The 288,358-nt window shown below is 38.8% G+C and overlaps 2 protein-coding genes and 1 long non-coding RNA gene across 5 annotated transcripts; 2 read left to right on the top strand and 1 right to left on the bottom strand.

Moving 5' to 3' along the window:
- The first annotated feature begins 96,226 nt into the window (after positions 1-96,226).
- Positions 96,227-96,895, top strand: LOC100856040 (coiled-coil domain-containing protein 25-like). Its single transcript, XM_038586625.1, has one exon. It carries the CDS (start codon positions 96,232-96,234, stop codon positions 96,856-96,858), a length of 627 nt encoding a protein of 208 aa, XP_038442553.1. The 5' UTR covers positions 96,227-96,231; the 3' UTR covers positions 96,859-96,895.
- A 33,889-nt stretch (positions 96,896-130,784) lies between these two features.
- LOC102157130 lies at positions 130,785-221,185 on the bottom strand. Its single transcript, XR_005386484.1, has 3 exons — positions 220,804-221,185; positions 205,781-205,940; positions 130,785-130,880 (listed from the first exon to the last, which is right to left on the bottom strand). It is a non-coding gene; the product is annotated as an uncharacterized LOC102157130 (long non-coding RNA).
- SLITRK4 (SLIT and NTRK like family member 4) lies at positions 220,355-233,023 on the top strand. Of its 3 annotated transcripts, none has more exons than XM_038588469.1 (2): positions 220,355-220,736; positions 225,058-233,023. In XM_038588469.1, exon 2 carries the CDS (start codon positions 225,108-225,110, stop codon positions 227,622-227,624), a length of 2,517 nt encoding a protein of 838 aa, XP_038444397.1. In that variant the 5' UTR covers positions 220,355-220,736; positions 225,058-225,107; the 3' UTR covers positions 227,625-233,023. The 3 variants fall into 3 exon arrangements, with proteins under 3 accessions (XP_038444397.1, XP_038444396.1, XP_038444398.1); XM_038588468.1 differs by lacking the exon at positions 220,355-220,736 and adding an exon at positions 221,410-221,535; XM_038588470.1 differs by lacking the exon at positions 220,355-220,736 and adding an exon at positions 221,684-222,115.
- Positions 233,024-288,358: the final 55,335 nt, after the last annotated feature.

Below are 288,358 nucleotides of genomic sequence, written 5' to 3'. Positions count from 1 at the left end.
ATATAACCCCTGCCACCATATACTCACAGTCTTCCCCACTACCAACATCATGTACCATGATGGTACATTTGTCATAATCAAAAATCTATACTGACACATCATCATTACCCAAAGTTGATATTCATATTAGAATTCACTATTGTTGATGTACATTCTATGGTTTTGGTAAATGTATAATGACATAAATACATCATTATAGTTTCATACAGAATAGTTTTACTGCTCTGAAAATTATATGTGCTCCTCCAAATCATACCTCCTTGCCCCAATACCCCAGGCAATGACAGATCCTTTTATTGTCTACAAAGTTTTGTCTTGTCCAGAATCTCATAGTTAGGATCATACAGTATGTAGTCTTTGCAGATTGGCTTCTTTCACTTACTAATATATCTTTAGTTTTCCTCCCTATTTTCTCAATGCTTGGTAGCCCATTTCCTTTAGCACTGAATGATGTTCCCTTGTCTGGATGTACCACAGTTTATTTATCCATTTACCTACTGAAGGATATCTTGGTTGCTTCCAAGTTTTGACAGTTATGAGTAAAGCTGCTGTAAGCATTCATGTGCAGGTTTTTGTGTGGACAGAAGTTTTCAACTCCTTTGAGTAAATACTGAGGAGTGTAATTGCTGGAACATATGGTAAGAATATGTTTAGTTTTGCAAGAAGGCGCCAAACACTCTTCCAAAGTGGCTATACCATTTTGCATTTCCACCAGCAATGATGAGAATTTCTGTTGTTCCACATTCTCACCAACACTCGGTGTCAGTATTTTGGATTTTGGCCATTTTAGTAGGTGTAGAATGAAATCTTATTGTTGTTTTAATTTGCATTCCCTGATGGTATATGATGTGGAGCATCTTTTCATATGCTTATTTGCCATCTGTATGTCTTTTTTGATGAAGTGCCTTTTAAGATCTTTGACTCATTTTTTAAATTGGGTTTTTAATTTTCTTATTGTTGAAGTTTAAGAGTTCTTTGTATATTTTGGATAACAGTCCTTTATCAGATGTGTCTTAAGCAAATATGTTCTCTTAGTTTGTGACTTGTCTTCTCATTCTCTTGATGTTGCACTTTGCAGAGCAGGAATATTTAATTTTGATGAGTCTAGCTTGTCAATTATTTATTTTATAGATATTCTTTTGGTGTTGTATTTAGGAAGCCATCATCATATCCAGATTATCCTAGGTTTCCTCCTATGTTATCTTCCAAGAGTTTTGTATTTTTGTATTTCACATTTAGATCTATGATTCATTATGAGTTAATTTTTGTGAAGAATGTAAGATCTGTCTAGATTCTTTCTTTTTTTTTGCATGTTGATGTCCAGTTGTTCCAGCACCATTTGTTGAAAAGACTGTCTTTGCTTCATTGCATTGCCTTTGTTCCTTTGACAAAGGTTAATTGACTTTATTTATATGGGTCTATTTCTGAACTCTCTGTTCTGTTCCATTGATGTATTTGTCTATTTCACCAATTCCACACTGTATTATTGTAGCTTTACAGTAAGTCTTGAAGTTGGGTAGTGTCAGTCCTCTTTTTCAATATTGTTAGAACATTCTACTTCTTTTTCTTTTCCATATATATTTTAATTTATTTTGTCAATATCCAGAAAATAAGTTGCTGGGAGTTTGATTAGGATTGCACTGAATCTATAGATCAAGCTGTTAAGAACTGACATTTTGATGGTATTGTCTCTAATAAATTTTTGAAGTATTTTACTTCTTATCATGTATTAAATGATTTTCAGAAGCATAATGGATCATTAAGATGAAATTCCATTTCTTTTTTTGTTTTTTTTTAAGATTTTATTTTTTTATCAGAGGCACAGAGAGAGAGAGGCAGAGACATAGGCAGAGGGAGAAGTGGGATCCCGGACTCAATCCCAGGACCCCGGGATCACGACCTGGGCCTATGGTAGACGCTCAACCACTGAGATACCCAGGTGCTCACATTTCTTTGTTTCTATATTGTTTTATCAGAAATCCAAAGTAGATTTCTTTCTGCTTATTCAATGTGAAACAAGAACATAACGATGCAGATCCCATGCTTATCAACAAACAGAATCTGCAATGTATTCTCTTTCATGGCCCCACTCTCTTTCCATATGAATAGTGTTGCCATATAATCTCAAGGTTATATTAAACTATAAAGTCTATGGTCTCATGTGAAAGCAGCAAATCAGCAGAATAATGAATCTCAAAACACCAGAGTAAGAACATTTGCATGAAAGTCACGATAGAGCATGTCTTTACTTGATAAAATACTTAGCTACGATAATCAGACCTAAAATTTACACCTGGAAAACCCTACACTTGGATGTTGGTAGAATGCCTTTGGCATATTTATGGCTAGATGACAGATGGATGTGCATAAGAGCCCAATTTTCAGTGAATGTTCTTCTAGTATGTCTCATTGGAATTGAGTTGAAACATGTACTGATTTCCACCATTTCTCTTTATCTTACTGAACCAAAGAAGCACGTGCAACCCAAAGGCCCCCATCATGTGAAGAAACTAGGATTCTTCCTCTTTCTATCCCATTCATTAGAAATTTACAGGTGATTATTCTCCCCTTCCAGAAGCAACAATTAGTTATCACTCCCCTCAATCTCCTGCTGTATCTTAAGTATGAGTGATTGTATCTCACTCTGTGGGGAATAACCAGAGATCTGAGAGGAAGAGTCCATAGTACTTTGGACCACCTTCCAAAACCATATCCATGAATATTGCCTTTCGATCATAACAGAGTGTCTGAAATCTGACTTGCATTGAACTGGAAACAAGTGGAAAAATGGACAAAATATATGAAACATTTGTTTTCAGATATTGAAAAAGATGCACATCATGACAGTGATACCTGAGGGAAGGAAAACAAAGGAGGTGAAACTTTTGATCACCCAGGCTTCCTGCCCGGGAACACCTGCACTATTGTGCAGCAATGGGAGATCAATGCATAACATAGAGGTTGTGTTGAATTGAGGCAGATATTAGAGTTAAAAGAGGCCAATGCAGCTAAAATATGAGGGTAGAATCTTGGAAAGAGGGGTCTATATAGACTAAGAGCTCCAGAAGTCTGCACTAGATCTCCATGAGTATATTGCTGAATATGGAATTTCACATACATGTGGCAAAACTTCCCAAGTTTAGGCAAATTAATACTGGGATGCTGAAGGTGAACAATTATAAAAGTTCACACGGGACTGGAATCCATTCGAGTTTTGACCAGCCAGGGTGGAGAGACTTTCCTGGACACCTGCCACTTTTTAGTAGAAATCTCAGAAGAATTACTCTTCAATAGCAGGGATATGGTAGGCTTAGGGTAAAGGCAACTATAGAAGTTGTTCTAAAAGGCATAAAAACAATCCTCAAAGGGACCTCGCCCAGATTTTTACCCAAGGGAAATGAAAACGTGTTTATACAAAGACGTGCACAGATTTTATAGCAGTTTTTTGAAAATTCCTATATTTTGAAAACTACTGATTTCCACAGCACATAAATGTTTTAATATGTTGATACAATTAATACCACTATGCAAAGGAAATGAACTACTGATGCACACACACATAAGCATAGATGGATCTCAGAAACATTATGGTGAGCTTAAGAAGCCAGATACAAAGAGCACTTACTGCATAATATCATTTATATGGAGTTTAAATAGAGGAAAATTCAATTTGGTTGATAAATATTAAATCAATAATTGCCTATGGGAGGGATCGATACTGACTAAGGCAAAGCATCTTTCTTCCAGGCTTTCAGATTTCCTTTATATGGGGATGTATGCTATATTAGTTGAATGAGTCTTAACTCAGTGCTGTGGGTCTTGAAGTAAATAGAAAATTTTCTGGAGTGATAGAAATGTTAGATATCTTGATTGTGGGGCTGATGATGGAAGTGTATGCACCTGTCAAAGCTGAGTTAACAGCATAGTTAAAATAGGTTCATTTTATTATGTGTAAATATATTATGCCCAATAAAATTGCTGTAAAATGTAAAAAATATATATAGAGAGATGGCTGTTCAGGTTTCTGATTGTTACAAACCCTGGATACCTCAGTCACAGCACAGGCAGGGGGAGAAGGGCAAAGCATCTTCCTTGCAGGCTTTCAGATCTCCTTTATACAGGGATGTTTAAGTTATATTAGTTGAGTGAGTCTTAACTCAGTGCTGTGGGTCTTGAAGTAAACAGAAAATTCTCTTAAATTAGGACAATAGACAATAGACTCTTTTTTAATGGGGTTTTTAAAAAGTTATCATGTGTATTTTAAGAAAAGGTGTAGTGGTGCACTATTAGGTAAATGCCATCTTAGTCCAAAGTGTGAGGTGCAAGGATATTCATCTCCATTGCCTTTCTACTAGGAAGAGTTTCTCTCAGTTCTTATGTTTTCCTCTCATATTGACTCCTATATATTTATCCATTTCTTTTTTATTTTTTGCAATCAGCATGTATTACCCTACATAATTTCTCCTCTACTCATCATCCTCTCTCTACTCGCTATCCCCTCTACCACCTAATAAATCCTATACTAAAGAGTGCCCCCAAGTAAAAAATCTACTTTGGCTGATAAGGTCCATCAAATCAACTACAGATTTTCTACAATGAAAACAAACCTATGAGGGGTCCATTAGTTGGATGATAAAATTAGAAATAACTGATAGTTTGCTGATGGATAATGCAGTGGAAAAATCCTGGGCTTTAGAGTCTTGGCTTTCCTATTGGTAAAAAGAGAATTATCTCCATGGTCTCATATAATTTTATGAGAGTTATATGAGCCTAAATGTGTGATATGCCCATAAATATGTGGTATACCTTCAAATAATCAAATATTCTGTGCCTTGCAAATTATGTATGTAGTATATATGTATATATGTACAGAATATATATTCATATATATTTGTGTGTGAATATTTAAAATGTTTTATATGTGATGAATCCACACATATATAGGTATTGTAAATACGCATACAGTAGCATTAGAAAATAAACAAAATAATGGCTTTATCATATATCTCATTAAACTTCAAGGTTATACATAGAAAATTCCCATAGAGCTATAATTTTTTTGTTCTACTGAAATGTTTGTAATTTGTCATTTTATTTCATAGGCGTGTGCATATCAAGATCACAGAATTTGCAATACATTAATGAAGGTGTTAGGTTACCCTGTACAAGCCTCTTGACATCTTAGCACATAATCGATATTGATGCAACCTTGCTAAGAAGTATAACCTAACAAGGAACATTGGATTCTTGTACCATTTCCAATTTGGATAAGACACGAATATTTGACAGTAATTTTTATAATCAGCTGCAAGACTTTTGTTCCGGTTTAGTTAAGCTGAATATCTGGCCTAATCAGTGGATATTCTAGTTAAAAACATCAGTATTACATAGACATTTGCTGCCATATCAGCTTAAGAGTCTTGTTTTTTTTGATATCACAGTATGCATGTTGATGATATGTGTAGATTCTATAACCCCAAAAAATAGAAGCCTCATATAAATAAAGCACAAAAAAGAGGCAGCGAATATTTCTTTTTAAAATTATAACTAAACAACAGTTATTGCTTTTGTTAGCTCTGACACAACTTATTCATTAGAGAGCAACAAGTGTGCACATCTGTATATTTGCATACTAAAAATAGTTGTTCAAGAAACAAAAGGTTGCTTAGAATACATAACCTCTTACTCGTTTAAATTATATGTTTCCGAGTGTAGTATTATGATCTTGTTTTCAGCTACATGTATGTGACTACCTAATTACAAAGCAGACATTTTAAACATAGTGTTTATTTCAAAGCATTGTATCTCAGAATAAAAATGCATTAGAAGCAGTGATCAGGAAGGAGAGGCTGACATGTTCAGAGTATTAGACACAGACATCAAGATCTTCACCCTCCATTCTCAAGAAGTTTCATTGTGACCAGGCACCATGCAGGATGGATTAAATGCAGTTGTTTAGCTATGAAAATACTGACCGCATGATCAATCCATGAAGAATCATGTCAAGTATTTTTATTTTACCTGAGATTCATTATCACTGAAAATGTTGAGGGTGGGCAGAGAATGGGACCAGGGGAAAGCTGTTGCATTGTTAAAATCTGTATTTATTATCTTTTGGTTAGCTTTGTCAAGTAGGGGATAAGGTTTAGTGGTGGTGCTTGCTGCTGGGGAGAAGGAAAGGTAACTAGGGGGGAGGGATTTTAGTGGGGCTGAGCCTCGGGATAGGACTAGACACTGAGAATCATGGCCAAACTATCCAGTGTATAAAGTCCAAAGGGATGAGATCATTTTGAGCTGGTTTTTAGCAAATGTGGTTTCAGTCCTTTCCCAGCAATATCCCAGCGAGTGTTTGAGGAATGGAGAAGAGGATGGGGAACATGGGAGGGGCATGCAAAATCCAGCCCTCAAGGAAGAGGATAACAGGAACTAAGTTAAATATCAGGCACCAGGGTTTAGAGGTGTCCAGTGGTAAGTGTAGGACTTGGCAAATAAACTGGAGGAAAACCCTAACCATCACAGAAAGTGCACTGATAGGGTGGTTCATACAGGTATACAAGCACCTATTAAGTTGAGAGCAAACATGTAGCTCTAGGCCCCACTCCGTGGTTTGTGGTGGCTCTCTTTTTAGTCCTTCCCTCAGCAAGATTGGCTCAGGGATTGTGCCGGTGGAGAGATCAGTGCCTCCAACTGTAAGGGGTTGGAGGAGACAGGTCAAGACAAAAGAGAACATGTCTCATAATATATGTCTGTGCAAACAGTGGCACATCTACTCTGAGAATAGATAATGACATCTCTCAGTTCTTGTCATCTTGCATTTAGCTCCAAAGGATGTGGAAGGAAGAATTCAAATGGAGCGTTACGTGGTATTTTGGGTTAGCTAATAAACACAACAAATGTGACCTAAGGATAATTTTTAATGTAGAAACAGGTATCAGCATTTAGTTGACATTTAAGTACCAATGGCACTTAATCTGTGCAATGTTTGAGATGTCCTCGCATTTAAGATAAGTACTTTCGAATAAAGATGATGGGAGCAATTCCACACACATATTAATATAAGCCATGACAAATCCACATGTAAAGACAGCTTTACATGCCACAGCAAATAATCTCTGGCATAATCAATTAGATGGTGTTTAGTTACCTGTAATTTTATTTATTTTTAAGAGTTGAATATATTGCTATAATTCTTCTGAGGCCACGGTATGAACACATTGGATTCCTAATTAGTCATCACATTGGTTAGTGAAATTTGACAGAACAAAACCTGGAATCTGAATCCCTTTTTAAACAGTTTATGCAAATTTACTCTTTATTCTCAAGCTATTTGCAATCACAATTGAATTTTTAAGTGGAGTAATAATTTTATTTAATAAAGTACGCATGCTTCTAGCATCTATCCCTGCTCTTTCACTTATTTATTCTATAACAAAATGATAGTGTCATCACAGCATACATTTTTAGTTCTTCTTAAACCCCTATTGCTAGAAAACATGTTGGTCCCCAAGGTTCAGCTTTGGTGCTGCAGACAGAACTTTTTCCCTTATAGATGACATTTGACAACAGTTGGCTGAAACCTTCTCTCCATGCCACAGTTACAGAAGCTAAATGGGCCTTCTGCCTCTTTTTCCAGTTGAATTTAAAGGAAAAGCAAAAGGTATTTTCCCACACACACTGTCAGGCCTGTGATTCTAGTCTACTCTGGCCTATTCTAGTCCTATTCTCTAATCCCCCTCTTTCTTTCTAGATCACATCATTTGATTTCAGTCAAATACAGTGAAATCAATGCAATCTCTAGCCATAACTTTAAGTGAAAAGTATTGCCTTCGCATGTTTGCAAATTGTGAGCAACAGAGAAATAACTGAAGAAGTAGCTTTGCTTTAGAACAGTGTCTTTGTTTTAAACAATGTTGGTTTTCTTTTTCTATAAGTAAGGATGCTAAAAGATGGTGACAGAGATGAGAAGTGGAAAGTCACAGGCAGGAAAATGTTACAGTCCAAGGGAAACTTAATCTGAATTATTAGGAAGGAAGAGTTAGCATTTGCTGGAGAAGATGAGTAATGTAGCTCTTGGTGAGATGGATGGATATGCAAAAAGAAGGTAGGGCCAAGTGCTCAGAATGAGTGATATTTTGCACTGGGTAGAGATCCAGGTCAGAATTTACTAAGTGATATTGGTTAAGAGTATGAGGACACAAAAACAAATTACAGACTAAAGCCATAGGGAAAGCAAACCTTTGAGGTCCCTGAGTAAGTGGACAGTGTCTCCTCTTCAGTAAGTTTCCAACAGTCTTGACTTGTAGTCTGGGAGAACTAGGATGAATTAGCATTGACTGATTCTTTAAAACTGCTTTGAGGGACCCCTGGGTGGCGCAGCGGTTTGGCGCCTGCCTTTGGCCCAGGGCGCGATCCTGGAGACCCAGGATCGAATCCCACATCGGGGTCCCGGTGCATGGAGCCTGCTTCTCCCTCTGCCTGTGTCTCTGCCTCTCTCTCTCTCTCTCTCTGTGACTATCATAAATAAATAAAAAAAAAATTAAAAAAAAAAACTGAAAAAAAAAATAAATAAAAAAAAATAAAAAAAAAAAATAAAAAATAAAAAAAAAACTGCTTTGAAAAAAATAAAATAAATAAAATAAAACTGCTTTGAATGAAGAATCTAAATAGGTTGTGATGGTGGAGGCTCATCTGACTCAAGGGTGAAAGTGGTTTTGCCTAGTAAAAGCTGCATCTACCCTGAAGTTGAATGCCACGATCCTTAAGAACCACTCAACTGTAGCAGTCACCATCAGTATAGAAAATCAAAGGGTTCTGTTGTCCAGAGGTTTAATTTGATAAAAACAATTTATAGAGGTGAAATAAGCCACTGGACAGAGCTCATTTTCTATTCTGGTTGCATTAAAATATATTGAATGTTCTCCTATAATGAATTAATAAAAGAATACAAATAAGGGCTACAGAATCAAATAAAGTGTATCTGCTTCCCACATCTACATTCAGGCCAAAAATCAATCAACAAAATGAGCAAAAAGAATACATCTCCGAGGGAGTGGACACCTCTTAAGCGATTTCTGTAATGTTAGAATACTTTGATTCATGTTCAGATAGCAATTCAGGTTATAATTTTAATTCCTATCGTGGTTATGGGCGTCCCAAATTCCCCATCAACTTCAATTTTGCAGAGGGAGTAAATCAGTATGCATGACGTTTCTCTCATTTGCCTGGAATTACAGATGATGACTCCAACACCAGTGTTCTGGGCTTTATCTTGCAAATGGGACATTGACTAGAATATGAAGACCATTGTGGCCCTTGCACTCATACAATTTGCATTCTGGACACAATAAGTTCTGCTTATATAAGGATGGCCTGATCAGTTCTCAGATGCAGCATTTTTGAAAATAACCACATCAGTGCACATTTTGGAAGAGAAGTAAACAGTGTCCCAGAAGAAAGAACATAGAGATAACAAGGGTTCTAAACCAGCCTCTAACACTATCTTGCAATATGCGCTTTGGCTAAATCACTTCCTGTCTGTTGGCATAGTGTTGCAACTCTTTCATTTTTATTTTGTTTTGTTTTGGGGTTTTTAATTTCTTTTATTTATTTGAGATAGAGAGAGTGAGAGTGAGAGCATGAGCCAGGGGGCGAAGGGAGAGGGAGAAGCAGGCTCCCCACACTGGGCAGAGAGCCCCACATCGGGCTCCATCCCAGGACTCCAGGATCATGACCTGAGCCAAAGGCAGATGCTTAACTGACTGGGCCACCAGGTGCCCCACAACTGTTTCATTTGTAATGAAAGAATATTCAACTACTTCTAGATTCTCACATGGGGGTGGCAGGTAGAGCGTTGGAGAGGTAAGGAATATGCCTCCAAAAGAGTGTATCAAAAAATCCTGGATGATTTTTTTTTCTTTTTCAAACCACATGCTCCCACCCCCAATTCTACTCTCTTCAGATCTTTTGGTTATTAACAAGACCTAATATTAGTGATAATATGTTACCTATATTGCCAGTACTGAGGCCAAACTGCTTTAGAACCTCTGGACTAGATGATCTCTAAAATTTCTTCCAAGACTAGTATTTTATGGTTCTATGAAGACAATGATTGCTTACTTGTACTACTAAACATGTATATCCAAGTGTTCTCTTGCTTCATAATACTGTACTAGGAGAATTAAATAGTATTGACGATGTATGAAACAGCAAGGTGTTATACCTGGTACATAGTTCTGCCCTCCAAGAGCGGAACTTGCCTTCCTTCTATCCACAGCAATAGATAAAATTTTACTTATACATAATGTGTTCTGTGATGGGAGATATAAAAACAGGAAGAAGATGAACAATAGCTTCTCACGAGGGACCTAATAAGTTGGAAATTACTCTGTCTGGACACTGAGTTAGCTCTAAGCCCCCTTGATTCATGCCAAAATTTAATGGTTTTCACTGTACCACTGTTATTTAGGGAGGAGATATGACTATTTCACATACTGTGATATGCAGGCAAATAGCCATATTTTTGCATGTAAGCTTATACTCATTTTTGTTTAACATATATCCTTCCCCAAAATGAGTCCTACCTCGTTCATTATGCAGGAAATACCCCCCCACCATTGTTTAGGGAGTAGTTATGTATGTTTTTCACATATTAGAAGGACAAGTGATCAGATACAATTCTTTTATATTGGGTAGCTTTATTCACATGCCTTAAGCATATAGTCTACACACATTTGTTACATAGAAGCATATATGTTTGGCATACGTGAACATTGAGTTTTATAAATAGATACGTATCTGCATTGGGAGAACTTTTAAAATGCCACATATACATTTATTATACAATAGTATCTATCTAAATATAATAAATGCATGTTTATTTAGACTCAATTTATTTAGGTGCAAATCTAAAAGGACGGGACCAAGACCTAGAGAAAGAAAGGAATTAAGACTATAGAAGGAGAGCACTTGATGTACTGAGCATTGGGTATTGTATGAAATTGACGAATCACTGAATTCTATCTCTGAAAATAATAATACACTCTATGTTTACTAATTATTTTTAAATTAAAAAAAATTAAAAGAGTATATGGGAGAGCAAGAGAATGAAAGTGAAAAATACGAGGGCCCCCAAATATACCTGAAACAATTATGTATGTTTCCAAAGTTAAACTTAAATTAGGTATAATGAGAAATTATCATTGCCTTAATATAAAAAAAAATGAGCACTTCTTTAATGAAATTCAATAATAACTAGCTGTGCTTGTTTTGGTGAGCACTGTACTATGTGCTTTACTGTTCAGTCCTTATATAGTATGTATTCTGATTATTATTGTTGCATAACAAATGACCCCAAATTTAGAGTAAAACAAAAATGTTTACTATGCTCATGATTTAACTAGTCAGGAAATCAAGAAGGGCTTCACTGTCTAGTTCTTCAGGTTTCTTATGCCACTGCAGCCAGATGTCAGTGTGGACTTCAGTCATTTGAAGGTTCAACTAGATTGAACATTCAAAATGGTTTGCTCATGTGGCTGGCAATAGATGCTGGCTACTGTGTCTAGTAGATGTAGGCTGAAATCCCAGCTAGCTACCAGTTCACCACAGAAGTCACAGAGAAGTTGGACTTCTTACATGGCAGCAACCTTCCTTCAAGCAAGTGTCTCAACAGAAGTTGGTAGAAAGTTCTGTTTCAGCATCAGAAATCATATAACATGACTCAGTTGTCCTCTACTGCTCAAAACAGTCATATATCCAATCTGATTAGAGAGGACAGGTACAAAGATCTACCTACCGAGAGTAGGAATCTTCAAGTCACATTATAGAAGAGCATGAAGAATGAGAGATGTTATTGTGGCCATATTTGAAAAACATAATCTTCCACAATTGATATTGCCATGTTTTTCATGTGGGGAAAATAAGGCTCAAGATGTTTAAGAAACTAGAAAAAGATCTAACTGGAACTTGAACCCAGATCTATCTTCCTCTAAAACCTATATTCTTTCTACTGTGCTGCACTGCCTCATTGGGAATATTATTCTTAGATGATTATATATTTTTTAAAATGTGAATAAAGTAAAATTAAGCATCAAAGACAGATAATGTAATTAAGAGTTATAGCCCTGATTTCCATTCTTGTTTGTACTACTTTAATGATTTGGGTTAGTTGTTTCCTTTCCCTGGGCTTCTTTTCCACATCTGACGAGCAGAAAACTTGTGCCATGTTGTCTCCAAACTCCCTGACACTTCTTGAATCCTATGTTTCATGATGTGAAAACATTACAAAAGTGTGTGTGTGTGTGTGCGTGATAGAACAGTATTAAAAGCCTTAATAATTTTTAATAGCAAGATTACAATACCTATTTATCTCACTTCTAAAATGTCTAATTTTGGTTTTGTGATCCCTGCTTGGGATGCTCATTAACCTCTGAGGCAAGAGGCAAATGATTTAATTAGTTGTACAATTGTGTCTTTCCTCTCTGAATATTTCCTTTCATATTCAATCACATTTCCTGAAGCAAGAGGTTCCCTCAGCAAGAGAAAGGCTATGGATTTTATGGGTTTATTTGGGTTACCAACTAAAATGGAATGAAACTATCATGGGTTTGAAGAACAGTTTAAGGAATATAGTATTCTAATTCTGCAGGCATGACATAGTAATTTGTTTCTAGGCAGCAGGATATGCACTCTTGGAAAAAAATGTGTCCTCTTAGAAATAGCTTACTGAATGATTGTCTCATACAGTAATGTAAATGGTCTGGTGAATTGTCTGAAAATGTTCTAAGTCTGGCACAAACCTCTTTGAAGACCCTCTGTATGTAGACTAGAGTCTAATTCCTTCATCTAACATTATTCTAATCATTAAATTCATTGCAATTTCACAAAATCACAGAATTCAGAGTTTTCAGGGATCTTTAATATCATGGACCTCAGTTGTTTCTCAAACTTTTTTTTCTCACCAAAACCTTTATTCAAACAAAAATCAGAAGCAAAAATGTAGCTTCTGTATCTGAAGTGGGGTTGAAGCTCCAGAAGCCCTCCTTCTGTTACCTCTTCCTCTCCTTTATACTCTTTCTTCAAGTTATCTGTAAGGAGCTTTTAGAACTTTGAAGAATCTTGCCTGAAAATCACTTATCCGGTTCATTATCTGATTCATAAAAGATTTGGTAAGATTTCCCTGTGCAATTATATTGTACTAGTGTTGTGTGGTGAGAGATGTTAGCTACACTTGTCATGAGCAGAGCAAAATGTATAGAGTTGTCAAATCACTGTGTTGTAGACCTGAAACTAATGTAACATTGTGTGTCAACTCTACTCAAAAAAAAAAATTAAGTACATATCTATGTTAGACAGAGGTAAATAAAATGGACAGAATTGCTAGTCTTGAAGACCATAGTTCTTAGACTATAGGGGACCTAAACCTGTAAACAAACCATTTTAGCCCTATTGTTGATGTGCTAATTATAGTTTATCGTAGGGATACCTAATGTGATCTGGGGGCTAGTGGTCAGAAATGGCTTCCTAACATAAAAGAAAATATTGACCCCTGAAATAAAAGTAAGAGCAAGCCATAAAAAAATGGAAGTAGGAGAGGGAAATGCTTCAGTAACAAATAAAAGCATGTATAAAGCCCATGTGAGGAGGGGCATGGCATATTAGAGATTTTCTTGAGTATAAAATGTGAAAAGATCCAAAGGTAAGGGATAACCCTGTAGATATAATCAGAAGCCACATCATGATGACCCTTGTAAGTTGTTTTATAAAATCTGAAGTGTAACCAAAGGGTAATTGGGAAGGGCCACTGTAGGAGGTTAAAGGAGAATGATATAATATGAAATGTATTTCCAAAAGAGCACTCTAGCTGATGTTTAGAGACGGGATTGGAGAAGGCCAAGATAGAAAAAAGAGGGATCTGTTTTGGAGATGGATTTGGCATAATTGCTGATGGATTGGATGTCATCCAGGAAGAAAAGAGAGAAGTTAAGAAAGATCCTTAGGTTTTGGTCTGAGAAATAGGTGGATATTGATGTTATTTACTTATACATGGAAAACTGGCAGATGAGCAGTTTGGGGAGAAAACCAAGCACTTTTTATAAGTGTAAGATATATATTCAAGATCACAGTCAAAAGGAACTAAAACACAAGGTAGGCAGTTAGATATGAGAGCGAGAGCGAGAGCGAGAGGGCGAGAGAGAGAGAGAGAGATGAGAAGCAATACATATTTCTCCAGATCTTGATCATGGAAAATGGCATTTTTCTGAGAATATTTGAACAAATGCTGAAGGACTCAGCCAATTAAACTTTACCTGGATCAGTGAGAATTAGAATTGTAATCAGGTCACACAATAGAGTGGCAAAGGATATGGGACATAAGGAGCAATATTAGAAGGAGAAAGGTCTTCCTAGATAGGAGAGGAACCATAAAGGAAAACACTGATAAAATGGATGGCTCAAAAATTGTAAACTTTTATATAACAAGAAATAGTACAGACATTTCAAAAGACTATGTCTTGGAAAGTTGTAACTCTTTAATAGATGGATGACTGTTATGGTTAATATACAAATAGCTCTTACAAATATATGACGGAAACACACAGATAAACTGGGGGGAGGGTCAATAATGGGAATAAGAAATGCACAGAAGGAAAATAGTGAACATATGAAGTGATGTTTAACCTATAAAAATCCATGAAATACACTGTATTTTGCCTATCACATATGAAAAAAAAGAACAAGGTAAAAAGATGGTAAACTACGTTATTGGCAAGGATATGAGGAAATTGTGTCATTGTTGGTTGACTGTAAAATGCCATATCTTTTCAGAAGGCAACACAGCAATTACTCTGAACATTAAAAGCATACCCTAAACTCAGAAATTCTATTTTTAAGAAACCTATCACATAGAAATGCATGCACGAATATTTACAGATGCGTTTACAGGAGTTAAAATAGCTGAGTAGTGGGGAGCCCTGAGCTTACCTAGTCCCTTGAACACAGCTAGATCAACATCAAATCATTTTGAACAACTAGGAAATCAATCTGAGGATTAAGAAAATAATCTGCACAGTTGGACGGAGAGAACATGGCAGAGGCGAGGTCCAAAGCTGTGAATTGGGGGAGATAAAAGCCTAGGTGCTGTGAATGGGAGGGAACTCTTCACAGAGTGAAGTCAGGGAGAGAGGGAGATAATGGGAGAGGTAATAGCATGTAGGGTTCATACAACACGCCCTAGTGAAGGGCTCCCCTGAGTTGCACTGGGAGAGATCACTCTCCCTCCTGGAGTACATAAGAGGGAATTTTGCCTCTCCAAAGACAAAAGGCCCATTGGGAGCCATTGAGTGGCCGTTCAATAGGAGGGGAAAGAGGTGCACATAACCAAGTCGCAGCTTTTCCCTGTGCACCACAATAGACCCCAGCCACCATGTACAAGTGGTGACTGCTTTTCTGAGACAGAATGATGCCAGGAGAGCTGAAAGGCTCTCCTCTGGGGGAGGGGAGTGCCTTGCTGGGCCCTTTAAGATTTAGAATCTTGAATCCTAGCCACCAGCCAGAGATAACACACAGGAGAAATATGGCACTGAGCAGCCATCAGCCAAGCACAGAGAGGTTAAAGGCAAGGATCAAACAAAGGCCTGGGACATAGGAGATATTGCTCACTTTTTTTGGGAGGGCCCCCTGAACAGCAACAGCTGCCCTGGGATGGGACAAGAGGGTGAGGTGATGCCATCTTCCACCCTCCAGCATAGCCAGACTTCAGAGAGATACACAGTACTTCCAGTGGAGGCTGGAGTCTCTTACACCAAGCCCTACCCCCTGTACCCCAGCAGAGGCATCTTTACTAGGGCAGGTGTAACTTTTACCAGCACAACTGGCCTCTCCCTCAGAAGACCAACACAGGTCCTCTGCATGTACCAAGTCTACTAATCACAGAAGGCTCCAAAGCATCAGCTTCAGTTCTGGTGGGAATAGGACTAGGTTTTCTTTCTTTTTTTCTGTTTTCTTTTTTCCTTTTTTATATTTCTTTTCTTTTTTTCTTTCTCTTTGTTATCAGACTTATAATTTTTGTTCATTTGTTTGTTTCCTTGTCTCTTTATTGGATAAGCATTCTTTTTTTCCACTTTTTTCCTTCCTTCTTTCTTACTCTTTGGAATCAGGCTTATGGATTTTTCTTTGTAGTTTGTATGGTTTTTTTGTTTCTTTTCCTTTTCTCTTTCCTGGATCAGACTTTTTTCTTTTCCTTTCCTTTTTTTCTTCTAGGTTTATCTTAACAAACAAATCAAATACATCTAGTTAAAGGCCTAAATGTTCCCCACTGTAAGCAAGGAGGAACTCTATAGAGCACTGATCTGTGGGAAAGAGCAGCCAAAACACAACAGCAGAGAGCACAGAGATTTGCTCAAAACAGATATAAGCAATATATCTGAACAAGATTTTAGAATAACAGTCATAAGAATACTACCTGGGCTTGAAAGAAGTATAGAAGACACCAAACAAACCCTGACTACAGAAATAAAAGTCTTAAAAACTAGTCAGACTGAAATAAAAAATGCTATAACTGAGATGCAAAACTGACTGGAAATAGTCACAATGAGGATAGAAGAAGTAGGGGTCAAATAGGTGATACAGAAGGTAAAATTATGGAAAATAATGAAGCTGAAAAGAAAAGAGAAAGGAAACTATTATATCATGAATATAGACTTAGGGAACTCAGGGATTCCACAAAGCACAATAATATCCATATCATAGGAGTACCAGAAGAAGAAGAGCAAGAAAAGGAGGCAGAAGGTCTAGTCCAACAAATTATAGCTGAGAACTTCCCTAATCTGAGGGAGGAAATAGGCATTCAAGTCCAAAAGGCACAGAGAACTCTCCTCAAAGATCAACAAAAACAGGTCAACACCAAGACATAGTCTAGTGAAACTTGCAAAACACAAAGGTAAAGAGAGAAATCTGGAAGCAACTAAGGACAAAAGATTCTTATCCTACAAGGTAGACACATAAGGTCAGCAGCAGACCTGTTCACAGAAACTTGGTGGCCAGAAAAGCAATGACATGATATATTAAACATGCCAAATGACAAAAATATGCAGCCAAAAACACTTTATCCAGGAAGGCTGTCATTCAGGATAAGAGAGATAAAGAGTCACCAAGACAAACAAAAACTTAAAGTCTTTATGAACACAAAACCAGCTATACAAGAAATAATAAAAAGGACACTTTGATTGAGAAAAAGAGACCCAAACCAACAAAGACCAGAAAGGAACAGAGGTAATCTACAGAAACAATGACTTTACAGGTAATACAATGGAACTAAATCCATGCCTATCAATAATCACTCTGAATGTGCATGAACTCAGTGCTCCAATCAAAAGACACAGGGTGCCAAAATGGATAGAAAAAAACAAGACATTGACATGCAGCTTACAAAAGACTCATTTTAGATCCAAAGACATCTCCAGACTGAACGTGAGGGGTTAGAGAACCATCTTTCATGCTAATGGCCATGAAAAGAAAGCTGGAGTTGCCATATTTATATCGGCAAACTAGATTTTACACTAAGACTAATTAGAGATGAAGAAGGGCACTATATAATAATAAGGGGGTCTAGCCAACAAGAAGATCTATTAATTATAAATCTTTATTCCCTCAACTTCAGAGCAGCCAAATATATAAATCAATCAATGACAAACTTAAAGAGGGGCAGCTGGGTGGCTCAGTCATTTGGACATCTGACTCTTGATTTTGGCTCAGGTCATGCTCCTCAAGGTCACAGGCTTAGGCCCGGTGTCAGATTCTGTACTCAGCAGGTAGTCTGCTGGAGATTCTCTTGCTCTCTCTCTCTCTCTTTCTCTCTCTGCCCCTCTGCTTTCTCTCTCCATCTCTCTTTTTCTCTCTCAAATAGACAAATAAGTCTTTGAAAACCAAAAACCAACAAAAATAACAAGCTTAAAGAAACTCATTCATAATAATACATTAATAGTAGAGGACATTAGCACCCCACTCCCAGCAATGGACACATCATCTAAGCAGATCATCAGGGAAACGACAGCTTTGAATGACATGCTGGACCAGATGGACTTAACAGATATTTTCAGAACATTTCATCCTAAAGTAGCAGAAAACACATTCTTTTCAAGGGCACATGTAACATTCTCCAGAATAGAGTACATGCTGGGTCATGAATCAGGACATAACCAGTACAAAAAGACTGAGATCTTACAATACATATTTTCAAATTACAACTCAATGAAACTTGAAGTCAATGATAAGAAGAAATTTGGAAGGACCACAAATATGTGGAAGTTAAAGAACATCCCACTGAAGAATGAATGGGTCAACCAGGAAATTAAAGCAGAAATAACAAAAATACATGGAAGCCAATGAAAACGAAAACACAACAGTCCAAAGCCTTCAAGACACAGCAAAGGTGGTCAAAAGAGGGAAGTATAATAGCAATACAAACCTTCCTTAAGAAGCAAGAAAAGTCTCAAATACTCAGCCTAACCTTATACCTAAAGGAGCTGGAGAAAGAACAGCAAATAAAGCCTAAAACCAGGAGAACAAGGGAAATAATTAAGATTAGAGCAGAAATTAATGATGTAGAAATTAAAAAATAAAAACAGTAGAACAGATCAATGAAACTAGGAGCTGGTTCTTTGAAAGAATTAACAAAACTGATAACTCCCTAGCCAGACTTATCAAAAAGAAAAGAAAAAGGACTGAAATAAAATTCTGAGTGAAAGAAGAGAAACCACAACCAACACTCTAGAAATAAAAACAATCAAAAGAACATATTATGAACAACTTTGTGTCAACAACTGGGCACAGTTTGGAAGGAATGGATACATATCCTAGAAACATATAAAGTACCAAAACTGAAACAGAAAGAAATAAAAGCTATTAGAAATGACAAATACCCACCATTTGCTTCAACGTGGATGGAACTGGAGGGTATTATGCTGAGTGAAGTAAGTCAGTCAGAGAAGGACAAACATTATATGTTCTCATTCATTTGGGGAATATAAATAATAGTGAAAGGGAAAATAAGGGAAGGGAGAAGAAATGTGTGGGAAATATCAGAAAGGGAGACAGAACATAAAGACTGCTAACTCTGGGAAACGAACTAGGGGTGGTAGAAGGGGAGGAGGGCGGGGGGTGGGAGTGAATGGGTGACGGGCACTGGGTGTTATTCTGTATGTTAGTAAATTGAACACCAATAAAAAATAAATTAAAAAAAAAAGAAAGAAAGAAAAGATTTGGACAGACCCATAACCAGTAAAGAAACAGAATCAGTAATCAAAAAATCTCCCAACAAACAAGAGTCCAGGGCCAGATGCCCTCCTAGGGGAATTTTACTAAATATTTAAAGAAGAATTAATACCTATTCTTCTGACACTGTTCCACAAAAATAGAAATGAAGGGAAAACTTCCAAACTTATTCTATGAGGCCAGCATTACCTTGATTCCAAAATGAGACAAAGACCCTACTAAAAAGGATAATTACAGGCCAATATCCCTGATGAACATGGTTACAAAAATTCCCAACAGGATACTAGCTAATCGAATACAACAGTACATGAAAAGGATTATTCACCTTGATCAAGTGGGATTTATTCTTGGGCCGCAGGGATGGTTCAGTATTCACAAATCAATGTGATACACCATGTTAATAAAAGAAAGGATAAGAATCATATGATACTCTTAATAGAAGCAGGAAAAGCATTTGACAAGCTACAGCATCCTTTCTTGATAAAAACCCTTAAGAAAGTAGGGCTAGAAGGAACATGCCTCAACATGATAAAGGCCATATATGAAAGACCCAGAGCTAATATCATCCTCAATGGGGAAAACTGAGAGCTTTCCCCCTAAGGTCAGGAGCATGACAGGGATGTCCACTCTCACCACTGTTGTTCTACATAGTACTGGAAGCCCCAACCTCAGCAATCAGACAACAAAAAGAAATAAAAGGAATCTAAATCAGCAAGGAAGAAGTCAAACTTTCACTCTGCATAGACAGACAACATGATACTCTTTGTAGAAACCCCAAAAGACTCCACCAAAAAATTGCTAGAACTTATACATGAATTCAGCAAAGTCATAGGACATAAAATCAATGTACAGAAATCTGTTGCATTTCTATAGCACCAATAATGAAGCAGCAGAAAGAGAAATCAAGGAATCCGTCCCATTTACAATTGCACCAAAGACCATAAGATACCTAGGAATAAACCTAACCAAAGAGGTGAAAGACGTGTATTCTGAAAACCATAGAACACTTCAGAGAGAAATTGAAGAAGACATAAAGAAATGGAAAAGGCATTCCATGCTCATGGATTGGAAGAACAAATACTGTTGAAAGGGCTGTACTATCCAAAGCAATCTGCACATTCAATGCCATCCCCATCAAAATACCATTAGCATTTTTCACAGAGCTAGAACAAACCATTCTAAAATTTGTATGGAACCAGAAAAGACACCAAATAGCGAAAATAATGTTAAAAAAGGAAAACCAAAGTAGGATGCATCACAATTCCAAACTCCAAGCTATATTACAAAGCTGTGATCATCAAGACAGTATAGTACTGGCACAGAAGCAGACACATAGATCAATGGAACAGAGTAGAAAGCCCAGAAATAGACCCACAACTGTATGGCCAACGAATCATCAACAAAGCAGGAAAGAACATCCAATGGAATATAGATAGTCTCTTCAACAAATGGAGCTGGGAACATTGGACAGCCACATGCAGAAAAATGAAACTGTACCACTTTCTCTCACCATACACAAAAATAAATTCAAAATGGATGAAAGGCTTAAATGTAAGACATGAAACCATCACAATCCTGGATGAGAAGGCAGGCAGCAGCCTCTTTTACCTTGGCTGCAGCAACTTCTCACCAGACAGGTCTCCAGAAGCAAGGAAAACTAAAGCAAAGCTGACCTACTGGATCTTCATCAAGATAAAAAGCTTCCACAGAGCAAAGGAGCAATCAACAAAACTAAAAGGCAACCAATGGAATTGGAAGAAGCTATTTGCAAATGACATATAGGATAAAGGGCTAGTATCCAAAATCTATAATTTATCAAACTCAACAAATAATCAGTTCAACCAAATAACCAACCAAATAACAAATAATCAACCAAAAACAAATAATCTAGTTAAGAAATGGGTTAGAAGAGATGAAAAGACACTTTCCCAAAGAAGACATCCAGACGGCCAACAGACACATGAAAAGAGGCTCAATATCACTCAACATGAGAGAAATACAAATCAAAACCACCACGAGACACCTGTCAGAATGGGTAAAAATAACAATGCAAGAAAAACATGTGTTGGTGAGGATGCGGAGAAAGCAGGACCCTCTTGCACTGTCAGTGGGAATACAAACTGGTGCAGCCACTCTGGAGAACAATTTGGAGGTTCCTCAAGTAATTAAAAATAGAACTGTCCTATTATCTAGCAATGAACTACTAGGTATTTATCCAAAGCATACAAATGCTGATTCAAGGGGACACACTCACCCCAGTGTTTATAGTAGCACTACCAACCAGAGCCAAATTATGGAAAGAGCCTGAATGTCCATTGATGGATGAATGGATAAAGAAGTGGCATATGTACAAAATGGGATACTACTTGGTGATCAAAAAGAATGAAATCCTGCCATTTGCAATGACATGAATGGAACCAGAGGGCATTATGCTAAGGGAAAGGAGTCAGTCAGAGAAAGGTAAATGCCATATAATTTCACTCATATGTGGAATTTAAGAAACAAAATAGATGCACATGGGGAAGGAAAAAAAATAAAATAAGATAAAAACAGAGAGGGAGGCAAACCATAAGAGACTCTTAACTATAGAGAACAAACTGAGGGTTGCTGGAGGGGAGATGATTGGGAGAGGGGGTAAATGAGTGATGGGCATTAATTAGGGCACCTTCTGGGATGAGCACTGGGTGTTGTATGTAAGTAATGAATCACTAAATTCTACTCCTGAAACCAACAGTCCTCTATAAGTTAACCAACTTGAATATAAATCTTAAAAAATAAAAATAAAATGTATTTTAGAGGATATCCAATGCTATATTATGAAACCTTTAAAAAGTAGAGAACATTCTAGTCTCAGTCAATGAGGTATTCAATAAGTAAATTAGGAAATGCTAATACACTGGTGCAATGGAATATTATGCACCAATTGAAAGGAATGATGAGAGATATACAGGAATGACACATGTGTACAATGCATATTAAGTAAAAACAAAAAATCAAGAAGCAATGTGTATCATATGACCCCATATTTGTAGAAAAGGAAAAATTTCACAGTAAATGTTACATGTCTTCAGTAACATTTGAAATGACACAATGTGAATAATAAATTGCATTACACATGTTACATGTCATCTGACCCGCCTGTTTTGTGTCAGTCTCAGCCTATCCATGGTGATGCTATTGGCTAGGAATGCCTGGGACAGTCACCTGGGCTGTGCTTCTTGTGGTGACTTCTATAGACATTTCCCCAACAGGACCCAATGTTGTGGCTGGATTGACCCTTGTAGTTTGTATTATGATTGTAAGACATACCTCAGCAACAACCATCAGGGGGTTTTGAAAATACAAGGTTTATTACTCACAAGTCCTGTACATGACATGCCCGAGGCCACACATTGTGGTCATGGGAAGAGAGAAAGAGAAAGATCATGCTGGAATGTTCTTCCTTTATTAAGGTTGAGGGTGGAGGCCTAGGGTTTTGCAGGTTCACTCTACTGGTGAATTTTATTTTATTTTATTTTTATTTATAAATTTATTTTTTATTGGTGTTCAATTTGCCAACATATAGAATAACACCCAGTGCTCATCCCATCAAGTGCCCCCCTCAGTGCCCGTCACCCAGTCACCCCCACCCCCCACCCACCTCCCCTTCCACCACCCCTAGTTCGTTTCCCAGAGTTAGGAGTCTCTCATGGTCTGTCTCCCTTTCTGATATTCCCCACTCATTTTCTCTCCTTTCCCCTTTATTCCCTTTCACTATTTTTTATATTCCCCAAATGAATGAGAACATATAATGTTTGTCCTTCTCCGATCGACTTACTTCACTCAGCATAACACCCTCCAGTTCCATCCACGTTGAAGCAAATGGTGGGTATTTGTCGTTTTACTGGTGAATTTTAAACATGAAAGCAGGAATTGAAGTGTGGGAAGGGAAAAGCAAGGCCGTTGAACAGGTGAGTTATCTAGGCCACTCAGAGTTTTCTAAAAATGGAACTTCATGGATGGGGTGGACTGGCTCTTTATCTAGTTGTGTAGCTGGCAATGTGTTTCTTCCAGATAGATATCATTAAAATGAAGGCCTCGGCAGTCAGAAGCTTATTGTCAAGCACTTACATTACAATCAAAAACTCTAATTGTTAGCTACTTACAATACATTGTCATATGGCATAATATAGATGACTTTTTTTTAAAGATTTTATTTATTTATTCATGAGAGACACAGAGCTAGAGAGAGGCAGAGACACAGGCAGAGGGAGAAGCAGGCTCCATGCAGGGAGCCCGACGTGGGACTCGATCCCGGGTCTCCAGGATCAAGCTCCAGGCCGAAGGCAGGCTAAACCGCTGAGCCACCCAGGGATCCCCAATATAGATGACTTTTTAAGAATATAAATTTTTAGTAGTACTTATCCTTGAGGACTACAATTAGGGGGCACATTGGGGTTACTTCCTTTTATCTCTAATTTCAAATACTTATGTATTTTTTGAGAGTTTATACTCATTGTAATTTTGTCTTTTTTAAGTTTTTATTTTAATTCCAGTTAGTTAACATGCAATGTTATATTACTTTTAGGTATACAATATAGTGATTCAAAACTTCCACACTTTACACCCTGTGTTCATCAAGACAGCTACCCTCCTTAATCCCCATCACCTATTTCACCCGTTCCCCAACCCCCACTTATGTATATATTTTAAAATATTTTTAGGAGGGCAGGGGGTGGGAGTGAATGGGTGACGGGCACTGGGGGTTATTCTGTATGTTAGTAAATTGAACACCAATAAAAAATAAATTAAAAAAATATTTTTATAGACAGTATAATTCTGAAAACATAATTTTTAAAAAATCAGTTACAAATACTACAGAGGGAACAGGACAAGGGCTAACAACTGGCCTTTTTGCTTTAGCAGCATTGGTCTTCTTCATGGCACTTTCAGTTTTAAGTTAATATATTCTTAAAAACCCAAAATAATAAAAGTATAATCTGTAGTCATATAAATCACTCTCAAGAACACCTTCAGGATTTTGAAGTCAATGTAGTACCTGTATCTCTTGCAGCTGTCCATTTTGAACACCCTCTATTTAATTGGTTTTAATACCTCTCCTGTCACTTTCTTCAAAAAATTATCATTCGTGGATCCTACTACCTTCAACTTTCTTTCAGTTGAGGTATAATTAAGATAGTATCTATGGGGGCATGGGGTGACTGGGTGACGGGCACTGAGGGGGGCACTTGACGGGATGAGCACTGCGTGTTATGCTATATGTTGGCAAATCGAACTCCAATAAAAAAATATACAAAAAAAGATAGTTTGTACTGAAGAGGGAACAGGAATTATGTTTTCTGAATCCTTGCACACCTGAGAAGAGAGCTTCCCAACTCGTGTGCCACAGCATAAGGTTGCACCAAAAGCAGGTGACGTGTGCTGAGGAATTCACCCCCTTAAAGTATGAGGCGGCTGATCATAGCTTGGGGCAGACAGAGCCTCAGGTCAATAGTTTCTCGTTATGAGCAGCCATATCTACTTACCTTATTATGCCATAAAAACATCTTTTTCCATATGTGTTATGAGGTGGGAAAAGGGCAGGATAGTGGTATCACTACTTTAGAACATCATTGTGTTCTTTCCACCTGCATCACGGGTCAGTTGGGTACAAGCTTTAGGTTACATTTTTTTATTCCCCAAAATATGGTAGGAATTTCTTCATTTTCTTCTTGTATTTAGTTTTTTACTGAATAAAAAACTGTTCAGGTTGAGTTTTCTGCATTTGCCAGTAAACATTTTTCCTGCTTTGATGATTGGAAACTTTATAAATATGATATTAAAATTTACAGGTTTTGCAAAGGTATCCCAAGGTCTGAGTTTCTTTTTCATTAATTTTGCCTGAATATTTATGAGTACTTTCAATCTGCACATCTGTTTATCAGCAAGGGACTATTTTCTTTTATTTTGTTTTTCTTTACTGTTTGGGTTCCTATTGTTCTAGTCTCTTCTGAACACCTACACTTCTCTGGTCCTCCAAATTCCATTGATTTTGTGTTATTAACATTTCTTACATTTTCTTCTACTTTACTGATTGAATTTTCTTTCAGATTTTATCATTTATTACCTCCTATGCAAAGTTTTCTTTATTGAATTATTTTTACGTGTCATCATTGGCTTATTTTAGTCATGCATTCGTAAATTTTCCTTTTTCTCAGCTTGATCTCTCTGTTTTTGTCCTTATTCATGTTTCATAGATGTTCTCTTTTGCTCTTGCAAACAATCATGAAGTTTTCACCATTTGTCTGAAAAATACAATATTTTGCAGGCATTAAAATTATTTCCTGTGGTGATGCCTCCTCTGCCTTTTTTCCCTGCCATATTGTTTTAGATGTGTTTCAATATTTGAGAAAGTGCTAGTAGAATGGAAACAAACCTTGGCTAGTTCAGAATTGACAGAGCATCATCCAAAATGTATATGCTTTTCAGGTGAGCCAAAAAATTCTCATGTTATTAGAGGGGGCAATTGTGTGGCTTTAAGATAAACTTATTAAAAGATATACAAATATATGTTAAGAGGCCATTGATAAATTTTGTATGTTTTATTGAGGCACTCAGCAGTCCTAGAGAAACTATATGTCGTCCAAACTGGGACTGTTTTGACAGTGAAAGGGGCACTATATTAATACTTAGACCAGAAAAAATGGGTACCAACTGAGACAGTTGTAAGCAAAGTGAGATAAGTAGACACTCTGTGTAGTTATGCAGCAATTGGTTGCATCTTCAATATCTGTGTGAACCCAGCATGTGGGAAAAAGTAATTCTTCCCTTCTTCCAACCATCCTTTAATCACTTCCCACAAAAGATACATTTAGTGGCTCTTCCATCAAGATGGAACGTTCAGCATTTGGACTGCTCTTCTCTGTAGTCTAGCTTCTGTTTCTGTGTGCTTTTCTGATATTTTAATAGGATGTTGGAAAGGAGGTACAACAGGGATAACTTGCTTTCTGCCTTGCTCACTGACGAGCCTTAAAGGTTATATTTAGTGAATTGCACCAGTGACGTGTTTTATTTGGCTCAGAAAGCACAAAAGGTCTTCTATCCCCGTAAGGAAGTATGCCAGTTTCTCACCTAGGCATAATTTGAGGAACATACTCCGTGAAAGGGGTCAATGTTTTGTCAGGTTGAGCACCATGATTACCAGTGCCACAGCTGTTATCACTTAGGTAGGCTTTGATGAGAAACATAGGCTCTCATGCTGGGGAAAGGTAGGATAAAATGTGTAGAACAGGTGTTGGGAAAGAGACAAATCCTGGATCAGTTGGACCCCTCTGTCAAAAAGTCAAATAAAGCATATGCGAATTTGCTCTAAGTAGAGAACATATAATCTAGAGGGTGTAAAGAGCTCGTGATAGCCAGAAATTTTAGGGCCTACGTAATCCCCCAATTTAAATGTGGAAATATCATGGTTCTGTGTAGTCAGTGAATTTTAGTAGTTCGTATTAATGAGCACTTGCTGAATGCCATGTACTGTTATAGATGCATTATCTTCATTAACTCATTCATTCTTCACAATAACCCTATGAGAACAGATAGTATTATCTCACTTTACTTGTGAGGAAATCAGGGCTCCAAGAGAATACTTGTGGCAAGCGAGGCAGCTGAGATTTATACAAAGGTCCATGGTGCAGTAGCCCAAGTCCTTAACCCCTCTATGTGATATGCTGCATTTGTAGTACTAACTCACACAGATAATGATGATCCAGTCCCTTGAGATAAGTGTCTTACAAGACCTAATAGGATGCCAGGTTTTCAGTCAATCTGATGGAGTTTTACGGGTTTTTTGTTTCAAGTTTCTATTTAAATTCTAGTTAGTTAACATATAGTGTAATATTGATTTCAGGAGTAGAATTTAGTGACTCATCACTTACATATCATACCCAGTGCTCATCCCAACAAGTGCCCTCCTTAATGCCCATCACCCATCCAACCCATCCCTCCATCATCCTTCAGTTTGTTCTCTATAATTAAGAATCTCTTATGATTTCCTTCCCTCTCTTTTTTCCCTCTTCCTCTATGTTTATCTTTTTTGTTCCTTAAATTCCACACATGAGTACAATCACATGGTATTTATCTTTCTATGACTGACTTGTTTTGCTTAGCATAAAACACTCTAGCTCCATCCACATCATTACAAATAGCAAAATTTCCTTCTTTTTGATGGCCAAGTAATATTCCACTGTATATAGGTATATATGTGTGTACATATGTATATATAAATTTATATATATGTATATAAAATATATAAATATATATTATATATTGTTATATATATTTATATGTACATACGAATTTCCTTCTTTTGATAGCTGAGTAATATTCCACTGTATGTATGTGTGTATATGTATACACACGTATGTATATATACACACGCCACATATATATACATGTATGATATATATACACACATATATATACATCTTCTTTTTTTAAGATTTTATTTATTTATTCATGAGAGACATGGAGAGAGAGGCAGAGACATAGGCAGAGGGAGGAGCAGGCTCCATGCAGGGAGCCCAATGCAAGACTCGATCCTGGCACTCCAGGGTCAGCAGAAGGCAGATGCTCAACCTCTGAGCCATCCAGGTGTCCCAACCACATCTTGTTTATCCATTCAATCAGATGGAGTTTCATCACAGGATAGTGTTAATATCTGATAAGAGGGAGGGTTAGCAAAACAGCAAAAATCTGAAGGCCAGTTGTATGGATGAACGAATAAAACAGTGAAGGGAGCACTAGGGAAAACTTGTACTCAAAGGCCACACAGATCTAGCTATAGGGCTTACCAAAACATGCCATGCCTTGGATAACATGACAGATCCCAGATCCTGGATGAGTTGGGTCATGCTCATACATCTAATGTCAGTCTGGTCAAAATTAACTCAGGATCAGGCAGGATGGGTAAAGAGGTGCCCCTGATCTTGAAATTAGAAGTAATAGACTGACTCAGGGTGCCTGGGTGGCTCAGTTGGTTGAGTATCTGCCTTCAGCTCAGGTCATGATCTCGGGGTCTTCGATCAAGCCCCGAGCTGGGTTCCCTGCTCAGCAGGGAGTCTGCTTCTCCCTGTGCCCCTCACTCTGCTCATGTTTGCTCTCTCTCGCTCTCAAATAAATAAAATTTTTAAAAAAGAAGTGATAGTACTGATTCTAGCTTGCAGGAGCTGAGAAATCAACAATTTTAATATCTTCAGAGAACTTCCCTTGTTAAAGACTTCTCTAAAGTTTGAAATTGAAGACAAAAGAGAAGTCATTCATGAGTAAGAGACACACTGGGGCAATGAAAGTCTTATATTGAAACATTGTTTCAAATGTTTTGGAAGGAAAACATTAGATTTAAAATTCAGTTACATCATGTAATTATATTTAATATTGTCTATGAATAGAGATCTATTTAATGATTCCAAGTTGAGAAAATAATTTTTGACATCTGTTTCAATATTTTGGCTGTATTCCTGACAAGTAGAATTTCAAAGATAGTTCAGTGGAGGCTCACTCATCATGAGAAAGAAAGAAGCTAGAAAAGACAATGAATTGAGGTATTGAAGCATCCTTTGGGACATATGGCAAATGACTTTTTCTAAAGAAAGAAAGAAATTGAACCATTATACAAAAGAAAGGTGTATTTGAGGATCAAAATTCAAAGCGAGCATCTTCCCTGTTCTTCACATTCGGGTGAAGCCCAGGAAAGCAGGAATTCATGGATAGAGATGGGATTTCATGGTGACAAAAATGTTCAACTATGGCTAGTCATGTAGGGGAAGGCAAGCAGTAGAGTCAGCGAGGTATGTGTGCAACGAAGTAAAAGTTGGGTCAGTCATGTTTTACAGATCCATCCTAGGAAGTGCCCAGGGCCATCAAAGCCAGATTGACATTATTGCAGACATTTTCAGGTTTGTTTGTAGAAACAGTGAAGAGGAAGACATTACTCAGTGTCAAAAAAATATAGATTAGTATTTTCAAAATGACTCAGTGGGGTGGGCTGTTGTAGGGGTGGTGAAAACTTTATTTTCTGAAGTATAAGCCACAATATACAACCCCATTAAGGTATTCTCACATTTTATCCTCACAACCCTTTGTGGTAGGATACTGCCATTATCTGCATTTTAGAGATGAAGAACCTGAGGCTCAGAGAGGTAAAGTAACTTGCTTAAGCACACATACATGGTAATTTGGAATTTGGTTCTACTACAAAGGTCAGTGATAAAGATTAAATTAACATATCTAAAATGTTCAGAATGGTGCATATTACCTAAGTGTGCAAAGAATGTCTTTACTGTTGCTGTTGTTTGTTGTTATGGTTATTTTTGTTGTGAACATAAAGAGCTTAAGAGACCAAAAAAAAAAAAAAGAAAAAAAGAAAGAAATTTGGTTCTATATGATGAAAGCCTATAGTCAAAGTCTGTTGTTATGAAAAGTTACATTGACTCCTAAAGAATTCCTCATCTTTATGGGGTTCTCTGTTTAGGATGTTTTCTCTTGGCCCTGTCTTTGGGAGCAAATCCCTAGTTCTAAGGAAACTTAGTGATTAGATCAGCATTAATTTTGTAGAACAAGTAGATATGTGTAGTTAGTTAATCTGGGGTCCTTCTGGATAAGATTCTGAGGGTCAAACCAAACCCCATGGACAGGTGTACGAAGTTTATGCAATGCCTCACGTGGATTCCAGGGGTTCAGATACTAAGATGTGCAGTGTACAGCCTTCTATCTTAAGGGAAGTTCAACCCTCAAGGCAAGGCAAAGAGATCCAGGTACAGGTTATCTCAATACTTTAAAATCCACCCTCTAATAAATCCACTCTTTGCCTTTCCTATCCTCCACTCTACTGCAATGAATACCTCACCATTTGTTTTCAACCCTCCCCATCTTTATTTTTTTCCTCTCCATCTTTAAACAACGTAGCTCTCTGCAAGAAATATCCATAATTTATTAACCTCTCAGTTAATTTCTATTTATCCTTCAAGAACGAGCTCGAATGACGTATCATGAGTGGAGAACTTCTTAATTCCCAAGGCAAATGCAATGACTTTGTCTTCTGAAGACCTCCAATAGTTTGTCCAGACTTCTGCTATAATATTTTCTAGGTAGCATAGCATAGGTCACAAACCTGTAAGCCATTCCAGGTCATCATCCATTTATCCTCTTCCTAAATCAACATCTACATCATAGTAAGTATCAAATAATATTTGATGAATAAAATTTATAACACACAAGCACTTAAAATGATGTGTTATTAACCAGAAATTTTACTTATAAATAAGGCTTACTTGTGGCAAATTTGGTGATAGTATAGTCATTTAAGTTTCTAAAATGCACTCACTTTGGGGGTATGTGGGTGGCATAGTCAGTTAAAAGATGACTCGGGCAGCCCGGGTGGCTCAGTGGTTTAGCGCCACCTTCGGCCCAGGGTGTGACCTGAAGACCCGGGATCGAGTCCCACGACGGGCTCCCTGCCTGGAGCCTGCTTCTCCCTCTGCCTGTGTCTCTGCCTCTCTCTCTCTCTCTCTCTCTCTCTCTCTCATGAATAAATAAATAAATAAAATCTTTTAAAAAAAAGATGACTCTTGGTTTCAGCTCAGGTCGTGATCTCAGGGTTGTAAGACTGAGCTTCCCATCAGGCTCTGTGCTCAGCATGGAGTCTATTTAAGACTCTCTCCTTCTCCCTCTGTCTCCCCTCCTCCGTCTCTCTCTCTCTCTCTCTCTCTCTCTCTCTCAAATAAATAAATAAAATCTTTAAAGTGCACTCACTTTTGAGTAACTGTAGTGAGAGGGCAGGAATATAAATTTAGGACTGAAATGGAGATGATCGTAAGATCTTACAAAGGAGACATGGTTACATGGCACATAGAAATGTGGATTCTGGGGTGAAAGAAACCCAAGTTTAAAACCCTGCTAATAGAGCAAAGTGACAGAATCGGAAGCTGCAAGGCTTCTTTCTTCCACCAGAGATACCAAGTTAAGAACAATATACAGACTAGAATACCTTTCTGAGAACTCTAGACAACAGTTGAGAAACTACAACATCCAAGGCCACTATAAAATCAAGAAGGGATTCCAGTGAAGGAGCAGTAGGAAAAGTCATAGCACTTGGGGCATCTGCTTATACCCCTTCCTCTGTGCAGCATAGCAAAGAGCAACCAAGTAGGAAGACCCCCCATACCAGGGCTCCTCTCACAGGACAGAAACAAACAAACAAATGGATCATGTGTCCAATGCTTTGTCTTGTCTGGGGGTTTCTCAAGGGACTGATTTGTGTTTCACTTAACTTGAAGTACTGATGGGACTGGCACCAGGGTTTGGAAGCCACTGAAAACAGAGGTGAGCATCAGTTCTTCGGGCAGATGCTAGAGGATACAGGAGATAAGAAAAGGTTCAGGAAGTTCCTAAAAACTTCCAGCCAGACAGATTGGTGGTCTTTCCTTGCAGGAAGTCAGCAGGCAAAGACTGAGAGAGATGGTTGTTTTATCAACTGCCAAATTCCCAGCAAAAAATTACAAGGCGTACAACTTTAAATAGGAAAATATGGCCCAACTAAGAGACCAAAATAAAACTCCAGAAACTGACTCTAAAGAAATGCAGATCTATGAGCTGCCTGACAAAAAATTTAATGTAACTGCCATAAAGATGCTCAGTGAGGTAAAAGAGAACACAGATATACAACAAAACAAATTCAGAAAAACGATGCATAAACAAAATGAGAATATCAACCAAGAGGTAAAAACTAAAAAAAAAAAAATAATAACCACATAGAAATTCTGAAGTTGAAAAATTCAATAACTGAACTGAAAAAATCATTAGTAGGATTCAACATCAGAATTCATCAGGCAAAAGGAAGAATCACCAAACTGGAACATAGATTATTTGAAATCATCATGTCAAAGAAGCAAAGAGAAAATAGAATGAAGAAAAGTGAGGAGAGGCTAAAATAACTTATGGGATACAATCAAGTTATCAATATCTGCATTATGAAAATCTCGGAAAGAAAAGAGGAAGACAAAAAAAGGAGGATCCCTGGGTGACTCAGCGGTTAAGCATCTGCCTTCAGCCCAAAGCGTGATCCTGGAGTCCTGCGATGGAGTCCCACATTGGGCTCCCTGCACAGAGCCTGCTTCTGTCTCTGCCTGTGTCTCTGCCTCTCTCTCTGTGTCTCTCATGAATAAATAAATAAAATCTTTTAAAAACAGAGGAAAAGAAACCAGAGAGCTTATTTCAAGAAATGATGACTGAAAATTTCCCAAATATGAGGAAAAGAATTGACATACAGATTCAAGAAGTAGAAAGAACTCCAACTAGAATAAATTAAAAGACATTTGGGCTTTCCATAATTTGGCTCTTGTTGACAATGCTGCTATGAACATCAGGGTGCACGTATCCCTTTGATTTAGTATTCTTGTATTCTTTGAGTAAATATCTAGTAGTGCAATTGCTGGATCATAGGGTAGTTCTATTTTTAACTTTTTGAAGAAACTCCATACTGTTTTCCACAGTGGCTACACCAGTTTGCCCTGCCACCAACACTGCACAAGGGTTCCTCTTTCCCTGCATCCTCTCCAACACCTGTCATTTCCTGTGTTGTTAATTTTAGCCCTTCTGACAGGTGTGAGGTGATATCTCATTGTAGTTTTGATTTGTATTTCCCTGATGGTAGGTTATGTTGAACATCTTTTCATGGCTCTATTGGCCATCTGGCTGTCTTCTTTGGAAAAATGTCTATTCATGTCTTCTGCCCATTTCTTAACTGGATTATTTGTTTTTTGGGCATTGAGTTTTGTAAGTTCTTTATATATTTTGGATACTAACCCTTTATCAGATATGTCATTTGCAAATATCTTTTCCCATTTTATGGATGACCATTTATTTGTTACTGTTTCTTTTGCTGTTTATTTTATTTTGATGAATGAAGAAGATGTGATACACACACACACACACACACAGTGGAATATTACTCAACCATAAAAAGAATGAAATCTTGCCATTTGCAACATGGATGGAGCTAGAGTATTATGCTAAACAAAATAAATCAGTCAGAGAAAGACAAATACCATGTGATTTGACTCATATGTGAATTTAAGAAACAAAACAAGTGAACATGGGGGGGTGGTGGAGAAAGGAAAACCAAGAAACAGACTTAATTATACAGAAAAAATTGATGATTGCCAGAGGGGAGGTGGATAGGGAGATGGGTTAAATAGATGATGGATATTAAAGAGGGCACTTGTGATGAGCACCAGTTGTGGTATGTAAGTGTTAAATCATCAAATTCTACACCTGAAACTAATAATACACTGTATGTTAACTAACAGGAATCTATTTTAGAGAGGGAGGGGACAGAGAGAGAAAACCTTAGGCAGACTCTGCACTGAGCATGAAGTCCAACACAGAGATCAATCTCATAACCGTGAGATCATGACCTAAGCCAAAATCAAGAGTCAGTCACCCAACCGACTAAGCCATCCAGGCACCCCAAGTAACTGGAATTTAAATAAAAACTTAAGTTACAAAAAAGAATAGATTAAAAGAAAACGATACTAGGCCCATTATAATCAAGTTGTCTAAATAAAGTCAAACAAAAAGAGAAATTTGAAAGCAGCAAGAGAAATTGATTTGTCACATATGAGGAAACTTACATAAGATTTTCAGTAGAAACTTTGCACTCCAGAAAGGACATATTTAAAATCTGAAAGAAAAAAACTAACAACCAAGAATACTATATCTGGCAAAAAAAAAAAAATCTTTCAAAAATGAAGAAGATTTCCCAGATAAAAACTGAGGAAGTCCATTACCATTAGACCTACTCTGCAAGAAATGGTAAGGAGAATCCTCTATGTTGAAATGAATAGACATAGCCTAAAACCATAGAAAAACTGAAAGTTCTTCCATAAAAGTAAATTCATGAACAAATACAGTAACCTATAATATTATAGTTTTGGTGCATAGAATTTATTTTTTTAAGATTTTATTTATTCATTCATGGCAGAGAGAGAGAGAGAGAGCGAGGCAGAGGGAGAAGCAGGCTCCATGCAGGGAACCCGACGTGGGACTTGATCCCGGGTTTCCAGGATCACACCCCAGGCTGAAGGTGGCGCTAAACCGCTGACCACCGTGGCTGCCCGGTGCATAGAATTTAAATGGAAAAATTTAAAAATCATAAATCTGTGTTAAAGGGTATACAATATGTAGATGTAGTTTTTGACATTCATAACAAAGTGTTGGGAAGGTCTTCAAAAGCACTGGAGGTTTTGTACGTGATTGAAGTTAAGGTATTATTAGTTTATAAAGATTTATAAAGACTATGTTTCATTTCAGTAATTGATACAACAACCAGACAGAAAATCAACAAGGCAATGGAGGACTTGGACAGAAATATACAAACCATTCCAACCAACAACAGCAAAATATACAATCTTCTCAAGTGTACATGGAACATTCTTTAGTATAGACATATTTTAGGCCACGAAAAAAATCTTAAAAAATTCATGAATACTAAAATCATACCCTTTTTTTAAAATCATACCCTTTTTGATCACAATGGAATGAAACTAGAAATCAGTAGCACAAGGAAAAGTGAAAAATCCACAAATATGTGAATATTAAGCAATACACTCATAAACAACCAATGGGTCAAAGAAAAAATCACAAGAGACATTGGAAAATACCTTAAGACAAATGAAAATGGAAATACGACATACAAAAATTATGGGATACATCAAAAGCATCGCTACAAGGGAGGTTTAGAGCTGTAAATGCATACTTTAAAAATATCTTGGGTAAGTCGTGGGAATAAAAGGCAGAACTTAAGGACTATAATCAATGATATTGTAATAGGGCTGTATAGGGACAGGGGTAGCTACACTTGCAGTGAACACAGCATAATGTATAAACTTGTCAAATCACTACATTGTACACCTAAAACTAATGTATCATCGTGTGTCAACTATACTCAATAATAATAATAATAATAAAAAATAAATCAACATAACAAAGAAGAACAGGATGAACCCAAAACTAACTGAAGAAAAGAAATAATAAAGATTAGAGCCAAGATAAGTGAAGTAGGAAATAGACAAGCAATAGAAAAAAAAAATCAATGAAACTAAGAGCATTTTTTAAAGATAAAATTGGCAAACTCTTAGCTAGAAGAATAAGAAAAAATAAGACTCACATAACTAAAACCGGGAATGAAAGAGGGACATTGCAACTGATGCAACAATAATAAAAGAGGATTATAAAAGAACACTGTGGATAGTTGTATGCCAACAAATTGGATAACCCAGAAGAAATGTATAAATTCCAATAGCCACACAACCTAGCAAGACTGAATCATAAAGAAATAGAAAATCTGAACAGAGCAATAGGTAGAAAGGCATTTGCTAGCTGAGACTCTGCTATTGTAACCAAGAATGCTTAGAAAATCAACTGCTCCCACTTCAGAACTTTCCCAAATGTACAAAACTGATCAAAGTGGCAAGAGACCAACCAATTGTAAATTGTTTACTATGTTCAATTCGTTTCATAATAACATCCTACATTTAGAACATGTTCTGAAGAGTAGGGGACTTCTGGCTTTTAAATACATTTTATCATTCTTTCTTGAAACGTACTGGGATTTTCACATCCTGTCTGTCCCAAACATGCATTCACTGGTTAAAGACCATCCAAACCCAGTATTAATCTGGGCCATTCTTGGTGCAGACAGTAGGTAGGGGCACTAGTGAGAGTTTGACTGATTCATAAAGAAATTAGGAGAAAAAAGGTAACTCTCAGTCTTAGGTGGTGAATTTAAAAGTGCCTGAGCCCTGTCAGTGGCCACAAATCAAAAGGGCAGTGATTGATTTAGGATACTTAGAAAGTGTATATGAATTCATCATTTGGTTAGGAGTACAATCATAACTTACAGGAGTTTCTTTGGAAATGCACTTACCATTCAATTCCTAGTACTACTGATCAATTCTAAGTTTAGCTGCTCAGAATATTTCTTGTTAGGAAAGTCTTTTACCTTTTTCTCATATTCCTCAATGTAACTTTATGAGCTTAAACCTGACTCCATGGAGTTAGGTTCATTCCCCCGCCTATGACATTCTGTGCGCTATCTCCTCTCTTGTGCATGCAGCAGGTAACTCTGCTGACAACTAAATTCAACCTGTTGCCTCTGTTCAACAGTGGACAGTAAACATTTGTTGTATCTGCAGTTTATTTTCTTATCATATAGGTTACAAATTCTCAATATGATTAACCTCACTACAAGCCTAGAGATTAAACTAAAAGAAGATAGAAAATGGAGACTGTAAATAGGAAAAAATGCAAAATACAAAAAATACAAAAAAAGAAAATGCAAAAAAAGAAAATACAAAAAAAAAAGAATTCTTAAAACTAAGTACTCATGAGAAGCTGAAAGAAAACATAATGTAAAAAAAGAAAAAAAGAAAAAAAAAGAAAACATAATGTAATGATGAATGGACCTTTTTCCATGAAAAAGTTCAGGAACTTCAAGGAGAGCAATGTTATATGGAACACAGTGCTAGTCTTTACTCAGTGCTGGAACTTTCCCTGACCTCCTGGGTAGATTTAATTGTTCCTTCTTTAATACCACAACATTGCTTTGATCCCATCCTCATCCTGGGGGAACCTATGATTTTCAGTTTGGTTGCCTTTCCTACTAAATATTGAGATCCCTGATACTCTCCTGGAGCCCCAGGGCTGGGCACAGAACCTGGTATATGTTAGGTACACCATAAATATTCCATGAGAGAATGAATGAATGGCAAGAAAAAGCAACATAAGAGCTTTTTGAAATATGAGGTCATAATCCACTAAGAATTTCAGAGATAGTAGTTCATGGCCCAAAGACATAAATCAGCCATACCTTACTACTAATTCATTCTGCTTCTTTCCCTCATGTTTTTAAGTACCAATGCAGACACTGTTGCTGTCTTCTTGGAGCTTGGGTAATAATAGTAATTATAATATTATTAAGTAATACTATTAAAGTGATAATAATAATGATAGATGCTAATTGTCCAGTGCCTACTGTATGCTGAGCACCGTCCTAGAAACTTCAAATACACAAAGTGTAACCCAGACACAGCATCAACCCTCATGAAGTTTATATCACAGTTTGGAAGCCAGGCACACTGCGGATGTCCAATATAGAACTCATATTCTCCACTCTTACTCCAAGCCTGCTCCATGTATGTATAAACCATTTACTCAGAAGTCCTGGTACTCAGAACAAAATTTAAAACAAAAAAATGAAAGAAGAAAGAAAGAAAGAAAGAAAGAAAGAAAGAAAGAAAGAAAGAAAGAAAGAAAAGAAAGAAAGCAAGCAAACAGCCCCCTCCCATTATTTCAGAGTCTCCTGGATCAATTTGTTTAGTCAGAGAACAACACTGAGATAGAAGACTAGTGGGTCTGACATGTAGTTCAGCTTCCGCCTCTGGTTAGCTGTGTAATGTTAACTAAATTGATCTACCGTCTTTGTAGTTTCCTCAACTGGATAATGTGGGGATTAGTGTAGACAATATCTATAAAGGCTCAAACAGCTTAAACATCCCATAGTTCTATGAAGTGGCAGATGACAATGACCTTTGAAAGTGAGAAGATGGGGCATCTGGGTGGCTTAGTGGCTGAGCATCTGTCTTCAGCTCAGGTCATGATCCCAGGATTCTGGGATTGAGTCTCACATCAGGCTCCCCGCAGGGAGCCTGCTTCTCCCTTTGCCCATGTCTCTGCCTCTCTCTCTGTGTCTCTCATGAATTAATAAATAAAAATCTTTAAACAAAATGTTTAAAAAGTGGAGAAGACCCAGTTACTACACTCTCATTTTTTTGTGGATACAGAATTGTTCTGAAATGGCAAGAAATAGGCTGAAATTAGTACATATGGTTAGATTATAATAATGTAAATATATTCCATGAGATATATACAATTACTAACACTACAGCAGAACCTCATCTAGATTTCAGATTTTACAAAAGAGTGCCTTGGGTATGTCAGTTTCTTGATTCACAACCTCGCCTACACGGTCAAATACATGTACTAGTTTTCTTTACTGGTTGACGGGCACTGAGAGGGGGCACTTGACAGGATGACGGGTGTTCATGCTGTATGTTGTCAAATCGAACTCCAATAAAAACATACAAAAAAAAAAGTCATCTGTGATCCTGTTGTAAGTTCCCCTATAACATTCTTACTCTATCACATTGCTAATACCCTTTGCTTCACCCAAATTAATGTAGTCCTTGTTCTTGGAAGAAATCAGTGTAACACTTCTAAGCTGCTATTTATGCCATTCCCCTTGCTTATTTAGTGGGATGTTAAATGGGACTTTAAATATATCTTGTAATTTCCAAAACAGGAGAGAGTGGATGTCAAGTGCCCAAATATTGCAATAAAAGTGGATGGACATGCCCTTATAGAACATTTGAAAGCTGGATAAAACTGCTCCTGAAATTTTATACCATCACCCACTTCCATAGAATATAAGAGAAGTCAAGAGATTCAAAATATTCATATAATTAAACAATTATTTCTTTGAAGATGGTCATATGTGTAGTAGGGAGTACTATAACATTTCAGTACCCTTTACCATAACCCATCCGCAGCCATATGAAAAGGCCCAGCAGGCTCCGAATGATGCCATATGGCCAAAGTGGTATTAAGATTTGTGTGGTAACTTAGCTCACGTTCCCTAGAATTTGAGGGAACACGGAGACTGGTGCCTGATTCTTACCTGGCAAAATCTAAAAGGCTACTTCTGAGGCCTTTAGCAGAAAGAGCTCCCCTGAAAACCATTTGCACTTTCACCAAATTAAGAAAATGTTTCTGTGTCCAATGGGCCAAGTAGACACTGTGAGTAGTAGAGAGGCTAAAATAACCTTGGCAGGAGAGGCTAGAATAATCTTGATAGAAAAAGAAAAATAATCTTGATAGGAGGGCTGTTTTCATCAGCACAAATTGGGGTTGGGGGGTAGGAAGTAATAATTGCAATGGAATGAGTGATAATGGATACAATTAATTTTGATTGTACTGGACATTTAAACACTATCAAATGACATTATTCTAAATAAACAAACATGGCTGGAAAAAATATGGACTCCTCCGTGATATTAAGAGGGCAATGAAAGAAGATCTTAGGAGTTTATATGAAAAAAAAATGCAGTGATAAGCTTTGTTGTTTATATCCCCACCATGTTCAGCCCATAACATAAATGGGTTACATTTGGAAGATCCTCCTGACCCCTTTTCTATTCTGAGCTTTTCTTTCTTTTAAGAAGCTTCTCCTGACCTCAGTCTTTGGACATTTCCTCTGAACTCTTACTGTGTCCACTATGTATGCCATTCACATGACTCTGTCTATGTTTTATTATTCCTATGTTTTATTATTTACATGCTAGCATCTATACTCTGTTTCCTCAACTGAGTGGTAAGGCCAAATGAAGGGAAAGGAAACTACCATTTCTTAAGCACCTACTCTGGTGCCAGGAACTTTATCTACTTTACTTTATCTACTTTGCTCAGTAACTCCTAGCAATGGGCATTATCTCCACTTGTTACGGATAAATACATAGAAGTTCAGTGAATTCATATAGTTTGGTCATTGAATCATTTTGTACTTTTAAGTAAACCTCGTCATTTTTTCTGAATTTTCCAGGTTGACAATTTGAGTAGATTATCTTTATCCTTTTCAAGATGTATACTTTTTTTTTCTTGTAATGGCTCTAACTTCCAAAACAGTTAAGTTTTAGAGATGATGGTAATCAATCTTGCATTGCTCCAGTTTTTTTTTTAATTGAAGCATAGTTGACACAATTAGTTTCAGGTGCACAACGTAGTGATTCAACAAGTCTGTACATCATGCTACGCTCTTCACAAATTTAACTTCCATCTGTCACCATACAACACTATTACATACCTTTGGGTATTGCTCCAGTTTTTAATAAGAATGTTTTTATTTTATTTTATTTTATTTTATTTTATTTTATTTTATTTTATTTTATTTATTTATTTATTTTATTTTATTTTATTTTATTTATTTTATTTTATTTTATTTATTCAGACACACACACACACACACACAGAGAAAGAGAGAGGCAGAGACACAGGCAGAGGGAGAAGCAGGCTCCATGCAGGGAGCCCGATGTAGGACTCAATCCTGGGTCCCCAGGATCACACCCTGGGCCGAAGGCGGCGCTAAACCACTGAGCCACCAGGGCTGCCCAATAAGAGTGTTTTTATATTACAGCATTTGAGTTATAACATTTAATCCACATGTAAGTTTTAGATATATGTATTTTATCATTTTAATCTAAGAATATTTTTAGTTACCTATGATATTAGAGGGGGATAGATACTAAATTCTAAATTCCTTTTACTTATGCCTTATGGGAATCTATCAAGATGATCATATGGTTTTGGTCCTTGTCAGCTTGATGTGATGAACAGAAGTTTCATGAATAAAAAACACATACTTCTCTGAAATAAATTCTACTGGCTCTTTAACTATAGCTGTGTTTGAATTGGTAGTATTTTATTCAATACATGTATTCTGGGGTGCATAGATAGGATTAAAGCAAAAAATATACTTTTGTATTTTGTGTCAAGAACATATTATTTTTCTAAAATAAATGGAAAAGTAGCTTTTTTATGCGTTGTATAATAGCATACATTGGCGATAATTGGCTATTCGATAATTTAGAAGAAATCACCTCCTATAAAATTTCTAGAGTGGGTACCATTTTTTAATGCAGTCCTTTTCTTCTTAATTCAGTTGGTACACCTAAGTTTTCTACTTCTGAATGCATTTGTACAACTGACTTTTTTCTAAAATCATTTCAAGATTTTCACTTTTTTAGCGTAAAATTGTACATAACTACTTATAATTGTACAACTTCTATTATTTGTGGTTATGTTTCTTTTTATATCTACACATATTTTATGTACCCATTTTCTCTCCTTTTTCCCTTGGTCAGGCTTGCCAGAAGTTGCTCTCTTTATTGATATCTTCACCTATCCTATGCTTTTATGTTTTCAAATTCATTAACTTTCTATTTTACCTTTCTTAATTCATTCTTCCTGCAACGTTTGATACTTGTTTTTATTACTGCTTTTAATGCTTAGACCATGTAGCTCATTTTAAACATTTTCTGTAATAATGAAATCAATTGACACTAATTATGTTTTACTGAACACTGTGAGTATTTATGGTTTGGCCAGGAATGTTTCAGTGAATACCACTTTAGGCACTTCTTAAAGGTTTGACGTGTCCTTTTCTCCTTGTATTTACTTTTAGAATCCTCTATAACTGAAATTATGATTTCTTCTTTGACCAAAGAAATAGTTTTGTAAAGATGTTTATATCTAAATGCTTAAGGTCCAAATTTTTGGCCTTTCCTATTTCTGAATTTTAGAATTAATGAAGTTTCTATACAGCATAATAAATAACAGTTCATTAAACTGATATTTGTAGACCAAAAAATAATTTTACAGTTTGATGGCCAAATGGATAGATATATACATAAAACTTCCCATTAACTGAGTTATTTACACTCAATTCATCTATGTCATTTGTATTCATCAGTTTGACTTATCAAAGACAAAGCAAGTTGCGTAACACACTCCAAGTATGGTGGTATTTTATCAGTTTTTACTATCAATAAAAACTATTGTTTTATATTTTGAAATAATACTATTCACTACATAAATGCTTAGCATTGGCAGGTCTTCATTATTCTGTGTGACTTTTGAATATGAAATAAACATCTTATACCCATCGAATGCTTTAAGGTTTGCATTCACCTTTATCTCTAAGTAATATTAAAGTATCTGTTTTCATTATATTGTGATTTCATTATATCTTTGCCTAGATACTCGTTTGTATCCTCTCTAGGAAATCTGTGTTTTATGTGCTTCTCCTTGTATTAGTCTATATAGGCTTTTTTTTTTTTTTTAACAAACTCAAACATCTGTTTGTTAACAACAATACCTCATTTCTAACACATTCCCTTGACCAGTACTACTATTCACAAGGTCTCATTTAGATGCAAGGGAAGAGGCTGAGAAATGTCATTTTCCTATGTTGCCAGGCAGATAGCATTGCTTCTGTCATAGTCTGTCCTTCTGGCTGCCAAATATCCATTTTGCTCTCCTCCCCATAAAATTAAAAATGTTCCTCTAACTCCCTAATGAAGACAAACCAAAGACCCATCTGTGTAATGAATCCAGCTTAAATTTCAGAATCTCCAGGCTATGCCCAGTACTCTCCCTTAGGATGAGATGTGACTGTTTTCAATTTGGTGACCTATGAACTATCTGGCCACCACCACCACACATATCGAAAATACAATAGTGGAGCAAGTAAAAGGATATTGGAGGGAAAAAGGAAAGAAGGAAGGAAGTGAGCAAGCAGAGGAAGAAAGGACTTTCCATTCACAAAAAGGAATAAAGGAATACATACCCATTAGTCACTAGTACAATGTAAGGATGAAATCCTGAAAATCAGGCATTATGAAAGCCCCCTAGCCTGTGGGTGCGAGAACTCTCTTGATTAAGGCCCAGTTCTACTCCCTGAGAGGGAATCCTTGTTGATTATCACTGAGCGCTCTATCAGTTCTTCTACCCTCTATCAGTTCTTCTTTTACGTTATCTTCCTTGGTCACATCTGAAATACATGGGAATGTGTTTGGTGGCTTCACAGCTGTCTTAACTTACTACAGCTACTGAAAGACGAGACTGAAATTTCTTTCTATATTTCCAGTTATCAGAGACTTTGAGGGATTTTGATCTATTCGCTTCAAGTCAGTTCCATGTACCAGTAACCATACAAACGAGCATTGCCTACATACAATTCTCAAGTCTGATTTATTTTGCTTCCTTACTCAAAAAACATACACACACTGTCTCTCATTAATAGTAGGTATCTTAAGGCTATCTGTAAAAATAGGTGGGGAACCATCTCGTTAATTCCATCATTGTCCTGAATCACTTTATTCATCACTTTATTCATTTAATCACTTTATTCATCACTTTATTTTACTGAAATCTTATCCCCTCAACATTTTTTTTTCATTCCCAATTCCCTCCCTAGTCAGGTTGCAAGGTAACTGTATTCTGAGTTCATCTCTTTGGTATATTATCTTGCCAAATATTTGCAGGCAATACCCAGCAGCACACACTACAAAGTTTTCCAACCTTTTTCTCTAGGATTGCTGGCTACGTATGCATCTGATTATGGTTCCAAATTACGGAAGGTAGTGACTTATTAAAAGATTTACACTGCATACCATACATTGTCATCTCTCTAGCTTCTTTTATCTGTTACCTTGCTTCCTGGCACCCAAACATGTGTTTTAGGATTTTGTTACAGCCGCACTCCAAGATATCAATTTATGTGTTAGTAGCTCAGGGTCTTACAATAACAAGTGTCACATACTTCTTGCTCCTGCAAAATCCAATGCAAATGATTCTGAGTGGTTATCCTCTGGGTACTGATTCAAGAATCTAGGCTCCTTGAATTGTTTTGCACTCCAAAATGAAACTTTTTTCATATCTTTTTCTTAGAAATAATACATCTATTTTGATGCTTCCTTTGTCATCCGGTTTGATGCTTTATGTTTTTAAAAAGATTTGTATATTTATTTGAGAGAGATTCAGAGAAAGTGCACACAAGTGGGAGGGATAGAGGAAGAGAGAATCTGAAGGAGACTCTGTGTTGAGTGTGGAGCCAGTCACTGGGCTCGATCTCATGATCCTGAGATCAGGATCTGAGCTGAAACCAAGAGTTAGATGCTGAGCCGACTGCACCACCCAGGCACCCTTTGATGCTTTATATATTTTTATGGCTTGTTTGTCATTGATGTGCTTTTCTGCTTTATTAAATAAAATACCTTTCTCAGTTTATTTGGAAGGTATACATACACCCTGTTTTTATTCAAGAGGTTACCATTAATATTGAAATATATATATTTAATTATAATTATTTTAACAATGAAACCATGTCTCTCATATCTTATCTGATGAGAGATTTATTCCTTGGCAATTTCTATTTATTCCCTATGAAATTTTATATTCAGGTTATTACTTATTGTCACAGAAGTATCTTATAAAATCTATCATCTTTTAAGAGGTATTTTTAGCATAGCTTTTACATTTTATTACCAAACTTAAATTATTTAGACTTAAGTCTATATGTTTTAACAGCTTTAGTGCTCACAGCAACTCTTTTCGTATAAACAACTCATCTTGAGTTCTTTGCTTTGGTTATTTCCAGAGGAAACTAGAGCAAATCTTCAAGTTCTAGCAATTTGAGAGGAGGAGTACACTTCTGGGAATCATGTAGGTGGCATTCTTTCTGCACCCTTGGATATCTGAGAAAGTGTTGTGGCTAAGTTCCCATAAGCGCCACCTTGACTATGTATATAATTTCTCATTCACAAAATCTTTTCTCTTAGCCTTCAATAGAACTAGTTCCTCTAGTGTTTAAAAAATAAAGAAAAGAAAAAGAAAAAGCAACTGAATTTGATCATTTACCATCAACTTGTTTTTTTCTACTAAACTGATTATAAGGACAAAGAAAATCTTAGAAGTTCAAGGATTTTTCCAATACAAATAAAAATTGTGGTTACTTTTCACTATTTGCCATTTCATGGTACACAGTTTTATTAATCTTAATTGGATCTTTTTCACCTCAAGATTTTCTTCCATACTTTTTTGATCCTTAATTTCATTAACAATTTTAATATTTGCTCTTCCTTCTGGGAATCAGATTATGTATAATTCAGATTTCAACAATCTGTTCTCTGTGTCTCTTAGAGGTTATTTTATTATTTTAATGTCTTCTTTTGTTCAGGGTTCTGGTGAAATATAACAAATTTGTGTTCTACTTCAGTGATTTGATTATGCATCAATCTCGTTTACGCTTCCCTTGTGGTATATTTTTATTTGACAATTGTGAATTTTCATTTCTGGAAAATTGTTCCTAATTTCACATTTTCCCTTATGGTTGGTTATTCTTAGTTCATAAATGCCATGTACTCTAAAATCTTATTAAGAACACAAAACCTATTTTTACTTTGAATTTTTATTACTTCAAATATTCTATTTTATAAGAATTATAAAACATTACAGGAAAAGTCCTTAGACACGTTCCTATCACTATCACAGATTCTGTGTGTATTTTACCAGTCATAATTTTTACTACATACAGAGCTGTATAGCTTATAAAAGTTACATGAATGCTTTAATTTTATATTGTTGTACTTGATTTTCTCCATAGTCTGTTTATGAAATCTGTGTTGTTATATATTTTTCATCCATATTTAATTCTGTATAGTCTCCCATTGCAAGAATGTACCATAACATATTTGTCCTTTTGCTTGTTGTTGGACATTATGCCACTTGATGCTATTATAATTATTCAGTGAGCATTCTTTTATTCTTAATTTTTTCCCTTTAACCAACATCTATTAAGTACTAATATGGCCAACATCCTCCGCTACTCTATTTATGCAGGCATATCTCATCTTTTAAAAGTTTTTAATCACCCAGTGCTCATCACAAGTGCACTCCTTAATCTCCATCACCTAGTCAACCCATTACTCCACCTGCCTCCCCTCTGGTAACCATCAGTTTGTTTTCTAGAGTTCAGAGTCTGTTTTTTGGTTTCTCTCTCTCTCTCTCTCTTTTTTCCCCTTTGCTCCTTTGTTTTATTTCTTAAATTCCACATATGAGTGAAATCATATGGCATTTGTTTTTCTCTGACTGACTTGTTTCACTTGGCCTAATAGTCTCTAGTTCCACCCATGTCACTGCAAATGGCAGGATTTCATTTTTTTTATGGCTGAGTACTATTCCATTATATATATTTCCCACATCTTCTTTATCCATCAATCAGTGGGTACTTAGCTGTTTCCATAATTTGGCTATTGTAGATAATGCTACTACTATAAACATAAGGATGCATGTATCCCTTTGAATTAGTATTTTTGTATTCTTTGGGTAAACACCCAGCAGAGTGATTGTTGGATTATAGCATAGTTCTACTGGTAACTTTTTGAGAAAACTCCATACTATTATCCACAGTGGCTGCACTAGTATGCACTCCTACCAATTGGGCAAGAGGGTTCCTTTATCTCTATATCCTTGCCAAAACCTGTTGTTGCTTGTACTGCTGATTTTAGACATTCTGACTCATGCAAGGTGAAAACATTGTAGTTTTCAATGGCAATTCCCTGGTAAGTGATGATGAGCATCTTTTCATGTGGCCATTGGCCATCTGCCTTCTTAGGAAAAATGTGTATTCATGTCTTCTACACATTCCTTGAACTAGATTATTTGGGTTTGTTTGTTTTTCTTTTTTGAGTATTGAGTTTGGTAAGTTCTTTATAGATTTTGAATACTAACCCTTTATCAAATATGTCATTTGTAAATATCTCCTCCCATCCATGCATTGTCTCTTAGTTCTGTCAATTGTTTCCTTTGCTATGCAGAAGCTTTTTATTTTGATATAGTTCCAATAGTTTAGTTTTCCTGTTGTTTACCTTGCCTCAAGGGACTAGATAGAAAAAAGTTGTCGCCAGTATCAAAGAGGTTACTATCTGTGTTCTCCCCTAGGATTTTAATGGGTTTCTGTCTCACACTTGGGTCTTTCATCATTGTGAGTGTGTTATTTGTGTCTGGTGTAAGAAAGTGGTCCAGTCTCTTTCTTTTGCATGTTGCTGTCCGGTTTTCCTACCACCAGTTGTTGTAGAGACCATCTTTTCCCCATTAGATATTCTTTCCTCCCTTGTCAAAGATTGACTAAAAAATAAGATTGACTATATAACTGCAGGTTCATTTCTGTCCTTTTTATCTACATGTCTACTTTTGTGCCCATACCACACTGTTTTGATTACTATAGCTTTGTAATATAACCTGAAGTCCAGAATTGTGATACCTCCAGCTTTGCTTTTCTTTTTCAAGATTTATTTGGCTATTCAGGGTCCTTTGTGCTTCCATAAACATTTTAGAATTATTTGTTCTAGTTCTGTGACAAATGCTGTTGGTATTTTGATAGGAATGGCATTAAATGTGTAGATTGTCTTGGGTGTTACAGACGTATTAGCAATATTTGTTCTTACAATCCATAAGCATGGAAGATCTTTTCATTTCTTTGTGTCATCTTCAATTTCATCAGTGTTTTATAGTTTTCAGAGTACAGGTCTTTTACCTCTTTTATTAGGTTTATTTCTAGCTATATTATTGTTTTGGGTACAATTGTAAATGGGATTATTTTCTTATTGTTGCTTTCTGCTGCTTCATTATTGTTATCTAGAGTATGTAGAACAACAATAACATTATTGTTAGGTAGAAATGCAGCCAATTTCTGTACACTGATTTTTGTATCCTACAACATTACTGAAGTCATTTATTAGTTCTATCCATTTTTTGATGGAGTCTTTTGGGCTTTCTATATATAGAGTATCATGTCATCTGTAAATAGTGAAAGTTTTACCTCTTCCTTACCAATTTGGATGCCTTTTATTTACTTTTCTTGTCTTATATTGCTGTTGCTAGGAATTCCAGTACTATGTTAAATACAAGTGGTGAGAGTGGACATGCTTGTCTTGTTCCTGACCTTAGGAAAAAGGCTCTCGGTTTTTCTACATTAAAGATAATATTAGCTGTGGGTTTTTCATATATTGCCTCTATTATGTTGAGGTATGTTCCCTCTAAACCTACTTCACTGAAGGTTTTAATCATGAATGGAAGTTTTACTTTGCCAAATGCTTTTCCTGCATCTTTTGAAATGATCATATGGTTCTTATCCTTTCTCTTATTGATGTGATAAATCATGGTGATTGATTTGTAAATATTGAACCACCCTTTCAATTCAGGAATAAACCCTTCTTAATCCTGGTGAATGATTTTTTTAAAGATTTTATTTATTTATTCATGATAAACAGAGGGCGGGGGGACAGAGGGAGAATCAGGCTCCACACCGGGAGCCAGACGTGGGACTCGATCCCGGGACTCCAGGATCGCGCCCTGGACCAAAGGCAGGCACCAAACTGCTGAGCCACCCAGGGATCCCCGGTGAATGATTTTTTAAATGTATTGTTGGATCTGGTTTGCTAGTATTTTCTTGAGGATTTTTGTATCTATTCATCAGATATATTGGCCTGTGGTTCTCTTTTTTAGTAGAGTCTTTATCTGGTTCTAATATGAGGGTAATGCTGGCCTCACAGACTGAATTTGGCAGCTTGCCTTCCTTTTCTATTTTTTTTAATAGTTTATGAAGAATAGGTATTAACTCTTTAAATGTTTGGTAGAATTTGCCTGTGAAGTCATCTGATCTTGGACTTTCATTTCTTGGGAGGATTTTTTTTTTTCCCCACACAATACTAATCTTATTAGAAATACTCTTGATTGGACAGACTGGTGGCTCGGTGGTTTAGTGACGCCTTCAGCCCAGGGCGTGATCCTATAGACCGGGGATCGAATCCCACCTCAGGCTCCCTGCATGGAGCCTGCTTCTCCCTCTGCCTGTGTCTCTGCATCTCTCTCTGTGTGTCTCTCATGAATAAATAAATAAAATATTAAAAAAATAAAAGAAATACTCTTAATTGCAGCATTCACTTCTACAGCATGGATTTTATTCTATACTTTATTTGAAACAACATTAGTCCCAACCCTAAGAATTATTACATGCTGGGAAATCAGACAGAACAATAAAATACAGTAGTTTGTTTCTTACTTTATATGCTAGAAGGATCACTTCCACTTCTCACTGCACTAATTTTTATCCAAAATCTTATAGGTTCATTACACTTTCTAATAATTCAATACTGAACTCAAAAATGTTCAGTTCTTTATCTAATATTCCCCTCTGACTGGCATGCATAAAAGCATTTAAGATAAAAATACCCCTTTATGGCTACACCTTTGATCACCAAAAGCACATGTAGAAGCCCCCAGCATGCTACTGAAACTAGGCAGCTATGTCTTAACACAAATTAAGACACTAAATCCGTTGACATATTATATGGTATATCATTTCCTTATACTCTCTTTATGAAGAAGAATCATAGCAAGCTCCATCTGTCTATATAAAACAAATTAAAAATCACTCTTCGCATATTCATCCATGAGCCACATAGCACTATTCATTGTAACAATTCTTATTGTAATACCATGAGGTTATATAGAAGCTTCAGCTCCTGGGAGTTTTTTAATTACCAATTCAATTTCTTTGCTGGTAATCTGTCTATTCCAATTTTCTATTTCTTCCTGTTTCACTTTTGGTAGGTTATATGTTTCTAGGAATTTATCCATTTGTTTTAAGTTGTCCAGTTTGTTTTTATACAGTTTTTCATGATAACCTCTTATAATTGTTCATATTTCTGTTGTGTTGGTTGTTATTTCTCCTCTCCCATTTGTGATTTTATTATTGAATCCTTTTTCTTTTAGTCTTGATGTGTCTGGCTTGAGGTTTACCAATTTTACTGATTTTTTTCTCAAAGAATTAGTGCCTGGTTTCATTGATCTGTTATGTTGTTGTTTTTGTTGTTTTAATTTCTATATCACTTATTTTTGCTCTAATATTTACTATTTCTTTCTTTCTGCTGGCTTCTGGTTTTATTTGTTGTTCTTTTTCTAGCTCCGTTAGGTGAAAGGTTAGATTGTTTAAGATCTTTCTTGCTTCTTGAGGTAAGTGTGTATTGCTTACAAGTTCCTTCTTAGAAACACTTTTGCTGTATCTCAAAGGTTTTGGACCATTGTGTTTTCATTTCTTTTTGTTTCCATGTACTTTTTTATTTCCTGTTTTATGGTCTGGTTGAGTCATTCATTCTTTAGCAGAATGTTATTTAACTTCCATGGATTTGTGGTCTTTCCCAATTTTTTCTTGTGGTTGACTTCTAGTTTCATAGCATTTTGGTCAAAAATGATGCATGGCATGATATTTTTAAATTTGATGAGGTTTGTTTTGTGGCCTAATCTGTGATCTGTTCTGGAGAATGTTCCATGTGCACTTGAAAAGAATGTGTATTCTGCTGTTTTAGGATAGAAAATTCTGAATATATGTGTTAAATCCATTTGCTCCAGCACATCATTCAAAGCTATTGTTTCCTTCTTGATTTTCTGTTTAGATGATCTCCCCATTGATAGGAATGCAGTGTTAAAGCCCCCTACTATTATTTTATTATTTTGATTAGTTCCTTTATGTTTCTTATCAACTGTTTTATGTATTTGGGTGTTCCCATGTTGAGTGCATAAATATTTATATGTGTTATATATAAATAAATATATATATAAACATATATATATTGTTTGATTGTCCTCTTTATTATTATATCATCTTTCTGTGTCTCTTGTTACAGTCTTTCTTTTAGTCTATTTTGTCCAATATAAGTATTGCTACTCTGGCTTTCTTTTGACATCCATTTGCGTGACAGATATTTCTCTGTCCCCTCACTTTCAATCTGCAGGTGTCTTTAGGTCTAAAATGACTCGCTTGTAGTCATTAATTTTGTTTTTTATCCATTATAGGCATGGGTTTTGTTTTTTTTTATCCATTCTATCACCCTAAGTATTATTTATGATTGGAGTGTTTAGTTCATTTATATTCAAAGCAATTATTGATAAATATGTAGCTACTGCCACTTTATTATTTGTTTCGTGGTTGTTTCTGAAAATTTTCTCTGATCCTTTCTCATTTGTCTTTCATGGTTTGCTAGTATTCTTTAGTGATTTGTTTGCATTTCTCTTTATTGTTTGCATATTTATTATTGTTTTTTTTTATTTGTGGTTACTGTTAGGTTTGTACGTACCGTCTTCTGCACATGGAAGTCTATGTTAAGTTGATGGTCATTTGAGTTTGAACCTATTCTTTACTCCTCTCCTCACATTTTAGGTATATGGTGTTATATTTTACATCCTTTTATTTTGTGAGTTCCTTGACTGATTTTTTAATGGAAGTATTCATTTTTACTGCTTGGTGTTTCCTACCTTCATATTGTCAATTTTGGTCTTTCCTTTCCACTCAAAAAGTCCCCTTTAAGATTTATTGCAGGGTTGTTTTAGAGGTCATGAACTCTTTTAGTTTTTGTTCATCTGGGAAACTCTGTCTCTCCTATCCTGAATGATAGGCTTCCTGGATAAAGTATTCATGGCTGCACATTTTTCTCATTCAACACTTTGAATATATCATGCTACGCCTTTGTGGCTTGGAAAGTTTCTGCTGAAAGGTCCACTGATAGTGTTATGGGGTTTCCTTTGTATGCACCTGACTTCTTTTGTCTTGCTCCTATTAATTTTTTTCTTTATCACCATATTTTGCCATTTTAATTACTTGGCATGGATCTGCTTTTGTTGATGTTGTTGGGGTTCTCTATGCCTCCTGGGTCTGGATATCTGTTTCCTTCTGTAGATTAGGGAAGTTTTCACAAGACAGGGATGTCCACTCTCACGTTTTCAGCTATTATTTCTTTAATTAAATTATCTGCCCCCTTCCCTCTCTCTTCTTCTTCTGGGACTCCTATAATACAAATGTTACTATGTTTGATGAAGTCACTGAGTTCCCTAAGTCTAATCTCATTTTGCATAATTCTTTTTTCTCTCTTTTGCTCAGCTTGATTACTTTGCATTACTCTGTCTTCTAGGTCATTAATTCATTCCTTTGCTTCTTCTAGCCTGCTGTTTATTCCATCAAGTGTATTTCTTATTTATTGGAGCCTTTATCTGTGCTATTTTTTATCTCTATGTTAATGATCTTATTTATGTCCTCCACTCTTTTCTCAACTCCACTGAGTATCTTTATGATCATTGCTTTAAATTCTCCATCAAGCATGTTACACATGTCTGTTTTGCTAGATCTTTGGCCGTGACCTTGTCCTGCGCTTTCATTTGGGACAAATTCCTCTGTTTTCTCCTCTTATCTAAATTTCTGTGCCTGTTTCTCTGTGTTAGGGAAGTTCAGCTACATCTCCTGTTCCTGCAAGTAATATCTTTATTGAAGAAGAGGTTCTGTGGTGCCCTGCTGTATAGTGTTCCCTGTTCCCCAGGGCCAGGCACTTCAGTGTGTGTTGCTTGTGTTCTGGTCTTGTATCCTGGCCACTTTGTCCATCAGGCCAGTCATCCACAGACTCTCTCTTTACCTACTTTGGTCAGGGTTTGTTCCCTGGCCTGAATGTGGCAAGTTTTAACTAGGTGTGCTCTGGTCTGTTTGTGAAATGAAAGCTGTTGCTGCCACCACCAGAATCAAGGCCTCACAAAACTCAAGCATCAGGAGACACGATGCTAGCAGGGGTTTGTGCCAGTCTTCTGGGGAAGCGCAGATCTGGAACTGAGGCAAGTGTGACTGGGAAGGGAAGTTTCACAAGAGCACAGGGAGTGGGACTTGGCATAAGCAGGTTAGGTAGGGAGTATAGGCATTGTGCTGGTTCCCACAGGTGGCACTTTGTTCATGCTAAAGAGCAGGGGAGGGAAATGGCTCCTGCCAGTTCCTTTGTTCCCAAAGGGGTCTCTTATGAATGCTGCCTCCCTGAGGCATGCTCTGAGATGAACAACTAACCTCCCCATTTTGTGCTCCAGGTACTCTTCAGATCACTTTTTCCCTTGCTGTTTATCTGTGGGCTGTTTGCCTGCTTTCTCTCCAAAAGTAGCGCACTGCTTTCCCAGGCTCTATCCCAGCCAAACTCATTGACCTTTAAAACTCAAGGCTTTAAGCCCTGCTGATTGCCAAAACTCATGAAATTCGACCCTTCTCTGTCCAAGCCAGTTGCTATGGGGATTTATTTTCCCTGTGCACTCTGCTGTGTGCTGGGCTTTCTCTGGCTCTTCTCTGAGACTGTGGCTCCCTCCCCACTGCAGGGACCATAATCCGTTTCTCTCCCAAATCTCATCTCCTCACTTCCTACCTTCTTCAATGTGGCCTCTTCTCTACCTTTAGTTGTGGAGTTTGTTCTTCGGTCTTCAGATTGATTTCGAGGGTATTTAGGATGATTTAATAGATGAGGCAAGCCTAGAATCTGCCACCATCTTCCTCTCTGACCTCTGTAACCTGCTTTTAAGTTTCACTGATTTCTGCCCTAATTTTTATCATTTATTTTATTCTGCCTGCTTTAGGCTTTAATGACTTTTCTTTCTTTCGTTTCCTAAGGTAGAAATTTAGATTATTGATTTCAGATCTTTTGTCTTTAATACATTCATTTAATGCTGTAAGTTTCCCTCTATTCATATATCCTATAAATTTTGATAAGATGCCCTTTACTTAGATTGAAGTATTCTTAAATTTCTCTTGAAAATGCTATTTTGACCCATGTGTTATTTCCATCTCCAACTATTTTGTAATTTTTCAGCTCTAGTTCAATTGTTGATTTCTAGTTTAATTCTATGGTGGTCTGAGAGCTGGTTTTGTATCATTTTATTTTTTTTAAATTTATTAAGATGTCTTTTATGGCCCAGAATATAGTCTTAGTGAGTGTTTATGTGAGCTTGAGAAGAATGTGCATGCTGCTATTGTTGCATGAAGTTCTTTGTAAATGTCAATTAGACACTGTTGATTGATAGTGATGTTCAGGTAAATTGCATCCTTACTGATTTTCTGCCTGTCTGATCTATCAATTATCTATCAGTTTTTGCCTCACATTTTTTATTGTTTTTTTGTTACATGTATACACACCAAGGATTGTTACATTTTCTTGGAGAATGGACCCCTTTATCATTATGCAGTGCTTCTCATTATCCCTGATAATTTTCCTTGCTCTGAAATCTGCTTTACTGAAATTAATATAGTGATTCCAGCTTTCTTTTGATTAGTGAAAGCATGGTATATCATTATTCACCCCTTTACTTCATTTTATTTTATTTTATTTTATTTATTCATGATAGTCACAGAGAGAGAGAGAGGCAGAGACACAGGCAGAGGGAGAAGCAGGCTCCATGCAGGGAGCCCGACGTGAGATTTGATCCCAGGATCGCGCCCTGGGCCAAAGGCAGGCACCAAACCGCTGCGCCACCCAGGGATCCACGCCCCTTTACTTTTAATCTATATTTGTTGTTATACTTAAACTGTGTTTCTGTGGATAACATAAGTAAGGTAATGTTTTTTTTCAATCCACTATAATAATCACTGCTTTTTAATGTCTGTATTTACACCATTTCACATTAAAAGTGATTATTGATATACTTGGCATAATATTTTCTGTGTGTGTAGTTCTTTTCTACTTCTTGCCTTTTTAATATGTGCATTTAGACCAATCACATTACCAATTCACATTAATGGTGACTTTATATGTACAATATCACTTATACTTCTTTTTTAAAATTTCAAAGTTTTTTCTTTGCCTTTGGTTTCCTGCGGGTGTAGATTATTTGATATTTATTCTACTTGGTATTCCCTGAGCTTCCTGAATCTTTGGTTTGGTGTATCATTAATTTTTGAAAAAATTTGTCAAAATTTTGACCATTATTACTTAATTTTTCTGCCCTCTTATCCCTTGAGTTCTTGACCATTATTACTTAAAATAATTTTTCTGCTCTTTTCTCCCTTCCTTCTCCCTCGGGTATTTCGATTATGCATATGTTACACATTTAGAAATTATCACTACAGATCTTGGATATTTTGCTATTTTCATTGGTTTTTTTTCACTCTGTATTTCAGTTTTGAAACTTTCAACTGACAGACATTCAAGCTCATTTATTGTTTTCTTGTCCATGTCCATGGCCATTAAAAGCATTCTTTAATTTTGCTTACTTTTATAGTTTCTATCTCTCTGCTTAAATTGCCCATCTGTTCTTGTACATTAACTCTTTTTTTTGTTAGAGCCATTTCTTAACATATTAATCATATTTATTTTAAAGTTCCTGTCTGAAATTCCAACATGTGTGCCTTATCTAAGTCTGATTTTGATGCTGGCTATGTCTCCTTAAACTGTAGTTTTTTTTTCTTGGCTGTTAGCATGCCTTATAAGTTTTTTGTTGAAATCCAGACATGATGTATCAAGTAATAGGAACTGAGGTAAATATGCCTTTACTATACCTTGGCAGGGATTTGGGCTATGTTTAATGTTTGCCATAGCCACAGGTACCAGAACTTTTAGTTACCTCTAATGACCTTGTTTGACCCTCTGTTGTCTTTCAGTTTCCCCTAAGAACTCCTTCAAAAATAAAAGTCTAAGCCTTCCAGTTCTTTCAGCAATAATCCACTGTTATTATACTGCAACCCTGTTGATGTAGTGGTAAGATGTGGGAGGGGACAAGCGGCCTCTACTGTTTGATTAAATTTCAGTCTTTTTAGTAGAACTGAAAACCTGGGCCGTAGCCTTCAGAAATGTTTCTTAGCCTTTTATTTTTCTCTAGAAAGCTTAGAGGAGCCTGAAATTGGTGAATTGCCCTGACCCTAAGTTGGATAAGGCTCTAGTAAAGTCTTTTCTCCTAAAGAGTAGGTCTTTGTTAGGGAGGACACTCTGGGTACATTTCAAAGTGTTCACTTTTTTCCCTCAAACTGCCAGAAACTTGAAGGAATTTTTTTTTTTTCATCTTCATCGTGAGAACATGGCATGGGGATTCTAGCAGTGAAAGCCCATGAAAATGTCAATAATACTGGACTCCGGGAGTTTATTTCCCTCACACTAGTCCACATAAATCCTCCAGCAATTCATTAATATTACTATTTAATAGTTCCTATCACTCTGCAGCTACAGTGTCTTCTGATCCAGATGAACTCATCTCAGCAATAGCCTCTGTATTTCCCTGTCTCTCCAGATCTCAGAGTGGTTTGTCCTATGACTTCAGTTCTCTGATGAGTCAAATAATGTCATTTATCTTTGTTGTGCTCCACTTTTTCCCTATTCTAAAAATTGGATTGACAATGTCTAAGCTCTTGAAATGTCAGAGCTGAAACCAGAAGTCCTAATAGTCTTAGTATTAGTTTATATAATCCAAGTCTATGTTACCAGGTAAATAGTAGTTTATGGTTGCCATATTTTTGGCAGTGTCCATGTATATCCCTAGCAATGTCTTGGAATTAAAATGTGTTCTCTTTTAAATTAATAATGCTGCACTACCTTTCACTGGTTATGCATTGCTTAGAATGTATTTTCCTCTATCTTGTTTTAACGTTTATGTATGATTTTGATTTTAGTGTATCTCTTTTAAGAAGAATATAAATGCATTTTCCCCTCATCTGTCACATAATAGATGAACTGAAACTTTTACATTTAATGTGATCACTGATAGAACTCATTTCTGCTTTTTTGGTGGTTTATCTAGTTGTTATTTTCTTTTTCCTTTTTCTTCCTGCTTTACAGCTTTCTACTGAGTTTATCAGACTTTCTTTACTTTTGTGTTTTCTTTAGCACTGCCTTTGAATTAGCCATCCTATTTTTAAATCTGTAGTAATTACACTTAGCTTTTCTGATGTAGTTGTGGTGGTGGTTTGTTTTTGGTTTGTTTTACTATTAACTTTTAGTATGTATATTTATATTAAGAAAGTCTAAAGCTAATATATTTCTCTTCCTCCTCAAAAAACAAAGACCATAGAAATATTTAAATACAATCACTCATCTTGGTCTCATCCCACCCACACCTTTCATGATACTTTGTCTAATATTTTTTATCCCTTTAGTTCCAGCTTTTGAAGACATGCATTTTCAAAGCCCTTCATGTTTTGTGAGCTAATAGTTTGGTAGTGAATCACTATTCATGGAACTCTGATAAGGTATATAAAATCTCATAGTGGTTTGTGGGAATTTGCTATATGTCTAAGATCCCCAATACAGAGCCTTGACCTAAAGAGGACGATGGCATTAATAAGTTGATGGCTAAGCACTTTATTTCACCAATGCACAGTATAATAGGTTTTCCTGCATTCCCAGAGATTCTCTGCTGACAGGAATTTGGAATGTCTCAGGGCTTTCTGAATGTGTAATAGAGAATTCACTTGATCCTGCTTCAATTAAAGACTTCTTTGAGATCCAAGGCAAAATGCATTTAACTGGGGGTGAAAGTAAGAAAGAACACACTGCTCAAAATAAAAAAAAATAATTCAGTTTGGGGAGATTTTGATGTTCCTCTGACCTGGAAATGGAATAATATTTATTGGTCCTATTGACTAAAATTGTACTCTTGATGTGTTTTACGTACTGGGATATGCTAGCAGTTTGAACTTTCATACAAGACTTGCTTCTACTCTGAGCTCTACTGTGTATTAGCATTTTGACTTCAAGCACAATATTTAACCTTGCTTAAGCTTAGGTTCTTTTATATGCCAAAAGGTGACAATACTTGCCCTTGGAGCATTATATAATTGCTGTAGGACATAAAAAGAATGGTAAAGGATAGTATTTTCTGGATTGTAAAACATTATACAAATATAAATAATTATTAAGAAAAGGGAAACTACTGGAAAACCACATACAACTTATGTCATGGTTCTGGTGAGTCATCTTGTCAGGAGAAACAAGAGTTATTATAAAATCAGGGGATTCTGAAGATGTTCAATGTCTTCTAAACATAACCTATTCAAAGCAGAATAGTGATAAAAACCGAAAAATATTAAGGCACCAAGGATACTAGGTCATTTTTGACTGCTTTTAATTTATGTCTGACATAAAATGCTGGGGATGAAACTTGCCTCATATAGACTGCAAATCTAGACAGATGTAGTAAGATCTTAGGGAAATCTAAATTTAGAATAATTCTATTTAACATTGAAAGTGTAAGGAAGGTCTTCCCTGTAATATGGTGCCACTTAAGAAGCGAGATACAAAGAAAACTGGGTCAAAGAAAGTGATCAAACAATGTATGTGCATACAACATGCTGAACAGGACCCTGACCACTCCAATCAAAGTCACTGATTAGTTCCTTGCAGCTCTGGCACTCTGATTCAGAGATTAAATGAATTATAAGGTTTTTCACCTAACATGCATTTCTTAGACCATTTTTTCACTTTTCATAATAGGGTTAAATGCACCAAAGTTTATTATTTTTGAGGAGGGTTTAGGAATAGAAGGCACATAAATTTAGTACTGGCTATGGCCAGACAGTGAGAAAGATTATTACCGACAGTATCTCATTTAAACTTCTGGACAGTCCTATCAGATAGTCATTCTTATTCTCATTTTACACATAAGGAAGCTGAGAGTCAGCAGAGTTCAGTAACTTTACAAGGGTCATGCATTAAATTACAGAGCTGAAATTTAAACCCACGTGTGTCTGATGCAAACATTTCTTCATTGTGCAATTGAGAGACCTTGGTAGAATGAAGAAGAATTCTTCTAGGAAATTTATGTATTGTAAAAATGGAATATGAACAATCATCTATGTGGTATGAGTTCAGAGAGAATGAGTGTGATTCCAAACACCTTTATCAGCTGGACTTTCTAAGCCGAAAAAACATTCCATTAAGACCACAGGTGGCAAATAAGTTTCATTTTAAGCACCAATTCTGAGGAGTTAACAGTCACTGCCTGAATCACTGTGTTGAGAAAGATTCTGAGGAGGGTGCTTCCTGCCTCAGCAGGAGAGAGTCTTATGATCAATCAGTGATGACTGCTATGGATGTGGGAGGCAAGAGTGGTGGCATAAGTGCCAAGTTTCGCCCATTATGGAACTAGACATATGTTACCTTGATTTAAGTGAAGTTAGCTTCAGCTGTGAATAGTCCAGCTCCTTGGGAGGAGGCCTACATTCAGCCTCATCAGTTCTTGCACCTCATTCTGTGAGGAAGTTAATGCGATTATTATCCTAAGAGAAGTATTTGTTTGTCAGAAGGGAAAGGAGATTGTAGGAGTGCTGTATTCATGGGGAAGGAGAGAAGCAGTGTGGAGAACAGTGGGAAAGACCGGGCATGTAATCAAACTGTTCATTTCATGAATGTGTCCAGGGAGGCATTGTTTAAAATCACCAAAGGTTAATCACAAAGCTTTATTGAATGGCTTCGTTGTTGGTTCAGTGGTGGTATTTAGTGTTAGATAGGTACCTACAGTCTTATAAAAATAAAAATTGGAATGAATTAGAATTCATTTCCATTTGAGCAATAAAATTGCTCTGTAGTCTTTGCTAGAATCAGCAGGAATTAATCTGAATTGTGGTAGCTTGCTAGAGGAGAATTATAAAATCATGTTTACATTTTTATGAGATAAGGGAGAGATCTAAGAAATCTATTCTAGGTGGAAAGGGCAAAAAGTGAGTTCAAGCCACATTAGTTAGCCTCCATCAGTGAGCACCTTGCGGTGACAGACCAGGAGAAAAAAGGTAAGGCGATTTAGAGGGAAAGATAAGGATAGTGACTGGGGATCAGTATGAAAGCAAATATCTAAGAGCCAAACAAGGACGAGGAATTAAACTGTATCCTATTAACTGTTTTATTTACTCAAAGGCCTGACAAACCAGATACTACCGGTTTAGCCAACTTCGTCCACATGTTGCGTTAGTCAAAAAGTTGATTGGACTGGTATTTTGCTTGAGCTGATGGATATTTGGCTGAATGCTACATTTGCCTGAATTTCATACTAGCACAGTTTAGTTCACATTGTAAATCTTAATTTGTCGCCTGTCTTGATTTTCTACCACTAATAGGATCTACACATCTGAAAATTATGTTTTCAATATCATCATTCAAATAATTCATGTAAGCAAAATTAAACTTGATATGATTTCCCATGGGAAATAAGAATATGAAATGAGCTCCCTTATACTAATCTCATTTTGCCCTTAGCCACCACACAATTGAACAAGAAACATCTCTAATATCTTCACAGAATTTAATTGGCCCCAATAATAGCAACTTCATAATATTTGTAGGATGCCCCTTCAGGGTGGTAAGTCTCCTTAGAGAGGTCAATAAGTGAAGTGTGGAAGAGGGAGTAAATACATTCTCATAGATCAGTAATCAAGTCAGATATCCAAGTCAAGTAAACCTGATGCTTATTACAAGGTTTGAGGAATCAAAGAATTCTGAAATGTGCCTCATGGTATATAGCAGGGTTATAGTTTAACTCCACACAAGTCTCAGGGCAGGGGCAGGCACCTTTGAGCCCAGAGGTGACTGCAGAGTAGCGTTAACAAATGGCTTCATGAAAGAATAATGTTTATGTGACATTTTGCTATTCAAAAAAAAAACCATTTTACTATTCTGGAGACCTTTTCAAAATGTTTCATTTATGAATAATCAAAGATTTGCAAAATAATCAAAGATATGCAAAATAAAATAATTTTAATAAAAATTTTAAGGGCAAAATTTCAGCAAAGTTGCTGTAAGACACTTTCATAATGACCTAGTGGATGGATCAAGTGGTTTAAACTTTCTGTGGACAATTTGGCAGCGTACATGATCGTTTAAAAAATGTTCATAGTCTTTGACCCAATAATTCCACTTCTGGGAATTGGTCTAGAGAAAGAAACTAAAATTCAATAAAAGATTTACATATAAAGATTTTCACTGAATCATTGTATAGAAAAACAAAAATATATAGAGAAAGGACCAGATGACCAAATATCATTTAAAGAAAAAATTAACAGCATAAATATGTAGCACTTAAAATTATGTTTAAAAATATTTCTAGGGCTCCTGGGCGGCTCAGTCGGTTAAGCATCTGCCTTCAGTTCAGGTCATGATCCCAGGGTCCTGGGATCGAGTCCCACATCAGGCTCCTTGCTCAGCTTTTGCTTCTCCCTCTCCTTCTGCCTGCTGCTCCCCCTGCTTGTGCTCTCGCTCCCTCTCTGTCAAGTAAGCAATTAACAACTTAAAAAATATGTATTTCTAAAGTCCTAAGAAAATCATTATCATAGCACATTAGATCAAAATAAAGAACAGACAATTTCATATTTAGGGTGATCTCAATTGTATTAAAAAATACATCAAAAGAGACAAATGCATTAACATCAATAGCAATTATCTCAACATGGTATGCATATAGAAGACTTTCTGTTTTGTCAGAATAGTGTTCCGTATTTATGGATATCATGTAATAAGTGTGTAATATTTCAAACTAGTAATAAAAATAATCAGCAATTTGATATGTGTTATTACATTTGACTAAAAACCAGGTTTAAGGAGTATTAACATTATTCCCACTGACAGATGAGAACAGAGATGCAGAGCAATTAAATGGGTCACAGTGTCTGCAATTTGTAGAGCTAGAATTACAGTCCACTTCTGATTCCTCATCTCAGATTCCTCCTTCTATGACATTATCTTTCAGAAAGATATTGTAAGAGAGGCAGGTGCCATAACAATAGCTTATGTCTGCTAATGACCAGAGGAGTAGTTTAATAAGATGCTTGACACAGAACTGTATATGAGCTTTGCTTAGTTAAAACTTTGGTTTTCAAGTTGACTCCATATCTGATCTTCTACTATTTAAGCTGCCCCTAGTTTCTTTTTTTTTAAGATTTTATTTATTTATTCATGAGAATACACAGAGAGGAGAGAGAGAGAGAGAGAGAGGCAGAGACACAGGCACAGGGAGAAGCAGGCTCCACGCAGGGAGCCCGAGCCCGACGTGGGACTCGATCCGGGGTCTCCAGGATCACTCCCTGGGCTGTAGGCGGCGCTAAACCGCTGAGCCACCGGAGCTGCCCTGTCCCTAGTTTCTAAGTTAAAGCAAACAATCTCTCATGTCATGCCTTTCTTCTTTTTCAAATATCATAATTATCCTTGGTCACTTTCCCATATTTGGGGAAGTTTTTTTTTTTCCAAACTAAATATATCAAAATATAAAGTGAAATATTTTTCTGATTGTATTCTTTCTTTTTACCTGGGTTATGTGATTTCACTTTCGTTCCCTAAAAGTAAAAGTTTTTTGGCACATTAAATGCTTTGAAGTGCGTTTTATTTTATTTTATTTTATTTTTGAAGTGCGTTTTAAGCCATTCCTTATGATATACATTTGTTGAAAGTACTTTAAGAAAACAACCTGTGAATTATTTTGGTCCCCTGAGGAAATGGTGCCAGTGACTAAATTTGCAAGATATTAGATGTCTTTTGGTTTAGAAACTTCTGGATGCATGGTGGGGGTTATAAAGCATAAACCTTAGAACTCATTCAGTTCTAATCTTGGTCTTATTTTCCTGAAATTTATCACCTCTGAGTTAATTTTAAGGTCTGAGGTAAGCCACATCAAAAGTCCTGCCATTCACATAGATTAGACAACTGTAAGCTGTCTGCCTACCTCTAAACCAATCATTGTGACCAGAGCTAATTGTGCACTGAGCTTATTGGCCTAAGCCATCTAACTCAGCTAAGCTTCCTTCCCCTCACCAGCCCCTGTGTGCTAGTTTTCCCCCATTAAGCATGCACAAATGAAAAGGATAATCTGAACCAAGCATCTCTCTAAATTATGACCTTGGGCAGATAGATGAAGTTGCTCATGACTTGAATGAGTTAATATTCTTTTTGATGTGGAAACAAACCTAAGTCAGATTCGTCCTTCAGGTTCTGCATCAAACTGATCCAAGTTTTAGTGAATTCAATCTGGACATAAACCAAAGCAGTGACGTAGCAGACCTCATCCTTATTTTCGTGAACAAATACCTGCGCAGTATGTGAACACAATTGGTCTATACTTCAGGCTTCATGGAGAGGTTAACTGGGAAGTGCCGGAGAGGGGTGTGAGCTGGGCATGAATGTGCAGGTGTGGTTTCAAGACAGCTACTATCTGTAGACTTTAAAATTCATTCTCTCAATGCTCTCTAGTCCTTTTTCTCCATTTCAGTGTATGCACTTACCTGTCACAAAGCCTACTATTATATGTCTGCCTCTGAATTATAACATCAGGCAATTAAGATTCACAAAGTGCTGAGAGATTTATAAACAAAAGGAAAGAAAATGTGTTCTATTGAAAAGCCAGGAAGTAAGCATCTCCTCAATGAATTATCTAAAGCCTATATTCTTCTTTTATTGAGGTTAAAGTTTCCTTTATTTGTATGGGAGAAATTTATTCCTATGAATTGATATTTCAGATACTCCTGAAGACTAGTTAAAAAGGTCTGCCTATTGGAATTTCTGTATGGCCAAATGGTAGAAATGATGAAAAGAGTTTTCAGTTTGAAATAACAATGGATTTGACTCACCTGTTAAAACATTTCTATAATCAATAAAAGGAAAGCTCAAAGAATAAATTTTTAAAACTCAGTTATTTTTGACCAATGTACTTTGAGTTATGTCTTATTACATAAGGCATGGGAATTTTTATGCACAATGTCTACTGTATCCAGTGGGAATTGAGTGCATTAATTTTTCATTTCTGAAAGCCTGAGGGAGGATCTTACTGGAGGAAGGCACTAACTGCTTTATAGACGAAACCATCTACTTTCCACTTGCCCTGCACATTTGCTTTTAATGTTAAGGGAGCACCTCTCTATATCTTTCTTGTGCTCATTCCTTTTGAAAGGGTATTAGAAGAGAATGTACATTACCGTGTGTCTTGTAGACCTCTCCATTCAGCATAAGGTCAATCCCTTAGTGTATATTGACTGTGCTCTCAGGGACTGCACTTCACTGAAGTGCCCAATACTACCATTTCAACAGACATTTATTTAGTGTCATATTCTGAACCAAACTCAGTTTGCAATGAGCATTTAATACACATTGGGCCTATGGACACAAAAGGGAATCGGGAAACTCAATTTGACAGGAGAGACCGCCTTCTTAAACTCAAAATAGTATATTCTCACATAACACATAACACTACAGGTAGGTACATTTGAATGTAAAAGCTCTTAGGAAGTCTTTTCTGGAAAAGTCAGGGAAATGTTATAGGAGAGGCTGCATTTGAGCTATGGCTGTATCTTAAAAGATAGGTATGACTTTGCCAGACTGAGGAAAGTTAGGAAGGGAGAGGAAAGATGTTAAATCAGAAGATGATGTTGTACAAGGTGACCTACACAAAAAAACCTACGAGCCCTAGGTATTCTCTAGAGAGTCCTGATATCCATGTATTGCAGATGCAGTGTGTGCAGACTGGAAGGGAGATGTGACCTGCCCGGTCTTACAAAGTGGAACCAGCGGCTCTCAATTAAGTGTTCTCAGTCCACACTGCCTCTGTGCAAATAGAAAATGTCATGACATTTAGAATTTCTAGAATGCTCCATTCCCACCCTCATCACTTTTTGCTTGTCTAGATCCTTACATTTTTAATCCAGACTGGATGAACAGCCCCACACTCTGATGCATATTTAGTATTATAGAGTGGTGGGGAAAGACACAGATATGCATAGCAGGAGGTTTCTTCCCAGCCATTTCTTCAAGTGTGCACCCTTTCTTCTCAGATCCCTGCAGAGAACTAACTCCTTACAGTTACCTTGATTTAAATATCTATTCATTTAGTACATGTAGATACCTTTTAAAATTTGCAGTGTTGAGAACATAGCAGAGAAGATAGCAGACCAAACCATGGTAGCAGGAATATACCCAGATATGTATAAGTATTGTCATTTATTTTGCCATTTTAATGAAACACATTAAATCAATGATAATAAAAAATTGGGTAAGTGAAAGAAAATCTCTACTTAAAATATGTAAAATCTGGAATAGAATATGCCCCAATACATATATCTTTAATAAGTTAATCATGATGCTTAGTCCAATGATTTGGGGAGGAAGAAAGCTGGCTTTTAGTTCAATTCTGCCATTTACCAGCAGTGATAGCCTTGATAACCTCTCAAAATCTCCAATTTCTTACTACTAAACTAAAATAAATAACTGCTGGGGGCGAGTGTGAAAATCAAAGAGTAATGCAAGTGAAAATATTTTTTCAATTATGAAATGTTATCCTAATATAAGGTATTAATGTCATTAAGATTCATTTTTTAAAATGGTGTACTTAGAATTTTAAGTTCCAATTGCCTTATTGTGATCTGTATTTATTTTATTTCCACGTCTTAAATGTTGGTCTATTAAATGCTAGCATGCTTTTCAAGGTGCTCTGGCTAATATCAACAGATATATTTTAAAATATAAATATGCAAAATAGAAGGTTGCAGAAATTCATGGGCAAGCAAATAAATGCAATGTTATACAGTCCTCTTAAAAACACATTTTTGTAAACAAATGGGTAACCAAACAAAAAGCAGAATCAAACCTATAAATACAGAGAACAAAATAATGGTTGCCAGAGGGGCAGGGATGGAGTGTTGGGCAAAATGCATGAAGGGGAGTGGGACATACAGGCTTCCAGTTATGGAATGAGTAAGTCATGCGAACGAAAGGCACAACATAAGGAATACAGTCAATGATACTGTAATAGTGTTGTGTGGTGACAGAAGGTAGCTACACTCATGGTGGGCACAGCATAAGGTTGAACCGCTATGTTGTACACCTAAAACTAACATAACATTGGGTTGAGTATACTCACATAAAAAAAATATGTTTTTATGGGCTTAACTGAGCACACAATGCAACATACTTCACTTGCATTTGTTTCCTCTTGTATTCTTCCAAAAAATATATTCAGTTGTTAGAGCAAAACTACTTCTTCATAAAATAAAACGATAATAGTCCACATATGTAACTTCACAAAATGCAAAGCACTTTCACATCCACTGATCTCCAAAATAACCTTGCAGGTTGGAAAGAACCATTCAACACAAAATATCTTGGTACCGTTATGTCTCTTTTACAGATAAGACAATGATGCTCAGGAAGGTGAAGTGACTGGGTCTAGGCCCCAGGCCTCTGCTTTCCTTGTTCAGTACTCTTTGTCCAGTGCCATAAGAGTACAGCTTGACTTAATATCCAGTGTCATATCGCAATAAGGACTATGTTCCCTCCCAAATGTCTCAGCTGCCCTACTTTTCAGAATTTCGGGATTCAGCAATCCTTTATGAAGAAAGCTGACCACCAAGGACAGATAGATTCATTTGTAGGGCTATATGTAGGGCAATTTCAAATATAAGAACACATTTAGTTAAGATTTTTTTCTATTAGTTCAAACAAACATCTAAAGTAATTTTCAACAAGTGACGCTTTTCATGCAGCTTATAGTGTTTTTATTCTGTTCAGCATTATAAATATGATATCAAATGCATGTTCTTAGCAGGTATTAAAGGATTCTTGTAATGAGTCACACAAAGCTGATTAACCATCTCCTGGTGATTCATTTGTTTATGCAACTTCTTTCCTCCTTAAATCAAGTCAGTTTTTTTTTTTTTAACAACAGTCTCCTTGAGCATGCTTTTTGCTTTTAATTAAAAATAATAAGTCTTAATGGATTCTTCCCCACTCCAGAACACCACAGATTCTCATATTATAAGTATGTGAAACCTGTAATTCCCTCCCAAAAGCCTGCTACTTGTATTCAATATTTTAAGCCTTAACAGTAGACTGTTTTAAAGAGGTTCTATTCTATAAGGAGCTCCTGACTTTAGCATAATACCCTGTGAAGGCTTACTGTAATTGATACAAAAGTTTACATACAGAAAAAGAAGTGAGCAAGGTATAATCTGTAAGAGAGTGGCTTTAATGGTTTTTGTTAAATTATTATTAATTCTCTAAGTTTCAAAAGCAAATACTTCTCTCTTATTGGCCTAATACAGTTCAGCTCTCAGTTCTCCATAAATCCCTAATAGAAAGCAAAAGATCCAGTGTGAAGTGAAAAGTGATGTCTAGATTTATTACCTCCTCAAACTGTTGCCATTAAATGACTTTAAAGACAATATTCCTAAATATATATTTTTAGTTGTCAGGTGTTTGTATCAGTTTTTTAGGCTATAGCAGCAAATTACCACAAACTGGGTGACTTAAAACAGAAGAAATTATTATTAAATTATTGTCTCACAGGTCGGAGTTCTGGAGTCTAGAGGTCCAAAATCAAAATGTTGTTAGGGTCATGCTCCCTTTGAAATTTCTATGGGAAGATGCTTCTTTGCATCTTTCAACTTCTGATAGCCTCAAGTGTTCCTTGGCTTCCGGCAGCATCAGTCTAGTCTCTACTCTAGTAGAGTCACACTAGAGTCTCATTCTAGTCAAGGGCGTCTCATGGCCTTCTCCCTGTGTGTCTCAGAGTCTGTATCTCTTCTCTTCTTACAAGAACACCAGTCATATTGGATTGCATATTAGGCCTACCCTCCTCCAGTATGACTGCATTCTAACGTAAATAGTTACGTCCACAATGACCTTAGTTCCAAATAAGGTCACATTTTGAGGTACGTGGGGTTAGGACATTAACATATCTCTTTGAGAGGACACAATTCAACCCCTTAATATGGTTCAAAACTATATATACACTATATAAACTGTCTGGTGGAAGTACCTCTTTCACTCCTGTACCTTATTTTCCCAATCTCTATCCTACCTCCAAATGTAATTACTGTTTCTTATGTAGAAATAAGTAATTCATTCTAATTTCTTACAAATTGTATTATAGATAGGTAGGTAGGTATAGTACTTATGAATGGAAAAGATAGACATATTGACTCATAATACAAGAAATGCAAGTTAAAACTAATCAAGTTCCAATTTTTCAATTGTCACATTGGCTAAAATCAAAAGGCTTGATAATACACTCATTCCCAAAGATTTATGTAAACAGGCATTTTAATTTATTGCTGGGAGTACTATACATATTCAAGGGAAATAAGCAATATCTATCAAAATTTCAAATGCATATATCCTTTGACCCAACAATTCCATTTTGGGAGTTAAGCCCATAGATGTCTGTGTGTGTGTGTGTAAAATGTTATATACATGTGAATCATTTGTAAAAGCAAATATTGCTAAGAATTTAAATGAGAATCGATAGGAAAATGAATAAGTAAATTTTGCTACATCCATACAGTGGAATATGATCTTGCCTTAAAAAGAATGGGAACCAAAAGCAACACAGACTAGAAAGGAACAGGCCAATCTACAAGACCAGCAATTTTACAGGTAATAAAACTGCACTAAATGCATATCTATCAATAATTACTCTAAATGAAAATGGACTCAATGCTCTAATCAAAAGATCTATGGTATCAAAAAGGATAAAAGACAAGACCCATTGACATGCAGCTTACGAGAGACTCATTTTAGATCTGAAGATACCTCCAAATTGAAAGAGAAGGGATGGAGAACCACTTATCATGCTAATTGTCCATGAGAAGAAAGTTGGAGCAGCCATATTCAGAAATACTAGATTTTAAATTAAAGACCGTAATAAGAGAGGAAGAAGGACACTATATCATAATAAAGGGCTCTATCCAACAAGAAGAACTAACAGTTTTAAATATTTATGCCCCCAACTTGGAGGCAGCCAGATATATGAATCAATTGATAACAAGCATAAAGAAACTGATAATAATACAATAATATAGGGGACTTGTACACCCCACTCCCAGCTGGACAGATCATCTAAAGCAGAAGATCACCAGGGAAACAATGGCTTTGAATGACATGCCAGACCAGATGAACTTAACAGACATTTTCAGAACTTTTCATCCTAAAGCAGCAGAATACACATTCTTTTCAAATGCACGTGGAACATTATCCAGGATAGATTATATACTGGGTCACACATCAGTGACCTCAACAAAAAAGACTGAGAGCACACCACGCATATTTTCACACCACAATGCTATGAAACTTGAAGTCAACCACAAGAAAAAATTTAGGAAGATCACAAATGCATGGAGGTTAAAGAACATCCTACTAAAGAATGAATGGGTTAACCAAGAAATTAAAGAAGAAATAAAAAATACATGGAGGCAAATGAAAATGAAAACATGATAGTCCAAAATGTTTGGGATGCAGCAAAGGCCATCATAAAAGGGAAGTAGATAGCAATACAGGCCTTTCTCAAGAAACAAGAAAGGTCTCAAATATGCAACCTAACCTTCTAACCTAAAGGAGCTGGAGAAAAAACAGAAAATACAGCCTAAAACCAGCAGAACAAGGGAAAGAATTAAAATTAGAGCAGAAATAAATGATGTAGAAATAAAAAAAAATGGTAGAACAGATCAACAAAACTAGGAGCTGGTACTTTGAGAGAATCAATGAAATTGATAACCCGCTAACCAGACTTATCAAAAAGAAAAAGGACCGAAATAAAATTCTGAGTGAAAGAAGAGAAATAACAACCAACACTGTAGAAAAAAAAACAATTTATAAGAACATATTATGGGCAATTATATGCCAACAAACTGGGCAATTTGGAAGGAATAGATACATATTCTAGAAACATATAAAGTACCAAAACTGAAACAGAAAGAAATAGAAGATTTGGACAGACCCATAACCAGTAAAGAAATGGAATCAGTAATCAAAAAATCTCCCAACAAACAAGAGTCCAGGGCCAGATGGCCTCTTTGGGGAATACTCCAAATATTTAAAGAAGAATTAATACCTATTCTTCTGACGCTGTTCCACAAAAATAGAAATGAAGGGAAATCTTCCAAACTTATTCTATGAGGCCAGCATTACCTTGATTCCAAAATGAGACAAAGACTCCACTAAGAAAGATAGTTACAGGCCAATATCCCTGATGAACATGGTTACAAAAAATCCCAACAGGATACTAGCTAATTGAATCCAACAGTACATGAAAAGGATTATTCACCTTGATCAAGTGGGATTTATTCTTGGGCCGCAGGGATGGTTCAGTATTCACAAATCAATGTGATACACCATGTTAATAAAAGAAAGGATAAGAATCATATGATACCCTTAATAGAAGCAGGAAAAGCATTTGACAAGCTACAGCATCCTTTCTTGATAAAAACCCTTAAGAAAGTAGGGCTAGAAGGAACATACCTCAACATGATAAAGGCCATATATGAAAGACCCACAGCTAATATCATCCTCAGTGGGGAACACTGAGAGCTTTCCCCCTAAGGTCAGGAGCATGACAGGGATGTCCACTCTCACCACTGTTATTCTACATAGTACTGGAAGCCCCAACCTCAGCAATCAGACAACAAAAAGTAATAAAATGAATCTAAATCAGCAAGGAAAAAGTCAAACTTTCACTCTGTGTAAACGACATAATACTCTGTAGAAACCCCAAAAGACGCCACCAAAAAAATTGCTAGAACTGATATATGAATTCAGCAAAGTCATAGGACATAAAAATCAATGTACAGAAATCTGTTGCATTTCTATAGCACCAATAATGAAGCAGCAGAAAGAGAAATCAAGGAATCCGTCCCATTTACAATTGCACCAAAGACCATAAGATACCTAGGAATAAACCTAGCCAAAGAGGTGAAAGATGTGTATTCTGAAAACTATAGAACGCTTCAGAGAGAAATTGAGAAGACATAAAGAAATGGAAAAGACATTCCACGCTCATGGATTGGAAGAACAAATATTGCTGGAATGGCTATACCACCTGGGTGCCTGGGTGGCCCAGTTAGTTAAGCATCTGCCTTCGGCTCAGGTCATTATCCAGGGTCCTGGAATCTAGCCCTGTGTTAGGCTCCCTGCCCTGCAGGGAGTCTCTTCTCCCTCTCCCTCGGCCCTTGCCCTGGTCGTGCTCTCTTGTGTGCACTCTCTTTCTCACAAATAAATTTTTAAAAATACTTAAAATGGCTGTACTACACAATGCAATCTGCACATCAATACCATCCCTATCAAAATACCAACAGCATTTTTCACAGAGCTAGAACAAACCATTCTAACATTTGTATGGAACCAGAAAAGTCCCCAAATGGCCAAAGTAATGTTGAAAAAGAAAACCAAAGCAGGAGGCATCACAATTCCAGACTTCAAGTTGTACCACAAAGCTGTGATCATCAAGACAGTGTGGTACTGGCACAAAAGCAGACACATGGATCAATGGAACAGAATAGAGAACCCAGAAATGGACCCACAACTCTATGGCCAACGAATCGTCAACAAAGCAGGAAAGAACATCCAATAGAATACAGATAGTCTCTTCAACAAATGGAGCTGGGAACATTGGACAGCCACATGCTGAAGAATGAAACTGGACCACTTTCTCTCACCATACACAAAAATAAATTCAAAATGGATGAAAGATTCAAATGTAAGACATAAAACCATCACAATCCTAGATGAGAAGGCAGGCAGCAGCCTCTTTTACCTTGGCTGCAGCGACTTCTTACTAGACAAGTCTCCAGAAGCAAGACAAAAAAAAAAGCAAAAATGAACTATTGGGTCTTCATCAAGATAAAAAGCTTCTGCGCAGCAAAGCAAACAGTCAACAAAACTAAAAGACAACCAAAAAAAAAAAAAAAACTAAAAGACAACCAATGCTATTGGGAGAAGCTATTTGCAAATGACATATTGGATAAAGGGCTAGTATCAAGAATCTATAAAGAACTCATCAAAATCAACACCCAAAAAATAATAATCCCATTAAGACATGGGCAGACATTTCTCCAAAGAAGACAACCAAAAAAAAAAAAAAAAAAAAAAACCTAAAAGACAACCAATGCTATTGGGAGAAGCTATTTGCAAATGACACATTGGATAAAGGGCTAGTATCAAGAATCTATAAAGAACTCATCAAAATCAACACCCAAAAAATAATAATCCCATTAAGACATGGGCAGACATTTCTCCAAAGAAGACAACCAAAAAAAAAAAAAAAAAAAAAAAAAAACTAAAAGACAACCAATGCTATTGGGAGAAGCTATTTGCAAATGACATATTGGATAAAGGGCTAGTATCAAGAATCTATAAAGAACTCATCAAAATCAACACCCAAAAAAATAAATAATCCCATTAAGACATGAACAGACATTTCTCCAAAGAAGACATACACATGGCTAACAGACACACATGGAAAAATGTTCAACATCACTCATTATCAAGGAGATACAAATCAAAACCACAATGAGATACCACCTCACACTTCTCAGAATAGCTAAAATTAAAACTCAGGAAACAACAGATGTTGAAAGGGAACCCTCTTACACTGTTGGTGGGAATGCAAACAGGTACACCCACTGTGGAAAACAGTATGGAGATTCTTCAAAAAGTTAAAAATAGATCTACCCTGTGACCCAGCAATTGCACTACTAGGTATTTAGCCAAATGATACAAAGTACTGGTTCAACAGAGCACATGCACCCCAATGTTTATAATAGCACTATTAACAATAGCCAAATTATGAAAGGAGCCCAAATGTCCATCAACCGATGAATGGATAAAGAAGATGTGAGATATAGATAGATAGAGAGATGATAGATAGATAGATAGATGATAGATAGATAGATAGATAGATGATAGATTTGTGTATATAGAAATAAATATAGATTATATAACATATAGAGATTATATACACACACACAAAATGGAATATTAATCAACCATCAAAATGGAATATTAATTAGCCATCAAAATGAATGACACTTGTCATTTGCAACAATGCAGATGGAACTAGACTGTATTTTGCTAAGCAAAATAAGTCAGTTAGAGAAAGGAAAATGATTTCATTCATATGTGGAATTTAAGAAACAAAACAGTGAACATAGGGGAAAGGAAAGAAAAATAAGGTAAAAACAGAGAAGGAGGCAAACTATAAGAGACTCTTAGGTATAGAGAACAAACTGAGGATTGCTGGAAGGGAGGTGGGTGGGGGAATGGGCTAAATGGGTGATGGGTATTAAAGAGGGCACTTGTGATGAGCACTGGGTGTTATATGTAAGTGATGAGTCACTAAATTCTTTTTTTTTAATTTTTATTTATTTATGATAGTCACACACACAGAGAGAGAGAGAGAGGCAGAGACACAGGCAGAGGAAGAAGCAGGCTCCATGCACCGGGAGCCCGACGTGGGATTCGATCCCGGGTCTCCAGGATCGTGCCCTGGGCCAAAGGCAGGCGCTAAACCTGCTGCACCACCCAGGGATCCCCGAGTCACTAAATTCTACTCCTGAAACCAATACTATACTATATGTTAACTGTATTTAAAATAAATTTTTTAAAAAGAATGAGGATGCTCTCTAGACAGTTTAGTGCAGTATGTTAGGACACTAAGATTAAAACAGCTCTTCTGGGAAAAAACAAAAAAAACAAAAAAACAAAAAAACAGCTCTTCTGAGTTCCTCCCAAAGCTCTGCCATGTATTAACTGTGTAGGCTTATGTGTTTTGAGGAGCTTGTATTAAATTTATAGGTTTATTTAGGGAGAATTAATAACATGCTTTTTTTGGACGATTCCTATTCAGGACAGGGGTTATTGTCTACCCTCTTTTGCGTCCTTCAAGAGTGATTTTAAAGTGTTTTCTTTATATAAAACTTGCCCATTACTTTCCTTTTTTTTCTAAAAATAAATTTATTTTTTTATTCGTGTTCAACTTGCCAACATACAGAATAACACCCAGTGCTCATCCCGTTGCCCATTACTTTTAATACTTATCCTAAATGTCTTATCTTTTTTTGTTACTATTGTAAATGTGTGGCTTCTTTCATTATGTCATTCATTGCATTAAAACAATAATATTGGGATGCCTGAAAGGCTCGGTGGTTGAGCGCCTGCCTTCGGCCCAGGTCCTGATCCTGGAGACCCGGGATCAAGTCCCACATGGAGCCTGCTTCTGCCTCTGCCTGGGTCTCTGCCTCTCTGTGTGTCTCTCATGAATAAATAAATAAGATCTTTAAAAAATAAGACAACAATCTTGCTGGTCGTTGTGTATATATATGAAAGTTACTGATGTCTGTATATTGTACTTCACTAATTTACTGATTTATATATTTTGTTTTTGAATTGTTTCTGTCGGATTTTCTATTAATACAATCATATCATTTCCAAATAGGGATAGTTTTACCTTATCCCTTTTCATTTATAACTAATTTCTTTTACTTGTCTATTGTTTTAGTCAGTATTTCCAAAATAACATTAAATAATAATAGTAATAGTAATAGTAGATATTTGTATCGAGTTCCTTACTTTAGTGAGAATTTATCTAGTATCTCCCCATTAAACATGATGCTGCCAGGGATCCCTGGGTGGCTTAGCAGTTTGGCACCTGCCTTTGGCCCGGGGCGCGATCCTGGAGTCCCGGGATTGAGTTCCGCGTCGGGCTCCCGGCATGGAGCCTGCTTCTCCCTCTGCCTGTGTCTCTGCCTCTCTCTCTCTCTCTCTCTCTCTCTCTGTCTATCATGAATAAATAAAAAAAAAATAAAAAAAAAACCATGATGCTGCCTTTGGGGTGAGATAGATATATTCTATTATGTTAAGAACATGGTCACACACTCATATTTTATTAACTGTTTTTTTTAAAATTAAGAGCTTGTTGAAGTTTGCCATGTGTCTTCCAGCATTTTTAGAGTTAATACAAATTTTTTTCTTAGATCTATTATGATGATGAAGTATATTAGATTTCCTATTAGTACATCATCTTTGCATTCCTCAAACTACTCCCTATGTATCTGTTCTTTTAATGTCCTTTTGGATTGTTAATATTGTATTTTGATTTTTTGCATCAACTTTCCAAAATTATCTTGGTCTATTAGTTCTATTTTTTCTGTGCCAATTTTTGAAATTTTGGTATTAGTTTAAAATAATTTCATGGAAAATAAGTATCTTTTGGCTCTGTTCATTTTATATGTTGTGATCTAAAATAGTTGTTCTTTAAAAGCTACATAGAATTTGACACTGAATCTGAACTGGATATATTTTTGTGTTTTTGTTTTTGTCTAGTGGCATAATCTGATAATTTTCTCATATTTTATGGAAATTAGTCTGTTGTGATTTTGTAACAATTTTGTGGTCAGTTTTGGTAAAGTATGTTTTTCTAGAAAATTAGCCGTTCCATCCAGGTTTTCACATTTATTAGGATAAAGTTGAAAAAATAGTTTATTATAGTTTTAGTTTTATCTGTTCATATGATTATTTCCCAATTATTATTTTTATTTCATTAAAATGCATGCTTTCTCTCTTTCTCTTCTCATTAAGTTAGCTAAATATTTGCCTATTATTTTTAAATCAACTAATCATAATTCAGAATTATTATAATTTACATTTTATTTATAATCATTAGTCCTGTTATTTTTCTAATTCATTTTTGCTTTTATCTCTATTAATACTTTCTACTTTTTGCTTATTGTTCTTTTTTGTATATTTTATTGGTCATTGTTCTTTATCTAATTCAGTCAGATGCTTATTTCAATTATCTTTTATTCTTGCTTTTTTACCAACATATACATTTAATGTTATGAATTTTCCTCTGATCACTACTTGAGCTGTATCCTACAGGTTCTGATATTGTTTTCATTATAATTTATTCTATGAATTCTCAAATGTCAGTGAATATTACCTCTTACCCTAGAGTTTCTTAAAAATTATTATTGTTTTATTAAAATTTGAGATATAAGTTACCTTGTATTTTCTGTAATTAGAGAATACCATCTATCTCTAGTTTTATTTTTTGGAATTAAAGAGACTCAATTTGCAGCATTATATACTCTTAATTTTGTAAAGGATATATAATTAGGTAACTAATAATCATGTAGAGTACCTCTGTTTGCAATTTTGCCTTGGGTCTGAAATATTTAAAGAGGGGGACGGTCTGCTTCTACTCTTGCTAACATTTATCCCTATTTTGTAGTATCTTTTTTTAACATTATCATTAGATAGATACCTCCAATATAATGTAAGCTTCATGAGGGCAGAGATCATATTTGTTTTACCGAAAACTGTATTCTTAACTATTAGAAGAATTCTGGGCATAGAGTGGGAGTTTGATCAACATTTGTTAAATGAATGCATATTCCTAGAAGTAGAAGTTCTGAGTCATAGGCAGTTGGTTCTGGAGGCTAGGAATGCCTTAAAGACCAGGAAAAAGAAACCTCATTAGGTATTTCTGATATAAATCTAAGACTGTGAAATTGGCTTTTGGACATACAGTGGCAGTTATTGCTATTTGCCAGTAAAAATCTTCTCTTTCTTAAAGTCAGTGAATTTACCTGACCATATAGACATGCAGCTAAAGATTAAATTTCCCACTCTCACTCTGAATTAAGTGTGGCTATGTCATTAAGTTATCACCAAAGAAAGAGGAGTGGAAACAATTAGTGTAAGCTCTGTCTCACCTAAAAGGAAATTGCTTGCCCTGAGCTTATTCTTTTTGCTTTCCACATGAACTGAATTAGAGAGATGATTACAAGCCAGTCTTGACCTTGCAGGATAAGGTCTTCTTTTTTGTTCATATACCCTCTAAAGGTGTTTGCACATTTTTACACTGCCATCTGATTTATTTTCAAATTTGAAGTAAAAACTTTAAGTAAGAGTTTGATTTCTGGTATGTTTTAAATATTGATTTTTAAAATAGTCACATCAACTTGTAAATTTGTTCAGTGGAATCTAAATATCCAAAGCCATCCATTGTGTACTGACCCTGAAAAATACAGAGAATTTGGGGACACCTATGTTGCTGCTCCTGTTAGATCCAGTGCCCACGATCACTCTACGACCAAGACTACTAGAGCATAAGCTGACATATGACCCCTGGAATTGCATTGTCAAGCAGAACCCAGAAGCCTAGGTCATCTGGTTTGCTTAAAACTTTCTCAGAAGCACTGTAAGAAACCTAAGAAAGAAAAGAAAACATGCATTCTCTCTTTCTCTTGCCATCCAGTCTCCCATGTGGAAGCTAACTGGCAAGAAAATCGTGAGAATTAGTTTTTAAGTGTCCAACATTGTGTGATACATGGAAATCCATGGGAAATGAAGCTGAAAGCAAATAAAACTGTCTGGCACAGTCTACCCATTCATTTGCTTAGCATCCATTCTCATCTTTATTCGCATATTTGAGTTTACATTTAATGAAACTAACAAGAATGTCATGCTTCTTTCTAGTAATTTCCTCACGGAGACAAAGATGCTCTCTCATACACTCTCCCTCCCCTTAAAACAAGGACACAGGACCCCCATATCAATTACAGGAGATGCTAATTCTTCTTCTAGCTCGGTAATAATCCCACCTACATAATCAAAAACTTGAATTTTAAGATTAACCACTACCAGTATGTCTGAAATAAAATAATAAGGAAATGGATTTAAAAATATATATATATATAATTATATATCATATAACAAATAAGGAAACTCATATTTCCAGCTACTACATCTCTTGTTTCTGTAAGAGTCCTGAGGCCATAATTGATATTTAAAACTCCATTTGTCCCCTGCCTATTCTGTGTTCCCTTCACTTTTAAACCACTCCTCTGCTAGCTGGAGTTTTTAATGGGTCATTATTGCCTTTTACTAATATTTACTAGTAGATATGGAAGTACTAAGATACATTGATACTCTGAATCAGTCACTCCAGCAAGGAAGTTAACCCCTCCTATAGCTGTCAATTCAATGTCATTAGGAACCAAAAATAGGTGGTAGTCTCATCTTCCGAATCAGTGAAATCCTTGTGTCTACTACTAGAAGCATTAATTCCTTAGGGATTAAGACCTCTAAATTAACAGAACTTAGAGTTGCCAGAATAGGAAGTAAAAATTCTGTTCTTGTGTTATTAGCTGTATTAGTGAGAGGGGTCACTCCTACTTGTAACCCTCATTCATAGGTCCTTATTAACAAAATGGTTTCACTGCTCTTTCAAAAATATCCAATAAATTCTGGACACCATGTTGATTTGAAGCAAGCCATCTATTTAAACATATGTGAACAGTTATTTTTTATAAGCAAGATATATGTATCTTTACTTTTTCTCCTGAATATGATGTTATCATTCCATTTCTGTCATGAGATTTTATCCTGATCAAATATATTTTATGTTTGAAAGTCATACTCCTTTGATTTTTTTAATACCCTATGACTAAACCCAAGTTTTAAAAATCGCATGTGGCATAAGTTGTCATTACAATTCTTAGTGTACAGTTGATCAAAATAACAAAATTATAGTACAAATTTGATAAATTACAATTAAACATGAAAAGGGTATTTTAATTGGAGATACATCTCTTAATGAGATGTATCGAACATTGTTTCAAGTAATTCTTTTATCTGTAAAAGGAAAGAATCACATCAAATGAATGTCATTTTTTGAGCCCTCAATGAAATAGGGCTCAGCATCTATTTTTTTGTGCTATTGTTTGTTTGTTTGGATATGTGTTCTGAGAAAACTTGCACACCCAATTTTTTAAAGTTCTGAGTAATATGCAAATAATTTGTCAGCTGAACACTCCAACTGGTCTCTTTCAATTTTGTTTTAAGTAAAGAAGTGAAAACCATCTAATTTACAAAAGAACTAGCTATTCGGTCTCCTCATTCATTCAATTTCTCAATACTAACACCAGTATTTCAAGTTGTCTCTCTATTTAGTGCCATTTACTATGGGCCAATGAACCATAGTAAAGTAGAGATGGGAAAGAGGTATGCCTTTCTTTTGTAAAGTAGGATAGGGAATCCTGAAAGGAAAGCTGTAGGGAAAAGTGCTATGTAGGAAATTAAATTGATGCAAAGGTGATTTTCAAGTTTACCACCAAGTGAGTCATGGAAGTCAGAAGTCATGGAACACTGGGGTGCATGGATGGCACAGTCGGTCAAGCATTGGACTCTTGGTTTCGGCTGGGTCACGGTCTCAGGGTTGTGGGATTGGGCTCCACATTGGACTCTGTGCTCAGAGGAGACTCTGCTTCGGATTCTCTTACTCTCCTTTTCCCTCTGTCCCTTCCTCACTCTCTCTCTCTCTCAAATGAACAAATACATCTTTATTAAAAAAGAAGTAATGGGACATAAAGTCTCACAGAACAAATGATGTAGCTCAAATCACATGGATCATTACATTTATTTACAACGAACAGTAAGAAATAGGGACAAAGGATGGAAAGTTATCATACGTAGGAGACAATGCAAGTGGGATGGAATAATCACACTATCATAAACCAGGGACCATATAAGACCTCTCCTCCAACACATATCAGCTACTCCTGCTGATAGTATGAATAAGAAATATCAGAGATTTGGGAGGTGCCTGGCGGGCTCAGTCAGAAGAGCTTATTATGCTTGATCTCAAGGTCATGAGTTCAAGCCCCGTGTTGGGTGTGGTAATTACTTAAACAAATAAGTTTTAAAAGAAAAAAAATTAAAGAATATCAGCGATTTGATATGATTGAGGAAGAACAACTGGCAAAAGTTCCCAGGAACCATCACATGCTCTATCTGGGAGACACAATGGTGTGGGAGTGAATATGCCTGGCCACAGCTGTAGCCTGCCAATTAACTTGCTGAGCACCTGTGAATTTTGTATACATTTCTTTAGTAGAACACATATAGGGCCATGATGGAATCAAACTAAGTGTCACCAATGGGTGGCCAATTTACAGGTGGCATAGCTGTTGCCTTAGGAGTGGCATGATTATAAATTATGACTTGGTCTTTCTATTCCTTTCTATGTATAACTAGCTTTCTTTGTTCCATCGTGAAGATCTTATTTGTATCATATTTTTCACGTGTATTATATGTAACTAACTTACATGTTATTTCTATTTAACAAATATTACACATTCTATGTCTCATAAGTTAATTGCTTACCCAGTATGAGTATCTAACATGTATATAGTTTGTGCCTATGTACTATAAGCTACTATTTTACTTTCTATCCTTAATACTCCTTATGAGTTTTATTCATTATTTTGTTTGCTTCTTATTTATCCCATTAATGAAGGAGAGATTCCCACCCTAGTTATTGAGATGGCTGAACACAAGACATTTGACACTGGATAATAGCAGGTTATTAGTCACATATATTCACAGCCCAAGAAGGGAGGACACTGCGTGAACACATGGGGGTTGCATTCAGGAACAGATTAAACAAGCAGGGACTGTGGGGGTGGGCAGGCTTTGTAGTATCAAGAGGGTGAGATGCTCCATCAGAAGGATGTGATTGGCTTGTTTGGATAATTCCATGAACTGTGAGGAAACAGAAATGTGCACCTTGAAGGGTAAGCAGGTGCTATACCTGTTCCCCTCAAAGGAGTTTTGTTTGGTTAGGGAACCTTATCCACAGGAGTAGAGGGTAGTTTCAGTGGGAAATTTATTAAATCCATTCAGTAATTCAAACGTTGTCTTCAGTATTCAAAGCATTTTGGCTACTAATGTTAAACAGTTTTCCATGTATCACAGCAATAACTATGGATACACATTTTTAGGTCATCATTTCTCTAGATGTTGATTGCATTTATCTAATGTTATTTAGGAAGTTGTGACCTTGTAAAATAGAGGTTCTTTAAAAAGAAACGCATTTCTAGCTCTACTTCTAAGATATTGCTGTTTTGTTCAAAAAGTGATGAACAATGGGTTGATAAGAAAGGAAAAAATTTCTATATGTGTGTATGAAAATGTCATTATGCAAATCTAATTGCAGTTAATTTCTGAATGGCTAACTTTCTGCTACTGTGATCTTACATTTTTTAGTTGCTAACATTTTCTTTCCTTCAGGAGTTAAAAGGCTATGAAAATATATCCTTCTGAGGAGGATACAGAGTGATTAGTTTCTGTTAAGGAAGGAATGAAATATGAAAACCCCAAGTCTATCAAAAAGTTAACATATTGATAACGATTAAATTCACCTGAACAGTGTCAAGATGCACTAGTTATTTTGCCCACTTAATTCTTTCAGTGTTTGCTTAATTGCATTTTTGAAAAGAAATGGAATACAAAATGATTACTGACATGACTGTGGTCTTGATTTTATTAAAATCGTAAGTTTAAACACTTACGACCAAATAAGACCAAAGAGGGGAAAAGTCCCAAGGTGGAAAACCAAATTCTTTTTTTCACTGATATTCCTTGCATCATCAGCAAAAAGAAAGTGATGCCCACAAGTTGGCATCTTTCTTCCCTTGAAATTTAACAGTTCTCAAGTCCTTCATTCAGTCATCTGTTGATGATGACCAAATGCGAAGGAACATACTAGGAGGTGGTCCTGCCAAAGGGTCTGCCATATTTAAGACTTTGAATATATACTAACACATCTCCCTACAACTGTGGTGTATAAACAGCCTGGTTGCTCTAGTCTTCACCAACATTCAGTCTTTAAAACTGTTTTTGGCTATTTCCCCAGTATAAAAGTACAGTTTATACTGTTTCAATTTGGACTTCTATTATTAGTATGGCATATTTCACATATATTCTTTCTGACTTCTTCTATTACTTAAATACAACTGTATTCTATTTTTTTAAATTTTTATTTATTTATGATAGAGAGAGAGAGAGAGAGAGAGGCAGAGACACAGGCAGAGGGAGAAGCAGGCTCCATGCACCGGGAGCCCGACGTGGGATTCGATCCTGGGTCTCCAGGATTGTGCCCTGGGCCAAAGGCAGGCGCCAAACCGCTGCGCCACCCAGGGATCCCACAACTGTATTCTAAATTACAGCAACATTTTTATTTTAATATCCTGTAGGCCAAGTCCCATCTGATTAAGTTTTGATTGATTCTTGGCTGTGGTGAAATTTTTTTCCAGATAAACTTTAGAACCTTTTTTGTTAATTCTCAGTGGCTTTGGGGACTTTTATTGGCATTTTTATTTTTTTAAATTTTTTAAAAAGATTTATTTATTTATTTATTTATTTATTTATTTATTTATTTATTTATGATAGACATAGAGAGAGAGAGAGGCAGAGACACAAGAGGAGGGAGGGACAGGCTCCATGCCGGGAGTCCAAAGTGGGACTCCATCTCGGGACTCCAGGATCCCGCCCTGGGCCAAAGGCAGGCGCTAAACCACTGAGCCACCCAGGGATCCCCTTATTGGCATTTTTAAACATACACATTAATTAGAGAAGAATTAAGACTTTTTAAAATAGTCAGTCTTCTCATATCAAAAGCATACCTTGACTTTACATTCAAATTATCCAAATAGAGATAGTAAGTAGGCTTCACACCCAATGTGGGCCTTGAACTCACAACCCTGAGACCAAGAGTTATGTGCTCTACTGACCCAAGCAGCCAGGAGCCTTATAATTAGTATTCCTAATTACATAATTTTGGTTAATTACATTTGTTTTTAATTCTTTCTCTCATTATTTGATTTCAATTGGCTTATTTCTTTTGTTTTCTATAACTTCCCCTGAGCAGTGATGTCATGGAAATGGTGGAGTAGGGAGTAGATAATTACTCAAAGTCGTACAAAAAAAAAAAAAAAAACTCTGGTAAAAATAACTATATAGGTAAATATAAAAGCCAATATTATTGTGGTTTTGGTTTGTTTTCTTTTTTTCCCCTATTTGATCTAAAAGACAAACCATAAAAGATTAATTATGATTTTATGTTAATAGGCACACAATTTTAAAGATATATTTTGTAACGATAGCAACATAAGGAGAGGTGGAGGTATATAGGGGCAGGGGCTTTCTATACTATTGAAGCTAACTTGGTATCACTCCAGAACTGATTGTTATTAATTTACGATGTTAATTGCAATCTTCATGGTTAACACTAAGAAAATAACTGAAATTATATACAGAATAGAAAATGAAGAGAGAATGAAAATAGTAGGCTAAAAAAATATCAAATGAAAAAGAAGACAGTATTAGAAGAAATAAGAAACAAAAATATATGACGTAAGGAAACAAATAGCAAAGATGGAAAAATGGTGGGAGTATGTCCTTCTTTATCCGTAATCACTTAAATATAAAGCATGTAAGAAACAGAGACTGGTAGAAAAAATAAAAACATTGATCCTAATACAGTCTGTCTAAACAGACTCACTTTGCATCCAAAGTACAAATAATTTGAACTTGCACGGATGGAAAAACATATTCCATGCAAATAATAACCAAAGAGCGTGGGTGGCTATGCTAATAACAGATAAAATAGACTTTAAATCAAATTGTTACAAGAGACAAACAAGGTCATTATATATGTATAAAAGGATCCAGTCATCAAGAAGATATAACAGCTGTAAACATATACACACCATACAGCAAAACCCCAAAATATATTAAGCAGACATTGACAGAATTGGAAGCAGAAATAGACAGTTTTACAATAATATAGAGACTTAAATACCCCCATTTTCATTAGTAGATAGAACATCTAAACAGAATATCACTAAAGAAGTAGAGGACTTGAACAACATATAAACTTACTAGACCTTACAAAAATATATATAGAACACCCTACCCAACAACAGTAGAATACACATTCTTCTCAAGTGCACATGGAACATTCTGCATGATGGACGATATGTTAGGCCCCAAAACAAGCTTCAATGAATTTTTAAAAGATTCAAATCATATAAAGTATCTTCTGTGAGTACAATGAAATGAAACTAGAAAATAATAACAGAGGAAAACTGAAAAAAAGTAAGTTTTAAACAAGCAATGGGTCAAAGGATAAATCACAATGAAATTATAAAATACTTAGAGACAAGTGAAAACAAAACCACAACTTACTAAAAGCTACATGATGCACTGCAGGAGATGTTGAGAGGGAAATTTATACATTAAAAATTCCTAATTTGGGGTGCCTGAGTGACTCAAACCATTAAGCGTCCATCTCTTGATTGCGGTTCAGGTCATGATCTCAGGGTCATGAGATGGAGCCCTGCATTGGGCTCCCAGCTCAGCACTGAATATGCTTTTCCATCTCCCTCCCACCCACCACCCTTCCCCCACTTGCTCTCTCTCTCTCTCTCTCTCTCTCAAATAAATGTTTTAAAATAATGCCTACATTAAAAAATGAAAGATATTTCAAATTAATAACCAAATCTTACACTTTGTGTAACTAGAAAAAGAGTAAATTAAACCCAAAGCTAATAAAAAGAAGCACATAATAAAGTTTAGAGTGGAGAGAAATGAAAAAGAGAATAGAAAAACAAAAGAGAGTCTAGGACACCAAAGTTGCTTCTTTGAAAACATCAACAATTTTGACAAATCTTTAGCTAGACTGATAAGGAAAAGAGAGAGAGAGAAGAGTCAAATTAATAAAATCCAGAATGAAAGTGAAACATTACTATTAACTTCAGGGAAATAAAAAGATTATACTTTTACATAAATGGAGAATACTAATAATAATTGTACAACAAAAATTCAGATAACATAGATGAAATGGACTAATTCCTAGAAACACATAAATTACTGGTATTGACTCAAAGAGAAATAAAAAATCTAAATAGATCCATAGGTTTATAGTTTAGTTTAGTAAAGAAAATGACTTAGTAATCAAAATTCCTCAACAAAATAAGTCCAGAACTGTATTTCTTCACTGGTGAATCCTACCAAACATTTAAAGAATTATCACCCGTATTTCTCAAACTCTCCCAGATAATGGAAGAGAAGACACTTCCTGACTCCTTCTATGAGGTCAGCATTACCCGATAACAAAATACGATAAAAACTCCACGAGAAACCAAAACTGCAGACCAGTATTCCCTATGAATATAAATGCAAAAATCCTCAACATCATTATCGTCTGATAATGTTGGTTAGTGAAGATAAGGACTACACTTATTGTGTGAGCACTGAGAAATGTACAGAATTGTCGAATCATTGTATTGTACACCTGGAATTAATATAACACAATATGTTCATTACACTTCAATTTTAAAAAAAGAATAAATTAGAGATTAGCAACACAAGCATATTACCCAGTTATATGACAAAACAGATCAAGAGAAATAGCAAAAGGATTTAACATGGGTCTGGGACTGAGGGCTTGGAAAGGTAATGCAGAAGCCTGACTTTTTTATTGTTATTGTTGTTATAAGCCTTTCTAATTTAAAAAAATCAAGAAAAATTGATCAAAGATTAAAAATCTTTTAATACTTATTTTGAGAAAATACATTTTGAATATAAATAAAATTCTTGAAAAAAATCCTCAACAAAATACTAGCACACTGAATCCAACAGCATATTTAAAGGGTTATATATGCAACGAACAAGGAAAATCTACCTCAGGATTGCAAAGGTGGTTCAACACAGGAAAATTAGAATATGCAATATATCACATTAATAGAACCAAGGAAAAACTCCACATGATAAGCTCAATTGGTGCTGGGAAAGCATTTGATAAAATCCAAAATCCTGTCATGATTTAAAAAAACTCTCATAAAACTAGGAATAGAAGAGAACTTCTTCAACATGATAAAGGCCATTTATGAAAAGCCCATAGTCAGTATCTTATGCAACGGTGAAACATCGAAAGCCTGCTTTACCCGTGCTGTTCAACTTGGTGTTGGAAGTTCTAGACAGAGCAATTAGGTAATGAAAAGAAATAAAAGACATTCAAAAGGGAAAGGAAGAGGTAAAACTACCTCTATTTGCGGATAGCACGATCCTATATATGCAAAATACAAAGAATTCCTAAAAAACAAAACACATGGAGCTAATAAGTCATTTCAGCAAAGTTGCAGGATACAAGATGAACACACAAAAAAAATCACTTGTCTTCCTACACATTAGCAATGAACAACCAAAAGGGAAATTGAAAAAAAATGTACCCATTTAAAATAGCATCAAAAAGAGGGGCACTTGGGTGGCACAGTCAGTTAGGCATCCAACTCTTGGCTTCAGCTTAGGTTGTGATCTCAGAGTTGTCAGATTGAGTCCCACATGAGGCTCCGCACTAGGTGTGTAGTCTGTTTGAGATTCTCTCTCCCTCTCCCTCCGCCCCTCCTGCTGGTGCTCTCTCTCTTTTGCTCTGAAATAATCTTTATAAAGAACAATACTAATAAATAGCATCCAAAATAATAAAATACCTAGAAAAAATTAATCAAGGAGCTGAAAGATTTGTGCACTGAAAACAATACATTCCTTAAAGAAGTTAAGGAAAACCTAAATAAATGGAAAAACATTCTATGTTTATGGATTAGAAAACTTAATATTGAGGTCACAGTACTATCTGAAGCAGAGTCAATGCCATCCTTAAAAAAATTGGCTTTCATTTGTATTTCGTTGATGTTTCTGAACTTCTATTCATAAGATATATGGATCTATAATACTCTTTTTTGTGATTTTTCCTCTGAACTTAAAATCAGGGCAATACCAGTCTCAGAATGGATTGGGAATTATTCTCTTGTACTTTTTGAAAGTTTGTGAGGAACTGTTATTAATTCATATTTAAATATTTGGTAATTCACTAGTGAAACCATTTTTTCCAGCTATTTTCTTTGTATGAAGTTTTATTATTATTATTATTATTATTATTATTATTATTTCAGTCTCATGCTTGTTATAGTTTTATTCACATCTGATGGCTCTTCCTAAGTCAGTTTGGTAGTGTGTCTTTCTCAAATCTGTACATTCAATACAGGTTAACAAATATTTTACACATAGTAGTCCATAATATTCTCTTACACTCCTTTGCATTTTTGTAAAATCAGGAGCGTTGACTCTACTATGTTTCCAAGTCTAGTAATTTGATTTATCTTTCTATTTTTCATAGCCAGTGTATCTGAAAGTTCATCAGTTTTATTAATCTTTCCAAATAACAAACATTTAGTTTTGTTGATGTCCTCTACTTTCTATTTAATCTCTATTATATATATTTTTAAAGATTTTATTTATTTATTCATGAGAGACACAGAAAGAGAGAGAAAGAGGCAGAGACACAGGCAGAGGGAAAAGGAGGATCCATGCAGGGAGCCCGATGTGGGACTCGATCCTGGGACTCAGGGATCATGCCCTGGGCTGAAGGCAGACGGTTAACCACTGAACCGCCCAGGCATCCCTAATCTCTATTCTATTAATTTCCATTCTAATCTAGATTATCTTTTTTCTTCTGCTTGCTTTAGTTTTTTTTTTAATTTTTATTTAAATTCCAGCCAGTTAACATACAGTGGAACATTAGTTTCAGATGTACAATATAGTGATTCAACACATCCACACATCACCGCTGCTCATCACGACACATACACTCCTTATTCCCCATCACCTATTTCACCCATCCTCCCACCCACCTCCCCTCTGGTAGCCATCAGTTTGTTCTCTAGAGGTAAGAGTCTGTTTCTTGGTTTGCCTTTTTTCCCCTCTTTCCTCTTTTGTTTCATTTCTTAAATTCTACATATGAGTTAAATCATATGGTATTTGTCTTTCTTTGACTTCACTTGGCCTAATGCTTTGCAGCTCCATCCATGTCTTTGCAAGTGGCAAAATTTCATTCTTTTTTATGAATTAAAAATATTCCATTGTGTATATATATACATATACACACACACACATACACAAATATATATATATATATATACCATATCTTCCTTATCCATTGATCTGTTGATGGACATTTGGGCTGTTTCCATAATTTGGCTAGTGTAGATAATGCTGCAATAAACACAGGGGTGCATGTATCCCTTTGAAGTAATGTCTTTGTACTCTTTGAGTAAATACCTAGTAGTGCAATTGATGGATGTCGGGGTGGTTCTATTTATATCTTCTTGAGGACCCTCCATACTGTTTTCCAGAGTGGCTGCATCAGTTTGCATTCTCCCAACAGTGCAAGAAGGTTCCCTTTTCTCCATGTCCTCGCCAACATCTGTTGTTTCCTGAGTTGTTATTTTTGGCCATTCTGATAGGTGTGAGGTGGTATCTCATTGTAGGTTTGATTTGCATTTCCCTGATGATGAGTGATGAGCATCTTTTCATGTGTCTGTTAGCCATCTGGATGTCTTCTTTGGAAAAATGTCTATTCATTCTTCTGACCATTTTTTAATTGGATTATTCATTTTTCGGGTGTTGAGCTTTATAAGTTCTTTAGAGATTTTGGATACTAACCCTTTATCAGCTATGCCATTTGCAAATACCTTCCCCCATTCTGTAGGTTGTCTTTTAGTTTCGTTGACTGTTTCCTTCACTGTGCAGAAGCCTTTTATTTTGATGAAGTCCCAATAGGGTTTGTTTGTTTTTTTCTTTTGTTTCTCTTGCCTCCAGCAACATTTCTAGAAAGAAGTCACCGTGGCTGATGTCAAAGAAGTTACTGCCTGTGTTCTCCTCAAGAATTTTGATTATTTCCAGAAAGGGAGACAGAACATGAGAGACTCATAACTCTGGGAAACGAACTAGGTGGGGTGGAAGGGGAGGAGGGCAGGGGGTGGGGGTAACTGGGTGATGGGCACTGAGGAGGGCGCTTGATGGGATGAGCACTGGGTGTTATTCTATATGTTGGCAAATTTAACACCAATAAAAAATAAATTTATAAAGAAAAAAAGAGAAAAAAATATACTGAAATTAAAATAAAAGTAAATAAATAAATAAAAAGAATTTTGATGATTTCCTGTCTCACATTTAGGTCTTTCATCCATTTTAAATTATTTTTGTGTATGGTATACGAAAATGGTCCAGTTTCATTCTTCTGCATGTTGCTGTCCAGTTTTCCCACCACCATTTGTTGAAGAGATTTTTCCCCATTGGATATTATTTCCTGCTTTCTCAAAGATTGACTATATTGTTGTGGGTTCATTTCTGGATTTTCTACCCTATTCTGTTGATCTATTTGTCCATTTTTCTGCCAGTACCATATTTTCATTACTACAGGTTTGTAATATAACCTAAAGTCCAGAACTGTGATACCTCCAGCCTTGCTTTTCTTTTTCAACTTTGGCTATTTGAAGTCTTTTGTGGTTCCACACAAATTTTAGGTTGTTTGTTCTAGTTCGGTGAAAAATGCTACTGATGTTTTGATGGGGATTGCATTAGATGTGTAGATTGCTTAGGTAATACAGACATTTTAACAGTATTTGTTCTTCTAATTCATGGGCATGGAATGTCTTCCCATTTGGGTCATCTTCAATTTCTTTCATCAGTGTGTTATAGTCTTCAGAGTACAAGTGTTTCCCCTCTTTGGTTAGGTTTAGTCCCAGGTATCTTATTATTTCTGGTGCAATTGTAAATGCGATTGAGTCCTTAACTTCTCTTTGTGCTACATCATTAATTGATGTATAGAAATGAAACAGATTTCTATATATTGATTTTGTATTCTGTGACTTTACTGAATTCATGTATCAGTTCTAGCAATTTTTTTCAGATTCTTTCAGGTTTTCTATATATAGTATCATGTCATCTGCAAATAGTGAAAGTCTTACTTCTTTCTTGCTGATTTGGATGACTTTTATTTCTTTTTGTTGTCTTATTGCTGTGGCTAGGACTTCCAGTACTCTGTTAAATAGTAATGGTGAGAGTGGTCATCCCTGTATTGTTACTGACCATAGAGGAAAAGCTCTGTTTTTCCCCATTGAGGATGATATTACCTGTGAGGTTTTCATACATGGCCTTTATCATGTTGAAGTATGTTCTCTCTAAACCCACTTTGTTGAGTTCTTTATCTTGAATGAATGTTGTACTTTGTCAAATGCTTTTCCTGCATCTATTGAAATGATATGGCTCCTATTCTTTCTTTTATTCATGTGGTATATCACATTGACTGTGAATATTGAACACGCCTTGCAATCCAGGAATAAATCCCATTCAATCATGGTGAATGATTTTTTTAATGTATTGTTGGATTTGATTTGCTAGTATTTTATTGAAAATTTTTGCACCTTTTTTTCATCAGGGATGTTGGCCTGTAGTTCTCCTTTCTAGTGGAGTCTCTATCTGGTTTTGGTATTAGGGTAATGCTGGCCTCATAGAATGAATTTGGAAATTTTCCTTCCTTCTGTTTTTTTTTTTTTTTTTTTTAGAATGGCTTGAGAAGAAAAAAAAAGAATAGCTTGAGGAGAACCATATTAACGCTTCCTTAAATGTTTAGTAGAATTTGCCTGTGAAACCATTGGGCCCTGACTTTTGTTTGTTGGGAGATTTTTGATTACCAATTCAATTTTTTTGCTGGCTATCAGTCTGTTCACGTTTTGACAGTTTATATGTTTCTAGGAATTTATCCATTTCTTCCAGGTTGCCCAATTTGTTGGCATATAGCTTTTCATAATATTCTCTTATAATTGTATTTCTGTGATGTTGGCTCTGATTTCTCTGTTATTTTATTTATTTGGGTCCTTTCTCTTTACTTTTTGATAAGTCTAGCTAGAGGTTTACCAATTCTATTAATTTTTTTTCAAAGAGCCAGCTCCTGGTTTCCTTGATCTATTGTTGTTTAAGTTTCTATATCATTTATTTCTGCTCTAATCTTTATTATTTCCTTCCTTCTGCTGGCTTTATAGATCATTTATTTATGCTCTAATATTTATTATTTTCCTCCTTCCGCTGGATTAGGCTTCTGTTTTTCTTTTCTAGCTCCTTTAGGTGTAAGGTTAGGTTGTTTAAGATTTTTCTTGCTTCTTGAGGTAGGCCTGTATTGTTATATATTTTCCTCTTAGGACTGCTTTTGCTGCATCCCAAAGGTGTTGTACTACTGTGTTTTCATTTATATTTCTTTAAATGTATTTTTTTCTGTGCAAAGGTCATCTTTTCAGCCATTTTAAAATAAGGCTGTATTTAATTAAGAAAAGTCTAAGTAGATCATGACATGCATTCCAGGTTATTTTTTCTCAATAGGTTCCTATCTGCTTAAAGTAACTGGAAACTCCTCTCACATTTGTCAAATGGTTTTCTAAAAGGATTGTTTTTCAATGAAACTGTCAGTTTTTAAATGTTTTATCTTTTGTTGTTCTACATTGTGTCAGGAGCTGTTAATACAATGCTATTTTTAAATGTGTCAATCACACAGTTAAATACACTGGAAACACATAAACTGAGTAAAAAGCAACATGAAACTAGTAAGTGAAATCCCTATACATGTTTACAGTGTCATCAAGAATGATGCTTATGCATTTAGCCAATAATATTTATGAGAAAAGTCTCAACATTTCATTGAGCTGTGTTTTGGAATGTGAGAGAAAAATAACTGAAGGCCAACAACCATTATATCAGGAGTCTTACCAAAAGACCTTATCAATGGCTTCTATGTCTCCATAATATTTTTTATTCGACAATATTTTTCATCTTCCTTCACTGTTTCATGTTCACTGATTATTCTTTCATCATGATTGCTTGGTCTAGCTGTATAGATTCCATGTTTTCTTGATTTTCTTTTGTTTCTTAGAGTAAATCTCTTTTAGATTAAAATATTGGTTTTAATTTTTGAGAGAAACTTTTGTGTTTTTTTTAAGATTTTATTTATTTATTCATGAGAGACACGGAGAGAGAGGCAGAGACATGGGCAGAGGGAGAAGCAGGCTCCATCCAGGACTCTGGGATCACAACGTGAGCCAAAAGCAGACACACAACCGCTGAGCCACCCAGCATCCTTGAGAGGAGCTTTTGAATTTCAATACATTTCCCTGGATCTATCAATTTTCCTCCAATTATGTATACTTACAAAGAAGTATCTAGGCATGCAAAGTATTCTTTTATTCTCAATAAAGTTCTTTTAGATGGATCTTTTGGAAAACAGACTGGGTCTCTGCCAAATTCTAAAGCAAGGGGAAATGGGGGAAATCTATTCACTAAATATTTCTCCTTCTGACTCCTAGATCTAGTTCATTGACAGAAGCATGGAGAGAGTCAAAAACAAGAATATGCCCAGCAGGGAGTTTCATGTCTATGCAGAAAAACCTCCTCTCTGTTTTTTGCCAAGGATTTTCATGTCAGGAAGCAATGTTCAACTCTCAGCCCAGCCCTACTGTTACTTTCACAGAGATTGCTGCTTAGCACAGGAGCTTTTGCCAGGAATAATTGTAGGTACAACAGGTGACACTATTGGACTTCAGATTGTGTTGTTTTGGCCTCATTGTCAAGGGGAAGTCTAGGTAGTATGTTCTGACTGCCCCACAGCATGGCTTTCATCTACAGATGTGAGGTACCTAAAGTAAGTGGTATCTGGTTTCTTTCTAGACATACCGCTCTTCTATTAGAAGTGCTTCAAGAGTCAGCCCTATGTCTTTCTTTAGATTACATTTGTACTATATGGAGTAGAAATTGACATTTACCCTTCCCTCGTCTCTACCATTCATATAATTTTTCTCCATTCATATATACCTTTAGTCATTGTGTTAGTTTTCTATAACAAATTGTTGCTATAACAAATTACCAAAAACTGGGTGGCTTATTCAACACAACTTGATTCTCCTACAATTCTGAGGGCCAGAAATTTGACATGGGTTTCATGAGACCAAAATCAAGGTGTCAGCTAGGCTCTGTTCACATTGAAGTCTCTGTGGATGAATCCAATCCTTGTCTTTTCTAGCTACTAGAGGCTGTCCTTCCTGGGCTCATACCTTCATATTATATTGCATTTCCTGCCCCCTGCTTCCATCATCACATAGCTTCCTTCCTCTTCTATCTTAAAATCTCTTTCTGCCTCATTCTTCTAGGACACTTGTGGTTTCATTTAGGGCTCACTCAGATAATTCAGAGAATCTTCTATCTCAAAATCCTTAATTCAACCACATGTGCAAAGTCCTTTTTGCCATATACAGTAACATTTATGGGTTCCAGGAATGAGTATTGGATATATTTGGGGGACTTTATTCACTTTATTCATATTGCAGTCATTTGGATGGAAATTCAGAAAATGAAGTATTAGATTTTAGTGCTAAATTTACATTCTTACTTAGAAGTCTCTCATGCAAAGAAACAATTATTCTTTTAAATTATTTTGTATTTAGTATATATTTATTTAGGTTTACTATGCATCAGATACCATTTTGATCTCTTCACAAATATCAATTTATTTTTATCTCATAACAGCTCCATTTTGCACATGTGGAAAACAAGGCAAGGAAAGGGTAAGTAATTTGGTGAAAGTTATACAATTTTTTTAAGTTATACCATTTATAATTAGAGGAAATGGAATTTGAAGCCAGGCATTCTGGCTCTAGATACTGAGTTCTTAATAAACACATTCTTGATGATGATATTGCTCATTTTAATGAGGTGAAGGTGGTTTCCTTATTTAATCCAAGTTTAAAAAAATTAAAAGGTCCCTAATCAAGTAGAACCATGAACACCAACATACTTCCTTCATAAATTAGATTTCCTCATATTTTTACGCTTCTTTGGTCATTTCAGTGGGAATCTAGATGCAAGGTGACAAATACATATGTTCACATTGTGATCTTGGCTGTAAGTCTATTTAAATCTTGTTTTTGCCTCCCTTTGGCCTTGAACTACCAAAGCAACATTTTGTAGCAGAATGAAAAATAATGGAATTAGAGATATTTGATTATAAATACCGCCTCAAAGAATTTAATGAAGTATGGAGCCTTGAGTACGATGTTTCTTTTCCCTCAGCTTTAATTTCTTTATGCGTATAAAAAAGGATGACTGAATCTAACCTCTCAGGTTTGTTGAGAAATTGAAACAAAATACTATCCATCACTTACCAAGCATAGTGCTTCATAAATAGAAGGTGTTACTTAATATTACTTCTCATTCCTAGATCAGTTTTCTTTATATACACATACATGGATGTGTATGAAATTTGTCTTCCATCTTTTTATTAATATTTTAACATGGTACAATATTTCATGCCTTTTTTCTATCTCACTTCTCTTTATCTTCTCAATCTATGGCTGTCTGCCAAGCCAAGAGTCCATGCTTAGAAACCCCATAGGAGGTGTTCCTGCTGTTCTCTGAACGTAAGTCCCAAGCCCTCTTCTTACTTATGATGCTGCCAGTTAGCTGGTGAGCAGCTGATTTTACATCTGCATCTGCTGAGAGACTGCATGATAGGCAATGTCGAGGATGGATAGGAGGATTAGACAAAAACTCATAGGGAGACACCAAACTGCATGGACTCTTAATACAAAATTCCCAATGTTATGTATAATGCATTTTTCTACAATTCTTTGATGTTGTAAATGGAGAGGAGGACTCCTGCCTTTCCAGGTAAATAGATACAAAATTATTTTTTATTTCCCCTCCATACAGCTGAGTAATGCTTTTGAGGGGACATGTGTCATCAATGTGGGCTACTAACATCTTTCTTAGAAAGCTCAAATAAATTACAACTCTTATTTCAGAGTAGACATTCGGTGAGAATGGTCTATTTCCCGTCCAATGTGTTATCTGATCTACCTGCCCATAATAACAAAAGGTTTTTTAAAAAGTCATTTTTTTATGATTTTAGACATTGAGAAGAAATCATCTTTTCTTTCTTTCTTTCTTTCTTTTTGTTGTTGTTTTTAGTGTTGTCTCCAAATTTTCCAGTCTTCAAGATTTATACTTTATTACCTAAGGAAAGTATAAGCTCCATTTTGCTTGAGTTTAGCAAGTCCAATATATTTTATTTTATTTTTTAAGGTTGTATTTACTCATGAGAGACACACACAGAGAGAGAGGCAGAGACACAGGCAGAGGGAGAAACAGGCTCCATGCAGGGAGCCCAATGCGGGACTCAATCCCAGGACTCCAGGATCATGCCCTGAGCCGAAGGCAGATGCTTAACAGCTGAGCCACCCAGGGATCCCAGTCCAATATATTTTAAAGCTTCTCTTCACCCAATATTTTTGGGCCTGACAGAGTGTGAATGACTCATCTTTCCTGCACATCAGATCAGTCAGCTGCCTTGCTATGAACTTTTGCTCCATACTCTGCATTTCACCTCCTATCCCTTCTTAACTGGCTTTCCCAAAGTCTTTCTCATTGGCATGATCATGTGCCTTTTCCTGCATTTCTCTAAAGCCCAACTCTTATCATGGTGTCAAAATTGGCAATCTTCACTGAGTTGAAGTCCAAAGCAGAGAAATACTTAAAACCAGCTATTAAATATCACTGCATCTATAGTCAATGGCTCATGGTCCTCCACAAGGGATCCCTCACAGGTCTCCAGTCTGCCATTATGAAATGAATCAACTCACCTCCCACCAATGAACGGAAATATTTTTGATATCTTCACTGTCTGATCCAAGGCCCCTTCAACTCCACTAAAATGCCCATGATAAGTAGCTCTTTCTCTACTATCAGCCCTACTCTACTGTAATTTTCTTCTGAAATGTAATTTCATCTAGTGATGGCAGATTGCTATACATACTATATGTGTAAAAAATCATAATAACAATCATTTCATACTCTACTGCTATTTTCTTAACAACCTATCATGGGAATTTTTCCATGTCAAGGTTTTTAATGACTACCCCATTTCCCACTGTATTGATGTTAATAATTTATCTAATAAATATCTGTTGATAGACATTTAGATGATTTCAAACGCTTTGTTAATACAAAAGTCCTGGTGTACATATATCTTTGTTCCTTTTTTTCATTTATTTCCTTAGGATGAGATCCTGAAGTTATCTTATTATTTCTGAAAGATATACATATATTAAACTTTAATAGGTATTACTGAATTGCCCTCCATAAATGTCATAAAAATGCACGTTTACTCATACCTTCATAAAATTAAGTAGTTTGATCAACATAAAATTTTTTTGCAACCTTTAAATTACCTATGCTGATGAACCATCAGGAAGTATTTGCTATTGGGGATGATTTGAGGTCTAGCTCTTGTGCCCATTTTTATTTGTGAGAGCATGGCTCATGTTTTGATCTCTGGCCATTGATAAGATTGGAGGCAACAGAACATGCTTGCTAATAAGGATGTTGATGAAGGGGGAGCTGTCAAGGCAATTGTAGGTTTCAGGATTTTGCAACGGTGATAAGGATAGGAAGGATGGTATTTTAAAAAGAGTTATTCTGGAGGCAGAAATGCTAGATAATGAAGGGTTTTATAGGCAAAGGTAACAAATTAGAGTAGAATGCAAAATGGAATGAGCAAGCACTTATATCAGTTAGCTATTGCTAAAAAATAAACTGCTCTAAAACTTAATGTCTTAAAACTGTAATAATGTATTATTCCTCACGATTCTGTAGGTTAACTGGTCAGGTCCTTTGCTGGTTTTTTCCATAATTAATTCATGTAGAAGCATTGGGCTGTTTGATCTGATGGGCTACAAGTTCCAAGATGGTTTCACTTTACACACCTTGAAGCTTCTGAGGGCTTTTGGCTATGAAGGCTCTGTTACACAGCATGATTTGTTATCATTCAATAAGCTAGACCAGCTTCTTTACATGACACACTCAGCAGCATTCCAAGAGTTTGAAAATAGTAGCTGTAAGGGTCTCCTGAGCTGGCGAATTGAGTGCTGCTCTTCCGCCCTGGAGCTGCTGCACCGCTGCCGGGATCATGGTGTTCTACTTCACCAGCAGCAGCGTTAACTCATCAGCTTACACTATTTACATGGGAAAGGATAAATATGAAAATGAAGATCTAATAAAGCGTGGCTGGCCTGAAGATATTTGGTTTCATGTGGACAAACTCTCTTTGGCTCATGTATACCTTCGATTACATAAGAGGGAGAAGATAGAAGACATTCCAAAGGAAGTCCTGATGGACTGTGCCCACCTTGTGAAGGCGAATAGCATTCAAGGCTGCAAGATGAACAATGTTAATGTGGTATATACACCGTGGGCTAACCTGAAGAAAACAGCTGACATGGATGTGGGACAGATAGGCTTTCACAGGCAGAAGGATGTGAAAATTGTGACTGTGGAGAAGAAAGTGAATGAGATCCTGAACCGGTTGGAAAAGACCAAAATGGAGAGGTTCCCTGACCTAGCAGCAGAGAAGGAATGCAGGGACTGGGAAGAGAGGAATGAGAAAAAAGCCCAAATTCAGGAAATTAAAAGGAAAGAAAAGGAAGAGATGAAGAAGAAGCGGGAAATGGACGAATTAAGGAGCTATTCATCATTGATGAAAGTTGAGAACATGTCTTCAAATCAGGACAGCAATGACTCTGATGAATTCATGTGAATGGAGGAAAAGACCTTTGAAAGATGTGAATTGCAGGACAGTTTCGGATGGTCTGATTTCACCTGTATTCAGAGTTACAAAAAAACAACTAAAATTCTACCTTCATTCTGCACAAATACTACCAACGTTGGAGTTAAAAAAAAAAAGTGTTCCCTTTTTTGCTGACAGAAAATGATCAGATATTTATAATATATTTGGACTTGAAAACAGCATATAACTTTAGGAAAGTGAAAATATTTTTGCTGAAACATGTCTTGGTACCTCATGAAAGTTGGCTGCCCCTGTTCCTGGGATAGACTTTAGAACGAACCAGCTCTGCAAAGTATTTGTTACTGTGATCTGTCCCTGAAAACAGAGGTCTTGAAAAACTTTTCATATTTCTTAAAATAGCTTCACTTCTGTTAAGAAGAATGTATCAGTGTGTATCAGTGAGCAATATATGCGAATGTTGCCCTCAACCCTGATTTCCTGACTAGAACAAAAATGCTTATGGGTTAAAAAAAAAAAAAAAAAGAAAGAAAATAGTAGCTGTAAGTCATGGCTCCTGAACTTGTGTTACATCATTCTTACCACATTCTTGGGCACAAAGCAAGGCAGAAAGCTATTCCAGATTCAAGAGTGTAGGTAAATACATTTTACCTCTTAATAAAAGGAGTAACAAAGCCATTGAATAGGGATATACATACCAGGATGTGAAATTCGTAGCCCTTAATCTACACATACCAAATCATCTTAAGAAGGAGAATCATGGGTTTTGAATTTTTAAAAGTTTATTCTGGCTATTGTGAGGTGAATGGATTTTACTGGGACATAACATCAGGGAGAAAGATTAGTTCCAAAAGAAAGACCAATTTCTTAGAGATTTTTAATAAATAGCACTAGATATTTCTGAGTGAACACTATCAGGGACATTGTTACAAAAATAGACAAGGTGCTGTAATATAATCTGGACTGGTTATCTTTCTGGACTCAATCCATCCTAGCTAAAGAAAAATGAACAATGATAAATCTCTATTGGAAAAGGGCTTCAGAAGAAAATGTTCAGAATCATAACCTCAAAAATATAATCAATGAGTTCACACAATTTATATCTACAGTGGAGAAAGTCAAATGTGTATAGTCACTATTAAGAAAGTATTCTAATAAAAGCAAATTGTTTAAAATGCAATTTATTGTCCATTGGTTTCTCCTTAAATTTTATAAAAGTTGGATTACTACTTTGCAAAGGAACTCTGAGTTTGTACTCCTTGAAAGTCAAAAAAGATATTCCTGTGACCTAATTAAAATGTAAAACTTAAGAATTGGATGAATCAATTTACAGTCATGAAGAACTGATAATGAGAATGCTGTTTCTAAAAATGGCTCCATTAGAAAGATAAAGGGGGTTGATGTTGTATGTGATGACGTGAAATGATATGCTGTTCTACCACAAAGAAAAGGTAACAAATGAAGCAGCCAGGGAAAAGAGAAAGAATCCATTAATTCTAAATAAAGAATTACAGAGAATTGAGCTCAATAAAGATATTTGGAAAAGCAACTCAAAAAATGCTGAATCTTTTCAATTATCTAGTGCATATATTTTTAATATTAATTCCCAAAATGGATGAGGGTATAGAATGACAAACACTCTCCTACAGTGCTGGGGAAGGCATAAATTGTTATGGTCTTGAAAGATTTTGGCAAGATGTATTTCTAACCTTTAAAAGCTTATATTTTTGACTCAATAACTCCAATTATAGAAATGTCTTAAGGAAAGAGAGATTCACATGCAAAAATATTCATGGCATTTCAAAGGCAAAAAAAAATGGAACCTAAATTGCCAACAGTGGATAGTTAAATAAATAATGATGCCGTAACACAAAGAACTACCATACAGTTATTAATTATGTAAGAAACATAATCATATGGGAGAGGGTGCTTTTTACTATGGAGCAGTGAACAAGTTGAAAAATCCTATCCCCAAAACAACTAAAAGTTTGGACAAATGACTGATAACAACCTTTTAAGGGTTATGGAAATTGACCTAATGCAAACAACATATTGAGAAGAGTTTATTCACAAAAAATTCACTGCAATTCAATTAAGAACTGTAGGAGTCTATGGTGTTCTGGCCCGAGGCTGTCCCCATCCCCCATGAGCTCAGTCAGAACAGTAGTGATACCAGTATGGGGCTGGCTGTGAAACTGCAATAGCAACTTTATTGGTACTGAGGGCCTACTTGATTTATAGCACAGGATGGAAAACACATACTCAGGGACAAATAGGGAAGATCTGTAGCTTTGCTAACCAGAGGCTGTAGTCCCTGTTGGGGTGGGTATCAGATTGGAAGGCAGGCTAGAAAATTAACAGAGAAATCCTGGAAACAAGCAAATCATGGAAAAGCTCAATAAGCAGTCCACACATACTTGGTTGACTCATCCAAATACACAGGAGAGACTGAAAAAAAAAACAGGTTATTTAAATAACTCAGGCCAGCTGAGAAACTGTATGCTTGTATAAGGAAGACTTGAGGACACAAAGTCTCTACATATTCCTAGTTGACTGAGAGACTATGCAAATGTACACAAGAAAACTAAGAGAGCCCTGAGGAAAATAAAAGCTAGAAACTTGAAAACTTCCTGAACTTTAAAATAAATCTCTCAAGCCACACACAAATCTACTGGCAAAGGATGGAGGACTTACTGACTCAAGGTGTTTGATAAAAACTCTGATCAAGCGTTGCCAAACAACTAAGCCGTGTACAAATAAGAGTTACCTACAGGAAGTCGGGAAGATAAAATTCAAATTAAACAAGATGAAATGAAATCATTTTTCAAGGGATGCCTGGGTGGCTCAGTGGTTGAGGACCTGCATTCGGCCCAGGGCATGATCCTGGAGTCCTGGGATCGAGTCCCACATAGAGCTCCCTGCATGGAGCCTGCTTCTCTCTCTGCCTATGTCTCTTCCTCTCTTTGTGTGTCTCTCATGAACAAATAAATAAAGTCTCAAAAAAAGAAAGAATTTTTCAATGAAGTAAAATAAAAACAGAGTATAAATACCAGTGACCACAGAGTGCAAGGGAAAGAGATACCACAGATTAAGTCCAGGAAAGCCACTTAAATAGGAAAATGAATAAAACATCAACAACTGTTAGAAGAATAAAAACAAAAACAAAATCCAGACTTGCTAAATATATAAAATATCCACTATTTAAAGAAAAATTGTGAAACAATATGGAAATGTGAGTCATATTCAGGGGGGAAAAGGCAAACAGAAGGAGCTACCTCTCATTGGACACAGATTTTGAACTAAGCAGATAATTATTTCAAAGCATCTATTATAAGTATGTCTTTTAAAAAAATAAAGAAAACCATATCTAAAGAATGAAATAAAGGTGTGATGATAATGTCTCATCAAATAGAGAATACCAATAAAGAGACACAAAACAGGCAAAGAACCAAATAGAAATTCAAGCGTTGAAAACCACAGTAACCAAAATGAAAATTGTACTATAGTAGCTGGTATGAAAAAGAATCAGTGAACTCAAAGATCTGTTAACAGAGACGCGGTCTAAAAAATGAAAGGGAAAGGGATGGATGAAAATGAACAGTACATCAGAGAAACGTGGGACAGCATAGGTACTCCAATGTACATGTAATGGAGGAGAATAAAGAAGGAATAACACCTGAAAATATCCCCAGATTTGAAGAAAAACAAACCTAAAAAGCTTAACACACTATAAGTAGGATAAAAGGAGAAATCTATATCCTAATACAGCATTGTCAAAATGTTAAAATCGAGACAAAGAGAAAATCTTGAAAGGGTGAAGAAAAACGTGACTCATTATGTGCAAGGGAACCCCAATAAGAATCATATTTGACTTCTCACAAGAAGTTATGGAGAACAGGAAGCAGAGGAGTGTCATTCTCAAAGTGCTGGAAAAAAAAACAACAACCAAGAATCTTATAGCCAGAAAAACTACATATGAAAGCAGAGAGAGAGAGAGAGAGAGAGAGAGAGAGAATATTCCCAGATAAACAAAACCTATAAGAGTTTTGGCTAGCAGACCCTGCTTATAAAACATAAGTTCTTTAGGCTGAAAGCAAATGAACCCAGATGAAAATTTAAATTCACACACAAGAAAGAATATACTAAAAGTAATTATGTAGGGAATCATACAATTGAATAAAAATATTACAAATTTAATGATACTAATGGGTCTACAGCATATAAAAATGTACTGTATTTGACAATAATGATATGCAGGCAGTTGGTGGGAATAAATGTTCAGTAGTGTAAGGAAATGACAAGAGATGATAATGAATCCACAGGTAGAAATTAAGAGAATCAGAAATGTAAATAAGAAGAGAACCAATGTAAATAAATGCTAGATCTTTTTTCTTCTCTTGGTCCCTTTAAGACACAAAATTATATAACATTATAATTACAAAAATGTATTGTTGAGATTTAGCATATACAGATGTAATGTGTATATAGATAACAGCACCGAGTAGGGGCAGAAGGGAACAGAGCTATTTAGGAGTAATAACTTTTCTATATCACCCTGGAATTTAGTTATTGTAAGTCTGAAGTTGATTCTGATCAGATAAGTAAGCTCTAAAGAAACTTGTTGGAAAAAATACCTATCATGTAAATACCATTAATAAATAAAGATGTCCTAGAAAATATTCACATAATGCATAAAAAACAATAAATGAGGAAAAGAGAAACAAAAAGACATGAAGCATATAGAAAATAAAAAGCAAAATGACAGATATAAATGCAAAGTTACCAATAAAAATATTAAATGTGAATGGATGGATCCTTCAAATTAAAATTCAGAGATTATCAAAATGGATAAAAGTGATGCAACCATATTCTGTATATAGGAGATGCACCTAAGATTCAAAGATATAATTTTTATTAAGATTTATTTATTTGACTCTGGGAAACGAACTAGGGGTGGTGGAAGGGGAGGTGGGCGGGGGGTGAGGGTGACTGAGTGATGGGCACTGAGGGGGGCACTTGATGGGATGAGCACTGGGTGTTATTCTATATGTTGGCAAATTGAACACCAATAAAAAATAAATTTATATATAAAAAGATGTATTTATTTGAGAGAGAGAGTGCATACACAAGTGGGGAGAGGGACAGAGAGAGAATCTCAAGCAGAGTCCCCACTGAGCAGGGAGCCACACGCAGGGCCCAATCTCATGAGCCTGAGATCATGACCTGAGCCAAAATCAAGAGTCGGACACCTAACTAACTGAGCCACCCAGGTGCGACAAGATATAAGTTTTTAAAAGAAAAATTTGGGAATATATACCACACAATCTTAAGAGAGCAGGACTATCTACCAATTACTGACAAAACAAATTTCTTTAAAGTTACTAGAGGTAAAGTGGATATTTTTTTTATTTATTTTTTTATTGGTGTTCAATTTGCCAACATATAGAATAACACCCAGTGCTCATCCCATCAAGTGCCCCCCTCAGTGCCCATCACCCAGTCACCCCCACCCCCCGCCCACCTCCCCTTCCATCACCCCTAGTTCATTTCCCAGAGTTAGGTAAAGTGGGTATTTTATAATCATGAAAGGGTCAACTATTTAGAAATATGTAACGATTCATAAACAGATGCCCAAAATTTAAAAAGTAAAAACTTACAAAATTGAGGGGAGAGGTGGACAATTCAACAATAATAAAAAATGTCTTTTTTTTAAGATTTTATTTATTCATTCATGAGACACAGAGAGAGAGAGAGAGAGAGAGAGGCAGACACACAGGCAAAGGGAGAAGCAGGCTCCAAGCAGGGAGCCCGACGTGGGACTCGATCCCGGGTCTCCAGGATCACACCCTGGGCTGAAGGTGGTGCTAAACCTCTGAGCCACCCAGGGATTCCCAAAATTTCAATTCCCCACTGTCAACAACGGATGAAACAACTAAGCAGAAGATGAATAAGTAGATAAGAAACTTGAATAATGTTACAACCAACTAGACATCTATAGAAAGCTCTACCAATACATTTAAAAAGCTTGAAATTGTGCATAGTATGTTCTCTGATCACCATGGAGTAAAATTAAAAATTAAAAAGGAATTTGGGTGATTATTATATATGAAAGTTAAATAGTATACTGCTAAATTATCAATGATCGAAAAAGATATCACAAGGGAAATTAAATTAGTAAATACTTAAGAGATGAAAGTAAATGAAGATACAACATAATAAGACTTATTTGATATAGGGGCACCTGGGTGGCTCAGTCAGTTAAGCGTCTGCCTTTGGTTCGGGTCATGATCCCGGGGTCCTGGGATGGAACCCCACATCATCTCCCTGCTCAGCGAGGAGTCTGCTTCTCCCTCTCCCTCTGCCACTACCTCTTCTTGTGCTCTCTCGCTCTCTCTCTCTCTGTGTCAAACAAATAAATAAAATCTTTTTTAAAAAACTTATTGTATATAGCTAAAACAGTGCTTAGAGGGAAAGGTATAGGCATAAACACTTACATTTTAAAAAGAAATATTTAAAAAAATAACCTAACAGGTATACCTTGAAGAGTCCTGTAAAGAAGATTAAATAGAGAATAAAAGAGTAGAGAAAATCAACAAAAGCACAAGTTACTACTTAGAGAAGTTAAACAAAATTGATCAACTTTTAGCTAGACCGACCAAGCATAACGAAGAAAAAATACTCAAATATGAACTATTTTTTTTATCTCTGGGAGGTGCTATTTTATGATTTTTGTTTTTATATTTTTCTGTATTTTCTGACTTCTTATACTGATTATATATTACAACTATTATAAAAAATATCAGTGGAGGAGTTAGCCATAAATAATAAGGACAGTAGTTGTCACGGTGAATATCTGTTATTCCCTCATTGAGCAAATATGTATGAAACAGCTACTCTGGCGGAAGCCCTATGGTAGTGAGGGGAGAAAGAGAATGGAAATGTGAACAGGAATTTGACCCCTGCCCTTGAACAAACATTGTGGCCAACCCTGCACTGGGAATGTGAGAGCATCATGGGAACCCATAACTCCCAGCTCCCGTGATATCGTTCTTCCTTCCAACTACCCACCTGACTTGAAGTTCATAACGCTAAAACAAAAGGACGGGGGATAGGCAAGAGTTTTGAATGCACTCATAGAGAAGCTGGTATTTTGGATAGGTCTTCATCAAGAATAGTTCAATCCAAAAAAAAAAAAAAGAATAGTTCAATCCTGGCAGGGGAAATGGTATACAGAAGGCATGCCAGAAGCACGAGAGAACACTGAGGACTGTCCCCTTGAGTGATAGGAAGTTGACGTGCACAAGTAAATGGGGGGTGCAAGGGAAGAAGCTGAAGGGTAGGCTTGGGTCAGAGTAAGGAGGACCGTGTTGCCCCTGCTATGAATTGCAGGCTTTGTTCTGAAAGATATTAACAGACATTTGTTTGGAAAAAGGGACGTAACACAGTCTGACTTGAGCCTTAGAGATTTTCAGGGCTACCTACTACTGGAGAGAATCAGCATTATTATTCTTTTTTCCTGCTTACTTAGGAGTTTTTGTCTTAAGCCGGTAAAAACAAAACTGTGATAATAAACTCCATGTGTTGTATTTCTCTAAGAGACTTCTTGTAAATTAATACGTTAAATCCCCAAGAATGGGACTAAAGTGACATTACAAATTAGGATTACCATGTGCTACAAAGGAAGGAAATAACTTACAAATTGTTTAAGAGGCTCTAGAGAGAGAGGAAGTTGTTTAAGACAGCACAGAGTCTTGAGAAAATTATGCTATGGCCCTATTCTGTTTTTTTGGTTCTGTTGTTTAAATTTTAACCATTACTGTGTTGTCTCCTTGTATAGCTACACGGAATAAAAAAGCTAAATGGTTAATGTAAGCACTGGAGATAATACGCCTTGTAGTGTTGATTTAAAAGTGATAATAGCTCAAAGTTGTTCAAAGCTAACAATCAGAGAATGAGGTATCCCTTGGAATAGGAATAATATTAATAATAATATATGTGCTGCCAAAGCGAGCACAGTAATATTAATAATAATATTAACAGCTCTCACTTATGTGTTATCATATATCAGGCATGGTTCTTAGTTAAGGTGACCACATAAATTCTCATCTAAACAAGGATACTTTCGAGAGTGAAAGGGCGGCACTAATAACATTTACACACGTGCAGTAGGTGATATTTAAATGTCACATAGAGAAATCAAAGACAGGTCCCTGCTGTCTAGAGGCTCATAAGCCCAGTGATGTTTTTTGCTATGATCTTGAGGTTCAGTTGCTTATTGGTGCCAAAATGCCTGTGCTTTCCAAAAGACAGGTGGAACTTTTTTTTCATGGCTACTGCCCTGTGTTCTGGGCCCTTCTCCCCAGTCCCTGACATGTGGCTTTGAAGCCATTGACTTATACTAAGACACTACTGTAAACCGTCAGGGTTTAACATCAGGACTGGGCCTTCCCATAGCCAAGCAAAGCCTGTGGTTGAGCTTCTCTCTTTTGAAAGGCCTTCACCTTAAAAACGTTTCAGCAATCAGCCTGAATGGCAGTGAGAAAAATAGATTAGGCAAAAGGAAAAGTCACAGTAGTAAATCCTCTTGAGGACGGGGATTGTCTCCTTGGGTTGGAGGAGAGGTAGCCAGTGAACTGACACTTGAATCCTTTGGGATATCCTTTGCTTCATGTGTCCTCTATATCATGGGAGCTTAAAAATGGTCACCTTAATATTCTGAGCAGTATCACGCAGCTGCAGAGATTTGGCAAGGCCTACGCTGGGTGATGCAAACCTTAGAGCTATGGCGTCATACCACTTGTAGCAAATTCCCTTGCTTTCAGGAACATTGACTTCATTTTAATTTTTAGTGTAAATATTGAAAACCTGTAACTGTCTTCTAGGGGACTATGGAATTGCAAAGTCAGACCACGCCCACATCACGGAAGTGGGTGGATGTTCACCATGGTCAGGCTCCTTCAGTGGATTTAAAAAATAAAAAAATTCATTGTGATATAGTTCACTTACCAGATTCACAACTTGAAAGTGCACACCCTAGTGGTTTTAAGTATATTCACAAAGTTGTACATGACCACGAAAGTATAGCTTAATACTATCTCATTTTAGGACATCTTCTCATTTAGGACATCTTTAGGACATGATTATATATTTCCTTGATAAATAGCTTCAAGGGTCTCATGTGTGTAAAACATGTTGCTGAACATGGTTAAGAAATGTGCTATACTTGTGATTTGCTTAACTTTTTCAGAGAAACCCTCCTGACCTCTTAAGTCTGGATACCCCCAAAAGAAATCCCATTCCTCCACGAATGGTTGTTAAATACAACAGGTTCTCTTAGGTAGTGAGGACTTGAAGTTCCAGAAATTTGCCTCAAATCACTCTCTTATTTGTTCATGAAATCAGTGGTTCCAGTAATAGGCTCATGAATTTATTCATTCATGGAAAATTTATTGAGTGCCTACTATTTACCAGGCACTGTGCTAGGTGTTGAGAATATAACAGTAAACCAGACAGCCATAATTTCTACACTACTGGACCTTACAATCTCGTGAAAGAAAAAGACATTAACTCTACTAGTAAAGAATAGAATTAAAATGTCTTTCCTTTAGGAAAAGGAAATGCATAGCAAGCATCAGGGAGTTTAGAGCTGGGAGTCAGGTGAAGTTTTTAAAAAAATATCCATGTTTTTTAGAAATAATTTGGGCAGCCCGGATGGCTTAGTGGTTTAGCGCTGCCTTCAACCCAGGGTGTGGTCCTGGAGACCCAGGATCACGTCCCACGTCAGGCTCCCTGCATGGAGCCTGCTTCTCCCTCTGCCTGTGTCTCTGCCTCTCTCTCTCTCTCTCTCTCTCTCTATATATATATATATATATATATATATATATGTGTGTGTGTGTGTGTGTGTGTGTGTATCTCTCATGAATAAATAAATTAAATCTTTTTAAAAAAGAAATATTTTTAAGAGATGAGGTTTTTTAACCCCCGTGTATTTGAGGTTAAGGCTTTTTTAGAGTATTAGGCACCTATCTAGTTCTTTTTTTAAGGTTGTATTTATTTATTTTAGAGAGGGAGCATGGTGGGGGGCAGAGGAAGACAGAGAGAGAGAACCTCAAGCAGACTCCGCATTCAGTGTAGAGCCTGACTCAGAGCTCGATCTCACAATCCTGAGATCATGATAGGAGCCAAAATCAATAGTCAGATGCTTAACCGACTGAGCCACCCAGGGGCCCCAAATTTATCTGGTTCTTAAATGTGCCACATGGCTCAATTTATTTATTCCTATTCCTTAACGGGAGCTTCTGTGCTTGTTCATCCACTTAGATAACGTGTTCTGGTTCACTGGCTTCAGTTCTCTATCAGATAAGGTGCCTTTGGACAATATTTGTAAGCCTCTTTTAGCTCCAAAAGAACAGCGCTCCAAAATAAAGACCCCTCCTGAAGTGCTGCCTAAGGTGTGGTGATAGATTTAAATGAAATTCTGGGGTTTTTTTCTGCCTCAAGAACAATTTCAAAAATCATCTTCAGTGAATTTCCTAAGCAATTCAGAAGTATCCGTTTTCTTTTCTATACCCCAGGATGTCAGTTTTGCATCGAAATGAACTGAAATGCGATGCTGCAAGCATACGCCATTTGAAACCTATTCCCAGAAGGATGGTTGTGAAAAACATGCATTCGTGCACTTAGTGAAAATGGGCACAAATGACAGACATGCACACTTGTGTACATACCTGCACACATGTACCCAGACATGCAAAAAATCCCTTTCTGGGAAGGGGAACAGCTAACTTAAAATCAAAAGTTGAGGACCAACAACAAAGCTATTTGCAGAAGCAGTTTCAGGTAGCTAGAGATGCCAGAGATAAATAGGCGTATATAATTAGTGAATTCTCTATGTGTCTATGTGTGCATGGGTGGGGATATTTGTTCAGATTTATAACTTTTTAAATAGTATCCAATGCTTAGGCCAACAATTATACTGCCATGATTATATACTTTCCTTGATAAATATCTTCAAGGGTCTCATGTGTGTAAAACATGTTGCTGAACATGGTTAAGAAACGCGTTATACTTGTGATTTGCTTAACTTTTTCAGAGAAACCCCCCTGACCTCTTAAGTCTGGATAAAATCCCCCTGCTCTGTACTTTTACACTGGTCAGTGACTCCAAATTCTCCTGTCATTACATTCATCGGGCTATATTGCAATTACTTCTTCAACGTCTGTCTTTCCTGCCAGGGTGTGAGTTACCTGAAGAAATGAATGAATAAGTGCCAAGAAAATTTAAAAACTGAAACCCTAATTCTGAGGGGCTTGGCTTCTTGAAGTGGTTTATAAGATCTCCTCCTTGGAGGGCACCTGAGCGGCTCAGTCAGTGAAGCATCTGCCTTTGGCTCAGGTCATGATCTCAGGGTCCTGGGATCGAGCCCCACATCGAAATCCCTGCTCAGCAGGAAGTCTGCTTGTCCCTCTCCCTCCCTTTGCTCATGCTCTCTCTCTCAAATAAATAAATATAATCTTTAAAAAAGCTCCCCATTGTTGTAATGACACCTCTTTATTTATTCAATTTCAAAAGCCTCCATCCTACTTGCTAATTTGTTTTTGAAAAACTTCATGACACACTGTGGCATGAGTGGAGACCTGTTCGTTTTGGTGTCAATTCATTGGATGTCTCCCTTGTGCCAGCCATGCCGGGAGCACAGCACTGAGCAAGATCATGGAGTAGTATGTACTATGTAGCTGGCCAAGCTTTCTAAGAGGGAAGTACAAGGTGCCGTGGGGGCTCATAGCAGGGGCACCCAAGTGAGACTCTAATGTGTGCTCAACTAACTGAAGGTAGTTCATTATGCTTACATATACCTGTGGGCAATAATAGGAAACCAGAAATTAAAATCATTAGCCTAGCATGCTTACTAGTTAACAAATTTCTCATCTTGCCTTGCTAGCCCTCAGAAGGTCCAATGAATTAATAGAAAATTCTCCTGGCAAATTTTTAGAAATAAAAAATAATCCATGCATCTGTATCTTTGATTCTATTCCTAGAGGTAGTTTAGTGCTCTTGTGTCTTGATACTTTCAGGATAATATGAGAATAGTATCTAAAACCAAAGTCTCGCCTTTCAAATTTTTTTAATGTTCTTTCAATAGATATCTTTCCAATAAGCAATCTGTGTCTATTTCAGGAATCATGGCAAACAGCATTGGCTTAGTATTAAACTGGCTGGGGGGGGGGGGCGGGAAACAGCCATGGAAGAGCCTGGGCTCATTTTAAATATTGTCTTTTATAGAGAGCACTGTGTGTGCTTCCACACTTTCTCGCTTTCTGAACATACTGGCTGCTGGTTGAGGCAGGAAGAAGGGATAGTTTTCAAGAGATCATTAAATCGTGGTAAACATTCACAGATTTCTCCCACTCCTCTCCATTCATCTGCATCATGGTGTGCCGAAAGCTGTTTTTCATGCTTCTGGGAAGCAAGCATCATGTCTTTGGTTAATAGTTCGTGTCATCACCACCCAGGAATGAAACTTTTCAAATCAAAGAAAATTTTAAATGATGCAACGGAAATCAAGAAAAATCTAGGACTGATTTGGGGTGGAAAATCATTCATATAAATTTATAGTCTTGAAAGAAATTGCAGGGTAATTTTTTCCAATGTTAAAATTTTAAAAACTGTAATTTGGAACAAATTAAATTTTAAAGACATTAAAAACTCCTACAAATGGAAATTCGCAAACTGGAACGGTATAGAAAACTCAACTCAATGTCAAAAATATTTCTTAACATCCAGCAAATCTGTACTTTCTAAATATCTCGATTGAAATAATGAATAAATATTGGAATTCCATCTTTGAATGTCATATGCTTGATCTTCAGGTTTTCAAATATAAACTGTTTATGAAGACAGAGGAAAGTATATGCATATATTTATCCATACATATAAATATATATGTACATATGTATGTATATGTACACAAACCACAAAGTACATGTGTGCACATATGTGTATATGAAAAGAACTTGTAAATTGTAATTGCAGTGAGAATTTAGTGATGATTGGATAGGATACACTTAACGCCAGTTATATATCCTTAAGGATAGATTTCTGCATGTGATTTTGCATTTCATTGGTTGCAATCATAAATCGTAAGCATTGCAGATGCTTTGAGTTTTTATAGGGCAGGAGCTCCCAATTACCATTTCAGCATTGTGTCAGGTAATACTGCCAAAGACACAAAATCTGAGACTCTTAGGGATGTCGGCATCCTCCTATATAATATAGGATAACATCATTTTAATGGTGTAATTGAATAAAATGACATTCAACTTCAGAGCGTGAGGCAGGTAGCGCCAAGTTGCAAGGACAGGCCTAACTGTATGAAGCCAACCCAGCCACGTAAGCCACTGTACATTAATGGCAGTTCTGTTACAGAATGAGGACAGATTGCCCTTTATATCTTTTCAAATTATTTATATGTATCCGTGGCATACATGCAGTCTGGCAGCTTCTTCACCAATGTGTGTGTACATGATATGCCTTAAGTGTTTTGTATTATACGTGCTTGGCAGAGGAAAAGTATCATAATGTCTCAAAGACAACTGGGCAGGCACCGTTGCCTATCTCATAAATTTTCCTGTTACTTGGTGGTATAAAATGTGTCATTTTGTATGTCAAACTTATTCTTCCTCTTATCAAGTCAGAATACTATTGTGATGGGGAAAAAGTCACAGGCTTTTATAGTAGAAAAGGCCTGCATTCCAGTCGCTGCTTTGCCAGGACCAGCTGGGCTCAATTTCACCAACTCTGAAATAGGGACAATATTAACAGCAGAAAAAACTTGTGTCAGAAAAACATGACTCTGAAACTCACTTAATCATAAGGAAATGCATTATTTCTCATCACAAGAAGTCGTGGAGTAGGGCAGCCTCCAGGCAAGGTGTGTCAGGGTTTGGCTCCACTTCTTTGCATCCTCTCCATCCTCTTTCCTCTATTGCCTTTACTTCCCCCAGGGTCAGAGCAGTGTGTCTGCAGCATATCGAGGCATCACATGCAGACCAGTCAGTATCAGATAAAGAAATGTGTGGGAAATATCAGAAAGGGAGACAGAACATGAAGACTCCTAACTCTGGGAAACGAACTAGGGGTGGTGGAAGGGGAGTAGGGTGGGGGGTGGGGGTGACTGTGTGACGGGCACTGAGGGGGGCACTTGACGGGATGAGCACTGGGTGTTATTCTGTACGTTGGCAAATTGAACACCAATAAAAAATAAATTTATTATAAAAAAAGAAGAAGAAGAGAGACCATTTCTCCTAGTATCCCCTTTTCACGAGAGAAACTCTCACAAAAGAAGTCCCTCAGGTTTCATTGGCCAGAATTAGATCATATGTCCACTTCTGATGCCTATTGACATGGGAACCGGGACTTCCCTGGGAGCTAAGCAGACCATGGGGTTGGTTGTCTCCTACCACGTTACATGGGGGGTTGGGGGCTAGGTGTCGGAACAAACTATGAGTACTTTTTGGAAAGAAAGAAAAAGAAGAAAGAAAGAAAGAAAGAAAGAAAGAAAGAACGAAAGAGAAAGAAGAAAGAAAGAAAGAAAAAGAAAGAAAGAAAACGAAAGAAAGAAGAAGAAAGAAATAAAAAATAGAAAACGACACCTCCCCCCTCCCTCCCGGAGAAGGACGCCCTGCCCTCCTCCTGCCGCTACCTCAGGCCTCGTACTGCCTTCCCTCCCATTCCTTACCGGCCTTCTTATTCCGGACTTCCTTCTTCAGTTCAGGAAATGGAGGCTGAGTGGGTCAATGACTGGAAAGCACCTTCATAGGGTGCTCTGAGTAGTAAATGAAACCGTGTATTATGGGAAGACTATCCTTATGTGTCTGACACAAAGGAAACACTGAAAGCTACTGATATCACTGTTGTTGCTGCTGTTGTTGTTGTTGTTGCTATTATTATTAAGCTCTAGGTGAAACAATCTAATAGGAACCATGCTTGGATGGCTGGAATTCATAACTTCATTACTTACTATCTCCATGACTTGGACTCTATACGAAGGATTGGAAGACTTTTTCTCCAAAGAAAAGCAAATATTTTAAGCTCTGTGGGGAACATAGTTTTTGTTTGTTGTTGTTGTTGTTGTTGTTGTTGTTGTTTTGTCACATACTTTGCTTTACTTTATCCAACCCTTTAAACATGTCGAAACCATTCTTTGCTCTCACATGGTACTAAAAAAAAAAAAAAAAAAAAAAAAAGACCAGTAGTGGGTTTTCCAGCCCCTAACTTAAAGCAGCTACTCTCAGGGCACCTGAGTGGCTTGGTCAGTTGAGCTGATTTCAGCTCAGGTCTTGATCTCAGGGTCCTGGGATCGAGCCCCACATCGGGCTCCCTGCTCATCGGGGAGTCTCTCTATCACTTGAGGATTCTCTCTATTTCTCTCCCCTCCATCCCTTCCCCTACTTGTGTGTCTGCAAGCTCATGGGTGCACTCTCTCTCTCAAATAAATAAATCTTTAAAAAAAATAAAGCAACTATTCTTTAGCTTCTCTGTGCCCCAGTTATTCCATCTGTACCATGGGCTTACTTGTAGTGCTTCCTTTGGAGGGTTGTGCGGTGGTGAGGATTAAATAATTTATGTATACAAGTTAGAACCAGGACTGACAGATGGCACTCAATAAATATTAGTGATCGGGGTGACGGTGGTGCTCGTAGTTTTAATGCACCACGTGTGCTCATCAACCGACAAACAAATTCAGAGGTAAAGCACACCAACAACCTACAAGTGACTACATGATAAGCTAGTAACAGACTCTGTGGAGTTAAGGTATGTAACAAGTGACACAGAACTGGCTTCCAGGGAGAGGAAGCTTGGCACACGTATGCGTCAGGCAGACCTGGGTTTCAATCTACTTCTACTTCTTTGCAGTTGTGGTGACCTCGGGGAAATCATTGCCCCTCTCTGTACCTCACGTTCCTCATCTATCAAAATTAGATACAAATAAGGCCTGCCTCGGGATTGATCTGAGCACTAAATAGGATGCACATCAAGAACCTGGCACATGGCAAGCGCTCAGAAAATGGCAGTAACTATCATTTTCCACTCTCTTTTCATTTATATTAAATGCCTCTGAGGCTTTGTCTTCAAAATAGCCAGTCCACTGCACAGTGGAAAATAGCAATTTCTGGATTGTGATTTGACTATTGGTTTTGACTGCCATAGCCAATCCAGTAACTGAGAACAACCACTGTATGTAGAAAAACAAGAACTGACTGGTTAATTAAGCCTTAAATGATGATCCAATAGCCTTGCGTATATACACAGCTTGATTATGATTTCTTTCAGTTATGTACTGCCTTCCTTAATATAACTGACAGGAAAATGATTGAATTTTAATTATTCAATTTTAAACTTTATGCCCAGAGGCTACTAAGCTTCAGTTTAACTTTGAACTGAGCTGATTGGGCATTCCCACCCCAACTAGGCTAATACTCCATTTCACCTGCTTGTCTTACATGCCTGCTAATACAGATACTAATTTAGGTAAATCTTGGAGCTCCTGACAAAAGCCATCCAGATCTGGGACAAGAAGTCCCACCATAGGGACGCCGGGGTGGCTCAGCAGTTGAGCCTCTGCCAAAGCTCAGGGCGTGACCCCAGAATCCTGGGATCGAGTCCCACATTGGGCTCCCCGCAAGGAGCCTGCTTCTCCCTCTGCCTATGTCTCTGCCTCTCTCTCTGGGTCTCTCATGAATAAATAAATAAAATCTTTTTTAAAAAGTCACACCATAATGTGGGTATTATATATATATTGAAGACACGGGGGGCAAGGTAGCAGAGGGATGCTGTTTGCAAAGAAATTGAAAGGAGAAATGTATAGTTCTGAATTTCCTTCAAGTATCAAATTTGACTTTTAACGTAATATGGACTAACATTGCAAAGCTACCTACTTGTGCCGCACACAGTTGAGGGAGCTGAATCATGTAGAGGCCAAGTAACTTATCCAAACTCATGTAACTAATCATGTATCAAGGAACAAGTCAGCTGGCCCTCCCTACCAATTATCCATTCAGTTTTTGTGCTGAATCAATGACATATTAAACTGTAGTCTCTCAAATCCTCCCAAAATACTTAAGCAGTGTCCCATTTATAACTCTCTTGTTTCAGCCTGTTTAGCCCTCAAGGATAAGAATAACTAATATTTACCAAATTACTGGGATTAGCTATTTAATAAGAAAATTTGATCCCTCTATGCTCTGTAGGTTCCTAGAAGGTGAGAACCATGTCTGCCTTGTTTACTTCTATAATCCCCAGTGTCTAGAGAAATGCTTGGAACATTTTAGATATTTAATATGTATTTCTTAGATGAATGCAAATTCGAAATCCTAGAAAAAGGAACATGAGATTTAAACTTCTGACCTTGACTCCTTCACAATGAAGCATCAGATACCTGAGAGCATTGAAAGCAATTCAAGGTCTACCTCACTTAACCTTTAGGGAGTAGATTGCTGCAAATCCCAGCTGAGGAATGCTCCAGCATAGGGAGAATTGTCCTACAACGAATGGTTCACTCAGTGAACCCATGGTTCACAAATGCTCCACTCAGATCTCCCTCTTTCAGAACTGAAAGACCTATTCCTCCAACTGCTGGGAGTACTGGCTGTAGCATCACCCTCAATTGTTAGCTCTCAATGGAAATTGCCTCCGCTGAAGAGATCCACCTTGGCCAAAGTCACACCCTCTCCCTGAAGTAGCCAATACCCAGTGAATACTCACTGAAGGGGTATAAAAACCTAGTCCCCTTGCCCAAGCTCAGACAACTCTAAAGGGCCTTCCTAGCTTCAAAACACCTTATATTTCATTTACTCCTCACAATAGCCCAGAGAGGTAGTGATCACTGAGGATACCAGAATTGGCATAAAACAGGCAAATGACAATCCTGGGATGGATATGCAAGTCTTCTGATTCTGATTTTTTCCCTACAATACTGTCCTACCTAGTTTTTAGTGTCTAACGGCTATATGTCAATAAAGACCTCCCTATGTTGTTTATACCATCTGTCTTCTAAACATGTCTGAAATGCCTTACCTCCTATGATTAGGTCTTCAGCCTTCTGTTAGAAGAAATTATTCTCTATTAAAGCGCAAATATAGAGAACTATACTTTTTTTTTTCAAATCCTTGACCCAGTAATTCAATTCTTGAGAATGATTTAACTGAAGCAAACTACTAAATACGTGAGCCACGTGGTGCAGAATGTTCTGTGATAACAAAAAGAAAAAGAAAGAGAAAACAAATTCTGGAAATAATCCAAATGCCCAGCAAGAGGGGAGTAAACTTCAGTATATCAAAGTCTAGAACAGTGGTTTTCAGACCATAGATTGCAATCCACAGGGAGTGGTAAAAATATTGTAGTTGATCAAAACCAGCATTTTTTTTTAATGGAAAAGGTAAAAAAGAAAACAGAATGAAATGGAATAAAAGGAATGAAAAATATCAGAGTGCATCACCTCTTGTGAAGGTCACATGTAACCTTATTTCTATGTAAATATGTATGTGTGTATGTGCACCTATGTATGTTTACCAAGTACAATGTAGAATTTATTTCTTAGTGTGGAACATACAAAATTTTTAAGTGTACTGGCCTAGGTTATTATCCATTAATTGAAATTTATTGCAAGAAAAAAAGCACCTTATAGTATTGCTTGAGGCCTTTAAAACTCTATCACCCACCAACTTCTTCCTCTATCCAATCCTGCTTCTTGCTCTACCTTCCCTTCTACCAGTGTTGATCCCAGAGACACTTTTTTTTATTTTTTTATTTTTTTATGATAATCACACAGAGAGAGAGAGGCAGAGACACAGACAGAGGGAGAAGCAGGCTCCATGCACCGGGAGCCCGACATGGGACTCGATCCTGGGGCCTCCAGGATCGCTCCCTGGGCCAAAGGCAGGCGCTAAACCGCTGTGCCACCCAGGGATCCCGAGACACTTCTTAATAAACATTCTACATGTGCATCTCTCTATGTGCCAGCCAACTGGAGAATCCAACCTACAACAGATCCCACCATATTCTCCTTTTTCATTACATACTTTCCAGGCAGGCACTTTTCCCTGGCATTCCAAGTCCTCCCCTTCCCAGGATTTATGTAAATGTTCTAATCAAGTATGGGACACAGCACACAGTATGGGATACAGGCACAAATGGGAAGAAGAAGCTTCTACTCTTTCTTGTTAGATCCAAGCACTGTGGGGTTAATAAATTCCTTCTCCAGACACCTAAGAAATATTTTTCAAACTCCCTTTAAGTTAGGAAGAGTGAACACATTCTCCAGGAGAACTAAAGATATAGCCTTCAGTGGCCAGGAACCTCACTATCCTTTTGAAGTCTCAAGTTTTATTCCTAGAGATATTTGTGAATTTGTCATTCAGATCAATAATATGCCATGTTTTTCTTTAAAAGTAATGTCCCCACCAACTTTCTTAAATGAGTAAAATTACCTCTCCAGGAAGGTGAGCATTATTCGCCCCGTGGCTTTTCAAGCAAGAATATATCTTGAGTTAAAATGTGGCCTGTGATCAAAATTCCTGGTCAACTGGTAGAGATATACTGGGGAAATACAGCATACTCATTCTGACTAGTCAGTTTCTACACCTTCCTGCTTATTAAGTATTTTGAATATCATCCCCACCTAAAATATGTGGCTTTTAGGGCAAATGGGTTAGATCACATTTTGTCATACCAATTATTTTTCATTTTCTTCCTTTTAGAGTTTTTTTTCTCTTTCTTCTTTTGCATTTCTTCTACCCCTCCTTCTGTCTCACCTCATTCCTCCATCTCCTCACCTCTGGCCTTCCTTTCTATCTTCATTCGCCACCTGCTTTTTATTTTTTGCTCTCCGTCTACACATCTTTATGACTCTTTTAGGTTAAGTTTGAAGCAGACAGTTTAGTCATGCTGATGCAGGGCTCACATTTTGCATCTTGATTAATATTCAAACTTGGAATTAGGGATCCCTGGGTGGTGCAGTGGTTTGGCGCCTGCCTTTGGCCCAGGGCGCAATCCTGGAGACCCGGGATCGAGTCCCATGTCGGGCTCCCGGTGCATGGAGCCTGCTTCTCCCTCTGCCTGTGTCTCTGCCTCTCTCTCTCTCTGTGTGTGTGACTATCATAAATAAATAAAAATTAAAAAAAAAACTTGGAATTATGCTAAATCCTTCAAACACTGGTTTCAGGTAATCCTGCTTTATGGAATCTAAAAGGCTTGATCAATTAATCTACACAGTACTGTTTAATTCTGGTACTATGATACTTTGGTCAGATTCCTGTCCAATGGCCTAAAGCCCATCGAGCCTAGAACACTTCCCATATCCTGGTTGAGCTCAGAAAGGAGTCTAGGTGAAACATAGTCCAAATTTTGAAGAGTATCATATAAAAATCTAAGTAGCTGTTATATCCATAATAGCTATAGCAACATTATCAACAGAAACAACAATAATAATAGCTAAGGTTTTTTGAGTACCACCATAAACCTGGCAATGTGCTATGAGGTCTTCATATATTAAACCACTTAACTTTCACAACACCTCAATGAGACAGGAACTGTCATTTTCCTGTTATTCACAAATGTTGACAATGAAGCTTGGTGAGGTTATGGTTTTTTGCTGAATATCATACATCTATTAAGAGATAAAACCAAGATGTGAACCCATGTAGTCAATCAATAGATGCACCTTTTCTAGAATCTTCCAAGTTTCCCTCAGCAACATCATAGGGAACCCAATGACTATGCTGTGTGCCAGTTTCAGTACAGTGTTGATAGATTGTAGTGTTCTGTATTCTTGCACATACTCACATATACACACATGTAAACATCTATACTGCAATGTAATGCACGCAATCACAGAGACCCCCACCCCAGAGAAGTTTTCATAGTCTTGCCAGGTTGACTTGTTTGTCCTCGATACTACCAGAGTCTACACATTCCTTTAGTAAGGATTTATTCCATTATATTCAGTCATAGTTAACACCATCTATTTTCCTAACTACATGATGAATTCTTTCCAAAATGTCTACTCAGTTCACCTTGGGATCAACAGCTCTTAGCATCATGGCTGTTCCATAGGAAGAACTATAGAAATGAAGAAATAGCATAAGGGCAAAAAGAGGGGAGCTACTGACTCTTACTAGAGATGTCATGGAAAGATTTGCAGATGAGGTGGCATTCTGGTTAGGAATGCCCTGAGTATATAAGAGCAGAAAACACATTACAGGCAAAGGGAATAGACTCTTTCTAGCACCAAAGAAAATGTTGAAAACTCTGAGGGATGGAGTACAAGGTGCATGGAAGAGGATGCTGTGTGACATGGATAACAATCTAAAGAAACCTACAGTATAAATAAACAAATAATAAATAAATATATATATACTTTATATATATTTTTTACTTTAACAATACTATATATATATAATAGATTGCACCCACTTTTTTTTTACCACAGTTGAGACATGTAGCTTAAATTTTCCATAGAATAAAAGCAATATGACATATGACCACCAAGTTCTTCAAACCCCTCTTTTTACTATCAGTTCCTCTTAACAGAAATGAAATTCTTCAGATTGAGGTAATATTTTAAATCCTATTTCCTGAACAGAATTATCTGCCACATTCTGAATAGATCATTTTACTCCCTCAAAAAAGGTCTCTTATTATTTTCTTGCATTTTATCAGGGAGGCTTTTCTTCTATTACAGATTCTTACAATTCATGTGCATGGTTTGCTAATTCATGTAATGTTGAACATGTTCTTGCCAGCATGTTTCATTACATGAAGCCAATTTGCAATCATGGATACTTGAAAAATTTATGAATGCTAAAGTTTGATTCTCTTTCCTTTGCAATTGCTTGTTTTTCAAATGCTTATTTTAGGCTTTTACTCTTCCTCAAATTTACTTTAGCTATGTTTTGTCAGAAGCCTAAATGCATTCAGGGTCTAAACAAGTATGCTAAATGAGCGAAGCAGGCCAGTTATAAGACAATATAGAGAGGTGACGCCTATAGTGAAAGGAGCGATAAGCCTTATTGAATGACATTCAAAAAAGGAAGAGAAAACAAGAAAATTAAAACCCTGTTCAAGCAGAATCAAAATATATTTGCTGGCAAATTCCTAATTTTTCACAATGCTTTAATGATTATATGGAATAGAGATTTCCATAGCATGGATAGTGTCTCCGCTACAACCAGAGACTATTCTATGTTGACAAGAAGATTAAGTATAAAAAATCATGGGTATGAAACATAGGGCCAGAACAGAGCTAACAGCATGCATCTGGCTCCAGAGCTGGCTATGTATATGGTTATAGCATCCAAACCACAATATTCAGGGGGACATGATTAACTCAGTTGGGAGTGATCAGTGTTGATAGTCAATAGAGCCTAATACGATGGGTAGGACATGGCAGTAGGCATTCTGAGGTGTAATGATGCTGAATCACACCAGCATGCGTTCTAGGGGTGGGAGGGCCCATCTGGTTGAGAATTTAGGCATAAAGGAAACTAGATCCAACTCTTCAGGGAAGTTGGCTTACATGAAATTAGTAGAACATCAGGGTTTTAGGGGAGTATATTAGGGTTCTGCACAGGTTTCTGTGGATTCAGTGTACAAATTAATAAAAAAAATAAGGAACACTGTGATATGGGCTGAGCATAAAGGAAGAATGGGAGAATGGCTGTGAAGAAGTGAGTACTTACGTACCCAAGACACATCCAGGCACGTGAGGTACAAGATGACAGCACTCAGTCTACCAATTTGTAAAGCTTGACACCAGGCTGGTTCTACTACAGACTCATATAGTAGGTGGGGCTAAACTTATGGGTCAGAAGTATTAGGGAAGCAACTAAATGGGGCTGGGGCTGAAGCTGGGAAAGTTAGAGGATGACTTTGAATTTGTCCTTGCTGGTTACCGAGATAAAAACTCTATCTTTGTCCTGTTGGTGCCCACAGGATTCTATAATTCCATTTTCTTCTCTGAAATCCTTGAGCTTTTCCTATGAAAGTCTGATACAATCCCCAATACACCTTCCAACTGCTGACATGCTAGCTTGAAAGGAGAAGAAGCTGTTACAGATGATCTGTGCTAGGGTTAAGGGGGTTAATCCAACTTTAACACTGGGCTCTGAGGAATGCAGTATTCAGTGAATATGGTAAACTCAGGGGTAGTGTGAGCCAATTATGATATTGACAGTGCTTATGACATAGTGGGTGGAGCACAAGAACATGATCCCCCAGTAGATAGTCTGTATTCAAATAGAAGGGAATTCTTAGGGCTGAGTAGTGTGTCTTGTTTGCCATAGGATCCAAACTAGAACCTGGGAAGAGAAGACAGGGCCCCATTACTGGATGAGGGGTTGGCAAGGACTAAGTAGAGAACTAGGGCTGCATCCAAGTGGAGAAGGGGCTGGGGGCATGGCTCCAAAGAGGGACTAAACTAGCTATAAAGGAATGGAGCTAGATGCCCAGTGTTTATGGTGAGGTAGATATTTAGGTGCCCAGAATAGCAAGACCAGTACCAGACTCCACTCACTGATGTGACTAGGTGTGCCAGTCTGGCCTCATATTGCAATATTGGCCCATGACCTAGTGGCACAAAGCCTGTAGCTTGATGAAATGGTACCTGTAGCTGGGTAGGGCCTGGAAAGTCAAGGCTTGACACTGGTTTTGCAAAAGCAAAAGAATATTTAGCATAATTATGAAAATTGATCTGCTGCCAAATCAGCATATACCTAGATCTTACTATATTGAGAATTAGAGACGATGGCATAGACTATTGCACTTTACTATTAACCTGCACTCCCCAAAGAAAATAATCATAAATTGTAGAAGAAACAATAAAGGAACTGCGTATCACACTGTAAATTGAATGAACCTTGGCTCACTGTTATTAGGAATGATTTAATGAAAGCTGCTCTCCAGAAATGGAGCTTTGTAATCAACCGAGAGCAGAGATAGAAAAGAAATACTTTCAAATCGGTCACTTGACAGTAAGGAGGTAATGAATGAGATCACAGAGGCTGACTCAGAGAAAGCAGTAAACTGAGCCAAAGTCTCTGACTTACAAGGAACGGGGAGACATGGAAAGGGTCCCATTGCTCCCACTTCCTCCCAAGCATCAGTTTTCCCATCTGCTTAATGACAATGGTAATAGCTCAGGTCTGTGTTTCTTGAACATTTTGATTATAAAATAAATGAAGCTCAGTAGCTTTCCTACTCTCTGTGGTCAACATTTTGAGCAATCGAGCGGGGTTCTGTAAGTAGGGATGCAAGCTCCTAACAAGGCACTTTGACAATTGCCTCTGAATCTAGTCTTTCTTCGCATTGCATGGCAAAAGGTGGGTGATCCCGGTCTGTCCCAGTTGTCTCCTTTAAATGATTCAAACATGACTTTTACAATGGCACAAAGAGCCATCATGGATGCCTGTGTTCCACCTGGGTCACATCCCAGATCTATCTGCATCTGTACCACTTTCTCAGGGCTTTTCTTATTCTTCTCTCTGCCCTGTTTAGGGTCTAGGCTTCAATTTGCTGTCAATGCAGGACCCTCATATTGGAGACAGTTCAGGCCTGTTTACCTTGTCTTTGACACTGTTGAGTACACAACCCCTGGCACGTATTACTTTGGGTGCACATACCACTAATTGCTCACCACCATCCGACCTCAAACTTGCACAAGGACACCGAGCCCATCTCTAAGGACTCTGCTCAGGTTGGCCTTCCCTTAGGTTCAGCTGGAAAGGAATAAGACCACCATATTCCTCTTCAGCACTAGCAGGCTATATTCTATTTCAGGGGCTCAACGTGGTAAAAGTTGGTCTATTTTCACCTTTGGGCGAGCTTATTTTGCCTCAGATGGAAAGCTTAACAGAAAACACCACATGAGCATTTGACTCTGTTTTGAATATTAATGGTGCTATACGAAAAAAAAAAGAGAGAGAGAGAAAGAGAGATTCCATTCCTTCCACAGTGGCTGAGAAGCAATGCCATGCAGTGTTTACTAGCCAGCTGTTAGCATGCACGGGTGCAGACTGACAGCAGAATCAGCAAACAATTGGCTCAATCTTTGAAACATGTTTTTGTGCCAAGCACATGAAGTTTTAATTATAAGCACTTTGAAATATTCATGGTTATTGAATTTCCTTATTCCCATGCAGAAACAAGATAAAAAGTTCTTTTGAAATCTGATGACAGAAAACACTTGATGCTGACAACACACAGTTGTGTAATGCCTAATTAATCACTCATAGGAAATAAGCATTTTGCCCTGAGATGGTTATTATGCTCAATGCCAAAGTATAACAAACCAAAATGTGGCCTCTATCATACTTCCACATCTTTGTAAAGGATCTTATCGACATACGCAAAGGTGACTTTCGTTGACATGACATGTGTCAGCATGCTTGGTCATGAAATCTTCGGTTACCCAGCTTTGCCAACGTCCTCTTATTTCATCATTCCTATGTCCACTGAAACTTATACACTGTTCCCTGAAACTCAATGTTCAGTATTCCACTTCCCCTTGAATTCTGGCCTCAGTGAAATTCAGACATCTGTTCATTAAAGAAAAACCATACCAGGTACGTAGACTACTGAGAAAAACATGACATAGCCTCTGCCATGAAGAATTTCGCGGTTCAGAGGCCACATTAGCCATGTAAACAAACAAGAGTAACACGAAGTTAAAAATGAGAAGTGCAAAAAATGTAAAAAAAAACAAAAGGTTTAAACAGAATTGAAGTAGTATTAAAGCATGCTTCGAGAACTCAGCGATTCAGTGGCATCAGCCAGACCTTCCCCCGTCACACCTGTTCCAATCTAGTCGACTCGTCTTTTCTAACTAACCACCTCCTATAGCCCATACTTTTGTGTGGTGGCCCCAGATACTCACGCTTGCCCTTCTGCCGATGTTCACTACAGCCTCCCTGTCTCTCCACTACCAGTGTTGATCTCAAGGTTCATGCTATAGGTCGCTACTGGAGGTCTGTAGAGAAAGGAGTGGCCAACCCTATTACAAAGATTGGCCTTCCTTTTTGGGATGCAAGGATTCCTCTATGATTCCTTTTGATTCTTTCCACAATATAAACACTTGGGAAAAAATAATTCTCAATGTGTGAACCAGGGAATATCTACATTAGAGTTATTTGGGACACTTGTTAAAACCTCAGATTCTTAGGCCCCACTCTCAGAAGAATTCATCAAAAGTTCTTGGGAAGTCCAGTCACCTCCAAGAATTCTGCTATACTCTGTAGTTTACATGTTTCGAGACTACGTACCCTAGCAAACCCTCTCAGCATCACATCCTGGGCTTCCTCTCCCTTGATCCAGCCTTCAAATTCTCTTTACATTCATTCATTCATTTTGTTGATAAGACTGGCAAGATCCCTAGGTTCGTGGATCTTACCTTCTAGTGGAATTCCAGGGACACATAGGGACAAGGTCTTGAGAGTTCTCTTAACATTTTTATACAAATATAAAATACAAACAGTAAAGTGCGTAAATCTTAATGCGTAGCTTGATGAATATGTTGAACATATTTTCATATACTTACCATCTGGATATTCTTTTTTGTGAAGTTCCTATTCAGGTAGTCTGTTCATTTTTCATTGAGTTGCCTTATTAACATGGAAGTATTCTTCTGTGATTCCTGAAACTTTCAATACCACAAACCTATCCCATATACTTCGTAGTGGTTGGATTCACCTTCTACAAACCTGCCCACTTTTTTCTTCATTCCTTCCAGCTGGAATTGAGGTGTGCTTCACCTCATCTAAACTATATCACTCACACTGTGCTTGGGATTCACACTCTCCCACCTTTTCATTGTTCATGTATCTCAACCTTTCCTTCTCTACTGAACTGTTCCCATCAACAATTACATATTTTTTAGAGATTTATTTACTTGTTTGAGAGAGAGAGAAAGAAAGAGAGAGCAGAGGGAGAGGAGAGAAAGAATCCTCAAGCGGACTCCCTGCTAAGTGCAGAGCCCAACGTGGGGCTCAAACCCAGGACCCCGAGATCATGACCTGAGCCAAGATCAAGAGTTGGATGCTTAACCTACTGAGCCACCAGGTGCCCCACCAATTACATACTCTTATTTTTCACCTGTCTTTATTTTTTAAAATTTATCCCCTTGACTTCACTGCCCGAGTCATCCTTACGTACAAACTTCTCTAAAGAGTCGTCTGTACTCACTGTTTCAATACACCTTTATTTTTTTTTTAAATTTTTATTTATTTATGATAGTCACACAGAGAGAGAGAGAGGCAGAGACACAGGCAGAGGGAGAAGCAGGCTCCATGCACCGGGAGCCCGATGTGGGATTCGATCCCGGGCCTCCAGGATCGCGCCCCGGGCCAAAGGCAGGCGCTAAACCGCTGCACCACCCAGGGATCCCTCAATACACCTTTAAAGAGTGTTTCATTCACTCTTCAACCAAAATCCAGTCTGAATTCCACTCCGATCACTACAACGATTCTGCTCAAAATGAGGTTGCTAAATGAACTCTATTTCAAGAAATGCAATAGATACGTTTAGTCCTCATGCCACTGCATTTCTCAGTCACACTTTTATGATTTGATTCCCCACCCTTCCATCTTGAAAGATTCTCTCCCTTTGACTTCTCTGACATACTCTCCTGATATCCTTCCTCTGTCTTCCCCTGGAACGTATAGTTCCTCATAGATCTGCCCTATACATTCTTCACTCACATGCTTCCTGGATGATGTCATCAAATTTATGGCTTTAATTACCATAGGTATTCTGATGACTTCAAAATGTTAATGTCCAATCAAAATCTCTCTTCTGTATACCAGATTCATATAAATGACTTCCTATTTGACATCTTCCTATTGAGTTTTCACAGTCCTTAGACTCAACATGATAAAAGAGAATGTTCTTTCTGTCACCTAAAACTTGTTCTTTTTTCCTGTGCTCTTACTCACAATAAAAGATAAAATGTTCTACAGAAGCCAAAAATATGGGCCTTTTTTTGATTCCTCTCCTCACTTTATCTTTATCATGTCCCATAGATTTAGCACCTACCCTTGTATCCATGCATTAAACTAAATCTCCACTGCAACTTTCTTACCCACACAATTGTCATGTTTCTCGTGAACTACTGAAAAATCTCCAACCTTGTCTCTATTCAAGCATTCTTGCCTCCCTTGTGTCCCTTTTATGCCCGTCATGCATAATGACATTTAAATTAATTCTGACCATATATATTCCTATTTTATAAAATAACACTATTTTAGTCTATAGTCTACAAATGTGACTTTTTCACCAGAAATCTACATCTATCTGACTTATACATTGACTGAGCCAGATGGTCAGTTTCTTTTCTTACTCTTTATTTATTTAAAATTATAAAATCTTAACTCACAGTTTTAGGATATTGGAGACTGCAGCAAGTATTTCATGGCCTTTTCAGATTAATTGGGATATTAAGACAAAATGAGGAGCCCGAAATTAGGGAGACATGTCTCAATAAAAACTATTATCAGTGCGCCATCAGATTCAAAGTTGACAAGCACATTGCACTCAATAGCTGGAACATTGGATATTTCAACTTGTCAGAGAATAGGTTCCAATTCTAGTCTCCAGTTTCATTTGGCTCTCAAAAATATTCTACATGTTCTAGTAAAGCATTTAAGTATGAGTTTTAACTATGCCTAATGATATGTCATTAGTTTCTTTCTCCAATGCGTTTAGGAAGATCTTTAGATTTGGGGGAACAGTCAAATTCTTGCCAATCCTTTTGGAAACCATTTGCACTTAAGATATTTTCATAGGTTCTCCACGGTATTATACATAATGATGCTTTGTCCATGAAATCATAGGCTTAGGCTGTTCAAAATACTGTGTCTGCTGTGAAGACAAGATTTTATTTCATCTTTCCCTTAAAAAATTCATATGTGCTTATTTTTCCTCAAGGCTAATCATTCTTAACTGAATGTTCTTTTTCTTTTGCCATTTCTATACACAGCATGCAGAAAACATGTTTTCAATATCCATAGTTTCATCACTTTCACAACTTTCACTAACTTCACTTCAGGAGGTATAACTATTTTTTCTGTGATTACAGCAATTTGTAGAATGACATTCAGGTGCCAGGTCTTTATTTTCGAAATAAACTGCGACTTTCTTCACACAGAGCTGGTCCTCCTTCAGGTGGGCTCCTAATGCAGCTTCTCTAGTCTTTTTTTTTTTTAATGTTTATTTATTTATGATAGTCACAGAGAGAGAGAGAGAGAGAGGCAGAGACATAGGCAGAGGGAGAAGCAGGCTCCATGCACCGGGAGCCCGACGTGGGATTCGATCCCGGGTCTCCAGGATCGCGCCCTGGGCCAAAGGCAGGCGCCAAACCGCTGCGCCACCCAGGGATCCAGCTTCTCTAGTCTTAATCACGAGTTACAAAATAACCACGAGTTACAAAATTTTCCTTCTTCCATTGTATGTGGGCTTTGAGCAATAAACAAAACAAAATGTGATCTAGCATTTCTTCCAGAGGTACACGTGACACATATACAGGGGACTGGTTCATACCTTACACATCAGTAAAGCAAATTTTAAAGAAAAATATCTTCATGTTTGATAGATATTTACTCTTCCATTTTGGGTGTCACTGATATCATGTGATCTCCTATGTTCTCTGTCATATTTTGCCCAACCAGCCTTCTGCTTTTTCACTAGATATAACTCTTATTATTAACTTTGCAGGGTTTTTTAGCTTATAAGCTGTACCTTCTTGATTTACTTTTTAAAGTTGGTTCCTAAAGATTTGATTTTTAAAAATGATTTTATTTATTTACTTGAGACAGAGGGCATGAGAGAGCACGAGTGGAGTCGGAGGTGGTAAGGGACAGAGGGACAGGGCGAAGCAGACTCCTCACGGAGCAGGGAGCCTAATGTGGGGCTCGATCCCAGGACCCCAGGATCCTGACTTGACCAAAGGCAGATGCTTAGCCCACTGAGCCACCCAGGCGGCCCAAGGTTTGTTTTTCTGTAAATTATCACGTTCTCCCTTCAAATAACCTTACACAGTTTCCCAAAGAATGTAAGAACTTAAAGTAATATTTTTCTATTTCCCCACTTCATTCTTTGTGCTGTTGCTCTCATACCTTCTACTTATGCATGTTAAAAATCCAAGAATACAATAGCATTTTTTGTTTTAAAGTCAGCTATAAAATAAAAATTTAAAAATAGGAAAACAAAAAAATAAAATAAAATAAAATAAAATAAAATAAAATAAAAAATAAATAAAAATAGGAAAACATTTTATTTTACCCACATATTAACTATTACTAGTACTATTCAGCTCTTTAGAAAGAGATCAAATTTTCCATCTGGTGTTGTTTTCCTTCTGTCCGAAGAAAGTCTTTTTATCAATCCCTGTACTGCAAGTCTGCTGGAGATAAGTTCTCTCACCTACTGGTTGTCTGAAAAATCTATATTCTGCATTCATTTGGAAGACATTTTTGCTGGATATAAGTATTGGTTGCTAGATATTTTTTTTCTTTTAGTACTTTAAAAATGCCACTCCAATATCTGTGGCTTGCATAGATTCTGAGGAGTCCACTATACCCATTCTCATGCTCTTTAAGTGATATCTTTCTTCCCTCTGAGTTCTTTTAATATTTTTTCATGCGATCCCTCCTTTAATTAGGATGTACATTGGTATGGTTTTCTTTATTTCGTTTGGCTTTTGTTGCATTTCTTGCATCTTTAGATTATCATTAAATCTTGACAATTTTAGCCAACATATATTCAAACATTTTTTCCCTTTGGGAAACTGCAGTTACACATGTTAGATTGTGGGACGCTTTTCTACAAGTCAGTGAGGGCAGTGTTCATTTTTTGTGTTCAGTGTTTTTATTTATCTGTACTTTATTTTGGCTGATTTTTATTACTGTAACTTCTATTTCACTAAAATTTTCTTCTGAAGTACCCAATCTGCTCTTAAACATTTTCAGATATTACGGTTTCCAGCTACAGAAGTACTACTTGGAGTTTTAAAAATAGCTTTTTAATCCTTTCTTAGTTTTGTTCATGCTTTCCTTTAAGTCTTTGAGCAAATTTAAATAAGCTCTCTTATACTTCGTGTCAGTTAATTTCATCTTCTTTGCCAATTTTGGGCCAGCTACTATTGCCTCTATTTTTTCTCTAAGTTATGATTCACATTTTTTTGTTTTGTCCCATATCTAATAATTTGTCATTGATTGCTAGCCATTGTAATATTTCATTTTTAGTTATTTGGGGGTTTTCTTTCTTCTTTTAAGCATTGTTGAATTCTGTTTTGGAAAGCAGTTAACCTGCTTGTAGATAAGCATGATCCCTTTGAGTCTTATACTTAAGAATTGCTGGAATAGCTCTAGAAGGGACTTTTTTCTAGGCCTAGGTTATCCCTGCTACTAAGGTTGACCATTCTTGGTTCTCTACTACATAGTCTAGTTTTGCAAGGAAGTCTCTTCACTATAGGTGGTAGGAATTAAAATGTCTTGGGGAGTTTTGTAAGCTCTGAAATTTGTTCAGTTTGTCATCTCCCTGAAAATTGGATTTTGCTTGGCTCCTCAAAGAGTTTCACTCTAAACATGCTAAGATTAATATTCATTCAAATACCTTTCTAGCCATCTTTCTTGCATAGCTCTTTGTTCTCTGGTATCTCCCAGAGTTCTAGCCCCCTCAGTTTCCTTGAGCAATTATATCTGTCTCCTCAACTGAGCAAGGCTTCTAAGTATTTCTTGGGTTTCCCATTCCTGTGTAGTAGACTAGAAATTGCATCCAGATAGAAACTCATGGAAAAAGTAGGATTCAATTTGTCTGTTTCCTTTCTCTCTGGGCTCAAACTCCTGTGCTGGCTCTTACCTACTGTTTGCAAACAGTTATTTCATATATACTATTTATTCCCACTTCTCTAGTAAGTTATAGCAGGAACACAATTCCCATACCAGTTATGCTTTCATGAGAAATACCTGTAACTGATTTTAACAACTTTCTTCAGAGTGTTACTTACATCTCATTGCACCTCTTTTGCCATAATGAGTATGATATTGAAAGATACCCATGTATTCTTTGTGTTTCCTCTGGTTTAAGTAGCACATTTATCCATACCCTTCTGGATACATATATGTCAGATTTGGTTGGGAAAAGATTGGTTTACCAGTGACATCATTATGTCTTGTTGAAAAACAATATAAAATTGTTGATGGATTTAGGCTGTCACTTAGCAAAATTTGTAACACTGAATATAACTAGGGGAAATTTTACCACTGGTTCAATAAAATCTAATCTTTCAAATATTCCTTTTCATTATTCTTGGTTTCAATTTTCCTTTCTGCATGCTTTAGTGAAACCAGCACTTTCACAGATTTCTTTTTTTCCTACTTAAACTCACAGATACATGTTCCCTGTTCTCACTGGAGTCCTATTTTCTAGGTATGTTTATGATGCTATTCTGGATCGTACTATTTATATTACCATTTCTTTCATTGCTACATTTACACTTTAGTACACTGTTTGCAGCCACTGATCCATTTTTTTGTGAATTGGGGATATATCTTAATGGATTAATTACAATGAAAAACGCATATACTGCAGACATTAAAAATACTATTAAAGTGACGTGACAGTGTATTTCTACTTACATAAAGGCTAAAAAAAAATCTATGCTGACACATATGAGAAAACAATTACCTTTTTAGGGATGATGAGCTGGAAGGGGCACTCATGAGGTTTAAGGGATGCTGGTGGTAATGTATATCTATATATGGGTGCTAGTTATGTGGGTGTGTTTACTTAGTAAAATTTCACTGAATTGTTCAAGTATGTTTAATGTTTGTTCTTTTTATTGTGTGCATGTTACAGATTGCAAAAATGTTTTCTTAATGACATTCAAGTATGTTAACTGAGATGAACTGTGACTATTAAAGGAAGGGCCGTTAATATTAAATGATCAATGCAGTCTTATACATGTGAAATCTTTAAAAATATAATAATGAAATTTGAAAGAAAATTTCTGTGAAATTCATCTTACTTTAAAATTTTTACTTCATTTATTATTCTTTTAAAACTGCTAAACCAGGGGTGCCTGAGTGGCTCAGCTAGTTAAGCATCTGCCTTCAGCTCATGTGATGATCCAAGGGTCCTGGGATAAAGCCCCATGTCAGGCTCCCTGCTCAGTGGAGAGTCTGCTTCTCCTCCTCCCTTTTCTCCTTCCCCTGCTTGTGCTCTCTCTGTCTCTCACCCTGCTCTGTCTCTCTCTCTTTCTCTCTCTCAAATAAATAAAATCTTTTTTAAAAAAACCACTAAACCACTTATGGAATAGTTAATACATACAAGGCAACCAATGTTCCATGGACCGTACATTGAAGAATTCTGATTTAGAGAATGGGTTTCAGGTACTTTGCTTTCTGCTAATTTTGCCTAATGCAGCAATAGAATGTGGATAATCTAAAGTAATCAACCATGTTGTTTAATGAATAGGAAGAATGCTTATTTCTGAAGAGCAAATTCTGAAGAGCAAAGTATTATATTCATATTAAATTTTCTGGCAGATATGAGTTATGTGGATATAGTTTGTTTATAGTTAAACTGGGAGTTAAACAATTTAACTTTTTCTATATAACGTTTAAAATAAATATATGAATATGGTCACATTTTAAAAGGCAAATAATAAAGAAGACTTTGTGAAGAAAAGCATCCACTTTAACTGACCCTTCACACCTCCAATCCTATTTTCATCTATTAAAGTATTAAATGTATTAACCACCTAATATGTGTCAGATACTTTTCTAGGAGCAGGAGAAGCAGATATATTGTATCATTATTTCATGATTTATCATCTTTAGTATTATCTATTGACAGCCAGAGATTGAAAAAAAAATAATGATAGAGCTCACTTACCCTACCCTGGCTTCATGAAAAGAGCTTCTGGGAGTTTCAGAGTCGAAGGGGAATTTGGAGTTTGCACAATGCTGACAGGGACTTCAGTGGAAACACTGAAAAATAAAAAATTAATGAACTAGATAAGTGGCAATAGAAAATTTTCAAAACAAAATAGATAGGGAAAAGGAAATGGAAAAAACCTCCACATTGTAAGAGATCTATGACAACAAAAAGTAACCTAGCATATATGAATTTAAAGTTCTAGAATAAAATAATAACAGGGTTTGAAAAATTAAGCCCAAAATATTCCCAGATTTGATGAAAATTATAATCCCTGAGATCCAAGAAGCTCAAAGCCCAAGCAAGATCATGAAGAAAACGGACAGACATCATAATCAAACAGCTGAGAATCAGAGATCAGGGTAAAATCTTTTAAAATAAATAAGAAAAAATGTATTAGGTATAACAAAATAAAAGTCAGAAATGGTAGCAGACCTCTTGGAATCAGTCCAAAACAGAAACATTGGAGTGAGATCTTTAGAGTATTAAAAGCACAAAATCCTCTCAACCTAGAATTCTATACCCAGTACAAAATATTTTTTTCAAAACTGAAAACAAAATAAAGACTATTTCAGGGGGAAAAAAAACACTGAAACAATTCATCACCATCCGACTGTCACTACCAAACAATATGGAAGGTATTCTGTAAACGGGAGGAAAATCCTACCAGATGAAAATATGGATCCATACAACCCAATTCAAAGCACTGAAAACACTAACTTTGGGGGTAAACAACTCTTTTCCCCCTATTTTTAAGTCTCTTTAAAACATATTTGAAAGCAGGATGGCAAAATAGGAGGTCCCCCATCTAAATCCTCCCACAGCAACAATAGTTTGACAGCCATCCACAGACAAAAACATTTACCTTTGTAAGACTGTTGGGATTCAAGTAGGAGCTTGTGAAACCCTGGTGGAGCAAAAACCAAAGCAAGGCCATTTTTTTAAGATTTTATTTATTTGAGAGAGAGAGAGAGAGAGAGAGAGCACAAGCAGGGGGAGGGGCAGAGGGAGAAGCAGGCTCCTCTCTGATTAGGGAGCCCAAACTGAGGCTGGGTCCCAGGACCCTGGGATCATGAACTGAGCCCAAGGCAGATGCCTAACCGACTGAGCCACCCAGGAGCCCCTAAAGCAAGGCCATTTTGACAAGGCTGGTCCATGCTCTGGTGGCATACCAACTGTGGTCCAGCTAACAGACTCAGACACAGCTCCATTCATCCCCTTGTGAATTCAGCTACAACCCCTTTTGGTTTTGGTCCTGCCACCAGCACCACCTGTGTGGGGACCACCATGATACTGAGATTTACCTCTAGGAGTTAGACCAGGTCCCCACAATAAATATCAGAAAAAAATCCCCTTGTGCTTCTGGCAGGAGGAAGGGAAAAAAATCATTTTGAAGTATACTAGAGCATTATGTTATTTGTGTAAAGTTTTGCCCTCAGAGAAAATTAGTTAACCAAAGCCTGACCTTCTGGGGTATTATCAGAACGGTATCACCTAGGGGAAGGGAAATAACAAACTCCAATTCATTCTAATCAACCTGCCCCACCTAAGGGGGGAGGAAATTCAAATTCATGGGAAGTTCATAATCCAGAGCATTGGCTCACTAAAAGATTGAGAATTAATCATAGAAACATAGAACCCTTCCCTCCCCTACACCTCACCACCACATAACTATTGGGGAAAAATAGTAGATACACAAAGATGAGGAGGACTGAGAATTGTCCAAAATTAATTAAAGACACCAAACCACAGATCCAGGACTCTTAGAGAACAATAAGCAGAATAAATTTGTTAAGAATCTCACCTAGGTATTCATATTCAAATTATAAAAAAAAAACAAAGACAAAATCTTTAAAGAAGCCATGGAAGGGGAGCAAAACAATTTACCTATAGCAAAACAAAGATAAGAATTATATCCAACTTCTCTTCATAGACTATGCAAGCAACAAGAGAGTGAAGTACAGTATTTAAAGTGTTGGGGGTGGGGCACTTGGGTGGCTCAGTGGGTTAAGCCTTTGCCTTTAGCTCAGGTCATGATCTCAGGGTCCTGGGATCAAGCCCCACATCAAGCCCTATATCAAGCTCTGCACAGCCACCCTTGCTCAGCAGGAAGCCTGCTTTTCCCTCTCCCTCTGCCTCTGCCTGCCACTCCCCTGCTTGTGCTCGTGCTCTCTCTGTCAAATAAATAAACAAAATCTTTAAAAATAATAAAATGAAAAATAAAGTGTTGGGGGGGGAACATAACCTAGAAATCTGTACTCAAGCAAAATTATCCTTCATAATTGAAGGAAAAATAAAATGGTCAATTAATTCATCAAGAGTACAGAGTTTCCAAATACATGGAGCAAAACTTGATAGAACTGAAAGGAATAACAAACAAATCCACAATTAGAATTGGAGATTTTAAGAACCCTCTTTCAATTGATACAATGAGTAAACAGAAAATTATGAAAGAAACAGAATACTTGAACAATTCTCAATTGACCTGACCTAATTAACAATTTAGAATATCTATTCAACAATAGAAAAATATACATTCTTTTAAAAAATAATGAAACATTTATCAAGGCAGACCATGCTTGGGGCTATAAAACAAATACCAATACATTTAAGAGCATTCAAACCATGAAAAGTATGTATTCTGGCTATAATTGAATTCTGAATCAATAACAGAAAAATATCTGGAAAATCCACAATATTTGAAAAATAACATGCTTCTAAATAAGCCATGGGTCAAAGAGATCAAAAAAATCAGAAAACATTTTAAATTGAATGAAAACACAATATATGTGGGATGCTGCTAAGCATTACATACGGTGAAATTTAGAACTCTAAACATCTATATTAGGAAAGGTTTCAATTCAATGATATCAACTGTCATGTTAAGGAAGATCAAAATAAGCCCAAAATTAGCAGAACAGAAGAAATATAAGAGAAACAGTTGGTCAGTCTGAAGATAGTATATAAAATTTCAGTATTTATGCCACTTTTTCTGTAAGTTTGAAGATACATAAAAATTTTTAAAAATGGGGCACCTGGGTGGCTCAGTCAGTTAGGCCTCCAACTCTTGGTTTCTGCTCAAGTCATGATCTCAGGGTTGTGAGATTGAGCCCCGTTTCAGGCTCCATGCTCAGCAGGGAGTCTACTTGAGATCCTCTCTCTTTCTCCCTCTCCCCCTGTCCCTACTCCCACTCACACTCATACACACACACTCTTTCTCTCCCTCTAAAGAAATTGATAAAATCTTTATAAATAAATAAATAAATCCAAATAAATAAATAAATAAACAAATAAAATATAAAGACAAGGTTTTCCCATGTAAGTCAAATGGATTCCCCTTTTTTACACTGTACTTGAAACATTTCTCCATTTTCATTTGCTTTACATTTGTGAGTATGACTTTCTTGTACAGGATTTTGTTTCCTGTTGTTTCCCAGGGCCTTTAAGTATCCTTTTGTTTTTGTTATCAAAAGAATAAAGTTCTTCCATTATTCTATAATACTTTCTGTTTTTTCATTCTTACAGTTTGTTTCACATCGTTGTCTTTTTTTTTTTCCTGAAAATATCTCTTTTGTTTGTTGTTTCAAGTTTTTATTTAAACTCTATTTGGAAAAATAAAAATTAAAAATTAAAAAAAAAACTCTATTTGGTTAACATATAGTATAATATTGGTCTCAGGTATGGAATTTAGTGATTCATCATTCACATATAACACCCTGCGCTCATTCCAACATGTGCCCTCCTTAATACCCATCACCCATCTAGCCCACCGCCCCCCCCCCACCTCCCTCTATCAACCCTCAGTTTGTTCTCTATCATTAAGAGTCTCTTATGGTTTGTTTCCCTCTCTTTTTCCCCCTTCCCCTATGTTCCTCTGTTTTGTTTCTTAAATTCCACAAATGAGTGAAATCATATGGTATTTGTCCTTTGTCTGACTGATTTGTTTGGAGACATCTCTTTTAAAGCCCTCTGCAGTCTCCTTTTGCTTCAAACTGTACCAATTTTTCTTTAACCCTACTACTGCTTCTATCACTACTACTATTATACACAATGACCCATCTGCACATGTGCACACAGATACACACACACGCGTGTGTGTGCGTATACACATGCACACACAGGTTTTTCTTGTTTGCTCTTGATTTAACAGTCATAATTGCATTATGGTCTGAAAACAAGGCCTATAAAATTTAGACTTTTTGGAATCTATTAAAATGTTCTCTTAGTTCAACAACATGATTCATTTTTTAAAAAGTCCTATAAGTGTGTTAACTACATACTTCAATTCTTTAAAAAGTTTTAATTTAAAAAATAGAAGTCCCCTAGGAATGTGGGGAAAATATACATTCTTTGTTGTTAGAAAAACTGCTCTCTTCTTATTAAATCAACCTCATTTACACCTATCTGATTCTTTTATGTCATTATTGATTTTGTCCTACTTATCCTGTGTTAATGTCTTTCAATGCGATTGTGTTTTTCATCAAATTCTTGATTCTTAAAGCATTTACCTTATAGATTTTGCTGATATATTGTTCTGAGCACAATACTATTGGCTTAAAATTTTATTGCTTCTGATATTAATATTGCTTGTCCTACTTTCTGATTTGTATTTTCCTAATATGTGTTTAATTATGTCTTTATTTTTAATCTTTCTATATAATTTAATTTCGGTATTTTCTTTGTGAGCAGTACATTTAATCACAACTTTTATTTTAAGCAGGTAAATTCCACTCATTCACATTTATTATAATTACCAATATGTCTGGTCTTATTTCTAAAACTTTATTGTTTAATTTTCTATTTAATTAGTATACTTTTTTATCTTTTTCTAAATGCTTCATTTTTTCCTTTTGCATTCTTTTCCCTTTGCTACTAATTTCAAAGAGGCGCTGCATAATTCCTCTATACCCTAAATGTTGTAAAACACCTACTTGAAGAGAATATTGATGTATTAATGTACAAAAACTGAAGATGACTACATATCCACAATGCACTGAGTTGAGAACCTTTGAATATTTTTATTCTTTCCCCACTTCTTATCTTTGGTGTCATTTATTTGAAATGTGGGTTCTAAGTTACTATGTTATACAGAGCTAATTTATTTTCTCTGTCCAGAAACTGCTCTTAACATTTTCATGATAATTCACATGTACATTAGCAACAATTACTCAATTTTATCTATGTTTTATTGTCACTATTGCTCCTTGTATATTTAATCTTCTCCCAACTTTAGTTTTTTTCTGATTCATCTTTCAGTAAGCTGGAGTGGTTCCTTAAAGTTGTGTTTTGTTTTCCAAGCCCTCATATATCAAAAATGCCCTTTTTCCTTTCTCACATACGAAAAATATATGTGAGGATCAAATTGTAAAATCAAAGTCCTTTATTCTTATGAATATGTAAATAAAATTCTTCTCACATAGCCTCCACTGTTGCAGATTGGATTATCTTATAATGATCTGAGTCACTTCCTTCTTTAAGTTACCTATTATTTTTCTGTAGAAGCTTATAAGATTTTGTTTTTATCCATGAAATTTATAAGTGTCACCAGGAGCCCCCAGGGTTACTGTCGTTAATTCTGTCTAGAGGTCAAATGCATGCCCTTCCCTCTAAGGAATGCAGGTGCACCAAGATGGTCTAGCCATCAACTATAAGCAGGGATCTAGTGAAGACAAATCATCAGTATTAGGGAGGTCTAGCACTAGGCAACCAGTCTGAACCATGGGCCTAAGTTGCAGCAACTGAACTCCTGGAGGGATTGAGTGGGGACAAAGCAGAACCCTAATTCCTAACCCTAAGCCCTCTGAGACTAGTGGGAAAGGAAACAAATTGGAAATACATAAGCAGGGATATAAATAATGGATCCAGTCACTGAAACTGGTGTATAAAATAACAGTGTGACCAGGGTGAGTAGGCACTGTCACAGAGTTTCAGCATTAGAAAACAAGAAAAAGTGCCCTTTCAAGAATGTAGGTGTACCAAAAGGGTCCAGTCATCAACAGACATTAATCTTGAAGGATCAGCCTCAGAAATCAGGGTAATAGGATTCCATTCCTGCTATTCTTGAAGTTCAGACCTAATTACTAGGTTTAATTTAGAAGGTATTTTCTATGTTTTTCTTCCTTTCTCCAGAATATATGTGACTACAATTCATGTTAAGCTCTCCACACATACCTCAGTCTAAGCCTCCTCATCTCTCCATTAATAGTAGCTGAAAAAGTGATCTTTTTTTTTTAACTTATCTATTCATGAGAGACACACACAGAGAAAGAGGCAGAGATGTAGCCGGAGGGAGAAGCAGGCTCCCTGAGGGGAGCCTGATGTGGGACTTGATCTCAGAACCCTGAGATCATGCCCTGAGCTGAAGGCAGGTGCTCAACCGCTGAGCCATCCAGGTGTCCCTGAAAAAGTGATTTTCACACAACTTATCAGAGAGAAATTTAGCCTCCACCCCACAGTGTGAGTGAACAAAATAGGACTGTTCTCAGAGTGTGTGTCTATGAGACAATAAAATTAGTCCATAGAGTTAAACGAAGTCATCTTCAAGTGGCTCTACCTCCCAGGCCCTTAGGCTGCAGACTGGATATCTTCACTGCCTTGGAGGGGAAGTGACATAATCACTTCCACTTATATTTCATTAGCTAGACTTACTCACATGATCCCACCTAGCCTCAAGGGAAAGTGGGAATGCAGTTGCTCCTATGAGAGGCAACAGTAACGCATATACCAAGGCAATTGTCGCCCCCCGCCCCATGCCAATGTAAAGAAGAATCTCTGACACTAAGGCTGAAGGTCAGACATGGGACTGGTAGTGAATTCACTGAAGTTTTATGCTTCTCCAGCAAGATTTCTCTTGGCAACACCAAAATATCAGGTTGCGCTTCCATTAACACACACACACACACACACACACACACACACACACCTGCCTGACACCCCTGACATAAGAGCAGTACACTTTATCAACAATGATCATGAACATTAGTTTCTAGACTAGCACATTGGATTGTCATTTTCCAAGGCTGACATTTACAACTCTCTTAACTTAGTGATGTTAGATACTCAGAATAATGGTACTGGGGCCTTGGAAATAATCGAAATGAGTTAAGTGCAGATATTGTTAAGCACCCTTTAGAATCATTGTCTGAAGTTTGTAGCTCATAGTTTTCCTTTAATTAAACTGCCTGCTCTATTCGGGTGTTTAAATTACACTGAATATGATGTACTGTCAGATGCTCTTAAGGTTAATGTAGAATTTCCCTCACTAATTTCCGTCTTTCATTCAACGTTTCTGTTCTGCTAACACAATGAGATGCAGTAAAATGAGGTTCCTTTCTTGTTGCTTTCTTAGCAATGTGAAGAGCACAGTGCATGCAATGCATGAACAGAAAATGAATTGTAAGAAAAGTTGCTGTGAAGACATCCAGAGCCCTCATTTGTTGTAACCCTTCATGTTTTGGAAATTGAAAGAGTTTTCTTGAAAAGGTTCAAGTGCTTCTACAAACCCGAAACCTCTCATCCAAAGCTAGCTCTCATCTCTGAGTTAGCCCCTAAACGCATCAGACGAGGAGATTCACTACAGCTTTGGCCTGAGATAAACAGCAGGCACACAGCCTGCCTTTGAGGGTCCTTGGTATGCTTCAAGGCCTCAAAAACAGTGACCTAGGCAACTGGCTCAGTGGGAAAGGGTGAAATCCAGACCATACAAAATGAGGAATTAAGGGAGGAAAAAGAAGATCTTAAACCAACAAGCACTGAAGAAGCTACAGCCTTCGTGCTGAAGTGAGATACTTTGTGTTAAATTTGAGGACCCAAATGACTGAACTTGAACTTCACAGGAATAGGCATGAGAATTTTTGCTAAGCCCCTCTCTACTAATCAGTGTAACAAATATTTTATCGTTTTATCTCTTTTCCATTTCCTATTTCTTATCCTCTCTTCCTCTTCTGTGGCATTTTCCTTTCTGTGACTTTCTGGATTTGCTGCTTTGTGAGTTGGCCTCACTGGTGACCAGAGGCACCAGACATGATTTAGCCTACTTGGGAGTAATCAAACTAAAGCTGTCACTGAAATTCTTGTCTTCCTTATAATTCTGCATTACCCTTGGCACACCTAATTTGTCTGACTAAATGCTTTATGAGAAAACATTGAAGAAGTGTTCACTGAGTCTTCTAGAAGTATTCAAGTACTACACGCCCTGAAACTGGGCCCTCTTGTGGGTCCATTGTCAAATGAGAATGGAGTGTCCAAGGGAGACAGAACATGAGAGACTCCTAACTCTGGAAAATGAACAAGGGGTGGTAGAAAGGGAGGTGGGCAGGGGGTGGGGGTGACTGGGTGACAGACACTGAGGGGGGCACTTGATGGGATGAGCACTGGGTATTATGCTATATTGAACTCCAGTAAATAAATAAATAAATAAATAAATAAATAAATAAATAAATAAAATAAAAAGTAAAAAAAAAGAGAGAGAATGGAGTGTCCCCGATTTCTGAGCTGCCACCCTTGCTGGAGCAGAGACATCAGTAGACATCCCCATGTACGAGCCTGGGATTCCAAGTCTGGATTGCAGAGTTCTCCTACTCCTAGTTCTGACACTATCTCCCCGAGGGTAGCCTTGGACAGGCTCTTCCTTCTGGACCTCGGTTTTCTCGTGTGATTTAAGACAGTTGAAAATAAATTTTGGTCACTGTCAATACCTTCCAATCAGCACTGATTGGAAGTGTTTGCTTGGGTCACGGTGTTCAGAAAGATTCTAAGTGTCCAGGTTCAATATTGTCACTGCACTCTGTTGTCACTGCATTATTTCTTTTTTTATTAAGATTTTATTTATTTATGCATGAGAGACATAGAGAGAGAGGCAGAGACACAGGCAGAGGGAGAAGCAGGCTCCACGCAGGGAGCCCGACACGGGACTCAATCCCGGGTTTCCAGGATCCTATCCTGGGCCGAAAGTGGTGCTAAACCACTGAGCCACTGGGGCTGCCCTTTTTTTTTTTTTTTTTTTTGACTGCATTATTTCATAATGGCTAAGAGCAGTAGTTAAGAGTATTGGATTTGGAATCAAAATTTCCTGGACCCCCTTACTAGGTGTGTAGCCATTAGCATGATACTTAACTTCCCTAAGGTTGTGTTCCCTCACCTGTAAAATGAGAATAATATTACATGCCTTAATATCGTAAGGAATGCATTAGACAAATCATATAAAGTTGATAGCACAAAACCTTACTGTGTGAGCCCATGGTCTGTATAGAAAACTATCTGCATGGCCCTCAACTCACAAGCCCAAATAAATATATAGCAAAATATCTGCCACAGGCAGAGGACTGAGGAGTAGTGCTCTACTAGTTAACATCCCAAGACCAAATACTTTCTAAGATGTTTTCTAGCTTTCAGGTTATGTTTCTGTGGATACCAGAACAGCACAGATTGAGGTTAACCACCTTAGCGGCATGTGCAGTGGAATTTATAGTAGGCATATGTGGGATGTTGACAGCTTTCCTTGATTGGCTACTTCAATTCAGTTCAGCCAGCTTTTAGAATTCTTTTAACTAGGCATGTCTCCCTACTTAAGAAACAGTTAAACAAAGAGGAAAAAAAAAACAAAACAGGTGATCATGTTGAACTTGTGGATTAACTTTACACCAAACTGATGTATATCAGTTGACTTATTATCAACTGGTTATATCTTTTTTATCTAATAAATTTAGTATTTTTGCAGTTTGGGTGCAGATATCACTTCCAATTCCAACAACTCAAACTCTCACTCTTCTATGGATTCCGGGAAAATCGTCATTCAAACAAAAATTTTTTGAATGCCTATGTGTCAGGCCTTGTCATATCCACTAAAGATATGAAATCATATAAGCCATGGCTCTTGGAGCTAAAGCACGTAGAATCTAAAAAACAAATTCTAATGGCATGCCTGGATTTGTCCTGCTCTGATTTTATATATTTAACAATTAGCCCTTTATTCTTTATGGTCAGTATTCCAGCATTCACAAACATCCAGTTCCCCTCTCCTTTCTGAACGCAGACAACTGCATTCCCACTCTCCCTCGCTACGTGGGAGCATGTGCTTAAAGCTAACCAATGAAATATGAGTGGAAATGATTCTATCACTTCCTTCCAAAACAGAACATGAGAGACTCCTAACTCTGGGAAACGAACAAAGGGTGGTAGAAAGGGAGGTGGGCGGGGGGTGGGGGTGACTGGGTGACGGGCACTGAGAGGGGCACTTGATGGGATGAGCATTGGGTGTTATTCTATATGTTGGCAAGTTGAACACCAATAAAAAAATTTTTTTAAATAAAAAAGATTAGGAGAAAGTCTTCATGCTTTCTCTTTCCTTGACGTTGGTGCTCCAGAAGTCCCCAGTTGAAATAGCCGCATCACAAGGTAGACCATCCATTGATCTGTGAACCTACCATACCCAATCTCACTGCCTGTTTGTATGGGATATGTAGAATGAGCAAATATGAGGCCTTCTTGTGTTAAATCACTGAGATTTTTAACATTCTTACTATAGCATAATGCAGATTACACTTTTTTTAAAGAGTTTATTTTTTAAGGAACTTCTACACCCAACATCAGCTCGAACTCACAACCCTGAAGTCAAGAGTCGCATGCTGTACCGATTGAGTCAGCAAAGTGGCTCACTTTTTTATTTTAAATAAAGGCTTCCAACCACAGACAGAGCATACATTCACCCATGCATATTAACTACCTTATCTTCTTTTAACCAAATGTTTGAGGTTGAAGAATATTTAAAACATTGCTTGTGCAATATGGGGCACAGGCTAAAACATCAAGAACATTTCAGTCCTATCACATAGAACTAGGCATGTCTCCCTACTTAAGAAACAGTTAAACAAAATATGTCTCCATTCTCTATTTTTCACGCAGCAGTGCTTTTATATACTTGCTTAGCTTATTTGTTAATGCTAGTAAATTGGGTGAATTATTTTTAGTATATTTAACACTGAAGTGGGCACATATTATGTTGTGATGAATAAATCCAATACTTCAAATCCTTTCTAAAGAAAACGCTGTTTTACTGAATTTTAGAGTCGAGAAATAACCTGTGTTGATAATATAGGGCTTCGTTATCGGAAGCTGATTTGAGAATAGAACACAATGTCACAAATCCCAGAGCACAGTCAAATCAAAGGTCATTTTCTCTGTAGCATACACGTGTTATTATAAACCACCGCAATTGATTTCCAAGTATTATTAAAACAACACAACTACTCTTTCATAATTAGAAATTTTCTGAGTGCAGATGGTGCCCAACTCACAATGGTTCAACTTTGACTAGCAACATGCAGTCTGATCCCGTCTTGTGAAGCTGAGCAGTGGCAGCAAGCTGCAACTTTCAATCAGCCATGCGATCACAAGGGTCAACAACAGAGACACTTAAAACCTTCTGAACCCACACAACCCTTCTGTTTTTCATTTTCAGCACCGTATTCAATCAATTACATGAGACAGTCAACACTTTGTTACCAAATAGGCTTTGTGTTAGATAATTTTGCCCAACCATAGATAGGATCATGTAAGTGTTCTGCGCACATTTAAGGTAGGCGAGTCTAAGCTATGATGTTCAGGAGGTTAGGTGTATTAAATCCATTATTGACTTAATATTTTTGACTTACAATAGATTTATTGAGACATCGTAAGTCGAGAGAGATCTGTATTCAAAATCTTTGCTCTTTTGCCAAGAAAGAGACATTAATGTATAAATAACTGGTAAATGTTAGATGAAATTAGAGATATCCAACATTTCTGTATACTAATAAGTGATGTAATAAGTTTGATAATACATTTACATGTTCATGTTGATTTTGCATGTATTTATAATTGAAAAATGACTAAACAAAGGAAGTGCTTTTCCTTTTATTATTATTTGTTTTAAGTATCATATGGGGGTATAGCTACATAAAATCAAACTCCAGGTGGAAATGGAATCATTCAATAAAATACAGGCATATTTTTCTTCTCCCTACCACCACATGACTGTTCAGAGACAGCTGTGTAATTGGAAACATTCTAAACTTCCATATTCTACTCATGAAACTTACAAACTAGTTGTATATACCTGACAGGAAACTAGAAACCAATCCACAAACAAGCTCATAACTTTATTAAAGCCTTACAGCCTGTATCAAAGTAAATCCTATGCTTACAGGAATGTATAAGCTCCTTGAGTTTTGCCCAATATCTGTCTCTACCCCCAGCCTATCCCCATCTCATCTAAAAGCATTCTTTGCCCTGGATCCAATAATTTCCAACCCTTTGAGGTCCTTCATTAACAATGGGGGTAATGTATAAGCTCCTAACCATGCTATTCAAGTTCCTCTAGAACGTGGTCCCTGATTGCCTCTCTAAACTCAGCTATTCTTCTGCCCCCAGCAAAATACCCCATGTGAGGTTTATCAAAGTGTGACCCATAGATTTGCCCTAGGAGATTCAGCTTAGATACCACCACCTCAGGGAAGCCTTCTCTGAATCCCCATATAGGATTGCATGACCCGCTTTGGTGCTCATTCTCTTTAAAGTACTTAGGACAGAACAACTGTCTTTCTCCTTATCCATTTTCTCCATAAAGGCTGAGAGCTCTTTGAGAGCAGGAATCTTTTCCTCTTCTCTTTTTTTCCCCCACTTCCTAGCAGTGATCCTGGCTGTCATAGAATGAGGAGGTAAGATGGAACTGTGCCCTGCTTACCAGTTGGTAGCTATAACCATAAAACACACAGCCAGTGGTGTGCTGGAACCAGATCATGCCAGCTTGTGAGAGGCAACTATGTACAACGCTTCTCAACTCTTCAGATAGTGACATCAGTTTGGTGGTTTGAAATTAGCTATGGTAGTTGAAAATGCCACAAAACATGGCTAAATGATACAAATCATATTTCTTTTCCCCTAGAGATGTGGTTATTTCCATTTACCATCACAGTGCTGCAAACAATTTATGTCTACTTTGGTAAAGTGGCAAATGGTGCAAATATACCACCTGATTACTTGATAATACTTTCTCCCCATCACATCTTCATGACTGGCTTGAAGATCTGTAGTTTTCTTCTGTAATAATTGCCTAAAAATCTGGGTAACTGATGATTCTATGTGTAGTAACTACATTGATTTTGTTAACTTTGTCATCTTAAGAACTGCATCAGATGAGTTGTGCATAAATTCCATAAATATTAGCGTGTTTTTTGGTGAGTGGTAGTGTTTATGACAAATGGGACAATACATTTATTTAGTTCCAACAAAAAGCAGTGAGTCTGTACCCAATCAGCTATTTCTGAAACATCCTCCAAATAAAAGTTTCAGGTCAATAGGCCTTCTACCAGATAGAAAGGGTTTTTTCCCCCAAGTTTTTTATTTAAATTCCAGCTAGTTAACATGTAGTGCAATATTAGTTTCAGGTATAGAACCAGGTAAAAGTTTGCACAGATCTTAAAGTACCCACTTCTCTTGTTGTGCTGCTATGAAAATACCAGATGGGGACTGCTCTAATCAGGAATTTTAATGGGAATGGTTCTCTCCCTACTACTTTCCATGGCTTATAAATAGACTCAGAAAAGAATTCGGGTTTTAAAAAGCATGATTTCAGACTATGAAAAATATTAGAGAAGTCCTAGAGAACCTTAGCAGCTAAATGTTTGCTATTGCACAGTTTAGTGGTTCCCCAAAATCACTGGGACTGGCCAGCCTAGATGCATCAGAATCACTTGGGAAGCCAGTTACAAATACATATCCCTGTACTCCATAACAGAAGGGTCTATGGTGAGCCCAGGGAATCTATTTTTTTTTAAAGATCCCCAGATAATTCCAGTCTATTGATTGTAGTTTTTAACCCTCAGTCCCCTCTTGGAAACATTTTGTTTTAGTTTACAAGTTTGTCTTCCTTTGACTTTAAAATATATGCTCTCAGATTTGAATAAAGACCATGAAGAGAAGTCAGAATTCATCAGTAACATCAACAAATGGCCAAAAAGGGTTTTTAATATAGAACGCAAGGTATTGAGCTTACACATGAAAAATGAGTAGGGAAATGGAAGAAATTATCTCAGTAATTTAGCTTCTCTTCCCCTTGGAGTATTTTCTGTGATGACCCACCCACATAATTGAAAGACAGGTGCTCTAATCATTGATTTTTCTGATAATTTTTCCAATTCTTTTTGAATGTGTACAACTGTTCTTAAATTGAAATAACAAAAATCAGAGGTATGGGCTTCCTGTGACTCTTCTTCTGGGAAAATCTTTGCTTATTGCCACATGATAGAACCACTCCTTAATGATTTTAAAGCCAGTTGCAAATTTGGAATTATTAGCAGAATCACAACCTAGTGTGTCACAAAATATATTATTGCTTTTTTTTCTTTTTTTCTTTTTTCTTAGAGATGTAGGGAGATGGATGTGGGCAGAAGGATGGAGGAGCAAAGGGAGAGAGAGAGTATCTTAAGCACGCTTCACATCCAGTGCAGAGCTCAACATAGGGCTCCATCTCACAACCCTGAGAACATGACCAAAATCAAGAGTCAGACACATACCTGACTGGGCCACTCAGGTGCCCCTACCATTGCTTTTCTGAACAGAATTTTTACTTATCTCAGTTGACTTTGCCTTTGCATCCACCTCTCAAGTATTACATGTAGATTTAAAAAGAATTAGATACATGAAGACTCCTGACTCTGGGAAACGAACTAGGGGTGGTGGAAGGGGAGGAGGGAGGGGGGTGGGGGTGAATGGGTGACGGGCACTGAGGGGGGCACTTGACGGGGTGAGCACTGGGTGTTATTCTGTATGTTGGCAAATTGAACACCAATAAAAAATAAATTTATTATTAAAAAAATTAAAAGAATTAGACTACACAGGAGCTATGAGTTAATACTTTGCTTTACTTTAGACTGTATCATTCTCTTAGGACATAAACACTTGTAACAGAAACAGAGGGTGTTTTCTTTAACACCCCTCAAGTACATAACCATTATCACTTTTGTATTTGGTTACACATTTTCTTTGACAATGAGGTTTCTCTGGTCTATAGCCATAGATTTATTATGCTATTGTGTTGTTGAATGCCTCCAAATGTCATTATAACAACATGTAATCTTTGTCCTAATTCATAAAACATTTAAAAAATTCATGCCAACATTTGGAGTCCCTAGGAGTACCCTATTTCTAAAAATAATGATATTAAGACTTAAAATCATGGGCAACAATATTTAAATATAGGAAGTATTTTGACTGTGGGTTGTGTTTTTCAGGTTTTGTTTTTTGTTTTAGTGGGTTTGTTATGTTGTGTTTTGTTTTTTCGGATCTGCATCATTGACTTTATCACCTTGGTTCTATGGTTCTAATGTCTTGTCCAGAGCCACTCATTTAATTACTTTTTCAAAACATTCATAACACAACATGGCTATAACTATATAGCTGCTGGCCTTTACTGGAATTATAATGAAGATCAATTATAGTATTTGATCTGGCCTTCCTTTCTAAATGCTACCATTAATTCAAATTAAAATGCTATGTCAATGTGCTTCCTACCATACAAGGAAATGAAGACATCTTTTATGACAATAGAGATAATTTGGGATGATCAGGATAAGAATAGATACTGTTATCTTTATTTTCACAAAAACTTAAGTCAAAGGTTAAAATAACCAGAATATTACAAATATTTTGGAACTTAAAATAAGTTAAGTTGACTCTAGTGAACTAGAATTAGACACTAGTCATATAAATAAGTATACTATGATAGAGTGGAAAAGGCCTTGTGGCAAAAGTAAAGAGTCTTGAGTTCTAATTTAGGCTAGGCTACTATCAAGCTATATGGCTTTGGAAAAAATTTTTAATTTTGGGGGGCATCAGTTTTGTTGGTCATGATATAAGGATATTGAATTGGATGATCCTTTCAATCTTATGAAACACTAGTGATTTGGATGGTGGAAAGTAAAATCACTTAAAATTGGTAAACTCTAATGGTTGGGAGTCATTTCAGCATGATAGTTTGAGGCCACAGAGGGCTGGAAACATGAGAGCAAGTGTTTTCAAAGATTTTATTCAAGAACAAGCTGGAAATAGTTGTTGATCATGACACCGTACAGTTATCTATATCCCAGAATTACAGCTAGCAAGGTCCTCAGAATAAGAGCAAACATATCTAGAAAGAAACCCATAAAGCAGAAATAGTGGGGAAAAAATACTTTTAAGTTGATTAGAGACAAAAATAGCACTGCGACCCAATTTGGATTCAGTTTACAAAAATAATTGTAATGCGGTTCAATCTAAAGTGGTTGTTCCTCCCGGGCAAAGGCAAAAGTTGAAAAAAAATTGACAAAATTTAAAAATAGGTCAAGAACTACCAAATGTATGGTTCCCATCCCAGACTGTGAAAGTGTGAAAAATGAATCGGAATACAGATACAGAAAATGCATATATAATTTGAAGAAGAGACTCAGCTGAGAAACATGAGGTGCAGATTTAGAATCTAGCTCATCTTTGAGATTTAAATACTTATGATGGATTTCCACTAGCTGGAAATAATAGGATGGAGAAGTATTTAATAAAAAGAGCTCTTTTGGAAAAAAAAAAGTACTTAAGCAATGCTACAGAATGACTTCAGCTCAGCACAAACACATGTAAATTTCTTAATTTTGCTTCCCTTCCTAGATGGATCATCTTTTTGTTGGGTGGGAGGGGCCAAGGAGGGAGTAACATAATTCAGTCAAAAGGTAACTGGCCACATTTAAGACCTACATAGATCCTTTCAATTACAAAATATACTCTTATTTCAGGAAATGTTAAATTGTGAATGTCAGAAATACAGTGATTGGTCCACTTTTCCTCTCTCCCTCTTCCCCAGCTCATTTATTCTATTCAATACCTTCATCCTTCTGTAATTGTTTTTGGTGAGATAGGGGTCACCATTGGCCCCTTGAGTATGATCAATCCCCAATCAATCTTAGTCATAATAACATTTATCTTTGAACCACATCCTTAAACCTTTAAATTATTTTCTTTTTTTTTTAATTTTTATTTATTTATGATAGTCACAGAGAGAGAGAGAGAGAGAGAGAGAGAGAGAGGCAGAGACACAGGCAGAGGGAGAAGCAGGCTCCATGCACCGGGAGCCCGACGTGGGATTCGATCCCGGGTCTCCAGGATCGCGCCCTGGGCCAAAGGCAGGCGCCAAACCGCTGCGCCACCCAGGGATCCCTCTTAGCTTCTCTCTTTCATACTGTATAGTAGATTGGATTGAAAACCTAGCTCTGGCACTAAATAGTTTGATGACCCTGGGAAATCATTTTCATACGTTCCTCAATTCCCTCATCTATAAAATGAACATCCATAAGGTCCCATTTCAGTCCACAGTTTGCTGGATTATATTCATGTCTTCTCATGTGGATATCACTTGCATGCTTTGATCACCATCTTTATACTTCTGCAGTCCTTTTTGGGATTCAGTATGCATTTATTCATGGGCAACATCCCAAGAGAAGCATAATATTCCAAATAAGAAAAATTAGCACAATCCAGGTATTTAAATCACACATTATTTAACCATTTGCTCATTGAATAAATATTACTTAGGAGAACAAAGATTCTACTAAGGGCCGTTAGGATAGAGAGCTCCAAGTACAATGAAGGAACAGACAAGAAAACATAAAATTATAGTATGACGAGTGCTGTGATAAGGACACAGGGCCTAAAGAACAGAAAAGGAGCAAAAGTTGAAGGTTTTCTGATTACATAAAATTCAGGAGAGTTTTTTGAAATATACCACTAGCTTATAAATTTGTTTTGAAAATTTATAGCCAAAATGGTGAAGAGATGGCTTTTATTTTATAGACATTTAAATGGAAATACATATAAAGTAAGGCTAATGTGAATATTCAGCAGGCTCACTGGAGTCAATAAATCATGTTTCTTTGAAAGTATCAACCATAAACAAACTAGAACAGACTAACCAGAAGCTATGACAAGAAGACAGAAAAGAGGATATGGCTGCACTATCACAGAACCACACTGAATATGCACTTTGAAAGGTACACTAAGGATGTATTTATTAAGGCCACAAAGAGAACCATACATTATGTTTGCTGGATTTGAGTACCTTGCCTCTTTGTGTGATTAATTATTCCTGTCAACTTCAAATCTGAAAATGTGGAAGGAAAATATAGGGTGCCTCAAGAGAAGGACTATGGAGAATTCCTACAGATCATCCCCTCACCTCATTTTTAATAACTAATAAACACATTTCTCTGTTAAGTCTGTCAGCTAAAGAAAGAAAGGAATGAGAACTGAACACTTCAATAATGTCTACAGAAGTAGAGCACTGAGATCATTATCTAATAGGATCTGGGGATGAAGACTTCTAGAAAAGCAGAAGGAACTTGGGCTGGGTCATCTGGATACGTGGTCTACAGTGATTACATTGCTTAAGCAAATGTTCACCTCCCCCCTTTTACTTTCCAGTTGATTCTGTAGTCCAAAAATACAACCCCTATTTGCTTCTCATAGGAAAGTCATATGCAGCATTAAAACAATTATCCAGGTGATTCCAGACCGTAGCTCCTAACTAGGACATCTTTGAAGAAAAGGTGCTCATTTCCTTAATTTTTGTAAGTTTGTGATGCCTCTGATTCTTCATGTCACATGTTCAGAACACATCTGATTTCACCTGAAGGAGCAGTGGACACTCTCGTGTGAACTCAGAGTCATCTCATGGGGGCAGCATCCTACCTCAAGAGCTTGCCATGTTGTCTTTCTGCTTTCTTTCAAGGGCCTTCCCCAGTGGTAAGAGGATAAGAATGTTCTTTCCACATAGAGAAATATGAGATTGTTATCTCCAAGAATAGTTCTTAACCAACAGAACACAAAAACCAATGGATATGTTATCCTGCCTCTGTCATGTAGACAGTTCTAACAGGAATTCTGTACACTTTTCAGGAGATCCCAACACAATTGAACCCCTATTGCCCACAACGGTGGTCCCAATCTATATATTGGTTTTTCCTCCTACCGTGACTTCCTCTCTCTGGTCCCTTATTCCTGCTCCTGGAATTAACTCCCAAATAAACTACCTGTACTTGGATCTCCGTCTTCAGCTCTACATTCAGGAGAACCTAAAATAAGATCGTGTGATAGAGAAATTGTTCTGTGTTCATCATAGTTAACCCTTCCTGAGTGCAAATGAAAAAAGCACTCACTAGCTTCCTTGAAGTAATGCTAGGGTGCCTATGACACAATTCTGAACTGTGCAATGTCAACAGAAGTGACTGAACCTGTTAAAAACTTCCTGCACAGTATTTCAACCCACTTTTCCTCTGTCTTGGAAACCTTGGGTATTACATGTTCCAAATGGCATAGTCATAAGATGGAGGACAGCCATCTGACCTGTATAGGCCTTTGCTTGAATAAGAAATTTTTATTATCATAAATTGCTGATATTCCATGTTTGTTACTCAAAATAGTATTTCTTATCCTAACATACTTGGTTAATTGTAGCATATCCTATACCATATCCTAGATGGCAAAAAATGATCTGCATATTTAAACTTTAGAACCGGGCACAGCAAGTGTTCAAACCATGTTTGTTTAGTTGAAAGTACGAATAAATGAATGAACCCTACCCTGTATCTATCTGAATACATATATATACACAGTTTCGTTTTATATACATATATTTATATTAATTTGTATATATATTATAGTATATATGTATTTTTATATATTATCTATGTAAGTATACATATAGTATTACATTATGTGTGTGTATATATATATATATGTATATATAATATTATCATTTTGTTGCTAGCAACCTGCAAGCAGAGGTAAAGTCTCAAAAATTTTATCCTTAACATGGAATGATCTCAATAGTTTCTTGAGGAGTGATGAATAATCTCAGCACCCAAAACACCTCTCTAAAGAGAACCACATTATTCGTTTAAAAAAATACTGTTGGTTCAAATAAATATATATTTTAAAAAAACAAATGAATTTGGGGTATTTTGAGGGTATGGGATCAGCTGGTTTGAAAAAATATAAAAGACTAGTCAGTTCTATTAAACAAACTGAGCAGTTTCTGTTTGTTTTATTTTGTTTCAACAAAATATCTTAGTTTGATCTAACCGACCCGTTATTTTGGTACTGTCTGGAGAGAGTAAAATAGAATTTTGCTAGATTTCTAGTTCTTTTTAATTTTTTTCCAATACTTCTGAAATTTTGTCTCGCATACAATCAATTCACTATGAAGATTTTTTTCTCTTTTTTAAGATTGACTTATTTATTTGAGAGAGAGTGAATGACAGCATGAGCAGGGGCAGGGGCACAAGGAGGGAGAAAGGGGAAGCGGACTTCTTGCTGAGCAGGGAGCCCACACAGGGCTCAATATCATGACCTCGAGATCACGACCTGAGCTGAAACCAAGAGTCAGACACTTAAGCAACTCAGCCACCCAGGAGCCCCTGAAGAATTTTTCAAAAAGTCACTCAAATTTTAATTATCGAATCTTAAGATGACTTAAAGAATTATGGACATTCCTATTCTGTGCTATCTATGCAGAAAAGGTTTGGCACACCTATTCAAAATGTCAATAAAAAATGTTGAAGGATAGTAAACTGCTTAGAGAAACAAATGCTTCCAAGGACATGAGCAAAATCTACCTGAATACAAACAAGGAGTCGGTTACAAATTATCCTTATCTATTAATTAAAATAAAGCTCATTAAACGTTCTATTAGATTATGCTTTACTGATATTATTGAAATTAGTTTAGAGCAATAAAATTTATATAGATTAAAGTGAATTCTAAATACTGAAGGCATTTCACCAGTTCAGACTGGCCCTCTCTCTAATGAGTCTACTTACCAGTGCTTTACAATGTCTGAAGAAAGGTAATTTTGAGGAAATAATGTGTTCTTTATTGATTTTGTGCAGTGCAAGTTTTTATCTTCAGAATACTTAGGCCTTATCTCTATAGATATGTGCATACATTTACTTTTATTGAAATACTCAGAAATTTCTACTTAACGAATTTCCAATGTAGTCTACATGTCTTTACCAAAAGGACAAATCTTTGACTATTTGGCCTTTCGTCCATGGGACCATTTTTATTAGTAAGTAGTGATTGATTTGAATGAAAGTTTCCATTTTCTTTAGATCACTTGCAAAGCGCTCTCTCTCTCTCTCTCTCTCTCTCTCTCTCTCTCTTTCTCTCATAGTTAGACACAAGAGAGAAGGAAAGTGTCCTGGAGAGTTAGAGTATTTGGTTACCCCAAAGTAAGGCAGATGCTGTGCTGTTGCACTTTAGAGGACTCCTTCTCTATCATTGGCCTTCCATTCTAGTAGGTTCCATCCTGGCCGTATTTGCACAGGGATTCACATGAAAAGCATTATCGGAGACCAACAACATGGACTTGTTTTGAATGTTGCCTGCAAGTCACATCAGTATAATGTGGATGTGGATCATCCACAGTGTGGATGGAAGACTTGCTGCCAACATCTGCCATCCAATTTGATCTTGGGAGTTTTCTGGCACATTGAACATGACATTTATTTAAGTGTTAGACATCTATTATTCTTTTCTGACCAAAAGCTCAAAGAACCAAGTACAGTGGCATGATTTGACCCTAGACATCTGGTCTATAAGTATAAGCATGATGACACGTTCCACGAAGCTATCAAATTGGAATTCCTGACTGTGTGGCTAAGGGTGCCACCACTGAAAAGTCTAAGGATTTTGAAGGAGTCCAGCTTCACAAATTAATCAATGTAATACAACTTGACAAAAGATAAACATTAAAAGGCTAGAACTCTGTGTTTTGTTACCGCTTGGCTTAGCTTCTTTGTTGTTAGGCATTTTGCTCAGGTAAGCATATCTAGGAAGGCCTTACTCTCCAAAGAAAAGCAATCTTGTGTGGACTCTGGCAAAAACAAGCCACAAGTAAAGCAAATTACATGCTAGGGCATATAAATTTACAGTAAGTCATGTAAATTAGAAGGTGATACACCTGCAAGGCAATGAGGAAGCTATAATAAAATCTTCTCAGGGACAGCAAGACTGTGAAGATTAGGAAGGGGATGGATAACATAATGAATATTGATTGCACATGAATAAATGTGCTGCAGAATTTTCAGCTACCATATGCAGTTATGAAGTCATAGACTGCGTACCATGTGGTCTCAATTGTCATAATTTTGGTCCAGAAAGTGCTCTACGAAATAATCAGCTAAAATCTATCAATGTAACTGTAGTTTAAAATCCAGTTTTGCGAGAGATGCTTTAAAAAGTTAGCAAAAATTCTTGATGCTTTATGAAGGACAACGTTATAGAGTGAAATTCAGTAATGAATGTGCATTTGTGGACAGATTCTAGAACATCAAGTCATTCAGGAATCTGTATCTCTTAAAACCCCAAACCTCAAAAATGCAAGAATAATAATGCATTCAACAGGACCATTCTGAAATGATAAGAAGGAAAGGAAGTGGTACAACCAACACTGGACTTCACTTGCCTTCTCCTGTTCTCCAGGGTTCATCTCTGTTTGCTGAAAAACTGATATGTTACACATTTGGAGGATCCTGTTGCTGTAGTTCTCTTACTCAAATATCATAATGTCTATGATGATATAGTTGCCATCACCAACACTGTCATTTTTAATTAACCTCCTTAAAAATGTCTGTGTTACAAGTCACAAGAAACTAGTATGAAGTCATACCAGGGTGTATTTGAGTCTTCACATTTGACATGGGCCAAGTTACTTAACCTTCCCACAAGTGGTTTGTTCATCAGTAGCTTGGTGGTGATAGCACCTACATCAATGGGTTAGTATGAGAATTATGTGAGATGATCCACACAAAGGGTGAAGCTGTTTCTGGCACTCTCCACCTTGTTTGTTGTTTTTTTTTAAGATTTTATTTATTTAACTGAGAGAGAGAGAGAGAGACCACAAGCAAGGGGGAGGGACAGAGAGAGAGAGGGAGAAGCAGGCTCCCCACTGAGCAGGGAGCCCAACTCAGGACTTATTCCCAGGATTCCGGGATCATGACCTGAGCCCAAAGCAGATGCTCAACCCACTGAGTCACCCAGGTGCCCCTCCACCCTGTTTTTTATACCATTTCATTTTAATAGATGTCCCTGAGAGGAACGAAGTCTCTGCTTCCATGTATCTCCAGCTACGTAACTGCACGTTTCATTCGGACAGCAAGTGCCTTCAACAACAGTTTGCCAATTTTATTTAAAGTGCAGACCCTGGAGTCAGGATGCTGGGGATTCAAGCTGTGACTTACTAGCTGCGTGGCTTATATAAGGTGGTCGGTCTTGCTTAGCCTCGGTATCTTCATTTGTAATGAGGGATGACACTGGCCCCTCCATCACTGAATTCTCATGAGGAGTAACTTCAGTTCTGTAGTTATATAAAGCACTTACCACTTTCTGCCACATGGTTAGCCCTCAGTCCATGGCAGGCATGTTGTGATTACTATTATCATGAGTTTTATTATTACTGGATACTTATTATGTGCAGTACTGTAATAGGTGGGTAAATAAAAGGAGTGAGAGCCCTAGCGGTCGAAGCACTTAGAAATTTCTTTCAATGTTTTTTTTTGGTTTGGGGGTTTTGTTTTGTTTTTGTTTTTGTTTTTGTTTCTGGTCAAGTACTTCTGTACTGGGTACTGCCGTAGGCACAGGGGATTTGGCGGAAAGCAAAAAAGACAAAATTCCTACCTTAAAAAAACTTGTATTGGCCAATTGAGGACTATCTTCATGATGCATCACTTCAGTAGGGGAGCCCTAAAAACAATTTACATTTAAAGTGCAGTGCACTTGATGGGATGAGCACTGGGTGTTATGCTATATGTTGCAAATTGAACTCCAATAAAAAAAATGCTCAAAAATAAATAAATAAATAAATAAATAAATAAATAAATAAATAAATAAAGTGAGTGTGATGACAAGCCAGGGCCCAGGGAGGAGGTAAACAAAGAGAAGGGGCACTTAACCCAGTTTTGTGGAAGGAAAACTGAGGAAAGTATCCTGGTGGTAGTAATGTCTATGCAGAGCCTTGTAGCACTCATTTATTGACTTAACAAGTTCTTACATAATGCCTGCTATGTGCCAGGGGAATGGTTCTAAGCACTTTACAAATGAGCTATTACTCTTTTAATTTAATTCATTTACTTCTTCTAATAACTCCATGAAGTGGGGAAAATGAACCACACATGGGTTAAGTAACTTGCCCAAAGTCAGGAAACTAGAAAGTGGTTCCATAGTTTGTGCTCTTAACTGCAGTGTGCTATGCTGTTTCTCCCTCTGGCTATGTTTGTATAAGGTGTGCGTTGGGGTGAGCTGGGGTGCAAATCAAGCATAGTAGGAGCAGTCAGTAGTCCACGAAAGGCTTGGAGACTTTTGACTTTAACGGAGCAATGTTATGAAATCAGAAGAAGATCAAGAAAGAAAAGGGAGAGCGATTCGGAAGATTCTAGAAAGCCAGGAATTTCGGGTAATCTGTTCCCAGTTGGCACTCCAGTCAGTGTTATGTGACTCCACATTACAATACACTGATGTGATGGAAGTATATTTTATAGGTTCTAATATAGATCAAGGGACATGATTATTTTATTAAGGATACGCATTGCATGTGAGGTCCTAGAATTGAAATACTTAATGTCCTCTCCTGGATCTTACAGTTAATTTTTTTACAGATTCAATCGTGGTTATTTGTACTTAAGGTATCTTTTTTGTAAGTAGCCACGAATTATGTTCTTGTTAGGAACGCCTAGCACGCTCAGATAAAGTGTTGTCAAAAGTTTATAAATAACAGAAGTAAAATGAATGAATCGCTGAAGTAGGACTTAGTAAAAATTTATTGTGCACACACCAAAAAGACAGTTTGCCAACCAAGAACACTCAAACCAAAACATGGAAAAAGGCTGAAGTGTGTGTTGTTATAAAGCAGCTTATATAGTAAGAAGGCAGTGGCTGTTTCTTCTTCACAGTGATTGGTCATAATATTTGAATTTTCTTAAATGATAGGGAATTGGTCAGTGGTTATCTCACAATCGACCTTGAGAAACATTTTAAGTTTTGCTTATGACTTCCAGAGGCATAAGCAAGAAATGACCCGGGTCAACTCAGTCGTACAAAAATAAGCTAAATTAAGCTTTGTGTGTATGAGCAAACTGGTTTTCTCTGCTCAGGGAATTTTCAAGGTTAGACACTGTTTGTTTTTGTGTTTATTTTAACAATGGGATTGCCAAAGGGTAACCCAAATGATCGACATAGAGCTACATGTTCAGGAAAAAGCCTAATTCTAGTTTTCTTTTTTCCCATGAGAAATTTTATATTTCCTCAGTAGATGCCAGTAGCCTAGAGTAGGTTCTCCCTAACTATTCTTTGAACGACTGGAATTTCTACTTCACGAAGGCTCTGGCTAGAACAGTCAATGTCTACAAATAAGACTTGTAACTAATGTACCTTCAATAGATACTCATAAAATACAAGCTACTTTTGTCTAAAAAGAAAGAAATGGTCATGGAAAAATAATCAAATTGCCTTATGATGTATAAAATATAAAAAGTCACTTCCTTCCCCTCACCAGAAACGCTAATCCTAGTGTCAGAAAAAATGGCTAAAGTTTTTAGTGTAATTTGCCCAGAAATAATGTATACAGATAGAAAGCTAAACTTATATATAAAATGGTATCATACCACACATACTCTTCTGCAACTTTTCTTTTGCACTTCACAGTGTATGTTAGGCATCTTTCTTATACATTTCCCTGAATATTATAAATAGTATTATCTTGCAGATGTGCCATGATGTACATAACCAATAAGACATTGAAAATGCTGTCGTTTTCCCCTCTAACATGGATGTTGCAACAGACACAGTTCTATACATGTAGTTGATCACAGGTGCAAATTTATCTGTATAGTAAATGCTTAAAGAACAAATCAAAATGTGAGACAAGATTCCATCAAAGTCCTAGAGGAGAACACAGGCAACACCCTTTTTGAACTTGGCCACAGCAACTTCTGGCAAGATACATCCATGAAGGCAAGAGAAACAAAAGCAAAAATGAACTATTGGGACTTCATCAAGATAAGAAGCTTTTGCACAGCAAAGGATACAGTCAATGAAACTAAAAGACAACCTACAGAATGGGAGAAGATATTTGCAAATGACGTATCAGATAAAGGGCTAGTTTCCAAGATCTATAAAGAACTTATTAAACTCAACACCAAAGAAACAAAGAATCCAATCATGAAATGGGCAAAAGACATGAAGAGAAATCTCACAGATGAAGACAGAGACATGGCCAACAAGCACATGAGAACATGCTCCGCATCACTTGCCATCAGGGAAATACAAATCAAAACCACAAGGAGATACCACCTCACACCAGTGAGAATGGGGAAAATTAACAAGGCAGGAAACTACAGATGTTGGAGACGATGTGGAGAAAGGGGAACCCTCTTGCCCTGTTGGTGGAATGTGAACTGGAAGACCCACTCTGGAAAACTGTGTGCAGGTTCCTCAAAGAGTTAAAAATAGACCTGCCCTACGACCCAGCAATTGCACTGCTGGGGATTTACCCCAAAGATTCAGATGCAATGAAACCCCGGGACACCTGCACCCCGATGTTTATAGCAGCAATGTCCACAATAGCCACACTGTGGAAGGAGCCTCGGTGTCCATCAAAAGATGAATGGATAAAGAAGATGTGGTCTGTGTATACAATGGAATATTCCTCAGCCATTAGAAATGACAAATACCCACCATTTGCTTCAACATGGATGGAACTGGAGGATATTATGCTGAGTGAAATAAGTTAATCGGAGGACAAACAGTGTATGTTCTCATTCATTTGGGGAATATAAATAATAGTGAAAGGGAATATAAGGGAAGGGAGAAGAAATGTGTGGGAAATATCAGAAAGGGAGACAGAACATAAAGACTCCTAACTCTGGGAAACTAATTAGGGGTGGTGGAAGGGGAGGAGGGTGGGGGGTGGGGGTGAATGGGTGACGGGCACTGAGCGGGGGCACTTGACAGGATGAGCACTGGGTATGTTGGCAAATTGAACACCAATAAAAAATAAATTATTATTAAAAAAAAAGAAAGAGAAAGAAGAAAAAAGAAAGAAAGTAAGAAAGAAAGAAAGAAAGAAAGAAAGAAAGAAAGAAAGAAAGAAAGAAGAAAGAAAGAAAGAAAGAAAGAAAGAAAGAAAGAAAGAAAGAAGAAAGAGAGAGAGAAAGAGAGAAAGAGAGAAAGAGAGAAAGAGAGAAAGAAAGAAAGAGTGGCACCTGGGTGGCTCAGTCAGTTAAGTGTTTGGCGCAGGTGGTGATCTCCGGGTCCTGGGATCGAACTCTGTGTTTAGAAGTGAGTCCACTTGTCCCTCTCCCTCTGCCCCTCCCCTCATTGTGTCCAGCTCACTCTCTCTCTCTCTTTCTCTCTCTTTTAAATAAATAAATAAATAAATAAATAAATAAATAAATAAATAAATAAAATCTCTCTCAAATAAATAAATAAAATAAAAAGTAATCTCTCTTTTCGAATATGTCATCTTTCTTTAGACTGTTGTAATATCTTTGTCACGCAGAAATTTTTAAGATTTATTATAATCAAATTACCATCCTTTTCTTTTGTCACTTAACGGATTTTTTTTCATATTGGATAGGTCTTCTCTCCAAGTGTACACATAGATTTTCACATGTTTCCATCTGGTCTATTTCTGCTTTTTCCCATTTAAATATTTGATCTATCTGCTATACACCTCAGAGTAAAGAGGGAAGTAGGAAATAAGATTTACAACTACGTACAAACACAGCTAGCCGGTTGCCCCAATATCATTTATTTTTTCCAGATACTGAAATATAATTGACATTTAACACTACGTGAGTGTAAGGTGCACAATGTGATGATTCGACGCACATATATATTGTGATATGATCGCCACAATACGGTTAGCTAACCCAGCCTTCATCTCATATATACTCATATAATTTACATCTCATATAACATTTTGTTGTGGCGGTGGTGAGAATATTTAAGATTTACTCTTAGCCACTTTCAAGTATACAATATAGTATTGTTAACTATAGTCACCATGCTGTACATTACATCCTCTTATAACTGAAAGTTTGTACCCTTTGACCAACATCCCATTTCCCTCACTGCCTAGCACCCGATGACTACCAATCTCCTCTCTGTTTCTATGAATTCAGCTTTTTTTTTCTTTTTAGATTCCACATATAAGTGAAATCATACAATATTTGTCTCTCTCTGTCTAGCTCATTTCACTTTAGCATAATGTCCTCTAGGTTCATTCACATTGTCACCGATGGCAAGGTTTCTTTCTTTTTTTCTGGTGAAATAATATTTCATTGTATACACATTGAGTAATCTATTTTCCCCATTGTTAAAGATATTACTTTACCACATACTAAATTCCAGAAGTGTTTGGATCTATCAGTCAGTTCAGCCCCATAATCAGTTATGATTATTGTTGTTTTATACAACGTTGTCGTATATATAGTAATCCTAGTTCCCTTTCTTTGCTCTTCTTTTTCAGAGGATTCCTTGCTGTTCTCATATTTTCTTATCCAGATGAACTTTAGAATAGTTTTGTTAAGTTGTATTTAAAATAATACTAGTTTTGATTAGACTTACCTATAACAAATTGATTAGATTTAAACAGAATCAATAATTTTGAATATTGAAGCTCACTGCCCAACAATTTGATGTATGTTTCCACTTGTTTAAAGCTAATTTTTTTTAATAATAAATTTATTTTTTATTGGTGTTCAATTTGCCAACATACAGAATAACACCCAGTGCTCATCCCGTCAAGTGTCCAGAGCCTCGGTAAATTTTTATAGCTTCAAGTTGATATGAATGCTGTGCATTTCTTATATTTATGCTAGATTTTTTAAAATTTTCTTTTTTTAAAAAAAGATTTTACTTACTTACTTATTAATTAATTAATTAATTTATTTATTTATTTATTTACTTACTTACTTACTTATTTGACAGAGAGAGAGCACAAGCAGGGGGAGCAGCAAGCAGAGGGAGAGGGAGAAGAAGCAGGCTTTCCACTGAGCATGGGGTCATGACCTGAGCCAAAGGTAGACCACGGTTAACCAACTGAGCTACCCAGGCTCCCCTAAATTTTATTTTCAATAAAAATATATATATTTAAGTTGTACAACACTGATGACTTGATACATACATACATACATATATATACACACACACAGTGAAATGATTACTCCAGCCAAGCTAATTAACACATCCTCTCCACATGTAGTTACCATGTTTTGTGTATGAGAGCTCTGAAATCTACTCTTTGAGCAAATTTCCAGTATTTAATACAGTATTATTAACTATAGTCACCATACTGCACATCAGATCTCTAGACTGATTCATCCTACACAACTACAACTTTGTACCCTTTGATCGATAGCTCCCCAATTTCCCCCCAGGTCTCCATCCCTGGTAACCACTATTCTACTCTCTGCCTCTGTGTACCTGACTTTTTGAGATTCCACGTATAAGTGAGATCATACAGTTTTTTCCTTTTTCTGTGTAGCTTATTTCACTTAGCACTATATCCTGCAGGTTCATCTATGCTGCTGCAAATGTTAGGATCACTTTCTTAAAAAAAAAAAAGATTTTATTTATTTATTCATGAGAGACACAGAGAGAGAGAGAGAGAGGCAGAGACATAGGCAGAGGGAGAAACAGGCTCCATGCTGGAAGCCAGATATGAGACTCGATCCCGGGACTCTGGGATCACGACCTGAGCCAAAGGCAGACGCTCAATCACTAAGCCACCCAGGTGTCCCAGGATCTTTCTTTCTTAAGGCTGAATAATATGCCTAGATGTTTTAGATCATATAGCTACAGATGATTGGGAGTTTTCCTCCATTTTATTTTGTACCTGATTAGCTTTTATATACAGAAAAACCATGAGTTAATTTTATTGATTTTGTAATCAGAACCTCACTAAATTCTCTTATTGTTTCTTTTTTTAATTTTTATTTATTTATGATAGTCACACACACACACAGAGAGAGAGAGAGAGAGAGAGAGAGAGAGAGGGAGGCAGAGACACAGGCAGAGGGAGAAGCAGGCTCCATGCACCGGGAGCCCGACGTGGGATTCAATCCCGGGTCTCCAGGATCGTGCCCTGGGCCAAAGGCAGGCGCTAAACTGCTGCGCTACCCAGGGATCCCTCTCTTATTGTTTCTAATAGGGTTTCAGTTTATCTTCTTGGATTTCCCAGATGAATAACCATATTATTAGCAAATGTGGGTAATTTTGTCACTGCTTTTCATTTCTTTCATTTGACGAGTTGTGTTGGCTAGTACATCTAGAAATGTATGTTACCGTGATAGTCTTAGCTTTGCCTTGTTCATCATCAGGCTATTTTTCTTTCCATTTTATTTACTTTATTACTGTTTTGGTATGCTGGAGGGATTGCTTATACCATTTATAAGGTTATAAAATTCTAGATTTAATTCAGTTTGTGTTTTTTCTCCTTTTGGTAATATTGAAGGTTTATAGTCTTTGTTTTCATACTTCTCTTTAACTTTCTAAATTTAAATAATATGATTAAACACCTACTCATTGACGTATCAAGTTAAATGATATCTCTTGGTGTCTCTCCAAGGATAAGGAAGATATTCTTAAATATCTTCCCATTCTCCTCCTACCTTACACCTCCACATTTTTGTCAGCTCTATTATAATTTTTACATTGTCAGTGTTCATAACATTTGCCTTCTGTTCTATAATTCCTACCATTTTTCATTTTAAATTCCAAATATTAATGGACTCAATACTTGATGATGTCTCTTTCATACCATGGCTTCTCCTTTTTTTTTTTTTTTTTTTTCGGTCCTTAATTTTGCTTTGCTGTCTGGGTTGACTGGATTTTTGCCTTCAGTACATTTTTGCAAAAGGGATTTATGAGCACTACTGTTCTGGCAGAAATTCTACATATGTTTGAGGATCACTTCTTAGTTTCATTAAAGATGGAGGGTCTCTTCTCTTAATCTTTTTACTATTTTGTGGAGGATTTTATTGAAGGAAATAGAGTGGAAATGTTATTAATCTGTCATCTTGTAGCAAAAGTCTCCTGAATTACTGCTTCTTAATTAACTGCTTACTCCATGAAATGGTAAGTTCAAAAATGTTGGACTCCTAGATCTGCCGTCTTCTAGCCATGGAGATTGGGAATGTTACTTAATCCCTCTGAACCTCAGTTTCCTTATTTTAACATAGGGGTTATAAAAGAGTGACCATATTTACAGTTTTCCTAGAAAGGCTCCAGGTTATACCTGTTGTCTGAGCTTAATTGTTAATATCTGTCATTTTATTCTCCAAAGTGTTCCAATACGGAAAATAAATTGAATGGGCATTCTAATTATCATGGTGCCTACCTCATAGTGGTGCTGTGATAATTAAATGAAACACCATTTAGTGATTAACATAGTGCCTGGCACATCACTTATTCAATACGTGTTAGTTTTTCTATTTTATCAGGATGCTTTCTCCATTCAGACTCTCTATTTGAAAATAAATGTACCGTATCCCTTGAGGAGGAGCACTCTTCAGTCTGGCTGCCAAGCAGTAGAAATTCATAACTCTTGTCAGTTTGGAAAGTCCCCATCATGGTGTGCTCTGAGCCCTACCTCTCTGGCTGATTCAGGTTCCTAGGACCAGGCCAGCTGCAGTACCTATGCAGAAGGAATCCACAGAAATCCTCTCTAATTACCATCCTGGGCTGTTTATATACATTTCCACAGGGTAGAGAGAACATGGATTATGCAAATTCTGCTTTTGTACAGAAATGAAAAATAGATTTCAGTTTCAAAATCTGAGTACACAAGAAGAGTTCAGGAAAGTTCAATGAGGGCATGAAGTAGAAATGTATGGACATTTACCTTTCCCTAGATAAACAGTGAAATGTAAGTCATCCAAATAATAAGAAACTATTTGAAACTATTTATCACTCCAATTTGTGAATATGGGACTGAGAAGGCATTAGAAGTGGCAGGAGTTGGTCAAGCATCAAGGACCTTACTTCTATTTATTATGCTCATTTATCTATGTAAACCTCCTGGTGGAAATGGAAATTATTTTCCTGAGAACTGTGATGACTCTACTATTGTTACATAATTTGCATATCCTTTTGAATATGTTAGCATAAGGGAAGGATTGAGTTATATGGTACATTTGCCTCTGGGTGGAATATTGCTCATTAGCTAGTAGATATAAAGAAAACCGGATGGGCAAATCTAGAAATAGACAAAAGACTTCTCTGTCCTTTCTTGCTTCTAGATTTTCAAAATGTATATACTCTAATGTATTTTAAAGATACCCAAATAATATCATTAAAACTAAATGTAGGTGTATATACTTATGCATATGTAATGAAAATGAACATAAACAATTTGCATACTAGTGCATACTACATAACTGCTTCCTGGCTTGCTCATACTTACCACTTCTGCATATGTTTATCTCTGCTTCACTTATTTCATGAATACTCAAATAGAGTTAAGATGCTTACCAGTGGACAAAATATTGAAAGAACTTTTGCTCGCCACTATCTCTTCTTCCTCAATTATGTAGACTGTCTCCAGAGAGCTCATGTGTGATTCCATTTAATAAAACGCCAGTATGGTTCCTAAAAATTAAATTGTTCTAAATATACTTTGAGATGATAACTAAAAAGAACGTACATAGAATCATTTTAGTGGGTCTTCTTGGATTATTTCAGATAGATCTATGTATTAAGATCAATATGATAAGACATTCCATGGATAAATTAATTGTGGAAAGCAAAATATATAACTATATCACCCATCCCTTAAGTTAGAGGCTAATTTTATTACTATTTTTTATTTTTTATAAATTTATTTTTTATTGGTGTTCAATTTGCCAACATATAGTATAACACCCAGTGCTCATCCCATCAAGTGCCCCCCTCAGTGCCCACCACCCAGTCACCCCCACCCCCTGCCCACCTCCCCTTCCACCACCCCTAGTTCATTTCCCAGAGTTAGGGGTCTCTCATGTTCTGTCTCCCTTTCTGATATTTCCCACTCATTTTCTCTCCTTTCCCCTCTATTCCCTTTCACTATTTTTTATATTCCCCAAATGAATGAGACCATATAATGTTTGTCCTTCTCCGATTGACTTATTTCACTCAGCATAATACCCTCCAGTTCCATCCACATCGAAGCAAATGGTGGGTATTTGTCGTTTCTAATAGCTGAGGAATATTCCATTGTATACACAAACCATATCTTCTTTATCCATTCATCTTTCGATGGACACCGAGGCTCCTTCCACAGTTTGCCTATTGTGGACATTGCTGCTATAAACATCGGGTGCAGGTGTCCCGGCGTTTCATTGCATCTGAATCTTTGGGGTAAATCCCCAGCAGTGCAATTGCTGGGTCGTAGGGCAGGTCTATTTTTAACTCTTTGAGGAACCTCCACACAGTTTTCCAGAGTGGCTGCACCAGTTCACATTCCCACCAACAGTGCAGGAGGGTTCCCCTTTCTCCGCATCCTCTCCAACATTTGTGGTTTCCTGTCTTGTTAATTGTCTCCATTCTCACTGGTGTGAGGTGGTATCTCATTGTGGTTTTGATTTGTATTTCCCTGATGGCAAGTGATGCAGAGCATTTTCTCATGTGCTTGTTGGCCATGTCTATGTCTTAGAGGCTAATTTTAGTATATTTTAAAGCATATTCTAAAAGTAGGGTAATTAAAAACAGTGGCATTGGCATGAGAATCAACAATGGAATAATAGAAAAATAAGCATTCTTGGAATAAGTCAGTGTATATATAAGAATTTAGCATTTAATGAAAGAAGCCAATTTGGACATGAAAGGACATTTATTACACCATGATGAGTTAAATTATTGTCTATTTCTATAAAGTATTGTTCAAATATTTAAAATTCTGTTTTTGAAGAACATTTAGTAACATAAGAAGTTCTGTCTGTGATGGACAAGCTCTAAGGTAGCCCCCCCCTTGACTCCTTTCCTCTGGTTTCAACACCTTTGTATAATCCCCTCCCCTTGAGTATGGGGAGAACCTATGACTTTCATCTCTCTAATAAAACAGTGTAGGTGATGGGATATCACTTCTTTGATAATGTTAGTTTGTAGCACCAGTCTTGCTTGGAGACACCTTCTCCTTTCTGGTTTTGAAGAAGAAAGCTGGCATGTTTTGAAATTTCCCTATGGAGAGAGCCACATGGCAAGGAAATGAAAGGGGTTTGTTTCCAGCAAATAGCCAGTGAGAAATCTTGACCCTCAGTCTAGCAGCCTGCAAGAAAGCAAATGCTACCAACAGCTACTTGAGCTGGAAGACACATTCTTCCCCAGTTGAGGCCCAGATGAACCCACACACCGGCCAACATCTTGACTGCAACTTTCTGAGACTGTGAAACAGAGGCTCCAGTTAAGCTATGACCAAATTCCTGATTCACAGAAAGTGTGTGCTAACTATGTGCTGTTTTAAGTTAACCATGAAGGTTGTGGTGATGCCATCATTTGGCAGTAGATAACTAATACACTATCAAAATACTAAATTAAAAAAGCAAGACAAAAAACTCTATATATTGTGCATGTCACTCAGCTTTGCTGCATAACAGCCCCCCAACCTCAGTAGCTTACGAAAAAAAGCACTATTTTTAAGTTGTGCTACGTGTTGGTGGTTGTAGGGCAGCTATGGCTGCTGTGACTCTGCTTCATTTTCCTTACTCCTGCTCGACTCAGTTCCATGTACTGATTCTGGGATCCTGACTAAATGAGCAGCCCCTATGTCAGGCATTCCCATTTTTGTGCCAAAGATAAAGAGCATGAACCTTGAGCTGTATCTGAACCATACAATTGCATTGAAAGCTTCTGCTCAGATGTGGTTTATATTACATCAGTTTGTTACAGTTGTTGGACCCAAAGCCCCATTTCCTGGTTGTTAGCTGGGGGGTCGTTCTAATCTCTTAGAGGCTTCTTGCAGTTCCTGTCTTCAGGCCTTCCCACAGGCCCTCTCACAGCACCACTGTGAGCAGTAGGATTCCTTGCGTTGAATCTCCTTCAGGCTTCAAATCTCTCTGCACTTCTGCTACCAGCCAGAGAAACTCGCTGCTTTTAAGGGGCTCACCTGATTGGGCCAGGCTCACCCAGATAATCTTCATATTCTTTAAGGTCATTTTCTTTAGGATTTTCATTAGATGTGCAAAATCCTTTCACAGCGGTATCTAGATTAGTGCCTTGAAATCAGATCAAGCCGTTTTCAAGTCATGGTTCATTCACTTACCTATGTGTACTTTGAATAACTTAACATGTGAGTAGAATAGTCACTAACTCATTTGGTGGTTTTGAAGACTTAAGTGGGATAAAGTCTGTAATGCCCTTAGCAAAGCTTCTGATATATGGCTCTCCAGAATTGGAAGATTTTATATTGATTTTATAGTAAATTTTGCATCAGATAAAGTCCTGATATCGATCATGTGAGTAAAGGAAGTCAATAGGCTATGTCTCTCTCTTCTTCTCCTCCTCCACGCTCCCTTCCTTCCTCTCTCCAGCCCTCTCCCCTCCCACCCTACCCCCCACCTGGGTCTGGAAATATATACTTTGTATGTTTTTGGTATCCAGATTGTCACCTGTTTGCCAAGACTTCACAATTTTAAATTATTATAAAAAGTCCAAGGACGCCTGGGTGGCTCAGTGGTTGAGCGTCTGCCTTTGGCTCAGAGTGTGGTCCCGGAGTCCCGGGATCGAGTCCCACATCGGGCTCCCTGCATGGAGCCTGCTTCTCCCTCTGCCTGTGTTTCTGCCTCTCTTTCTAGCTGTGTCTCTCATGAATAAATAAATAAAATCTTTTTAAAAAGAAATTTTAAAAAGTGCAGGACTGCATCTGTATCACATCGGTGTATTTCTTACTGTTGGCAAGGTGGTCGGATGCAAAGATAGGAGGTGTTTCCTTACCCAGGCTATGAGGTTTTCTTCACAGCGCCTTGCAGCCTGTGCCAAAACAGGCACGAGACACCAGGTCTGAAAATCAACTCCATCTTTTTCATAAAGGATTACAAATCACTGTCATTTCATTTCCAAGACTACTGCTTCAAGTTTTTAAAATAAATTTTGCTTGGAATATGATCAACAATCAATGAAGGAAAGACACCGAAACGCCGCATCAATGCCTCTGATACATGGTTTTCTAACTAACACAAAGCCCAGAAAACAGCCTAAAATATGTTTCATCTTATTTATTCAGAATAACGACTTTTACATCACCGAAAAGAAATATTATCGCCACAGGTTAAAAACGTGAAAATACATATGGAAGGGTCCTTAGAGATACTCAAATCCATTGCTATCACTTCTTAGATGGAAAAATTGTGAAGCGGCAAGCAGATGGGATCTATATGATCCGTGTCCCACATCCATTTCTTTCCTTGAGTTATTTTTAGAGTTGTGGGGTAAATAAGAACTTTCTGACCCTTAAAAAGGTAATATACTGGATCATTATTTCCCTTGTGAACAAGATATTTGTCTACTTAGAACATTTCTTCCTCAGAGTAACTTGCTGCCAGCTAGGTTGGGCCTATGATCAACCTCAAGAAGTCCATCTTCAATGACATTATCTTCTACTTTCTGTTCTCCTTTCCTTATTCTGGGCCCATAATACCTGCCCATTCCCCAGGTCACTAGAATACCAATAAGCACACGTTCTCTTCTGTACCCCTCTTATCTCATCTGAATTTCAGGAAGGGTCAAAATATACTCATCCACAGTGAGATATTATCATTTGAAGATCTTTATTTATTTGAGAGAGAGAGAGAGAGATCATGAGCAGAGGGAGAAACATACTCCCTGCTAAGCAGGGAGCCCGATGCGGGGCTCCATCCCAGGACTCTGGGATCATGACCTGACCTGAAAGCAGACACTTAACTGACTGAACCACACAGGTGCCCTGAGAGATTATCACTTGATGATAAGGCTTTAGAGTCAGTTCTTATGGACATGTCTATGTATTAAGAGAAGACAATGGAATGGACTTTATGAGTATAGAATCATCAGTCATCAATTAGGTCAATTGGGAGGAGAAGGAATTATTTAAAGTGGAAAAGGGTCTTTTTTTTAATTTTTTATTTATTTATTGATAGTCACACAGAGAGAGAGAGAGGCAGAGACATAGGCAGAGGGAGAAGCAGGCTCCATGCACCGGGAGCCCGATGTGGGATTCGATCCCGGGTCTCCAGGATCGCGCCCTGGGCCAAAGGCAGGCGCTAAACCACTGTGCCACCCAGGGATCCCGGAAAAGGGTCTTATACAAGTAGAAATCACGGACTGGAAATTGTAGGGAAACACCATCTTCTCAAGCTCATTGCTAAAGCAGGCTAACATTTGGCAGGTTACAAATCTATGATTTATATAAGCTGAGGCTTTGCCAAAGGGCAGTTCTCTGGCAACATTTACTTTTGGACACACGCACGTTACCTCATGGGAATTCTTGCACAGCCAATTCTCCTGGATGAAGGCCAAGCCATGGAATGAGGAAGGATCATGATCTTTTGGAGAGAAAAGTAGCTCAATCAGAAAGAAGTGCCCTAAAGAAGCTGTCATATGGTTGGATCAATGTTAACTGACTCACCTCAGACATAAAGAGGGAAGGAAGCTAAAAAGAAAGCACATATTTTCCCTCACATAGCACTCTTTGGACCGCATCTCCTCCAGGTAAGCCTCTCCTTTTCTCAAGGTACAGATTAAGCCCTACCTCTTCCAGGTTTCTCACCTCCTTCCCAGAGTTGGCTTGTTGGGTTACGGGAGGGAGCTGGAAGTATTTCAAGGGCTTAACCTTGGTATAAAGTGCCTCCTGTCCAGCATTACAGTTGCCATAGCAGTGACTTACAAGGTGGTGTGGTCTGTTCCAAGGTAAATAGCGTAGACTGAGTGACCAAATCAAAAAAAAAAAAAAAAAAAGTATGAGTTGAAAAAATTCTGCTTCTACTTAGGACACAGAAAGCTATATGGGAATGTTGTTTCCATCCAAGAAATAAGAAAAAGGCAGAAAATCTACAAACCTGTAGCTATTCCTGAATCACTCGGATTGCTGAGGTCACAAAGCAACGTGCTGAACCAAATTTCAGAGTGACAAGCCCCTTTGAAAAGAGAGACGACTTGCAAACGTTTTTATCTTTAGGAGAGCATGACAGGAAGAAGTAGCCAATAAAAAGCAGGTAAGAAGACAATAACTGAAATTTTAATGAATTCTTAAAGGTCTACTTTGGGCTAGTGATTAATTTATAATGCTTGAAAGACCCAGACAAACGAGGAGGCTGAGTGCACTTACTTGCAAGCTCTTTTCCCAGGGCTCCCCCCACCCCAGGCTGTGCACTAGAGAGAGCTCCCTCTGTTGGACTGCAGGCAGGTAGGTGGTGATGGGCTGCTACTGTGGGACAGGCAAGAAATTCTGCCTACTTCCCTAGACTCTTCTCTCATTCCAAATGCAAGCCATCTGCCCCAGGGAAGGAAAGGAAACCCTCCTGTTCTCAGGGCCCAAGCGAAGTCACACAGCCTCTGGAGGAATGGGAGACTCAAATCCCATCTGCCTTTGGAGGAAAACTAGGAAACTCTTGGACCCAGAAGACCAGCTACCACTAGAGGAGTGGCCAAAAGCTCTCTTCCATCCAATCCACCAAGCAGATACATGACAGACCTTGACTGTCAGCAGGAGGAGGAACGTGGTGAAATCCCTACCTCTGAGGCTCAGGTGCACAGTGTCTGCCCGAGACTGAGGCTGGAATTGGAGAATTGAGAGCCCCCAGTCCCCAGCACTGGCTCTCACTGACTAACAAGGAGACTCCTCTGTTATATAGGTACATCAGTCCTGCCAACAGCTGAAGGTGGGGCAGGAACACTGAGAAAAGACTTCCAGTCCTCTGTCCTCACAAGGAAGCAACCCATCACTGAAGAAATGTGTCAGTTCCTCTGGGCAGATGTATTGCAACAGCAAAACCTAAACTGAGCTCACCTCCTGCCTAGATTGGCTCACCCGCACACTAACAGCCCGACAGAAGCAGCATGCACATTTCTGGGCATAAATACTATTGTCTCATTAAGGAAATGCAAGTTCAAACCACAATTAGGTATCACTACATACCTACCAGAAGGGCTATAAATAAAAGGCCTGACATGCCAAATGCTGCTGTAGATGCAAAGTGAACAGATCTCTCATAGATTGCCGGTGGGAATGCAAAACCATACAGCTACTTTGGAGAACAGCTAGGCATTTTTCGGATAAAGTGACATATATTATTATCATATGACCCAGCAATCCCACTCCCAGGTAAAAGAAGTGAACAACATTGACAGGAAAACTTCTGTATGACTGGTTATGGAAGCTTTACTCATAATCACAAAAAACTGGAAGCAATCAAGATGTCCATCAACTGGGGAAAAGCTTAACAAAATACGGCATATTCAAACAATGAGAAAATGCTCAACTTTACAATAATATACTATAGATGAGAACATGAAGGCATCTAGAAAGCATTATGCTAGGTGAGAGAAGCCAAACACAAAAGACTATATCATGTACTATTGCATGTATATGAAAATCTAGGAAAGACAAAACAACGGTTGATAGAAAGTAGATCGGTGCTTGCCTGGGCCCAGCAGGCCAAAGGATGGAAATTGACTTCAAAGAGACATGAGGGAATTTGGGAAGGCTAGTGGTGGATAGAATTTCTGTCATAATTGTGGTGATTACATGACATTTGTCAAGATCCATCTAACTATAAACACTAACATGAGCTGAATTTTACTGTAGGTTAACTATACCTCAATAAACCGAAGGATTTTTTTTTAAGGAAATAAGAAGGGAGTCAGAATGGAAAATTAAAGAGTTGTAAAGGTATAAAGTTTTATGTGATTTAGAGCAGACAGAAAGGAGTCTGAAAGACTATCCTGTACTGTGGTTCAGAGATTCACAGCAGCTTTGCAAGTAGTGCCATTGACTCCTGTAGAACCATTCTAGAAGCCTTTAGCAGAGAAGACAGAATGGTCAGTTAGAGCCACAATAACAGTGAAGTACAGGACAAATGTTTCTGATCTCATTCATCCCTGAATCCCTGTCGTGTACATACATTGAGTTTACATGGATGACCACCAGAAATTTCCCAGGACTCCTCAATGTCATGTCATTCGACTTCTAATTATTTTAATTAAGAGAATTCCTTAAATGCACAATAGAATTTAATTTTAATGCAGTCATATGAATTTTCCCATAAATAAACTCACAAATCTGAAGAAAAGTCTTTTCTCATATACTATCTCCTGATTTGTGGTTTGAAAAAAGATAATCACAAGTTCCCATGCTCTAGTAATTCCCTGATGAGATCTTTCTTAATCTCCTCAAATGAAATGGTAAGTTACTTGAATTTCAGTAGAACTGCCATATGATCTAGTAGGAAATTGACATGAATCATCTTATAATAATGCTTTGAAGTATATCTTACCTTTAAAATGAGGAAATTGAGGTTTTTCAATCTTAAATGACTTTTCAATTTTCATATAAGGAGTAAGTGGTAAAGTCACACTAGGCTTCCATTTTTATTTGTTGCCTCAGCCTGTGCTCTGCTTTGCCATTGAGCTCTCCCATGAGGCAAGGACAGGGCCAGCCACTTGAAAAAATTGCTGTGATTCCCTCAGTAATGCTATGATATTTCAGGAGAGAAAAAGACTTTTTCCATCAACTGACCCAACATCTTTTTTTGACAGATGAGATACTTAAGCGGGGGTTGGCAACTTGACCAAAGTCATGGGTCACATATTGAAACAGTTCAATTAGAACCCAGATTTTATAACTCCCAATCTATTACTCTTTCCAATTTCTGTCATCAGAAACCAATGACAGCTTAACAAGGTGCTGATTGGAACAAGAGGAAAAGCTTGATTCCAGTGTAGCCATTGAGCAGTTTCCCTGGCAACAACAACAACAAACAAAAACAAAACAAAAAAGACTGCTTCTGGTCATGAGGGGTCTAGGTAAGAAAATACAATAAGACAAATACATGGTGTAAAAAGAAGCTCTGTCAGGAACCTGGGTGGCTCAGTCGGTTAAGCTTTTGGCTCTTGATTTCAGCTCAGGTTTTGATCTCAGGACCATGAGTTCAGGCCCCATGTTGGACTTCATGCCTAGCATGGAGCCTACTTAAAAAAATTAAAAATAAAAAGAAGCTCCGTATCATAGAAATAAGCATAGGTTACGTGAAGCTATCCTCACCATGAAACCATATTTACCTACCTAACAATTACAGTAAAAGAGACCATTTAGCAATAAGAAACCTAAAAGGTCAAAGAAGGGATATAAGTAGATGCTCATAAGGGTTACCTTCCTTCTAGTATGTTAAATAAAAAGAAATTGAGGAAGACACAAAGAGATGGAAAAATATTCCATGCTCATGGATCAGAAGAATTAATATTGTGAAAATGTCAACGTTACCCAGGGCAATTTACACGTTCAATGCAATCCCTATCAAAATACCATGGACTTTCTTCAGAGAGTTAGAACAAATTATTTTAAGATTTGTATGGAATCAGAAAAGACCCCGAATAGCCAGGGGAATTTTAAAAAAGAAAACCATATCTGGGGGCATCACAATGCCAGATTTCAGGTTGTACTACAAAGCTGTGGTCATCAAGACAGTGTGGTACTGGCACAAAAAAAGACACATAGATCAATGGAACAGAATAGAGAACCCAGAAGTGGACCCTCCACTTACGGCCAACTAATATTCGACAAAGCAGGAAAGACTATCCACTGGAAAAAGGACAGTCTCTTCAATAAATGGTGCTGGGAAAATTGGACAGCCACGTGCAGAAGAATGAAACTAGACCACTCTCTTGCCTCATACATAAAGATAAACTCAAAATGGATGAAAGATCTAAATGTGAGACAAGATTCCATCAAAATCCTAGAGGAGAACACAGGCAACACCCTTTTTGAACTTGGCCACAGTAACTTCTTGCAAGATACATCCATGAAGGCAAGAGAAACAAAAGCAAAAATGAACTATTGGGACTTCAAGATAAGAAGCTTTTGCACAGCAAAGGATACAGTCAACAAAACTCAAAGACAACCTACAGAATGGGAGAAGACATTTGCAAATGACGTATCCGATAAAGGGCTAGTTTCCAAGATCTATAAAGAACTTAGTAAACTCAACACCAAAGAAACAAACAATCCAATCATGAACTGGGCAAAAGACATGAACAGAAATCTCACAGAGGAAGACATAGACATGGCCAACACGCACATGAGGAAATGCTCCGCATCACTGGCCATCAGGGAAATACAAATCAAAACCGCAATGAGATACCGCCTCACCCCAGTGAGAATGAGGAAAATTAACAAGGCAGGAAACAACAAATGTTGGAGAGGATGCGGAGAAAAGGGAACCCTCTTACACTGCTGGTGGGAATGTGAACTGGTGCAGCCACTCTGGAAAACTGTGTGGAGGTTCCTCAAAGAGTTAAAAATAGAGCTACCCTACGACCCAGCAATTGCACTGTTGGGGATTTACCCCAAAGATACAGATGCAGTGAAACGGTGGGACACCTGCACCCCAATGTCTATAGCTCCAATGTCCACAATAGCCAAATGGTGGAAGGAGCCTCAGTGTCCATCGAAAGATGAATGGATAAAGAAGCTGTGGTCTATGTATACAATGGAATATTCCTCAACCATTAGAAACGACAAATACCCACCATTTGCTTCGACGTGGATGGAACTGGAGGGTATTGTGCTGAGTGAAATAAATCAATCGGAGAAGGACAAACATTATATGGTCTCATTCATTTGGGGAATATAAAAACAGTGAAAGGGAATAAAGGGGAAAGGAGAAAAAATGAGTAGGAAATATCAGAAAGGGAGACAGAACATGGAAGACTCCTAGCTCTGGGAAATGAACGAAGGGTGGTGGAAGGGGAGGTGGGCGGGGGGTGGGGTGACTGGGTGACGGGCACTGAGGGGGGCACTTGATGTGATGAGCACTGGTTGTTATGCTATATGTTGGCAAATTGAACACCAATAAAAAATAAGTTTATATACTAAAAAATAAATAAATAAATAAATTTGTAAAGTTCAAAAAAAAAAGAAATACACAGGAGAAGCTGCTCATTTTGTTTCTGATCTCTAGAAAGTAGAGGGATTCTCTTTGTGAGAATCAGCTCTATAAGTTTTGAAGCAACAGAAGTGGCTACATTCAAGTCAATAATAACAATAAGTACATTTATTGACCCCTTACCATGGGTCATGCACTGTTCTAAGAACTTTACATATATTAGCTCATTTCATCCTTTCCATGATTCTATGAAGTTGGCACCATTACTAATCTAATTTTATTATTGAGGAAATTGAGGCAAAAAGAATCCAAGTAACTTACCCAAAGTCACACAGTGATAACAGATGGAGAGTCAGGCAGCGACTTCAGATTTCACATTCTTCACCATCACACCCCACCTGAAACCCTTTACTGTAGCTATAGAACATTTGAAGGGAGATTTGATTGAATTTCAAAATGAGTCATGCTCGTTTAAATCCATTCTGAAATACATCCCCTCTTCAGTCAGATTTCTAGTTTTCCTGTGGATATAGCTAACAGGCTGTAGCTTATGTAACCAGCTCCGAGTAAAAGAAAGAGCCAATGCTTGAAAGTTTTTAAGAAAATAATGTAGTTCGATTTCTGCCTCTGTCACTTTCTGATTGGAATCCTGGTCAAGATTCAGTTCTTCAACAACAAAACCAACATAATTTTATTGACCTTACAGAATTGCTGTGTATCATTCAGAGTCCTGCTATGATTCACCCTCAAAAAGAGTGATCGGAGAGATTCAATAAACAGACTATTTACAAGCTGTGGGCAGAGTTAAGGGGAACCAGCAGGGGTTTCAAGCAATAGTGGGTAGCCATTATCACTCTGGGGCCTGAAGGATCAAAGGGAAGGAGGAGTTATAGAACCAAAGGAAATATCTGTCACTGCAGGTAAGATAAGGCTCCCTGAGAGGAGCTGGAAGCTTTAGTTGGTGGACACCACCAGTTCTTGATGACCATATGGGGGAAAGCCAGGGAATAAATCACCTGCCCTTTCACTCCTCCCTTGTTCTATTCTTTTATTCACTGAACCTAACAGAAGACAGAGGCCCAGGGACTCAAGTTGTTGTAGCCCATACAGGGCGGATGCCTAGAGTACCAGGTAGATACGAGTGAAGAATGGATTTGTAGGGCACACTGATACCATAACAGGATGGATGATATGTGTGAAAATGCCTGGCATGTAGCATGGGCTTAATAATTGATAATTTATTTTTTTCCTCGTATGGAGGTCTTATGTTGTTTTTGCCAGCTCAGTGTTGCTTCTCTCTTCTGTTAACATTCTTCCTTTGGTAAACACACTAACCCCAGAATAAGAGATGGAATGTGAAAAAATACAAGTGTCTGAAAAATCCATTTTTAGAGAGAGATTCTGTAGCATAGTGATTAAAAGTATGGACTTTAGAACAAGATTGCCAGAGTCTGAATCACAGTTCTTCCATTTACTAGCTGTGACCTTGGGCAATTTCCTTAACCTTGATGATCCTCTGTTCCCATTTCTATATAATGGATGTATAATGCTAATAGTCATGTAATAGGGTGATTTTAAAGATTAAATAACTCAGTAAATGTAAAGCACTTAGCATAGTGACTGGTACAGACTAAATGAGCCTGTGTGCTAGGCCTCACTATTATTATTATTACAGGCAGGCTGGTTAGTACTGACAACCAGGGCACTCACTCACCCACTGAATCCACTCCCACTGGATGGGCATGGCAGTTCATGCTAGACCAATCTGACTTTTTCTCCTAAAAAGTTGAATTCTGTATTGAATGATACAAAAAAAAAAAACTGTTAATGCTATAAAACTGTTGACTCTGAAAGCCAGATTCTTAAGAAATTGCCCCATTACTTCTTGCTACCTCATCCCTGGAACTGCCTTGGTTCTATACTTCCAGATTGATTAAGTCTTCCTTTGATTTTTTTTTATAAATTTATTTTTTATTGGTGTTCAATTTGCCAACATACAGAATGAGCACACCCAGTGCTCATCCCGTCAAGTGCCCCCCTCAGTGCCCGTCACCCAGTCACCCTCACCCCCCGCCCACCTCCCCTTCCACCACCCTTCGTTCATTTCCCAGAGCTAGGAGTCTTCCATGTTCTGTCTCCCTTTCTGATATTTCCTACTCATTTTTTCTCCTTTCCCCTTTATTCCCTTTCACTGTTTTTATATTCCCCAAATGAATGAGACCATATAATGTTTGTCCTTCTCTGATTGACTTATTTCCCTCAGCATAATACCCTCCAGGTCCATCCACCTCGAAGCAAATGGTGGGTATTTGTCGTTTCTAATGGCTGAGGAATATTCCATTGGATACATAGACCACAGCTTCTTTATCCATTCATCCTTTGATGGACACCGAGGCTCCTTCCACAGTTTGGCTATTGTGGACATTGCTGCTAGAAACATCGGGTGCAGGTGTCCCGGCGTTTCATTGCATCTGTATCTTTGGGGTAAATCCCCAGCAGTGCAATTGCTGGGTCCTTTGATTTTTTTTAATTTAAATTCAAGTTAGTTAACATATAGCATAGTATTGGTTTCAGGAATAGAATTTAGTGATTCATCACTTACATATAATACCCAGTGCTCATCCCAACAAATGCCCTCCTTAATGCCCATCACCCACTTAGCTCATTCCCCCACCAAACTCCCCTCCTTCTTTTGATTTTTTAACAGATTGTTATTTTGTAAAATCCTTAATAGCTTTATTGAGATAATTATTATAGTGTACAATTCACCTACTAAAGACATACTATTCAATGCTTTTTAATATATTCACAGAACTGTGAAGCCATCACCACTAATTTTAGAACACTTTTGCTATTCCCCCAGAGACACCCTACCCTTTTGCAGTCACTCCCCATTCCTCCAAACTCCCTCTCCCCAGCATCTGACAACCACTAATCTCCCTCCTGTCTCTAAAGATTTTTGACAAGGGTGCCAAGATAATTCATTGGGGAAAGAGTAATCTTTTCAACATATGGTGGTGAGACCACTGTATGTCCATATGCAGAAGAATGAAGCTGGACCCCTACCTCACACCCTATACAAAAATTAATTCAAAATGGATCAAAGACCTAAGTAAAGGAAGTAAAACTATAAAACTCTTAGAAGAAAGTATAGGTGTAAATTGTTTTCCTTTGATATTTGGAGTCACCTACCATCAACAATTTCCTTATGGAGCTTAGATTTGTCTGAAGTTTTGTTTTGTTTTGTCGTTGGTTTGCTTGCTTGCAAACACAGAACTCTCCTCTTCTTCCCTGACCCTCTTGCAGTTAGAATATAATATTCCTGATAAAAGTAATGGATTGTTTTCTTCCTTAGTGCCTTCCTCCACACTCCCACACTCCCACTCCCATAAACAAGAATTAATGGCGTGCATTAATTAGAATGTGTTCTAGAATGCAGTTGATCAGATTTGAGAAGGCCATTATTGGTATCTTCACCTAAGTGGTAACTGACTAGGTTCTCTTTTTTAAGATTTGATTTATTTATTCATGAGAGACACACACAGAGAGAGACAGAGACACAGGCAGAGGGAGAAGCAGGCTCCATGCAGGGAGCCTGACGTGGGACTCGATTCCAGGTCTCCAAGATCACCCCTGGGCTGAAGGCGGCGCTAAACCGCTGAGCCACCCGGGCTGCCCCCTGACTAGGTTCTTGTGTAAAAGACCATATTGCCAAGAATATTCATCAAAGTTTTTATTTTTATTTTACAACTTGACTGTCATGCTCTTGCCTAATACTCTGAACGGGAACATTTTTTGCCCTCTGGAGGAGCAGATCAATCTTTCAGAGTTGTTGGCTTTAGGTTATCACCCTTATTGACATGCTAAATTTAGGCTTAAACTAAAGGACAATTTTGCTCTTTGCTCTGGGTTTGACTGCTTCTACAAAGCTAACCTCCATGGTACTTAGCTAGCCAATCTCTGGCAGTGTTTCAGCATGTGTTTTTGTAGGGCTAAATTAAGTTGCAGTGAACTTAAAATAAAAAAGAAATAAAAGTTAACGAGTTGTTCAATTGGCTCTGTGGCCATCAAACTCCATGTATGGAACCAGACAAGACTGCTATGAATTATAAAATATTACTGAAGAATAGAATTAAAAGAATTCATCACAAACAATACTAGTGACTTGCAATTTAGTGATAATCTATTATCATTAGGCATTCTAGTTTTACCTTTCTGTGAATTTTAATTTTCCAAACAAACCAAATAAGTATATGAAAACACTTTTTTTCAAAAAGTAAAACCGTGCGTGTGTGTGTGTGTGTGTGCATGTGCGCGCACACATGTGAACATATCTCTGTGTGGTGTGGGGAGGAGGAAGGCTTGGAGGAAGAAATCTGTTATTTGCAGCAATAATATGACATTTTTACTTCAAGAGGATCAAGGGAGAATACACACACACACACAGCCAAACAGATCTACACCAAACTGGACAAATGACGATAGTCCTTGCTACTTTCCCCCTTTAATCATAAATGCTAACATTCTTTTACTTTACACACTGCCACAGTTCATTAAATTAAAGAAAATGCAAATTGCCATCCCTATAAAGTGAATGCAAGAGTGTGCTCAAGGTTAGACCATCTTGAATATTAAAATTAGTGAAAGGGAATAAAGGGAAAGGAGAGAAAATGAGTGAAAATATCAGTGAGGGTGACAAAACATGAGACACCTAACTCTGGGAAATGAACAAGGGGTAATGGAAGGGGAAGTGGGCGGGGGGTTGGGGTGACTGGATGATGGGCACTGAGGGGGGCACTTGGCGGGATGAGCCCTGGGTGTTATGTTATATGTTGGCAAATTGAACTCCAATAAATTTTTTCAATTAAAAAAAAAAAGGTTAGACCATCTTCCTGAGAAAGTATCCAACACTGACGAATTTAAGTAATAAGAAAATAACAGTAACAATGCCTTCTGTTGTATAGGGTAGAAGGTGCAGTTTCAACCATTTGCTGGGATCCTTTTTTTTTCCTCTCACCAAGCCAGTTGTACCACATGCTTCAGAAAGTGTCTTTCTGACATTCCAGAGGAATGAATACAGAGTTTTCAAGTAAGAAAAATGCAGATGAAAGGGACAGCAATGAGTGCACCGATATCCACCTGAAACAGAGGCCAAGCTTGCTGATTGGTATTAAGTCTAGGCAATAAGAAAGATAAGGATGTCAGGTAATGCGTCAACACACGTGGTAAAAGAAAAAGATGTAAAAATAAGAAGCGAACTAACCTTCCTCATCTCCTGGAGCTTCCTCATATCCCTTGCTGCTTCTGCACTGATTCATTTTCTTCTACCTAAACACTAAATGCTGCAATTCCTCATTCCCAGTCCTAGATCCTCCTATCTTTGACTCTACATTCTTCTTAGATCATTCATTCCACTCCTATGGCTTCAATTATGATCCATACACAGCTAATGTCCACGGGTGTAACTCTGGTTCAGATATTTCTTCTGAACTCCAGGAAGTCTCCATCTGTTTCCTGAATATCTCTACACGGGACTCTCAAAGTTATTTTTTTTATAAATTTATTTTTTATTGGTGTTCAATTTGCCAACATATAGAATAACACCCAGTGCTCATCCCGTCAAGTGCCCACCTCAGTGCCCGTCAGCCAGTCACCCCCACCCCCCGCCCACCTCCCCTTCCACCACCCCTAGTTCGTTTCCCAGAGTTAGGAGTCTCTCATGTTCTGTCTCCCTTTCTGATATTTCCCACTCAATTCGGCATGCCCCAAACTAAACTCATGATCTTCTTCCTCTAACCCGCCCCTCTGGCATCCCCATCTCAGTAAATGACACCACACCCATACATTTGTAGAGTCAAAAACTTAAGGTTCATCCTTGATACTTCCATCTCATTCAGGCTTTTAGTGGCAGAAGCACAATTTAAACCGATATATTGACTTCAAGTCTGGTACCACCTCACTATTCCACAGAGTAACAAAGACCCCCAGAGTCTAATAAGCAAACATTTCATGATTTTGAACTTATCAGACCTATTTTCTCTATATTTAGTCACCAGTATTTGTTCATAATGCATTCCCAGGGGGAGGGGGAGGGAAGGAAATACATACTAAAGTAGAATTGTGAAAACTGGGCACTATTCCCAGGGAGCTAATTAAAAAATGTTAAAAGTTCCTAATTACCTCTCACACTGAAACTAGATTTTTCAGTATGATGTTATAGGATGCTGAATGAGACTTTTCTTATTACCCCAGAAAGACAACCTGGAACTTAGAGCTGAGAACAGAGAGGCATTAACTACCCTGTCTTCTTAAGATACATGCCAACAATCATGGCCAGACACCTCTGCAAGGACTCACTAAATTTGTCAAGTGGTAGTGTGTCTTGTCCTGGTACCTCCAACCATCATCTCAAAATGCTTCCTTTCCATAGCTTCCCAAAATGTTTACAAAGGCTGGTAAAGGGAGAGAGAACAAAGGAATCAGAGTCAAGAATACTTGTTGCAAGGATGATTGGGCTTATGTGCAGGCATCATGCAACCAGAATGGACTCTGGCCTTGGTGGGGATCATGTTGTGCCAAACATGATCTCTATATTCACTAGATCATGGAGGATACGGGGCTAGGGGCTGAGCTGGCTACTGCAGAGGACCACTGGTGGGGCAGGGGGTGAGGCAAGGGAGATGTCAGGTTAGTGGTTACTTGCTAGTGAATAAAAAGTATTTTAGTATTTCAACAGTGTTTCTTAAAGAGGGAAGGATATTGGCATTGAGGTACCACTATTCTCCAAGGACTGTTTGTTCATTGCATGCATTGTTCTTGACCCCAATCTCCTTGTGTATTACATCTAATATCACTGGTCCCTGGACACTAAATGTTGTCTCAGTTACCTTGACAACCAATAATGCCTTCACACATTTTTAAGGATTTCTTGGGTGGTAGGAAAGCACTGTACCACACAAGTTGAGAACCACCTCCTCATCTTCCACACTAGGGAACTATGTAAATAAACAAATTCAGGGGCACCTGGCTGACTCAGCTGGAAGAGCATGCAACTTTTGATCTTGGGGTCATGAGTTGGAGTCCCATGTTAGGTGTAAAGATTATTAAAAATCAATCATCAATCAATCAATCACAAATCCACTGAGCTCTTGCAAAACTTAAACAGGCCCACAAGGGAGCCAGCAATTCAATGTCTTTCTTGCAGAGAACCTTGATGGCCAGGAGATTACAGAGAAGCAACAATAACAAAAAAAAAAAAAAAAAAGGGAATATAATCACAGCCGGAAAGTAAAGAGAGATTTGTTCATGTGTCCATTTCCCCCCAATTCCTGTTCACTTCAACATACTGTTAGACTTGGAAGAAGGAGGAGAGAAGAAGTATCTTCTTCAGACTCTGTCTTGCCACCCCTAAATTATCAGGGTCCCAGTTTAAATCTATTCAAAAGGGAAGGGAAGAGAACTGCAAGTTAGAGATTGAGATTGAAACTGTAAACTGTGCTGAGTTTTAATAACCAAAAGTGACCAGATACTTATGGAATCTGTCCAAGACTTTATTAAAGGACAGGAAGGAGAGATTCAATAGAGTGTGATTGAAGGCAGTGACTAGAGAAAAAAAATAAATCCATTTCATGTTTATATCCCACTAAGTCCAGACTCCACAAAAAAACATGATTGCGATGCATCTTTATCATTTCATGTATTCTAATTTGGTTCTTTTTCTTCATATTTGGATACACAGTTATTGGGTTGAAGTTTGATTGAGGTTAAAGATTTATAGCTTTGAGAGGCTACCATGATTTCTTTTCTCTCACTTACATTAAGTTTATGAGAGCTATGCATTAGCATATTTTACTTTCTCTTTTCCTCTCATTGTATTAGCTAATAAGGACAAAATAAAATAAATGTAAAACATTCAAATAATGGTACAATAAGCCCTGATGTTCACTAAGAACTGCTCAAATTGAACTGATGTCTGGCTGGAAGTGCTGCTATATGATAGCTCAAAATATATGGTACAATACTCTTCTCTTGGCTGTTTTATAACAACTCAGAATTTGATATATGATAGACAGTTTAGGGAAGTAAGAGTAGAATGTGCTAAAGTGTGAATTAGATAAAAGTTGAGCCATGAAGTATGAATGCCATATACGGTTATTAATGCATCTATTTGGTGCTATGAGTGGAGAGAACAAGGGCCCCACCTGTTCTGCTTTATCAGCTATATTTGCACAATTAGTTGAGTCCTAAAAATCCACCTGAAGGCCTTTATTCTTATAAATTAATATTTGAAGCCCCTTATTATAGAATTCCCACCCTTCCAAGAGATGACATAGAATTATCAGTCACTTAAAGTTTAAAGCTTTTAAATTTTACGTTTTTTGACTTTTCACCAAATAAACACCATTATGTATCTGATTAAAACTATAGACCCTCTCCTCAAAAAAATGAACATATGTTCAATTTTGATTACAATTGCAATTCATGAATCAGCTCTCAGATTGTTCAGTGACCCCAATTAGGACATGTTGTATTCCACAAAGATGGCAGCGTTGAATATTTATCACGTCCTGCATACTCTTCTTCCAATGTGAAGTTGATGCTCTGCCATTGAAAGACTGGGGCTGTGTTCCCTCCCTTTAAATATGGGCAGACCTTCATAATGGCTTTAATGGAGCAAAAGATGAATTTGGACCCCTACCTCTCTCCATACAAAGTTAACATAAAATGAATCAAAAATCTAAAAATAATAGCCAAAGCTATAAAACTGTTAGAAGAAAATGTAGTTGTAAATATATGTGACCTTGAGTTAGGTAGGAGTTTCTTGACAACTAAAGCACAAGTAAACTAGAACAAATACTTAAATGGGACTTCATCAAAATTAAAAGATTTTGTGTTTTAAAGGACACCATAAGAAAGCAAAAAGACAACCCAAAGAACGAGAGAGAAATTTGGCAAATCACATGTCTTCTTAGGGACTAGTATCTAAAATAATTAGAAAATTCTTATAACTCAATAATAAAAAGCCAAATAGCCCAATTTTAAAAACTGGCCAAAGTATTTGAATAGATATTTCTCCAAAGATGATATATAAATGACCAATAAGAACATGAAAAATGTTCAATGAAAAAAAAATGTTCAATGTAAATTGTCATCAGGAAAATGCAAATCACACATGATGAAATGAGCACTGGGTGTTATACTATATATTGGCAAGTTGAATTTAAATAAAATTTTAAGAATAAAATTTTGTGCAAACCAAAACCACAGTATCATACCCACTAGCATAGCTGTGGGAAAAAATACAGGGGTGCCTGGGTGGCTCAGTCAATTAAGCGTCTAACTCTTGATTTTGGCTCAGGTCATGATATCAGAGTTGTGGGATTGAGCTCCAAGTTGGGCTCCATGTTCAGCAGGGAATCTACTTCTCTCACTCTGCTCCTGCCCACTCTCAAGCATGCTCTCTCTCTAAAATAAATAAGTCTTTTAAAAAATACAGATAAGAATAAGAATTGGTGAGAATGTGGAGAAATTGGAACCCTTGTGCATTGCTGGTGGGAATGGAACATTGTACAGCTACTTTGGAAACCAGTTTGTAAGAAAAAGAACAGTAAAGCAAGCTCAAAGTAAAATAAAAAAGAAGAAGAGGAAGAAGAAGAAGAAGAAGAAGAAGAAGAAGAAGAAGAAGAAGAAGAAGAAGAAGAAGAGGAAGAAGAAAATTAAGAGCCAAAATAAGTGAAATTAAAAAATTATTATGGAGAGGATCAACACAATAAAGTTTGTTTTTAGAAAACAAACAATAAAATTGACAAATCTTTGGTGGGATTCATAAAAAAAGAAGAAGAAGAAGAAGAAGAAGAAGAAGAAGAAGAAGAAGAAGCAGCAGCAGCCCGTAATAACGTTAGGAATGAGAAGGGGACAAATTCTATAGATAAAGCAATATTTTGATTAATTTTATGCCAATGTCTTTTTGAAAAGTAGATAAAAGGAAAAAAAACTCGAAAACAATAAATATAATATGGGCTCAGAAAAGAATATTTCTTAAATAATTAAAAATACTGAATTTGCCATCTACCAAATAGTAAAGGAAGAAAGAATTCCAATCTTCCACAAACTCTTCTAGAAAATAGAAACATAGTGAGAGGAGCACATCCCAACTCTTTTTGTATGTGACTAGCATATAATAGATACCAAATCCTAATAAGGAGAAAGAAAGAAAAAATCTTGTCCGTTTCACTCATTAACATAATGTAAAAAATCATAAGCAAAACATTAACAAAGGGAATAAAGCAATATCTCCGAAGGATAATACATCACATCTAAGTTGCATTTATTGCAGAAATGCATGGTTATTCTATCATTAGAAATTCACATAAGTAGAGCAGCACATGAGCAGATGAAAAATGAATTTATAATCCTCTCAATAGATGAAGAAATAACATTTGATAAAATTTAGAAGCCATTCATGATTTCAAAAAGAATAATAAACTTCTCAGCAAATTACAAATATAAGAAAATCTCCCTTAGTTTGACAAAGAGATTTCAAACAACCAAAGTAAACATATACTTGTTAGAAAAGTTGAACTGTTTCCTCTCTGAGACGAGGATTAAGACAAGGATGTACGCACAGTATTATCACCTATAGTCAACACCGTGTTGGGTGTTCTAGCCAGTGGAGAAAGCGATCAAAAAGAAGGATTTGATGAGGAGTGTAGAAAAAGGAACAAGCTTGTTACATTTTTGTGTTTAGAGAATCCTAATGAATCTACAGATAAATTATCAGAACTAATGTGAGTGTTGCAAGATTGTTGGGAGAAAATAAATATTCAAAAATTGATTGTATCCCTGCCCCTTCCCCCTGCCTTTCCCGTCTCTTCTCCCCCCTCCTTGTCCCTATGTGCACAGAACGCTACACAAACTGCTGCCACACATCAGAGTTAATGAATCATCTCACAAACCAAATGGAGGGTGAAAAAAGTAAGTCACGTTATACACTACTCCATTTAAATAAAGTGCAAAACCCAGCAAAACTAAATTATATATTTAAGAGTGCAAACATAGGAAATTAGACCATAAAGAAAAGCAAAAGATCACATCTATATAATATTTATGCATTTTTCTAAGTGCACTATATATTACAATAAAAGAACAAAGTGTCTCAAAACAATTTATGCATGGGACAGGGGTGGCAATGATAAAGAGGCTCTTTCGCATTTGGCTCCATGTTGTTTAAATCTATTACAAAGAGAATACACTTCTCACGTGTCATACATGTAATTTATTTTTATTTTTAAATTTATTTTCCTGTAATTTATTTTTAAATATCAATACAGATTTTTAAAACCTCCAAAAATCTCAAAAATTACGTAGATTCTAAGCGGATGGGAGGGTTTCTGAATGAGAGAAGCTATACAATGGATGGAGGCCAAAGAGTTGAGAGATTGGAGGGCCTTCAGGTAGTTGGTGTAGCAAGGGCAACAGGTACATGTGTGGGAACGAATCTGAGCTCTAGAATCTGATCTCTGAAGAGCTAGCTAGGGCTGTAACCATTTAAATGTGGTGTGAGGTCACACATCGTATCACATGACAGTATTCTTTTTACTTTGACCCTGGTGCACAGACTATGACCCAAACCCCATCAGAGCTGGTAATAAATTCCACAATTATTAGCAATTCTAACTACTGAGAGCCAAAGAATTGATGAGGCCAGGAGGAAAGGTCTGCCCTTTAACCAGAAGCTATACATTCAAGTCACCTTCAAGGCAATTTTCTGGGGCAAACTACTGCCCATGCATTTATATGTGGTTAATGAGTAGTGAAAAGCCCTTTTGAATGTTCAGAGACCCTTTTCATTTGCACACAATTAGGATAAAAATGAAATGTGCAGATTAACATTGAATGACATTCTTCTGTTATCTTTTTTCTATCACATCATGCGTGAAAACCAAAGGTCTCTTTGTCATAATAGGGTCTAATTTGCTTAATACCCAAATTTATAAACTTGAATGTTTTTTCCCCCTCCGAGAATTTGCCATGGTTTCTGAGCTCTTGAATATCTCAGAGATTGTGAATGCAATGAATCGCACATATAAACTCAGAATTCAGAGCAGAAGACTGGTAAGGAAATCTCTGTTCAGAGGAGGAAGTATGAAAGGTAAATGGTAAATGTTTAATGTGGCAATTGAACTTTAAAAGATATTTGTTTCCCGAGGGTAAAGGCAGTGGACAAACTTTCTCAGCACATCTTAGCTTTAAGTCGACTTGCAAATTACTGTGGATATGAAAATGGTATCTCAAGACATCTTGCCGAGGAAAGATACGGAAGCACACAAGTGGTGAGCTTGTCTGTAAAAGGCGATTTAGGGCCACTGTGATATCACATCTTCTGTTCCTTCCCTCTGTGAGCAGTCTGTGTGGTGCTTACGAGGAAAAACGGTGCAGAAGTGTCTGGATTCAAAATCCCAGGGGCATCACCTAGAACAAATTAGTCCATGCCTTTCTGCTTCAGTGTCTTCATCTGGAAAATGGGGATGAAAGTAAGAATGTTGGGATCCCCAGGTGGCTCAGCGGTTGAGTGCCTGCCTTTGGCCCAGGGCCTGATCCTGGGGGCCTGGGATCGAGTCCCACTCTGGGCTCCTGCATAGGGCCTGCTTCTTCCTCTGCCTGTGTCTCTACCTCTCTCTCTGTGTGTCTCTAGTGAATAAATAAATAAAATCTTAAAAAAAAAAAAAAAAGAAATGGCTCAGTGGTTTGGCACCTGCCTTCAGCCCGGGGTGTGATCCTGGAGGCCCAGGATCCAGTCCCACATCGGACTCCCTGCATGGAGCCTGCTTCTCCCTCTGCCTCTGTGTGTGTGTGTGTGTGTGTGTGTGTGTGTGTGTGTGTGTGTGTCTCATGAATGAATAAATGAAACCTTAAAAAAATAAAATAAAAATAAAATAATCTAAAAAAAGAAAGTAAGTAAGTAAGAATGTCTGCTTCCGAGGGCCATGAGGAGGTTTCGGGAAAACATGTCATGCCCTTCAAATGGTGCCCAGCACATTGTAGACATTCACCCGATCGAAGTTATCATTGGTGTTCCAATAGCTCTCATGGCATATAGAATGAAAAAAGTTTTAAGTCATAAGGAGATAGAGTTCTTTTAAAAAAAAAACTAACCGGGGAGGAGGGCGGGGGGTGGGAGTGAATGGGTGACGGGCACTGGGTGTTATTCTGTATGTTAGTAAATTGAACACCAATAAAAAAAAAAAAAAACTGGAAAAAAAAAAAAAAACTAACCTGTTTTATGGTTTCAAGCATGGTTTCATATGTGTTTCTAGAGAATGGGGCCTTAAATGGTCTGCTTCTCCAACTGTCTGCCCTGCATCTGTCCTTGTAACTGCTTCCAGCTCACCCACACCGAGGCCATGGGTTTCCTATAAAAAGCTTGCTGAACACCTCACGGAAGTCCTGCGAGCCCCTCAGCCTCATCTGGCCAGCTGCACTCGTGGAACCACTCCCGTGCCACCTCAGCCTGTCTACATCCTTGATGGTGGAGCTGGCCCCCAAACCCCAAGCATGCTGCCTCTGCTCCAGATGTCCTCTCAGCAGCCCATGCCTCAAAACAAGGCTTCAGTGCCCTAACCCACAACCCTGCCAGTCAGGACCAAGGCCTCATGGGTCTCCACCTCGCCACTCCCACCCCCAACACTCTAAGGAGACAAAAACTGGACAGTGTCTACGATGACTTCACACTTCCAAACCACTGTCTTCTAAATCTTTTTTTTTAAGATTTTATTTTTTGAGACAGACAGAGGGCCAGCGGGCAAGGGGAGGGGCAGAGGGAGAAGCAGGCTCCCCACTGAGCAGGGAGCCCAATATGGGGCTTGATCCCAGGACCTCAGGACCATGACCTGAGCTGAAGGCAGATGTTTAACTGACTGAGCCACCCAGGTGCCCCTTGCCCACATAGAAAACTCTTCATGAAGGTTCAGCTAAGTTATCACCTTCTCCCTGAAGCTTTCCCTGCCTCCCCAGAGCAGAATTTAAGGCATCCCCCTCTTCTGTACACCCGCCAGCACTCAGTTACGCTCTCTACTACTGCACTTAATATACTGCTGTCTGAGCCACCACTCTCAGCTGGGCACTGACATGTTTTTCATTTCCTTCTGGCTGTTTATATCATGTGGACAGCCTAAAAACAGTCCTGTGTTTGAATTTACTTCTGCTCCTGTTTACTGTTTACTTAATTCAGGAAAACAGAAAGGGTAGACCAATAGTCCCCCAATAGAAACACTGTCAAGAATATAGTCCAGGTCCAGAAAATGATTTGAGAAATCATCGAAACATTACACGCATTCCTAAGACATCTTAAAGATATTCTTGGGAGAAAATGAGCCTTCATTTTATAGATATATGAGGCACTCGACTCCAAGAAAATTGATGCTATTTTAGGAAGTCTCTTACCTGGAGTTCCTATATGATTTAAGGGATAAAAGGGGAAATGGACAAAGATAAAACAAGTGGCCAGGGAATGGGAGGGAAATGAAAAAATCCACATGAATGACTACGGTGCTCTAAATGACATGATCATTCACTCTTAAAGACCAATTAATTAAACAGATTACAGTACATGAATACTATTGAATTCCATGGATAATTAAATGAGATATTAATATGGAGAAAGGTTCATGGTGGAAAATATGCTGAAAATCAATATATCCTATGACTTTTTATGTCATTTACTCATAATAAAAGACAACAGACCTTCTGTGTGTGTATTTGTACCTGTAAATGTCCTTAAAAATGTACAGGGTATGCCTGGCTAGTTAAAAAGTTTCCTCTGTGAGGAAGGGAGGGGAATGGGGAGGATGTTCGGGGTGCTAGGAATCCAGGACAGTTAAAGGGCACTTTAACTGCTACTCTACTTGAATTGCTTGAATTTTTTAATGAGCGCATATTTTTCCTTTTGTCAATTTAAATTAAAACTAATAGAATATCCATTCAAATCACATCCAGATCCTGCAATATATTACATCTCAATAGGGCCTAGAAATACAGGTGAGGGGCAGCCCCGGTGGCTCAGCGGTTTAGCACCACCTTCAGTCCAGGGCTTGATCCTGGAGACCCGGGATCGAGTCCCACGTCGGGCTCCCTGCACGGAGCCTGCTTCTCCCTCTGCCTTTGTCTTTGCCCCTCTCTCTCTCTCTCTCTCTCTCTCTCTCTCTCTCTCTCTGTGTGTGTGTGTCTCATGACTAAATAAATAAAATCTTTTTAAAAAAAAAAAGAAATACAGATGATATATTCTAAGTCAGTTAACTTAAAAGGTATCTTTCTTGGAATATATATATATGTAATGAAAGAAAATCATAGGTGCTGAATTGGGAAGTCTGGGTCTCAAAGACAAGTTGGGAAAATCAGAATTAAACTGGACAGACTGAAGCGCTTTCTATGAAAGTTGCATGAGAAAGGCAGGAAATAAAGGTCAAGTGTCCGTGGAAGCAATAGAGATGAACATGTGGCCAAAAAGTGGGGGTGGATGGGTTATGATTGGCCACCACTAGAGATACCAAGTTAGATCGAATCTGCAGAACTATCATATTTTTTATCTTTGAAAATTAATAAGGTTGTATGGTTAACTTCAGTCTAAATGGAGATATAAAGTGATTTTCTCCTGTGTGATTCATTAATCCATTTATTTATCCATTCATCAAAAATTTACTGAATGTCTCTGATATGCCAGGCCCTGTACTCAGTATGGAGGATGACAGGGGAAAAGTGGCTCATGCTCTTTCTTGCAGTTACAAAGTTCAGGGTCTAGCAATGGACTTACGTTGAGCCAGTGACCTCTAAGGGACTTGTGGCTATCTGGGGCAACCTTGGTCTTGTTAATTCCTCAAAGGGTTGGCAGAGATCCCCCTAAATATACCAAGATTCAATTCCTTTTATGTATCAAAGACAGGCAATGTGGAATGAAGCTGTTCACTCACTGTCTACTGGCTCAGCTCTCTAAGTTCCAGGACAGGGAGCAAACTTTTTCTGTAAAGGGCCAGATACGAGGTATGTTAGGTTTTCCAAGCTAAGAGGTAAAACATGGGTTTTACCATTTTAAAATGTCAAAACCAGGGGCACCTGGGTTGCTCAGTCGGTCAGGTGTCTGCCTTCAGCTCAGGTTATGATCTCAGGGTCCCGGGATTGAGCCCCACATCAGGTTCCCAGCTCAGAGGGGAGTCAGCTTCTCCCTCTCTCTCTGCCCCTGCTCATGTGCTCTCTCTCTCTCTTGCTCACACTCTCTCTTCCTCTCAAATATATAAAATCTTTTTAAAAAATAGATAAGTAAAATAAAATGGCAAAACCATTCTGAGCTTGTGAGCCATACAAAAACATGGCAGGATTTGGTCCATCATTTTACGACCCCTGTTCTAGATGAAGCAGCAGGATGGGGGAGGGGGACAACAAAGTCGCCCTTGCTCTCACTTAAAGCCGGGGAGTTGACTCAAGTTCTGGTTATACAGTGGAGGGTAAAAGAGTCATGGCCCTTGCCTTTACAGAGTTTGCAGATGGGGCACAAGCCTGGACATAAAGGAGATCCTTGTACCTCGTAGCAACTCCAGGACATTGAGGGTATATGTTTATCCCACCTTCCCTCCGTGTCACAAATACAGCAGCTCTTGGAAAGCATCTCTTATACTAACCCATTATACTAAAATGAACCGTTTTCATGCCTGCATACCCAATAGGGGAAAACCTGTGATGAGCCAAGAAGCATGCTTTGCTTAACTTTTGTTTAATGATTTCATAGAGAGAGAGCGAGAAAAAGGGAGAGAACATGAGCAGGGGGAGGGGCAGAAGGAGAGGGAGAGAGAGAATCTCAAGCAGACTCTGCGCTGAGTGCAGAGCCCGACAGGGAGATTGGCCCCACAACCCTGAGACTATTTCCTGAGCTTAAACCAAGAATCAGTCACTTGCCCAACTGAGCCACCCAGGCGTACCTGTTCATCTTTATATTCTTAGCGCCTAGCCCTCCCTGCCCCTAGTACGCGTCATGCACTCAATAAATTCTTGTCAGGATGAATGGAATTTAACTGCTTTTTATCAAGTTATTTGGGTGCCTTTTTAGGTGACCATCCTTCCTTTGCTACATTTAACTGTGTTGTAAGAAAGGCTTTGAATTCAAAGCCTTCATGTTTGAGAATGGAAGGGGGTGTATTTTCACTGCAGTTGACATCATCATAAGGTCTAAAAAAATCCTCGTGACATCCTATATTTTCAGCTGGAGTTTGCGGCAAACTATTGTATTCTTCTTCTCCAAGGAATACTCTATTTAACCACAATTTTCTTGTTGGTTTCACCAGGAGGCTGTTTGTTTGCACACCCCTCTTGTGAGATCAATCATGTCTTACATCTTTTTTTATTCTTTATTATTTCATAAAGAAAAAGGACAGCTTTTTCTGGTGTTGGCTGTTCTGTCTTTGTGCCCTGTGGGCAAAACTGCATACACAGATAGTGACTACTCAAATGTCCATCTGGATGGCTGAAGCTGACACTTGTCTTCTATACGAGCAGGTGTGAAGCTAAACGTGTGTCCCAGTCAGCACGAAAGATGCAAAAGCTTTTAAAAGCATACTCTATTTTTACCAGTGTAAAAGGAATGCATGTTTATAAGAGAAAATTTGAAAATATAGAAAAAATGGAAAATAGGGGTCTCCGCTATCCAAATACATCTCTTATAACCTTTTATGTCTCTGTTTCTTCACCTATAAAATAGAGTTATAAGAGTACTTACTGAGGGGTAGCAGAATACGCCACCCCCAAATATGCCATTTTGACATACTGATTATTTTGGGCTACAGGCACTCGAGGACAGCAAATGCAGGGAGATGCTTTCTCTGACCTTCCCTTACATGCCTGAGGACAGGATCCTCCAGAAGGAACTCAACTGTCCTAGAACCTCTCCCTGGGAGTTTCATCCACCAGGGAGGATTGGCTGTTATTATGGGAGAGGAGACTAGAAGTCAACACTATACTCAGTTAAACTCTGTCACCAACCATCATACCTTCCATCTGTTCTCAGGGCCTAGTCAATGTTCCTAAAAAGTATTTACCCTCCCCTGAGAGGCCTATATTCCCTCTTCCCTATTAAGATGATATTAATTAATTAATTAAGCCATCTCTCTGAGCTACTTAGTTGTCCTGGGCACCTGCTCTGTATACCTGAGGTGCACATGCTAATAAACTTCTGTTTGTTCTTCCCTGTTGATCTGTCTTTTATTATAGGGAATCTCAGCCAATAACTCAGAAGGGTACAGGAAAATTATTTGCCCTCCCTTATACTACTTTGTAGTGTCATGATGAGCATTAAAAGAATTAATACATGAGCAATGTCTAGAAGAGCACAAATATGGCTCATCACACTGAATATTATATTGAAGCACCTTGTTTATTATTAAAACACACATTTTCTATATAATTCTGTTTTTTTAGCTAACATGATCATGACCCAAGGCCTCCAACATATTATTACTATTAGTAGTAGCAGTACATGATATGCTGTGTAAAAGAAACCCAATTCTTGCACATTTTGTAAAATAACCTGAAGTCAGTCTACAAAACCTAGGAATATTAACATCTTTTGAAATCTTAACTGATCCCATCCAACCACAATTGCCAAAATAGCCTAGAAAAGTCCGTTCATGAAATATTTACAGCCAAAACCCATGCTTTCAATTGTACCTACATGACTCTAAAACCACTTCCAGAGAACATGCTTTGAAATTGTCCAAAGAAATCTTCATTTGAGCTAAGCTTCAAATAGGTAATTGAATATTTGAATATTTATGGAAATGGAATCTGAATATTCAACTCTACAGTAGCCCATCACAGTTGCATAGTAATGTCATAATTATTTAAACTGTTGTCATAATATTCTTTTGTTTTCTTGAATCATAAAAGGTCGACGATTCTTGTTCATCACTTATTAACTTCCTTAATGATGGCATTTCTAAAAAGTCTACATGCTGCTTGTCCCCACCCTTCTACATACTTTTCAATTTCAAGAATGACTTCCTTAATGGGAAAAGTAGCCAGTGGAGAATAGATATGCATTAAAACTGCATCTGTGAATGCAAAGTGTAATGGATAATTGTGGTAGCTACCCAGATGAGAGCCGTATGAATGAAGAAAGGTAGGCAATGACACCAAAATCCCAGGCAATAAATTATCAACTGACCTGAAGCGTTCTCGCAAGAAATACAAATAGTAAATATACATGAAATATAAGTCCAACTTGGTTAAGGACTTAAAGAAATGCAAAATCTAACAAAATGAGACCCCAATTTTTATATAATAAAGAAATGAAAATAATTGTAATAATAAATCCCAGTGCTGGCCAGGCTGTGAGAAGTCTGCTCATTTATGGCTAGCACCATGCGAATGCAGCCCTTTCAGTGGAGAATGTGTGACACCTATCAAGAGACATAAAATACTTATATACACTTTTGCCCAACAATTCCACACCTGGAAATTTATTCTAAGTGACTAATCAAAAAAAAAAAAAACAAAGTTATGTAAGTTTATTAAAATGTCTATGGTCACCTTATTTATTCCTGAAAAAAAAAACTAAACAACTTAAATGCTCAGCCAAAGATTTTAGTATTAAGAATTTGGGTGTAAGAATTAAATTAATGATTAAAAAAAATTAAATTAATATAACATAATATTAAGCAGTTACCATAAAGGATACATCTGAGGATGATGTAAACCCTTGGAAAACAACTCGAAGTTAATATTTTGTGAGACACAGTGGGACACAAAATTGGATTATAACAGACCCTTTACATTTTTGAGAAATCAAGCCTGAGACTTACAGTATTCCAACTTTGCAAGCTATTATTGTAAATAATTTCCCTCTTAACATGCAGTAAAGAGTAACTAAAACATCTAACTGTAAGTTAAATACCACTTTTTCAAATTTCACTGAATTGTTACTGGAGTGCATGATGAGTGGTTCTTTGAATCACTTTTTTTTGTTCCCATATTGAGCATTTAGTGGACCTATTTATGTCACAAGTTCAAATAGCTACTAAATCCACATACCATTAACTATTTTGCTCACAATTTCTATTTTTGGACTAAGGAACATGACTTTACTAGATTCTACAGTTCCGTCACCAGCTCTAGCATTTGGCTCTTTTATAGCCTTTTTCTTCCATAGAGAAACCTTATTTTTACCACTCTTTGAGCGCTACTATATAAGTAACGATGAGTAGGGAACCACAGGGGTTGGGGTGGAGAGGCTGGGCAGCCAGCTAGGCTCATTCACTGGCTAAATGATTTGCTTTGGTTCATCAGTCTCAGGGTGTACATATGTCAAGTGCATCGCTCTTCAAAAACATCCGCTTTGCTATACGTGATGAACCCAATATTTGCCATTCCTAAAATAAGCCACAGGCTCTTGTTCTAGGAACATTCCTTTATATATACCACTCGCTCTGGTGAGCTATTCTCATCTCCACCCATTACATCAAATTGCAACTCACCTTTTTAAGTCAAAGTTCAAGTATGACTTTATTTATGAGGCCTTCTCTGACATCTCCAGGAATGGCTAATCCTAGTATTATCCCTATGATATTGAGCGTGAAGTGAGTACACAGTCAAGTCCTAAACTAATGCTTGCTTGGGGAGATTTTACTGGTGTTGACTATGAAATGTCATGACAGCAAAAGCAGGGATCTATTTTCAGTTTCAGTTGAAATTAAAGGAGGCCCTTCATGTAAGAGACCCACACATAGTGTGGGATGAGTATTAAAATAATTTATACATGTATAATGCCTAGAAGACATTCTTACACGTAGTTCATACTCGACAAATGTTAAACAACTCTTTCTACTACTGCAGTTTCAGAGAAAAGGGCCGCCAATCCTGAGGTACTCGGGTTAGAGACATGGCATTATGTAGCCGTCCCTGGTGTTGGTAAGCAAAGATTTTTTTTTTATGTTTTTTAAAGATTTATTTATTTATTTATGATAGACATAGAGAGAGAGAGAGGTGCAGAGACACAGGAGGAGGGAGAAGCAGGCTCCATGCCGGGAGCCCGACGTGGGACTCGATCCTGGGACTCCAAGATCACGCCCTGGGCCAAAGGCAGGCGCCAACCCGCTGAGCCACCCAGGGATCCCGATAAGCAAAGATTAAGAACCTTCCAAGACTAGTAACTAGGTAGCCCAAATAAGATATGGGTATTCCAACACAAACCAGGATTCATGGGACCGAAGAATCGATTGAGAAAGGACAAGAATTCCTCTCTTCACCATACTGGAAACCAAGATCAGAGCCCCCTCTAGTCCCTGCAGAGTTTATTATAAATAATTAGGTTGACATGAGATTTCTAATTCCAGAGTGTGGGTACGTCTCCACAAGCATTCTTGTCATTCTCATGAAGCCTCAAGTTCGATAACCCCTTGAATATTGTTATAGTTATACATCTAGATTGAAGGGACCCTACTGGTTACGTCCAGGAGCACAAAACTACATAAATTACCCCACATACACCCAAACACACGCACTCCCAAGTACTGACAGCTACAGACAATCGAAGCATATGTGGGTGAGACTCACTTCTCTCGGGGGGTGTTACATAGCTCTCCTTATTTCTTCCCAAGCTTTGGCAATATCTTGTTGCTAATCTCTACCTGGGCATTTGTCAGACTCAATTATAATAAGTTCCGTACATGTTGATTGGCACAACTGTTTCCCCTTGTAGAAAATAGTTCAGGCCATGGAAAAGGACCATTTGTCCTCAGCACCGAGGACCCTTTCTGCTGTCTCCCTGCTACTCTGAGGCCGACAAATCTCTGTGAGGCTGTCTCTAAGGCACCGTGTGTCTAAACACACCACACAACCATTCATTCTCTTGAGTTTGGAACCTCCCCAGGGCTCCACCTGGGAAGTGGAAGTGGAGCATTGACACTCTTTGCTGGGAGCTGCAAATGCCTCAGTCCTCTCTACCCATGAAGATCTATTTTAGCCCCTTAGAAAAACCTGTTTCCTCAGCTCCCTTGCTCCTACAATGCTATTTTTCCCTCATGTATCTTTTTTTTTTTCCCTATGTCAGTAGTCATATGCATTCCCTAGGAGTATAAGTTTTTGGAAAGCAAAACTAAGAAAACCATTTCCTCTGCTTTGTGCCTTGTCAGACGGCTCTCCTGAATGGTGAATACAGAAAGGGTTAGCTACTTTGGGATCGGAGGTAGAAAGAAAAGTAAACTAGTGAGAGGGGAAAAAATGGTTGATTTTTATCTTGCCACATTCCCAAAGACTCCTCCAGCCCCAAAGGGCTGGTACAACTTCATAAGCACCTGGTTGGCCTCTTTCCCTTTTTCAGGATGCCAGATGAAAAGCTAAAATCAAAAATTCGCTCTGGAAAGCAATGTTGCTGTGAATCCTTTTGTAGAGTGACTTTTTAAAATAAAATGAATTGCCTCCTGTTTTTTCTTAATGTTTGGCGGTTTTCTTAATGTGAAGCATACCTTTACTTTTATTGGGTCTGATACTTAGATACTAGTGTGTGGTTTCACCACAGATAAGCAGGGTTGCAAATTATAATAGAATTGAGAAAAAAGATTTGTTTTACCTCCATCTTACAAGACCAGGTCACTAATGAAATTAATTCCTTGAGAAAGGACAATTTTAAACAATTATGCTCAACTGTTTTAAATCAGCTATAAATTTTATTTGTGAGCTCTTTGCTAGGATAAATGTCTACCCTAAAGCTCCTAAGGTCTTTATGTGAGGTACACATAACCGTCAAATCTATTAGCACGTAGGTTACTGTTGATTGAATTCATGATAAAATCCACTATCATTATTTTTTTTGTTAGATATGTAAGACTTGATATAATTTCTCTCTTCAGGATACATTTTTATTGTGTATTTCAGCAGCAAAGCACATGCCACCTGGTGGCTGAAAGAAATATATAACATAATAGATTTTGAAAACACTTTGTGGAAAGCTCAAGGTTCCAAAATTATCACTTTGAATGTGTTTCTAAATCAGTAGCAAATATGTATTTTGGGGCAAGGCACACCACAGTAGGAAATCCTACGGGTTCAAAACTACACATTCAGTGGAGGCTATATCAAGAGACATTTAATGATGACGCTCCGTTTTAGATATTTTTTTTTTACCTCTTTCCAGAATTGTTTTGTATTTTGAAATATTTTAGTGCCATTTTGTCATGTGCATTTTATTAGGCAGTGGTCACATTATTTACATGCAGAATTGCTTGGTCTGGTACCTATCTAGAAGCCTGAGGAAAATATTTACTTTTCTTGCAACTAACAGAGGAGGGAAGTGATTAGGTAATGGAGGAGCCATTCATTTATTCCAGAATTTTTACTAGAGTAGTAGTCTCTGTGCCAGGTGCCAGGCAAGCAGAGGGTGAGTTGAAGGAGAGAAAACTCTGGAGGAAAGCGCTTTGGAAAGACAAGCAGGTCTGGCCTCCAGCTCACAGCCAAAGATTGTGTGACCGTTTAAGTGTTAAGCCACCTGGTTCACATAAGTCACATATGCAAGCCCTTCTTTTTAAGGTTTTAGGATCGATTTTGTTGGCTATGGTCATTATTGCTTGGAAAAAATGAACCTGACAAATGACAATCCCTCATTTTTTCTTTCCCCAACCCCTAACAACCAACCATTCTACTTTGTTTCCATGGCTTTGAATTCTCTGGATACCTCATATAAATGGAATTATACAGTATGTGAGTTTTGGCAACTGGTTTATTTCACTCATCAAAATGTCCTCGAGGTTCATCCATGTTGTAGCATATGACAGGATCTTCTTCCTTTTTAAAGGACGAATAATATTCCATTGTTTGTTTATATCCCATTTTCTTGATCCATTCACCAGAAAATGGACATTTAGAGGGCTTCTACCTCTTGGATATTGTGAATAATGCTGCAGTGAAATGGTTGTATTTGAGATCTTGATTTCAACTCTGTGTATATATGTATCCAGATGTGGGATTGCTGAACCACATGGTAATTCTATTTTCAATTTTTTAAGGAGCCCTCATAATATTTCCCATTGTGGCTGCACCATTTCCCATTCCCACCAGCAATGCACAAGTTTCCATTTTCTCCACATCCTTGCCAACACTTGTTAGTCTCTGTTTCTTCCATGGTGGCCATCCTAATGGGTGTGAGGCAAACATCGCACTGTAGTTTTGATTTGCATTTCTCTAGTGATTATGATGTTTATGATGTTGGCCACATTTTCATACGCTTGTTCATCATTTGTATGTTATCTTTAGAGAAATGTCTATTTGGGTCCTTTGCCCATTTTTAAAACCAGGTTACTTGGTTTTTGTTGTTGAATTGTGGCAGTTCTTGATATATTCTGGATATTAACCACTTATCAGAAACATTATTTTCTCTCATTCCATACATTACCTTTTCACTCTGTTATTTCCTTTAATGTGCAGAGGTTTTTAAGCCTGATGAAGTCCTATTTATCTTTTTTTTAAAAAGATTCATTTGTTTAAGAGGGAGAGGAGGGTCAGAGGAAGAGGGTGAGAGAGAATCTCAAGCAGACTCCCTGCTGAGCACAAAGCCCAATGTGGAGCTTGATCCCAGGACCCTGAAATCATGACCTGAGCCAAAGTCAAGGGTTGGCCACTTAACTGACTGAGCCACACAGGGGTCCCCACCCCCATCTATCTCTTTTTGCTTTTGTTGCTTATGCTCTTGGTATCATATCCAAGAAACTATTACCAACACCAATGTCATGAAGATTTCCCCCTCTGGTGTCTCCTAGGAATGCTACTGTTTTAGGTCTTACGTTTAGCTCTCTAATTCATTTTAAGTTAATTTTTGTATATGGTATAAGGTAAGGATCCAACCTCAATCTTTGGTATGTGGATATCCAGTGTTCCCCACACCATTTGTTGAAGAGACTGTTCTTTTCCCATTTGTGTGGCCTTAGTACTCTTGTTGAAGATAATTTCTTTATACACATTAGTTTATTTTTAGGTTTCTTATTCTGTTCCATTGATATGCTTGTGTGTGTTTATGTTAGTACCACTCCACTTCACTTATTGTAGCTTTGTAATACGTTTTAAAATCAGGAAGTGTGAGACCTCCAACTTTGCTCTTCCCTTTCAAGATTGTTTGACAATTCAAGGTCCCTTGAGATGACATACGAATGTTTGGATTTGTTTTTTTCTATTCCTGCAAAGGACCCAGAACAATATGACATAAAAATTTAGGCTGTGATGTGTAGCAGTGTTTTCTTAACCTCCTGGTTCATCCTGTCAAAGGATGCGGGTTATGCCATGATTAAACTTCTTTACTCACATTTCTCACTTCCACTCCTATCTGATCAAAGCAGATTCACCTCTCATTTTGAAAAGATCTCCAGCACTGATCATCCATACCGGCAACTTAATCATCCCATTTGTAGCCGTGGGATTTCCCTATCATGGCTTACACCCTAGAAGCACTGTCTCATTTTACTTTCTATCTGTGCCTTTTATTCTGGTTAGCTAGCCATTTCTTTCTCCTTGGGCTGGCCTTGTGTGTTATCCTCTATGTCCCTGGGCAATCCCTAATCTTTCACTAACTAACCAATAACTAATCTGCTGAAGCTTCCTTCATGAGGATTATGCTTCATCACCCTGGCTTTGGCCCTAAGGCACTGGACACTCTCCCTCCCTGAAAGTGTCACAGAATAGGCCTCTACTAAATATAGTATCTGAGAGAATCACTGTACCATACAATGCAATCTTTAAATGTATGGTCTTCCTGAGTAACCCTTGGACCCTTTCTCAGACTGTGTCAAGTCTGCTACATCTGCCTACAGCAGGATCCAAAGGCTGACTAAGTCTTATTCTTCTATTGTGTTCATTGATGAATGACCCGAGGTCACCTGAGAGGACACATCTACCCAATGCAGCAATGTAATGACTTCCAAATGTAATCAAGAGAGTTTGGAAGTTCCATTTGTTGTGGCTCATGAGACCAACCCATGAATAGTGGAAATGACATCTTATCCCTATTATCTGATAACTTACCTTAGTTGAGTGTCCCTTGGTTCTTCTGTTAGGTTTGAGCAGCATAGTAAAATACACATCACAAAGTAACTGTGATGATGTGTTTACAAAAGTAAATAAATTGTCAGGTAATGCTTACTGTCAGGTGATAAGATCACGAGCTGGCAAATAGCATATTGATCAACAATAAGATATTCTCTATTTTTAAAAAGTCAAATACTTAGAAGCAGAGAGTAGTATGGTGGTTACCAAGGGTGGAGAGGAGGGGGAAAATAGGGAGATGCTGACCAAAGGGTACAAAGTTGCAGTTATGTGGGATGAATAAGTCTGGAGATCTTATGTGCACCATGGTGACTATAGGAGCAACCCTGTGTTGGATACTGGAAATTTACAAAGAAAGTAGATTTCAGATGCTCTCATCACAAAAAAAATAATGGTGTGAGGAGATGATATGTTAATTAGCTTGGCTGTAGTAATCCTTTCACTGGGTACATGGATATCAATTCATGATGTTGTATACTTTAAATATACACAATTTTTACTTTTTAACAAATTTTTAATTTTTAAAAAACAGTAGAGATTCCAAACAACAGAATTGCATCAGGTTTTTAAGCATATAGATTTTAAGATGATTTTGGAAAATTAAAAAAAAAATGCTCCTGAGATCAAGATTTATGGGCTTGAAAAAGAGACTCTCACAGCTCCATGTGTAAACATTTTGTGGTGAACAGATACGAGGAGACAAGCATGCCCTGGAAAACGATAATATGGTAGGTGATTTACATATATGACTTCACTTAATCATCACCATAAGCCTGTGGTATGGATGGTGTTATTGTCCTACGTCATATGTAAAGCTATTGAACCCCAAAGAGGCTATGTGTAGTTATGTGTCCAAGGCCACACAGCAAATAAAAGGAAGGGCCAAAATTAAAACCCAGATCTGTATGCACTATACCAAGAGTTACATTATAGCTTTTAGGGAAAAGGACACTGTGATATCCACGTAGCTGCAAGATGATGGAGAAATTCAGTATATAGCTGATGGCGAATGTTATCAGAACTTGTTTCTTGAAGCTATATGCTGAAGATTTCCAACATGAATATTTTTATTATAAGTATATGCATACATAAAACTTAGAGCATGAATATACATGTATGAGTCTGTCATTCAAGGGACTCTACATTTTTAGACATGTGATATATTTTTTGTCACTCTTGAGAAATATACCTTTTTAAGGGCTCAGTCCATGCTTGTTACACAGCTGACTTGATCTCTGGCTTATGTAGAAATGTATGCAAAGTTCATGTTCCCCAGGGGGATACAGAAAAAGGTGAGTAAACACTTAGCATCTATGTACCGTACCCCTGCTCTGGACAGATCTTGGACTCCTAGAGACCCATTCACTCCTTCAGCAAACCTTATTTGACTACTTGGTAGTAGGTGCAATAAGAGGTATACAAAGATAAAAAAAAATTAAATAAAATGAAATAAAAGTAAAATAAAACACATGGCCTTTTTAATTTATGCTATATGACATACTGATCTCACTTGAGAATTTCCTAGCTGTCTTAGGTTCATCAAATTCATCCCAGATAATTTGTAAAGGTGGCTAAATATTGCAGTCATTCATTTTTCTCAAGAAGGTTGTGAGGGCAATGAGATACCACCTCACACCAGTGAGGATGGTGCAAATTAACAAGGCAGAAAACAACAAACGTTGGAGAGGATGTAGAGAAAGGGGAACCCTCTTGCACTGTTGGTGGGAATGTGATCTGGTGCAGCCACTCTGGAAAACTGTGTGGAGGTTCCTCAAAGAGTTAAAAATAGACCTTCCCTACGACCCAGCAATTGCACTGTTGGGGATTTACCCCAAAGATTCAGATGCAGTAAAACGCCAGGACACCTGCACCCCGATGTTTCTAGCAGCAATGTCCACAATAGCCCAACTGTGGAAGGAGCCTCGGTGTCCATCGAAAGATGAATGGATAAAGAAGATGTGGTCTGTGTATACAATGGAATATTCCTCAGCCATTAGAAACGACAAATACCCACCATTTGCTTCAAGGTGGATGGAACTGGAGGGTATTATGCTGAGTGAAGTAAGTCAATCGGAGAAGGACAAACATTATATGGTCTCATTCATTTGGGGAATATAAATAATAGTGAAAGGGACTATAAGGGAAGGGAGAAGAAATATGTGGGAAATATCAGAAAGGGAGACAGAACGTAAAGACTGCTAACTCAGGGTAACGAACAAGGGGTGGTAGAAAGAGAGGTGGGCGGAGGGTTGGGGTGACTGGGTGACAGGCACTAAGGGGGCACTTGGAAGGATGAGCGCTGGGTGTTATGCTATATGTTGGCAAATTGAACTCCAATAAAAAAAATATACAAAAAAAGAACAAAAAAAAAAAGAGAAAGGTTGTGAGGGCCATACCACCGCCACCATACTATAAAAGTATAGAAATCTAACTTCAACTCATTTATAATTATTATTACTACGACAAGAACATTTAAAACTCTCCCAGTGAATTACCAGTGGTAGCAGTTCTACTCTTTAACACTAAGCAGCAGTTAGGAAATCATATTAGGTGCTCTGGCAATCTGTTTTAATACTAATTAGCTAATAAAGTAATTACCAAAGTAAGAACTATATTACTACCATGCTGTATTATGATTTAGCTGAAATTGCATATGCAGATGCATAATGTGGAATTTCTAAAAATTCCATTTAGAAAATTTAGCAGTGTATTTAAATATTTCTCATTCACAGGCAACCAGCTGTGATAGAGGAAGCTGTATTTAAATAGTTAGTCAAAATTGAAGGTGCCAGCAGATTTCAAACAGAACACGTGAAAAGGAACTTTTTATAAACTTTGTTTACCTTCTTGGCGTGGATTATGACAACACACCAAAATTGAGGCACTGGGCTGATTTTAACCATCTAACTATGTCTAAGAGTTACGTGGTGTGCACTCTTCTCCAAGTGCACAACTGTCTGATAACATTCACTGAATGTACCTGTGCACCTATACCAGACACTATGAGCATGAGTGGTCATGACATTAGTGTACATAGTGGAATACACCTTGAGCATAGCTCTAGCTAACATCTGAGCATAGTTACTCAAAGATAACATGCTTTTCAACCCGACTATCTTTGGTCCAGAATCTGGTTATATGACTAAAGGGCAAGCTTCCTAATGTTAAGTCAGCCATAGAACAAACAAAGCAAGAAATCTGTGAAGACATTTTCCTTCTCTTTTCTTTTCTGAAAACACCCAGTAACAAGTCGTAAAAGGACAAATACTAATTCAGTCAAATCCCTTACAGCACAAGGAAGCAAACCTCTTCTATCCTCCAATAGATATTAAATTGAAAGAAGCATTGTTCTTGTTTGCCTTTTTAACGTAATATTCATCATTAAAAATTATTGGGAGCCAGGGCACCTGGGTGGCTCAGTTGCTTAAGTGTCCAACTCTTGGTTTCAGCTCAGGTCATGATTTCAGGGTTGTGAGTTTTAGCCCCTCGTTGAGCTCTGCACTCAATGTGGAGTCTGCTTGTCCCTCTCCCTCTGCTTCTCCCCGTCTCGAATAAAAAAAATGAAATTTAAAAAAAATTATTGGGAGCCTAATTTTGTATGGTCTTGTACAAAGTGAATGACGTGGATGGTTTCTTGGAACCTAGCAACTTTCATCAGACAATAAAAAAAAGAACTAAAATCAGAAAAATGGAATCAAACCACCAAACCAAGATGTACAGAGTGAAATGATCACAAAACATCATCCAATAGCATTTTAGGAAACTGCATTGGGGCTGGAAGAGTAAAGGTTGGCTCTCTTGATTCCTAATTCTGGGAAACAAACAAGGGATAGTGGAAGGGGAGGTGGGCAAGGGGATGGGGTGATTGGGTGATGGGCACTGAGAGGGGGCACTTGATGGGATGAGCACTAGGTGTTATAGTATAACAAATACAAATCGAACTCCAATACAAAATATATCTAAAAAAAGGTTAGCCCTCTTTAAGCTATCTTGGTAAACTCTGCAGAAATTGTGGAACTTTAGGGTTATTTAATGGGCTAGGGTAGCCAAAAACATTTAATGTTAAAAAAGCGTAGATTGGGCAGCCCAGGTGGCTCAGCGGTTTAGCGCCGCCTTCAGCCCAGGGCCTGATCCTGGAGACCTGGGATCGAGTCCCTCATCAGGCTCCCTGCATGTTGCCTGCTTCTCCCTCTGCCTGTGTTTCTGACTCTCTCTCTCTCTCTGTCTGTCTCTCATAAATAAATAAATAAATAAATAAATAAATAAATAAATAAATAAATAAATAAAATCTTTTTAAAAAGCGTAGATAAGGGAAAATAGAAACAGAGAGTAAAGAATGAAATAAGATCTGTTGCAAAGATGAAAAAATAATATTTTGTGCTTCGTGATAGAATTGATTATTGCAAAATAAAAAGAACCTTTGCTAAATTAGGTTGTAATTTTATATGCCTAAATGAAAGTAAATACAAATGAATATACAGTAATAAGTCATGGCCTTAACTCTATTACCTATAACACTTGCTAATCTTCCCAACTGATCTTGCCTGATTCCTATCATAAGCTTGAAATAGATGAAGCAACAAAAGCACTGGGATTTAACAGAAAACTCTAAGCCAAAAATAGATTTTTAAAATGCTGAAACATAAAGATTCCTCAACCACTATCTATGACATTTTTAATTGCATGCAAGATTGTATAATGTTGGCTGATTAAAAATTATTTAAAGAAAAGATGATTCAAGTACTTTGAATTTACCACCAGAAACCTTCTACAATAATTTGCATGGAATTACAATGGCATTTATTTTGAGGGGCAACATAAATCATTTAAAATTCTGATGCTGGGCAGCCCAGGTGGCTCAGCGGTTTAGCGCCACCTTCCGGCCAGGGTGTGATCCTGGAGACCCGGAATCGAGTCCCACATCGGGCTCCCTGCATGGAGCCTGCTTCTCCCTCTGCCTGTGTCTCTGCCTCTCTCTCTCTCTCTCTGTCTCTCATGAATAAATAAATAAAATCATAAATAAATAAATAAATAAATAAATAAATAAATAAATAAATAAATAAAACTCTGATGCTGTCATCACCATAATTCGCTGTTAAGTATTAGAAGTTATCTAGGAAACAGTGGTTTAGCTTTCTTTGTGAGATACCTTAATTTAGTATGGGGCATGGAACCTGTAATTATTCACCAAGTGGCAAAGGGAATAAGAGAAAAATACTCCCTGCAGGTCATTGGCCACTGGCAAGAAAAATCCAAGTGAAGAGAAATAAGCCCTTGCTTATTATGTGTGAACAGTTCAGGTGTGGAAACCTAAACTGCCTCTGACTTGTTTTTCTTTATTTTCCAGTTCTTTTACTGGACCTTTCTGGATGTATCTAGAGACGGGTGTTCTAGAGAAAAGTACCCACATATCTATTAGCTACTCACTCCAACTGACGCTTACAGTCTTAGGACTTCTGACCAGTTACCACTGAGTCAGGTCCACGTATTGTCTTAGTCAACATTTTAACCCAACGACCTATAATTCTATTCCATTCCATTCAACCGACATATATCCAGCAAGCAGATTGTGCCCGGTACTGGGATATATAACCTACATGCTGCTGAATGGGGATAAGAGGAGGCAAATACCAAAATGGATTAAGACAACAGTCCCACGAGAAGTCTACAATTTGATGGAGAAGGATTTAGGTACGACCGACTCTAAAAGGTAGTGAAGTACTTACACTGTTTTTGAGGAAGCATGATGGGTTGGAAAGCTCAATTAAAGGCTTTGTTGAGAGGATGACATTTAGGATCCAGCTTGAAGTATTTTCTCAGGACTCCCAAAGGCATGAATGGGACTAGGTAAGGCTTCTAGGCAAAGGGAGCAACAGAGGCAAATACCTAAAGATGCAGGGGGAAAAAAAGAGATAATAGGAAGTGGTCAGGTTTAGCGAAAGAGTAAAGAAAGGTTCAGGCAGTGAGTGATTAAAGATGAGAACTGCGAAGGGATGGAATCTGCCTCTTGGAAAGAGTGGGCATAAACAGGGACATTTGTTGCATGCCTATGTGCTAGGTATTTATCATGTATCAATGCATTTCATTGGATGTGACTAATCAATAGGGCTCTCTTCTCCAACATTCCCCAAAAGCGATTTCCCAGCTGATTGAATCCTGCAAGAAACAGGCAGCTAACAATCTTCTGCAGTAGCCCATTCATTCCACTTGTGGACAATTCTGACTCTACCTGACTGTGAGTTCAAATACATTCTTCTCACATGCATTTACTGTGCATAGTTCTCCCCTCTGGAAATGTACAGAAACGTTAATCCCTTTTCTCTAAGAATGCTCTCCAAATGACTCAAAACACCTAAGCTTCCAGTTTTACAGGTAGGACACCATCCCTCAGTCCTTTCAGTGGCTTCTCAGCTGACGTGCTTTCCAAACCTAAAGGTTTCCTCCTGGACACTTTCTAGTTTGAATATTCCTCATGAAAGATGGAATTCAGAATGGAATACGTGGCTCCACATATGGCAAGTCCAACAGAGAACAGGACAAAATGATCACCTTCTTTATTACAAGCACTGCATTTTAATAAATGAAGCCTATTTGCATTTCCGGTAACCACATATACTATTGACTCACATTGCTCTTGAACCCAGTCAAATCTTGCAAAGAACTGATATAGTGCAGCTGGGAGTTATATCTTACAAGACTGAAGAGAGGGACGCCTGGTGGCTGAGTCAGTTAAGCATCTGACTTGATTTCGGCTCAGGTCATGATCTCGGGATTGTGAGATCGAGCCCCACATCAGGCTCTGCCCTAGAAGTGGAGCCTGCCTCATATTCTCTCTCTCCTTCTTCCTCTCGCCTTTCTCTCTCTCTCTCTCTTCCCCTTCCTCCTTCCCTCCCTCTCTTGAAAAAACAAAAAAGATGGTAGGAGAAAGATCTTGAGAAAAAAAATACACCAGCCACTAGAATCACACAGGCTCGCCTCCATATGGCCTGGAGCAACTGATCTTACTCTCTCTGGACCTCAGTTCCTTCTTCTATAAAAGAGAGATAATAAAATCACCTTCATAGGGCTCTTAGAAGGATAGGGTCAAATTACACATAAAACCCACCTGAAAAAAAAACCCACCTGAAGCAGAGCCTAACACAAAGTAAGTTCCATGAAAATGAATGAGAGGCAGAGAGAAATCAGGCTCATGGAAGAAGGTCCATTAACCTAGAACAATAAGGGGGGGGGGATCACAGTTTGCTTGAATACAGAACTAGTCTTGAAATATGGTTACTTAATGTTTTTTAGGAAAATTATTCATTCAGTGTAGAGGTCAGAAACAGGGAAGAGAGTAAGACTTCTTGGATTTGGAGACTTCCCAGAGAGATGAAAGAAATGAAGTCAGGCAGGAAGCCACTTGCCTTAGGCAAGGAGATCATAAAAGTAAACTTCAGGTGGCAGAGAGGGACATACTCAGAGATTATGAAAATGATCCTGGAAGCGAGAGAAATCTCCACAGACTCAAAATCATAATCAAATTCCCCAAGTAGAACGATGGTGCAAGCCTGAAACCACTGCTTTGGGCTGGAGCCTAAGCAGTTAAGCCTAACTTCCAATGACCATAGGTTGCGGGTTTTCTGAAACCACTCTTATTTCAAATGATCTTTTCATTTCAAACTAGGTGGCAGTGATTTTTTTTTTCTTTTTCTTTTTTTTTTTTTTTTTAGAAAACACAGATAGTATCCTAATCTAGCAGAACAGTAAGAAATTACAGAGCAGAGACAATCACTCTAGTAACTGAAAGAAATCTGAGATCTATATAACCATCATCACATGATTTCCTAAAGCTGTAATCTCCATGAGGGCAGGGCCCGTCCAGTTCCACTGCTAAAACCCTGGCACAAAGTAAGTGTTCAAAAATGATTTGCTAAATGAATTGAAGCAGTGACGCTTCTCATTTTGTTTTATTTTATTTTTTTAAATAAATTTATTTTTTATTGGTGTTCAATTTACCAACATACAGAATAACACCCAGTGCTCATCCCGTCAAGTGCCCCCCCTCAGTGCCCGTTTGTTTGTTTTAAATATTTATTTGAAAGGGGAGGGATGGGGCGGTGATGGGGGAGCGAAAGAGAGAATCTCCAGCAGACTCCTCGCTGAGCAGGAAGCCCAACAGGGTTGGGGGGGGGAGTGGGGGCTCCTTTTCATGACCCTGAGATCCTGACCTGAGCTGAAATCAAGAGTCAGACGCACAACCGACTGAGCCACCCATGCGCCCCCCTACAATGGTACTTCCGTTTGCCTCAGTCTTTTTTCTCATAGTAATTAACAGAAGAACATTTTAATTAAGAAGAATATTCAAGGAGACAGAAAATAGAGGAACTGCTAAATCCTATTCTGCAGCTAGTCTTACAGAGAAGAGGACGCTCATGGACTACAGTGTATGGCAGAAATGAAAAGGATGAGAGAAACACAAAGTAAGGTGTGAAGCCTCCATAAAGGAAAGAAGAGGAACATTCGGAGAGCCCGCCTGGGCCAAAGATATTTGACTTGTGGAAAGCCTGTGTGGTTTCCCTAAACTGATCCATTATTTAACTGTCAAATCTCCCTGCTGTCCTGTAATCAACTAGTCTTAGTTTCTGACTGTCACAAATGAAAGGTGAATGCAGTCTTGGAAATCAGTACAGTCACATCACATCTTTATCAAAAAAGTCTAACCAAAATCAATCTGCTGAATTATCCCCATTTTTCACTAGGGTGCCCTGACAGTGTGTGCTACTGATCCTTCCAGTGCGCCATTCTGCAGGATACAGCCCATGTTGTTGCCTCCTGTGGCCATAATGGGCCAAGAGATCTGGAAGATTGACATCAGAAACAGTTGTAGTTTAATTAACTGATATTATTGAACAATATGCCAGTGAAAGTCACCTGACACCTGTACCTTTTCCCTTGCAGAGAATAAAACCTGATTACCAAGGATAAGTTTGATTGCCGCTATACAACAGAAGTAGAAGGCTTTGTGTTTGGAACCGCCTTCTTTGTACGCCCATGCTGCCTCTTGAGATTTTTATGACCAATACAAGAGGTTAATGGAAAGCAGATACTTTAAATAAGAGTTGAAGGACAAGACTAAGAATTCAGAGCTTTCAAGAGTGAAGGTTTGGGACACCGCATCAGGGAAAGGACAATAACTAGTCGAGTCCTGACTTAGGGCAAAGGAACCCTGGAAGGGGTGGTATAGAAAGTACCTACGTGATGGAACTGGAGGGTATTATGCTGAGTGAAGTAAGTCAATCGGAGAAGGACAAACATTATATGGTCTCATTCATTTGGGGAATATAAAAAATAGTGAAAGGGAATAAAGGGGAAAGGAGAAAAAATGAGTGGGAAATACCAGAAAGGGAGACAGAACATGAAGACTCCTAACTCTGGGAAACGAACTAGGGGTGGTGGAAGGGGAGGGGGACGGGAAGTGGGGGTGACTGGGTGATGGGCACTGAGGGGGGCACTTGACGGGATGAGCACTGGGTGTTATTCTGTAGGTTGGCAAGTTGAACACCAATAAAAAATAAATTTATTATTAAAAAAAAGAAAGTACCTATGTTACTTACAGCCTCATGAAAGAAAAAAAGTACTGTAGCAGCTATGCAGAACAACCTGGCTTGCTGTGTGTGTGTGTGTGTGTGTGTGTGTACACACACACATATATTGCATAGTAATAATTTTATATATATTCACACACACAATTTGTTTTTCCTCCATCCTCTTTTCCCCCTTCTGATTTTATATAAGGATGGTTGTCGGCAGTTAACTACAGGTTAGTCTTTAGATTGCATCATGCTTAGGCGGAATTAGAAGAGTATTTAATAGCAGCTAGAGATGGACAACATGACTTTTGGAACCTCACACTGGAGGAAAGGACGAAGGATCTTCATTGGAGGAAGGACAAAAAGCATAGAGTGTTGTATGGAAGGTAAATATGTGTACAAGGGTGGATATGGAATACTGAGTACCAACGAGTGGGGCAGGGGGGGTTCAAATACACACTTCTATACACTGCTCTGTGATCCTGGCCCTGGGACTCCACACATTTCCTTTCTCCTTTGCTAGCTGGTGCATTCTTCAGTTTTGCCAGTGGGGTAAATTCTGTTAGAGAGAGACTGCAAGTCCGGAGGAGCGACAAGGGATGTAGGTCCTGATGGCTTGCCGCTCCTGCCAGCAGCGCCCAACAACTGCTCTTTCCCCAGGCAGCAGCAGCTGGTTCCAGTTCCAGTTTCTATCAGCATCCAAGAACCTTCTTCTGTTCACCCATGATGACAATATTACAGTTATCTGTCTTATAAAGTCACAGAAGAACATCATAGCACGTCTGAGAACCAGCAGACCCAGGATTTTTTTTTTTAATTTTTGTTCTTTCCTAGCTCCTAACTTATCAACTAATGCCGCCTTAATCAGATTTGCTTTATTCAGTTTCTTATATTATAAATCATGTTACTGTAGTGTCTTTTGTTATAATATATAAGAATATTGTGAGCATGAATAAGAAAATATCTGTGGGGCACCTGTGTGGCTCAGTCGCTTAAGCGTTTGCCTTGGACTCAGGTCATGATCCCGGGGTCCTGGGATGGAGCCTACTTCTCCCTCTCCCTCTGCCTGCCACTCCCCCTGCTTGTGCTTGCTCTCTCTCTCTCTCTTTCTCTCTCTCTCTGTCAAATAAATAAATAAAACCTTTTTTTAAAAAAGAAAAAATATCTGTGAGGCTTCTTAGATATGAAAAAGATACAATTTTGAGCTAAGATTCAATATGGCCAAAGAAATAATTTTCCATATTAAACCTTTGGGAAAATATACAGGCACCAATCCAGATGAATGACTAATAAACTGAAAATCAGTCAAATAATAATATAGCAGGGCAACAGCAGGGAAAATTTTTTTTTCTCCCCAAATAATTTCGTAAAGAAAGAAATTAAACCTCAAGTAGATTGAATAGCAAAACAGGATTTCAGTGTAAGATGCCAATGGCTGCTTTTCTGGCAATCCTTCTACCTTTCTTCCTTTTTGGAAGAGGGAGAAAGTAGAGGTGGGGCGAGGGGTTATTTATTCAGTAAAGCATCAGAAATAAGAATAGTGGCAACTCCTGACTAGGAAAGTTCTGATGGAATCTCCTCGAATTCAAATGCAACATTCCCTCAAGGATTGTTTATTGGTGGTGGACTGAGAAAAAAACACAAATTAAATACCACATTGAAAAAGAGAATCAGAGCAAACCAAAGACAAAAAAAAAAAAGGTGTAAAATCTCTTGATATCCATAAACAACAATTAGAAGGCATCACTGTCAGACTGCAGTAGGAGTCCCAAGGCTAACCGGCTCTAAGAAGTAAATTTACAGTCTGTCTTGACCTACTAAAACAGTAAAAAAAAAAAATACAAAGGAACCCACTTTTCAGTCTTGGGAAAACAGTTTCAGTAAGATTCTTCTCTTTCTTGAAATATTTTTCAAATGATCCGTTTAAATATAGTGGCAATTTGTATATATCAGTAAAAAGAAAAGTAATAATGTAAAACCAGACATGCTTATATTTAGGATATTAGTGCCAGAAGCCATTATTTCCTGAGAATAGGTTGGTTTTTTTTATTGTTGTTTCATTATATATTATATTATATTATATTATATTATATTATATTATTATGTTATATTATATATAGTATATATAATGTCTATAAAGAAAAAATTAAATGTATAAATTTTATATATATATAAAATTGTATATATATACACACCACACACACACACACACACACACACACACACACACTAAGTAGAGGAGATAGTTATTATATTTTGCTCTCAGTTCCACTTGAAAAGTAAAACAACATGAGCTTCTCTTCCTTTGTATGTCACCCTTCTTGCAGCTTTCACGGTTTGGACATCAAATATGAAAAGATTTTTAACTGTTTTGGTGCCTCCTTTCATTTTGTTCCCTTGGTTATCTTGGTCGTTTCAATTCCTGGCCCTCCTAAATGATTTAATTTCTTACTTTATAGAACATTTCCTGTTAATGTCCTCTCCAAATATGTCTGGCACACCGTAAATTTTGAGTCTGTATTCTGGAGGAATATCAAAGTTTTGGACTATGTCATCTCCAGAAGGACATACAAGTTGTTGACCTTGCCATTTGATGGAAGGCAATGTTCTGATTTTCTTAATTTCCTTGAATATGTGCCATGGAAGCCTATCACTACTGCATTCAACTCTAGGACTTTACAGTGTTAATGAAAGTGAGAAATTTGGTAAAGTTTAAAAACGAGCATTTGGTGGTTCAAGGGCATCTCCATCCAATACGTTATAGAATATTATTTATTACAACATGGTCTCATCTGCTTTACCACTAAACTAAGAGATCTTGGAGGACAGAGGCAGTGCCTTTCACCTTGGGATTCAGGGCCTTGGTGTGTAATAGGTATTTAATAAAGATTTGAAATGAGCTGAATGTTATGGTTGAGCAGATTATTTGCAGTCAGGCTATCTTAACTCAACTTCATATGTTCTTGAATTCATAGAGTTCTTGGAATCTGAAAGGAAAGGCAGTTTTCTATTCCTAGAACAGATAGAGTGAAATATGTTAATTTATTTTCCGTATACATTTTGACTCTTTCGATGTGCAGCTACCAAATCAACAATTGGGGTGGGGATGGGAAGAGAGAGTGGTATTGGTTTCTTTTAATTTTGGAGAATTTATGTCCATGAGACATAAGATGCAATGTGGCTCTCTAGGAACTCTGAGGAGTAAGCTTGCCTTTTTCCAGAAAAGCTCTGAGTGCAATTGTTTTACAATCAGTGGGAAAGAAGGGAAAATGCGTGGTTAAGAAGAAAATAATTACTTGAAGTGGGTAATGATTTGAATTATGTGTAATTTATAGATCATATGCATGGATATGCTAGTTTCTCCTTCATCCATTCTTCCCCTCTAGGCCAATCTGTTCTTGCCACTAGTCTTAATAAACGATAAAAGCAGAATTTCTAATGAATTGGAGATATCTTACATAATAATATTTAGTAATGATCCAGAAAAGAGAGCCAAAAATATTTACCTTTTGGGCTAAAGTCCACTTAATCACCAGTTCTTACTAGTCCTTCCTTACTATGGAATTAATATATGAAATTATTTCCTTATAGTTCCCAGTATGTTTACCAAATTCAACTTCTTTTATTGCAAGACATACCCCCCCTTTAGAAATTTCTCTTCTATAACATCTTACAACTTTTTACAAACACTTATTGACAAAATAGAAGCTTCTTTTGTCAATATATTTAATTTCAAGTTGAAGTGTTAGTGCTTAGAGACATTCAACCTATGTCACAGGTCTTTGGTTTTGCACAACATGACTGATCAACTGACCAGCACAAGACTGACCATTCACCAAATTTTAAACTGAAGAATGGCATTTCCTACACTTTTGACCAGAAACTCTCTTTAAGTGTACATGGAGGGGTAAAATGGAAGATCAGGCTCCCAAGACCACCGCCCCAACACAGGCATTCCCTGCCACTTGTCACGTAGGACAGATTCTCAAGGAGAAGTAAGAGTGGCTATCAATGAGATTCTTCTCCCTTCAAGGTTCAGGAAACTCATATCTCTTGAAACACAGGCAGAGAAATGAGAGGAGTCATCATTATATGGTCCATTTATAATTTTTTTTCTCATTGCCCTGAGTACTTGGATCCTATAGTTTTGGTTTTGGTTTTCTGGATATTCTTTCATCCATAAAGATAATAAAAATGAAATTTTATTGAATAGCTTCAGCTATAAGAAGTAAAATGCCCAACAACTTTTACTCTGTGAAAAATACTTTGGTTAGAGGTCATACCTTGAACAATTTTTTTAGCTTAGAATATTTTTGCTAAAAAAAAAATTTAAAAAAAAGAATTTTTTTGCTACGGGAAATGACAAACAGAATCCAGATAATATAAGTTAGAGTCCAACATTTCCAACAATGAGTATTCTAAGAAGAGTCAATTAACAGTAGCTCAGACTCATGCCTGTAGTCATCATATCTGTCTGAATAGTTATCAGATGATTGAGATTGAATTAATTCATACATAATTTATCCTTCAGTGGTGATCTTAGATTAATTGTATCACATCTTGTCAAATCTGACTTTCTTTTCTCTAAAAACAACACATGTCACTCTCATGACAAAGTAATCTTATGGACAGAAGAATGCTAGTTCTTTAGGTCATTATGTTTCTAAAAATACATGTTTTCTATAGAGAAAATGATAAAATCAGTGCCCCTAAGTGACTTGAACTTTTTTTTTTTTTGCACATATGGTACAAACAATGCTACAAATAACAGCTATATATACTGTGGTTCCTTTCCCCTTCTTTTCTGTCTCCCTCTCTGTTTTCCCCAAAACATATTCAGTAACAGGCTTCCGGAAAACTTATTTTTAATATTCTCTCCAGGGCCATTGTGAGGAACTTCATTGAAATAATAGTATTTCCCATTTCTTGTGGCTCTGGAGCACAGTAGATGAGATTCTGGACTGTAAGCTAGACTGGAACAAAACTCAAAAAAAATAATGATGGTGTTGGTGATGCTCGGCTCTACAGAGGTTGTTGATGGAATTAATGGTTAAAAAAAAAACCTAATTGATGAAAATAGAAAAGTAACTAAAACATACGAGGAAGTGTAAACACTCATGTATTTATTTTGACATAATGGTTTCTATCTTTTGAAATAATTAAAAATAATCAAAACAAGCAAATAATCCCATCATCCTCTTCTACTCATCATCCTTATAGAGACTCAAGCAGAAAATGCACTAGTCTTAACAAGTGATACAATTACCATTCTTTGTTTTTGTGTGTGTATCTAGGAGTTTCTTCTACTTATGAATACAAGGAAATAATAATTCTCTGTGCCAGAAAGGCACCATTCTAGGAATTTTCTAAACATTATCTTAGCTAATCCTCATAAAACTCAGGGAGATTGAGTTTGTCACACCCATTTTACAGAGGAGGCAATGAATGCTGAGAACAGTTAACCGCCCTATATCATAGAACTACTAACCCCAAATCCATCTGGTTCCAAAATTGGGGTATTCTTTAAAATCCTCATACAACTAATTTTATGTTTGTTTCACATTTATAAATCAGTAGAGATTGCAAAAACTCCATAATTAATTTTCTAGGTGACTCACTGGAACTTCTACCAGTAGGCTCCCCATCACTGAGTGTATTCAAACACTGAGTGTTCATCTGATGAAGATTTCAGCTTTGGGAATGGTTAACCAGGCCATAAGAATTTTAAGGTCCTTTTCAACCCTGAAATTCTATGATTAACAACAATGCTATGCGCATACAACCGATACAGCGGGAATTCTCCGTGATGACCCTTTTTCCTATACTGTGATCCCTGGACACAAGACTAGGGACAGTTTTCTCATGAAGACCTTATATGGGTACACATTACTCAATTTGAGTCAGATCAGAGAAATAGAAGCTCTGATTTTGAGCTGAAAAAGAAGGTAGTCAATCACAGATACATGACACTGGCTTACACAGATAGATGTTCTGCTTTCCTCTGACTCACCCTTTGAGCTTCAGAAAGAGATAAATTTTATTTTTGATATAGTAATTGGGATACAGTCACACCATAGCTCCTATCTTCATATTATGCCTTTTCTGCCTTGTTTTATGCCCCTGATTTTGACCTACGTTTTGAACTGTCCAAAGGGAATCTCTAAAGCAAAAGAGAAGGGGCTGGAAACATGATCAATTTTGAAGGAAAGTTTCCAGTTTAAATTTCTAAGGCAAAATAATATTCTTATAAAAGCACTGGACAAAGAGACCCTCAATATTTTTGCAAAATTAAAAAAAAATGTTTTGCTGGCTGGGGATAGTACTCTGGTTCCCTAGATAGAATTGGGCATGGTAAAAAAAGGAAGGATTCTCATCAACTTTCTGTCTTCCTGACAAAGCTTTGGTTGGTGTTTTGGAACTTGTACAGCCCATGGGAGTAATTCTCACAGTAGATTGTTTGGCTATTAACTTCTTATTTTTTTTATTTCACGATCTTTATTATCTTTGAGTTGTCTGAGAGCAGTGGAGCTTGTTTCCGGACTCTAATCTTTGACAGTGAGTGAGAAAGATGATATTTTTTCAAGTTAAAGAAAACTCAGTAAGAAAGTGGGTAAACAGAACACACGCTATTATATCAGCATCTGTGGCTTAGGAAAAAAAATGTTATTCTAGAGAATATAGGCGATATGAGTGAGCTATACGAACGAGTACTCATTAGGAGCCAAAATCACAAAGATCCTTTGAAACGAGATACTCTTTATTAATCCTTCAGAAGTAATTTGTGAAAAATCAGTCAATGCCTGGAGTACTCAGATTTCAATACATTAATAGCTCACACCGTAGATTCTGGGGGCGGGGGGAACAGGTTACCAGCTATAATATGAAGAAGTACCCCAGGAAAATGGAAGGTCACATTGGTTGGTATAATCTAATCAATTAACCGACTAATCTCACCTTTCCCATTTACTCAGTGCTCTACTGGATAGCAGAGTAAGTTTAGAGATGAACACTACTGCTTTACATGGCTCCATTTAGCCAGTAGCAAAGGCAACTGTCTCTTAACAGTTGAGACATCACAGGTTTCAGAATCAACTCAGGTATGAAAGTTGAAAGAGCAAGATGAATGGAACAAGTCCACTATTGGCAGAGGGGGAAATCAGCTGATTTAAGAAACCCAGTCACACGTAATCGATCGAACCCGATTTCCATGTCCTCTATTGGTTGAATCTAGTGTTGAGTCTTAATACTTCATTACTTGCAAACAAACATCTGTGTCCCAAATGTCTATCTCTGAGGGAAATATCTATGATGCTTTCCAAATTAAAAGTGCCTTGGTTCCTCTGTGGACAAGGAAGTGTGGAGTGTTGAGAAGGCCTCAGATGAATGGGGTCCAATCTTGACCGTCCCTTACTGCCATGTGACCTTGAGCAAAAACACTTGACTTAACTTAACACTTAACTTCCCTGAACCCTGGTTTTTAAAGAAGAAGAATCTCTCCCTTGCAGTATTGCTCAGAGAACTAAAGGAAATACTGTTTGGAGGCAATATGGCACTCAATAGATAGTAGCTTCTACGGTATGGATTAGATTGTGATCTGAAAGCTATCCTTCAGCTCCCGGTTTCCACCAAATGGGCAAAACTGAGCAAGTACTACATGGTTTCTCTAAGTGTATGTGATGAAAACAAACAAAAAGGGCTCCCACAGTCAAATAAGTTTGGGAGATGTCGCATGCTGTACCACTTGACCCTTGTAAGTCAGAATTCATTTTTAATAGAATTGAATTTGCTGAGAAATCCCAAAGTTGACGAAACTGCTTAGCTTTATGGACGCAAGGGTCTTCTAAACTACTTTGATCTTAAAAATGTGTCTTCCCAGAAGATACGTTAACATCCCCCGAACTTTCTTGTATTCCACTTCGAGAGATGCCAAATTTGTAACTTCTTGAAATGCCAGGGTATAAATACATTTTCGAAATTAGGATCCACTGAAAGATCTGGATGTGATACCTGGATACCAGAATGAAGGCCAATTTGATTTAAAACAGCAGCAAAACAGGGTGTGCCTGGCTCGCTCGGTTGACAGAGCATGTGACTCCTGATCTGGGTCTCAGGTTCCTGAGTTTGAGCCCCACGTGAGGCGCGGAGATTACTTAAGGAAATAATAAAATATAAAAACCAGCAGCAAGACAAGGTAGGGTAAGTGGGGAATATGGGTGCGAGACCATTGACAAGGGACAAGTTTACTGTTTATTTGCCCTGAAAGAGGGAGACACAGCAAATCGGCATATAGTCCCATTGTAGTCCCAGTTGTACTCCTGGCAAAGCCACGATTAAGTATGATGGGACATTTGTAGAAAGACAATGAGGCTATTGCAAATCTGTCTCACAATATTTGCATCCATATATTTCAGGAAGAACACCAACTTTGTGTTTCCCCCATTGCCATAAATAGTGCTGGCGTTTTCTTAACACTTTTATTAATTTATATATTTACCTCCCTTTTTTTAAGCTAGCAATTTAGTTTACTATTGTTCTCTATGGATATCACGTGTCATTCTAGGAGCTAGAGAAGACACTGCAGGACTAAAGGATTGGGTTTTTAAATTTGAAAGCAAAAGAAGCAGAAGGCACGGAAGCTGTTACTTTATGCTATTTTCAGGAGTTGCCACTTTATCATTTTTAAGCAGCAAAATATTTTATTTGAAAGCATTAATTTTAATGACTTGGATATTAATCACCGGTACGTTTTCAGCACTATTATTAATTGTAGCTTATTGATGTCCTCGCTGTACTTGTTTTCAGACTTCTGTGTCTATACCCATATGAAAAAGAACATTTCACAGTTATTACAGTCAAATATAGTCAACTCTCAGAACAGTTTCTAGAGTTGAATAAAGGCAGGCATTTAAATCATCTGATATTTACTGTCCAAATCTGGCCTTTTCAGCTATCACAGTGCTTGGAATGTGCATTATATTTTCAGGTAAAAAAATTTTTGTTCATTCTATTGAATCTTGTTAACATTTATAGTAAAGGACAAACAATTCCTCTATCCTGATAAAATATATTGTAGCTTCCTGAATCCTTTGCATTTAGAATAAATGCCAACTTGTTTTGGTATCCATTACCACTTTCAAATTGCATTATACAATATAATGCAAATGTGAGTTCTTAATTAGCAGGATCTGTTTTGTTCAAATGTACAACAGTAGAGGGATTTTTCAACATACTGCAGCTGTTACCTATGGAGGAAACAAATTTCACCTTACTAAGAGGAGCTGCACAAGTTGCCTATGTTGTTATGGACGGATCCTTTAGTGTTTCCTTAAGTGACGCTATTTCGTAACGGATTTCACATGGAATAGAGCAAAATTTACCATTGCTGCCCACTCAATTTCTTCCTCTAGGTTTTTAAAAAAGAGGAGGACGTAATTTCTAAGGGCAGTGGGGAGTGGGGGGAGAGAAAGGATTCTTTATGAAAGATGCAATATTTACCAAGGTCATAAGAAAACATGCCTCTACACACATATCTATTTAAATATTCATTTACATATTGTACATGCATCTCTATATACATGCTGTGCCCAGCAAACATTTGCATGAATATAACCTGAAGGCAGCCCCATGCAATGACAAAAATGAAAAAAATCGAACTTATATATGAATAGATATCACAGATAACATAGAGGACAGGACAGCATCCACAAATAATGTGATAAATCCTTTGCTCATCAGATTTTTTTTTGCCTAGATTTGAGGCCTTTAAACATCAACCAATTATGGTAAATGTTTAACTGTAGGAGTTCAGGCAGCCAGCCAAATTCTGGTTTCAAAGCTATCGCTAGTTTTAGTTTAAAGAGTTTTTCATTTTTAAGTAAAAGCATTTCTGGGTACTGGCTATACCCCAGTGTGGCTAGAGCGACTGGAATTTGAGTAAGTGGATTAGGCGAGAACATAGGTCCTGAAGAAACGGGCCCTGCAGTATCACCTGAAATGTGGCAAAGAATGGGCTCGGAAAAGACTTGCCATTTATAACTTAGCTCTATTTACCTAAAGCCAGTTTATCCCCACAGACACAAAGTAAAGAGAGTTGTTTTTCTTAGCCAAGCACCTACAAAAACAGTAAGGTGGGGTGGGGGGGGCAGGGAGTAAACGACCGCTTTAGCCTTTCCTCCTTAGGAAAGCCAGATATTTGCAACACGTACAGGATAGCCCAAGTCCCCCAACCCCACAGGTACATCCGCTTTCGTGCCAAGCTTGTTAACTAAATTCCCAGTCTGCAGGAGACTGCTTGGAACATTAGCCTCTCCCCCGGGATATTCCTAGTCGCTCGTGGAAGCCCTAGCGAATGGGTAGAAGAAAGGGGCCTAGACAATCCACACGCTGGATTTGCAGCCTCTGGATATTTGAGATTCAATTGCTAAAGCCTCTTCGGTATAGACACGACAGGGCGGGGGGGGGGGGGGCTACTGAAGTGACTTTTCGTAGTCCCCTCTGTTGCCTCCTTCCCTGCCTCCCCAAGGGATCCCAAGGGTCTCCTCCCGCACAACCCCAGAGCTCCAAACCTCGTCCCCCTTCCCTAAAGCCTCTCATTCACCACCACCCTCCCCAACCAAAGTCCCCTCCCGGTCACCACCAAAGCCCGGAGAAGTGGAACGCACACAATGCCTCCCTTATAGGGCTCGAGCTGGGAACTGGGCATGCTCAGTAGCCAAAGCTGATTTTTTTTTTTTCTTCTTTCGGTCGCAAGTGCGGCATCCCTCCGGGTCCCACACCTCTCTTTCCTCTATCCCTATCCCCTCTCCCCACCCCCAGCTCCCTAAGCGTCCTGCTCCCGCTTAACCCGTTCTACGCCGGAGGCACGCGGAGTTCCGAGGCGCGGAGAATTAACCCGTCTCCCCCTAAACCCACTAAATAAGTCTCACTCTGGGCTAAAGCTCCACACTTTTGCCTTAAAGCCCCCGGCCCCTTGCGCGCAGACAGGTAGGGGGAGCGAGGACGCTGCTGGATCCCGGGAAACCGGTCCCAAGAAGCCTCCATCCAGGATCGCCCGCCGCCTGCCGAAGAAGTGTCCCCGGAGCCCTCTGATCTGCGGGGTGACAACTAGCCCAAGGTACCGTGCCCGAGCTACAAAGCCCAAGTGCGAGTGTAGCCTTTGGATGTCATTGTTGTTGACTCACCCCCCTGGATCCTGGAATTATTCAATCCCGCGTAGACTCGACGACCCCATCTACCTCCCTCGGCCCCCCACCCCCGCCTCCGACGTTCCTTTGGCTTCGCCGGGGTTCTTGGTTGCTCCTCAAAGGAACGCCCCGGGCGTGTGTGTGTGTGTGTGTGTGTGTGTGTGTGTGCGCCTCCGTTCCTGGGGACTGAGGGAGGAGAAAGGACTCGAGTGTGCGTGGATGCGGTGGGAGGATGGAGGTTGGCGCGCTCGCGCGTGGGGACTGGGGTCTCTGCGCTGGAGGAAAGGGGTCGCTCCTCCCCGGGGGGGGCTTTGAGGCATAAAGAGGGGGCGGATGCCGGGAGGAAAGTGCGCTTTCTCGGCGCGTGGGTAGAAGAGGGATCCAGTGGAGGCGTGTGGACGGGGGACGGGGGCCCCCCGGCATGTGCGGGGGTCGGGGGTTCTGAGTTTCGGGAGGGAGGCTGCGTGTGTGCGGGGCGGGGGGCGGGGGCGGGGACTCGGCGCGTGTATGTAAAGGTGCAGCCCGTGTGCGAGGGGCTGGGTGCGCGCGCGGTGTCTGGCCGGGTGCGCGCGCGCCGCTGCCCGCCGCTCGCCTGCGAGGGCTGCTCGGCGGGTTTGACGGGCGAGCCGGCGCGGAGCAGCGCGGTCGCGGATCGCGGGGACACGAGCGCGGAAACCGCAGAGCGGATCGCGGCGCGGCGGGCCCTGCGACAGCTGCTGGGCTCCGGAGGTGGGTGAATTTCCAGCGGGGCCGCGCGGGCCGCGCTGACACTCGCTGCCTCTTCCCCGATCGGCTCGGCAGCGCGAGCGTGTGTGTGTGTGTGTGTGTGCGTGTGTGCGCGCGCGCGTGCGCGCGGAGGGGGGCAGGTAGCTTATTATTTTTAGTTTGGGTCGTGTTGGTTTGGGGCCGGCGGAGTGGCCAGAGCGACCATAGTGGCTACCCCACCAGCAGCCGCTTGCCGACCCGGCGCGCTCGCAAGTCCCCGAGGACCCAAAGATCCGGTGTCCTTAATCCCGTGCCTCCCCCGGCGGCGGCCGGGGCGCCGGGGCAAGTGTCCGGGTCTAGGGCGGCTCGGGCTGTCGGGGCCGCTGCGCTGGCTTTGTCTTCTGCGCCCCCCTCGCAAGCACCCCGGGCGGACGTGGATCCGTGGCTCAGGGCAGTGGCCCCCGAGCTGGTCGGAGACCCCAGGCAGCCGGCGACGCGGGATCGGGAGAAGCCGGTGGCTAACTCCAAAAGCCCTGCGAAGCCGGGCAAGTGCTGGCAGCGCGACTTTGCAAGATGCCCCAATGTTGAGCGGATTCCGGGCTTGGTGAGAGCAGCCCTCCTGTGGCTGGCGGTGGGGGGGGGGGGTCGGCAGGGTGGGGGGCAGGGGGCGCCGGGACCGCCGCTCTCGGCCACGGAGCCCCCGGCTCACTCCGCCAGTGACAGGCGGGCCAGTGACGCCCCGGGGACCCCGGCCGCGTGGCCCGAGCCGGCCGTCCCTCACCCCTCCAGCACCGCACGCCCGGGTCTGGGGAGGCCGCTGGAAACTCCAGTAGCTGCCCCGGGTGGGACGGGAGCGCGCGGAGAAATGCGTGCGCAGCGCGGCTGAAGGCCCCCGCGACATCCCGAGCGGTCCCCGCCTCCGCTGCGCGCCCCACGAGGCCGCCGCTGGGGCCCGGGACCCGGGAGGGGGCCGCGCGCCGGCCCCGGGCACCGGGATGCGGCAAAACGTTGCGGTACGCGCCACCGCCGGCAGCCCCTCCAGCCGCGGCGCCGCCGGCCCGAGGGAGCGCACCGGGGGCGACGAGGCCCGCGGCTCCCGGCCGAGCCCCCGCCCCCGCCCCCGCCCGGCGGCGTCGGTCCCCGCAGGCCCGCTCCTTCCGCACGGGCGCGGGCGCTCGGGGCGGCCGGGGGACCGGGCCCCTGCAGGGCGCAGGCACCGAGACGCGGAGACGGGCCGCTCTCGCCGCGGGGTACCCAACTCCTACTTTGCCGGGGTTGGTTGGGTTTTTTTGGGTTTTTTTTTTTTTTTTTTTTGCTTATTGACCTTTTTCCAATCCCCCCCCCCTCCCGATTTGAAAATGTGCCTGCTTTAGCGGCAGCCTGTGAATGGGAGGTTTCTTTCGCTTCCATTCCGCGCCCCCTTCCCCTCTTTCGAGCTCCCTCCTGGCTCCCTTCCCTGGGCTCGGCACCCTCCGCGGTCGCCTGCCCTTTCGGTCCCCCGTCCTCGGCGATCCGCCCGCCCTGTCCCCTGCCCCACACTCCGGCTGCCTGCGGCTTTCTCCGTTGCACGGGAGATGCATTTGGGAACTTCCTAGCTCGTCCTTGTGGCTTTTTTCCCCCCGTGCTATTTAAAGTAGAAATTCCGAGGAGGAGGGCAGCTCCTTATGCAATTTCAGATCTGCTGATGCTCCTCGTTCTTGTTTTTGTACGGAATTCGGGTTCTTTGGGTTTTTTTTTTTTTTTTTTTTTTTTTTTGGCTTGTTTGGTTTCTAGTTCGGTTGATTTTTGGTTGGGGGGTCGTACCACGAAATGACTCAACTGAACCAGAATAGCTGCTGAAAACCACATCTATAGGAAGGCAAAACGATCATGTGAAATCTTGATTTTACAATGAAAGTTGGCTTGGATGATGTCATACTTGAGAATTTATGACTTCTTTTTTGCACTGCCAATCAAACTATCACGGTGAATAGGGGAAATGCGTGTCTGCATGGCAGGCAAGGAGCATCTCGGCAGTGCCAGGCTGTATTCTGAACCAAACTACTTAAAATGCAAATCTTTCTGGGTCGTGGCAAATGGATTGTCTACCTTGAGACATGTTTGCTTTTACCACTAGCTGATTCCTCGTGGGCAAAATAAACAAAGGAGTTTCTGTGCGACACTTCTTTGTATCATTCCCTCATCGTGTGTTCCTGGGTAATTTATTTATTTCATTAATATTTGGTGGTAACCATATTGAAATTGCAGCCAGCTTCCCATTCAAGATGGAAAAAAGGCTCACATGCCTAAAATTGCATCAGTAAAACGCACAGTGCTTGTGTTTCCTTTTAGGCTTTTCCGTGAAACACTGCATATGTTTGTATGTGCATGCGGTATTTAAGGAAGTGGCTACAACGGGTTAATTTGCAAAGCATTAAACTCCACTAAGTGATTCGTGATTTGTTTAGAGACCGAGACTTGGGGTGGTGATATTGGGAGGGGACGTTGGGGAAGTGATGATTTTAGGACAGACGTTTGCTGCACTAAATGCATCTGGTGCTGCAGCTAAAGCCCCTCCAGGACCGTAGCGTGTGAACTCCTGTTCCTCAGCAGTGCTAGTCTGTGGTCCGAGTGAAGGAGAGGAGCATCCGAGCCAAGTGTCTGTCGGACCTGGGTTCAAAATGGCATGGAAAGGAATACAAATGGGCCAGGAAGGCAGGGGAGCCAGTTCTTGGGTGGGGGGGGGGGGTTGTCAGGAAAGCCGTCTGGACGTCAGCTAGGCAATGCAGGAGCAAGCAGGTTTCTCTCCTGCTTTCAGGGACCCAAAGGCTCCCCCACCCCCATTTGGGAGATGACTGTCAGGAAACTAGATACCGTTTATTTACTTGAAATTAAAATGTGGCCATTTCCTATTCAGTCGTTTTTCTAGAACCTCACTGGGTCATCTGTGTTTGTGCAAGGCAGCCATGTACAGGAGTGAACTGAGTCACGGCAGCGTGCTTACCTACAGGCTGAAGCTCGGGCACATCTCTTCCCAGGGCGCCCTCCACCTTGATCTTTGGACTGTCCCTTCTAGAGCAACCAAATCCTCCCATCGCCATCCTCCTTTGAACCCAGGGCTCTAATATCTCCTTGGTTCGGCCTCTTGTCAAGCTGAGGCCCAGAGAGTAGACTTCTACAGACTGGAGCGCCTTGGGTGGTGCAAACTACAGAGACAGAGTTGATGGCCTGGGTCAGTCGTTAGAGTCGCAGGAGGTCTGTGTGCAAGGGTGGAGTCTGATGGTCCGTGTAGAGAAGGTATTTTCAGATTGTTGAGGTTTAAGCACAGTCAAGCCTTTTTCTCCGGTCATTTGTTGTGTGTTCTTGCCCAGGGAAAATGTGCATAGACTCCAGGTACGGAAATAAAACTTAGGGCATATCTGGTGATTGCTTTTCAACTGAGTGAGAATACTTGCAGCATAATACAAAGCTAATCATTACAGCCACGTGTTCACTGTGGTAGGATGTAAACGCACATCATCTTGCAAGTAATGACCATTGAAAAAATGTTTTCTTTTTATTTTGTAGATTATTTCTCTTTATTCAGAAGCATAAAGTTGTTTGCTGATTGCAAGAAGATGTTTCTTTGGCTCTTTCTGATTTTGTCAGCCCTGATTTCTTCGACAAACGCAGATTCTGACGTATCGGTGGAAATTTGCAATGTGTGCTCCTGCGTGTCAGTCGAGAATGTGCTCTATGTCAACTGTGAGAAGGTTTCAGTCTACAGGCCAAATCAGCTGAAACCACCTTGGTCTAATTTTTACCACCTCAATTTCCAAAACAATTTTTTAAATATCCTCTATCCGAATACATTCTTGAATTTTTCACACGCAGTATCCCTGCAGCTGGGAAATAATAAACTGCAGAACATTGAGGGAGGAGCCTTTCTTGGGCTCAGTGCATTAAAGCAGTTGCACTTGAACAACAATGAATTAAAGATTCTCCGAGCTGACACTTTCCTTGGCATAGAGAACTTGGAGTATCTCCAGGCTGACTACAATTTAATCAAGTATATTGAACGAGGAGCCTTCAATAAGCTCCACAAACTGAAAGTTCTCATTCTTAACGACAATCTGATTTCATTCCTTCCTGATAATATTTTCCGATTCGCATCTTTGACCCATCTGGATATACGAGGGAACAGAATCCAGAAGCTCCCCTATATCGGAGTTCTGGAACACATAGGCCGTGTAGTTGAATTGCAACTGGAAGATAACCCTTGGAACTGTAGCTGTGATTTGTTGCCTTTGAAAGCTTGGCTGGAGAATATGCCATATAACATTTACATAGGGGAGGCTATCTGTGAAACTCCCAGCGACTTATACGGGAGGCTTCTGAAAGAAACCAACAAGCAAGAATTATGCCCCATGGGTACGGGCAGTGACTTCGATGTTCGAGTCCTGCCTCCGTCTCAGCTGGAGAACGGCTACACCACTCCCAATGGTCACACCACCCAAACATCCTTACACAGATTAGTGACCAAACCACCGAAAACAACCAATCCTTCCAAGATCTCTGGAATCGTGGCAGGCAAGTCCCTTTCCAACCGCAACCTCAGTCAGATTGTCTCTTACCAGACAAGGGTGCCACCTCTGACACCTTGCCCGGCACCTTGCTTTTGCAAAACACATCCTTCGGATTTGGGACTGAGCGTCAACTGCCAAGAGAAAAATATACAGTCCATGTCTGAACTGGTCCCGAAACCTCTAAATGCCAAGAAGTTGCACGTCAATGGCAATAGCATCAAAGACGTGGACGTCTCAGACTTCGCTGAGTTTGAGGGACTGGATTTGCTCCATTTAGGCAGCAATCAGATTACAGCGATCAAGGGAGATGTATTCCACAATCTCACTAATTTACGCAGGCTGTATCTCAATGGCAATCAGATCGAAAGACTCTATCCTGAAATCTTCTCAGGCCTTCATAACCTGCAGTATCTGTATTTGGAATACAATTTGATTAAGGAGATCTTAGCCGGCACCTTCGACTCGATGCCGAATTTGCAGCTACTGTATTTAAACAACAATCTCCTAAAAAGCCTGCCCGTGTACATTTTTGCGGGAGCCCCCCTTGCTAGGCTGAACCTGAGAAACAACAAGTTCATGTACTTACCCGTCAGCGGGGTCCTCGATCAGCTGCAGTCGCTTACACAGATTGACTTGGAGGGCAACCCGTGGGACTGCACCTGTGACTTGGTGGCGTTAAAGCTGTGGCTGGAGAAGTTGAATGACGGGATTGTCGTGAAAGAACTGAGATGTGAGACACCTGTTCAGTTTGCCAACATCGAACTGAAGTCCCTCAAAAATGAGATCTTATGTCCCAAACTCTTGAACAAGCCATCTGCGCCATTCACGAGCCCTGCACCTGCCATCACATTCACCACCCCGCTGGGTCCCATTCGAAGTCCTCCCGGTGGCCCGGTGCCTCTGTCTATTTTAATCCTAAGTATCCTAGTGGTCCTCATTTTGACTGTGTTCGTTGCTTTTTGTCTTCTTGTTTTTGTGCTGCGGCGGAACAAGAAGCCCACGGTGAAGCACGAGGGCCTGGGGAATCCCGAGTGTGGCTCCATGCAGCTGCAGCTGAGGAAGCATGACCACAAGACCAATAAAAAAGACGGACTGAGCACGGAAGCCTTCATCCCCCAAACCATAGAACAGATGACCAAGAGCCACACCTGTGGCCTGAAAGAGTCAGAGACCGGGTTCATGTTTTCAGATCCTCCGGGACAGAAAGTCATTATGAGAAACGTTGCCGACAAGGAGAAAGATTTATTGCACGTGGATAGTAGGAAGAGACTGAGCACAATTGATGAGCTGGATGAGTTATTCCCGAGCAGGGATTCCAATGTGTTCATTCAGAATTTTCTGGAAAACAAAAAGGAGTACAACAGCATCGGCGTCAGTGGCTTTGAGATCCGCTACCCAGAGAAACAACAAGACAAAAAAACCAAGAAGTCCCTGATAGGTGGCAACCACAGTAAAATCGTCGTGGAGCAGAGGAAGAGCAGCGAGTATTTTGAACTGAAGGCGAAACTCCAGAGTTCCCCTGACTACCTACAGGTCCTTGAGGAGCAGACAGCTTTGAACAAGATCTAGGTCATGCAATCTCGCTTCATACAGAGGACATTTATTTAATGATGAAAGTGCCTTTTGTTGACTTCTAACTTCCAAATACTATATTATCAATAGGCATAGAGGCAGGTGTTTCCGAGGCTGTCTCATTAACTGTAGCTGCAGAGATGTGTCCAGTAGAAGAGAATTTCCTTAATAGATTTTACTACAGAAAACCTATACTGTGGAGTCCTGTGGGGATACTGCAAACTCTATTGCCAAAGGGATGCTTTATATAACAGAATACACTGAATTTAACCTCAAGAGGCAAATCTGTTTTGTACCCCAATGCAAAACCTTCGTCTCTTTGTGCTTTGTAAAGCAAACTCAAGAAAAACTGGTACCGATGTTTGTACCTCAGCTGGGTCCTTCATCTTGCACGTAGATTAAGCTGGTGGAACTGGAATAAATCCTTTTGATTTGTGGCATTGTAACAACTCTGTGTAAAGATTATCTGAAAAGTCTAAAAAAAAAAAAAAGCATGCAAAGAGAGAACATTCGATAGTATTTGTAAATCGGTAAACTTTATGGCCTGCATCTTGAAACCGCTGGATTTATAATGTTAAATTGTGCAAATATTTGTTTAAAATATACCATGCATTACATAACTATAAAATAAATTTGAACACTTTAAGCATTACCTGTCTATACATAAAACCTAAAAGAAAAAAGTCAACGTGAGTTACATAGCGTTTGTGGTGATCTGAAGAAATACATGATGTTTATCAGAATTAAACAAGGCTCAAACTAAACATTAGAGTTTGTTCTCAGTTACGTGAAATACCCACAATCCTTAAAGGTTGTCCAAAATTAGCAAAGTGCTTACCGTGTGAGCGCACCCAAAGCTATTTTTGTAACATAATTCATATTTATGAAGTACTTTGTATACTAAATAGGAAAATATGTACTCCTTAAGATGTATTTAATATGCCTGACTTGTTTTCCTGATCACAGGGAATTTATCAATGAGTATAAATCTAGGCAGAAAAAAAATATACCAAACCGAAACTGAAGCTTCTGTGTACAGAAATATTCTGGACATTGTGATCAGGTATGATTCAAAAACAAAACAAAACAAAAAAACCACAAAAACACAAAAATACAAAAAAAAAAAAAAACAACAGTTCTGTGCTATTCTTGAGAAGTTAGCATATTATCTTCAGATTTGTTACCAACTGTGCATTTTAAAATAGGTTCCTTAGTTTTAAAGTATCGTGTCTGGGGCAGTTGTTATTTGCCATCAGTTGTCTTGCTTTTCAGGATTCTATGAGCTTAATTCCAATAGTTTTCACTACAAATATTTAAAAAAGAAATTAATGGGTAAGGTTAATAGTTATATCTCGTACGCATCAGTATCCTGTTCTGTCGTCATTCCAGCTACTATCAGATAATCCAGTAGAGCAGTGAACATCATGGTAATCTCTCGGCTCTCAAAGCCACACTGTAAAATGCTTTCATTGGTCTCAGATGAGTTCACAGTCTGCAACTACAAATGATATGCCACTGTGTTTGCTTGTGCTGTTAACTTCTAAGTCAAAATTGGTCAGAGGAAGGACTTGATAATGGGAGACATTCGAAGATTTGTAGGAGCTCCCAATTAGCAAAGTGACATCCTGAAACACATTACCTTCTTGGCCTGCCTGCATATGTATATTTCTTTGTGCTCCATCTCTTATAATTACTGTATTAATCAGATGACCAAGAAGGTAAACATAGACATTCTTCATGAACTTCAAGTGGCAGATGTTTTGGCGCAGCTTCCAAAATGACATTATGGTTGACGTTGTAACAGTAGTCCCTTTATTACGTACTAATTTCAGGGCTTTATATGTTTGTTCCAGGATTAAAAAAAAAAAAAAAAAACTTGGCATTCTTAGAGGGTGTGTGTGTGTATGTGTGTGTGTGCCCGTGTGTGTGTATTTGAGTATATATGCATACATATAGATAATTTGGAGATTTTTTTTTTAAATAGCGGAAAAAAAATTGTCTCCATATGTATGTGCTGGTGCTCTTAAAACTTTAATGTGTAATTTTAATTTTCATGACAATGTCTGTGAAAACTTTATATGAATATTAAAAAAAAATACAAACAAATACTTGCTTTCTGATCTTGAAAGAAAAGACATGAAGATGTGTGCCCAACAGCGTGTTTTCATCTACAATTTCATAAGGACTTTTAATATGCCATTACCATGCTTGCATGCATCCATGGATTAAAGGGCTCCTAATGCATACTGACAGGATAAAGACGCAAAGGCTTCAAAGAGAGTGTTTTAGTTTATCCTGTCAATAAAGTATGGATTGAGGAATCTTAAGTAGAAGCTTATGGGAGGAACCGGAAAGCTCTATCCATGATCTGGGGATAATAGGTCATTGGGATGACGCCTTTTATTCAGTGTGGTGATGCTTTGAAGATGTTTCATGGTTTCTGCAGTTGTCAATGGCAAGAGTACCTGCCATCATCTCAAAGCTTGCTGTAGCATATTGGCTATCTCATAACTCTTCTGCCGAAAGGTATAAAATGTTCAACTTTTTTAAAAAAGTAATTTAAATGTGTGTGGTTATTTGGAGGTTTTAATTGTAAGTGAATGACAGTAACAAATCCTTGGTTAAGGCTGATCTATTTTCCTTAACCGAAGTCATTGTGCCTACATTATACAGTGTATACTGTTTTGCACCTGTCTCTCATTAGTTCTACTTGTACATTTTATGATAATGTAGTTAGGCATAAGTTTTGAGTTGAGTACAAGAGCAGTTAAGACACTGTATCTACATTTTGTTGGCTTCAACTATAACCTTGATGTTAGTTTAACCCCTTGAGGGATGATCTATAGGTCAGTACAGCGTCTTTAGTAGAATTTGATTCAAATCTAGAAAAGCCAAGAAGTGCTCACTTCTAATGTGGTCTGACACATCATGGGCTTCTTGGCATTGTATCATGTGCTTGGACTCTGTTAGAAGGGTTGGAAAGAAGATTAGATCATATGAAATTAGTAGAGGGGTTGAGATAATATATTATGTCCGTGTACTATAAATCAAGTTTTAAATTATTTTTTTATGAAATCAATAAAGATGATTCAATTCTTTAAAAGTAAATCTTTGTGTAATTTTATGAGAAAGCAGCTATTAAAATACAGTGATTCAAGTCTGTAAGGCAATTTATATTCTATATTTAGTTTTCCATTCTGAAAAATAAACTGAATAAATATATTAATTAGAAAATCATTTAAGACCAGCTTTCTTTTGTTGCTTTTTTTAAAGCATTTTGTTTCTTTAAGCCATAAGGATGCATATACACAGGGCATGGCCTCATGAGTAACGTCAGCAGGTATTGCAGAAATAACAGAACACATCTAGAAATGTATGGCAGTAATATTAATCTATAATATCGTTTGCATGATTTGTACATTGACATTGTATGAAATGAGCACAGTGAGTTTTGGTTTTTGTTTTTTTGTTTTGTTTTGTTTTGTTTTTTTGTTTTTTTGTTATTGTCGCATCCAAAGAGCTGGGGAGAAAATATATTAAGAATGTATTTATAATCACTATTTTGAAATAAAGTAAAGAAAAATCATTGTATTGTTTTTACCCTGATTTGATTATTAGTATTTTAGGTTAGTTTATAAGATAAAAATCAAGTAATGCTATAAAAGCTAATGTAAATCACAGAAAGAAACTGTTTTAATGACTTTTGTTTGCTTTTAATAACATCAAGGTATTAGAGAGAATTTATTAAATGCCATTTTTATGAAAGTATTAATAAAATTGTTTGCTACAATGGTATTTCTGAAGCCACAGTTTGTTAAATATATTTATCTTTCCATTATCTTTCAGAAGAAATAAAGCAGTAACCAAATTGATCTTTTCACCTAGATTTGAGGGTAAGATTCAGAGCTTTAGAATACTATTTGTATTAAACTTAATTGCTAAATCTATATTACGAGATGCTTTTTTTTTTTTTCAGACATCTTTGCAATCTGTGTCCCTTTCCACTGGCAGCCCAGTCCCACTAATCAGTTGGAATCTGACATAACTGCATATAAGCTTATATTAATATTCAATCTTACCTATCTATTTAAAAACTTTTGCACATTTCCTTATGGGAAGAGATGTAAAGAGAGAGGAAAACAGAGGAGATAAATGAAGAGTGTTGTGGTCTTCAGGCTATACCTAGCTATGCTGAAGAAGTGACCAGTATAGATCGCACATACAAGTGCTTTTGGACTAAGTGTTTTACGTAACACAGGATACACATCCCGTGATTGTATGACTTGTTTTAGTTCTTTGTGAGTCCTGAGCATAGGACTTTGGGTCCCAGCCACTCAGTTATGTAGACAAGTGGTATCAAATGAAAGTTTGGCTTCATTTCCAGTGCTCATTCAATTAGTCACTATGGTCAGATGGGCTGAACTAAAATATCCTGTTTGTGGCTTCACTCACCGGGAATAACTGGCAACAGATACTAAGTTCACCTGATAATTGTTAACCCTCAATTTCAGATTTGCTGGTTATCTGTCCTTTGTTAAATTAAAAGCAAACAGGAGGCTAAATGAATTTGAATAACTTATTTTGGACAAAATTGCCCTTAATCCAATTTCGATTGTTGTTTTGTCTCAGTTTCCACTGGTTGATAAGATTGCACTTTAGAAGGGGAAATCCGGGAAGGCAAACTGTGTTGTCTATCTTATATGATAGACTAGGACTTCTTACATTTTTTAAAGGTTTTGTTTAGCCTGTTGTTCCTATGTCTACAGAGGGAAAATGAAGTGGGGCTGTGAGACAACTGCTTAAATACTTCGAGCCAAATAATTGCTATTGAGAAGAAAAAGATTCAGATTTTTCATTAAATCCTAATAATTACCAGACTCATTGACTATAGTACCCAGAACCAGGAAAGGATCACTCAGCCCACCACCTTAATTTGCTTTTGTAGACACTGGCTAAACAGAAATCCTAGTGATGCCGTTAATACATCAGAAATGAGAAGTGACTTGTGTAACTTACAAAGCTCATGAATAAGGTCTTCAGAGAAATTATATGAGTATGTAATGAAAAAATACAAAATATCACTTTCAAATTAGCTATGGGAAGAAAATAGTCTTCTAAAGTTTCTGAACAACACATTTGTCTTAGTTGACGCCTCACAAATACTAGATCATGTCCTGTGTTGCTGGTAAACAACCTGAGGAAGCCATGTTGTGCAATGGATACTGCTCATGGAAGCCTTTGAAAATCATAATGAGCTCATTTCTCCTGACTACGAATTACAATGTATATTTTCATTATTGTTTCATGTAAACTGAACCATTGTGGTAAAACTCTGGAGTTGATATTCAGTAATTTTAATGCTGTTTTCACTAATAAAAGTCTTTTCTTATAGGTCATATTTGTAGCCATCTAGTGTGTTTTTTAGTGTGAAATCAGTAAAGCTCAACATCAAGAAGAAATGCAAATAATTTGTTTCTTGGCCAATGCGATTATTTTGTTAGCTTATACAATAGGGCAGGTCTAAAAGAAAAACCAAACCCAACAACAACAAAAAAATAGGCTAGGTCTACCTACCTGCCTCCCCTCCCCCCGCCACGCCACACACATACACATGCACACGCATACACATACACAGGAGTATATACAAATTATGAATTATGCACAAAGGGAATTACTTAGGTGATATAAACACATAAAATGTCTCTGCCTTGACTACCTACCTAGATTTTCCAAATCAAAGTGGATATTGGGGCCCAAATGATCAATGTTCACTTTTTTGTTCATTTTGAATGGAAACCTGACCACTGTATTCATAAAAACTGGAAATTTGGCCAAGTTTCCTCCCGGGACTTCCTTGGATTTCAGTAATGTCCACTGTCTTGATTTTTGGTTTTGATTTTCCTTGTTAACTTTATCATCGTTATCATCCTTCCATCTGTAAGCATATTTAAGATACAGTGCGGTATGGAACCTCCCAGGCAGCCAACCAAGGTACAAATCAATGCTGCTGCTGCCTTTCACAAATATCATTCAGAGAACCATGTAGAGACATCTAGATCCAAACTAAAGAACCCCAGGGTAAGGATTTGATTAGAAGGTATTAGAACATGGAGGTTAAAAGGAAGAAGAACAAGTAGGTTGCAAATTACCGACCAAAGAGCTCTGTACCTAAGTCAAGAGTTTTTCAGAGAAAAAACAAAAAAAGTTTATCAGATAGAATCTGATTACTGAACAAGAGTCGTGGCAACATATGTCAAATCACAGACTTCTTTCTCCTTATTCTCTCTCTCTGCTTTATTTCTTGCAAATATATATGAAATCCAGGATGTACCAACACAACACACGTAACACACATGTTTTCAAGGAACTCACAGGTCAATTAAAACAACTGGTTACCTTTTCAGCTTCCATGGAGTTGTTTCCCAGGATGACTGACATCTCGAACTGCCTGTCAGGGCCTCCTGGTAGAGCTCTGCTGTAAAAAACAATAAGCAGTATTTGTGCTTCATAAGAATAGCCAGTGAAACATGTGTAGTACATATAATGAATTTTGATAAGGAGAAACAGAAATCGATACAAACGTTTGGGTTCCTAATCCCATGGTGAAAAGCTGCTGAGCCTTTTGGTTTGTTTTCAGCAATTGTATTTCAATACAAATTACCAAGTGCATATTTCAAAAGCCATTTCCTGCGAGAACCCCCGGGAAGCCATGTCTCTGCCATGGGTCTCCTTGTTCCATAGCAGGATGTGTCACATTTGCCAAGTCCTCCCTGCTGGAAATTCTTCTCTTCTGCTGCTATAAACAGCCAACATCATCTATGGCACAGGCTAGCTCAGGGAAATATATATATATATTTTAACTGCTGTTTGGTCATTAGTGGCAATACACATAAAATAATCTAGGATTCTATGTCCAAGCATATATTTTCCATTGTAGTATTACCATGTCTAGAGGGCATTTCTTTTCTTTTTTAAGATTTTATTTATTCATGAGAGACACACACAGAGAGAGAGGCAGAGACACAGGCAGAGGGAGAAGCAGGCTCCCTGCGGGGAGCCGGACGCGGGACTCGATCCCAGGACCCCGGGATCATGACCCAAGCCAAGGGCAGATGCTCAACCACTGAGCCACCCACGCGTCCCCTGAGGGATTTCAATTGAATATATTTTCCACATTGCTGTCTTTGTTTTTACTTACCAGTTAACTTGCAGGCCACGACAGCTTCTAGTTGTCTTATGCCTAGCTCTCCTTCAAAGGGGAAAGTAATTCCATCCTAGAAACTCACAGTTTATTTATAGAAAGAATCATCACACTTCTATCTGCTCATTTCCTTCTATAACTTCCAGAAATATAGAAAATTTAGTACAGTAAGTGATTGATTTAAAAGGAAGTCCTGCTGACACAAAAATAATTATAGGAAGATAGAGTGAGTTATGGGGGGCGGAGGGAGCCAACTTTAGGAAGATATTTCTTGTGTTTCAGATCTCCTTGCAGTGGAATTGGAGTGCAGTGCTTTACCTCCTGAGCTGGACTCCGAGAAATCAGCTTGTCCTCTGGAGTCCCTGCAATAACTAAAGAAGTTTATTATTGCTGACATGTGGGCAGGTTTGCCATGTGTTGCCATAAACATGGCTGTTATTTTCTCCTTGCACTATTTCAGAAAATAGTCATTTGCTCAGATTTGGCACAGCTGCTGAAATGCTGCTGTATCAATTCTCACCGTGAAAATTCACAAAGCATTTTGTGTCTACATGTAAGAAATGCGCATTGGAAACTGGATAAAACCATCAGGCTTAAGAAGGGAACCAGCCTGCCCTTAGGAAAAGAGGGCTTTTAAGAGAACCAAAATGCAGACTTTTTTTTTTTTTTTTAATTACATCAAGGTGGAGATCGCCTTCCTTTGAACGTGTTGGCTTTTTGTAGGCTTCTATATGTGCGTTATGAGGGAAGTAGGACTCAGTTCCGGAACAGCATTTCCATTCTCTGCATAGTCATCTTGGTTGCTTAGATGCGACTGCAGTGTAGAATGTGTGAGCGCTCACTTGGTTATTTAATCTCAAATGTGTATCTGATTTCAGCTGCTCATTTGACTATAAACATATTGAAGAAGGCCAGTTTTGCTGACCTATCATAGTGTCCTCATGATAGAACTAAATGGTCTTTATTCCATCTTAAAGGTTATCGGAACAGGGTTAGGCCAAGAGCCTGTTGGTAAATACCTCCAACATTTAAGAACCATCACAGGAAGGCGAGAGTATACATGCTCCTTGAATTTGCAAATCAGATCATTTCATCCCAATTCCTTTTCTTTTGGAAGAGCAACGAGGGCTAGAGAGGGAAGGTGACTTGCCCAAAGCCAAGCAACATATTAAGACCAATCTGGTCTACAACCTGTTTCTCCTGACTCACAGGATAATGCTATTTCCATTACACTGTTCTATTTGGAAGTTCCAAGGAGGAGAATGAGGATCTGTGGGTGAGGCTTCAGGGAGACGTTCCAATGTAGCATAAGGACATTTTCCATAAGGTTTTATAGCAGCCCATAACTGGAGGAATGAGCTAGATTTCAAAATACGGAGTTCTTTATCCGTACAAGTATCCAAAGTGAGAATGGTTTTGACAAGGAGGATGGATGTTATTCAAGAAAATGTATTTGAATGCAAGCTTAGCCTAGCTGATCTTGGAGGACACTTCTAGCTCTAAGATCCTAGGATTCCCTGGTTTATACACCAAAGTCATTTTTCAAGCAAGCCAAGACTATCAAATGTGTATTTTGTCCCAAACATTCAAATCCTCAATCTATAGTAGCTCAATCGCTAATAGGTGATACCTACTGGATATTAGAATAACGAATCAATAACCCCAAGTACCAATTAGATATGAAGCATCATTTTGGAAGAGACACAAGTTTCCTTCTAATTTTTAGTGTTTTCATTTTGTGTCAGCATTCCAAAGAGAATACTCTCTGATGTTTAATTTTTTCTCACAAAGGAAAAAACAACCTCCTTTGTACATTGCACTGAAGATGGCACTCTAGTAACAACCTCACACTAGCAGTGATAAGATGTGCTTATATTTATTATTTCAGTCCTACATTTCAATTTTGAGGTTATTTCTTGAGCTTGGCAAATGGGACACAAAGGTTAGTGTATTGTTATATCGTCTTCCCTAATTAGAGTTGGGTCTATTTTTTTTATTATTTACCCTCAATTAGATAGAATTGAAAATTATTCCAAATAATTTTAACTCAGGTTATAGCTCAACAGACTATATTAAGAATAGCAACCACAAATTATCCGAATTACCAAAAAAAAAAAAAAAAAACTCTCAGAAATACTTACTTGAATTTCATTCCATAGAGTCAAAGTTTTCTTAAAAACAAGAACTTGGAAAGGAAAGACACCCTTGAAACCTCAAGGGTTTTTGGTTGTTTATTGGGTGCCGTTAGTTTTTAAAGATTCTGAATACATCCGAGATCACTCTGCAATGCAATTCTGAGTTTGTCTTCATTAAGTGTTATTAACCAGGGGCTCCTTCAAAGTGGCCACTGTGCATTCGCTGACCCCTTTAATCACAAAGAGTATTCCTTCAGGTACTAGTTAGCAATTCATTCAAAATTAGCAGTTTTACACATCCGGATCCTACTTCACTTCTAAATAGTCACCGTGTTAAATGTATAAATAACCTCTGCCTCATTAATGTTTAAGTAGAAAAGAATAGAAGGGAATAAAAAATACTTAGTTTGATTGGTTGCTGGCACATCATGATGTCTATTAGAGCACAGCACACTGACCCTCAGGCCTCCCCTCTTTCTTCATGTACGTGCCCACCCATGCCCGTGCAGCCCCCTAGCTCCTTGTTCAAAGTCCTCTTCTGTGACAGTGGCCGAGTGCTCCAAGTAAGTAACCTCCCCACTCCCATTAAAACTCTAATTCTGTTTGATGTTTTTCTTTCCACCTGATTCCCATTTAAATACCAAATTCACACTGCAGCTAATTCACACATACATTAGTATGTTAATACTCTCAGGGGTATTTTAAGAGGCTATTGAGGAGGAGAAGAGGAGACCATGTTCCTAGAACAAAGGCTGGCATTTCGGCCCGTGACAGTGGACTGAGGCCTCTCTTTGTACCCTTCCGGAATATCACATGTGAAGCTGTTGTAGCTCAGGTCGATTGGAACTGGCAGACTGACTTAAACCGACTCTCCTCAAGACCCACGTGTGTCCCCTAAGTGGCTTTCATTCATGCGACCTTGTTCATATTGGAGTGGGGGAAAGGGGGGGTGGCATCGGTTAATTAAGGCTGTCCTGTGGAAAAGACATTTGAATGAAAGACCTAAAGGGTGAGGTCAAGTTAGTTGTCAAAGAGTGGGGTTGGGCCAGGGCATGTGAAACTGAGGGGGCAACATGGCTAAGACCCCAGTGTGGGAATTAGCTCATCACGTGGTGCTGGTGGGGTAGGCAGAGACTAGACCAGGGGTTGCCACACCTATTTTGCACAGGGCCAGAGAGCAGATAACTTGAAGCTTTGCGGGCCACACAGTCTTCGCTGTAACTAGTCAGCTCGGCTGCTGTAGCATGGAAGTAGCTGTAGACAATGAGTTCAACAAACAGGTGTGGCTGTGTTTCAACGAAATTTCATTAATGAAACAGGTGGTGGGTCGGTTGGCCCACAAGCCCTGGGTGCCGTCGCTGAAGCTAAATTGTGAAAGGCCTGGTAGGATTCAGACTGCCGGATGCTTTGGGAGAAGTCAACGGAGGTTGAGAAAGCATTGAGGTGACATGGTTACGTTTCCTTAGGACAGACTACTGGCTGCTTTATTGAGGCCGAACGAGGGCGAGTGAGGACCAGAGTATATGTGGGGAACCCAGTCAGGAAGATCCTTCAGTAATACCGAAAAAAGACAAAGGTGAGCTAAGCTGTTAAAGATGAAGGAAGTACATGGTTGTGGCCTGTATTGCGAATGAAGACCCTGTGGGCCTTGCCCATACACTGGATATGTGAGTCAAGGGTGATGGGGCGGGGTGCAAGGAGGATTCTCAGAGTCCTCTGCGTGGGGCAGCTCGGTTGATGAGAATACCATTCACTGAGATGAGGAACTCTAGAAGAGTTGGAAGTGGCTCAAATTGTTGGGTGGGCGAGTGTCTTTGTCCAACAGGAGCTCCGAGGAGCATCTTGGGCCAGAGACAGAATTGACACTGAAGGTCCCAGAAGGAGGTCCCAGAAGGAAAATACAAAGGCCTAGCAAGGATTGCAGCTGTTTCAAGCTTTGGTTTTCAGTGTCCAGGGATCCCTGGGTGGTGCAGCGGTTTGGCGCCTGCCTTTGGCCCAGGGCGCGATCCTGGAGACCCGGGATCGAATCCCACGTCAGGCTCCCGGTGCATGGAGCCTGCTTCTCCCTCTGCCTGTGTCTCTGCTTCTCTCTCTCTCTCTCTGTGAGACTATCATAAATAAATAAAAATTAAAAAAAAAAAAAAAAAAAAAAAAAAACAGTGTCCCCCGTGCATCAATGGTATCAAAAGCACCTGAGGCGCTTGTTAAACCTCAGCCTCTCAGACCCCTTCTGAACCAGAATATCTGTGGGCAGGGCCCAAGAATGTGCATTTTAAGCTTTCCAGGCTATTATTCTTTCCATTAAATTGGGGAAATCTCTGCTGTTGAAGTAACTTGGAAGAGGTAGCCCCTGCAAAAAAAAGAGAAATTGGGACCAGACAGCCAGAGGGAAATCCAGGAAGCTCTTGAGAGGGCCTGGGAGCAAAAGAAGAGCGTTTCGAGAGAGGGGGTGACCAACGGTGTTCAGTGTTGCCAAGAGACCTCAGTACTATCTCACCAGGGTTGTCTGGTACCAGTTCCACTTGGATTGCATCCAAGACAGATGTCAGAACAGCTGTGGGACTCCATGCCCTAACAGAACACAGAAACCACAGATGGAGATGGTCTGAGAAATGAGACGAGAATCGGGATCAGAAGACTAGGCTAACAAAAGATCAGTGCACGGGGAGACAGCAGGATTCCGGGGGGGAGGTGTATGCAAACAGAGCAAGGCCAGCAGCCAGATCCCATCCAGGGCAGGAGGTCAGAGTGGGCACCTCGAGTTAGCACCAGAGGGCATCAGGGCTGGGCTGTCATGGAAGGTCACCAAACCCCAACATTTCTGAGAGGCTCTCTCTGGGCTGAGGGCTGGAGCGTGCAAAATAGTGGGACCGTGTCCCAGTCCCCATAGAGACCACAGCCTAGGAAAGGAGGCAGACGTGAGAGTGACCAATGAGAAACCCCCATCCTCGCTGCTGTAATATAAAGATGATGCAAAAAATAAATAAATAAAATTAAAAAATTAAAAAAAAAAGATGATGCGCTGCATGAACAGGTGTTCAGCCATAGGGAGAAGAGAAGGCCTCGTTTGACCTTACCTTTGGACGATGGATGAGATTTTGATAGGTGGAGAGGGAAGTCCCAGCTGAGCGCACAGTTTGGGTGAAGGCAGAAAGGGACAGGAGAGCCTGGTGTTCTCCAGGTCGTGGACGGGTCAGTGTGGCTGGAGCAAGTGCCTCCTGAGGGATATCTCTAACTGCTTAGGGGTCACCCTTGCTCGTACCACCTCCCCATTACCTCATCCTTTCGAGCATCCTTTACCTTTGGCCTTCTCTCTCTTGCAAGGGCTCCCCTGTCTTTATTGCAGTTCTTCCTTCCCCCCACCCCGCCCTACATGCCATAAGTATTTCCAACAAATCCTCCAATAAATGAACACAAGAAGGAGCAAATACCATAGTCCAGGTGCTGAGGTATGTGCTTGGAAAAATAAGGGAGAACAAGTCCTGTTCCTTCCTTCAAAGAGCTTGCAGCTCGGGTCACTCCAGCAACGTTTCCCTTAACACAGAAGTTTGGCCCTGTTCGGGCAAAAATCTCACTTTGCAGGGATACCACCGACTTGGACTCCTCCATTCTGCACTGGCCTGTATTTCTGGCTGTTTATCTCCAATCTGAATGAGAAAGGACTGAAGTCAAGGTGTTTTTGTTTTTTTTTTTAATCAAGTGCAAGAGTTTGTGCTTCCTCCTAGCTCAGCAAAGCCCTTGAGGGAGTTTGGGGTTATTGTTTTGGAAACCTTGAGAGCTGGGCAGGCAGTTGCATTAGTCCTACTTCTATTGGTGGGTGCACGCCGCTGAGCTCAAATGAAGCTTTTGTTGCTGGGATTTGTGTTGTTCTACTTCTTTTCAGGCATCTCGGGGATGAAAGAATGGACTATCACAGATTTGTAAAAACAGCTCTCAACTATTCCATCCCAGGCAAAGTCTCTGCACCCTCCTAGCAATTTCCACATGAGGTCTTTATGTTTTCCAGGGCGCCCTCGCCGCTGCTTTCAGGAGATAGGGAGGGTGTCGTTTCATTTCTTTTTTTTCTTTTTTTTTTTTTGCCTCCCTTTCCTGTTTTTCCTCTTTCTCTATAATAAGAGTCAGTTTTCATTTTCTTTTGTGCGTACGTCTGTTCTGTGTTTGAGGAAGGAGGGTCTTGGTGAGCTGTCACCTTTCTGTGAACAGAGCTCATACTCCGTTGTTCATCTCAGAAATAAAGCAACAGGCTGGGTGGTCTGCTCAGTTGCACTTGGGTCTCAATAATTAGAACCCCCTGGATGAAATAGTAACAGGGTTAAGAGAAGGAGCCTCCTCTTTCTAACTTGAAACCGAGTTTCCATTTCGGCCTCCAGGGTACCAACATAAAACTGGCAAAAAACAAGCCCCCCCCCCCAACAAAAAACCCCAAACCACTCTTATTAAGGAAAACTCCTATCTTCCCCACCCTTCTTCCCAAGGTGCTTCTGTTCAGGGAGGTGGAGTTGATTGTGTCCCATGGGACGTGGATTTGGGGAAGAGGAGTCTCTACAGATGATTCCTTGCTCCATGAGGATGCAGCAAAGAAAGGCAGGAACCCCAGTCTTGAATGCAAAGTGGTAAGGAGGTAGCCTAGTTTAGGATCTCAGACTATAGTGACAAATGGGGGAGGAGGCCCTGGATACATTTGTTGAAGCTCCATGGTTTCACTCTTCTGAAGTTCTAGGGTTTCCTTTTCTTTCCTTTCCTTTCCCCTTTCCTTTCCCCTTTCCTTTCCCCTTTCCTTTCCCCTTTCCTTTCCCCTTTCCTTTCCCCTTTCCTTTCCCCTTTCCTTTCCCCTTTCCTTTTCCCTTTCCCTTTCCCTTTCCCTTTCCCTTTCTTTTTCTGTTTTGGGATGGAGGTTGGAGAAATCATTGCTACACTCTTTATCATATGACTTTGGAAAGGGTTGCTTCAATATGAAAAGCATCTGTCATGTTATGGTCAGCCACTACTACCGTCCCTTCTTGCTTCCTTATAGATGGACATTTCCTTGCTCCTAGTGGCAACACTCAAAATTATTTTTATACTCATGATGATCTCCTATGTAGTAGCCCAGGATAGGGCTGCAAACTTTTCAGGGCAAGTGGAAAGATGAGACCTAATAGCATTTTCTAGCCTTAAACATCATTACACACTTACACAGCAAAAATTGAGACATTTTACAGGGCACTGAATTTAGTTTTTCCTCACAGGGGAAAGGTCAGAGAAGAGGAGCAAAATTAATTTGGAAAGACACTGACTATAAATGAATTGAATTAAACAGAGTCAAAGGACTCCTCATCCTATAAAAGTTGAAAAACATTTTTAAAAGAGGACCTTTCCTGTGTTATGTTTTCATCTAAAAAAAAAAAAAAAGGAACTGAATTTTTTTCTCCTCTCACCTTCCCGCTTCTACCTTCAACTTCCATATAAATACACTAAAAAAAACCCCACTTCAGGCTTTTCTTTGTAACCTAATATGTTCAGACACCATTGCTTGCTTGTTTCAGTTTTCTTTTAGGTTTCACTATTGAACACATAATGTCTGTCTCCACCTGGAGCTGCCCACCAGAGATCTCCCCTAATGTGGGCCTAGAAGACAAGGATAGAACATTCGAAAGGTCAAGTGTGGCTAATGCTTCTCTCGATCTGGTGGTGTATCTGGTTTGTTTCTTTATTCTTGCTGTCTCTCCATAGGGGTGCTGCTTAAAAACAAGAGTGATTAAGTACACTAAACTGTTCCACCTCTAGGGAATCCCAGCATATCAAAGAGGCTAATAACTTCTTGGCAAGTTTCCATGCCTGAGCAAAATAAACAGTTTTATCAGCACTGGTAGTTCAAGGTGAGAAAAAATAGATCGGCAACTTTAGAAAAGTCTAGTCTAGTGGGATATTCTAGAAAGCCTATATAGCTCTGGCACCAAGGATCCTAAAAACTCAGGGACACTGCTCTGTCAGACTCTATGTCTGTCTTTATGCCAACGCCATACTGTTTTAATTGCTGTAGCTTTAGGATATATTTTGAAATAAGGAAGTGTGATGCTTCCAGCTTTGTTCTCCTTTCTCAAGATTATTTTGGCATTTGGGGTCCTTTGTAGTGCTAGATGAATTTTTTTTAAGTTTCTTTTACTATATGTAATATAATTTCTTATCAGCAGAAATTGAGGAGGCCGTAAGAGCAGACCACCTGGGACAATAAAGGGTTTTTTTTTTTTTAATTTTTTATTGGAGTTCAATTTGCCGACACATAGATGAATTTTAGAATTGTTTTTTCTATTTCTCTTAAAAATGCCATTGGGATTTTGATAGGGATTGCATTAAATTCATAGATTGTTTTGGGTAGTCTGGACAATTTAAAAATATTCTTCCAATCCACGAACATAAGATATCTTCCCATTTCTCTGTGTCTCCTTATTTCTCTTTCATCAGTGTTTTGTCACTTTCGGGGTACAAGTCTTTTTATCTCCTCGGCTAAGTTTACTCCCAAGTAATTTATTCTTTTTGATGGTATTGTAGATGAGATTGTTAGTATATTAAAATGCAGATTTTTGTATGTTGATTTCCTATCCTACAACTTTACTGAATTCGTTGATTAGTTCTAACAGGTTTTTTTTGGTGGAGTTTTCTTTTTTTTAAGATTTTATCTATTTATTCACAAGAGACACAGAGAAAGAGAGAGAGGCAGAGATACAGGCAGAGGGAGAAGCAGGCTCCACACAGGGAGCCCAATGTGGGACTTGATCCTGGGACTCTAAGATCAGGGCCTGGGCCAAAGGTGGCACTGAACCACTGAGCCACCCGGGCTGCCCTGGAGTTTTCTATATGTAAGATCATATCATCTGCAAACAGAGACACTTTTCCTTCTTCCTTCCCTACTTGGATGCCTTTTATTTCTTTTTAATTGTTCTGGCTGGGACTTCAGTACTATGTTGGATGGAAGTGGCCACAGTATGGGTGGGCTTACTTCCCTTGTTCTTGAGCTTAGTGGAAACACTTTCAGCTTTTCACTATTGAATATGATATTAGCTGTGGACCTGTCATATATGCTTTTATTATGTTGAAGTAGTTTCCTTCTATTCCTACATTATTTAGAGTTTTTATCATGGAAGTTTATTTAACTTAATCAAGCGCTTTCTCTATATCTATTGAGATGATTGATTATGTGATTTTTGTCCTTTATTCTGTTAGTGTAGTTTATCACATTAATTGATTTTCATATGTTGAACCATCTTTGCATCCCTGGAATAGATCCCACATGGTCATGGTGCATATGATCCTTTTAATGTGCTGTTAAATTCAGTTTGCTAGTATTACAAAGGAATTTTTTTAAGATAGAAAGATAGATAGATAGATAGATAGATAGATTTATTTATTTATTTATTTATTTATTTATTTATTTATGAGAGAGGCAGAGACACAGGCAGAGGGAGAAGCAGGCTCCATGCAGGGAGCCCGATGCGGGACTGGATCCCGGGACTCCAGGATTGTGCCCTGGGCCAAAGGCAGGCGCCAAACCACTGAGCCACCCAGGGATCCTCATTACAAAGGAATTTTAAACAAAGAATTTAGTTTTAAAAATACACAATATTTTTTAAAAAATTAAACAGATTAACATGAAGGGTGCCTGGGTGGCTCCGTTAGCTAAGCATCCAACTCTTGGTTTTGGCTCCGGTAATGATCTCAGGGTCCTGAGATGGAGCCCTGTATGGGGCTTCATGTTCAGTGAGGAGTCTGCTGTAGATTCTCTCTACCTCTCCATCTGCTCCTCCCTGCAACTTAAGTGTGCTCACGAGTTCTCTATCTCAAATAAATAAATCTTAAAAAAAAAAGATTAACAATGAAACTGAAGTCTCTCTTATCTCTGACCCAGAGTCTCTGAGGGTCAGGGATTAGAGAACTAAGAAAGCTGAAAAAAAAAAAACAGATGAGGTTTGTGGTTCTTACTCATCCATAAATTGCCTCCTTGAACTCAGTGGGTCCTGTCCCCCTTCTCATCCTCAGCCTCCCAATCTATCGAATGAAGGTATTAGTTTCTTTTATTTTTACCCTAAAAAGATAGTTGCTCTTATAGTTACCAATCAATGAAAAGTAATTTAGGCAACAGATAAAGACAAACAAAACCAAAGAGATGAATGTGACCCAGAGCAACTCTTCCACCACCCCCCACCACCCCCACACACATACACATAGTCAACTACTGCTAACAGTTTCTTACATATCTTTCCCGGACTTGTTTTAGTCATATCTAGGCATACGTACATATTTTCTTTTATGTTTTCTTCCAATAGAAGAATATAGAGGCTTCTCTATAGGAAGAGGCAGAAAGGGGGATCCCTGGGTGGCTCAGCGGTTTGGCACCTGCCTTTGGCCCAGGGCGCGATCCTGGGGTCCCGGAATGGAGTCCCACGTCGGGCTCCCAGCATGGAGCCTGCTTCTCCCTCCTCCTGTCTCTCTCTCTCTCTCTCTCTCTGTCTATCATAAATAAATAAATAAATCTTAAAAAAAAAAGAAGAGGCAGAAAAACATAGCACTTGATATAGTGCAGTCTTGAGAAGCCAGACTACCTGGGTTTACAGCAGGCGTCTGTCACATATCCAGCTGTTTGAACATGGCCATGCCACTTAACCTTCTGTGTATCTATCTCCAGTTCCATATCTATAATACTGGGATCATGAGAGAGCCTACCTCATAGGGTTTGATGTAAAAGACTAAGTGAGGGGCAGCCCCGGTGGCGCCGCCTGCAGCCCAGGGCATGATCCTGGAGACCCTGGATCGAGTCCCATGTCAGGCTCTCTGCATGGAGCCTGCTTCTGTCTGTGCCTCTCTGTCTCTCTCTGTGTCTCTATGAATAAATAAATAAAATATTTTTAAAAAATGAAAAAAAAAAGACTAAGTGAATTAATAAATAAAGGGCCAGTTCCAGTCACTCAGTAATTATCAGATGTGAGTTAGCCCACCCCTCCTTTATCTCTTCACATCTAGTGTATATAGAGCATCTTGTGCCATGAACAGCTTCCCTACCTATCACCATCCTTTTTAATGCCCTTATAGTATTTGAACCAAAATTTATATAACCGGTCGTCTACTGATGAACATTGAGGTAGTTTCCAGGTTTTTACTGTTCAAAACATTACTGCAGGGAGATTCCTTACACATACCACATTTGCACACACATGCGAATGCGTTGTTAGGATAATTTTTGAGAAGTGGCGTTGCTAAGTTTAAGTGGATATGTACTTGAAATGTTGATCTGCAACGCCTAATTGACTTCCAATAAGCTATACCAATTTATTCTCCCATCAACATCGTATGAGAGTGTTAGTTTTTACACACCCACAAAAACTTCATGAACTATTAATTTTGTCTTATTTACTTACTGTTCCAATATGTGAAAAATAGTATCATTACTGTTTTAATTTGCATATCTTTAATTATGATTAAAGTTAAACATATTTTCCTATGTTTATAAGCTATTTATACTTCCTTTTATATTAACTGCCTGTTTATGCTCTTGACAATTGAGTGGTTTTTAAAGCTGATTATCATTTTAAAAGTTATCTTAAATCAATCCTATTATATGGAAGTTTCTAGAATTCGGATGCCAAATTAAATTAAAAAAAAAAACACCCTCCCGCATTACCCATTTTATAGAGGAGGAAACGAAGTCTCAAATAATTTAATATTAGAGTTAGGTAATGACAGGGCTGGAATTTTAACACCTCCTTGTTTTTCTTTCTTTTTTTTTTCCTGATGGGAGCAGCTGCACTGCTTTTTAAACAACACCACTTTTCATCTTTGCTAACACATAGGTACAGCCATAATTGTCTCCCTATTACACTCTTTGCTTCATTGTAAGGAAGCCATATGCTTCAGTATGTGGAACGTCCTATCGACTTAACTTCCCTATAAACGTGTAGTGTCAATGAGTAATTAATCCCACTGCAGTCACCACTAAATATTTCCAAGAAAAATCTTTTCACAGAACACACTGGTTCTTATAATAGCATCTCCTGCACCTCCCCACTTGTCCCACAAAGTTTGTTTCAGTGTTTCTTCATTTATCATGTCTTCTTAGAAGATTAATATGCTTACATTGTATTTCATTCCTTGGTGTTCTGAAAATAACATATTAGAGAATAATCGAGTCAATGGAATTGTTTTTATTAAAATGAAATTTGTTGGGATGTTACTATCAGACTGATATGAATCTGTACAGGTCAGGAAAATTGGGAGGGAAAGCACTGAGGAAAGGAGATTTGTATATGGGGCAGGATGTAGGGGCAAGAACAAGACAGAATTTCCTTCCCTCAGTATTGAAACTAAACACTTTGCATTCTCATCTGTAAATAAAATGAATACTGCTATTATTGGAGTGCTCACTGTGTTCCAGGCACCATGCTAGGCTTTTCATGGGCATTATCTCACTTAATTCTCACAACACTATGTGAGATGAATATTATTTTGTATATGAGAAAAATTATGAAAAAAAAATTATGTTCAGGAAGCCTAAATAGTTCCCAAGGTCAAATAATTAGTAGTTGGTAGAGCCAAGATTGAAGCCCAGGACTTCTGACAGTAAACTTCACATGCGTTCCACTGTCTTATGTTGTCTCCAAATATAAAACATATGGCCTGAAGTTAGGTTGTGAGAGAGATAGAAGACAAGATGCTGATCCATGTGTGAACCATTAGAGATGTTAGAAATGGAATTATTAGTCTCCAATTTTATTGGGTTCCTGCTAGAGCATTGGATAGGACATTGAGGCATCAGATAAACAATGCCATAGATCACTATTTGTCAAGATCATTCCATAGAACACTTATTCTTCAGGCTAAGGGTGATTTTTTAAAAATAGGTTCTATGCTTAAATAATTTTGGAAAATGTTGATTTTATTAAAGTCAAACAGTTTTATTTGCTGCAGTACTTCTCAGGGTGTTTAATTGTACTAATGTGCATTTTAACACTCCAAGACACATGATGGAGTGTTCTGTATTTCTCAGTCCAACTTCATTTGCAATTCCCTTTTTAAAGGTCTTATGTGCCATGGAACACATTTTGGGAAATCTTGACTAATCAGAATCTCAAGTCCCCTCTTACCTCCAAATATATATATGATTTCATGATTCTGGTAGTGGCCATGAAGACCAAAGCGAAGGCTGCTATGTACACGCATTCTTATCCTATGTTCTTGGCAATTAATCTGTAAGTGTTATACTGTGTAAGCTCTTCACTGAGCCCAAGGTGAACTTTTTGGCAGGATTATGGGTAGTTCAAACATTAGCTAGAAGGTTTAACTGGATCACAGGTTCCCGAATCTAACTGCACATCAGACTCAACTGAAATATTTGTTATAAATGTAAATTTCTGGACCCAATTCTCAGAAATTCTGATTCTATATTTTGTGGGAAGGCTCTAGAAACCATTTTAAACAAGTGCTCCAACTATTCTGAATTATATGTTTGGTCCATGGTGAACATTTGGAAATAACCTAAGATACAGAGTGAGAAACGGCTGTGGGGATGCTACAGAGAAGTCACCAAATTTGTCCCGGTACCAATTTCAAGAAATCAAAGGAGTCGGGCTCCTGAATGTCTCCTTATGAAACACTCTACAAACAAACCTAATGTTGCTGGTTCCTTAGGAACCACTGGTTTAAGTGGTCCAATGATAGCCTTTGATTTTATGAGTGTGACATGTCCCTAATTGCATGAAGAGAAACATGGTGTCCAGGATGAGGCCTGTTCTCATCTCATCAACATAGCACCAAGTTGAGATTATAACTTAGGACACTGTGCTCAGATATGACCATCACTCTAAGAGGAAGCAGAGACAAACTGGAACAAGGTTGGGGGGGGACTGCTAATACGGATTGGCTAGATATCATAAGAAATAAACATTTCTCACTGGCCATGAAGGCCCAAGAGAGGGCTGCTATCTACCTACCTACCTACCTACCTACCTACCTACCTACCTATCTCCTTAGTCTATGTTTTTGGTCTAAGCTGTAGATGTTCTGTTGTATAAAGTCTTTTTCATCACTGGGACTTTGGAGTTATTTATTACTGTAACATAGCCCATCCTGGCTGATTCAGCTATAAACAGAAGAGTCAGAGGTAGAACCTAGTCTATTCTACTCCTAAAATCTGTGTTATTTTTTGTAATACAAGGCCTCCCAGATGGCCAGTATAAGTTCTATAACAATGAAAAAGAGTATCTCATTAGTTAACTCACGCAAATATTTGATAATCACTCGGGAGAACTATCATAGATGGGATCGATAAGCCAGATAACTGAATTGGTCTCTTCCAACTCTGGTATTCCATGATTGCCTGATTCTGTGACAGGTTATAAGAACCCAAGTGCAAAACTAGTGCATGTGTCTGTATTTTCCCTTTTCTTCCTTTCTAGGCCTAAGACATATGTACTTTATACGGACTTTACTCAACCCCATCTCAATTGGTCTTTTTAAGAAAACCAAGGTTCTGCTCCTTTTCCAAACAGCTATGAAATTTGGCAATATGTCACAATGACCTGACTATTGGCTTTTATTCCTAATGACTTCCCTGAGGGGGAAAAAACAAAAGAGCATTTGCATTTTAGCCTTTTCTTTTCTAGCACATAAAATATTTTTACATTTATTTATATTTTGGGGGGTTGCACCTTCCTGTAGATTCTCTAAGGTTAGTGCTATCTCAAAATACCCCTTCTCCATTTGATGTCATAATAGGGATGTGGAATAATTTCTGGCTTGAGACTTCCTCATCACTATCATCACTTCTGTGTCATCACTGAAAAAGAAATCATTTTAGGTGTCACCTCATTGGAGCTAAAATATGATGAAAATCAATAAATATATTTATCAGATTCTTATCCTCCCATGTTTTAAATATTCTCATTTCTTATCTTGGTTACTACTCATGTAACTCATTCAACCGCAGGGACACTCATGAAAGAAGTGAATGGACTACACTCACTTAGCTTTACATAAACAAAAACCACAAAATTACATCACAAGTGCTTGTCAGCACCCTTGAAGATGATTGTCAGTATGTTAGGGCATGGAATGCCTGCAAACAAAGACTTCCCCCTAACTTTGAGACCAAATCTGAAAACATCACTCTCTAAAACAACAAATATCGATTAGACATGATTGGACATCTTCAAAATAACTTACCATAATGAACGGCATGTAAATTTGGGATTGTTGAGAAAAGGCTACATCCTGCATCTCAGCCATGAAGATCAGTGTCTCCTAATTGAATACAGAAACCAGAAACCAGATTGCCTTTCAATCTAATTAAGGTCATCAGAGTATATGTGCTCAGGAATGTAGTTATGTAGTTAGACTAAGTATGTCCTATGCACTTGCTAGTAAGATGCTCTGAGAAAAAAAAAAAATTACATGGTTAAGTTGCTAAATACCCACCCTGCAAAGCTTCAAAAGGTACATTACCATATCAAAGGCATTGAAAAGACCTGTAGAGAAAAATACCTCTTAGTTTTGCTTAACCCAGCATTCTCCAAAGTATTTGCTAATGGAACACCCCACCCTTTAAAAAAAAAAACAAAAAACAAAAAAACATGCCTGTTGAAACAGACCATGGAACTCATTTTGGCAATTACTGAGTTAAGGAAAAAAAAAGCTCTAAATATATCAAGTGTTTTGTGAGTGTGGAAAGAGTAACAGGCTTTCCATGGAAATTATTTCTGTTTTCTATTTGTGTTACCTTGAAACCTTACTGATTCTTTGCTCTGAGCCTCGATTTTCCCTTCTATAAAATGGAGATTAAAATGTTGAGTGAAATAAGGTATGCTAGCCCCAGGATGGCATTAGAGCTTGGTGTTTAAGGGCCTAGATGCTGGAACCACACCACCTGGGTTCGATTCATGGCTCCATGGCTACCTATTTATGTGATGTTGGGCAAGTTATTTCAACATACTTTCCCTCTGTTTTCTCATTAGTAAATGAAAGGATAATAGTACCTACCAAAGAGATTTGTTGTGAGCATTGAATGGCCTTCAAGTACTTCCAGTGAGCATTCCACTAAACATAAGCTATTATTTTAGCTTAACCAATACTTGAGTCAGAGTAATTGCTCAATAAATGGTAGTTAAATTTTAATCAGAAGTAAACATGCTAACAGGAAGGCTAGAGTCGGTATGAAATTCAGTGGGGCGGGGTGGGGGCAAGTAGGGGGAGAATGAAAGCAGTAATGTTCTATATGTATCCAGTAACCTTGTAGATGGTTGCTTTGACCAGTGTCCACAAAGATTCTCTCCTCAACAGGTCAGCCCCTACCACATTAGTCTGTCAAAGTTGAAGTATACTGTTAGAATTCTCCAGCACTAATTTACCCTCTGGCCAGCTCCACATTTACCAAATACTTCTCTGTAAGACTTTCCGAGCAACATTCTTACGTAGGAGAGACACAGGTTAGAATTACTTCCTTTTCAAAATTTCTAACTCAGCACTAGTTCTTAAAGTATGTATTGGGTGTAGTTGCATATTTCCAAAAGAGATTTACTATGAAAAAACTCATAGTAAAAGTACATTCACAAAGGGTGACTTAAATATCAGGAAGAGTTCAAAACCAAAGAAAGATGGGGGAGATAATTGTACCAGGAAAAAGGGAAGATGTAATTATTGTAATTATGCACTAATTTTAGCTTTGAAGTCATTAAAATTTGAATTCCACTTACTTTTCAAATTCAGTCACTTCATTCCTGGTTTTGTTTATTATTATTATTATTATTATTATTATTATTATTATTCCTGGTTTTAATCACCAACCTCACACCTTTATAAGAGTTAGAATTATACTGGTCATTCATTCAAATCTTCTTTAATGGTTAGCAATCTTTAGTTCCCTAAAGCTCAGTGGTTAAGTCTTTAAAGATTTATTTTTTTAATAATAAATTTATTTTTATTGGTGTTCAATTTGCCAACACATGCAATAATACCCAGTGCTCATCCCGTCAAGTGCCCCCCTTCAGTGCCCGTCACCCAGTCACCCCCACCCCCCGCCCTCCTCCCCTTCCACCACCCCTAGTTCGTTTCCCAGAGTTAGGAGTCTTCATGTTCTGTCTCCCTTTCTGATATTTCCTACCCATTTCTTCTCCCTTCCCTTCTATTCCCTTTCACTATTATTTATATTCCCCAAATGAATTATTTGAGAGAAAACGAGAGAGGAGGGGCAGAGGCAGAGGCAGAGGGAAAGAGAGAGAGAATCCCAAGCCGACTCCCAGACTGAGTGCAGAGCCCATGGAGGCAGAGCTTGATCTCAAGACCTTGCGATCATGACCTGAGCCCAAAGCGAGAGTCCGATGCTTCACTGACTCAGCCATCCAGGCGCCCTCCTGTGTTAACTCTTTAAATCCTTAATCCCTGGTGGTAATTTTTTAAAGGAACTATTATGGATTTTATGGTGCACGCACATGCACACACACACGTTTTCCCCTTCTGTATATGTCATTGGAGAGGATCTCCTCTTTCCTAGATCAATGTGCCTAATTACACCCTTATTCTTGGATCTTCTCAGCTTTCCCAACTTTCCTCAACACAATATAAAATCATATTATCTTCTCCTATTCCACTGAAACAATGGAAACACCTCTATTGCAAGGAAAACAAGTTTCCATCTTTCCAAGCCCAATGGACTGACTTCATCCTACTTGCCTGCAAAGCAGCATTTGACATAGTTGACCACTGTGTCCTCTCCTGTCTTGGCTTCTGCATAAATACTTTCCTGGTTTTCCTTTCTACTTCATCAGTCCATCAGTCTCCTATGCTGTTTCCTTCTTCTCTCCTAGACCTCTAAATATTTGGATTCTTCAGAATTCTGGTTCTAGGATGATGGTTCCCCAGCTTGGAGTAAAACCCAAAGTGACTCATTCTGGCCTATGAAACCCTACCTGATTTGCACCCCACTCGCTTTCTGACCAAGTGGCCCATTTCTGTCTTCCCCCTTACATCAATACTCTTTGGAATATTAATTACCACATATTGTCTCCACTTTTTCTCTTCCCATTTTCTCTTGAACTCACTATAATCATGTTTACATCCAAACCACACTACTCCGCTGAACAGCTCTTGTCAAAGTCACAAGTGACTTCCTAGTAGCCAAATATAAAGATCAATGTTCAGCCCTCCCCTTACCTGACCTGTCCGCACCACTTGGCAAGTTGATTGTCCTCTCCTGTGCAAAATACTAATTCATTTGATTCGAGGACACCACTATTTCTCATTTTTTTCTCCTACCTTAACCGATCTCTTTTGCTCTTTGCCTAGCTCTTTCCCATCCTGCTGCAAACTAAACATTGGAATGTCCCAAGGATTAGTCTTGGATCTATGTTTTTCTCTATTTATACTCATTTCCTGGGTGATCCAATCCAATTCTGTCCCGTGGATATAAATACCATGTATATACTGATGACTCCCAGGTTTTTATCTCCTGCCCAGAATTCTTACCTGAACTACAGATTTGTAAGCATAACTGCCAACTATACATCTACACTAACAGGCATTTCAAACTTAACACACGCAATACCAAACTACTGATACTCCAGCCTAAAACTTGCTCCACCTGTCATCTTTACCATTTCAGTAGATGGCAATGTTGTTGTTGTTCAACTGTGTGAACCAAATGCTCTGGAATCCGCTTTGCCTCCTTTTTTTTCTCTAGTAAATCCTGCCAGTTTTACTTTAAGAAAATAGACAAAAATCAAATAAAAAATCAACAAGATCAGAACCAAGCCCCTTCTTATCATGCCATCTCCACTGCTTTCACTTTTGTGCAAACCATTATGGTCTCTTGCTTAGATGGCTTCCAGAGTCTCCTAGCCTGTCTACTGGCGTCTACTCTTGCCTCTCTACAGACTATTCTCTATGCAGCAGAGTGATCCTGTTAAAACGAGTCAGACCATGTCACTTCTCTGCTAAAAATCATCCACTGAAGCTCTTTTCTTTGTACCATTCAAAGAAAAAGCCAAAGTCCTTACAGTAGCTTTTAAAGCTCTCCATAATCCAGTCTTTAGTTTTTCTGACCTCATCTTCTACCCCTCTCCCTCTTGCTCACTTTCTGCAAGTCATACTTGCTTTCTTGCTATTCTTTGAATGTGAACATTGTTAGTCATGTTCCTGCCTTAGGATTTTTTCACTGGGTATTCCCTCTGCCTGGAATACATTTTTTCCCAGACAGCCACATTGCCTATTCCATTTTGTTCCATTCTCTGTTCAGATATCACCTTCTAAGAAAGACTACCCCAAACCATTTTATTGTAAAAGCATGTGGCCACTCTCTAATCCCATTACGCTGATTCATTTTTCTCCATGGTGCCCATCACTGACTGAAAAAAATATATATTTATTTGTTAGTTATATCTAAACTAAAATATAAGTTTATGAATATAGGCCCACCACTGTTTTGCTCACCAGTATATCCCCAGTACCTAAAATTCTACCTGGCATATAGTAGGTGCTCAATAACTATTACATCAAAGAATGAAATGAGCTTTCTTTTTACTCAACAGATTCAAATACCTTCAGTGGCATTTCAAATGCAATAATTCATTTCATTCATTCATTCCAGTATTTGTTGAGCTAGGCACTGTGGCTACAATGATGAAAAGTAAAGTGATTCATGCTTTCATGGAGTTTGATCAGTTTCCGACTTTCTTTTTCCCCATTTTTTACCCCTGCCACTACTCCCATTGAAATGTGTTCCCTCTGTGTTTTGTATCTTGATAAAATGTTATTATTCACTATAATCAGCCAAGGTAAAAACTGAGGGGTAGTTTTGACTTCTTTTTTCCTATGCCCCCAAACCCAATCATTTACCATGTCTACTCAACTCTGCCTAAGTATCTCTAAGATTAATCATTTCTGTTCCATTTCCACAGTTAAATAAATTTCACTTTCCCCAGCCTCCCCACCACTACCTTCTTAGGTCCTCATCATCTTTAGCTTAAAAACTAATTCAATGAATTTACCTCCCTTCTCACCTGCTCCCTTCCCCTCAAATCTATTTTCTACATTGTAGCCAGAGTGATCTTTCTGAAGTGCGAATATGACATCATTCCTCTGCTGAAAATCCTTTGACTGGCTCTCCATTGACCACAGGACAAAATTTGAATACCTTAATATGGTCTTTAAGACCTTAAATAATTAAGTCTCCACTGACCTCTCCATCTTTATTTTTTGTTGTTCTTTTTTTTTTCTGGGGGGGGGGGTGGTGCAGAGGAAAAGATTGAGAGAATCTTAAGCAGGCTCCATGCCCAGCACCAGCACAGAGCTCATAGGGTTCAACACCGGGCTTAAGGCAGGGCTCAATTCCACAACCCTGCGATCATGACCTGAGCCAAAATCAAGAGTCAGACACATAACCGACTGAGCCACCCAGGCACCTCTATTCTGTTGTTCTTTAAGCCCAGCTCACATGGACTTACTTCGAGATTTTTCCCAGACCTCCTCAGGCTCCTGTAAATACTCCATTTAGACCACCAGCATAACATGATCGTACCAGCATGAGAGAGAATCACTAGGTGATTTCAAATATCTTCCCTGCTGAAATTGCTCTCGTCCCTCCCTAAACTACCATTATGTTTCATCTATCTCTTGCTTTAAGCGCCTTTTATTACAGTTACTTCTGCACTGCTGCCACCACTATTAGGTGATAGCTCCTGGATGGTGGACTCTTGCTTTAGTCAACTCTGCAACCTAGGTGCCATTGGACCTAGACCTGTTAGCTTGCATTCAATTGCAAGGCATTCAATCAATGCTTGTCAAATGACTAAATGTTATGTACGGACATTTTTACTTATATTGCATTTCTATCACACCCTTTCCCTTTGATGATATGGTTTCATCATTTAAAAGATGCTATTAGGGGATCCCTGGGTGGCGCAGCAGTTTGGCGCCTGCCTTTGGCCCAGGGCGCGATCCTGGAGACCCGGGATCGAATCCCATGTCGGGCTCCTGGTGCATGGAGCCTGCTTCTCCCTCTGTCTATGTCTCTGCCTCTCTCTCTCTCTCTGTGACTATCATAAATAAATAAAAAAATTTAAAAAATAAAAGATGCTATTATAATATTTAACCCTATTAGCTTTTCTGCTAAAGAACTGCTTAGTGCTCCCTACTTTTCGAAATTTGGTAACAAAATTATCAAAAAAGCATTGAGTAAATTTCTCACAGAAAGCTGGATTCTTTTATTATGTGAGGGACTTGATTTGTTGTGTTTAAACTAAAGCAATATATGTTTGATCCCTAATTCACAGTTTTTTTTTTCTGTTTCTCTTTATCAAAAATCATCTTTTATGACTGATTTCACTATTGGTTGAACTAGCTTAGCGGTTGACCTTGGTCCGTTAGGGGAGCCCAAAATGGTACTATTATCAAGCATTTAGGTAAAAAATAAATGAAAAAATAAGCTAATACTTTGAATTGGTATTTTGAGATTTGAAGGTTTATATTTATTTGCTTTTCAATGGCATTGTTTTTGGTAAAATCAGTACCAAACTAATTTGATTTTTTTAAATATAGTCTAATATGAAGAGATATATTGAAGTCGCATAGAAACAATTAAATGCAGTTTCTCCTGGTGAAACCTCTAGTTCAATGTAATGCATCAATTCTGAATATCTGTCCAACAATTCTTAGGCACAAATTATGATTCTATTTTGCTCCTCATATTTGGCTCTGTTTGTAACTCAACAAGTGTCTTAGGTATGTCCCATGAGTCATAGAAGCTGAGTGAGTTGAATCAGAAATACTGGATATGGATGATCATTATAAAATGTACACTTTGACCTCTTAAATTATGCCAAGTGACAAGGCTCTTTTTGACACATTGAAATGATCTGGTCTTTTCAATATTTAATTTATTACTAATGAGGGACTGCAATTACTATGAATTAAGTAGACTGCATTTATCAGAAGATCTGGCACATTTCTGCTTCCATTTTAAAAAGAATATCTGAAAGAAAAAATGGAGAAAATTAGATGCGTGAAAATGCATTGTCTAATCAAGAACCATGATCATTACCAGCTGTCAAAGGATATCTTAAAATATTTAATGAGCTAAATTAAGCTACAAAGACATGCCAAATCTTTTTATAGGAATTTACCTGGATTTGACCCTTTGATCTCACTCCAGCACAGCATGAACCAAGGAAACAAGGGAGGAACCGAACATAATAGAAGAAAGAGCATCAATTCAGCAGGCAAGACACTCAGCTCAACCACTTATTTGCTGCCTGACTTTGGGCAAGTCACTCTCTTACTCTAAATTTCCATTTTCCCACCTGTAAAATGAGATGGTTGGACTAGATTGAGAGTTTCTGATAGCCTCCTAGTCCGTCCCTGTTTCGTGGCCGTAAGATTTATTTCGGTTCAAGGCAGTTCCATTCAACAACCTTGAGAGACAGCTACAGCAGCATATTACAATACTGTGAAGTATAATATAATATAAACATAGTACAAGGCCTTAGAATCAGATGGACAAGAATTTGACTCGGGACTCTCAACTTACTATTGATATGACCTTCAATAAACCTATTTATCTTTCTGAGCTTTAGTTTTCTATCTGTAAAATGGGGACGATGATACTACATGTTTCATGATTGCTGTAAAAACAAAATGGCATAATGGGTATTTTGAATTATGCTATTTGTTGTCTTAGTGCTTAAGAATATGAAGATGAATCTTACTCTGATTACCCTTAAAAGTGATTATAAGTTGGGAAAAACAGCAAGTACACAATCACCTTAGACGCAATGCAGTCTGTGAAGATTGCCCAAGTGCTTTGGGAAACGCAAAGACCAAGAGAGCAATTTCACCTCGGAGAACCCGAGAAAGACACATATACCCCTTCCATGATCATTTACTGAGCACCACTTTGTGCTCTGCATGAGGGTAAAGAGATGGATAAGAACAAATGCCTGCATTTCAAGTGTTCACAAAACCAGTGAAGTGATTCTTAAACAGTTTTTGCTTCATAGACTCCCTTTAAGAAGCTTATCAAAGTAAGGATTCTGTTCCCCAAAATACAAGCACATAATTTTGCATTCAATTCAGAGGATTCAAGAACCCTTAGGAAGTTCATTCTTATACTCCTTGGGTCTATGGACTCCAGATATAAAGCCTTCAACTAAATCAGAAGTTTTAAAAAAGAGGTGGCAAATACATATATTAAAATATATATTAATATATATATATAACTGGTGGTGCAGAAGAATAGTCTTGGTCTTTGAACCTGTCCTCTCCAATCCCATAGCTTATATTAACCACTTGCTTCTACATATTATTTGGCTCAGGACAAAGCGCCTACTTTCTGCTTTGCTGCCTTTCTTGACACTCATTACCTGTGTCCTCTCTGACACCTGGATATTTGCCTGACTCCTGAGTCCAGGATGCTCTTCTGTGCTAGCCTAGCCTGCCACCCTCCATCGAGGCACCTGTGCCCCCATACCTGGCCCATCACTTTTACAGCTGCCAATGTCTTTGTTCTCCCATCCTGCTTCCCATTCTCTCTCTCTGATCCACTGTCAGCAAAAGGCCCAATGGAATGGATAAACATGTAGTGAAGAGGCCATCTGTGGGCAGAAGGTCTCCCTCAGATCCAATGCCTACTCTAAAAAAGCCAGCCTGGTCTATCAGTTCTCCTTTTTCACTGCCCCAGTTCTTATCCTTTGACTTAATGTCTTACATCTATATATGACTGTGTTTCACAGAGTAGACTAACCGCAGTAGCAAATGACTCAAAAATGTCCAGTGGGTTAGCCCAATAAAGTTTGTTTCTTGTGCACCTTTCAGTCCAACACAGGTATATAGAGAGGAGGCTCAGCTCCAAGCAGTCTTTCAAGTCAAAGGCTGCCCATGTTCCACACATGGCTCTCAAGATTGCTCTGAGAATTGACATCTAGATGGTGAAAGGAAAAAGACGGTAGTGGTGAGGAATCTGGAGCAAAGCAACATATATCACCTGCTGGCCAGAACACAGCTACGGGGCCCCCCTAAGAGCAGCCGGGGGGCTAGGAAAAGCAGTTCAGCTGGGTGCTCACAAGGGAAGGGAAAAGAATTTTGTGAACACATGATATCTCTGCCATACATGGCCGTTGTCTAATTTGATCCTCCCAAGAACTCTGGGAGGTAGGTACATGATGAGGATTAATATTCTGTGTTTATAGATGAGAGAACAGGATCTGAGAGATGAAGTGATTTGCCCCAGCACCCAAACTCTTTCCTTTATACATGAATATATAATCCCTGAGTGTCGGGGGAAGAATCCTTAGGGCAAATTATACGAAGTGAAATCCGGGGACAATGTACATCAGAAACATTTGAGGGAGCTCATTAAAATGCAGATTCCTTGGTCCCAACCCGCACCTACTCCCTGATTTAGCACCTGGAGGTTGAGTCAAAGGATTTGCAGATAATTCTATGCAGGATATAGTTTGAGAACTCTCTGCCTTAGGACTTCGCTTGATTTTCACCTATATGCTTAAAGGAAAACAAAGGTCCTTATAGAAAGCTGCTTTCTCATGTGTTCATAATCTGGTCTCTGTTGGAAGACCTCCAAACCTGGCCTTGGTGATGAAAGAGTCAGTTGTATTTTAATTTTTAAAGACACGTGGATTTCTTTCTAAAAATAGGCACGTGGGGGTAGGGACAGGAAAGGGCCTATAGCAACATTATCATTCAGATGGAGAAGTGCTTAATAAAACTCTGGCTATCTCTATTGGCAAAGTGACTAAAGACCTGAAGCAAATTCTATGGTAATTCAAGTAAAAATAATCTGACTTTCTCTTGAATTTAGAGCTTTATGTGCAATTCTGAGATAATGCCTTAAATTGAAGATAATTTTAGAATCCATTTAGGGGATAGGTTCTTTCCCCTGTCAAGTTGCCCAAATATTGAATATAGATTTCATTGCACATCTGGCATAAATACTGCATGGTCTATGACATCAGGGGTATAAATATTTCATAATTAAGAAACAGATATAGCAATCAGTCATCCAGTTTAATAAGCTTCTGAATTCATACCTTTGCATTCCACCCCAAAAATGTGAGAATGCCGATAAGCCTCTTAATTATATTTTATAATATTTCATTTTAATGTAAAAATTATACATATTTCACTTTCATGTAGACATCACTATTAATTTAAGGAATGTTAAGTAAGCTACCTAAAAGCCTGATAAAGTGTTATTTAGATAGTCAAAATGTTTGCTTTTCTCCCTTCAAGGTGGTTTTAGACACTAATTGTATAAATTTCAACTTTAGGCTTAAAATATCCTTCTAGTAGCTATAATTTAGTGTGAATTATTTATACTCTTTAGAAGAACCATGCAGAGAGAAATGCTGAATCATAAAATGGTAGATCTTACTTATGGCAGTGGCAATCATTGCCAAATTCCCTTCAGTGGTCCTACCTTCTGCCTTAGTAGATATAGGGGGGTTGTGGGTACAGTTATGGCCACACCAGAGGTAAGGAGGGCCCATTCCTCATCCCTTCTGAGGGAAGTAGATGATTGGGTATCCTGATGTTCAGAGAACTGAGGCCACAGTTTATTTTACTTGCAGCATGAATGCTAAAACCCTTGTTTTCTACCTCTGAGATACGAAGCCTCGGTGTTTCCACCTGGGCTTAGAGGCTCATGGTCATGAAGGATGCTGGGGGGATGGCCTTCATTATTTTGGAGCCAGCATGTGAGGCTAGCGGTTCTGCACATCCAGCTCCACTCTTGCAAAGTTACACCTGAATATCTTGCTACTTTTTTTTTAATACCCTGCTACTTGAATAAACTTTGTATCTGAGTTCCATTCAGGTCTAGTTCATTTTAGTCTTACATGAAGTTGGAAGGGGCACTATTTGGGAACTCTACTACAATATAATGCAATGGCCAAGAGGGATTGTCTTAGAATTAGATAGGCATGGGTTCAAATCACGACTCTGTCAGTCACTTACTAGCAGGGTGACCTTGTAACTAATCCCTCTGAGCCCCAATTTCCCCATGTAAATGTAGATAATGATAGAATCCTAATATCTATCTCATAAGGCTATTGCTGAGATTTTTTTTTAAATCTATATCCATCCATCCATCCATCAATCCATCCATCCATCCATTATACACATATATGTTTAACAGTACTTGGCACTCGGCACATCATAGACACTTAAAAATGGCCTTTGAAGTCAGGAAAATGGATAAGGTTACACAGGTCAAGTGTGTAAAGTGAGATGAGAAGAGGGTCTAGGACAGTAACTTGAGGAACACGGAGTGTGAATCTGAATCTCGGGGCCATCACTCACTGGCTCTGTGACCTCTGGCAAGAGGCCCTGTTGGATGTGAACTGCAAGGTATTTATTAGCTTTAGCATAAGGGATGATGTTGATGACCTGGGTGGGAACTTTTTCAGTGGAAGGGCAGGTATAGAACAGAAAATAGTGAATGGACGGTGAGGAAGTACAAACAAGTATAACAACAACTACCACCACCACCACCACGAATGTGCCGTTTCCTTGAGCCAGGCTCACTTAAGCACTCCTCAGGGATGATCTCATTTACACGATATCTCCATCTTACAGATGAAGAAAGGTGAGGCCCAAGAGGCTTATGGAACACGGGCAGGGTTACAGTCAGTAGGAGGCATAACTAGGATACAAACTGCAATTTCTTCTCATACCCCCCATGCTAGCATAATGAAATGCTAGAAAGCTCTAAGGCATTTATTTAACAGCTCCTGCAGATTGAGGAGATACTGTGTACTTAGTTTTCTTAGCACTAGGGCTCTGAGGATAAAACAGATAATAAAGCAACCTTCTGACTCAAAGAGCTGTATCTCAAGTCTGGGGCTTTGAACCCAGGGCACTCCACATTTGCTGGGGTGACTAAGACTTTTTAGGTTTCCACCGATGACGCAACTATAATGCAGGGCTGCTTTAGCTGTGTGCCCCAAACTGACATTCTTGGAGCAATGCCAGACATTTAGCTGGAATCACAGAGAACACCTAGCAAAAGAAAACTCACAGTGAAGATTTTGCAAATGTGGCATAGGTCAGGGCTATGCTTTTCCTGTGTATTTTGGCATGCTCTCTTACATCTTCAATATGGATGGATATTTCAATTTGAACTTCCTCGATGCAGTTCCTATTGGGTTGGCCTCACAGTCACCTTCTCTGTTGGGTACCCAGTCACAGCCCAGCTGGTCACAGAGGCCAGTGAGGCTGCAATTACAATGACCAGCAGAAGGTCCTTGGGATGCTGCAGTCCTGTATACATAGCAGAAGGAGAGGGCAGAGAGGATGTTGGGGTTTAGGTCCAACATCTGTTCTAGTTCAGTAGCACATCACTAGGCCATGCCGCAGACCATATCCTAGACCTCATCATTACCCAAAAGGTGAGTTAAAATCACAAATCCAAACTCTCCTCTCTGGTGGGAAGCAGAGAAAAGCACTGACCAAAACCAAAAACCAGACTGACCATAGCTGTGCCATTTTTGAGTTATGTGACCTTGCACACATGATTTAACCACTTCCTACCTCAGTTTCCTCTTACATAAAACATGGAAAGTAACAGAATATCCCTCTTGGGGTTATTTTTGAATTAATTGCTTAGAAAGATGACCGGCCTATAGTAAGTGCTAGCTCATGCTACAGTTTTTTTTTCTCTCTTTCTCCTTTAACACTTGCTTTTTAAATTTTTTTTTATTTTTTTTAAGTTTTTATTTTTATTTCTGATAGTCACAGAGAGAGAGAGAGAGAGAGAGAGAGAGAGAGAGAGAGAAGCAGGCTCCATGCACCGGGAGCCCGATGTGGGATTCGATCCCGGGTCTCCAGGATCGTGCCCTGGGCCAAAGGCAGGCGCCAAACCGCTGCGCCACCCAGGGATCCCAACACTTGCTTTTTAAAACCTACTTGATATCTCCCAATTTCAGGCCCTTCCATTTTTTTCCCTAGTTTTCTTCGGTTTTCACCCTCTCTTCTATTTTAATCTAGATGCTAGACCTATCTCCTCAACTCGTCACTGGCCAAATCCTTCAATTCCTTTCTTTTCTGTCCTGTGTATCTGGAAAAACCATAACCCTGAGTCAGTCCAACTGTCTAACTCGCTGGCCTCCTGCTCTAACCTCTCCCTTCCCCAGTCACAGCTGAACAGGTACTTTTCCTTTAGTATGAGGCAAATCCCATCTCTCCCCACCTCTCCTCAGGTAAATGATCCTATCTCCTCTATCTTCAATGTAGTCTAGTGGCTTCTTCCTTCCTTCTCATCAGCATTAAACATGCTCAGTTTCTCCCACTATAGGACAAAATGCAAAACAAGAGAACAAAACACATGTTCCCACCACCCTGTATCTCCACTGAGCTACCAACGTAGAACAGCAATGCTTCTAGATTCCAGATTTGCAGAATTTATTTTTTTTATTTTTTTAATTTTTTTTGATTTGCAGAATTTAGAAAGAGCGGTTTGCACAAAGTACTTTTCATTAGCATTAGCTCCTCAGTTAACTGTGGACTGTATTTCGCCTCTCCCTTACCACTGACATTGCCCTAGCAAAGTCATCTGTGCCTTATGTGGCAGTAATCAAGGGTAGAAAGATACAGGAAAAAAAAAATTTTGTCTCCTCCACAGAGTATAGAATCATCCCTGACACAGAAGAGAACTCAGTAAGTGCTTCTTGGAAGAAGGAAAAAAGATGTACAAAGAATTAGGCTCGCGATGACAAAAGAGTTACAATATTTCTGTCCCGAGCTCAAGTTGGTACAAATTCATACTCAATTCAGGAAGAAAAACCTCTCTTTGGAAAGAATGGAGAAACCTGGGCTGACATTGATTAAGTAGGAACAAATGGTGTCCGTTGACTTTTCAATTTTATTTTCATTAAATATCCATGAGTATATTGCTAATTCATTTCAGAAACAAAACCACAGACTGGCTTATCAAGTGTTAAAAAGAGCAAAAGGCCCAAAATGGAGCCAGTTTTGCTAAGCCCCACCAAGACTTAATACCTAACCTAATTGCAATATTAGCCTCTCCCAAGAGTGGAATTTCAAACCAATCAGTCTGGAATTTCCTGATCAGCACTAGTGAGGTACTCAGCAAGGTAAGACACCACCCCCCCCATGCCCTTCCCTGTGACGGAAGGTGATTTTGCCTGAAACAGTTCTTTCTTTCCTTTGCCTAATAATCTCTCCTTGTCTCACCCTGTATCTGTTTATAAAATCCTTCCATTTTGTACAGCTCCTTGGAACTCCTTTCTGCTTGCTAGATGGGATGGTGCCCGATTCATGAGTCGTGGAGTAAAGCCAATTAGATCTTCAAATTTACTCAGTTGAGTTTTGTTTTTTAACACAAGTTTAATGCATTAAGGTACTAGCAGCCCAGGAAAATCTGTGAACCACAGCTTGAGAAACACTCCTCCAGAGTTCTCAAACGTATGTAGAGGGCATGCCCATCCGTTTTCCCCAGTTGTTCCTTGCTCTCCCTTGTATCTTAGCTTATCCCTTGTTCCTTGCTTATCCCTTGTATCCATCCCGGATTTGTTTGCATCTTTTTCATTCACTGATATTCATGGCGGATTTTGATTTTTAAGGTGAGGAGGGAGGCAATCTCCTTGAGGTCTGGAACAGGAGTACAGAGACGGGGAGGATCAGTGGCTAGTTTCCCATCGACGCAGTGGATGATTCGGCTCAGACCCGCTGCGCAGGCACCATCTTCAGCTACTTGGAGTCAGGCTGCTGGAAGCTCCCAGTTGCTTCTTCTCATTGGGAGTTACCCTGGGTTACACCCACCTCTGGGGGCTGAACAACTGGCTAACTCAGGGACACAGCCTTGGGCAGCCTTGCCTGAATTCCAGGGAACTCTGAAGGGCCACCCCAGCTCTGGAGCTCTCATGGAATCACCCGAGGCCCCATTTGCGACCCCACTGCAGGCCGGCATCTTCCACTGCTCAGCTCTACCTCCCACACCTCCTCGCAGGCCTATCACCCAGCAAAGACAGAAAGTAGGGCTCCTTCTACACAGGCATGTTGGCTCAGGGGAAGGTGGGAGCCGAGCAGCAGGGCAGTACGCAGGCGCAGTGGGGCGAGCGGACCAGCTTCGGCTGCCTGAGAGACCTCAAAACCGCCCAGGCGGAGCCTCTCCCTGTCTCAACATGGGTAACAGGAAGCGTTTGGCCTCCACCCATCTACATCCGGGTACTGCACCACCAGCTCTGGCACCTGGGGGGCCCCCACCCGATGCCCAGGAGAGTTTGGAAGGTGCAATCCAGTGACTGGAGACTCCTGGGCTGACGGTGTGGGGTAGGGGTGTTGCACTCCCTCAGATGCTTCCAGAAACACCTGAGGCAGCCGCCACAGGCAAGGAGATGCCGCAGGACGCCAAGAGCCCCGGAGCCAACCCTGCTTTCAGAGGAGCACTGGGCTGAGACACGGTGCCCCCCACCCGGAGGAAGCCTAGAAATCGTTGAGGCCGTGAGCCCTTGAGCGGAACCTGGCCGTCGGGCACCGCCTACCTCTGCAACAGATGCGGCCTCCAGCAAACTCAGGAGCTCCTCGGGGACAGGGCAGGCCTTGACTGGGCCTACTGCATAGACGCGGCCTGCAGCAAAGCCCGAGGTGGGGTGGGCCTAGCCCTCTCCAGTTCAAAGGAGCACAGCCCAACCGTGGCCTAGACCAGAGACTCCGGAGCTGGATCCTCACAATGGGACCTACAAGTTGAAACTTCAAGATGACGAGCGGAAGCTTGGAGAGAGCGTGTCCCATGGGAGGTGTCGGAGGCTGACCAACCCCAGCTTCAGGAGCGTGGCGCCAAACCTGAGGAGCTCCCAAGTTCAACAGCTGTAAGTGACAACCATCCCCCCCCCCCCCCGTCTTCTTGTGGTTAAATATCTGTTTTTTTTAAGTTTTATCGTGGCAAAATGCGCGTTACATAAAATTTTACCATTTTAACATAAAAATTTACGACTCGGTCAGTGGCATGAGGTACAGTGGTTGTGCAACCCTCGCCGCCTTCTAATTCCAGAACATTCCATCACACCAAAAACAAGCCCTGGCCCCATTATGGTCACTTTCCAGCCCCCTTCCCAGACCCTGGCAACCACTAACCCCTCTTTCTGTCTCTGTGGATTTGTTGTTGTGGACATTTCACATAAATGCAATCACACTTAAAAAAAAAAAAAAGAAAAGAAAAGGATGTGCATGTCATGCAAGGCGATGTTTTTATTCCGGCTTTTGCAATAGGTACAATATTCATTGATGAGAAACAAAAAAAGAGGGCTGGAGTTTTATAAAGGGAGGCAATGAGTCACTTGCTTTATAAAGGAGTAGTATAGACGCTGGGTGGAAGTGTACAGATGGTTTTATCTGGGTGATGCAAATAGGCCAGGCTGAGGTGGTCTTTGGTGGTCAGCCATTTACAGAGCAAAAAAGGGTGGTGGTGGTGATGGCCAGGTTCCTAACTGCCCTTGCCTTCTGGAAACCCTGGGCTCAGGTAAAGTTCAGCACTGTCACTTTTTTTTTTTTTAAATTTATGATAGTCACACAGAGAGAGAGAGAGGGAGGCAGAGACACAGGCAGAGGGAGAAGCAGGCTCCATGCACCGGGAGCCCGATGTGGGACTCGATCCCGGGTCTCCAGGATCACACCCCAGGCCAAAGACAGGCGCCAAACTGCTGCGCCACCCAGGGATCCCAGCACTGTCACTTTAAGAACTTTCCTCAGTCAGCCTCCAGGAACTCTCCATCTCAGATCTGCTTCCAGAGAGCCACTCAAAAGACAGTCTGCCATCTGGCCCTTTGGATGGGTTTGAGCTCCTCTGGTTAAAAGAGTTTGGGCACCAGGAATCTATAGAATTGTATTTTCATGAGATAATCGATGACATTCTGGGCAAGCAAGGGCTGAGATTCCAGCCAAAGTCTTCAGAACTCTGTGTGCGTTGAGACTAACTGCAAGATGAGCTGCTTCAGGGCTGTGCTGAAACCCTGAACTGAGGGCAGCCCGGGTGGTTCAGCGGTTTAGCGCCAACTTCAGCCCAGGGCATGATCCTGGAGACCCGGGATCGAGTCCCACATCAGGCTCCCTGCATGGAGCCTGCTTCTCCCTCTGCCTGTGTCTCTGCCTCTCTCTCTCTTTGTGTCTCTCATGAATAAATAAATAAAATCTTTATATATATAAAAAAGAAACCCTGAACTGAAGCCCTTGGAGGCTTTTGTTACAGCAATGCCCTAATGGGAACTTGGGAAAGCATCTACGCATAGCAGCCTTGGTGGGGACCTTGGGCCTTGCAAGATGGGCAGCGATAATGGTGAAGCCTTTTCCCACTAGCTTGGAGGGCAGCCACCTGGGAGAGATCAAGCAGAGAAGTACAGAGCAGACCTTATGTGATGCCTGCAACTCAGAGTCTTGTGAGCGGCCCTGGAAAGCCCCAAGATACACAGAGGGAACATTTTTGAAATAGAGGTTGGATTTCTAGCAAGCAGGTTGGTGGAGGCGTAAGCTCCATGCTTTGGTCATGAAAAATAAAAGTAACCTCTCAGGCTGGCGAGGTCTGGGATATCTGTGTTACATTAAAGTATCTTTAAGGTCGTCTCATTTTTTTGTTTATTTATTTACTTTTAAAGATTTTATTTATTTATTCATGAGAAAGAGAAGCAGAGACACAGGCAGAGGGAGAAGCAGGCTCCTCGCAGGGAGCCTGATGTGGGACTCGATCCTGGGACCCTGGGGTCACGACCTGAGCCAAGGCGGCGCTAAACTGCTGAGCCACCCGGGCTGCTCTGCATTATATGCTGCTCAACATTATATGGTGTCATTCATTTGGGGAATATAAAAAATACTGAAAGGCAATAAAGGGGAATACAGGTTGTCTCATTTAAACAGGAGTGTTGTTTCCTGGCAAGTTGGATCACATTTAAATAATATCACAGAGAAGAAATTTCCTTATAAACTACATGATACTTAAGGAATGTAAGATTTAAAAACGGATATTATTGTCCCTGTAAAGTCTACGGAAGGTACCTTTGTGGTTAAGTCTTCTGGTTTTAGGTTCCGGCAGATTGTGTGATTCTGGACTACATTTTAATCAGTGGGGGAGCCAGAGAGAAGAGAGCGATTTGTAAAGACTTTAGCTTTCCAGGTGTGATGGGTCCGTAGCTCTGTACGTCACACAACCTGCCCCCAAAGGACACACCTAAGCATTAATAAAGACAGGTGGCATGGGATATAAGATAGAAATGAAACTTCAAGACCAGTACTCTGATCTTGAGTAACTTCTACAAACAATGCAAAAAAAAAATATATTAAAAAGCCAAAACCAACCAAACAAACAAACAAACAAAAAAACACTGGGTAAGAACAGTAGTCTAGGCAAATTTATTTATTTATTTATTTATTTATTTATTTATTTATTTATGATTTATTATTTATTATTTTTTTATTGGAGTTCGATTTGCCAACATATAGCATAACACCCAGTGCTCATCCCATCAAGTGCCCCCCTCAGTCCCCGTCACCCAGTCACCCCATCCCCCCGCCCACCTCCCTTTCCACGGCCCCTTATTCGTTTCCCAGAGTTAGGAGTCTCTCATGTTCAGTCATCCTCACTGATATTTTCATCATTTTCTCTCCTTTCTAGGCAAATTTGACTTCAAAACCAGTCAGTCCTTTGGCCAACTTCCACTCTCAGCTTGTTCACTTTTGTGTTCTCTCTCTCACACACACATACACACACACTTATATGCTCATGCAGGAGATTGCAGTCCTAAATAAAACCTTCTGTATTTTCTCAACTAACAATATATAACTTTTAACTTTTCCAAGCCTCAATTTCCTCATCTTTAAGATGGAAGAAATAAGTATTCGAGATCTTGCACATACGGTGCTTAACAGTGGGTAACCCCTCGTCGGCATGCATATCTACGTAAGAAATACTATCTGAAAGAAAACCTTATAGGCGTTATATCTGCTAATTTTTGTTGCCTATAATTAAACATTTATTGTATTTTTCCATCTGCTTACAGGGAGAGTACAGAGAAGGCAATGTTTCTCTGTCTTTATCTCTCCCATTCTTCCCTATCTGAATTTGGGATCACTTGATCACAAGGAATAAGAAACAGAAACCTTTCAAAAGAACTGAAGTGTAAAGGGGATTTATTAACAAGGCAAATTTCTTTTCTGAAAAATAATAAATTAATTTTTTATTGGTGTTCAATTTGCCAACATACAGAATAACACCCAGTGCTCATCCCGTCAAGTGAACAAGGCAAATTTCATGGAACCTAATTTACCTATATTAATTAAATTAATCACCTAAAACAAGTAAATATCATTTCCAATTTATAGATAAGGAAACTGAGAGCTGGGGAGGTAACATAACTTATCCTTTAAAACTTTCCCTATTGGACATTTGAATTGTTCCCCTATGTTTGCTATTATGTTTATATCTATATATATAAACTTCGGTAAATATTTCTGTGCATATCTGCCTTTTTTTTGTTTTGATATGATTTTGTGGGACTCAATTCTGAGAATTCATATTACTTAGGGAAAGAGTACGTGCTTTCAGTGACTCATGTGCTGCTCTGGTTTTTATTTTATGAGATGTTTACAGTAACCAAGAAATATACAATTATTTTGCAAAAGTAAAGATGCCTTTGGCTGCTAATTATTTGACATGTGTGTTGGATGATGAACATCAGATTTGCAGCTATGGGCTCTTGTGTATTCATTTACTCATTGTCCTAATACTGAGCTTTTACAGAGTGTGGGCCTCGTCCTTGAATGTCCCTCGTCGTCACCCCTCAGTCAGGCAGCTCTGATCTCTAGAGTCAGGGATCTGCATCTTCAGAATGATAGATCCTCCTCTGAAGTCATTGCACAGACAATTTTAGGAAAGGAATTTGACTGAAAAAAATTGGAATTTTCCACTTGCTTTCCCAGCTGGTTTTGATTAATTGTAAGCTGGACCGATTGTAAGGGTACTTGGGTGCTTCCACACCTTGGGAATCAAGGTCGCATAGGAAGGACCGTGCAGTGAGAAGAAGACGCCGGCGGTGAGGACAGTGATCACGCGGGTGAGCGCGGGCGTGGCAGTGAGAGCTGATCACATTTCTGTCATTGCTGCACCTTTGCTTCATCCTGCGATCAGGGCACAGATGTTTAATGGAATTCATCGGTGCAGGTGAGAAGCCTTCTTCACACTAATACACTAACTGTGCGTCCTCGGCAGGCGCAGCCGGCGGCGTGTCGCGCGCGTGTGGCGGGGGCGGGCAGGCAGGCAGGCCGGCGGCCGAGGCGGGGGCGCGAGGGACGCCCCGGCAGCGTCTGCGCGTGGCCCCGGCCCCTCGTGGGGCGTCCACGGCGTGGCGGGCTCGCGCGACGGCCCGACTGGGGCTCCCGGGCAGCAGCGCCCCCGCCCCGAGGCCCGGCGGCCTGGCCCCGTGTGCGCCTCCAGCGCGGCAGCCGCGATGTCGGGGGAGCGGGGGGGGGAGCCCCAGGGCGCCCCGGGGTGCGGAGCGCGGGCTGCGGGGTCGGGCCGGGTCGCCGGCGGGGGGGCGGGGCGGCTGTGGTCCGCGGGGTGAGCGGGTGCGCCAGGGGCAGGGGCTGTCGGGGCGGGGGCGACGGGGGCGGGCGCCCCTGTGCCGGGAGCCCAGGCCGGGGGGCGGGGGGGGCTGCCGAGGACCGGGGGGCGCCCGGGGTCCACACGAGCCCCCCGGGAGGCGGCGGCGTGGCGGGATGGGCGCCTGATGGGGCCGCGGGGCCCGGGGCTTGGGGGGCGGCCCCTGGGCTGGGAGCGGGCGCCCCGCAGGCGGGTGGGCTTTGGGGGCTTCCAACCTTATTGTAAGATTTTACGTTTTCATGAGAGACAGAGAGAGGCCGAGATACGGGCAGGGGGAGGGGCGGGCCCCACGGAGGAAGCCGGATGCGGGCCTCGATCCCGGGTCCCCAGGGTCACGCCCGGGCCAACGAAGGCAGGCGCCCATCGGCTGCGCCCCCCGGGCGTCCCCGTAGCCCGTGTCCGTCGTCTGTGCCGGGTTCGGGGTCTGTCCCCGTAGGGAGAGGGAGAGGGAGAGGAGCGGGAGCGGGAGCGGGAGCGAGGCTCCCCCGCACACCCCACCTGAGTGCGGAGCCCGACGCGGGGCGCGACCTGCCGGCCCTGGGATCACGCGCTAAGCCCAACCCGGCCCGGTGCAACCGGCTGAGCCTCCCGGGGGCCTCGCGGGTGCCTCCCATCCAGCCCTCGGAGGCCCGACGCCCGTGCGGAGGCTGGAGGAAGACCAGCGCCGGCTCGCGGGGACACGGACGCCCGCGGAGGGACACGGTCGCCCACGGAGGGACTCGGACGCCCGCAGGCCCTCATTAGTGAAAACCCCGTTCTCGTCCGTCGTCGTCGGTGCACGCGTGTCACTCGGCCCAGAGCGAGGCTTAGCCAGGCGAGAGCCCCGCCGGTTCGGAGCCCGTGTCGGGATTCTGGAACTCTCTCGGCCCGGCCTGGCCTCCTCGGCCCGGATGCCCGGCGGAGCATGCGGGCCCCACGGTCCGCCCCAGGCCCCCCGGCCGCCGTCGCGCACGGCGCCTCTTGCTTCTGAGCGGACTGGAAGGGCTTCGGGGGAGTGTGTGCGGCCCACGTGAAGGAGGATCGTGCCCCCGGGCAGGGGCGAAGCGGCTGCGTGGGCCCCGCAGGTCTGTCCGTGCGTCCAGCTGCGCGCTGCGGCCCGTGCACGGTCCTGCTGAATGTCCGCGTGAAAGGCGCCCCCCCCCCACCCCCCGGGCTTCGGGTGCGGGTGCGGGTGCGGGAAACGTGCGCTTCCCCTCGTGCAAGCGGCCTCCGGGCACAGAGCGCTGCACCACAGAAAACACTGCATTCCCGCGTCGGCAAAGAGCAGGAAACGTTGCGTATCGCGTGACCACCGGAAAGGCGGTGCTAAAGCAGCATTTTCTTTTTTTTTTTTTTCTAATTTATTTATGATAGTCACAGAGAGAGAGAGAGAGAGGCAGAGACATAGGCAGAGGGAGAAGCAGGCTCCATGCACTGGGAGCCCGACGTGGGATTCGATCCCGGGTCTCCAGGATCGCGCCCTGGGCCAAAGGCAGGCGCCAAACCGCTGCGCCACCCAGGGATCCCCTAAAGCAGCATTTTCGACGCCTCTTGAAATGCGAACGTGGCCGAGGTCGAGAACTGCACAGTCTTCGGCCGAAGCGCGCCTGGCGCGGGGCTGATGCCTGCCCGGGGCACACGCCCGCCAAGGCCGTGAGCGGGAACGAGGGAAGCAGGCCCCGGCCGCCCCCCGTGAGGAGCTCTTCCCCACGCTGGAGGGGGACAGTGCACGAGTGGCGGCGCGTGTGCGTGGGGCGAGGGGAAGCCGCCTCCGTGCCGGCCTGGCCGTTGTTGGCTTTATGGCATTTTTGCTTCGTATTATAATTCCCTGAAACTTACAAGTTGATTAAGGCTATAGAAATTGATTAAATGACTTTTTAAAGGTCAATCTTTATTGCTGCTAAAAAAAGGAGAAAAAGCTATCTGGTTGGATACACGTCAGTTCAAGGGACAGAGCACCGCAGCAGCTCCCTGGATACAAAGTACGGACAACGTGTCTCAGTTTCTCTGTTTGAACTGACCTTCAGACAGTGCTTTTCCACGGAGAATTCAGAAGACCTGGGAAGAATATTTGAATCTACAACGTGGATAAAAATAAAATAAAATAAAATAAAACGTGGATAAAACAGGGAACTCTTCCCATCGGGATAGGTGTGGGGGCAGAGAAAAATGTATAAAAAATCAAAAAATAATAAAAAGGAAAAATGTAGAGGCAAAATTACAATTCTAATTATTTATAATTGTGCTATGTGAGGTTCTACGTTGTCGCTGGTAACATGACAAGATTAAAATAGACATAAAACATGCTAACTATATATAGGCAAAAAAACTTTTGTGCTTGGAGTGATCTTTATTGGAATATAATTGACATACAACAAACCTTTATTAGCGCACTTTTCTTTTCTCACTCAAAATACCTCAACACCTAGCATTGTTTCCCGGAAGAGGCCCCCCAAATAGCCTTTGTAGAAGAAAAGGATATTCTTTCAACTTGTCGGGCCGTGGGGTAAAAAAAAATAAATAAATAAAAATGCTTTTTTTCTCTTTCCTTGATATGTACAATTGAAGGTATTTCTTATTGCAAACTAATATTTCCACTGATCATGTGGCATTAAAGCATTTTTCACATTTGGCAGAGTAATAAAGGATCACACTCCTTAGCCTGGGGCATCTAAGAGGAAAAAAACCTTTAAACTGTTGAGCCTTGTAGAAAATGTCTGAAAGTTCAGAATGCTTTGATTTTAAGGGTTGAGGTTTACTTTCTAATAGGATGGAAATTACTTTTCACTGTGCCAGATATGGAAGTCTCCATTGGGAAGGCATGGGGCAGAGAGATTTTTAAAAAGTGCATGACAAGGACCATGTCTTAGCAGTCTATATGACCCTGTACTTAGTGCAGCCCTCAACATAGAACATGTGCTTCTTCAAGGGTAATCGAGTGAGTTAATGCTCTTTGTTTTATGGTTTCCTTCTGTCTAGACCACCTTGTTGTTGAACTAATCCTCCAGATTGAACCATGGGCTTTGTTCTCAGGTGCCAGCTAGGTCTGGTGCCCTCCCAGTGATGCCTGCCTCAGAAAGAGCAGGAGGGTAGTTCAAGCCAGGGTAGCCCCACACAGAGTTTTAGACGTGGGGGTCGTAAGCTGGTCGGCTGGAATCATAATGGGATTAAAAGCTTAAAGGAATTATAATATCATTAAAAGTGAGAATTATGGAATGATAGCATATTTTTAAGAATTAGTATCAGTTATTCCAACTTCCTCATTTTATTGATGGGGAATTGGAATTGAGAGAGGATATACAATTTACTGAGTGTCCCGGGAAGAATGTGTGATTTGGGGACTGAAGAACGGGAGTTAGAAATCCTGATTCGCAAGGTCGTACAAATTATTCTCAGGATCTCAATTCCCTAACCTGCCTTCTGAACGATAATTGGTACCCACCTCCTGGCGTTGCTGTGCATCGTGCATCTCTGCTGGACGTGTTCCCTTTGCTCTTCCAGATCCACTCTCCACTCTTCCTGACCCCCGCCCTCTGTCCAGAGAAGCTGTTTCCTATGGATTATAACATTCCTGGACCCTCAGGAGTCCACTGGGTCTGATTACTGGGGAGCCCCAAGGAGAACTGAAGTAGGGAGGACAGTCGGCAGGGTGCTTAATCTCCTGTCTTTCTTCTGGTCACCTTGGGCTGGCTGGGTTTCTTGATAGACGTCACTGCTCTTTTCAAGATGGCTTTTTCCTCATGATTATTGATATTTCCATGTTGCAGGAAACACTCCCTCTTCTTATCTCTTTAGGTCTCAGGTAATAGCAGTGCAGCTATTAACACTGTGATTGCAGTCTCCCTGTACCCTCCTCTTTGTCAGATTATTCCACTTTGTGTGCACTGTTTCCTGTTTGGGCTCTGACTGGTAGTATATGCGGAGAACAGAGCTTGGCATGTAGTAGGTTCTTGGTGCATGGACTCTGTTGCCGTTAGCAGCAGTAGTGTTATAGGTGATACGAGTGGTTGTAGTGCAGGTGATGGTGTCGGTATTTTCCAAAGCAACTCACGTGCAAAGTTTTTAGGAAGTACCCCCCCTTCCATGGCCCTCAACTCTTCCCAGTCTATTGCTCTTTAACTGAGAGGAACACGGATGGTTGACTTTTGACACCTTGGCCTTTGTGGTCAAAATGAAGCAAACTCTTAAGCAGATCCCATCCCGTGTCTGGTGGTCTGTGTAGTTTTTAAACTTGCCTTCTAAAGTTAAAACCTACAACAGTGTAAACAAAGTCATTGCAAATGTACTTGAGGGTTATTATTATTATTATTATTATTATTATTATTATAGTGAAATACCACTTGTACAAAAGCCAAGAAAACAAGAGGCAAAAAGAGAAATAGGAGTCCCTGGTTTGGGGCCTGGGGATCTGTCTCCGCCTTGCAGTGTGACACGGGAGAGTCACTTTGAAAGTGTTCCTCAACCCAGTATGATGAAGAATAGTCTTGAAAAGTGAACACATCAGAAATGGGAAGTTTCAATAAAAATGACCTCAGTGTACACTGGTAGCCTTTAATTTTTTTCTCATTCATTTAGGTAGAAAATTTAAAAGAGAACAACCAAGGAGACCAACAGGGATTATTTTATAAAGTCAATTGCAATATTTCAGTACAACGTATGAACTGAATATGTTCCCAATACTTTGAGTTTTCATTGGGTAACAGTACACCCTTCAAGCTATTTTTGGTAAGCAAACTTAGAAAACAGTTACTTCAGAAAATGGAAGAATGTCATTTTCAACAATTTTAATCATTTTGACCTCTATTTGATATAGTCTTAAATAATTACATGACAGGGTGGTATTCTCACTATGAAATGCAGACAACAGTTGAAGAAAAACCTTAAAAACTGTCCTGTGTGCGTTTAATACATGGAAGCGGTAATCACTAGACCTCATCTGGAGTTCCGTATGAAAAAGATATACCAAAAAAAAAAAAAAAAAGAAAAAGATATACCTTAGTAACAGCATTCTCTTTGTTTAGTAGTGTTTAGTCTGTGGTCATGGGAATGCTATAAACTTGTTGTGTCTGGAAGTCAGCAGGGCATATTACTAGGTCTTTCTTGATGTTCTGGTGTATGAGATGAAGATGTATGCGCTGGATGGAAACTGGATCAAGAATCAAGGCTCTGGTCCAATTATTTTCTCATTATGAAGTTGCGTGAATTCCTGTTAGAGGACTCCAGGGGTATAATGTTTCTACCCTCGGCGCTCTCTTGCTCTCTCTTTTAATTTTTTGATTTTTAATTTTGAAATAATTTTAGATTCAAAAGAAGTTTCAAAGTTACATACAAGACAATCCTGTGTGTAACCTAGCCTCTTTCAGTGATAAAACCTTACATAATCACAGTACATTTAAATTAGGACATTGACATTGACTCAATCCACAGAATTTAAGCAGAATCCATATTTTCAAAGTTATTTTGGCTCTTCTAGGTCTTTTGAATTTTTATATAAATGTTGGAATAATTGTCAATTTCTGTTAAAAAGAAACTTTTCTTTTCCGGGGCAGGGGGTGCTGTGGTGGTACAGTGGGTCATGCATGCGACTCTTGGTTTAGGCTCGGGTCATCATCTCAGGGTTGTAGGATTGAGCCATGCCATCAAGCTCTGTACTCAGTGCTGAGTCTGCTTGGGACTCTCTCCTCTCTCCTCTCTCTCTGTTCCCCGCTACTTCTCTTTCTCTCTCAAGTAAATAAATAAATATTTAGACAAAGAAACCTTTCTGGGATTTTGATGGGTGTAGGGTTGATGAATTGGGGAAGAATTGACATCTTATAATATTGTGTTTTCCTACCCACAAACAAAGTATATATCTCCATCTATTTCATTGTGTCATTCATTTATCTCCACAGTGTTTTCTACCTTTTAGTGTGTAGGTCTTTTATACCTTTTGTCAAATTTATCCCTGAGTATTTCATATTTCCTAGAGAAATTTAAATTACAGTTTTAAATTTTAATTATTAATAAACTATTCTGATTGCTTTTTATAAACAATTCTAATTTATTATTAATATATAAATATACAATCGATATCAACATATTGATCCTGTATCCTACAACCTCAATAAATTCATTTATTACTCATAGAAGATTTTTTTCACACTGATAAAATTTAATACATAAAGTGTCATAATCTGGGATGCCTGAGTGGCTCAGTGGTTGAGTGTCTGCTTTGGCTCTGGGCATAATCCTGGGGTCCTGAGATCGAGTCCTGCATCAGGCTCCCTGCAGGGAGCCTGCATCTCCCTCTGCCTATGTCTTTGCCTCTTTCTCTGTGTCTCTCATGAATAAATAAAATCTTTAAAAAAATTGTCATAATATTTGAAGGACATTTTTACTTCTCCTTTGCCAATCTGAGTATCTTTTTCCCTTATTGCAATGCACAGAACCTCCAGTAAAAAGTTGAGTAACCCCAACTTTGGGTGCACAAGTCAGGTTTAGCTTATAGTGTTTGTCATTTAAATACTCAGAACAACTTTTGTCCTACATATACCTGCCACTTTCCCTCTACACTGGTAAAACCGCATCAGGATACTATATCTACTAACATGAACATGCATTCCAGATTGAAATAAGATGAAGATACCAGTAGAGAAAGTTAGTCACTGAAGTGTTGACAGCTTGAAGGTAGTGATTTCAGACTAGAAACCAAAAAACTGAAGAAATCTACATGGGCACTGGGGAAAAGGAGGTAGATGGAAAAGTTGCCTGGACTGGGGCACCTGGGTGGCTCAGTTGGTTAAGTGTCCAGCTCTTGATTTTGGTTTGTCATGATCTCAGGGTTGTGAAATTGAGCCCTGCTTTGGGCTCTGTGCCTAGCACAGTCTGCTTGAGATTCTTTCCTCTCCCTTTCTCCCCCTCTCTGTTCTTCCTCCTGCTTGTGTGTTTTCTCCCCGCCCCACCAAAATAAATAAATAAATAAATAAATAAATAAATAGATAGATAGATAGATAGATAGATAGATAGATAGATACAATCTTTTTTATTAAAAAAAAGGGAAAATTGCCTGGCAGTAGCCAAGAAGTAACTAGTCTTCAGAGTACACAGGAGGGATTTTTAGTGGGAACGTAGGATGATCCAGATCTCATTATAGACTGCAAAAGAAGAAGAGACAGATAGATGGAAAAACCAAGAAACAGAAGAATACGGTTAAGAAACTCTAGAGAACAAACTGATGGTTACCAGAGGGGAGGTGGATGGGGAGATGGATGAAACAGGTGATGGGGATTTATGAGGGCAGTTGTTGTGATGAGCAATGGGCAATTAAAATAAAAAACAAGAAACAAATCTCTTCATAGACTTAAATATGGCCCCACTAGTTTGGACAAATTTTAGGTAAGAAACTTGAAATGCTGAATAATGGTGAAGAATGAGAAAGAACAGAATGAACCATGGTATAGGAGTATCCATGGAGCATGGATGGGGGAAACTCCTTCTGTTTGCCATCAGAATTGTACATGGGAGATAAAGAATCATGATAGGTCATTTTGGGACCTACCTTTAGGGATGTTAAAGAAACAACCATAACATCAAACCTATATCCCCTCACCCACAGAGATGTCAGAAATAGTGCTTTGTGATGTTGATGCCATTGGCTGGAACAGTGCCTTGATGACCAAAGCCAAAGGGTGGGGCTCCTCATTGCCTGAGGGAGGGTGTGTATATGTATACACAGAGAGGTCAGGTTCCCTGGGGTAGATCACTGGGAAGCTTAAATATGGTGAGAAGATCTGCACACCAGAACAGCCTGCCATAAATATAGAACAACCAAGTATAAGGAAAAAACGTCCAACTCCATGCACCAAAGGAAGGAAGAAGCAGAACAATTCTTGTAACTCGAATAACAAGAAAAACGACAAGGTAAGATGTCTCTATTCATGTTTCTCTTCTTCTTTAGATTCCCATCCCATAACCCCTCCACTGCCCTTATCTAGCAAAAACCCCTTCCCTAATTCACGCCAGCTCTTTTCATAAAGCCTCCCTGCCATCTACCCTCCACCCTCTTCCCCCAAACTAATGTCCTTATGGCTTCATCCTCTTTTTCTACCACGTGCAAAAGGGGATCATAAGGGCAACATTAGGCCGTCAACAGAATTTGAAAAAAAGCCAACAATGATAGTCTGTTACTACAGGATGAACAAGAAAATACATCAGGATCAGTTGGAGGATAAACAAGAGACCCCGGAGAGCTCCGACGATGACCTGTGAGTGGCAGGGGCCAGAGATCTGAACTTCTCTCCTGTGTCTCATGAGGATGCAATGGAGAAACAGCCGACTGCAGAGAGACCACCCCTGAAAAATAGCGGTTGTGATGACAATAAAATCAAGTTATCAACAAGAGATGTGTGTTTCTGTGAGTTTTGTGATGGTGGGGAGGGAAGGAAGGGAAGAGGCAGGTGTTGGAGAAGGGAGGAGGTGAGACAGGCCCCGGAGGGTTGGGAGACAGGCCAGAATGTCAGTTAGCCAGCCATCAGGACTAAAGACTGAGTCAGGACTGAGAACTGAAGACCGATTGACTTCTTAACATTTTTTTCTCACAGGTTAGGAGGAAAAGGACTTGGTATTTCTTCAAGTGTTTGTGTGTATGTGGGGGGGGGGGCAATAGATGAGGAGAGCTGTAATGGGTGTGGAGTGATGGGCGCTCTCACCAAAAGGCAGGCAACAAAATTGCCTTCAAGCCACCTACCTTGTAGTGGTGTATATTGTACTTCACCCTAGGCTATAAGGAACTGAAGCCCTCGGGTCCCAAAACTTATCCTCCAGAAAGTCACTGGCAGCACCCACACACACTAAAACAGTGATACTTGGATGCCACAATAACAACACTAATTAGTGCACTTTCTTGTTAAGAAGCTTGGGTTGGAACAGTGGCCTAACAAGGGTGGGACCATGAGAGTGGTTATCCCCCTTCCCACAGGGAATCAAGGGGAGCTTTGCCTACAGAGAACTTTAATAGAATAGAGTAAGAATAAAATTGAGTAAAAGCTGATCTTTATGTTATCAGCATACTTCAGTCTGTGTAATGTCAGTGATTAAGTATTCTTCCCCTGAAAAAAAAATCTGTGTGTGTGTGTGTGTGTGTGTGTGTGTGAGAGAGAGAGAGAGAGAGAGAGAGAGAGAGAGATGGATAATGGAGTGGTTTTGATATCACATCTAGAGGGTTGAAGTAATTACGTTCCCTGAGCAACTTGCTCAAGACCCTCCCCTGTTTGTTTGCTCATTCATTCCTCTTATTTCTACCCTGCAGCCCTATTTCCTTTTTCATAGGCAATTGTTCTAATGCGTTTCATGTGTGTACTTTTCTCTCTTTTTTTAAGATTTATTTATTTGAGAAAGAGGGAGAGAGCACGTTGGGGAGGGGGGCAGAGGAAGAGGGAGGGAGAGTCTCAAGCAGACTCCCTGCTGAGTGTAGAGCCCAACACAGGGCTTGATCTCACAACACTGGGATCATGACCTGAGCCAAAACCAAGAGTCGGTCACCCAACCAGCTGCACCATACATGCCCTCTTGATGTGTATACTTTTCTTAAGTGTTAATGAAATGTGTATTATTGTTTCCTGGGCATTTGCTTTTAATTTACATATCTGTTGCTAATATGATCTATCATTGTTTCTTGATGTTTCACTGAGCCCTGTTTTTAAGATCATCCATGTTCTACAAATACATCTTGTCTGTTGTTCCCTTGTAAATGCATATGTTGGACGAATTCTTTATTTTATAAATTTTAGATATTTGGATCTTTAATATTTGCACCTATCCCTTGGTACATGTTTTGTTTGATTTATACCACAATGTTTCATTTTCTTTGGAGCGACTTGTAAATAATGTCGTGAGTTTAATTTTGGTTTCCACATATTCTTTGTTAGTGTATAGAATTGTGATTGATTTTTTATTTTTTTTAATTTATTTTTTATTTATTTTTTTATTTTTTTTATTGGTGTTCAATTTACTAACATACAGAATAATACCCAGTGCCCGTCACCCATTCACTCCCACCCCCCGCCCTCCTCCCCTTCTACCACCCCTAGTTCGTTTCCCAGAGTTAGCAGTCTTTACGTTCTGTCTCCGTTTCTGATATTTCCCACACATTTCTTCTCCCTTCCCTTATTTTCCCTTTCACTATTATTTATATTCCCCAAATGAATGAGAACATATAATGTTTGTCCTTCTCCGACTGACTTACTTCACTCAGCATAATACCCTCCAGTTCCATCCACGTTGAAGCAAATGGTGGGTATTTGTCATTTCTAATAGCTGAGTAATATTCCATTGTATACATAAACCACATCTTCTTTATCCATTCATCTTTCGTTGGACACCGAGGCTCCTTCCACAGTTTGGCTATAGTGGCCATCGCTGCTAGAAACATCGGGGTGCAGGTGTCCCGGCGTTTCATTGCATTTGTATCTTTGGGGTAAATCCCCAACAGTGCAATTGCTGGGTCGTAGGGCAGGTATATTTTTAACTGTTTGAGGAACCTCCACACAGTTTTCCAGAGTGGCTGCACCAGTTCACATTCCCACCAACAGTGTAAGAGGGTTCCCTTTTCTCCGCATCCTCTCCAACATTTATTGTTTCCTGCCTTGTTAATTTTCCCCATTCTCACTGGTGTGAGGTGGTATCTCATTGTAGTTTTGATTTGTATTTCCCTGATGGCAAGTGATGCAGAGCATTTTCTCATATGCATGTTGGCCATGTCTATGTCTTCCTCTGTGAGATTTCTGTTCATGTCTTTTGCCCATTTCATGATTGGATTGTTTGTTTCTTTGGTGTTGAGTTTAATAAGTTCTTTATAGATCTTGGAAACTAGCCCTTTATCTGATATGTCATTTGCAAATATCTTCTCCCATTCTGTAGGCTGTCTTTGAGTTTTGTTGACTGTATCCTTTGCTGTGCAAAAGCTTCTTATCTTGATGAAGTCCCAATAGTTCATTTTTGCTTTTGTTTCTTTTGCCTTCGTGGATGTATCTTGCAAGAAGTTACTATGGCCGAGTTCAAAAAGGGTGTTGCCTGTGTTCTTCTCTAGGATTTTGATGGAATCTTGTCTCACATTTAGATCTTTCATCCATTTTGAGTTTATCTTTGTGTATGGTGAAAGAGAGTGGTCTAGTTTCATTCTTCTGCATGTGGATGTCCAATTTTCCCAGCACCATTTATTGAAGAGACTGTCTTTCTTCCAATGGATAGTCTTTCCTCCTTTATCGAATATTAGTTGCCCATAAAGTTCAGGGTCCACTTCTGGATTCTCTATTCTGTTCCACTGATCTATGTGTCTGTTTTTGTGCCAGTACCACACTGTCTTGATGACCACAGCTTTGTAGTACAACCTGAAATCTGGCATTGTGATGCCCCCAGATATGGTTTTCTTTTTTAAAATTCCCCTGGCTATTCGGGGTCTTTTCTGATTCCACACAAATCTTAAAATAATTTGTTCTAACTCTCTGAAGAAAGTCCATGGTATTTTGATAGGGATTGCATTAAACGTGTATATTGCCCTGGGTAACATTGACATTTTCACAATATTAATTCTGCCAATCCATGAGCATGGAATATTTTTCCATCTCTTTGTGTCTTCCTCAATTTCTTTCAGAAGTGTTCTATAGTTTTGAGGGTATAGATCCTTTACATCTTTGGTGAGGTTTATTCCTAGGTATCTTATGCTTTTGGGTGCAATTGTAAATGGGATTGACTCCTTAATTTCTCTTTCTTCAGTCTCATTGTTAGTGTATAGAAATGCCACTGACTTCTGGGCATTGATTTTGTATCCTGCCACGCTACCGAATTGCTGTATGAGTTCTAGCAATCTTGGGGTGGAGACTTTTGGGTTTTCTATGTAGAGTATCATGTCATCGGCGAAGAGAGAGAGTTTGACTTCTTCTTTGCCAATTTGAATGCCTTTAATGTCTTTTTGTTGTCTGATTGCTGAGGCTAGGACTTCCAGTACTATGTTGAATAGCAGTGGTGAGAGTGGACATCCCTGTCTTGTTCCTGATCTTAGGGGAAAGGCTCCCAGTGCTTCCCCATTGAGAATGATATTTGCTGTGGGCTTTTCATAGATGGCTTTTAAGATGTCGAGGAATGTTCCCTCTATCCCTACACTCTGAAGAGTTTTAATCAGGAATGGATGCTGTATTTTGTCAAATGCTTTCTCTGCATCCAATGAGAGGATCATATGGTTCTTGGTTTTTCTCTTGCTGATATGATGAATCACATTGATTGTTTTACGGGTGTTGAACCAGCCTTGTGTCCCAGGGATAAATCCTACTTGGTCATGGTGAATAATTTTCTTAATGTACTGTTGGATCCTATTGGCCAGTATCTTGTTGAGAATTTTTGCATCCATGTTCATCAGGCATATTGGTCTGTAATTCTCCTTTTTGGCGGGGTCTTTGTCTGGCTTTGGAATTAAGGTGATGCTGGCTTCATAGAACGAATTTGGAAGTACTCCATCTCTTTCTATCTTTCCAAACAGCTTTAGGAGAATAGGTATGATTTCTTCTTTAAACGTTTGATAAAATTCTCCTGGGAAGCCATCTGGCCCTGGACTCTTGTGTCTTGGGAGGTTTTTGATGACTGCTTCAATTTCCTCCCTGGTTATTGGCCTGTTCAGGTTTTCTATTTCTTCCTGTTCCAGTTTTGGTAGTTTGTGGCTTTCCAGGAATGCGTCCATTTCTTCTAGATTGCCTAATTTATTGGCGTATAGCTGTTCATAATATGTTTTTAAAATCGTTTGTATTTCCTTGGTGTTGGTAGTGATCTCTCCTTTCTCATTCATGATTTTATTAATTTGAGTCTTCTCTCTCTTCTTTTTAATAAGGCTGGCTAATGGTTTATCTATCTTATTAATTCTTTCAAAGAACCAACTCCTGGTTCTGTTGATCTGTTCCACAGTTCTTCTGGTCTCGATTTCGTTGAGTTCTGCTCGAATCTTTATTAACTCCCTTCTTCTCTTGGGTGTAGGATCTATTTGCTGTTTTTTCTCTAGCTCCTTTATGTGTAAGGTTAGCTTTTGTATTTGAGTTCTTTCCAGTTTTTGAATGGATGCTTGTATTGCGATGTATTTCCCCCTTAGGACTGCTTTTGCTGCATCCCAAAGATTTTGAACGGTTGTATCTTCATTCTCATTAGTTTCCATGAATCTTTTTAATTCTTCCTTAATTTCCTGGTTGACCCTTTTATCTTTTAGCAGGATGGTCCTTAACCTCCATGTGTTTGAGGTCCTTCCAAACTTCTTGTTGTGATTTAGTTCTAATTTCAAGGCATTATGGTCCGAGAATATGCAGGGGACAATCCCAATCTTTTGGTATCGGTTCAGACCCGATTTGTGATCCAATATGTGGTCTATTCTGGAGAAAGTTCCATGTGCGCTTGAGAAGAATGTGTATTCAGTTGAGTTTGGATGTAAAGTTCTGTAGATATCTGTGAAATCCATCTGGTCCAGTGTATCATTTAAAGCTCTCGTTTCTTTGGAGATGTTTTGCTTAGAAGACCTATCGAGTATAGAAAGAGCTAGATTGAAGTCACCAAGTATAAGTGTATTATTATCTAAGTATTTCTTCACTTTGGTTAATAATTGATTTATATATTTGGCAGCTCCCACATTCGGAGCATATATATTGAGGATTGTTAAGTCCTCTTGTTGAATAGATCCTTTAAGTATGATATAGTGTCCCTCTTCATCTCTCACTACAGTCTTTGGGGTAAATTTTAGTTTATCTGATATAAGGATGGCTACCCCTGCTTTCTTTTGAGGACCATTCGAATGGTAAATGGTTCTCCAACCTTTTATTTTCAGGCTGTAGGTGTCCTTCTGTCTAAAATGAGTCTCTTGTAGACAGCAAATAGATGGGTCCTGCTTTTTTATCCAGTCTGAAACCCTGTGCCTTTTGATGGGGTCATTAAGCCCGTTCACATTCAGAGTTACTATTGAGAGATATGAGTTTAGTGTCATCATGATATCTATTCAGTCTTTGTTTTTGTGGACTGTTCCACTGAACTTCTTCTTAAAGGGGAATTTTAAGAGGCCCCCTTAAAATTTCTTGCAGAGCTGGTTTGGAGGTCACATATTCTTTCAGTTGCTGCCTGTCTTGGAAGCTCTTTATCTCTCCTTCCATTTTGAATGAGAGCCTTGCCGGATAAAGTATTCTTGGTTGCATGTTCTTCTCATTTAGGACCCTGAATATATCCTGCCAGCCCTTTCTGGCCTGCCAGGTCTCTGTGGAGAGGTCTGCTGTTACCCTAATACTCCTCCCCATAAAAGTCAGGGATTTCTTGTCTCTTGCTGCTTTAAGGATCTTCTCTTTATCTTTGGAATTTGCAAGCTTCACTATTAAATGTCGAGGTGTTGAACGGTTTTTATTGATTTTAGGGGGGGATCTCTCTATTTCCTGGATCTGAATGCCTGTTTCCCTTCCCAGATTAGGAAAGTTTTCAGCTAGAATTTGTTCAAATACATATTCTGGCCCTCTGTCCCTTTCGGCGCCCTCGGGAACCCCAATTAAACGTAGGTTTTTCTTCCTCAGGCTGTCGTTTATTTCCCTTAATCTATCTTCATGGTCTTTTAATTGTTTGTCTCTTTTTTCCTCAGTTTCCCTCTTTGCTATCAACTTGTCTTCTAGGTCACTCACTCGTTCTTCCACCTCGTTAACCCTCGTCGTTAGGACTTCTAGTTTGGATTGCATCTCATTCAATTGATTTTTAATTTCTGCCTGATTAGCTCTAAATTCTGCAGTCATGAAGTCTCTTGAGTCCTTTATACTTTTTTCTAGAGCCACCAGTAGCTGTATAATAGTGCTTCTGAATTGGCTTTCTGACATTGAATTGTAATCCAGATTTTGTAACTCTGTGGGAGAGAGGACTGTTTCTGATTCTTTCTTTTGAGGTGAGGTTTTCCTTCTAGTCATTTTGCTCAGTGCAGAGTGGCCAAAAGCAAGTTGTATTGGGAAAAAGAGAAAAAGAGAGGAGAGAAAGAAGGAAAGAAAAGAGAAAGAGAAAAAAAAGGGAAGAAAAAGAAAAAAAAAAACAAAAAAAAAAGGGAAGAAAAAGAGAAAGAAAAAGAAAGGAGAAAAAACGGGGTGGGGGAAGGAAACAAATCAAAAAGCAAAACAAAACAAAACAAAACAAAACAAAAAAAAAAGAACCACCGGGGAGTATCTTCTGATTCTGTGTTCTTTAAGTCCCTTGGCTTCTCCTGGAAGTTGTCCGTCCAGCTGGTGTTCTGGGGGAGGGGCCTGTTGTGCTGGTTTTCAGGTGTTAGCACTTGGGGGAGCTGCTGTGCCCCTGCCTGGTGCAGGGCTCAGGGGGGGTTGTTTACCCCGTGAGGCCGCAGGAGGAACAGCCCCAGTGGCGGGGCAGCTCTGGAAACCTGGATTCAGCTCCGGCAGGAACTCCGTCTGCAGGGCCTGGAGGCTCCGGGGCGGGGCCGCTGCTCTGCTCAGCTGGGGCAGGAGCGTCCTCGCTGTCCTGGGCCCTCCCGGCCTCTGCCTGTCCCGGGGGAGGCGGGATCCTGGGCTGTGTCCCGGCGCCCTGTGCTCCGGAGCCTGCGCTGGTGGATTCGCGCTCCCGGGCCGCGCAGCCCCCTCCGCGGAGCCGCCGCCTGAGCCCCTCCGAGCTGCTCCTGGAACCGCGCAGGCCCCTCCGCACGGAGCCTCTTCCTCTGCCCGAGCCCCCCGAGCTGCTCCCGCCCCGCAGCCCCCTCCGCGGAGCCGCCCCCGAGCCCCCCGAGCTGCTCCGGGTCCCGCCGTGCGCGCTGCAGCCCTTAGGGAGCTCGGCGCACTCTCCTGGGCGCGCAGGTGCCTGTTACTGTCCCCGGGAGCCCGAGGGCATCCCCGCCCTCCTGGGTCCTGCTCCACCTCCCTGCGAGCCCCTTTCCGCCCGGGAAGGTCGGTGCAGCTCCTGCTCCCCCGGGACGGGGCTCTCCTGTCCTGGGGACACTCGCCCCGGCCTCAGCCCGGCTCCTCGCGGGGCCCCTCCCCCTTGGAGGCCTTTGTTCCTTTATTTCTTTTTCCCCGTCTTCCTACCTTGATAGATGCGCGAACTCTTCTCACTGTTGCATTCCAGCTGGTCTCTCTTTAAATCTCAGGCCGAATTCATAGATTTTCAGGATAATTTGAAGGTTTTCTAGGTAGTTTGGTGGAGACAGGTGATTTGGGGACCCTACTCTTCCGCCATCTTGCTCCTCCCCCCCGATTGATTTTTTAAATTAAACTTTTCATTTTGATATAATTGTACAATATCACAACCAGGAAATTGACATCGATGCAATCCATCTACCTTATTCAGATTTCAACAGTTTTATACCTGCTCATCTGCATGTATATGTGTGCGTATTTATGCAATCTTATCGCCTGTGGAGATTACTGTAAGAATCACCACAGTAAAGATACAGAAGAGTTTCATCAACACAGCAGCCCCTCCTGTTGCCCTTTAATCCCTCCCCCCCCAACCCTTGAGTTCATAACTCCTAGCAGCCACTATTCTCTACCTCTATAATTTTGTCATTTCAAGAGCTTTTTTTTAATATTTTATTTATTTGTGATAGACATAGAGAGAGAGAGAGAGGCAAAGACACGGGCAGAGGGAGAGACAGGTTCCATGCCAGGAGCCCGATGTGGGACTCGATCCTGGGGCCCCAGGATCACGCCCTGGGCCAAAGACAGGCACTAAACCACTGAGCCACCCAGGGATCCCTCAAGAGCTTTATATAAATAGAATCATTTCCTATGTAATCTCTCATGATTAGCTTCTTTTCACTCAGCATAAGTCTCTAGGGATTCACTTAGGTTGCTGCATGTATCAATAATTCATTCCTTTTTATCCGTAGCATAGTATTCCATGGCATAGATAAGATATAACATGGTTTGTTTCATCATTCTACCCGTCAAAGGACATCTGGGCTGTATCCAGTGCTTAGCTATTAAGAAGCTGCTATAACCATTCACATACAGGATTTTGTGTGTGAACATAAGGTTTAATTTCTCTGGAATAAATACCCAGGAGTGTAATTGCTGAGTACTGTGGTAGTTCCATGTTTAGTTTTTCTTTTTTTAAGAGATTTTATTTATTTGTTTATTTGAGACAGAGACTGAGAAGGAGAGGCAGAGACATAGGCAGAGGAAGAAGCAGGCTCCATGCAGGAAGCCCGATGTGGGACTCGATCCTGGCACTCTGGGATCACTCCCTGAGCCAAAGGCAGATGCTCAACCACTGAGCCACCCAGGCATCCCTCCATGTTTAGTTTTATATAAGAAAATGCCAAACAGTTTTCTAGCATGACTGTATTATTTCACATTCCAACTAGCAATGTATCAAAAATCCAGTTTTTCCACATCCTCACTAGCATTTGGTTTCATCAGTATTTTCTGTTTTAGCCTTTCGGATAGATGTATAGTGATATCTTATTGTGGTCTTAATTTACTTGTCCCTGACAGCTGATGATGTTAGCGATCTTTTCATGTGCTTAATTGGCATCCATATATTCTCACGCCTCTTTTTTTTGACAGGTGCATGATAATGGCTTAGAGCAAGGATATAGTCAGTATATTGAACAAGTCTAAAAATAACACAAGGATTGGAAGATTGTTTCATAACAGAATCTAAATCCAGTAAGGGTTTCAGTAGGCTAGACTCCAGACCACTAGAATGATGGCTTTAATCAAACAAGGAAAAGTTTACTAGGGGAACAAATGGCATGTTCATATCTTGGTGTCCCAAACATAGTATCTTGTGACTAGGATAGGAAAGATTT

The sequence above is a fragment of the Canis lupus genome, chromosome X (genome assembly GCF_011100685.1).
Source record: "Canis lupus familiaris isolate Mischka breed German Shepherd chromosome X, alternate assembly UU_Cfam_GSD_1.0, whole genome shotgun sequence".
Taxonomy (NCBI): domain Eukaryota; kingdom Metazoa; phylum Chordata; class Mammalia; order Carnivora; family Canidae; genus Canis; species Canis lupus.
This window is presented reverse-complemented; position numbering and strand designations above follow the sequence as displayed.

Bases quoted from the DNA above. Each gene is read 5' to 3' on its own strand.
- SLITRK4 (XM_038588469.1), top strand. From the start codon at position 225,108: ATGTTTCTTTGGCTCTTTCTGATTTTGTCAGCCCTGATTTCTTCGACA.
- LOC100856040 (XM_038586625.1), top strand. From the start codon at position 96,232: ATGGTGTTCTACTTCACCAGCAGCAGCGTTAACTCATCAGCTTACACT.